At 42.4% G+C, this 288,358-nt stretch overlaps 1 protein-coding gene across 4 annotated transcripts; it reads left to right on the top strand.

The window, feature by feature from the left end:
• Window positions 1-69,749: 69,749 nt before the first annotated feature.
• Window positions 69,750-282,753, top strand: LRRIQ1 (leucine rich repeats and IQ motif containing 1). 4 transcript variants are annotated; one of them, XM_056574412.1, is made up of 26 exons: window positions 69,752-69,961; window positions 73,455-73,584; window positions 76,835-76,926; window positions 78,905-79,016; window positions 81,677-81,906; window positions 99,489-99,563; window positions 102,957-104,054; window positions 116,546-116,698; window positions 118,765-118,915; window positions 126,806-126,999; window positions 128,335-128,462; window positions 129,992-130,065; window positions 131,152-131,245; window positions 153,725-153,889; window positions 153,977-154,342; window positions 156,645-156,846; window positions 160,499-160,618; window positions 163,601-163,687; window positions 167,777-167,901; window positions 187,950-188,045; window positions 188,130-188,218; window positions 192,640-192,741; window positions 253,920-254,052; window positions 261,396-261,456; window positions 267,310-267,433; window positions 278,977-282,749. In XM_056574412.1, the coding sequence occupies exons 1-26, from the start codon at window positions 69,857-69,859 to the stop codon at window positions 279,108-279,110; spliced, it is 4,440 nt and encodes a 1,479-aa protein (XP_056430387.1). In that variant the 5' UTR covers window positions 69,752-69,856; the 3' UTR covers window positions 279,111-282,749. The 4 variants fall into 4 exon arrangements, 2 of the variants coding, with proteins under 2 accessions (XP_056430388.1, XP_056430387.1); XM_056574413.1 differs by lacking the exon at window positions 102,957-104,054 and having other exon boundaries at window positions 69,751-69,961; window positions 278,977-282,753; XR_008892716.1 differs by lacking the exons at window positions 261,396-261,456; window positions 267,310-267,433; window positions 278,977-282,749 and adding an exon at window positions 242,582-242,736 and having other exon boundaries at window positions 69,750-69,961.
• Window positions 282,754-288,358: the final 5,605 nt, after the last annotated feature.

Below are 288,358 nucleotides of genomic sequence, written 5' to 3'. Positions count from 1 at the left end.
GTATGGCGCAACCAAAAAACACTATTTTTGTGGGGAAATTAAAACGACAAACGCAATTTTGCTAATTTTGGAAGGTTTTGTTTTCACGCCGTACAATTTATGGTAAAAATGACGTGTGTTCTTTATTCTTGGGGTCAATACGATTAAAATGATACCCATTATTATATACTTTTATATTATTGTTGCGCTTAAAAAAAATCACAAACTTTTTAACCAAATTAGTACGTTTATAATCCCTTTATTTTGATGACCTATAACTTTTTTATTTTTCCGTATAAGCGGCGGTATGGGGGCTCATTTTTTGCGCCATGATCTGTACTTTTTTTTGATACCACATTTGTATATAAAAAACTTTTAATACATTTTTTATAATTTTTTTTTTAATAAAATGTATTAAAAAAGTAGGAATTTTGGACTTTTTAAATTTTTTTTCGTTCACGCCGTTCACCGTACGGGATCATTAACATTTTATTTTAATAGTTAGGACATTTACGCACGCGGCGATACCAAATATGTCTATAAAAAATGTTTTTTACGCTTTTTGGGGGTAAAATAGGAAAAAACGGACGTTTTACTTTTTTATTGGGGGAGGGGATTTTTCACTTTTTTTTACTTTTACTTTTACATTTTTTTACATTTTTTTTTACACTTGAATAGTCCCCATAGGGGACTATTCATAGCAATACCATGATTGCTAATACTGATCTGTTCTATGTATAGGACATAGAACAGATCAGTATTATCGGTCATCTCCTGCTCTGGTCTGCTCGATCACAGACCAGAGCAGGAGACGCCGGGAGCCGCACGGAGGAAGGTGAGGGGACCTCCGTGCGGCGTTATGAATGATCGGATCCCCGCAGCAGCGCTGCGGGCGATCCGATCATTCGTTTTAATCGCGAACTGCCGCAGATGCCGGGATCTGTATTGATCCCGGCACCTGAGGGGTTAATGGCGGACGCCCGCGAGATCGCGGGCGTCGGCCATTGCCGGCGGGTCCCTGGCTGCAATCAGCAGCCGGGATCAGCCGCGCATGACACGGGCATCGCTCCGATGCCCGCGGTTATGCTTAGGACGTAAATGTACGTCCTGGTGCGTTAAGTACCACCTCACCAGGACGTACATTTACGTCCTGCGTCCTTAAGGGGTTAAAGACTTGCATTGAGGGGGCAGGGCGTGATGTCACAAGGGGCGGAGTCGTGATATCACAATATGCCGGCCCCGTGGTCGTGAGGCTTTAGATTCGGAGCCTCCAGCGCTGTAGGTAGCTCACACAGGTAGGTGCTGCATGAGAGATTTTGGGGTTCCCCAGCGGCAGGACCCCCACGATCAGACATCTTAAGATGTCTTAAGGCCAGAGTACCCCTTTAAGTCCTACATGTCATATCATAGAAAAAAAATGGCTATACATATTACTCACTTACTCATGCAGTTTCTTGCTCAGAAATGGATATTCTTTTCTGTAATAAAGTGAGATTATAAAACACTCTCTTATTCTCACCAATGTTGTAATGGTTGACTCATCGTACAAAAGAGGTCTGGATGACCTTCTTAAAAATGATAATATTGCAAGTTATATTAACTAGATTTATGGAGATGGGACAGTGATTCAGGGATGTTTCTAATTTCCAGGTCTGTAGTCAGGAAGGATGCTCCTTTCAATATTATGTGGCAATTGGTGCCAACCTGATATGGTTTTTTGCCTCCCTGTAGATCATCATTCTAGGATAAGAGGAAGGTCATGACTTATATATGTTGTTGTTTTGAAACTTATTACCTATATAACTATGCTTGAAAACTAGAAATCAACATTCAAAAATATTTTATTGAGTTGCCTGTAATGTAAATGTAGCGGTTTTTAGGAGCGCTCCCTAGTGTCTCTGGGGTCCCTTACCCTAGCTAACTCACTACGCCTGACTGGCAGATCCTGAGCCTCCGCTATCTGGGAACTGGGGTACATGTCTGCGGCAGTGCCTCCACCCAGTGAAGCATCCGGGGTAGAGATGTGGGGTCCCACTGGGAACATACTTGGTATAATGAGACTGACATGGCCTAACGTGAACTAACTTTATATAGTAAGTAGCAAATGAACAACATACATAGGATAATACAATAATGTAACACAGATAGGAATGCAATGAGGACTTTCCTACCCACCCATTGGCACACCTGCGGCCCACCCCCTTATCTTTGTCCTAATGGCCGTTGGTGCACATAGGAGTATTGAGGCCCTTATAAATCCTGCTCTGCAGCGCCACTGAAGCAGCCTGCGTTGTGTAACATCCGCACTGGACCTCAGAGTCTTTACAGATGCCCTGTAGTGGGACAAGGAAGAGGCTTTATCTTACCCTTACAACACCATTAACCAGGTCAGTCCAGCAGCAGTCTCCTCTCACTGTGTTCAACAGACGTCTGGACTCAGTGGTTGTCTCTGCCAGCAGGTCTCTCTCTCAGCTGGAGTGGTCCTGTGTGAAGCAATTCTCTCAGCTAGGTGCTGTTTCTGTGGTGCAGTCTCTAACAGCTTTTTCTCTGGCTAAGCTTGTGGTCGTCTGAGCAAATCCTCAGGGCACAGGACCTGTGTGATGTCACAATCATGTGACCGAAGTCTCCACCAATCAGCATGATGTCTCATGAAATGGCTGCTAATCATGTGATCACAGCTTCAGTCTTTATCAACAGCATACTAGTTAATTTGTGGTCTCCATCCGCCATCTCCTGGGCATTTCAGATAATGCTGCCAACTCCACAGGGGTTACATAAAGATTAAAAAACTGGCTATACTCTACATTACATACATTTCAAAATGGTATATGTGGTTCTTTGTTGCACTCTTCATCTTTATTCTACTAAAGTTGGGCAGTCAGTATCCCAGTAAGGTTTCTAGGAAAAAAGGTGGTCATTTACTAAAGCCTAAATCAATCTATATTTATGTGAAGTAATTGTACAGTGCGAGCACTGCATTTATGATGTGACTTTCCCCTGCACATAAGACTTACTGCATCGGCAAATCCAGTAGGTATCTTGTGGGCGTGGTTTCCTAGGGGCACAGTTGATTTATGACGTGCAAATTTAGAAAAAGTTGCACAGTTTTGTTTAATGGACACTTCACGCTCTTTCCAGAGCCACCCTGAGCTGACTGACAGCCAAAAGTCACATGTGAACAAAAGCCTGCATTTTTGAAAGCTTGATAGACGGGAGGACTTCCAAGGGATGAATGGCTAAAGACGGCGCTGACCAGGACTAGAAGCATGAAGTAAAAACAGCAGGTTTATTTGGATTTCCCACAATGCAACATGTTTCACTGCACCTGGGCGGCTTCATCAGGCATGCCTGATGAAGCCGCCCAGGTGTGGTGAAACGCGTTGCATTGTGGGAAATCCAAATAAGCCTACTGTTTTTACTTCAGCTTCTAGTCCTGGTCAGCGCCATCTTTAGCCATTCATCCCTTGAAAGTCCTCCCGTCTACCAAGCTTTGTGATTTGGAAGGTTGCAGACCGGGCATTATTACCCCTCCACACTTACCATTGTTGTGTGTGGGTCATGCAACCATCGATGGTAAGAGTTCCTAGTTATTATACTAGATTACCGAAGGCGGTTTTACGCTATGGAGCGCTCTCCTCTTTTCCTTTGCATTTATCAAAGACACAGGCATCTCGATAAATGCTGATTAGCCGTCAACTGGTGCACACTAGTGCACAGGCGAATGAATAATCATAAAAGTCACACGTTATAAAATGATCCCCAAAATGTTTAGAATACAGGACCTCAAATAGAGTTTCCTGTGTTGACTACATATCTATGCATTTCTTCTATATATTAAAAAAAAAGGCTAGACCTCAGTGGATAAATACATACAAAGTAATCAGAAAAATGCACAAAATGCACAGGGGCATTTGCAAAAAATGTTTTGCTTGGTAAGCATGTTCGTAACATTCTATGGGTAAATAAAGTCACACTTGAGGTGTGTAAACTGCTCCAGCCTTTCAATGTTTTGTGTCCCATCACTGGGGATCATAATCCTATTCTCCAGAATCATTTCCCCTCTTGAGAACAGCACAATTTACTTTAATCTCTTCCTTCAAATCTCATTTGCTTTAATTATATTTATTCATACTTCTCTGGCCTTTTCACTTTGGATATTATCCTCCTCATTAGGTTTCTCTGGGTGGTTTATCTTAAGAAGATTTTGTAAGGCAACTGTCTTGCCATATCCATACAAATAATGGCCTAAATTCAAATTTGAATTCAAAATAAAGCTCTTTCTTTTGAAACATTGTTTCAATGCAAATCTTTTTCCATTTTTCAAACAAAGCAATATGTTACAATATCTTTAGTTTCGGTAGAAGTTACTGGTGATGAGCACATTAACATGTGTACAGGTACCATTCAGCTACACTTATAATCCATACCCCATGATACCCCATAATGAGGTCTGTATAACTGACAACATAGAATTGTAGTGTATCTAATGTAACAAATAATCTCACGAGTTTATGGCTCAAGATGGAACAAACCAGGCATGGCATGTTTCAACATATACAGAGTTAAAGAGAGATCAAGTAGCGACCCACAAACTACAGTATTCTGCATAGAACTAATGCTAACATTATTTCATCAACTGATTCCAGAAAGTTAAACAGATTTGTAAATTACTTATTTTTCAAAATCTTAATCCTTCCAGTACTTATCAGCTGCTATATGCTACAGAGGAAGTTGAGTTGTTCTTTCCAGTCTGCTGTCACCTCTTTCCATGTCAGGAACTGTCCAGAGCTGAATAGGTTTGCTATGGGGATTTGCTCCTACACTGGACAGTTCCTGACATGGACAGAGGTGTCAGCAGAGAGCACTGGGGTCAGACAGAAAATAAATTCCTCTGTAGTATAAAGCATCTGATAAGTACTAGAAGGGTTAAGATTTTTAAATAGAAGTAATTTAGAAATGTGTTAAACTTTCTGGCACCAGTTGATTAAAAAAAACAAAAAGGGTTTCCAACAGAGTACCCCTTTAAGTTTTATGGTTTTGTCCACAGATAGGAGGAAGGAATCAAATACTGACATAAATCTTGACTTTCAGTTCTGATATTTCAGTGACACTTTGCAGTTATTTACTGGATGGCAAAGGACAGAATCTGGTCCATGATGCTTCTGCTTTTGAATGACATGCTGCAAGTCACTAGGACCAAAGAATGTGTTACACTCAGCTAAGGAAAGCTCACTGCATGTACTGTGGTAACAGTTACTCAGGGTAAGTATAGCTGTCATTAGTGTTTAAAGGGGATATCTGGCGGGAGTGCTTTTTTTTTTACTAAGCTTGTTGTGTAGTATATGAAAAAATGTACTTCTACTCACTTCCAGTGCTCCGTGGTACCTACAGTGTCCTGCTCCAGTCCCTGGTGTGATTCTATTCCTGCTTCTGAGGGATGACACATCATGCTTTAGCTCAGCTGATTGCCAGCCGCTATGATATCCCGCCTCGGCCAGTGATAGGCTGAGTGGCAGTGTAATGTATTTAACTCAGGCCCAATATATCACACTGCGGCACAGCCTATCACTCCTTAACCTGTTAAGGACCAAGGGCGTACAGGTACGCCTTTGCTCCCTTGTACTTAAGGACCAAGGGCAATCAGCAGGCACCCCACGCAAATGCCCAGGGGGGCCATCAGACCCCCGCACATCGGCGATCGTTGCAAGTCGCAAGTGAATTCAGCCCACTGTTCCAAAGATCTGTCAAACGCCAGTGAAGTGTAAATACTCACTGCACCCCTTATTAAATTCTGTGAGGGGTGTAGTTTCCAAAATGGGGTCACATGTGGGGGGGGTCCACTGTTCTGGCACCACGGGGGGCTTTGTAAACTCACTTGGCCCCTGACTTCCATTCCAAAGAAATTCCCTTTCCAAAAGCTCAATGGCACTCCTCCTCTTCTGAGCATTGTAGTGTGCCAGCAGAGCACTTGATGTCCACATATGGGGTATTTCCATACTCAGAAGAAATGGGGTTACAAATTTTGTGGGTAATTTTTTCTTATTACACCTTGTAAAAATGTAAAATTTAGGGAAAAAACTGCATTTTAGTGAAAAAAATTTTTTTTTCATTTACACATCCAAATTTAACTAAAAGTCGTGAAATACCTGTGAAGTGTTAAGGCTCACTGTACCCCTTGGTACATTCCTTGAGGGGTATAGTTTTAAAAATAGTATGCCAAGTGCTTTTTTTTTTGCTGTTCCAGCACCATAGGAGCTTCCTAAATGTGACATGCCCCCCAAAAACCATTTCAGCAAAATTTGTTTTCAAAAAGCCAAATGTGACTCCTTCTCTTCTGAGCATTGTAGTTCGCTTACAGCGCATTTTACATCCTAACATGGGGTATTTCCATACTCAGAAGAGATGGGGTTACAAATTTTGGGGGAAATTTTCTCCCATTACCCTTTATAAAAATGGTAAATTTGGGAAAAAAACTGCACTTTAGTGAAAAATATTTTTTTTTCATTTACACATCCGTCAGACTTTAACAAAAAGTCATCTAACACCTGTGGGTGTTAAAGGGGTACTCCGGTGCTTACACATCTTATCCCCTATCCAAAAGATAGGGGATAAGATGCCTGATCGTGGGAGTCCCGCAGCTGGGGACGCCCGGGATCATGCACGCGGCACCCCGTTTGTAATCAGTCCCCGGAGCGAACACTTACGGTCGACCGCAGGGCCGGCGGCGTGTGACGTCACGCCCCTGCCCCCATGTGACGTCACGCTCCGTCCATCAATACAAGCCTACAGGAGGGGGCAGGCGAATTTTAAAACCCACAGGGACTCTTTCTGGCCACAATAGTGATTTAAAAGTTGTTTCAAGGGGACTAACACCTGGACTGTGGCGTGCCGGAGTGGGATCCATGGCAAAACGCCCATGGAAAATTACATAGTTGATGCAGAGTCTGGCTTTAATCCATAAAGGACATAAATCACCTAACATTCCTAAATGGTTTGGAATAACATGCTTTTGCCCCCTTTAGGCAGCACATAGTTAGATCCCCCTTTAGACAGCACATAGATTCCCCCATATTAGGCAGCACATAGTTAGAGCCTCCCTTTAGGCAGCACATAGTTAGTTCCCCTTTAGGCAGCACATAGTTAGAGCCCCCCTTGAGGCAACACATAGTGGGATTTGAAACCAAGGCCCCAGCGCTGCAAGGCAGCAGTGCTAACCTCTGAGCCACCATGCTACCCTTAGCATACATCTAATATCCACGGTTGCTAAAATGGACAGAGATGTCAGCAGAGAGTACCAGAAAAATTAGGCATGTACACATGCCTGAAAAATTTGGTATTGTTGCAGCCGCTTCTGTAACAGCGGCCAGAAAAATTGCAGCACCATAACAAGTGCAGCAGCAGAGGCCAGAAAAATTAGGCATGTACACATGGATGAAAAGTTTGGTATTGTGGCAGCCGCATCTGTAGCAGCAGCCAGAAAATTTGCAGCACCAGAAAAAGTGCAGCAGCAGAGGCCAGAAAAATTAGGCATGTACACCTGGCTGGAAAATTTGGTATTGTCGCAGCTGTAGCAGCGGCCATAAAAATTGCAGCACCATAACAAGTGCAGCATCAGAGACCAGAAAAATTAGGCATGAACACATGGATGAAAAATTGGGTATTGTCGCAGCCGCAGCTGTAGCAGCGGCCAGAAAAATTGCAGCACCATAACAAGTGCAGCAGCAGAGGCCCGAAAAATTAGGCATGTACACCTGGCTGGAAAATTTGGTATTGTTGGAGCCACTGCTGTAGCAGCGGCCAGAAAAATTTCTGTTTGTTTCCCCAGGCAGAAAGTACCCTAAAATATTGCGGCTTGAACCCTAGTTGGTGGCGGATAAGTCACGCAAGTCATTCGACATTCAGAGTTCAAATACAGCAGCGTGTGGACCATTTTTAGCCCAAGGCAGCTCATCTGATCAGGCCTTGTTCAGTCAAATGTATTGCCCAGTGTCGGTCCCTTCGGGATCCATCCCTCATTCATCTTAAGAAAGGTGAGGTAATCCAGACTTTTTTGACCAAGGCGACTCCTCTTCTCAGTGGCAATACCTCCTGCTGCACTGAAGGTCCTTTCTGACAGGACACTTGAAGCGGGACAGGCCAGAATTTCGAGGGCAAATTGGGATAGCTCAGGCCACAGGTCAAGCCGGCACACCCAGTAGTCAAGGGATTCAGCGCTCCTCAGAGTGTCGATATCTGCGGTTAAGATCAGGTAGTCTGCTACCTGTCGGTCAAGTCGTTCTCTGATGGTGGACCCCGAAGGGCTGTGGCGATGCGTAGAACTTAAAAAGCTCTGCGTGTCCTCCATCAACAGCATGTCTGTACAGCATCCTGTCCTTGCCGGCGTGTTCGTGGGAGGAGGAGGATTACTTTCACCTCTTCCCCTGTTAGATCCCTGTTGTGCGGTGACATGACCCTTATACGGTGTGTACAGCATACTTCTTAATTTATTTTGGACCTGCTGAATCCTTTCTGCCTTGCAGTAATGCGGTAACATGTCAGGCACTTTATGTTTATACCGGGGGTCTAGTAGCGTGGACACCCAGTACAGGTCGTTCTCCTTCATCCTTTTTATACGAGGGTCCCTCAACAGGCACGACAGCATGACAGACCCCAATTGCACAAGGACGGATGCCGAGCTACTCATGTCCTGTTCCTTGCCCTCAGTGATGTCAGGGAAGGCATCATCTTCTTCCCCCTAGCCACGTACAACACCACGGGAAGTAGATAGGTGACAAGGGGCACCCTGGGATGCCTGCTGTTTTTGGTCTTCCTCCTCCTCTTCAAAGCCACATTCCTCCTCTGACTCCTCTTCCTCACAATCCTCTTCCAGCGTTGCCGCAGGTCCAGCAAGTGATGCTCATAAGGCTGTTTCTGGTGGTGATGATGTCCACAACTCTTCCTGTTCACGCTCATCTACTGCCTGATCCAGCACTCTTCGCAGGGCACGCTCCAGGAAGAAAACAAACGGTATGATGTCGCTGATGGTGCCTTCGGTGCGACTGACCAGGTTTGTCACCTCCTCAAAAGGACGCATGAGCCTACAGGCATTACGCATGAGCCTCCAGTGATGTGGCAAAAAAATTCCCAGCTCCGCAGATGATGTCCTAGCACCCTGGTCATACAAATATTCGTTGACGGCTTTTTCTTGTTGGAGCAGGCGGTCGAACATTAGGAGTGTTGAATTCCAATGTGTCGGGCTGTCGCAAATCAAGCGCCTCACTGGCATGTTGTTTCGCCGCTGGATATCTGACAAGTGCGCCATGGCCACGTAGGAACGCCTGAAATGGCCACACACCTTCCTGGACTGCTTCAGGACATCCTGTAAGCCTGGGTACTTGAGCACAAAGCGTTGTACAATCAGATTACACACATGTGCCATGCACGGCACATGTGTTAACTTGCCCAACCTCAATGCCGCCAACAAATTTGTCCCGTTGTCACAAACCACCTTGCCGATCTCCAGTTGGTGCAGAGTCAGCCACTGGTCCACCTGTGCGTTCAGGGCCGACAGGAGCGCTGGTGCGGTGTGACTCTCCGCTACTGAGGTATGTCAACCCCAAGATGGCGTGACACTGCCGTATCCTGGATGTGGAATAGCACCTGGGGAGCTGGGGGGGTGCAGGTGATGTGGAGCAAGATGCAGCAGTGGAAGAGGACTCAGCCGAGGATGTTATGGAAGAGGATGTAGTAGGAGGAGTAGAGGAGGTGGCAACAGGCCTGCCTGCAAGTCGTGGCGGTGTCACCAACTCCTGTGCAGAGCCACGCATTCCATGCTTGGCAGCCGTCACCAGGTTTACCCAATGCGCAGTTTAGGTGATATACCTGCCCTGACCATGCTTTGCAGACCAGGTATCAGTGGTCAGATGGACCCTTGCCCCTACACTGTGTGCCAGACATGCCATAATTTCCTTTTGCACAATGGAGTAAAGGTTGGGGATTGCCTTTTGTGCAAAAAAATTTCGGCCCGGTACCTTCCACTGCGGTGTCCCAATGGCTACAAATTTTTTAAATGCCTCAGACTCCACCAGCTTGTATGATAAAAGTTGGCGGGCTAGCAGTTCCGACAAGCCAGCTGTCAGACGCCGGGCTAGGGGGTGACTTTGAGACATTGTCTTCTTGCGCTCAAACATCTCCTTGACAGACACCTGACTGTGGGCAGATGAGCAGGAACTGCTCAAGGCGAGAGACGGAGAGGCGGATGGTTGAGAGGGGGCAAGGAGGGCAGCAGTGGTTGACCTGGCTGAAGATGCTGGACCAGGAGGAGGATGGCGGCTTTGACTTTGTGTGCTGCTTGTACTGACATGTTGATCCCATAGGCGTTTGTGATGTGACATCATGTGCCTTCGCAAAGCAGTTGTGCCTAGGTGGGTGTTGGACTTCCCATGACTCAGTTTCTTCTGGCACAGGTTGCAAATGGCCTCGCTGTTGTCAGAGGCAGACACACACAAAAAATGCCACACTGCTGAGCTCTGCGATGACGGCATTCTGGTGGTGGCAACAGCATGCGTTGATTGGTGTCCCGTCTGGCTGACCCCGGGTGCCGATGCACGCTGTCTGACTGTGCCACTAGCTCCTTGCGACGACCTCTCCCTGCTTCCAACTTGTCTCTTCCTCCTCTCTGTCTCCCCATCTGAACTTTCCCCCTCTTCTTCTCTTCTAGCGGGCACCCATGTGGCATCCAGGGACACATCGTCATCATCAACACCTTCACCGCTATCTGACACCTCAAGAAAGGAAGCAGCAGCGGTTACAACATCATCATCACACCGTACGTCCATGTGTGTAGTGCTGCCTGACTGAGACATATCCCTGTTAACTACATCATCTGGCAATAATGGTTGCGCATCACTCATGTCTTCAAACTGATGTGTAAATAACTCCTCTGACGGATCAAGTAGAGCTGCTGTGGTGCTAGTGTTGGTGGTGGCGGTAGGCGGGCAAGTGGTAGCATGAGAGGTGCCCGAAGCTAAGCTAGAGGAGGAGAAGGATGGCCATTCTAGGGCCAAAGGGAATCCCAGCACCACGACGGCCCCTGCGGGGTAGCCTTCCTCTGCCTGTAATTTTTTTGGTTAAATTTGCACAAGTGCCACACCAAATGTCATTTGCACTAGGGTGACACAATTTGCCCTGCAGGCAAAAAAAAACAGGAACTTTGACGTGAACTGACAGTGACGACTGGTTTTATTTAACAGCCCAAAAAGTTTTTTTTTTTATTTGCACAACTGTCACACCTAATGTGATTTGCACTAGGGTGACACAATTTGCCCTGCAGGCAAAAGAAACTGGCAACTGTGATGTGAACTGACAGTGATGACTGGTTTTATTTAACAGCCAAAAAAGGTATTTTTTTTTAATTTGCACAACTGTCACACCTAATGTGATTTGCACTAGGGTGACACAGTTTGCCCTGCAGGCAAAAAAACTGGCAACTGTGATGTGAACTGACAGTGACGACTGGTTTTATTTAACAGCCAAAAAAGGTATTTTTTTTTTAATTTGCACAACTGTCACACCTAATGGGATTTGCACTAGGGTGACACAATTTGCCCTGCAGGTAAAAAAATCTGGCAACTGTGACGTGAACTGACAGTGACGACTGGTTTTATTTAACAGCCAAAAAAGGTATTTTTTTTATTTGCACAACTGTCACACCAAATGTGATTTGCCCTAGTGTGACAATGAGCAAAAAAGCTTGCCAGCGGAGTTCCCCTTTTAAGCAGTGGTCCCCAACCACGGTCAGGAACTGTCCAAAGCAGGAGAAAATCCCTCTGCTAATGCTCTGGACAGTTCCTGACACAGACAGAGGTGTCAGCAGAAAGCACTGTGGTCAGGCAGATCAGAAGTATACAACTTCCTGTGGAACATACAGCAGCTGATAAGTATTGGAAGGATTAAGATTTTTTAATAGAAGTAATTTACAAATCCTTTTAACTTTTTGGCACCAGTTGATTTAAAAAATGTTGTTTTCCACCGGAGTACCCCTTTAAGTGTCTGGCTTTTTTATTTTATTTTATTGACTTACATAGGTTGACCAGGACTAGGTAAATGTGATTTATTTCGCTCTCTAAGACAGTGTGTATTTTGTTCAGTGTGTACTGTATTCAGTCCTAGAGACTAACATTCATTCACTATGAAAAAGCCAAAATCCTTGAAAATGACATTTTCTGCAGAATTAAAAAATAAAAAAAGTTGCAGATTTGCTTCTGAGAACCAATACAGCTTCTTAGGGGAGGATACCCTTAGTAATGTGAACACCATTCTAGCCCTCCAAAAGATCTATTAGTTGCTGGAGTATCAGTGTGATATCACATGATCACAGATAGCATAAGCTCTACAGCACCAGGAAGGATTGGAGTAAAGGAGTACTGAGGCAGCTCTGTGAAGTAAGAACCCCAACCTGGTCATGTCAATGAGTGAAGGGGGATTATTTCCACAATAAATAAATAAAAATTCTGAACACAAGAATAGGATTTTTGCAGGTAGTTTTGGTGCAGGCGATAGACAACAATTCTCCAACTTCTGCACTAAGCTTGATGCTGTCAATAAAACCAAAACATGTGTTGATAAATGGTAGTTTACCAGTATAAACTGGTAGTTAAAATGGTAGTTTACCCGTTTTACATGCACATTCCATTCTTAAGGATATTTTCCAGTAAAACCATTCCTAAAAAGACTCGGAACAATTTATGGTGATTTGGGTGGACCCACATTGTTCTGTTAATGTCTACTAGTTTTTGCTTTTAATTAATTACTTTTTGTTCCCTTCCTGTGGATTATAAGACCATGGATGCCACAGGATTAGATTCATTTTAATTACATATTTTCGTCACTTTTGGTTCATATTACGTGATGTGCAACAACAAGCCATGGGCAGAAATGATGGAATGTGTAAAGTGGAATCATAATTAGCTGCGTCTACAAGCACATGAATCTTCTTGTTTGTAGCATCATCTGACTTTATACCTATGAACATGTCTTGTATTTTCTTACCTTGCTTCAGTTTTGTGTAATGTATATATTTCATAATAATTGATGGGACAAAACATATTATGTACATAAAATAAACCCTTCTATGGAAGCACTGTTCATTTAAATAAAGACTTTAAAAATAATTATTTATCATTTAAAGGGTAACTACGAAAAGACAGATGTTCAAATCAATTCATACTGAGAGTCATTGAATTTCAGTCAGTTTAGCAAGTTGTTGAGGTAAGCGGGGCCTGAATATCATCTGGCCATTTCTTAGATACATAAGGGTACATGCACAGGGGCAAAAACCTTCATGCACCTGATGCCCGTATCAGGAACTGTCCAGAGCAGTATAGGTTGGCAATGGGGATTTTCTCCTGCTCTGGAAAGCTCCTGATACAGACATCAGGTGTATGCAGAGAGCACTGTGGACAAGACAAAAAAGAAATTAGCATACAGCTGTTAAGAAGTACTGGAAGGGTAAAGATTTTCTAACCTGTACAGGACCTAGGGCGTATGGATACGCCTCCTGTACCTGGGTCTTAAGGACCTGTACGCCCGTGGGAATTTCGGTCCCCGCCGCGCGCCGGGGGGGGGGGGGGGTACCGGACTGGGGTGACTGCTGATATCAATCAGCAGGCACCACGTGCAAATGCCCAGGGGGGGGTCATCAGAACCCCCCCCAGTCGACGATCGGCGCAAATCGCAAGTGAATTCACACTTGCGATTTGCGCCGATTCCCGGTCATACGGGTCTATGGTGACCCGGAATATAAAGGGGATCGCGGTTGTCTAATACACCCACGATCCCCCTGTAGCCATAGGAGTGAGGTGGCAGAGGTGCCACCCCTCCTATCTCCGCTATTGGTGGTCTAGACGCGACCACCAATAGCAGATCGGGGGTGGGGGGTTTACTTTCGTTTTCCCCGGGGAAACGACAGGGACCGAGCGCCGAAGATCCACTTACCCGTCGGTGGAAGCTGCGGGACGGGATCAGCGGCGGTGATCGGGGCGGGCTACGATGTCGTGCGGCAGAAGAGGACGGCTCCCTGGATCCGACGGAAGCAGGTAAGTTGCCTAGCAACATCTAGAGGGCTACAGTCTGAGACTGTAACCCTCCAGATGTTACAAAACTACAACTCCCAGCATGCCCAGACAGCTGCTGGGCATGCTGGGATTTGCAGTTTTGCAACAGCTGGAGGTCTACAGTTTAGAGACCACTGCACAGGGATCTCTATACTGTAGCACTCTAGATCTTGCAAAACTACAACTACTAGCATGCCCACACAGCATTTTGCTGTCTGTGCATGCTGGGATTTGTAGTTTTGCAACATCTGGAGGTCCACAGTTTGGAGATCACAGTGCAGTGGTCTCTATCTGTAGCCCTCCAGATGTTGCAAAACTGCAAATCCCAGCATGCCGAAACAGCTGTCTTGGCATGCTGGGAAAAGTTGTTGCGTACCTATAGCTGTTGCATAACTAGATCTCCCAGCATGCCCTTCGGCGATCAGTACATGCTGGGAGTTGTAGTTTTGCAACAGCTATAGGCACACTGGTTGGAAAATACTGAGTTAGGTAACAGAACCTAACTGAAGGTTTTCCAACCAGTGTGCCTCCAGCTGTTGCAAAACTACAACTCCCAGCATGCACTGTCTGTCAGTATATGCTGGGAGTTGTAGTTTTGAAACAGCTGGAGGTTTGCCCCCCCCCTTGTGAACGTACACGGTACATTCACACGGACAGGTTTACAGTAAGTTTCCTGCTTCAAGTATGAGCTGTGGCAAATTTTTCGCCGCAGCGCAAATTTCTAGTGGGAAGCTCACTGTAAACCTCTGCCAGTGCGAATGTACCCTAAAAACACTACACTACACTAACACATAATAAAGGGTAAAACACTACATAAACACCCCCTTACACTGTCCCCCCCCCCAATAAAAATGAAAAACGTATTGTACAGCAGTGTTTCCAAAACGGAGCCTCCAGCTGTTGCAAAACAACAACTCCCAGCATTTCCGGACAGCCACTGACTGTCCAGGCATGCTGGGAGTTTAGCAACAGCTGGAGACACGCTGTTTGGGAATCACTGGCGTAGAATACCCCTATGTCCACCCCTATGCAATCCCTAATTTAGTCCTCAAATGCGCATGGCGCTCTCTCACTTCAGAGCCCTGTCATATTTCAAGGAAACAGTTTAGGGCCACATATGGGGTATCTCTGTACTCGGGAAAAATTGCGTTACAAATTTTTGGGGGGCTTTTTCTCCTTATGAAAAGGAAAAGTTGGGGCTACACCAGCTTGTCAGTGTAAAAAAATAAAAAATGTTACACTAAAATGCTGGTGTTGTCCTTTACTTTTTATTTTCACAAGTGTTAAAAGGAAAAAAAGACCCCTAAAATTTGTAACGCAATTTCTCCTGAGTACGGAAATACCCCATATGTGGGCGTAAAATGCTCTGCAGGCACACAAAAAGGCTCAGGAGTGAGAGCGCACCATGTACATTTGAAGCCTAAATTGGTAATTTGCACAGGGGTGGCTGATTTTACAGCGGTTCTGCCATAAACGCAAAAAAAGAAATACCCACACGTGACCCCATTTTGGAAACTACACCCCTCACGGAAAGTAACAAGGGGTATAGTGAGCCTTAACACCCCACAGGTGTTTGACAAATTTTCATTAAAGTTGGATGGAAAAATTAAAAAATAAAATGTCACTAAAATGCTGGTGTTACCCAAAATTTTTCATTTTCACAAGGAAAAATAGGAAAAACAGCCCCCCAAAATTTGTAACCCCATTTTTTCTGAGTAAGAAAATACCCCATATGTGGATGTAAAGTGCTCTGAGAGCGAACTACAACGCTCAGAAACAGAAGGAGCACCATTGGGATTTTTAAGATAAAATTTGTCCGGAATTGAAGGCTACGTGTGTTTACAAAGCCCCCATAGGGCCAGAACAATGAACCCCCCCCCACATATAACCCCATTTTGGAAACTACACCCCTCACATAATGTAATAAGGGGTACAGTGAGCATTTACGCCCCACAGGTGTCTGACAGATTTTTGGAAAAGTGGTCTGTGAAAATGAAAAATGTAATTTTTCATTTGCATAGCCCACTGTTCCAAAGATCTGTCAAACACCAGTGGGGTGTAAATATTCACTGCACCCCTTATTAAATTCTGTGAGGGGTGTAGTTTCCAAAATGGGGTCACGTGGGGGGGTCCACTGATCTGGCACCACAGGGGGCTTTGTAAACGCACATGGCCCCCGACTTCTATTCCAACCAAATTCTGTCTTCAAAAGCTCAATGGTGCTCCTTCTCTTCTGATCATTGTAGTGCGCCAGCAGAGCACTTAACATCCACACATTGGGTATTTCCATACTCAGAAGTAATGGGGTTACAAATTTTGGGGGTCATTTTCTCCTATTACCCCTTGTAAAAATATAAAATGTGGGGGAAAACCAGCATTTTAGTGAAAAATTTTTTTTTCATTTACACATCCGACTTGAGCAAAAAGTCGTCAAACACCTGTGAGGTTTTAAGGCTCACTGTACCCCTTGTTGTGTTCCTTGAGGGGTGTAGTTTCTAAAATAGTACGCCATGTGTTTTTTTTTTTGTTTTTTTTTGCTGCTCTGGCACAATAGGGGCTTCCTAAATGCGACATGCCCTCCAAAAGCCATTTCAGCAAAATTCGCTTTTCAAAAGCCAAATGTGACTCCTTCTCTTCTTCTCTTCTGAGCATTGTAGTGCGGCAGCAGAGCACTTGACGTCCACACTTGGGGTAATTCCATACTCAGAAGAGATGGGGTTACACATTTTGGGGGGCATTTTGTCCTATTATCCCTTGTAAAAATTTACAATTTTGGGGAAAACTAGCATTTTAGTGGAAAAATTTATACTTCCAACTTTAATAAAAAGTCATGAAGCACCTGTGGGGTGTTAACCCCTTCCCGACCTATGACATACCTGTACGTCATGGGTGGCAAGGTGTTCCCGACCCATGACATACAGGTACGTCATGGACATTACTGCCGCTACTCGCGGCATCCCGCAGCGCCCGGAAAGATGGTGGCTATCACTGATAGCCAGCCATCTTACCGTGCGACCACGGGGGGTTTCATCCCCCACCCCCCCCAGCGATCGCTGCTATCAGCTGGTCAAATCTGACTAGCTGATAGCAGCGTTTCGCTATCAGAATACTTAGCAGCGCGGTGTGTGAGTCCCGATCACAGGGATCGGGACACACACCGCTCTGCTAAGTGTCCCTGACCCGTCCCCCGGCGTCACTTACCCGTCCGAGCGGTGTCCCGAGCGGTCCCGGCGTCCACCATGCGGTCCCGGCTGCGCTGCGTCCCGGAGGTGAGTTTGCAGCAGCAGTGCGGCATCTTCATTGGCAGCAGTGAGATCGCCGTAAAGCAATCTCACTGCTGCCTCTGAGAGTTTCAAAACTGCAACTCCCAGCATGCCCAGACAGCCTTTGGCTTTCTGGGCATGCTGGGAGTTGTAGTTTTGCAACATCTGGAGGTCCACAGTTTGGAGACCACTGTATAATGGTCTCCAATCTGTGCTCTTCCAGATGTTGCAAAACTACAAATCTCAGCATGCTCAGTCTGTCCAGGCATGCTGGGAGTTGTAGTTCTCTAACATCTGGAAGAGCACAGATTGGAGACCATTATACAGTGGTCTCCAAACTGTGGACCTCCAGATGTTGCAAAACTACAACTCCCAGCATGCCCAGACTGCCCAAGCATGCTGGAAGTTGTAGTTCGGCAACATCTGATCCTTCAGATATTGCCGAACTACAACTTCCAGCATGCCTTGGCAGTCTGGGCATGCTGGGAGTTGTAGTTTTGCAACAACTGGAGGCACACTAGTTGGGAAACATTGTCCGTTTCCTACCTCAGTGCCTCCAGCTGTTGCAATTGTTGCAAAACTATAACTCCCAGCATGCACTGACAGACCATGCATGCTGGGAGTTGTAGTTTTGCAACAGCTGGAGGCACACTGGTTTGGAAACACTAAGTTTGGTTGCAAAACACTTGAAAGTTTATTACTTAACTTAGTGTTTCCAAACCAGTGTTCCTCCAGCTGTTGCAAAACTACAACTCCCAGCATGCACGGACAGCCAAAGGGCATGCTCGGAGTTTGCAACAGCTGGATGTTTGCCCCCTCCCCCCAATGTGAATGTACAGGGTACACTCACATGGGCGGAGGTTTACAGTGAGTGCTGCAAGTTTGAGATGGCGCAAATTTTGCGCTGCAGCTCAAACTTCCAGCGGCAAACTTGCTGTGAACCTCTGCCCATGTGACTGTACCCTAAAAACACTACACTACACTGACACTAACCTAAAATAAAAAGTAAAAAACACTACATATACACATACCCCTACACAGCCCCCCTCCCCCCAAAAAATGAAAAACGTCTGGTACGCTACTGTTTCCAAAACGGAGCCTCCAGCTGTTGCAAAATAATAACTCCCAGTATTGCCGGACAGCCATTGACTGTCCAGGCATGCTGGGAGTTTTGCAACAGCTGGAGGCACCCTGTTTGGGAATCACTGGCGTAGAATACCCCTATGTCCACCCCTATGCAAATCCCTAATTCAGGCCTCAAATGCGCATGGCGCTCTCTCACTTTGGAGCCCTGTCGTATTTCAGGGCAACAGTTTTGGGACACATATGGGGTATCGCCGTACTCGGGAGAAATTGCCTTACAAATTTTGGGGGGCTTTTCTTCTTTAACCCCTTATGAAAAGGTGAAGTTGGGGTCTACACCAGCATGTTAGTGTAAAAAAATAAATTTTTTACACTGACATGCTGGTGTTGCCCTATACTTTTCATTTTCACAAGAGGTAAAAGGGAAAAAAGACCCTCAAAATTTGTAACGCAATTTCTCGTGAGTACAGAGATACCCCATATGTGGGCGCAAAGTGCTCTGGGGGCGCACAACAAGGCCCAGAAGGGAGAGAGCACCATGTACATTTGAGGCGATTTGCACAGGGGTGGCTGATTGTTACAGCAGTTCTGACAAACGCAAAACAATAAATATCCACATGTGACCCCATTTTGGAAACTACACCCCTCACGGAATGTAATAAGGGGTGCAGTGAGAATTTACACCCCACTGGTGTATGACAGATTTTTGGAACAGTGGTCTGTGAAAATGAAAAATAAAATTTTTGATTTGCACAGTCCACTGTTTCAAATATCTGTCAAACGCCAGTGGGGTGTAAATGCTCACTGCACCCCTTATTAAATTCCATGAGGGGTATAGTTTCCAAAATGGGGTCACATGTGGGGGGGTCCACTGTTCTGGCACCATAGGGGCTTCCTAAATGGGACATGCCCCCCAAAAACCCTTTCAGAAAAACGTACTCTCCAAAATCCCATTGTCGCTCCTTCCCTTCTGAGCCCTCTACTGCGCCCGCCGAACACTTTACATACGCATATGAGGTATTTCCTTACTCAAGAGAAATTGGGTTACCAATTTTAGGGTGATTTCTCTCCTTTTACCCCTTGTAAAAATTCAAAAATTGGGTCTACAAGAAAATGCGAGTGTAAAAAATGAAGATTTAGAATTTTCACCTTCACTTTGCTGCTATTCCTGTGAAACACCTAAAGGGTTAAAACACTTACTGAATGTCATTTTGAATACTTTGGGGGGTGCAGTTTTTATAATGGGGTCATTTATGGGGTATTTCTAATATGAAGATCCTTAAAATCCACTTCCAACCTGAACTGGGCCCTGAAAAATTACGATTTTGAAAATCTTGAGAAAAATTGGAAAATTGCTGCGGAACTTTGAAGCCCTCTGGTGTCTTCCAAAAGTAAAAACTTGTCAATTTTTTATGCAAACACAAAGTAGACATATTGTATATGTGAATCAATATGTAATTTATTTGGAATATCCATTTTCCTTTCAAGCAGAGACTTTCAAAGTTAGAAAAATGCTAAATTTTCAAAATTTTCATGAAATTTTTAGATTTTTTACCAAGAAAGGATACAAATATCAGTGAAATTTTACCGATAACATAAAGTAGAATATGTCACGAAAAAACAATCTCGGAATCAGAATGATAAGTAAAAGCATTCCAGAGTTATTAATGTTTAAAGTGACAGTGGTCAGATTTTCAAAAAATGCCCAGGTCATGAAGGTGAAAATGGGCTGGGTCATGAAGGGGTTAAAGGGGTAGTCTGGTGAAAAACCTTTTTTCTTTTAAATCAACTGGTGGCAGAAAGTTAAACACATTTGTAAATTACTTCTATTAAAACATCTTAATCCTTCCTGTACTTATTAGCTGCTGAATACTACAGAGGAAATTCTTTTCTTTTTGGAATGCTCTCTGATGACATCACGAGCACAGTTCTCTCTGCTGACGTTATTATACTAATAATAACACTTTATTTATTGTTGTCCTTAGTGGGATATGAACCCAAGTCCCCAGCACTGCAAGGCAGCAGTGCTAACCACTAAGCCACCATGCTGCCCTTAGCATACATCTGCTATGCATCTGCTATGCATGGTTGCTAAAATGGACAGAGATGTCAGCAGAGAGCACTGTGCTCGTGATGTCATCAGTGTTGCAAAAATAAAGGAATTTCCTCTGTAGCATTCAGCAGCTAATGAGTACTGGAAGGATTAAGATTTTTAAATAGAAGTAATTTACAAATATGTCTACCTTTCTGCCACCAGTTGATTTAAAAGAAAAATGGTTTTCACCGGAGTACCCCTTTAAGGCTCACTGGACCCCTTGTTACGTGCCTTGCAACAACTCCCAGCATTTCCGCACAGCCACTGACTGTCCAGGCATGCTGGGAATTTAGCAACAGCTGGAGGCACCCTGTTTGGGAATCACTGCCGTAGAATACCCTTATGTCCACCCCTATGCAATCCCTAATTTCGTCCTCAAATGGGCATGGCGCTCTCTCACTTCGGAGCCCTGTCGTGTTTCAAGGAAACAGTTTAGGGCCACATATGGGGTATCTCCGTACTCGGGAAAAATTGCATTACACATTTTGGGGCGCTTTTTCTCCTTTTACCCCTTATGAAAAGGAAAAGTTGGGGTCTACACCAGCTTGTTAGTGTAAAAAAATAAAACATTTTACACTAACATGTTGCCCCATACTTTTTTTTTTCACAAGCGTTAAAAGGAAAAAAAAAAGACCCCCAAAATTTGTAACGCAATTTCTCCTGAGTACAGAAATACCCCAGATGTGGGTGTAAAATGCTCTGCGGGCACACAACAAGGCTCAGGAGTGAGAGCGCACTATGTACATTTGAGGTCTAAATTGGTGATTTACACAGGGGTGGCCGATTTTACAGTGGTTCTGACATAAACGCAAAAAAATAAATACCCACATGTGATCCCATTTTGGAAACTACACCCCTCACGTAATGTAATAAGGGGTACACTGAGCATTTACACCCCACAGGTGTCTGGCAGATTTTTGGAACACTGGTCCGTGAAAATGAAAAATTTAATTTTTCATTTGCACAGCCCACTGTTCCAAAGATCTGTCAAATGCCAGTGGGGTGTAAATACTCACTGCACCCCTTATTAAATTCTGTGAGGGGTGTAGTTTCCAAAATAGGGTCACATGTGGGGGGGTCCACTGTTCTAGCACCACAGGGGGCTTTGTAAATGCACATGGCCCCTGACTTCCATTCCAAACAGTTTTTTTCCCAAAAGCTCAATGGCGCTCCTTCTCTTCTGAGCATTGTAGTGCACCAGCAGAGCACTTGACGTCCACACATGTGGTATTTCCATACTCAGAAGAGAAGGGGTTTCAAATTTTGCGGGGCATTTTGTCCTATTACTCCTTGTAAAAAAAGATTATTTGAGGGAAAACTAGCATTTTAGTGAAAAAAAAATCATTTACACATCCAACTTTCACGAAAAGTCGTCAAACACCTGTGGGGTGTTAAGGCTCACTGGACCCCTTGTTACGTGCCTTGAGGGTTGTAGTTTCCAAAATAGTATGCCATGTGGTTTTTTTTTTGCTGTCCTGGAACCATAGTGGCTTCCTAAATGGGACATGCCCCCAAAAATCATTTCAGCAAATTTTGCTTTTCAAAAGCCAAATGTGACTCCTTCTCTTCTGAGCATTGTAGTTTGCCCGCAAAGCATTTTACGTCCTAACATGGGGTATTTCCATACTCAGAAGAGATGGGGTTAAAAATGTTGGGGGTCATTTTGTCCTATTATCCATTGTAAAAATTTTAAATTTGAGAGAAAATTTGCATTTTAGTGAAAAAAAATATATCATTTTCACATCCAACTTTAACGAAAAGTCGTCAAACACCTGTGGGGTGTTAAGGCTCACTGGACCCCTTGTTATGTGCCTTGAGGGGTGTAGTTTCCAAATGTTTTTTTTTTTTTTTGCTGTTCTGGCACCATAGGGGCTTCCGAAATGTGACATGCCCCCCAAAAACCATTTCAGAAAAACTCACTCTCCAAAATCCCACTGTCACTCCTTCCCTTTTGAGCCCTCTACTGCGCCCACCGAACACTTGACATACACATATGAGGTATTTTCTTACTCGAGAGGAATTGGGTTACACATTTTAGGAAGATTTCTCTCCTTTTACCCCTTGTACAAATTCAATAACTGGGTCTACAAGAACATGCCAGTGTAAAAAATGAAGATTTTGAATTCTCTCCTTCAATTTGCTGCTATTCCTGTGAAACACCTAAAGGGTTAACAAACCTTTTGAATGGCAGTTTGAATACTTTGAGGGGTGCAGTTTTTATAATGGGGTCATTTGTGGGGTATTTCTAATAAGAAGGCCCTTCAAATCCACTTCAAAACAGAACTGGTCCCTGAAAAATTTCGATTTTGAAAATTTTGTGAAAAATTGGAAAATTGCTGCTATACGTTGAAGCCCTCTGATGTCTTCCAAAAGTAAAAACATGTCAGCTTTATGATGGAAACATAAAGTAGATATATTTTATATGTGAATCAATATATAATTTATTTGGAATATTAATTTTCCTTATAAGCAGAGAGCTTCAAAGTAAAAAAAAATGCAAATGTTTCAATTTTTTCATCACATTTTTCAATTTTTCATCAAGAAATGATGCACGTATCGACAAAATTTTACCACTAACATAAAGTAGAATATGTCACGAAAAAACTATCTCGGAATCAGAATGAAAGATGAAAGCATCCCGGAGTTATTAATGTTTAAAGTAACAGTGGTCAGATGTGCAAAAAATGGCCGTGTCCTACAGTGAAAATTGGCTGGGTCCTTAAGGGGTTAATTCTAAGGCGGCATGGCACAAAGACTTTCCTGGAGGAACTTGCTGTAGGTCGAGAGGAGCGACTGAGATCAAATGTTTAGGAGGTACGATGTGCCGAGGGGAGGAGTCCAGATCCACCACATCAGAAGCCCTGGAGAGAACATTTGCTTTAATGTTCTTATCCGTGGGCTGCAAGTGAATAAGAAAATTGAATCTGGAGAAGAAAAGAGACCACCTGGCCTGCCGGGGATTCAGATGTTGAGTGGACTGAAGATACAAAAGATTCTTATGATCCGTGTAGATACTGACTGGATGAGTAGATCCTTCCAGTAGATGATGCCATTCTTAGAGGATGAGCTTAATTTCCAAAAGCTCACGGTCTCTAATTAAATAATTCCTTTCAGCACGTGAAAAAGTCTTGGAGGAAACCCAGATGTCACGGTTTTACCCCTGGAAGACTTTTGGGTCAGTATTGCTCCGGTTCCTACAGAAGAGGCATCTACTTCAAGGAAGAAGGGTTTTTCTGGATCGAGTCTTGACAAAACTGGTGCAGAGGCAAATGCCAATTTCAATTGGGAGAAGGCTTTTTAGCCTTCTCCCAATTGGATTACCATTCTTGTTAGCGAGAGCCACAATCGGTGCAACCAGCAAGGAGAAGTGTGGTATAAACTGTCGATAATAATTGGCTAACCCCAGAAATTGTTGTTTAGCCTGCAGGCCAGAAGGTCGAGGCCAGTTAAGAACTGAATAAAGCTCATTAGGGTCCATCTGGAGGCCTTGATTGGAGACAATATATTCAAGAAACGGAAGACTTGTCTTCTCAAAGAGGCATTTCTCGAGTTTGGCGTAAAGGCAATTATGCCGTAGGCGTCGTAGGACCTGATGCATATGTGTGCAATGGACCTCCAAGTTGGGAGAGAAGATCAGGATATAATCCAAATTCACCACGACACAAGTGTAGAGAAGATCATGGAAGATGTAATTGATGAGTTCTTGAAAAACGTCCCAGGCGTTAGAGACCAAAAGGCATCACAAGGTACTCGAAGTGCCCATCATGGGTATTAAAGGCCATCTTCCATTCATCTCCTTCACGAAGTCTGATGAGATTGTACGCTCCTCACAGATCAAGTTTGGAGAAGACAATGGCACCCCACAGGCGATCAAAGAGCTCAGAAATCAAAGGTTAGTCCCCGGTAATCAATACAAGGATGGAGAGACCTGTCCTTCTTTTGAACAAATAAGAATCCTGCACTGGCAGGGGAGGAGGACTTCTGAATGAAGACCTTCTGTATATTCTCCTTAAAGGGGTACTCCACTGGAAAACATTTTTTTTTATCGACTGGTGGCAGAAAGTGAAATAGATTTGTAAATTACTTCTATTTAATATTGAACCCCTCCAGTACTTATCAGCTGTTGTATGTTCCAAAGGAAGTTCTTTTCTTTTTGAATTTCCTTTCTGCCTGACCACAGTATTCTCTGCTGACACCTCTGTCCATGTCAGGAACTGTCCATAGTAGGAGCAAATCCTCATAGCAAACCTATTGTGCTCTGGACAGTTCCTGACATGGACAGAGGTGTCAGCAGAGAGCACTGTGGTAAGACAGAAAGGAAATTCAAAAAGAAAATAACTTCCTCTGGAACACATAGCAGCTGATAAATACTAGAAGGATTAAGATTTTTAAATAGAAGTAATTTAAAAATTTGGTTACATTTCAGTACCCCTTTAATGTTATGAGTCATGGCTTGCATCTCAGGAACAGACAAGGGGTAGATTCTTCGCCGAGGATGCGAAGTCCCTGGCAGAAGGTCAATCGGGCAGTCATAGGGACGGTGTGGAGGAAGACTTTCAGCCTGTTTTTCGCAGAAGACGTCTGCAAAGTCCTGGTATGGAACAGGCAAACCCGGCATAGATAAAGGAGGTAGAGAATACTTAGGCTGAGGTGACACCAGACAGCGGTTTTGGCAGACAGGTCCCAAGTGAATGACTTCAGCAGTTTGCCAGTTGAGAACCAGGGCATGACGTTGAAGCCAGGGAACACCGAGGAGAAGCTCTGAAGTACAATGAGGAATGACACAGAACTCGATCTTCTCTTTGTGTAAAGCACCCACTTGCAACAAAAGTTGTTCAGTGAAGAAGTGCACTGTATAGTTCAAGCATTCACTGTTGGAGAAATTCTATAAAAAAAATCTATAAAAGCTTGACGAGCCGTGTCAATGGAAGACGGTGCTTGTAGACCAGAGAAGCGTTGATAAAAAAAATTCCCGCAGAACCAGAATCCAGGAAGGCAGAGGGGTGGAACAAAGCTTATGCAGAGGTTAATAATAGAACTGGCAAAGTCAATTAAGGAGAGGGAGAATTCACACCTAGAGACGCCTCTCCCACGTGCCCTAGGTGCGTGAGTTTCCTGAACGTGGTGGCCATAGAGGACAATTTCTGACAAAATGTTCCGTCCTGGCACAATACAGGCACAAGTTCTCTTCACGTCGGTGGGACCTCTCTTGTCAGGACAAGTGGGCACAGTCCACCTGCATAGCTTCTTTGGCAGGAGGCAACGTTGGTGGATGAGGTGGCTGCTGGAACACTGGCGCCAATCAGGGAAAATTACGTGTCCGAACTGGTTCACATTCTTGGCAAAGTTCCTCCTGCCTCTTGGCAAAATACACATCGATGCGAGTGGACAAGAGAATGAGCTCACTCAGAGAAGATGGAAGATCTCGTGCAGCGAGAGCATCCTTAACTCTACTGGAAAGTCCCTTTTTAAAGGTAGCACACAGAGCCTCCTCATTCCAGGCCAATTCGCAGGCTAAAGTGCGGAACTGGAGCGCGTAGTCACCAACAGTAGAGTCCCCTTGATGGAGGTTCAGAAGTGCGGTTTCGGGCGAGAAGGCCCATGCAGGTTCTTCACAGACACTGCGGAATTCCAAAAGGAAGGCTTGCAAATTGAAGGACACTGGATCATTTCTGTCCCAAAGAGGTGTGGTCCAGGCCAGGGCTTTCCCAGAAAGAAGACTGACCACGAACACCACCTTGGCACGCTCCTTCGGGAACTGATCAGCCATAGGTTCCAAATCCATAGAACATTGGGTCACAAACCACCTGAACAATTTAGGGTTCCCTTCAAACTTCGTTGGCAGAGACAGACATAACTTGGAGCCAAAGGAAGCCACGGAAGCTGCAGACACCGGAGGAGCCACTGGAGCAGGTGGAGACTGCTATGGCTGTTGAGCGGAGAGGAGCTGATGCATTATTGCAGATAGCTGATTCAGTTGTTGCGCTTGTGGCTCAATCTGCAGAGATTGTTGTGCCACTATGGCAGATAGAACAGCGACATTCGACTGAGGCACTTTGGCAGGATCCATGGCTGGATCTTACTGTAAAGGCTGGTAGTGTGGCTCCGCTGTACCTGAGTGGACGATGGCATGAGTCGCACAAGGGTGCGGAGTCTAAGGAGCTGCTTGTGTTCACCAGAACCTGCCGCAAAGCGGGACAGACTTGCTGCGGCAGGCGGCTCCCAGGTCGCTACCCTCAGCACAACTCGTCCATAAAGGCAGCCAAAGTGATGCGTGGCACAGAAGTATGAGACGTACTCAGAGTCGGGGACAGGCAGGTAGGTCAGGGCAGGCGGCAAGGAACAGTGGTTAGGAAAGGTAGCAAGAGAACTGGTAAACGGAATAGCTGATACTACAGGGAACGCTTGTTCTAAGGCAACAGGACAGACAGATCGGGCAGGGAACAGGAGGAAGTGCGGGGTTAAATAGGGTCAGTTCCTGACAAGCACCAATCAATGGTGCACTGGCCCTTTAAATCTCTGAGAACTGGAGCATGCACGCCCTAGGAGGCGGGTAAACATGCGCTGGCTAGCAGGGAGAACTGAGGAGGAGCAGGAAGAAGGCGGAGCAGGTGAGAAGCAGCGGACCGCACACTTTCGCATCGCATCATACGAAGTGCAGTACAGTCCGTGCAGGGAGTCGAGGAGGGAGAGCACCCACGGCCAGTGGCGCTACACGTAACAGATAAATGTCGGCCTGAATCTATTACTTTTAGTGGATAAATGGCAAGGTTATGTAGCTTCTGTATAGAGCCATTCCCTGTACAGTCAATGTGAAAGAGGGAGGGAGCCATGTAAGGGAAGAACAGTTTAACTTCATACTTGTGTCAATCATACCATTGCATCTTTCTTCTACAACTAAAGTCAATGACTTCCATGCAGATTAGTACTTTTGATCTTTACCTTGGTGTTTGTTTTCATCACCATCTTACTCTCATATTCTTTATCTTAGATTTTGATTCAACAGTTTTTCATAAGGTTCTTAGGATCCCTATTCACTTCATGTTCTCTACCAAATGCTTTCTTAATATTTAAACCTACAGTGTTTAATGATGAACACCATCATGCCAACGGATTAATAGAGAAATGAACTGGCAATGTATTCTAATGACTAAGCATTCTTGATAGTACTCTGCACTGATATTTCCCATTTGCAACATGGTTTTATTACATACAAATCCTTAAATGATGTCAAGAACTAGATGTTACCATAAAAAGGTTATGTTTGCCTTTCAATACAGTATACAGTACTGGAGCTATGTCATTTTAATAGTTATCGTGTAAAACTGTTCAGCTATAGGTTAAAAAAATTAAAACATCAACCCTTTTTAAACTCCTATTACTATAGAATATAGCATAACCATAGGAAGAGCAGAGGTAGCAGTCATAACAGGGCCCAGGTTGTTGTGGGGATCTAGAGACATTTGTAATAAGTAAGAAAACCCTAGCATTATACATTTTACATGATTAATGCAATGCCTGTTTACAGATTCAGTTTTGAGACCCAGGAACAGAAGAAGTGACTTCTGTAGTTACCTCACTGCTCTCCTTCATTGTACCACACATCTGCTGTCACCATAATAGAGTTTGAGGTGGGACAGATGGATATGCTGCTAAATGTGTGCACAATGTGCACGGTCACCCAGTTCATCCATGCACTTGGCCTATTAGCCAATCCAAACACTTGCTCAGCCAATTTAGAGCTCCCATCTTTTAATTCACAGAGCTTAGAACCCTATTTAAATTTCCTAGAGGCAAATGTCTATTCCAGTTATTCATTAAAACTACCTGGTTGTGTTCTGCAATTCTGCTGTGTAAATTCCGCGTTCCACAAATTTTAAAGACCAGTCTTGAATTTTGGGAAATCCCATTGAAGTCAACAGGGCTTTGAATTTCAGCGAAATTCTGTGTTTAAAGAACACAGAATTCTACTGAAATTCCACCGCAATTCCATCTCAATTCCACAATTCCGTTAAGGAATCTTGGAGCAAATTAAATTGTGCAAAATTGGGGAAATTTTTCCATCTGAACATGGCCTTAGGCTGGACAGGAGTGTGTGGACATTGTCGTCTCTATAGACAGCATTGTATTGCACCAAAAGATTGACTGAGATCATTCTTTGACTGGCAGAATTCCAGCAGCGGAAACTCCACCACCGAAATTCCATAGTGTGGGCTGTGCATTGGAATTTTCAAGCATAATTCCTTAACAGAATTAGGCTGGGGAATTCCTAAGTCTGAATCCTGCCTAAGTGTTAAAGCACCATCTCTAACCTCTGTTAACTCTCCTGCTTACTCCACCAGTTAGCAGCTAATCTGCAGGCTCAACCTGGGTACCTGCAGCAGCAAAAGTCTAGATTGTTGTACAGGGGCTGAAGGTGAAAACCTAAGAACCCCCTAGATTCTGCTAAACCTAGTGCTATCAGAAAGTCTGACTGCACAAGCTGTTTTAGGCAGAAAAGCAGATCATAACAGATTTTAGAACTAAACAGCTTTGTTAAAGGAGTAGTGCAGTGAAAAATAACTTATCCAAAGGATAGGGGATAAGTTATATATCACGGCAGGTCCAACCGCTGGGACTCCCCCCCGCAATCTCCTGAATGGGGCCCCAGCAGTCTGCCGAAAGCGGCCATTCCGACCCCGCAGGAAGCCGTGGCCGAGACGCCCCCTCCATGTGTCTCTATGTGATATATGGTGGGGGGTGTCAGCCCCTAGTAAAGAAGTAAAGTAAAGAAGTATAGATTTATAGAACCCCATTAATGCACATCTCATCTATGTTTTACTTTGTATTGCACTTTCATGTTATCTTGCTTTTTAACCCCTTAAAGACTCAGCCCATTTTCACTGGTTAACGACCACGGATGTCTATATATGTCCAATAGCCGTTAACCAGGTATGACGCGGGCTCCCGACTCGAGCCCGCGTCATACTGGCCGGCCCCCAGCTGATTCTTGTAGCTGGGGGCCGGCGTTAATAGCCGACATGCGGCGATCGCCGCAGACAGCTATTAACCCTTTAGATCGCCGCTGTCAAAGCTGAGAAACAGAAGCCCCCAAAAGGTTTTTGGGTAAAATAACTGATGTCATTACAAAGTAGAATTAATGGTGCAAAAAATAAGCCCTCATATGGATTTTTAGGTGCAAAATTGAAAGGGTTATGATTTTTAAAAGGTAATGAGGAAAAAACGAAAGTGCAAAAACAGAAAAATGCTTGGTCAACCCTTAAGGTTAAGGATGCAGCAAATTTTTGTTTTTGCATTTTTGTTTTTCCTCCTTCCCTTCTAAAAATCATAACGCTTTCAGTTTTGCACCTACAGACCCATATAAGGTCTTGTTTTTTGCGTCACCAGTTGTACTTCATAACAACATCACTAACTGTGTAATATAATCTGTGACAAAATGAAAAATAAAATATTTTGTGGGGTGAAATAAAAAAATGCCATTTTGTAACTTTTGGGGGCTCCCCTTTCTATGCAGTGCACTTTTCGGTAAAAATGACACATTATCTTTATTCTGTAGGTCAATACAGTTACAAGGATACCAAATTTATGTGGGTTTTATTTTAATACTTAAAAAAAAAAGTATAAACTACATGCACCAAAATTAGTATGTTTAAAATTGGCATCTTCTAACGTCTATAACTTTTTTTTTTTTCCATATATGGGGCTATATGAGGGCAATTTTTTTGCGCTGTTGTCTCTAGTTTTTATTGGTATGATTTTTGTTTTGATGGGACTTTTTGATTGCTTTTTATTAATATTTTTATGGTATTTGAAGTGACAAAAAATGCACAATTTTGGTATTTTTTTACGTGTACACCATCTACCGTGCGGTTTTGCTAACCTTATATTTTAATAGTTCGGACATTTACACATGCGGCGATACCACGTATTATTATTTCTATTCTTTATTACATTACTTTATTTTAAAAATGGGAATAGGGGAGTGATTTAAACTTTAACTAAAAAAAACGCCATTTTGTAACTTTTGGGGGCTTCCGTTTCTACGCAGTGCATATTTCGGTAAAAATTACACCTTATAATTATTCTGTAGGTCCATACGGTTAAAATGATACCCTACTTATATAGGTTTGATTTTGTCGCACTTCTGGAAAAAATCATAACTACATGCAGGAAAATTTACACGTTTAAAAATGTCATCTTCTGACCCCTATAACTTTTTTATTTTTCCACGTACAGGGCGGTATGAGGACTCATTTTTTGCGCTGTGATCTGAAGTTTTTATCGGTATGATTTTTGTTTTGATGTGACTTTTTGATCACTTTTTATTCATTTTTTTAATGGTATAAAAAGTGATCAAAATACGCTTTTTTGAACTTTGGAATTTTTTTGCGCGTACGACATTGACCGTGCGGTTTAACTAATGATATATTTTTATAGTTCGGACATTTACGCACGCGGCGATACCACATATGTTTATTTATTAATTTTTTTACACTGTTTTATTTTTTTATGGGAAAAGGGGGGGGATTCAAACTTTTATTAGGGAAGGGGTTAAATGACTTTTATTAACACTTTTTTTTTACATTTTTTTTGCAGTGTTATAGGTCCCATAGGCACCTATAACACTGCACACACTGATCTCCTATGCTGATCACTGGCGTGTATTAACGCACTTTTAAGGCTAAAATTTTTTGCCTAAAGTCTACCTGCGTGTTATATGCCAATAAACCACTGCAGTTCAATTATTTAAAGCGGGGGCTTTAAATCAATGAACTGCAGCGGCTTTGCAGGTGAAGAGTCCACCAGTGCTGCCGGCTTCTCTGCCCCTGCCTGTCCTGTGGTCTAGAGCCCTGCTGCCGGCCCTTCTCTCCCCCTGGCTATCGGTGCCGCTGCCCGTTCTCTCCCCCTGACTATCGGTGCCAGCGCCCCATTGCCGGCGCCGATAGCCAGGGGGAGAGAAGCGGCGCCGGCAATGGGGCAGCGGCGCCGATAGCCACAGGGAGAGAAGGGGCAGCGGCACCCATTGCCGGCGCCGCTGCCCCGTTGCCTCCCCCATTCCTGGTTGTATAATTACCTGTTGCCGGGGTCGGGTCCGCGCTGCTTCAGGCCTCCGGTGTGCGTCCCCTGCGTCGTTGCTATGCACTGCGCGGCGCACTGACGTCACTCGTCATTGCGCCGTGCAGTGCATAGCAACGACGCATAAGATGTCAGATCGCCGGGGTCCCGCTGCTGGGAACCCCCGGGATCACCACTGCGGCACCGCGCTATCATTACTGCACAGAGCGAGTTCGCTCTGTGCATAATGACGGGCGATACAGGGGACGGAGCAGCGTGACGTCATGCCTCCGCCCCTCGTGACATCACGGCCTGCCCCCTTAATGCAAGTCTATGGCAGGGGGCGTGATGACTGCCACGCCCCCTCCCATAGACTTGTATTGAGGGGGCGGGCCATGATGTCACAAGGGGCAGAGCCGTGATGCTCCGGCCCCTGTATTGCCCGTCATTACGTGCAGAGCGAACTCGCTCTGTGCAGTAATTATAGCGCGGTGCTGCAGCGGCGATCCCGGGGGTCCCCAGCAGCGGGACCGCGGTGATCTGACATCTTATCCTCTATCCTTTAGATAGGGGATAAGATGTCTAGGGGCGGAGTACCCCTTTAAGAAATACAGACTCCCAAAATTAATGCAGGACTAAGGAGGGGGGGGAGGGATTACTCTACACTGACTAGGGCACTCTTACCTCCTGGACAACCAGGATTTTGGGGCCTTCCTTATGAGGACTCTGGGCAGCATACCCGTCTCTTCAGCTCCCATATTTACATTCTCTTTATGATACTATGAATAGTACGATTGTTCTCAGTTTCGGTGTTGGATTGGATCTCACGTGAACTACTTACTGTTGAAGTGTAACCCCCTTCCCCTTTGTTCTGCTTTGGACATTGCCACCTTGGGACTCCCCAAGGTACTGATCTACTAAAGAAGGAGGGTTCTATGTAAGCTATATCACCATATGCTGTTGGATTTAGTCCCACTTTATTTTATTACCGCCACTATTATATGTGTTATTTACCTACTGATTCCTGAGATTGTAGAGGTATGTTTTGTTGCCTGATTTTCGGCTACATGTAAATTTATGATATTTTTTTTTTTTGGGGGGGGGGTGTTAATATGGGGGGGGGTTGTTAATATGAAAAAGTTAATAAAAAATATTGAAACAAGAAAATGTATATACTGTATATAACACATAATGGCCCTGATTTGCTATTGTAAACCTGACTTGCTTTTGTCAGGCTGTGCGCCAAAATGTGGCATAATGCGCCACAAAATCTGTTCGTGACAGAATTTATGGCACAATGCGCCAAAATAAACCTGCAAACAAAAATGGGCATGGTCAGCTGGAAAAAGGGTCTTGTTCTCACAGCCTGACCTATATACTATTCAATTCATACATAATTCTGTGAATACATGGAAATTACCAGAAAGAAAAAGCTGGTCAGAACTTTTCCAACCTGTGAATCCCGTTTAACATAATTTTTATTGTTTTTTTTCATAAGAATTAAACAAAAGGAACATTTCAACAATGACTTTGGAAAGTAATATAGAACAAATGAATATATATTTGTCCATGATAATTAATAATGCATGTGTTGTCAAAATTTTGCATTATATATAAACTTATGATCGTTTATGTCATAACATCATATAGCCTAAGGATACTAAAAGTTTAACATAAAATTTACTGATGTTAATTCAGAGTTATTAAAGGCTAAAGGCTTTATTAAGCATTTTATGAAATGTTTACATTTATTAAAAATTTAAGCTATGTTGTTAATTTCTATATCTATGTGTCGTAGTGGCTTACCGGAATTATTTTTACGTAGTTGTTGTATTTCGCCTTAGACGCTTCTTCCTCCTCCCTCATAGATGCAGTTTAAAATCTTATGTACATAAAGTATCAATAATGTACAGAGTCTTGCAGTAGGTATAGGAGAACCATATATGTAGGATAACAGGTGTAGAACGAGATGAATTAGGTATAAGATTAATTAAATCAACATTTATTTGGATAATATAAGTCCCAAAACTTCCACCAATTCTTAATTTTATTAGCTCTGTTGTTTTGCCATGAAAATGTCTCTTCATAAATCATCACCGAGGAGACCATTTCAATGATTTCTGCAATCGACAGTACTTCTGCTGTTTTCCTTCTTTTGCCAAGACATAGTCTGGCTGCAATGTACACTACACATGGCAAAGAGGGGCTTGTACAGTGACCCCCCGACCTACGATGGCCTCGACATACGATAGTTTCAACATGCGATGACCTCTCAGAGGCCATCGCATGTTGAAGGCAGCATCAACATACAATGCTTTTGTATGTCGGGGCCATCGCATAAACGGCTATCCGGCAGTGCTGACTGCTTCAGCTGCCGGCGGATAGCCGTTTACGGTGCCCCGTGTGCTTCGGTGATGGTCTCTTACCTATCCTCGGGGCTCTGGAGCTCCTCTTCGGGATCCCCTCAATCGCTCTCCATCGTTGTCATCACGTCGCCGCGCATGCCGTCCCGTCATCCAATAGGAGCGGCGTGCATAGTGACGTGATGACAGCGACGTGAGAGCAAACGTACTCGGGCAGCAGAGACGTTCCGGAGCAGCGGGGACACCATGGGGACGCGGCGACAGTGATGGAGGGTGACATCCAGGGCAGCGGTGACGGGTCCGGAGCAGCTGGGACAGGTGAGTCCAACTTCCTATTCTTTACATTGCACGGATCCCTCAACATACGATGGTTTCAACAAACGATGGTTCATTTGGAATGGATTACCATCATATGTTGAGGGACCACTGTACTTTTTTTTAAACTTATCTAGGCCAATGTTCAAGATAGAAAAGCTAGAAAAGAGTGAGAATATGGGAGTTTTGGGAAAGTGTAGTTGTAATAAAATTCTGGTCCTTTCTAGGTTTATATAGCTTAGGGCAATTCCATAACATATGGAATATAGAGCCATTGCCTCCTCATGCTCTCCAACATGTCTTAGGGAAGTCATTAAAAAGGTATGCAGTTTTGTGGGAGTGTAATACCAAGGGGTTCAAGATATTTAATACTGTTCCCTATGATTTGCACATGCTGTGTATCGTCTTAAAAGGTCTATAGCAGTGCACCAATCTTTTTCTGTAAAAGTTCTGTGAATCCCCATAGTAAATAAAGTGGAAGCATGCGAAAAAAAAACGCATTTTACACTAGTAAAAACTCAACACTTTAAGTAAATCAGGGCCAATGTGTATGTTCAAATGAGGAATTGTCCTGCACACTCTTCAATTATTTTTGTATTATATGTTTATTCATCAGATATAGTATATAATAGTCTTCTATTTATTTATGACTTATATTTATGATCAGGGGTACACATTAAAACTAAGCACAAAGGAGTCACTCAATCCAGTTTGACTAATGGGGCTCCAAATCCAGAATAATCTATTACTTTAAGGAATCATGTATACAACAAGAGAAGAAAGGCAAGAAATCCAGAGCATCTATGGCTGCCCATATGATTTCCACTATATTTTACTCTGGTTACAAGCATAAACTACAGTAAATGGCGAATATGGTGGCCCTGTCCCCATGAACAAAAAAGACAACTGCACAAAATGTTTTTGCTTTTTTTATGCCAAACAGCTGTATAAACCACTTGATAAATTCCCCTGTATGTCATTTAATCAGACTTCATCATGTGATTTTGTGAGTATCTGTGACTTATCAAAAAGCCATGTTACTGTAATAAAGACACTAAGAAAGCATGTAATAAAAGGAGCAGCACCTCATTACAATATAAAGTTATCCATCTTTATTATCCACAAAATTTACAGATTAACAAATAATTATAGAAAAATAAAATATCAATTCATAGTAAGTGACTCCCCAAAAAGGTCAGCTGTAAGAGAACAATGGACTCCACATCAATAAAAAAAAAAATACAATCAATAATGCAGTATCGTTGGTGAAAAAGTGATCATTCCCAGAGAAGCGATAGTGATAGAATAGAAAATACATAGTATGAACATGAATGCATCAAAGTAGTCAAAGATTCTCTTCATATTTGAGATGGATTATTAGCAGGTAATGCACACTCAGCAAACTATTCATATGGATAGAGTATTTGCAGATTACATGGATTAACCTTTAATACTCCATTTACAACTACTGTGCGTTCCCATATGGCAGGTTGTGGGTAAAGGGATTATTAGGGATTATCCAATTCATATACCTGAAGTTGGCTATGTTAGTATAGCAAAATAGTATAATACAAATAAGGTTGTATTTACGACATGATTGGCCACAATATTAAAACCACTGACAGGTAAAGTGAATAATAGCAATGAGCAGCATTAGCCATATTCGAATTCGCGATCTTTCATGAATATATAGATGAAGATTCATCCTACATTCGTGAATTTTGCGTATTCGTTATATTCGCATATTCGTGTTTTTGAGGAAGAAAACAGTGAGGGGGTGGGCAACTTTACTATTGGTTGCTAGGGATGTTGTTGATAACCTCTGACAAGTGTATTTACGTCATTCCAATTGGCCCACAAGTGAAAAGAAGGAATATGAGAATATTCACATATGCGAATATGCGGAAAAAAGTGAATATTCGTAATTTCAAATGTATAGCGAATATATTCACAATATTCGTGAATTCGCGATATTCACGATAAAAATTCAAAATACGAATATTCACGCCCAACGCTAGTGAAAAACACTGATTTTCTTTCAAATTGTCCCTGTCAAGGGGTGGGATATATTTGTCCACAAGTAAACAGTCAGTTTTTTTAAGTTGACGTGTTGAAAGGAGGATAATGGGCAAGCATAAGGATCTATGTGACATTAACAAAAAGTCAAAGTGTGCTGGCTTGATGGCTGGGTCAGATAATTTCCAAAATAACACATAGGATCGTGAAATATGGTGGCCAAGTTAAAACATGAAAGTGTCTCTGTCATGTAAAAAAAAAAAAAGACAACTTTTCATTTGTCACAAACACATCGATCAGGAGAATGAGTGGGGAGAAGAACACGGTAGCGCACATTACTCCCCAGCTCTCAGACACCTTTGCCATGGAGCGCTTTTCCATGCTAATTCTCCTGACCAGTAGCGATCTTAACACTGAAACCCTGACAAAAACTTTAGACATGTCTCTGTGACATGTCAAAAGTTGAACACTTTAACATTTTTAGTTGTTTCTTAAACCATGCCTACATTTTTGCAGTGTGGTCAGGCATTATCAGGCATTAATGTGGCCAGACATTATCCTACTGAAAAGAAGCCTCTGCCATTAGGAAATACATTGTCATGAAGCATTGTATGTGGTCTGCAACAATTTTAGGTTGGTGGCACTTGTCATAGTAATATTCACAAAGTAAAAGTCTTGTTCCTATAGTGCATCTTGGTGTTATGTCTTTCCCAAGTAAGTAATCAGAGGTTGCTCTATTATTAGTCAAGTTACGTGGCTGCCTAAGGCTTTGCACTTGAGGGGGCTTGGCATCTGCCTAACTTGCCTCCCTAATAGTCTAAAGAGAATGGAGATGCTTAAAATGTGCACATCAATACTAGTAATGAACAGGAGTAAAGTGGAAAATGTCCTACCACCACCCGATCCCTCTACCCTTTATGTGGGGTAATGGGTAAAATTAGTCTCTGTATAGTGTTTTTTATTTTATGACAGTACGATCAAATGATTTAGTTATTGCTGTAGTAATATGTCCTAATGTGGAGGTAGAATTTTATGTTTATGAAACCCCGGCTGTTGTATGTATCTCCACTCAGGGGGCCTGAGATTCGAGTTTCGCCTAATGCCTCAAAACATTTAGATCTGCCTCTGTAAGTAATGCACCTGCACCTGGCCAACAACAGTATGTAAAGAAAATATGATTCATCAAAAGGCCACCTATTTGTATTGCTCTTGTGTCCAGTCCTTTAGTAGGGCACAGGGGTAAACATGTGCACCCTGACCTGCTGTTTTGTTGGTGCAACCTAGTTGTCTAGCCATTACAAGTTGGCCCTTTTTAAAGTCAATCAAATTCTTAGACTTGCCTATTTTTTTTTATACCAGCACATCAACTTTAAGAACTGATTGATCACTTGCTGCCTACTACATCCAATCCCTTGAGAGGTGTCAGTGTTACAAGGGGCAACAACCAAAAAAATGAGGTTTACAGATTGGTTGCCACAATTTGTTAAAGATGCATGGCATTGTATAGCTACTCTGCCCCTGTCTCTGATTGCTTTGGTGGGTGCCCCTACATGTGTGACAATTTATGGCACAGTAAGAAGTTACGTGTGACCTGCTGATCACATGTATGCAGTGTCCTAGTAGCTGTCTACAAGCTGCTGAGACATATAGGTTGTAGTATGGCTGTAGATTGTATCCTTTCAGTTTAATCCTGTTTGGATATTGTGAGTTAATTTGTCTAATGTACTGTTTTGCTTTCACCATGTTCATACATTGAGTTATCAAGTCATGCAATGGTTAACTTTTTTCTGGACTGCCGCCATTGTAAATGTGTAAAAGAATGGGGTCACAATCAGATAGGCTTTTGTCCTGAAGCCTCTTGAAAGTTTTGGAGGAGGAGCCTTCGAATCCAACCCTCTCTCTCACAGAGGGCTGAAACCAATTCAAACTAGTTAGTGTCGGCCTGGCTTATACCAGAGAAGCAGCTACCATGAGTTGTTCTCTGCCAGTGAGTCTGTTGTGCAGAAGTTAGCTAGCCCTGCAAACTTTAACCCCTTAACAACCACGAGCATATATGTACGCTCGTGGCCGGCTCCCGTTATGTGAAGCGCACTCAACTACTGAGCTTCATACTCAGCAGGTCCCATTTGCTATCAGCAGCCACAACCGGCGACTAATACCAGACACCGCCGATCTGGCTGATGTCCGGTATTAACCCTTTAGACGCCGGGATCAAAGTTGATCGCGGCATCTAAAATGGGAGAAAAGCGTTGCCGGTTAGCTCAGTGGGCTGTTCGGGAATGCCGCAGTGAAATTGCCTGAGATCCAGGCTAGAGCAGCAGAGCACCGATAACACTGATCAATGCTATGCTATGGCATAGCATTGAACAGTGTATGCAATCTAAGGATTGCATGTAATAGTCCTCTATGTTCCAAACGCTGAGCAGCAGAGTACACCTTTAAGGGATTAATCCTGTTTAAGTTGCTAATTTCAAATTAAGTCAGCTCTGAGTTGGTTACAGTAAAACATGGTGCCATGTGGAGTTAAGAAGGTCTATTACCCAAGAATGGTCTCCAGTTCATGTTGAATGGAAATCCATTCCTCATTTGTATTCCTACTCCAAAAGAGAGAATAGTATCACGCCAGAAGAGATAGAAGCTGTACAAGGGTTCTTCTTCTACAACTGGACTCTTTGTGGGCTTCTGGCCAGAGTCAGTACGACGTATCTTACAAGCCACTACATTTAGCTTTAAATGTGCATGCTCATTAAAACAAATTTTTGCTATTGCACTCCTTATGGTAAATAAGTCCGCTCTCCCATGCATGTTTGTATGCTGCCAAGCTAATGTAAAATAAAGAAGCTTGATGACCCCGATTGACCTGGTGAGTGCTCCATTTCTTTGTTGCTTATTGTGGATCATACATTTGGACTGTCTGATGTGAGCACCGAAAAGGTCGGTTTATAGAGAGCATAGCGGACTAGTTGATAGCGAAGTAGCAGTGCCGGGTTACCTCTGTTTAAAAAAAATGAAGTTTTCTTGGTTTATTTGTGTTTAAACAAACTGCCCCTAGGTGTCTCCCTACTTGTCCAGAGCACATCCCCCCCCCCCCCCCCCATCTTTTCAACAGACTTTGGACTCCTGCTGGCCTGGCAGAAGTTCAAACACAGGAAATTCAGTCTAGAGCAAGGGTTACCCCAGTTGTGCGCCGATGTGCTGACAAATACCAGCCCTGTATTGGCCAGTATTTGTCAGCGCAGAGCGGGGAATGGCCACGCCAGCTCTCTTAAAAGTACCGCGCCCGCAGCAGCTACTAGAGGGGGGGGGATAGAAATAATGGCACAAGGGCATTAAGATGGGGGAGGGATAATGGCAAAAGGGGGTCAGAGGAAAGGGGGAATAATGGCACAGGGGGATTAGGATGGAGGAGGAGGTAATGATCATTCCCCCTCCCTCCATCTTAATCCCCCTGTGCCATTATTCCCCCCTCCCTCTGATCCCCTTTTGCCATGAAGCCTAGAGCAGGGGTTACCCCAGTTGTGCGGGGGTACACCGATGCGCTGACAAATACCGGCCATGCATTGGCCAGTATTTGTCAGCGCAGAGAAGGGAATGGCCACACCAGCTCTCTGTAAAGTACAGCGGCCGCAGCAGCTCTTGCCGTGGCTACTTTACAGGAGCTGTTTGGTTACAAGGCAGACGTGTGATGTCCCCTGACGTTACGCAGAGATGGCGTCACCCGTTACGCAGGAGGACGTCACCCGTCAGTGTTGCCCGCCGAATGGGACTCCAGGAACAGGATGCACTGTTTATCTGAACAGGCCGGGTAATGTTAAAAAAAAAAAAAAGATTATTCCCCCTCCCTCCATCTTAATCCCCCTGTGCCATTATTCCCCCTCCCTCTGATCCCCTTTTGCCATTATCCCAACCCCCTCCATCTTAATGCCCTTGTGCCATTATTCCCCCCTCCCTCTGATCCCATTTTGCCATTATCTGATAATGGCAAAAGAGGATCAGAGGGAGGGGGGGAATAATGGCACAAGGGCATTAAGATGGAGGGGGAAGGGGTATTATTATACCCTCTCCATCTTAATCCCCTTGTGCCATTGTTCCCCACTTCATCGTTATCCTCTTGTGCCATTATTACTCCTCCCTCTGATGCCCTTTTGCCATTTTCCCACTCCATTTTAATGCCCCTGTGCCATTACCCCCCCCCCCCCCCTCTGATTCCATTTTGCCATTATCTGATAATAATGGCACAAGGGGATTAAGATGGAGGGAGGAATAATAGCAAAAGGGAATCAGAGGGAGGGGGGAATAATGGCACAAGGGGATTAAGTATCGAATTAGTATAAAGGTAAGCACACGTCATTATGAAAATAAGTAATTTTTGGACTTATTTTGTCCACGGGTACCCCTCGCGCATAAGTTCAGCACAAATTTACGCTTGAGGGGTATCCACGGACATACTTACACCCTTTGGGAGGTACAGTCGCGAAAAATGTTGAGAACCACTGGCCTAGAGTGCTGAGGGGGTGTGTCCAGCCTTATCCAATCATAGCTCCTCTCACACTTAACTGTTGTTTGCTGTTGGTTGCAGAGTGAGGGAGGAAGTTCTCCCCTGTATAGCTTCAGATGTCACGCCTGCTGGGTAAAGCCCCCTCCCAGTCTGTTAATCTGAACCAGAGACTCCGCAAAAAATACACAGCAATATCAAGGTAGAAAACTAACAAATAATAAAAATAAAGGCAGGGGGTGGTATATCATGATGGGGGCAGTGAACTGGGAGGATTATTACATTTATCACGTTAATGAGAGGTACTCTTTAAGCCCTGCATAAAGCACTGTGCCTTGTACTGTATTGAACAGTTGTGGAGAGTTCTATATTGGGGAACTGATGCTGGCTATTTCTAAGAGGACAATATGTACTTCATTTTATATGTACAATATGAAATAAAGTACACTGTACAAGGTTTAATTACGAATATTAGAAGGCAAGGTACACTACTGTGTCTGCAACCTATGGCCTTGTATTATTATATGGTCACAGAATAAGACTCCAGATAGGAATAAAATATCACTTAAAAGAACTGCAAAAGGCTTTCTGAAAATTAATAGTTACATTTTTTTTAGTTTGCAACATCTATGAAAACTATAAAAATAGATCCATTTAAGCAATGGACAATAAAATGGACCACTACTAAAACATATTTTTTTTTATCACACTCAGCTTATTGACTGTTGATTATTCAGTATTTTTTAATGGAAATATGCAGCGAAAACAACTTATCCCCTATCCACAGGATAGGGGATAAGTGTCTGATCGCGGGGGGTCCGAACGCAGGGCCCCAGCTCTGCCGTTGCTCTCCCGTGCAGGAGACTTGTTCGTGCCTCCCCACCTCTCCCATAGAAGTCGTCACTATGTGCATTAGCCTGCGCACAGCGTGGCAATGTGTGGGCCCTGTTTGGGAGATCGCGGGGAAGGGAGTACCAGGGGTCGGACCCCCCGCGATCAGACACTTATCACCTATCCTGTAGATAGGGGATAAGTTGTTTTCGCTGCAGATGTCCTTTAAGTCATCTATTAAAGATGTAGAAATAAGATGCACTGTTTGCGTGTGTACTTTTCGCCTCACGTAACCTACTTTAATAATATACAGTACTAATCCTCACACGATTATTGGCGTCTGTAACAGTAAATTACTTACACTGTCTCTTGCAACAGGTTTTGTCTTGTAATGTCTTAACATTAAATGTGCAAAAGAAAAAGTGAACAAAAAAGCTTGTAATAAACAAAACAGACATAAAAATGTCTAAGAAGCATTAAATTTGAAAATGTCAACAGTTCTCAGCTGGAAGGAGCCAACAAGCCATGAATAAGAAAATACATGCACTACTGTAGCAGCATGTGGTTACAGACTTAACATAAAATAAATGAAACATAAAATACAGTAGAAAATATTTAGTCATTTGGGGAGCACCGTTGCAGAAAAAATGGATCCCAAAAGGATTCCATTGACTTGGGGATGGGGTCCTTCTGGTTTCTGTCTCTTGTCCTTTCATTAGCAGGATTAGAATGGATAAAAAAAAATTACTTCTTGCATTATTTTTTTTCCAATCATGTCCAGCTATGTCAACAGATTCGGTGACGTAGCTCAAACATAGATATAAGCTTATCTTCAAGACATGTATTCTGTAATATAACAGTGTGCTATAATATTTTAGAGAGGTACTCAAGGGAAATATATATATATATATATATATATATATATATATATATATCTCCAAAGCCACTGCACTTCCCAGATATGTTACCTGTAAACCATCCTGCCAGATATGCATGGCTCCTGTGGCCTCTGTTGTCTTTTCTGTCTGCTTGATATTCTTTGCCATCCTTCTCTCCTCTTGCCTACATCTCCCAGCAATCATTGCAGCTCTGCTCTGTCAGCCCCCACTCTTCTGCTCTGAGCAGCAGAGAGAGATTCAGTGTCTAATTGGCTAAGCTGCACACACCTTCCAGTTCTCAGCACTAAAGTGAGCATGACTTATCAGTGCAGGTCAGAAACCACATGGACTGTGTCTCTCAGGAGGGTGGGGGCTGCTTTCAGAGATGGATTCAACAGAAGAAGTAACTTCCTTCTGAATGCTACAATACTGTACTACTGCAAGTCTATCTTTCTATCTGTGATAAATAGGTCATAACACTTTCTACATGAGGTAATAATTGCTGAGCATCAAACATGTGCAGACCACAGCACTAAAGACACTGCACAGACTACACTGCACAGTCAAAGCGTATTAAGTAGTCATTGTCTTTAGCCTAACCGGTGGATTGACAACGGGGCGCCATTCCCTTCCTAAGCTAAAGTGCAGGGGCCTAAAAATAACACATACTAACAAATAGTCGTTCACAAACCAGAAACATACAGGAACATAGAACTCCATAGTATAAAAGTTCAGAGGGCACAGATCAGAGTGTTAGTACAGAGGACACTATGTCAGCGGACATGAACAGAGAACTCAGTGGTCGTGAACAGAGGACACTATAGATAAGCGGTCATGAACAGAATTCCAAAGATCCGAATAAAGAACTAATAAACATATAGAGTTCAAATCACCAGACAAGAAAACGGATAAGTCTGAAAATACTCCAGAACAAAACAGGAATAAGCTCCAGTAGAGTCCCCATGGACAGGTAACATGATGCCAGATAGGACACTATTCACACTGGACACACAAACTGGACACTCCACTCCACTAACGAAGTACCAATTAATAATGAATCCAAATAGACCACTGGCCAGCGACACACTCACCAGTGTGGACAGGATGCTGGCCCAGTAGAAAAGCAGAAATATAAAACAGAGAACTTCATATAAACGGATATAAGAGAAAACACAGTGTGAACAGACACATAGCAAAAAGGACATACAAATCCTTAAACCGACTAAACAAACACAGCTTAAAGTCTACTAAGAGCATGCCACAAAACATTGGCTAAAACCAGAAAATACAAAGAACATGCTAAGACAGAGAAAGTAGATTAAAAGCACAAACAAAGAGTGTTTCACCAAGAGCTCCATGCAGCATGTCCAGCATCTTAGCAAGTCAGGATATAATGAAGTCAATCACCACCTCAGAGGCTAGACTTGGCTGACTTTAACCCATTAAGGACGCAGGACGTAAATGTACGTCCTGGTGAGGTGGTACTTAACGCACCAGGACGTACATTTACGTCCTAAGCATAACCGCGGGCATCGGAGCGATGCCCGTGTCATGCGCGGCTGATCCCGGCTGCTGATCGCAGCCAGGGACCCGCCGGCAATGGCCGACGCCCGCGATCTCGCGGGCGTCCGCCATTAACCCCTCAGGTGCCGGGATCAATACAGATCCCGGCATCTGCGGGAGTTCGCGATTAAAATGAACGATCGGATCGCCCGCAGCGCTGCTGCGGGGATCCGATCATTCATAACGCCGCACGGAGGTCCCCTCACCTTCCTCCATGCGGCTCCCGGCGTCTCCTGCTCTGGTCTGTGATCGAGCAGACCAGAGCAGGAGATGACCGATGATACTGATCTGTTCTATGTCCTATACATAGAACAGATCAGTATTAGCAATCATGGTATTGCTATGAATAGTCCCCTATGGGGACTATTCAAGTGTAAAAAAAAATGTAAAAAAATGTAAAAGTAAAAGTAAAAAAAAAGTGAAAAATCCCCTCCCCCAATAAAAAAGTAAAACGTCCGTTTTTTCCTATTTTACCCCCAAAAAGCGTAAAAAACATTTTTTATAGACATATTTGGTATCGCCGCGTGCGTAAATGTCCGAACTATTAAAATAAAATGTTAATGATCCCGTACGGTGAACGGCGTGAACGAAAAAAATTTTTAAAAGTCCAAAATTCCTACTTTTTTAATACATTTTATTTAAAAAAAAATTATAAAAAATGTATTAAAAGTTTTTTATATGCAAATGTGGTATCAAAAAAAAGTACAGATCATGGCGCAAAAAATGAGCCCCCATACCGCCGCTTATACGGAAAAATAAAAAAGTTATAGGTCATCAAAATAAAGGGATTATAAACGTACTAATTTGGTTAAAAAGTTTGTGATTTTTTTTAAGCACAACAATAATATAAAAGTATATAATAATGGGTATCATTTTAATCGTATTGACCCTCAGAATAAAGAACACACGTCATTTTTACCATAAATTGTACGGCGTGAAAACGAAACCTTCCAAAATTAGCAAAATTGCGTTTTTCGTTTTAATTTCCCCACAAAAATAGTGTTTTTTGGTTGCGCCATACATTTTATGATATAATGAGTGATGTCATTACAAAGGACAACTGGTCGCGCAAAAAACAAGCCCTCATACTAGTCTGTGGATGAAAATATAAAAGAGTTATGATTTTTAGAAGGCGAGGAGGAAAAAATGAAAACGTAAAAATTAAATTGTCTGAGTCCTTAAGGCCAAAATGGGCTGAGTCCTTAAGGGGTTAAATAGACACACCCTAGGAGCTATTGGCTAGCAAGCAAAAGGCTATTAACTATTCCCTGACCAGGGAACATAAAACTGTTCACACACAACCAAACCAATAGCTGTGTGTGAACACAGGCCAATATAGACATGACAACAGGAGCTGCAGGGCTGGTGCCACATACAACTTCTACAACTTCTTAATCTACCATACTCAGAACTTTGTTGGATGCTTTGATCACAGCTTTTTCACTACACTGAGGCTAGGCTTCCACATAGGTTTTTTGTTTGGGAATTTTTGGAAAACTGCCGCTGCGGTTTTTGAGCCAAAGCCAGAAGTGTATTCAAAAGGAATGAGAAATATAAAGGAAGGACTTATACTTCTATTTCCTACTGGATCCACTTCTGGCTTTGGCTCAAATACTACAGTGGCAGTTTTCCCAAAAATGCCAGAAAAAACCTGTGAGAGCTGGTGTAGCACTCCTTTCTCACCCTAGAACATGTAAACGCTGAAATGGCAGGTTGCCACGGGACTTCGTCCTTGCTTCTTCACCTGCTAATGAGTTGTCACATTAGACGCATCAATAGCACAGTGATGCTGCACAGCTAGCGTGAGGCCTGCAGGGCCCCAGTAAGTAATTTTTTTTTAAATATATGAAAGTGTTAAGTCCAAACCACGAGTGCCCAAATGATTTGATTAGAATATATAGATATCCATTGATTGTTATTTAATACAGTGAAGATCAAAGACTTCACTGTTCTGATCCTCACACGTCTATCTGACACATCGAAAGATCACTTTAGGCTACTGGATTTCCACTATAAACTGCACCACCACTGGCTTTGTGAGTGATCTGCGTACTACTAATTCCATTATTTATAATATTAGCTTTATTTATTAGAAATTACACAACTGATTATCAGGCCCAAATGATCTATAGCTCTTATCACATTACATCATTTGGTTTGATACATTAATAAGGGATATACTCAAAGTCATTTTTGCAGTACCCACACAGAGATAGTAGGGAAAGACTGGTAGTATAAACAGAAATGCAATCCAAACATCTGTTATTTGAGAATGGATTTGCCATTCAGCACTTAAGCTTTGATATAACTCTGCTTGTTGAATCTGTCTGGACTTTGTCTGGATTCATCCCGCCTAACAAAAGACCTTTCTCACTGACAGCAGTCCAGATGCATGCGTTGTAGCTAATCTGAGTGGACACAGCCTGCTGATGGGAGAGTTTTACGCAGAAGATAAAAATGATCGCTCCATCTTGTAATATGAGAAAGTGAATACATGGTAAGAGTTATCCAAATAAGGCTCATTCATTGTTGTGAGGGCAGTGTGCAGAAATAGTGGATTTGTCAACAATGGGCAGTCTTATTTTAATAAATATGAGCTGTTTAATATACATTATGCTTCTGATAAGTGTCAATAAAATAAAACATACAGCAACATATTTATAAATGTTTTAATATGTTTTATTAATTCAAAATGAGTGACTATTCTGCTGAGTAACTTATTTTTTTTACTATATGGGCAAGAATTTAAATAGGCTCTGTTAGAATCAAAAACTTTTTATATGTTATACATCTTGGAAAAATATTAACCTTTCTGATATACTTCATAAAAAGGTATCTCCTTTTTATAGAAATCATGGTAAATAATACTGTAAGACCACTAGGGGTCCCCATATTGTCAAGAATATGTTCCTGCCAGGCTGCAGAATTATCTTTGTCCAAGATGAAGAACAGGCTGGGAAAAAGTCTAGGTGAGGGTGGGACTAGCATTCTATCTATCTGTCTATCAGACTCTAAGAAACTGAAAACAGAGATGAGGGGGTTACAGAGTAATCTGCAATGAATGGATGAAGAGACCCAACACAGCACAGGAGAAAGTGAATGCATGGTGAGTGGCAGGCTCAATGCTTTCCTTCCTGACAAGTTGATGTCAGAATGGGTGAGCAGCAGAACAGAGGGATTTGTGAGCCAAATACAGATTATTGACACATAAAAATGACATGTAAAAAAATCTGCATGACCTAATGAGCAACAAATATAAGCATTATTTTCTTTGTGTGATAAGACAGATATGCTTTAAAGGGGTATTCCAGGCAAAACCTTTTTTTATATATATCAACTGGCTCCGGAAAGTTAAACAGATTTGTAAATTACTTCTATTAAAAAAATCTTAATCCTTCCAATAGTTATTAGCTTCTGAAGTTTTCTGTCTAACTGCTCAATGATGATGTCACATCCCGGGAGCTGTGCAGTTCCTATGGGGATATTCTCCCATCATGCACAGATCCCGGGACGTGAGTCATCAGAGAGCAGTTAGACAGAAAACAACAACTCAACTTCAGAAGCTAATAACTATTGGAAGGATTAAGATTTTTTAATAGAAGTAATTTACAAATCTGTTTAACTTTCTGGAGCCAGTTGATATATAAAAAAAAGTTTTGGCCTGGAATACTCCTTTAAAGCCACTTGCATCATTCATAACAGTTTGCAAAAGTAAAGAGAATAGTGGGGTGGCTTATGCTTGGCCACGATTAATGTGAATCTGTCAGCTCTCTATCATGTTCAGACCTGAAGTGTTAAAGATGCCTCCCCCGTCCTTTCCTACCTTTATTGATGACACTTTGTATACCAACCAATCAAGGCATGGAGTGGTGGGGGAGAGAGAAGGCATGCATCCTGCAGCTCAGCACAATATCGAGATTTGAGCTGTGAGCTGAATTGATAGATTTCTTTTAAAACCTTAAGGTGCGCTTCATACAGGGAAGGTCCCAGTTGCTATCAGCAGCCAGGATCCAATGCTAATGCCTGACATCGCATTAACCCTTTAGATGCCACAATCAAATTTTGCCCCACAAATAGTTTTTTTTCTTCACCGTAGGTTTTGTGGTAAAATGAGTTTGGCCACTACAAAGTACAAAAAAAAGTACAAAAAAAAAAAACAAGCAAAAAAAACAAGCAAAATATGAGTCTGTAGGTGGAAAATTGAAAGCATTCCAGGTATTAGAAGGTGAGAAGGAAAAAACTAAAGTGCAAAAATTAAAAATGAATGCATCCTTAAGGGGTTAAAACTTTCACTTTTCCGGCCATCTCCTGTTTTTTTGCAGCTGCAAGAGGTGGTCGGAAAAGCCGGAAGCAGCCAGGACAATTTCATTGACTAATAGGAGTTGCAGAAGTGGTGTAGCCCTGCGAGTAAGTATTAGTAAGTTAATTGTAAAAAATTGATTGTGAAAATGTAATAGAAAATACATACAGATGTATTATGAATATGTGTTGTAACCATTCATACTATGACAGATATAGACTATTATGGGCCCATACTGTATTTTAGTGTGTCACCAAGGCTCAAGAATTTTTTCTCTCAAAAATTCATAGTCATTTTTTTGTATGCTTTATTAATAATGAAATTATCATAGGGAAGAATGCCTATAGGGATATTAACTTGGAGACTGTGGAGCTTAAAGAGTCTATAAACACGGTGCCTTGTGTCTTTCTCATTTATTTAAAGGACAAGTCCTATGCCGATATGTACAAAAAAACATATCCCCTATCCACAGGGTCCGAGCGCTGTGGCTCCCCGCGATCATCTGTACGGAGGCCCAGCTCTCCCACAGAGTGGCACGTCACTACCCCCACCCCCTCCATATATCTCTATGGGAGAGCCGAAGATAGCCGAACGGCTCTCCCATAGAGATATATGGAGGGGTGTGGCAGCTCCCGCTTCGGGCACAAGTCGTGACGTGCCACTCTATGGGAGAGCCGGGGATAAGTTTTTTTGTACTTATTGGCATAGGACTTGCCCTTTAAGCTTGAATATAGACAAAAATAATCACAATACAAATGAATGGTTTGAAGGAAGTTAGAAAAAAGTTACTGTATGGCCCTGTGATATATGCACTCTATCATAACAATCACTACCACACATAAAGATCGACTTCTCGATAACGTATAGAGATAGTTTACACAGGACAGTTGGTAGAAGAAAAACATCATAATAAACAGGAAAATGATAAGAGGATGTGACATATGAGAATCGCCTTTGACTTGATTTTGATGTGAGTTTCACCTTTTGCAATGCAGAGGGTGAGATCTGTAGTAAATACTCAACAAATAATGATACAAATAATAATAATGATAAAAATACTCAACTCAAATAATGATTTGAATTAAAACCCGTGGTGGGAAAAGTCTGTTATGTGTGGACTTGTCAGAGAATGAGTAATCTAACAAGTACACAAGTATTCTCATACAGCATATGTTCAAAAACGTAAAAATTCGGAGCTTCAGAAATCTCGACTTTTAAGATTTTTACTATTTGTTTTGTAAATATCTCATACTGTAGCAGTTGTAAAAGAAAACAATGAATTACAACACTGCCCTCTAGTGACAGGATCTGTGTGAACATACAGAATAGGAATATTTAATAAAACTGGGGAAATTTAATAAACCGGACTGAAAACATGAATGGCCCTGCTCTTGCTGTTGTCTTGCTGCTGTAATGCTTCCCAAAACTGAGCAGTTAGCATTGACAGGGCTGGCTCTGGGTGTATAAGAGTTCTTGGGCAATGGAGTTTTGTGGACCCACTTTAACCTAATGGGGTTGTTATGGGCCCTTTAGGCTGAATTGTGTTTCCCCCTTCATTTGCTGTCTGTTTTCCTTCCTGTATTTGTAGTTCTGTGCTGCACCTCTTAAGCTTCTTGTTCACCTTCAACCCCCTTACCAATTCTCTGGCTGTTGTCAGTGCCTGCATAAGTGAGACAGCTATGGCTTGGTCTTAGGCAGGGCACAGGGCATGTCAACGGCCATTATAAGCTGAATGCCCTTATCAAATTGAAGGCTGTTACACATTTTATGACACAGCAAGTACCAGCATGATAGAGCGAGTGCGGGAGGAAAAAAATCCCAATGCTAAGATTCACAATTTCTGGTTAACTCAAATTCCAAAAAACAATAACAAGCAATCAAAAGACCAATCACTGGCCTGACAATGATAAGGCCTCTGATTGGCTGAGCGGAAAAGGTCCTGGAACCAGCTGATTGTCGTGAGCAGAGAGAAGATACTGGGACTGCAGAGAGGAGAATGGGATCTGCTGCGGACCTAAGGGGACCAGGCCAAGGTGACCTGAAGAAGCGCCGGGAGCGGCGTGAAATAGCTGTTGTCTGTATACTGCTGATCCAAGCGCCCCGCTGTATGTCTATGCACCTTACCGAATAAAGAAGATCCTGTTCACTGAACCGTGAGTGCCACCCGATTTCTTTCATCACTACTTGCGATTGCCTCCACTCTGAAGGTTGAGCACCACGGTGTTTGTAGAAAAAGGATTTGTGATCCCAGTGCACTGACGAGGACTGTTCAGGTGTGCAGCAGAAGCATAGGTTAATCAGTGCCGACTTTCTTGTTACGCCGAGCGCTCCGGGTCCCCGCTCCTCCCCGGAGCGCTCGCCACATCCTCGCTACTGCAGCGCCCCGGTCAGATCCACTGACCGGGTGCGCTGCGATACCGCCTCCAGCCAGGATGCGATTCGCGATGCGGGTGGCGCCCGCTCGCGATGCGCACCCCGGCTCCCGTACCTGACTCGCTCTCCGTCGGTCCTGTCCCGGCGCGCGCGGCCCCGCTCCCTAGGGCGCGCGCGCGCCGGGTCTCTGCGATTTAAAGGGCCACTGCGCCACTGATTGGCGCAGTTGTTCTAATTAGTGTGTTCACCTGTGCACTCCCTATGTATACCTCACTTCCCCTGCACTCCCTCGCCGGATCTTGTTGCCATTGTGCCAGTGAAAGCGTTTCCTTGTGTGTTCCTAGCCTGTGTTCCAGACCTCCTGCCGTTGCCCCTGACTACGATCCTTGCTGCCTGCCCCGACCTTCTGCTATGTCCGACCTTGCTCTTGTCTACTCCCTTGTACCGCGCCTATCTTCAGCAGTCAGAGAGGTTGAGTCGTTGCTAGTGGATACGACCTGGTTACTACCGCCGCTGCAAGACCATCCCGCTTTGCGGCGGGCTCTGGTGAATACCAGTAGTAACTTAGAACCGGTCCACTAGCACGGTCCACGCCAATCCCTCTCTGGCACAGAGGATCCACCTCCTGCCAGCCGTATCGTGACAGTAGATCCGGCCATGGATCCCGCTGAAGTTCCACTGCCAGTTGTCGCCGACCTCACCACGGTGGTCGCCCAGCAGTCGCAACAGATAGCGCAACAAGGCCACCAGCTGTCTCAACTGACCGTGATGCTACAGCAGCTACTACCACAGCTTCAACAATCATCTCCTCCGCCTGCTCCTGCACCTCCTCCGCAGCGAGTGGCCGCTTCCGGCCTACGACTATCCTTGCCGGATAAATTTGATGGGGACTCTAAGTTTTGCCGTGGCTTTCTTTCACAATGTTCCCTGCACTTGGAGATGATGTCGGACCAGTTTCCTACTGAAAGGTCTAAGGTGGCTTTCGTAGTCAGCCTTCTGTCTGGGAAAGCTCTGTCATGGGCCACACCGCTCTGGGACCGCAATGACCCCGTCACTGCCTCTGTACACTCCTTCTTCTCGGAAATTCGAAGTGTCTTTGAGGAACCTGCCCGAGCCTCTTCTGCTGAGACTGCCCTGCTGAACCTGGTCCAGGGTAATTCTTCCGTTGGCGAGTACGCCATACAATTCCGTACTCTTGCTTCCGAATTATCCTGGAATAATGAGGCCCTCTGCGCGACCTTTAAAAAAGGCCTATCCAGCAACATTAAAGATGTTCTGGCCGCACGAGAAATTCCTGCTAACCTGCATGAACTCATTCATCTTGCCACTCGCATTGACATGCGTTTTTCCGAAAGGCGTCAGGAGCTCCGCCAGGATATGGACTTTGTTCGCACGAGGCGTTTTTTCTCCCCGGCTCCTCTCTCCTCTGGTCCTCTGCAATCCGTTCCTGTGCCTTCCGCCGTGGAGGCTATGCAAGTTGACCGGTCTCGCTTGACACCTCAAGAGAGGACACGACGCCGCATGGAGAATCTTTGCCTGTACTGTGCCGGTACCGAACACTTCCTGAAGGATTGTCCTATCCGTCCTCCCCGCCTGGAAAGACGTACGCTGACTCCGCACAAAGGTGAGACAGTTCTTGATGTCAACTCTGCTTCTCCACGCCTTACTGTGCCTGTGCGGATATCTGCCTCTACCTTCTCCTTCTCTACCATGGCCTTCTTGGATTCCGGATCTGCAGGAAATTTTATTTTGGCCTCTCTCATCAACAGGTTCAACATTCCGGTGACCAGTCTCGCCAGACCCCTCTACATCAATTGTGTTAACAATGAAAGATTGGACTGTACCGTACGTTACCGCACGGAGCCCCTCCTAATGTGCATCGGACCTCATCACGAAAATATTGAGTTTTTGGTCCTCTCCAATTGCACTTCCGAAATTCTCCTTGGACTACCGTGGCTTCAACGCCATTCCCCAACCCTTGATTGGTCCACAGGAGAAATCAAGAGCTGGGGTACTTCTTGTTTCAAGGACTGTCTTAAACCGGTTCCCAGTACTCCCTGCCGTGACCCTGTGGTTCCCCCTGTAACCGGTCTCCCTAAGGCTTATATGGACTATGCTGACGTATTTTGCAAAAAACAAGCTGAGACTTTACCTCCTCACAGGCCTTATGACTGTCCTATTGACCTCCTCCCGGGCACTACTCCACCCCTGGGCAGAATTTATCCTCTGTCCGCCCCAGAGACTCTTGCTATGTCTGAATACATCCAGGAAAATTTAAAAAAGGGGTTTATCCGCAAATCCTCCTCTCCTGCCGGAGCTGGATTTTTCTTTGTGTCCAAAAAAGATGGCTCCCTACGTCCTTGCATTGATTACCGCGGACTTAATAAAATCACGGTAAAGAACCGCTACCCCCTACCTCTTATCTCAGAACTCTTTGATCGCCTTCAAGGTGCCCACATCTTTACCAAACTGGACTTAAGAGGTGCTTATAATCTCATCCGCATCAGGGAGGGGGACGAATGGAAAACTGCATTTAACACTAGAGATGGACACTTTGAGTATCTGGTCATGCCCTTTGGCCTGTGCAACGCCCCTGCCGTCTTCCAAGACTTTGTTAATGAAATTTTTCGTGATCTCTTATATTCCTGTGTTGTTGTGTATCTGGACGATATTCTGATTTTTTCTGCCAACTTAGAGGAACATCGCCAGCATGTCCGCATGGTTCTTCAGAGACTTCGAGACAATCAACTTTATGCCAAAATGGAGAAATTTCTGTTTGAATGTCAATCTCTTCCTTTCCTAGGATACTTGGTTTCTGGCCAGGGACTACAAATGGACCCAGATAAACTCTCTGCCGTCTTAGATTGGCCACGCCCCTCCGGACTCCGTGCTATCCAACGTTTTTTGGGGTTCGCCAATTATTACAGACAATTTATTCCTCATTTTTCCACTATTGTGGCTCCTATCGTGGCTTTAACCAAGAAGAATGCCAATCCTAAGTCCTGGTCTCCTCAAGCGGAAGACGCATTTAAATGGCTCAAGTCTGCCTTTTCTTCTGCTCCCGTGCTCTCCAGACCTGACCCATCTAAACCCTTCCTATTGGAGGTTGATGCCTCCTCAGTGGGAGCTGGAGCGGTCCTTCTACAAAAAAATTCTTCCGGGCATGCTGTTACTTGTGGTTTTTTTTCTAGGACCTTCTCTCCGGCGGAGAGGAACTACTCCTTCGGGGATCGTGAACTACTGGCCATTAAATTGGCACTTGAGGAATGCAGGCATCTGCTGGAGGGATCAAAATTTCCAGTTATCATTTACACCGACCACAAGAATCTCTCCTATCTCCAGTCTGCCCAACGGCTGAATCCTCGCCAGGCCAGGTGGTCTTTGTTCTTTGCCCGTTTTAACTTTGAAATTCATTTTCGCCCTGCCGACAAGAACATTAGGGCCGATGCTCTCTCTCGTTCCTCGGATGCTTCGGAAGTAGAGGTCTCTCCGCAACACATCATTCCTCCTGACTGTCTGATCTCCACTTCTCCAGCCTCCATCAGGCAAACTCCTCCAGGGAAGACCTTCGTTTCTCCACGCCAACGTCTCGGGATTCTCAAATGGGGTCACTCCTCCCACCTCGCTGGCCATGCGGGCATCAAAAAGTCTTTGCAACTCATCTCTCGCTTCTATTGGTGGCCGACTCTGGAGACGGATGTTGTTGATTTTGTGCGGGCCTGTACTGTCTGTGCCCGGGATAAGACTCCTCGCCAGAAGCCTGCTGGTCTCCTTCATCCTCTGCCTGTCCCCAAACAGCCTTGGTCTCTGATTGGTATGGACTTTATTACAGACTTACCCCCATCCCATGGCAACACTGTTGTTTGGGTGGTCGTTGATCGATTTTCCAAGATGGCACATTTTATTCCTCTTCCTGGTCTTCCTTCAGCGCCTCAGTTGGCAAAAAAATTTTTGTACACATTTTTCGTCTTCACGGTTTGCCCACGCAGATCGTCTCAGATAGAGGCGTCCAATTCGTGTCAAAATTCTGGAGGGCTCTCTGTGAACAACTCAAGATTAAATTAAACTTCTCTTCTGCTTATCATCCTCAATCCAATGGGCAAGTAGAAAGAATTAACCAGGTCCTGGGTGACTATTTACGGCATTTTGTTTCCTCCCGCCAGGATGACTGGGCAGATCTTCTACCATGGGCCGAATTCTCGTACAACTTCAGAGTCTCTGAATCTTCTTCTAAATCCCCATTTTTCGTGGTGTACGGCCGTCACCCTCTTCCCCCCCTCCCTATTCCCTTGCCCTCTGGTTTGCCCGCTGTGGATGAAGTGACTCGTGATCTTTCCACCATATGGAAAGAGACCCAAAATTCTCTTTTACAGGCTTCATCTCGCATGAAAAAGTTTGCCGATAAGAAAAGAAGAGCTCCCCCCATTTTTTCTCCCGGAGACAAGGTATGGCTCTCCGCTAAATATGTCCGCTTCCGTGTCCCCAGCTACAAACTGGGACCACGCTATCTTGGTCCTTTCAAAATCTTGTGCCAAATTAATCCTGTCTCTTACAAACTTCTTCTTCCTCCTTCTCTTCGTATTCCTAATGCCTTTCATGTCTCTCTTCTTAAACCACTCATCATCAACCGTTTCTCTCCCAAACTTGTTTCTCCCACTCCTGTTTCCGGTTCCTCTGACATCTTCTCCGTAAAGGAGATACTGGCCTCCAAGACGGTCAGAGGGAAAAAAAATTTTTTGGTTGATTGGGAGAGCTGTGGTCCTGAAGAGAGATCCTGGGAACCTGAGGACAACATCCTAGACAAAAGTCTGGTCCTCAGGTTCTCAGGCTCCAAGAAGAGGGGGAGACCCAAGGGGGGGGGGTACTGTTACGCCGAGCGCTCCGGGTCCCCGCTCCTCCCCGGAGCGCTCGCCACATCCTCGCTACTGCAGCGCCCCGGTCAGATCCTCTGACCGGGTGCGCTGCGATACCGCCTCCAGCCGGGATGCAATTCGCGATGCGGGTGGCGCCCGCTCGCGATGCGCACCCCGGCTCCCGTACCTGACTCGCTCTCCGTCGGTCCTGTCCCGGCGCGCGCGGCCCCGCTCCCTAGGGCGCGCGCGTGCCGGGTCTCTGCGATTTAAAGGGCCACTGCGCCACTGATTGGCGCAGTTGTTCTAATTAGTGTGTTCACCTGTGCACTCCCTATGTATACCTCACTTCCCCTGCACTCCCTCGCCGGATCTTGTTGCCATTGTGCCAGTGAAAGCGTTTCCTTGTGTGTTCCTAGCCTGTGTTCCAGACCTCCTGCCGTTGCCCCTGACTACGATCCTTGCTGCCTGCCCCGACCTTCTGCTACGTCCGACCTTGCTCTTGTCTACTCCCTTGTACCGCGCCTATCTTCAGCAGTCAGAGAGGTTGAGCCGTTGCTAGTGGATACGACCTGGTTACTACCGCCGCTGCAAGACCATCCCGCTTTGCGGCGGGCTCTGGTGAATACCAGTAGTAACTTAGAACCGGTCCACTAGCACGGTCCACGCCAATCCCTCTCTGGCACAAAGGATCCACCTCCTGCCAGCCGTATCGTGACATTTCTGTGTCTCTTTGTATTGGTTTATCAGGATTTTTATGTTTCCCTCGCACCCATAGTATTACTTAGGACAGTGTTTCCCAACCAGGCAGCCTCCAGGGTGCAACTCCCAGCATGCTCAGACAGCCTTTGGTTGGTAAACACTGACTTTGTATTGGAATTTCGGCGGCAGGTAATTAAAAGTTCTCGCATAGTGTTATTCACAAAAAACGTGATTCGCTTAGTGCAGCCCTAAAGTGCGCTATTAAAGCAGTAGTCTAGTTTATACGTTTATGAAAACGTATTCCCTATCTGTAGTGTTTAATTGCGGGGGTGGGGGGCGTTGGTTCTGACTGCTGGATACATGAGCGCTGTATCTCCAGCTCTCTCAAAGAGATACATGGAGGATGCGGATACGTTTTTAAAAACTGGACAACTCCTTTAACCCTTCAGATGCTGTAATCAATGCCAATCCTGGCATCTGTGGCAATTCAGTGGTTCTGTATGGCTCATCAGATCACTCGCGGCACAACCACGGGGATCCGATGATCCAAGATGGCAAACGGGGGTCCCCTTACCTGCCTCCGGCTGCACTTACTGGGTCTTCTGCTCTGATCTGCCTTCTTGCAGACCAGATAAGTAGATCACAGTTAATACTGATCAGTGCTATGCCTATGCATAGCACTAAAAAGTATTAGCAATCTAATGATTGCTAGTCCCCTATAGGGACATAAAAAATGTACAATAAATAGTAAAAAGAAAAGTTATAAAAAAAAAGTGAATAAGCCCCTCCCCAAGTAAAAATTGAAATTGCCAATTTTTCCTAAAAAAAATTAATCAGCGTGTCCGAGCTATCAAAATATACTGTTAATAATCCTGTATGGTGAATGGCGTAAGCATAATTAAAAAAAGGTTCAAAATTGCTGCTTTTTGGTCACATCACATTCCAAAAAATTTATTAGAAAAGCAAATAAATGGTCACACATACAATAAATGTAATATCTACAGATCTCAGCAAAAAAAATGAGCCCTCATACAGCTTTATATATGGAAACATTTGAAAGTGAGTAGCATAGTAAAGCATGTAAACATGGGTATCATTTTTATCATATTGGCCCACAGAATAAAGAAAACTTTACATTATTGTAAAGTAGAATAGTGGATGGATGGTAGGTATTATTTATTGCTTCTGTCACGATTCGGCTGGCAGGAGGTGGATCCTCTGTGCCAGAGAGGGATTGGCGTGGACCGTGCTAGTGGACCGGTTCTAAGTTACTACTGGTATTCACCAGAGCCCGCCGCAAAGCGGGATGGTCTTGCAGCGGCGGTAGTAACCAGGTCGTATCCACTAGCAACGGCTCAACCTCTCTGACTGCTGAAGATAGGCGCGGTACAAGGGAGTAGACAAGAGCAAGGTCGGACGTAGCAGAAGGTCGGGGCAGGCAGCAAGGATCGTAGTCAGGGGCAACGGCAGGAGGTCTGGAACACAGGCTAGGAACACACTAGGAAACGCTTTCACTGGCACAATGGCAACAAGATCCGGCAAGGAAGGGAAGGGGAAGTGAGGTTAAATAGGGAAGTGCACAGGTGAATGACTGATTAGACCCACTGCGCCAATCAGCGGCGCAGTGGCCCTTTAAATCGCAGAGACCCGGCGCGCGCGCGCCCTAGGGAGCGGGGCCGCGCGCGCCGGGACAGGACCGACGGAGAGCGAGTCAGGTACGGGAGCCGGGGTGCGCATCGCGAGCGGGCGCCACCCGCATCGCGAATCGCATCCCGGCTGGGGGCGGTATCGCAGCGCACCCGGTCAGTAGATCTGACCGGGGCGCTGCAGTAGCGAGGATGTTGCGAGCGCTCCGGGGAGGAGCGGGGACCCGGAGCGCTCGGCGTAACAGTACCCCCCCCCCTTGGGTCTCCCCCTCTTCTTGGAGCCTGGGAACCTGAGGAGCAGACTTTTGTCTAGGATATTGTCCTCAGGTTCCCAGGATCTCTCTTCAGGTCCACAGCCCTCCCAATCAACCAAAAAGAACCTTTTTCCTCTGACCGTCTTGGAGGCCAGTATCTCCTTCATTGAGAAGACGTCAGAAGAACCGGAAACAGGAGTGGGAGAAACAAGCTTGGGAGAGAAACGGTTGATGATGAGTGGTTTAAGAAGAGAGACATGAAAGGCATTAGGAATACGAAGAGAAGGAGGAAGAAGAAGTTTGTAAGAGACAGGATTAATTTGGCACAAGACTTTGAAAGGACCAAGATAGCGTGGTCCCAGTTTGTAACTGGGGACACGAAAGCGGACATATTTAGCGGAGAGCCATACCTTGTCTCCGGGAGCAAAAATGGGGGGAGCTCTTCTTTTCTTATCGGCAAACTTTTTCATGCGAGATGAAGCCTGTAAAAGAGAATTTTGGGTCTCTTTCCATATGGTGGAAAGATTACGAGTCACTTCATCTACAGCGGGCAAACCAGAGGACAAGGGAATAGGGAGGGGGGGAAGAGGGTGACGGCCGTACACCACGAAAAATGGGGATTTAGCAGAAGATTCAGAGACTCTAAAGTTGTACGAGAATTCGGCCCAAGGTAGAAGATCTGCCCAGTCATCCTGGCGGGAGGAAACAAAATGCCGTAAATAGTCACCCAGGACCTGGTTAATTCTTTCTACTTGCCCATTGGATTGAGGATGATAAGCAGAAGAGAAGTTTAATTTAATCTTGAGTTGTTCACAGAGAGCCCTCCAGAATTTAGACACGAATTGGACACCTCTATCCGAGACAATCTGCGTGGGCAAACCGTGAAGACGAAAAATGTGTACAAAAAATTGTTTTGCCAACTGAGGCGCTGAAGGAAGACCAGGAAGAGGAATAAAATGTGCCATCTTGGAAAATCGATCAACGACCACCCAAACAACAGTGTTGCCACGGGATGGGGGTAAGTCTGTAATAAAGTCCATACCAATCAGAGACCAAGGCTGTTCGGGGACAGGCAGAGGGTGAAGGAGACCAGCAGGCTTCTGGCGAGGAGTCTTATCCCGGGCACAGACAGTACAGACCCGCACAAAATCCACAACATCTGTTTCCAGAGTCGGCCACCAATAGAAACGAGAGATGAGTTGCAAGGACTTTTTGATGCCCGCATGGCCTGCGAGGTGGGAGGAGTGACCCCATTTGAGAATCCCGAGACGCTGGCGTGGAGAAACAAAGGTCTTCCCTGGAGGAGTTTGCCTGATGGAGGCTGGAGAAGAGGAGATCAGACAGTCAGGAGGAATGATGTGTTGCGGAGAGACCTCTACTTCCGAGGCATCCGAGGAACGAGAGAGAGCATCGGCCCTAATGTTCTTGTCGGCAGGGCGAAAATGAATTTCAAAGTTAAAACGGGCAAAGAACAACGACCACCTGGCCTGGCGAGGATTCAGCCGTTGGGCAGACTGGAGATAGGAGAGATTCTTGTGATCGGTGAAAATGATAACTGGAAATTTTGATCCCTCCAGCAGATGCCTCCATTCCTCAAGTGCCAATTTAATGGCCAGTAGTTCTCGATCCCCGATGGAGTAGTTCCTCTCCGCCGGAGAGAAGGTCCTAGAAAAAAACCCACAAGTAACAGCATGCCCGGAAGAATTTTTTTGTAGAAGGACCGCTCCAGCTCCCACTGAGGAGGCATCAACCTCCAATAGGAAGGGTTTAGATGGGTCAGGTCTGGAGAGCACGGGAGCAGAAGAAAAGGCAGACTTGAGCCGTTTAAATGCGTCTTCCGCTTGAGGAGACCAGGACTTAGGATTGGCATTCTTCTTGGTTAAAGCTACGATAGGAGCCACAATAGTGGAAAAATGTGGAATAAATTGTCTGTAATAATTGGCGAACCCCAAAAAACGTTGGATAGCACGGAGTCCGGAGGGGCGTGGCCAATCTAAGACGGCAGAGAGTTTATCTGGGTCCATTTGTAGTCCCTGGCCAGAGACCAAGTATCCTAGGAAAGGAAGAGATTGACATTCAAACAGACATTTCTCCATTTTGGCATAAAGTTGATTGTCTCGAAGTCTCTGAAGAACCATGCGGACATGCTGGCGATGTTCTTCTAAGTTGGCAGAAAAAATCAGAATATTGTCCAGATACACAACAACACAGGAATATAAGAGATCACGAAAAATTTCATTAACAAAGTCTTGGAAGACGGCAGGGGCGTTGCACAGGCCAAAGGGCATGACTAGATACTCAAAGTGTCCATCTCTGGTGTTAAATGCAGTTTTCCATTCGCCCCCTCCCTGATGCGGATGAGATTATAAGCACCTCTTAAGTCCAGTTTGGTAAAGATGTGGGCACCTTGAAGACGATCAAAGAGTTCTGAGATAAGAGGTAGGGGGTAGCGGTTCTTTACCGTGATTTTATTAAGTCCGCGGTAATCAATGCAAGGACGTAGGGAGCCATCTTTTTTGGACACAAAGAAAAATCCAGCTCCGGCAGGAGAGGAGGATTTGCGGATAAACCCCTTTTTTAAATTTTCCTGGATGTATTCAGACATAGCAAGAGTCTCTGGGGCGGACAGAGGATAAATTCTGCCCCGGGGTGGAGTAGTGCCCGGGAGGAGGTCAATAGGACAGTCATAAGGCCTGTGAGGAGGTAAAGTCTCAGCTTGTTTTTTGCAAAATACGTCTGCATAGTCCATATAAGCCTTAGGGAGACCGGTTACAGGGGGACCCACAGGGTCACGGCAGGGAGTTCTGGAAACCGGTTTAAGACAGTCCTTGAAACAAGAAGTACCCCAGCTCTTGATCTCTCCTGTGGACCAATCAAGGGTTGGGAATGGCGTTGAAGCCACGGTAGTCCAAGGAGAATTTCGGAAGTGCAATTGGAGAGGACCAAAAACTAAATTTTTTCGTGATGAGGTCCGATGCACATTAGGAGGGGTTCCGTGCGGTAACGCACGGCACAGTCCAATCTTTCATTGTTAACACAATTGATGTAGAGGGGTCTGGCGAGACTGGTCACTGGGATGTTGAACCTGTTGATGAGAGAGGCCAAAATAAAATTTCCTGCAGATTCGGAATCCAAGAAGGCCTTAGTGGAGAAGGAGAAGGTAGAGGCAGATATCCGCACAGGCACAGTAAGGCGTGGAGAAGCAGAGTTAACATCAAGAACTGTCTCACCTTTGTGCGGAGTCAGCGTACGTCTTTCCAGGCGGGGAGGACGGATAGGACAATCCTTCAGGAAGTGTTCGGTACCGGCACAGTACAGGCAAAGATTCTCCATGCGGCGTCGTGTCCTCTCTTGAGGTGTCAAGCGAGACCGGTCAACTTGCATAGCCTCCACGGCGGGAGGCACAGGAACGGATTGCAGAGGACCGGAGGAGAGAGGAGCCGGGGAGAAAAAACGCCTCGTGCGAACAAAGTCCATATCCTGGCGGAGCTCCTGACGCCTTTCGGAAAAACGCATGTCAATGCGAGTGGCTAGATGAATGAGTTCATGCAGGTTAGCAGGAATTTCTCGTGCGGCCAGAACATCTTTAATGTTGCTGGATAGGCCTTTTTTAAAGGTCGCGCAGAGGGCCTCATTATTCCAGGATAATTCGGAAGCAAGAGTACGGAATTGTATGGCGTACTCGCCAACGGAAGAATTACCCTGGACCAGGTTCAGCAGGGCAGTCTCAGCAGAAGAGGCTCGGGCAGGTTCCTCAAAGACACTTCGAATTTCCGAGAAGAAGGAGTGTACAGAGGCAGTGACGGGGTCATTGCGGTCCCAGAGCGGTGTGGCCCATGACAGAGCTTTCCCAGACAGAAGGCTGACTACGAAAGCCACCTTAGACCTTTCAGTAGGAAACTGGTCCGACATCATCTCCAAGTGCAGGGAACATTGCGAAAGAAAGCCACGGCAAAACTTAGAGTCCCCATCAAATTTATCCGGCAAGGATAGTCGTAGGCCGGAAGCGGCCACTCGCTGCGGAGGAGGTGCAGGAGCTGGCGGAGGAGATGATTGCTGGAGCTGTGGTAGTAGCTGCTGTAGCATCACGGTCAGTTGAGACAGCTGATGGCCTTGTTGCGCTATCTGTTGCGACTGCTGGGCGACCACCATGGTGAGGTCGGCGACAACTGGCAGTGGAACTTCAGCGGGATCCATGGCCGGATCTACTGTCACGATTCGGCTGGCAGGAGGTGGATCCTCTGTGCCAGAGAGGGATTGGCGTGGACCGTGCTAGTGGACCGGTTCTAAGTTACTACTGGTATTCACCAGAGCCCGCCGCAAAGCGGGATGGTCTTGCAGCGGCGGTAGTAACCAGGTCGTATCCACTAGCAACGGCTCAACCTCTCTGACTGCTGAAGATAGGCGCGGTACAAGGGAGTAGACAAGAGCAAGGTCGGACATAGCAGAAGGTCGGGGCAGGCAGCAAGGATCGTAGTCAGGGGCAACGGCAGGAGGTCTGGAACACAGGCTAGGAACACACTAGGAAACGCTTTCACTGGCACAATGGCAACAAGATCCGGCAAGGAAGGGAAGGGGAAGTGAGGTTAAATAGGGAAGTGCACAGGTGAATGACTGATTAGACCCACTGCGCCAATCAGCGGCGCAGTGGCCCTTTAAATCGCAGAGACCCGGCGCGCGCGCGCCCTAGGGAGCGGGGCCGCGCGCGCCGGGACAGGACCGACGGAGAGCGAGTCAGGTACGGGAGCCGGGGTGCGCATCGCGAGCGGGCGCCACCCGCATCGCGAATCGCATCCCGGCTGGGGGCGGTATCGCAGCGCACCCGGTCAGTAGATCTGACCGGGGCGCTGCAGTAGCGAGGATGTTGCGAGCGCTCCGGGGAGGAGCGGGGACCCGGAGCGCTCGGCGTAACAGCTTCAGTATCAAAACCGTGACATGGTGCAAGGCAAAGCTGAAATAGCAGCGAGGGGCAACGCCGGGATGTTCCTGTAACTGGTGCAACAGCTGTTTCGTAGGACAAGACTACTTTGGTGGTCTGATGAAGTAGTCTTGTCCTACGAAACAGCTGTCACACCAGTTACAGGAACATCCCGGCGTTGCCGCTCGCTGCTATTTCAGCTGTGCCTTGCACCATGTCACGGTTTTGATACTAAAGCAATAAAGAATACCTACCATTGAAGCAGGGTGAGTACTATCCATCCATTGTCTTTTCATACCCATGTGAATTGAAGTTTTGTGCATTATTGGAGCGAGCACCGCTGAATGTCTGAATGCCTCACCTGAGTAGATTTAGTCATGCACATTTACGTATAGTGCAGTGCCAGACGGACTTTGTCTTTCTACCTCATTACCGTAAGGTGTACTGCGTGAAAACAAAACCCTTAAAAATTTGCCAAATTGTGTTTTTCTTTTCATTTTCCCCCACACAAATAATATATATATATATATATATATATATATATATATATATATTGAGAATTCGGGTAGAAAACAGACAAGGTGCACATCTACAATCTTGTATAATGATCTGATTGCTTCTCAGCATAATATCAAAAACTAACAGGTTGTTAGTATACATTTTTGATCAAAAAGTACAAGCCCACTCGCCACGTCAAGGCCACCTATTTAGAGTGGGTCCCTAACGTCCCCAGCATAAAATGGCGCAGCACTGGGCGGCGACCACCACCGCCGCGACACCAGTGCCCACAGGGGGGAACGACCCACTGGCAGAGTGGCCCCAATGCCACTCAAACCAGTCTATGGGCCGCACCTCCCCGCAGACACGGCGCCACGGCAGCAACGGACGCCGCACAGCACCACACCAGTGTGAGCAAGGTGTAATAGCTCACTGACCATGCTCTACCAGTCAGACTGAGAGGCTGCTAGGAAAGAAATGGCCCATGTGTAGTTAACTACTACTTATATAGGGTTGGGCTGAGGGGGTGGGGAAGAGTGCAGCTCATGTTCAAACAAAAAAAAAAAAAAAAGGGAGGGGAATTATCCAATTCTATCAATGTATCTAGAAATTGTAGACTGTGGTCCGACCACCATCATGAATTGTAGTTCTGGGTAAATTCCGTTTAGTTCTTCAAAGAAGAGAGTCAATTGGGTGTGTGTACCTTTCCATAGAACAAATGTATCATCAATATATCGAAACCATGTTTCGACATATTAGAACCATTAGGAGGTGTAAATGAAACGTTCCTCAACGTCTGTTATATACACATTTGCGTATGTTGGGGCCAGATTTAACCCCATAGCCGTTCCTCTGTTCTGGACATAGAAGTCATCACCAAGCAGGAAATAATTCCACCTGAGGATGACTCCCAGTAAGTCCAGAACAAAGGAACGGGCTGGCTCACTCAGATCTGTGTTGAGAAGACAATTTTCGACAGCTTGTAATCCCTTAGAATGCTCAATAGATGTGTAAAGATTTACCACATCAAAAGATACCAATAAGCAATCACTGGGGCATGCAATTTGTCGAAGTTTGTTGATAAAATCCGTTGTGTCCTGTATGTATGACTTTGCTGCTACCGCATGTATTCTCAAAATCTTATCTAGATATATAGCTAGTGGAGAAAAGACGGATCCCCTCCCGGAGACAATAGGTCTACCGGGAGGGTTCCGCAGATCTTTGTGTATTTTAGGTAAACAATACAGTACCGGTGTTTTTGGATATTTTTGCGTGAGAAAGATTTGTAGGTCTTCATCAATGATCCCTTCTGTTAAAGCCCTCTCTGTGATCACATTAATCTCTTCCTGTATATCAACCAAGGGATTACCACATAGTTTTTGATAAACCTGAGTATCTGACAACTGTCTCTCTATCTCGTTTAAATAAAGTGAGGTATCCATCACTACCAAGGCTCCACCTTTATCGGCGGCCTTGATAGTGATGTTCTTGTTATCTTGGAGCTGACGCAAAATTTGTGTTTCCTGTCTACTTAAATTACACCACCTCCCATTGTTGAATTCAGAACGGTTATGTAACTCCTCTATCTCCCGTGTGACTACCTCCACAAAAGCCTCAACTCCATTGTGTTTGCGTGGTGGCATGAATGTACTTCTATTATAAATACATATTATTATATATATATATATATATATATATTTTTTTTTTAACATACATTTTATGGAAAAATAAGTGATGTCATTATAAAGTAATTGGTTGCACAAAAAAACAAGTCCTCATATGGGTCGGAAAATGGAAATATAAAGAGTTATGGCTCTTAGAAAGTGAGAAGGAAAAATATTAAAATGCAAAAATGAAATTGGCTGTGTTCTTAAAGGGGTACTCCGGTGCTTAGACATCTTATCCCCAATCCAAAGGATAGGGGATAAGATGCCTGATCGCGGGGGTCCAGCCGCTGGGGACCCCCGTGATCTTGCACGCCGCACCCCGTTAAAATCAGTCCCCGGAGCGTGTTCGCTCCTGGTCTGATTACTGTCGATCACGGAGCCGGAGCGTTGTGACGTCAAGGCTCTGCCCCGTGTGATGTCACACTCCGCCCCCCTCAAGGCAAGCCTATGGGAGGGGCGGGGACTGATTTTAACGGGGTGCGGCGTGCAAGATCACGGGGGTCCCCAGCGGTGGGATAAGATGTCTAAGTGCCGGAGTACCCCTTTAAGGCCAAAACGGGCTGTATTCTTAACCCTTTCATGACCCGGGGTTTTTCTGTTTTTGCACTTTCGTTTTTTCCTCCTTACTTTTAAGAAATCATTCAATTTTGCACCTAAAAATCCATATGAATGCTTATTTCTTGCACCACCAATTACATTGTAATGACGTCAGTCATTTTACCCAAAAATCTACAGCGAAACGGAAAGAAATTCATTGTGCGACCAAATTGAAGAAAAAACACAATTTTGTAACTTTTGGGGGCTTCCGTTTCTACGCAGTACATTTTTCGGTAAAAATGACACCTTATCTTTATTCTGTAGGTCCATACGATTAAAATGATACCCTACTTATATAGGTTTGATTTTTTTCGTACTTCTGGAAAAAATCATAAATACATGTAGGAAAATTTATATGTTTAAAATTGTCATGTTCTGACCCCAATAACTTTTTTATTTTTCCGCGTATGGGGCGGTATGAGGGCTCATTTTTTGTGCCATGAAGGTTTTAGCATTTTTTGTAATGATCGGACTTTTTGATCGCTTTTTGTTCATTTTTTCATGATATAAAAAGTGACCAAATTGGAATTTGGAATTTTTGGGCGCGTACGCCATTGACCGTGCGGTTTAATTAACGATATATTTTTATAATTCGGACAGTTCCGCACACGGCGATACCACATATGTTTATTATTATTTTTATTTACACAGTTTTTTTTAAAATGGGAAAAGGGGGTGATTCCAACTTTTATTAGGGAAGGTGTTAAATGATATTTATTCACTTTTTTTTCTACTTTTTTTTTCAGTGTTATAGCTCCCATAGGGACCTATAACACCGCACACACTGATCTTTTACATTGATCACTGGTTTCTCATAGGAAACCAGTGGTCAATGATTCTGCCGCATGACTGCTCATGTCTGGATCTCAGGCACTGAGCAGTCATTCAGCGATCGGAACGCATGGAGGCAGGTAGGGGCCCTCCCGCTGTCCTGTATGCTGTTCGGGATGCCGCAATTTGGCCGTGGCGATCCCGAACAGCTCCCTGAGCTAACCGGCATTAGTTTACTTTCACTTTCGATGCGGCGTTCAACTTTGAACGCCGCATCTAAAGGGTTAATAGCATGCGGCATCGAGATCAGTGCCGCGCGCTATTAGCCACGGGTCCAAGCCGTTGCTAGGTAAAAACGGATGTTACACAGCCGTTACAAAATCCCATTAAAGTCTATAGGATTTTTTCCCAACTCGGCAGCGAAGTCCCGACTTGGCAGGCGATAGGCTGAGCGGCAGTGTGATGTTTTCCTCCCCGGCACCTGCTGCCGGTTCCGAAAATGTAACACTGCTACTCAGCCTATCGCGGGCCGAGTCGGGACTTCGCTGCGGCCGGTGATTGGCTGAGCGCAGAATGACTCGCCGACCGCTGGCAACCAGGTAGAGGATCGCGGCGGAGACCGGAGAGGGTTACCAGAGGCACCAGGGAGCGAAGGAAGGTATGTACCTCTTTATTTTTTTTTTACTGCTGGCAGTATGGAGTACAATTTTCCTATTCTGGAGTACTCCTTTAAAGGGGTACTCCCACCCTAGACGTCTGATCTCGGGGGTCCCGCCGCTGGGGACCCCCGCAGTTTTGCATGCGGCACCCACCTGTTTTTTGTGTGGAAGCGCTGGAGGGTCTGAGTCGCGACTACGGGAATGGAAGTCCGTGACGTCAGGACTCCGCCCCCGTGTGACGTCACGCCCGTCCCCTCAATGCAAGTCTATGGGAGTGGACGTGACAGCCCCCTCCCATAGACTTGCATTGAGGGGACGGGCGTGACGTCACACGGGGGCGGAGTCCTGACGTCACGGACTTCCATTCCCGTAGTCGCGACTCAGACACTCCAGCGCTTCCGCACAAAAAACAGGTGGGTGCCGCATGCAATACTGCGGGGGTCCCCAGCGGCGGGACACCCGAGATCAGACATCTTATACCCTATCCTTTGGATAGGGGATAAGATGTCTAGGGTGGTAGTACCCCTTTAAGTCAGGGGGAATGTGATTATACAGTAAGGAACACTAAAGTTTAAAAACCGCTCATCCGTACCGGCCATTCAGGGCTCCCGGCAGGGAATTAAAAAATGAAAGTAAAATACATTGTACATCGCAGGGGAGCGCAGCATGCCACCCGCCCCCCCTATTTAATAATTTCTAATCACATCAGGTCTCAGAAGTGAGTCCCAGTGCTATCAATCCCTCAGCCCCTGTATTAGAACCCTCATCATAAAAACAGAGTCTGTTCCATGATGGGGGTAGTAGTACAAACACTAATGTAGTTTCCCCAGCCACCGGCAGACTCTCGCAGCCGGGGAACTACTACTCCCATCATGGAAACAAGTCTGTTCCATGATGGGAGTAGTAGTAGTCCAGGCTGTGGGAGTCTGTAGGCAGAGGTGTTAAAACGGCCGTACATGACGGATGTTATCACGGGTCTTAACGGATGAATATGCCCGTTATTTTGACGGACGTTATTTCTCCGTTAACACCCGTTATTTCATCCATTATTATACATCCGTTTTTACACAGAAAATGGATGTTTAATAACGGATGAATACTTAGTGTGAAAAGAGCCTAAGTTGTCATTTTTACCAGAAAGTTAGAAAAGTTACAAATTGGATTTTTTTTTTTTTCTATTTTGTGGTGAAATGATTGAAGTCATTACAAAGTACAATTTGTGGCACAAAAAACAAGCCCTCATTTGGGTCTGTAGGTGCAAAATTTTATGCATTATGATTTTTATAAGGTGAGGTGGAAAATACAAAAGTCGAAAAATAAAAAAATGGCCTGGTCCTCAAGGGGTTAAAAAGGTCTGCGATACTTCGAAAGCACACAATACTGCAGTGTGTGAACTTTGCCTAAGGCTAGGTTCAGACTACGGAATTTCCGCCTGCAATTTCAAAGAAGAATTCCGCTTGCTAAAATGTATAGTGTAGTGAATGGGTTTCCGTTCACAAATTCACACTTTGGAATTTGTGAACGGTAAATCCGCTTGGAAATTTCCGCCTGAAGAAAGGGGTTGCTCTTTCTTCAGGCGGAAATCCGCGCGGAACACACTGTAGTCTATTGGAGACTGCAGTGTCCGCGTGGTCCTAGCGCCGACTGATTCAGTCAGCGATGGCCGCACTCGGAATCTCCGCGGAAATTTTCTGCCCGGAGATTCCGTAGTCTGAACCTAGCCTAAGGGCCCGTTCACACGGAGTAATTCTAGAGGAATTTACTCGAGTAATTCCTCTTGAATTCTCCGCTCCATATTAATGCACATCTCCTCTGCCCGTTGACTTTAATGTTTTTTCCGCTGTCCTGTTCACACTGTGGAAATTCTGCTAGCAGAATTCCGACGCTGAATTCCTTTCCGCTTGAAGAAAGAACATGTTCATTCTTCAAGCAGAATCCGCGAGCAGAATCCAATAGAAGTCAATGGTAAAAAAAATTATTCTGCCCGACATCGTTTTCAATCGGAATTCGAGCGGAATTCAGAAAAGTAGAATTAAATAACCTCCTCCTTCATCTCTCTTCATATCCGCATGGAAATTCTGCTTGAATACCGCTTGAGGGTGTCCAGACTACGGATTATGAAAGGAATCTCCGCTCACAGAATTCTGCCGGCGGAGATTCCATTCTGGCGGCCGCCGCCGCATTACTTCGGCAGTAAGACCGCGCACTGCGCCATCACCATTGAAGGCTGTGCAGTGTTCGCAGACTTCCGCGCAAAGAATGAACATGTTCTTTCTTTGCGTGGAACAATTTCAGCAGCTAAAATTCCTCAGTGTGAACGGGTCTTGCGGAAACCCATTCACACTGATGTTTATGTTCACAGCATGGAATTACGTAGTGTGAACATACCCTAATGGATAAAATGACAGAAGGCAGCAATTTGCTGACGGAAATTATTCCTTGTGAATTCCTCAGTGTGAACACACCCTTAGAATAAGAAAGCAAGTATTTTGGTGACACTACGGGTTTTGCGCAGCCTCTTCCGTGACGTCAGCACAGGACCGCCCCCTCCCCGCCTCCCTGCCGAGTGATCACGTGAGTGCAGTCGTGCTGATGGTAAACATGGAGAAGGATATCGAGCTCGAGCTCAGTAAATTGTCTTTGCCTGATAGCGAGTCACCGGCTGAGGACGTAGAGGAAGACTATGACAGCTTTATGGTATGCGACCAAGAGGAGGTGGCACTGTCGGGGCCGGGAATGGGGGATTAAGCCGGTTACCGGGTGGTGGGAAAATGTTTCCTCCGTTGCTAGGAGACAGCTAGCGCGGCTCCTATAGTAGTCACGTGTCAGCGTTCCGCCAATCAGCGATCAGCTTTCGATTGTGCAGTTGTTTTTTTTAAAGGAAGCTGTGAGGGATGAGACCACAAGACGCTTCCATCTTTCTATATTATTAATACATTTTCCTAGGGGGCGTATTGCCTTGTGGTGGCTTTAGGACAATATTCCCCGACCTGTTCTGCTTTAAAAGAATAGGTTCATGCTGAACCCAGTATTTCTCAACCCTCTAGCCCAGTGGTCTTCAACCTGCGGACCTCCAGATGTTGCATAACTACAACTCCCAGCATGCCCGGACAGCCGTTGGCTGTCCGGGCATGCTGGGTGTTGTAGTTTTGCAACATCTGGAGGCTGCAGGTTGAAGACCACTGCTTCTAGCTACTTATTTTATACAGCCATGTGGGTTTAAAGCGACACATTATACCAGCGTTCCCCAATCAGTGTGCCTCCAGCTGTTGCAAAACTACTACTCCCTATTGCCCTTTTGCTGTCTGGGCATGCTGGGAGTTGAAGTGTTGCAACAGCTGGAGGCACACTGGTTTGGAAACGCTGCTTTATACAACCAGTGTACAAAGCTTCGGTAGCTGCGTTGTTTTCCATATGAACGGGCGCCATCTTTGAGAATGCTTATAGTGCCATGTTGTAATTGCATGGAGGTTTTATCATAAGGGAATATTGTAAGGGTGGCATCATTTATTTGGCGCCACGTAGACAAGTTCTTTCTATAACTTCATGGCTGACATATATATGCGCCAATATGTAGCACAAAAAAAATGGCGTCCATTATTAAAAGATGGGGTGGATAACTGGATATGATAACTCCTCTTAGCTTTTGATGAAGTCCCTCTGCTACTTTTTTTTACTTAGGCTGTGTAAAATTTGGCGCATATTAAAATAAATGCGTTGATTTTTCCAGAAAATGCGTCCGCAGTTTGCGGGATATCCGCTCGTAAAATAAAATTTACATTGTGTAAGCTCAGCCTTATTTTTGAATATACTAGACAAGAAGTGTTCAGGCAGTGCCCAGCTCACATATTAACCATTTCTGCCGAGCGCTGCTTTGTTTTCCTGTGCCAGATTTGGAAACAGCATGCCCCCTGTTGGTGAGTGTACTCGCTGCACAAATGGACATAGCAGTGCGCCAGTTATAAGGGAATTGCCTCCCCATGCATTTTTAAATCCTTTTTAAAGGATTATCCAGAGAGACATGTACTTATCTGGTGGCCATCATGCTTACTGTACTCCATCCCAACTAGAGATGAGTGAATTTACAGTAAATTCGATTTTTCACGAAATTCTCGGCTCAGCAGTTGATGACTTATCCTGCATAAATGAGTTCAGCTTTCAGGTGCTCCGGTGGGCTGGAAAAGGTGGATACAGTCCTAGGAGAGAGTCTCCAGCCCACCGGAACACCTGAAAGCTGAACTAATTTACGCAGTATAAGACATCAACTGCCGAGCCGAGAAGTTCGTGACGAATCGAATTTACTGTAAATTCGCTCATCTCTAATCCCAACACATAGAAAGTGGCTGCTCAGCCAGATGACCCACCTCAGCCAGTGACTGAACGAGCATTTCTAAGAGAGCAGCAGAATAGGCACTGTTGGAATGGTATCAGCATGGCATCTGTGGCATTTTTTTGTTTTGCTGCCATCCTGAGCACATCTTATTATTTTATTTTTCTCTTATATATTGCAGCATAGGCTATTATTAGAGACTAATGTAGACGTTCTTGTGTGTGCCTTATGCTTACCTGTTTTTGCAGATGTGGCAGGCATGAGTTTGCAGACATACAAGATGCAATTCCATCAATTACCTTATTTTTCGCCGTATAAGACGCACTTTTTCTTCCCCAAAACTGGGGGGGAAAAGTTGGTGCGTCTTATAAGGTGAATACACACCTATCGCAGCGGTCCCTGCGGCCATTAACGGCCGGGACCCGCGGCTAATACAGGACATCACCGATCGTGGTGATGCCCTGTATTAACCCTTCAGATGCGACGATCAAAGCAAAGGGAAAGTGACACTAACCCGGCTGTCCAGTCGGGCTGTTCGGGACCGCCACAGTGAAATCGCGGCGTCCCGAACAGCTTACAGGACAACCGGGAGGGACCTTACCTGCCTCCTCGGTGTGTGCTCCATGCCGGGATCCCCTGCATGGCCGGCGCTCTCCTTCGACGTCATCACATTGTCGTGCACACCATCCTGTCATCCAATAGGAGCGGCGTGCGTAGTGACGTGATGACGGCGACGGAGAGCGTGGACCCCATGGATTAAGACGTCCGGAGCGTCGGGGACACCATGGGGATGCGGCGACAGCGATGGAGGGCGACATCCAGGGCAGCGGTGACGAGTGGTAACGGGTCCGGAGCGGCGGGGACACGTGAGTACTACCTCCTATCCAGTGGTATTCAACCTGCGGACCGCCAGATATTGCAAAACTACAACTCCCAGCATGCCCGGACAGCCAACGGCTGTCCGGGCATGTTGGGAGTTGTAGTTTTGCAACATCTGGAGGTCTGCAGGTTGAAGATCACTGTTGGGTTCAGAATTTTTTCTTCTTCTAGATTTTGTACCTTTAAAATTGGGTGCGTTTTGTACCTTATATGCCAGTGCGTCCTATAGGGCGAAAAATACGGTAAATGATTCTTTAATGCTGCCTAAATTTACCTCAAATCACAAATATAAGCAATGGAGGCAGGCTCCAGTCTTTTGAGCAATACTCAGAAGGATAAGATTAGTGTCTGATCGTGGGAGTATAAGCACTGGGACCCCCAAGCGAACTCCTGTATGAGGCTTGACTCTTACCTCAGTATGCAGGGTCCGCTGCTTCTCCCCAGTCCGCTCTGGCCCCTGCATTCCGAGACCCTCTTGTGCTGAACAAAAGCGACGGCCCACTTAGCCAATCACCGGCTGGGCCTCATACAAGAGTGTCCTTTAGGCCTCTGTCGGGGTGGTAGGTATTGGCAAATAAATTTTTTATTTAGGGTGCCATTACTAAAAATATGCTAAATGGCCAACGGCTGAAGTTTGCCACACACAACTATGCAGCTATAAAGAGGTGTATGTCAGGGGCTCTCAATGTAAATCATATTACATCAAGATCAGTGGTCTCCAGCCTGCGGACCTCCAGATGTTGCAAAATTACAACTCCCAGCATGCCCGGACAGCCTTTGGCTGTCCGGGCATGCTGGGAGTTGTAGTTTTGCAACATCTGGAGGTCTGCAGGTTGGAGACCATTGATCTAGATGATCCGTTGGGGAACACAGCCTAAACCATATGAAGAGCATTACTGTTTCCTTTCCTGAAGAATAACATTGGTAGACTGCTGCTCTTGGCTTATCTATAGTCACGTATTAGGTCATTTTTGTTTGCAGGTTATAGAGGAATTCCCGGAATCTGTTCTTTCATTTTTACAATCTGTTAAACAAAGGAGTGAAAAGGCGGAGAAACTGATTTTAGAAGACTTGGATTCTACAGATACTTGGACAAGTGATTGTTTTCCAGGTAATTTCTTATATTTTCTGTGGGAGATTAGTCCCGTAGAGTCAGTAAAATAATAGCAAAACATTGGTCAGAGACAGTGACACAAACATATACAGTAGTTAGTTTTTATTGTTTCCTGCACAAAACAAAATAGAGTCTTTAGCTTCAGGCATAAGCAGATACAAAGTAAATAATGCTTGTCAAATGCTAACTACACAGAAATCTACCCTTAATATACAGGTTAAAATGTATTCTATGGAGAGAAAGATAGAACAGAGCTCCTCATAGGGCAATACGTTTGGAACAATGTAAATATGTATAAGGTGAGGCAGTAAAACAAGTAAGTAGTCTCGCTCACCTTGTACTGTTGTGTATATAGACACAACAGCAATAAGCGCGTGGTTCAAAGTGATGGTGGAGCAGCTTCCTGGAATCGGCAGCAGGTGAAACCTGTCCGAGGTATATGATGCAAGTACTGGTGCTAGGCAGGAAAGGTACCAGGTTCTATAGCGCAATCCACCACTCAGGCAAATGTCGCCAAGGATGGTAAGAGTTCCTACTGAGCCTGCAGTGGCAGGTCTCCGGGTCCAGTTATCCCACGCGGGATAACTGGACCCGGAGACCTGCCACTGCAGGCTCAGTAGGAACTCTTACCATCCTTGGCGACATTTGCCTGAGTGGTGGATTGCGCTATAGAACCTGGTACCTTTCCTGCCTAGCACCAGTACTTGCATCTTAATATACAGGTGGCTTACTATCAGCCACCCAACAAATCGGTCATCAACTATGGGATACTTACACCAGCCAAACGTTCCCTTCTAAGGCTGAAAACTGCAGTACTCCAACTGTCACAGCCTCACTTGCAGACTGACTCTCACTAGTTTTAAAGGAGTTCTGTAGTGAAAAATAACTTATCCCCTATCCCAGCGCTCGGACCCCCCATGATCTCCTGAACAGAACACGGCAGTCTGCTGGAAGGAACGTAGCGCCGGCATCCGATACGTGGAGGGGTGTCGGCTGCGTCTTCCTGAAGGGGACGGAAAGGCCGCTTCCTTCTGACTGCCGAGGCCACATTCAGGTCTGAGCGTTGGGATTGACCACCCCCCCCCCCCCCCCCACTCCCCGCGAAAATAACTTATCCCCTCCTTTGGATAGGGGATAAGTTATTTTTCTCTGCACTACTCCTTTTAGGGGGTACTCCACTGGAAAACATTTTTTTGTTTAATCATCTGGTGGGAGAAAGTTAAACAGATTTGTAAATTACTTCTATTAAAAAATCTTAATCCTTCCATTACCTATCAGATGCTGTTATGATCCACAGGAAGTTTATTTTTTTATTTATTTATTTCCTTTCTGTTTGACCACTCTCTGCTGACACCTCTGTCCATTTTAGGAACTGTCCAGAGCAGGAAAGGTTTTCTATGGGGATTGAGTTGAGTTTCTAAAATGGAAAGAAGAGTCATTAGAAAGCACTGTGGTCAGACAGAAAGGAAATTCAAAAAGAAAAGAACTTCCTGTGGATCATAACAGCAGCTTAAAAGTACTGGAAGGATTAAGATTTTTTAATAGAAGTAATTTACAAATCTGTTTAGCTTTCTGGCACCAGTTGATTGAAATTTTTTTTTTTCCCAGTGGAGTACCCCTTTAACCCCTTAAGGACGCAGGACGTAAATGTACGTCCTGGTGAGGTGGTACTTAACGCACCAGGACGTACATTTACGTCCTAAGCATAACCGCGGGCATCGGAGCGATGCCCGTGTCATGCGCGGCTGATCCCGGCTGCTAATCGCAGCCAGGGACCCGCCGGCAATGGCCGACGCCCGCGATCTCGCGGGCGTCCGCCATTAACCCCTCAGGTGCCGGGATCAATACAGATCCCGGCATCTGCGGCGGTTCGCGATTTAAATGAACGATCGGATCGCCCGCAGCGCTGCTGCGGGGATCCGATCATTCAGAACGCCGCACGGAGGTCCCCTCTCCTTCCTCCGTGCGGCTCCCGGCGTCTCCTGCTCTGGTCTGTGATCGAGCAGACCAGAGCAGGAGATGACCAATAATACTGATCTGTTCTATGTCCTATACATAGAACAGATCAGTATTAGCAATCATGGTATTGCTATGAATAGTCCCCTATAGGGACTATTCAAGTGTAAAAAAAAAAATGTAAAAGTAAAAAAAAAGTGAAAAATCCCCTCCCCCAATAAAAAAGTAAAACGTCCGTTTTTTTCCTATTTTACCCCCAAAAAGCGTAAAAAACATTTTTTATAGACATATTTGGTATCGCCGCGTGCGTAAATGTCCGAACTATTAAAATAAAATGTTAATGATCCCGTACGGTGAACGGCGTGAACGAAAAAAAATAAAAAAAAGTCCAAAATTCCTACTTTTTTAATACATTTTATTAAAAAAAAAATTATAAAAAATGTATTAAAAGTTTTTTATATGCAAATGTGGTATCAAAAAAAAGTACAGATCATGGCGCAAAAAATGAGCCCCCATACCGCCACTTATACGGAAAAATAAAAAAGTTAGAGGTCATCAAAATAAAGGGATTATAAACGTACTAATTTGGTTAAAAAGTTTGTGATTTTTTTTTAAGCGCAACAATAATATAAAAGTATATAATAATGGGTATCATTTTAATCGTATTGACCCTCAGAATAAAGAACACACGTCACTTTTACCATAAATTGTACGGCGTGAAAACAAAACCTTCCAAAATTAGCAAAATTGCGTTTTTCGTTTTAATTTCCCCACAAAAATAGTGTTTTTTGGTTGCGCCATACATTTTATGATATAATGAGTGATGTCATTACAAAGGACAACTGGTCGCGCAAAAAACAAGCCCTCATACTAGTCTGTGGATGAAAATATAAAAGAGTTATGATTTTTAGAAGGCGAGGAGGAAAAAATGAAAACGTAAAAATTTAATTGTCTGAGTCCTTAAGGCCAAAATGGGCTGAGTCCTTAAGGGGTTAAAGACCAGCAAGGAGCTGTCTTTAGCACCTGTGCTGAATTCGGCTTGTTGGAGAAATCCAGGCCTAATAAGAGGACATATCGAGGTCCCTAGCAATCTAAGTCTCCCCAGAAATTTTAACTACCGTATTTCTGGATTTCCCATATCTCACCCAGCTTTCCCTGAATGGGATATGCTCCTATCTCCTAATAAAGTGATTTCAGGTCTCTGTCTCATAGAAAATATACAGTATAATGTAAGACTTTTTGTAGCAATATGAATTTTTATATGTGATTCTGTTCTCTTTATTTGACATAGTATCATATAAACATCAAGTCACCAATGATTCTGATTATTTTGTTCAACTGGCATCTGAAAACCATGAAGACCCAGAGACATTTAAGAAGCGGGTATGTTATACACCATTTTCTTCTGATGATTCTTACAAGTTAAACAGACTCTGTAGATGTTTTTGTCTGTTTCTTATATACTTTATTGCAACTTTGTTTTGTAAAAGTGACAGGAAAAAAATAGCATGGAAAACATTGCAGCAGACTCCCATTGTTTTCAGTGGGATTTTGCTGCACTGTGCACATTGCAGAATTTTTCCACCACAGACCTGCCAAAAGAATTAACATGCTCATTCTTTCAGGGAAATTCTGTCGTGACTACATTGTCATTAATGGGGATGGCGCATGTCTGGGAGGTATTGGCGGTGCCTGCTGAGTCTCCATTCCCTACATCTGTTTTATTTTGTTACAAACAGACCAGACTATTTTACTCCTTTTTTCTGCTATGACAATACAGACAACAGAGAAAAACACCTTTATTTTGAAGACTGTCCATAGATGCAAAGCTACATATAGACCGATCAGCCATGACATTAAAAGCACTGTCAAGTAAATAACATGGATGTTTTTGTGACAATGGCGCCTGTCAAGGGGAGGGGTACACTAGCCTAGGGAACAGTCAATTCTTGGGAACAGTCAGTTCTTGAATATAATGAACTACTGAACCAGTGTGGAGGTCATGGTTGCCCAAGGCTTACTGACGCACTTAGATAGTGAAGGCTAGCCCATCTAGTCCTATCATGAAGAAGAGCGTCGGTAGCGCAAATTGCTTAAAAATCTCGTTTTAGCTGTGATAGAAAGGTGTTTGAACAAAATGCACATCACATAGTGCCCATTATGACTACTGTCAGATGTTGGATACCACAGGAGGCCTTCAAAGTTTTTAGGCCTTGTTCACACATCCGGAATCTCCTTGGGGAATTCCACTGGAGATTCTAGAGCAGCAGAGTCACATTGATTTCAACAGTATTTTGCTGCGCTGTGGACATGTCTGGAATTTCCTTGCCAGATGTTTCCTGCACAGAAATTCCGTTTTTTGAAGTCCACACATGGAATGCATAGAAGTTTATGAGACGGCACATTCCCGTGCGCTCCTAGCACCGGCATATTATTATGCTGTTCTTATGCTGGCGCCCACACTCTCTGGAATGTCCGCACAGAGATTTTCCGCGTGGACATTACGGACTTGTGAACATAGCCTTCAGGGTGCGTTCACACATGCATATTTTTGCTGCAGATCTGCTGCAGATTTGCTGCTGCAGATTTTGTTGCCCATTGACTTCAATGGGTAGCAAAATCTGTGACAGCAAATCCGCAGCAGATCTGCGACAGAAAATATGCACGTGTGAATCACCCTTAGGGTACGTTCACAAGATCATTTTACACTGCGGATCTGCCGCTGAAAGACCGCTGCATGGTGGCTTTACATGTGCCTGCTCGCTGCTACGAGCAGACACACTGCGATGTGGGAGTCGCAGTATACTCTCACATCGTGGCAGCACTCAGCCTAGCTCATGGAGCATGAGGAGCAGCCGCAATGTGTGCGAGTACACCGCGCATGCGCGGCGACTCACACATTGCTTCAGTGTGTCTGCTCATAGAGGCGTAATGCTGCTCCGAGCAGGCACATGTAAAGCGGCAGATCCGCAGCGTAAAATACGCTGTGGGTCCGATCTTGTGAACGTACCCTAAGGGTGATTCACACGTGCGTATTTTCTGTGGCAGATCTGCAGCGGATTTGCTGTCGCAGATACGCTGTGAGTCCGCTCGTAAGAAACGTACCCTTAGAGTGCATTCTTCAAGTGTTCAGGACTGTCTTCATGGCACAAGAAGGGCCCACACCTGCTGTTATATACTGTTTGAAATTGGAGCTGCACACACATGCAAACAGATGGCATCCATTATCACATTGTCCATATAAGAGAATAGAAATAACTAGACTGGTCCATTTTATATACAGTGCTTACTGTAACTTCTCAGTTGTGCTCCATCACACAACACTTTGTCTTATTGTTACATTTCTATTTTCTCTCTTTAGGTTTTGGCTGAAATAGAAGAAGATGACAGAAAAGATCTACTTAGTTGTGATAACCCTGAAATAGAAGACGCGGATGTCAGTAAAGGAGATGCTGAGCTCGTAAATAAGTTAGGTCTGAACACTGGATATTTTTTTTACTGTTTGATGTTCTGAAAATGGAAGCTGTCTTTGGAAGTGGACGTGGCCAATGTACTGTACAGTATAGACTCCGAATCAATGCTCTGTCAGATGAATCTCTATGTAGAAAATTAAAAAACATGGCTGCTTCATTGCAGACACAGCACTGTTGTTGTACATGGGTGGCGTGTGGTTATTAAGCTCATCCTCATTCACTTGACTGGGGATGAATGGTAATGCATGGGGGTATGAGGGGCAAAGTTTGTGGAATAATGCAGCCATAATTTTCCAAACTCATTCTACCCCTTAATGTGTCCCAAAAGTAAGGAGCAGTGCAAACTTTCCCAAGAAATGATTATTTCCATATAAACATGTAGCTGGAGAAAAGTCGCTAGAAGTGGCATGTGCTTAGATTTTATAAGTCACACGTTGTGGGTAGGGTTACCGCCTGGCCGGTATTTTACTAGCACAGCCGGTATTTTGGCCAACCTGCCAGTATTTTTATATCATACAATGGCCGGTTTTATCCAACCAATCTTCCAACTCCCGGAATGTTGCACCATATACTATACCAGTGTTTCCCAACCAGAGCACCTCCAGCTGTTGCAAAACTACAACTCTCAGCATGCCCAGACAGCCAACGGCTGTCCGGGCATGCTGGGAGTTGTAGTTTTGCAACAGCTGGAGGCACCCCTGGTTGGAAAACACTGACCTATACTATATACTACTATATATAGTCCAACATGCTGGGAGTTGTAGTTTTATATACACCGAAATAAAGGCCAAAGAAAATGGTCATAACGAATATAAATCTTTATTACACAAATACTAAAAACACTACAACATGTTAAAACAACATAAATCAAGAAATAAAGGATGGTTGCACATACAGAAAAAGGAGATGAGGATATTACATATGGCACCTACTGGGAATGAATAGACAACCTCGTAATAACAAGAGAAAAAGACTAAGACACAATCACTAATAAGCAATGTGTCTAATAACAAAAGGACTGGTGCCAGGATAAATCAAATGAATATACACACAATATAACAAAGGGGTAAAGGCTGAAAGGCAATAAGGTTATGAATAACAGTGTAAAGACCGGCCATGCCACACACCCCACATGCAATACCTCACCTTACCCCGAACGCGTTTTCACTAAGGCTTTGTCAAGTCACGCCCCTGAGTCCTTTCCCTTTCTATAACACCATATATAACATCATAGCAGGTCGGCAGCACTGATCTTGGTGCCGCGCGCTATTAACCCTTTAGACACGGTGTTCAAAGTTGAACGCCGTGTCTAAAGTGAAAGTAAATCACTGCCGGTTAGCTCAGGGGCTGTTCTGGATCGCCAAGGCAAAATCGTGGCATCCCAAACAGCTCTGGGACACGAGGAGTGTCTCCTACCTTGCCTCCTGGTGTCCGATCGCCGAATGACTTCTCAGTGCCTGAGATCCAGGCATGAGCAGTCAAGCGGCAGAATCATCGATCACTGGTTTCCTATGAGAAACCAGTGATCAATGTAAAAGATCAGTGTGTGCAGTGTTATAGGTTCCTATGGGAGCTATAACACTGCAAAAAAAAAAGTGAAAAAAAAAGTCAATAAAGATCATTTAACCCCTTCCCTATTAAAAGTTTGAATCACCCCCCTTTTCCCATAAAAAAAAAAAAAAAAAAAAGCAGGGTAAATAAAAATAAACATATGTGGTATCGCCGTGTGTGGAAATGTCCGAATTATAAAAATATGCGTACGCGCAAAAAAAATTCCAAAGTCCAAAATTGTGTATTTTTGGTCACTTTTTATATCATGAAAAAATGAATAAAAAGTCCATTCAATACAAAAATAGTACCGCTAAAATTTTCAGATCACAGCGCAAAAAATTAGCCCTCATACCGCCCCATATGCGGAAAAATAAAAAAGTTATAGGGGTCAGAAGATGACAATTTTAAAAGTATACATTTTTCTGCATGTAGTTATGATTTTTTCAGAAGTACGACAAAATCAAACCTATATAAGTAGGGTATCATTTTAATCGTATGGACCTACAGAATAAAGGGAATGTGTCATTTTTACTGAAAAATTTACTGTGTAGAAACAGAAGCCCCCAAAAGTTACAAAATGGTGTTTTTTTCCTATTTTGTCTCACAATGATTTTTTTTTCCGTTTTGCCGTAGATTTTTGGGCACAATGACTGATGTCATTACAAAGTAGAATTGGTGGTGTAAAAAATAAGCCAGTATATGGATTTTTAGGTGCAAAATTGAAAGAGTTATGGTTTTTTTAAAGGTAAGGAGGAAAAAATTAAAGTGCAAAAACTGAAAAACCCCGGGTCCTTAAGGGGTTAAAAAAAAGCTAACAAAAAGTCACATCAAAACAGAAATGCTACTGTTAAAAACTGCAGATCGGGGTGCAAAAAAATTAGCCCTCATAAAGGCCCATTTAAGGAGAAATAAAAAAGTTATAGGGATCAGAATAGGACAAAATATCCCCCACATATGTGTATCCTGTGATGTCACACATACATAATTAATTAGTCAAATTAGCATGGCCGGTATTTTTTTGCAAGAAAGGTGGCAAACCTAATTGTGGGGTTAGTTGTGGATGTTGGCCTCTCAAGTTTGAATTGGCTGTACATTATATTGTATTGCAGATGGCGTGGATGAGGTTCTAAACTTTTGTTACACTGAGGTCGAAGAAAGCTGCAGACAGAAACTGCAGCAGTGGCAAAAAGAACAAGAGAACCATAAGGAAGTGGATAGAGCGGCACTCAATGCTCAAAAAGCTGTTCTTGAGAAAGAAATCAAAGAACAAGATGAAAAGCGAGAAAACTGGGAGAGAGAGTTTGAGAAAGAGCTTTCAAAGCTTAGTACCTTTCAGCAAGTAAGTCAGAATAAGCTTGAAATACAGAGATAGGGGCTACAGTTCTTCAGGAGAAAATACTGTTAGTGCTTGTCTTACATTTTTATAATGTTGAGTAATAATATTTAGTAATATTTATATTTAGTATTCGAACATTGGTTATTTGTATGTTATAATCCAAAAGGGTCACAGCACTGGTAATAAAACGTCTATATTATTAATCCATTAAAAGCATGACGGCAACACAAAGATTGGGGGCAAATCCAAGACACAGATGAGGTAAAATCTCCCGCTCTGACCCGTTTCCGCCCTACCGGTTTAAGTCATAGTCTATAACTATTGCCCTGTAGAGTGGAAACACATCAGAGGGGGAGGTTTTCCCTCGTGTGTCTTGGATTTGCCCCCAGTCTTTGTGTTGTTTTCATGCTTTTAATGGATTAATAAAATGAACATTTTAATACCAGTTCCGTGACCCTGTTGGATCATTACTGGAGACGGTGGAGGAGAACCGATTGCATAAGTACGGGGGAGGTGAGCAATATCTATTTTTTTTCTTCTATTTGTATGTTATGTATAGCAGTGATGTATACTTGAATTTAAAAGAGTACTCCAACCCTAGACATGTTATCCCGGGGGATCTGGCTGCTGGGACCCCCCGCAATCTCCGGGCCGGCACTGCAGAGTTACAGTCACGGAAGCCTGTGGCATCCATGATCGTGACGTCACGCCACGTCTCCTACATCCATGTCCATGGAAGGGGGTGTAATGGATAATACACAGCAGTCATGCCCCTTTCCATAGATATAAAGGGAGGGGGCTTGACGTTACGATCACGGAAGCCTCAGGCTTCCGTGACCATAACGCCACAGTGCCGGTTCAGAGATCAGATATGTTATCCCCTATCCTTTGGATAGGGGATAACATGTCTTGGGGCGGAGTACCGCTTTAAAGTATCCAGAGACAGAAAAACAGAGGTGATTTGTTCCAAAAACAGCACCTCCTCATTCTCAGGTTGGGTGTGGTATTACAACTTGGCTCCATTCACTTTAATTGGACTGAGCTGTAATACCACACACAACTTGAGGACAGGTGGTGCAGTTAATGGAAGCAATTATCTCTGTTTTTTATGCCTGTATAAGTGGTTGTCGGTTTTCAGTCTTTTGTTGAAAAATGTTGGCATCCTGTCAACATATACCAAAGTGGACTGAAAGAGGGCCCATTCAGTTTATTGACCAAAATGTTTAGAATGTAGTCTACTACAGTAGTTCACTACTTAAAGGGGTACTCTGGTGGAAATTTTTTTTTTAAATCAACTGATGCCAAAAAGTTAAACAGATTTGTAAATTACTTCTGTTAAAAATCTTAACCCTTCCAGTACTTGTTAGCTGCTGAACACTACAGAGGAAATTCTTTTCTTTTTTGATTTATTTTCTGTCTGTCCACAATACTCTCTGCTGACACCTCTGTCCATTTTAAGAACTGTCCAGAGCTGCATATGTTTGCAATGGGGATTTGCTCCTGCTCTGGACAGTTCTTGACATGGACAGAGGTGACAGCAGAGAGCACTATGGTCACACAGAAAAGAAATTCAAAAAGAATTCTGTCCCTTGACATCGGGATGTCTGCCACTGGTCTGGATGCCCCCATGCACTTTAGATGGTCGGCTAATCCCACAGAAATTGGCAGGTTCAGATGACTTTCATCTAATGAATATGGTCAGCAACACAAATCCTTCACTTTAATTGTAGGTACGGTATATATGGTGAATGAAATCAGAATTTTAATGTAATTTTATGTTATGTAATTCATGAGCCATATAGAGTTGTTGTATAATACTGAAATTCTGCTTTTATAACTATTTGTACTATCAACAGTCTTATCTTATCTATCAAATAGTGCTGTTTGACATTAACACAGTTTTTTGACCCGTAAAGTAATGTGCATTTGATGAACAATGAATGTTATTACTAGTGCTACCTGCTCCAATGCAGGGGTCAGCGTCTGCACATAGTGTTCTTAAAGGCTTTATGTTGACTTTCAAGCTTACACTTCATTCTTAGATGTTGTTCTGTAAGCAGTAAAAGGAAGTACAATTTACGAACGCCAAGTTTTGTTTGCAGGCACTACAAGCTCTTGTTTATTATAGGACTTAATCCCTTAAGGACTTAGGGTTATGATTTTTAAGGTAAGGAGGAAAAAACAAAAGTGCAAAAATTGCAACTAAAATTCCATATTATGGCTTGTTTTTTGCACCACCAAGTCTCCTTTGCAGGAGAAAAAAAAATCCACTGCGAAACGGAAAATAAATTAATTGTGCGATAAAATTGAAGAAAAAAAGCCATTTTGGGGGCTTCCGTTTCTACTCAGTGCATTTTTCGGTAAAAATAACACCTTTTCTTTATTCTACAGGTCCATACGATTAAAATGATATCCTATTTATATAGGTTTGATTTTGTTGTATGAAAATGAATACGTTTAAAATTGTCATCTTCTGACCCCTATAACTTTTTTATTTTTCCGAGTACGGAGTGGTATGAGGGCTCATTCTTAAGTTTTTAGTGGTACAATTTTTGTGTGGATCGAACTTTTTGATCACTTTTTATTCATTTTTTCATGATATAAAAAGTGACCAACAATAAGCTATTTTGGACTTTGGAATTTTTTGCGCGTACGCCATTGACCGTGCAGTTTAATGAATTATGTATTTTTATAATTTGGACATTTTCGCACTCGGCGATACCACATATGTTTATTTTTAATTTCACAGTTTTGTTTTTTGTTTTGTAAATGGGAAAAGGGGGGTGATTCTTGCTTTTATTAGGGAAGGGGTTAAATGATCTTTATAAAAAAAATTTAACTTTTTCTTTTTTTCAGTGTTACAGCCCCCTCTAGTGGCTATAGCACTGCACACACTGATCTGCTACACAGATCATTGCCGTGCATTAACATGGCAGTGATCAGTGTTATCAGCGGTCGATTTCTCAAGCCTGGATTTCAGGCTTTGGAGTAATCAATCACCGATCGGACGTGCAGGAGGCAGGTAAGACACCCTTCTGCTAAGTCATAGCTGATCGGGACATCGCAATCTCGCCGTCATGGTCCGGATCAGCCCGACTGAGCTGCAGGGAGTATATTTTTATTACTTTAGACGCGGCAATCAACTTTGAACGCTGCGTCTAAAGGGTTAATAGAGTGCGGCACAAGGATCGGTGCCGCGCGCTATTAGCCCAGGGTCCCGGCTTTCATTAGCCGCCGGGACCAACCCACTATGACGCGGGGTCACAGCGTGACCCTGCGTTATAGATGGGGCCTACAGGTACGCCCTGCATCCTTAAGAGGTTAAAGGGGTACTCTGGTGGAAAACAATATTTTTTTTTTATTTTTTTTAAGTCAACTGGTGCCAGAAAGTTAAACATATTTGTAAATTACTTCTATTTAAAAAACTTAACCTTTCCAGTACTTATCAGCTGCTGTATGCTCCACAGGAAGTCATTTTTTTTTTTAATTTCCATTCTGTCTGACCACAGTGCTCTCTGCTGACACCTCTGTCCGTGTCAGGAACTGTCCAGGGTAGGAGCAAATCCCCATAGCAAACCTCTTCTGCTCCAGACAGTTCCTGAGGTGTCAGCAGAGAGCACTGTGATCAGACAGAAAGGAAATTCAAAAAGAGAAGAATTTCCTCTATAGTATACAGCAGCTGATAAGTACTAAAAGAATTAAGATTTTTAAATAGAAGTAATTTACAAATCTGAAAAAAAAAAATTAAAAAATAGCCAGCACAACTATCTAATACACGGGTGCACGCTGCTGTGGCACATACAGAGTGTACAAAAAAGGAGGTTGCAGCAGCGCTCTTGGTCAAAAAATAGAGGCTCTTAGCGCACTTTTTGATCAAAACGTGTAATTTACAAATCTGTTTAACTTTCTGGCACAAGATGATTTAAACAGAACAAAAAATTTTTTTTTTTTTTTACCAGAGTACCCCTTTAAGGAGGATGTTTGATGGCACCTTAACCCCTTAAGGACTGAGTCCTTTTTCACCTTAAGGACTGAGCCCTTTTTTTGCAATTCTTACCACTATCACTTTATGCATTAATAACTTTGGCATGCTTTTACTGATTGTTTTGATTCCGAGATTGTTTTTTCGTGACATATTCTACTTTAACACAGTGGTAAATTTTCCTCATTACTTGCATCATTTCTTGGTGAAAAATCCCCAAATTTCATGAAAATTTAGCATTTTTCTAACTTTGAAACTCTCTGCTTGTAAAGAAAATGAATATTCCAAATAAATTATATTTTGATTCACAAACACATTGGGGGAGATTTATCAAAGTTGTCTATGTCCCGCATCAATATAGACCAAACTACAGAGGGTTAGTCTGGTCTATTGTGCACCTAATTTATCAAATGGCGCACAGCTCTTGATAAATTCTGTGCACAGACTGCATGATCTATGCTTTAGTCTATATTTAAACCTGCTCCAACATGGTCTGACATTTCGGCGTACTTTCAGCCTATGCGACTTGTCGCTGAAAAGTCGCACTTGATAAATTCAGCACCAATGCATTTTTCAATGCATTTCAGTCTAAAATAGACTTGCATGCATCATGTTCTAAAAATCCTCTAGAGCAAAAGTCGCAGAAAAGTCGCACAGATTTAGACTGCGACTTTCTGTGCGACAAATTTAGACAAGAAAAACCAGTCTAAATCCTTTGATAAATCTCCCCCAATATGTCTACTTTATGTTGGCATCATAAAGTTGAGATTTTTTTACTTTTGGAAGACATCAGAGGGCTTCAAAGTTCAGCAGCAATTTTCCAATTTTTCACCAAATTTTCTAAATCTGAATTTTTCAGGGACCAGTTCAGTTTCGAAGTGGATTTGAGGGGTCTTCATATTAGAAATACCCCATTATAAAAACTGCCCCCCCCCCCCAAGTATTCAAAATTACATTCAGAAAGTGTGTTAACCCTTTAGGCGTTTCACAGGAATAGCAGCAAGATAAAGGAGAAAATTCAAAATCTTCATTTTTTACACTCGCATGTTCTTGTAGACCCAGTTTTTGAAATTTTGCAAGGGGTAAAAGGAGAAAAAGCACCCCAAAATTTGTAAGGAAATACCTCATATGTGTATGTCAAGAGTTCGGCGGGCGCAGTAGAGGGCTCAGAAGGGAAGGAGCAACAATGGAATTTTGGAGAGTGAATTTTGCTGATATGGTTTTTGGGGGGCATGTCACATTTAGGAAGCCCCTATGGTGCCAGAACAGCAGAAAACCCCACATGGCATACCATTTTGGAAACTACACCCCTCAAGGCACGTAACAAGGGGTCCAGTGAGCCTTAACACCCCACAGGTGTTTGACGACTTTTCGTTAAAGGTGGATGTGTAAATGAATTATTATTTTTTTTTCACTAAAATGCTGGTTTTCCCCCAACTTTTACATTTTTACAAGGGGTTATAGGAGAAAGTGCCCCCCAAAATTTGTAACCCCATCTCTTCTGAGTATGGAAATACCCCATGTGTGGACATCAAGTGCACTTCGGGCGCACTATAATGGTCTGAAGAGAAGAAGTCATATTTGGCTTTTGGAAAGCAAATTTTGCTGAAATGGTTTTTGGGGGGCATGTCGTATTTAGGAAGCCCCTATGGTGTCAGAACAGCAAAAAGAAAAAAACACATGGCATACTATTTTGGAAACTACACCCCTCAAGGAACGTAAAAAGGGGTACAGTGAGCCTTAACACCCAACAGGTGCTTGACAAATTTTCGCTAAAATTGGACGTGAAAATGAAAAATTCGATTTTTTTTCACTAAAATGCTGGTTTTACCCCAAATTTTTAATTTTCACAAGGGGTAATTGGAGAAAAAGCCTCCAAAAATTTGTAACCCCATTTCTTCGGAGTATGGAAATACCCCATATATGGATGTAAAGTGTTCTGCGGGCAAACTACAATGCTCAGAAGAGAAGGAGCGCCATTGAGCTTATGGCCAGAGAATTTGTTTGGAATGGAAGTAGGGGGCCATGTGCATTTACAAAGCCCCCCGTGGTGCCAGAACAGTGGACCCCCCACATGTGACCCCATTTTGGAATTTACACCCCTCACAGAATTTAATAAGGGGTGCAGTGAACATTTACACCCCACTGGCGTTTGACAGATCTTTGGAACAGTGGGCTGTGCAAATGAAAAATTCAATTTTTCATTTTCACGGACCACTGTTCCAAAAATCTGTCAGACACCTGTGAGGTCTAATTGCTCACTGCACCCCTTATTACAATACGTGAGGGGTGTAGTTTCCAAAATCGAGTCACATGTGGGGGGGGGGTCCACTGTTCTGGCATTATGGGGGCTTTGTAAACACACATGACATTCAATTTCGGACACATTCTCTCTCCAGAAGCCCAATGGCGCTCCTTCTCTTCTGAGCATTGTAGTTCGCCCGCAGAGCACTTTACATCCACATATGGGGTATGTTCTTACTCAGAAGAAATGGGGCTACACATTTTGGGAGACTTTTTTCCTATTCTCCCTTGTGAAAATGAAAATGTAGGGTAACACCAGCATTTTAGTGAATTTATTATAATTTTTTTTCATTTTCACATCCAACTTTAACGGAAATTTGTCAAACACCTGTGGGGTGTTAGGGCTCACTATACCCCTTGTTACATTCGATGAGGGGTGTAGTTTCCAAAATGGGGTCACATCTGGGTATTTATTGTTTTGCGTTTATGTCAGAACCGCTGTAAAATCAGCCACCCCTGTGCAAATCACCAATTTAGACCTCAAATGTACATGGCACGCTCTCATTTCTGAGCCATGTTGTGCGCTCGCAGAGCACTTTACGCCTCATATGGGGTAGTTCTGTACTCAGGAGAAATTGTGTTACAAATTTTGGGGGTCTTTTTTTCCTTTTACTGTTTGTGAAAATTAAAAGTATGGGGTAACACCAGCATGTTAGTGTAAAAAAAAAAATTTTTTTACACTAACATGCTGGTGTAGACCCCAACTTTACCTTTTCATAAGGGGTAAAAGGAGAAAAAGCCCCCCAAAATTTGTAACGCAATTTCTCCCGAGTACGGGGATACCCCATATGTGGCCCTAAACTGTTTCCTTGAAATATGACAGGGCTCCGAAGTGAGAGAGCGCCATGCGCATTTGAGGATTAAATTGGGGGTTTGAATCTGCCACAAAAATGCCCTACGGCAGTGTTTCCCGAACAGGGTGTCTCCAGCCGTTGCAAAACTCTCGGCCTGGACAGTCAGTGGCTGTCCAGCAATACTGGGAGTTGTTGTTTTTCAACAGCTGGAGGCTCCGTTTTGGAAACACTGCCGTACAATACGTTTTTTGTTGTTTTTTTTTTTATTGGAGTGGGGGGGTGACTGTGTAGGGGTATGTGTATATGTAGTGTTTTACCCTTTATTATGTGTTAGTGTAGTGTTTTTAGGATACATTCACACGGGCGGAGGTTTACAATGAGTTTGAGCTGGGAGTTTGAGCTGCAACGGAAAATTTTCCGCATCTCAAACTTGCTGCAGAACTCGCTGTAAACCCTGTACATTCACATGGGGGGTGGGGGGGTGGCAAGCCTCCAGCTGTTGCAAAACTACAACTCCCAGCATGCACTGACGTGCTGGGAGTTGTAGTTATGCAACAGCTGAAGGCACATTGGTTGTAAAACACTGAGTTTGTTACTTAACTCAGTGTTCCTCCAGCTGTTGCAAAACTAGAACTCCCAGTATGTGCATGCTTGGAGTTGTATTTTTGCAGCAGCTGGAGGCACACTGGTTTCAAAACAGGTAACAAACTCAGTTGCACAACCAATCTGTCTCCAGCTGTTGCAAAACTGCAACAATCAGCATTGACAGTCGAAGGGCATGCTGGGAGTTGTAGTTTTGCAACAGTTGGAGGCACACTGCTACAACTCCCAACATGCCCTTTGGTAGTCTGTGCATGCTGGGAGTTGTAGTTATGCAACAGCTGGCTGCACACTTTTTCATAGAAAAAAAGTGCCTCCAGCTGTTGCAAAACTACAACCCCCTGCACATACTACCAAAGGGCATGCTGGGAGTTCTATTTGGAACTCCAGCTGTTGTAAAACTACAACTCCCAGCATGCCCTTTGGCTGTGCATGCTGCGAGTTGTTGCTAAGCAGTTAACAGGCCTCACCTCCTTGTGGATCCTTCCGCGGGGACCACCACCACTGCTGCCGCCGATCCCGCTGCTCCTGTTGCCGCCACCGATCCCGAGGGGACACCCGCTTGACCAGGGCAAGGTAGGAGACCCCCGCCGGCACCGATCGCCGCCCCGATCACCGCCCAGCAGGTCCGTGATTGATCGGTCGTTCCGACCGATAAGTCACATGTTCGTGAGGCGGCACCCGTGCCACCTCACTCCTGCTGGGTAAGGGTCAATGGGGCTGTCTCGGACAGCCCCATTCACCCTTTTTCCGGATCACCGGGTCACCAGAGACCTGATTGACCTGGAAAAGCCGCAAATCGTTGGTCTGAATCACCGACATGGAGGGGTTTGCACAAGGTGCCTGCTGATAGATATCAGCAGTCACCCAGGTCTGGTCCCCGCCCCGCAAGTGGCGCGGACTGGAATTCCCATGGGCGTATCCTTACGCCCTCAATCCTTAAGGACTTTAAAACGGGGGAGTGTGCATACGCCCGCCATCGCTAAGGGGTTAACCCCTTAAGGACGCAGGACGTAAATGTACGTCCTGGTGCGGTGGTACTTAACGCACCAGGACGTACATTTACGTCCTGTGCATAACCGCGGGCATCGGAGCGATGCCCGTGTCATGCGCGGCTGATCCCGGCTGCTGATCGCAGCCAGGGACCCACCGGCAATGGCCGACGCCCGCGATCTCGCGGGCGTCCGCCATTAACCCCTCAGGTGCCGGGATCAATACAGATCCAGGCATCTGCGGCAGTGCGCGATTTGAATGACTGATCGGATCGCCCGCAGCGCTGCTGCGGGGAACCGATCATTCAGAACGCCGCACGGAGGTCCCCTCACCTTCCTCTGTCCGGCTCCCGGCGTCTTCTGCTCTGGTCTGTGATCGAGCAGACCAGAACAGAAGATGACCGAAAACACTGATCTGTTCTATGTCCTATACATAGAACAGATCAGTATTAGCAATCATGGTATTGCTATGAATAGTCCCCTATGGGGACTATTCAAGTGTAAAAAAAATGTAAAAAAATGTAAAAGTAAAAAAAAAGTGAAAAATCCCCTCCCCCAATAAAAAAGTAAAACGTCAGTTTTTTTCCTATTTTACCCCCAAAAAGCTTAAAAAATTTATTTTATAGACATATTTGGTATTGCCGCGTGCGTAAATGTCCGAACTATTAAAGTAAAATGTTAATGATCCCGTACGGTGAACGGCATGAACGGAAAAAAAAAAAGTCCAAAATTGCTACTTTTTTAATACATTTTATTTAAAAAAAATGATAACAAATGTATTAAAAGTTTTTTATATGCAAATGTGGTATAAAAAAAAAGTACAGATCATGGCGCAAAAAATGAGCCCCCATACCGCCACTTATACAGAAAAATAAAAAAGTTAGAGGTCATCAAAATAAAGGGATTATAAACGTACTAATTTGGTTAAAAAGTTTGTGATTTTTTTAAAGCGCAACAATAATAGAAAAGTATGTAATAATGGGTATTATTTTAATCGTATTGACCCTCAGAATAAAGAACACGTGTCATTTTTACCGTAAATTGTACGGCATGAAAACGAAACCTTCCAAAAGTAGCAAAATTGTGTTTTTCGTTTTAATTTCCCCACAAAAATAGTGTTTTTTGGTTGCGCCATACATTTTATGATATAATGAGTTATGTCATTACAAAGGACAACTGGTCGCGCAAAAAACAAGCCCTCATACTCGTCTGTGGATGAAAATATAAAAGAGTTATGAATTTTAGAAGGCGAGGAGGAAAAAATGAAAACGTAAAAATTAAATTGTCTGAGTCCTTAAGGCCAAAATGGGCTGAGTCCTTAAGGGGTTAAAGGGGTTATCCAGGAAAAAACTTTTTTTTATATATCAACTGGCTCCAGAAAGTTAAACAGATTTGTAAATTACTTATATTAAAAAATCTTAATCCTTTCAGTACTTATGAGCTGCTGAAGTTGAGTTGTTCTTTTCTGTCTGAGGGTGCGTTCACACTACGGAATTCACGCGGAATTCCGTGGTGTGAACTTAACATTAGTGTGAATGGGTCTCCACGAGACCCGTTCACACTGCGGAATTTCAGCGGCTGAAATTGTTCCGCGCAAAGAAAGAGCATGTTCATTCTTTGCACTGATTCCGCGAGCACTGCATAGCCGTCAATGGTGACTGCTCAGTGCCCTGCGGCCCTAGCGCCGAAGCAACTACGGTGGCGGCCTCCAGGCGGAATTCAGCGAGCGGAGATTCCGTAGTGTGAACGCACCCTTAGTCCTCTCTGATGACAAGTGTCACGGGAACCGCCCAGTTTAGAAGCGAATCCCCATAGCAAACCTCTTCTACTCTGTGCAGTTCCCGAGACAAGCAGAGATGTCAGCAGAGAGCACTGTTGCCAGACAGAAAACAACATCTCAACTTCAGCAGCTGATAATTATTGAAATGATTAAGATTTTTTAGTAGAAGTAATTTACAAATCTGAAAAATAATTGCATAGTAAGCGCTGTATTATACACAGAAGTTACAAACTGACCTGTAGATAGTACGGTTGCTGATAAAAATCGGTGGTTGCGGTGTAAGTGTAATGATCCCAAAGCAATGTTGTTACAGCGTGATCGCTGTGTATTGCAGTGAAGGAGGTACCGCTCTGCAGATACGTGGGCTCCCTGAAGTGGTGTTCCAGAGGTTGCAAGTGGTTCTTACTGAATTGACTCCCGGATGTAGCGGGTTACTTATTTTAATGTTGTTTCCCAGAGTGTTACTTCATGAAGGGACCGGTCTCTAGGAAGGAGCGTGGATAGCAGTGGGAGCGCGCCCCGGCCGGTGGCGCCTCTACCAACTTGCACACACGCTACGATCAGGTTAAGGTTCCAACTGAGTGTGTTGTGAGTGACGTCACTATGGTATCCTCAGCAGTCCACAAGGCTATCGACGTACGTTTCGGAAGTCTCGGCTTCCTTCATCTGGATTGCCTTAATGGACCATTAGTTCTCTCTTATAGCTGTGGGCTCCTGGTGTTAACTCCTCCTTCCTCGTCAATGAACCTGATTGTGCACATTTTTCTTCCACGCTTCCACATAACTTTCTATTAACCCTTCCAGGACACAGGGCATACAGGTACGCCCTGACGTCCTGGTACTGGTCCCGTTCACAGGGTTTAACCCCTTAAGGACCCAGCCCAAATATACCTTAAGGACCCGGCCATTTTTTGAACATCTGACCACTGTCACTTTAAGCATTATTAACTCTGGGATGCTTTTACCTTTCATTCTGATTCCGAGAGTTTTTTCGTGACATATTCTAGTTTATGTTAGTGGTAAAATTAAGATACTTGCATCATTTCTTGGTGAAAAATTCCAAAATTTGATGAAAAAATAGAAAATGGTGCATTTTTTTTAACTTTGAAGCTCTCTGCTTATAAGGAAAATGGATATTCCAAATAAATGTTATATTGATTCACATATACAATATGTCTACTTTATGTTTGCATTATAAAGTTGACATGTTTTCACTTTTGGAAGACACCAGAGGGCTTCAAAGTATAGCAGCAATTTTCCAATTTTTCACAAAATTTTTAAAATCGGAATTTTTCAGGGACCACTTCAGTTTTGAAGTGGATTTGAAGGGCTTTCTTATCAAAAATACCCCATAAATGACCCCATTATAAAAACTGCACACCTCAAAGTATTCAAAATGACATTCAGATAGTTTATTAACCCTTTAGGTGTTTCACAGGAATAGCAGCAAAGTGAAGGAGAAAATTCAAAATCTTAATTTTTTACACTTGCATGTTCTTGTAGACCCAGTTTTTGAATTTTTACAAGGGGTAATAGATGAAAAATCCCCCCAAAATTTGTAACCCAATTTCTCTCGAGTAAGGAAATACCTCATATGTGTATGTCAAGTGTTCGGCGGGTGCACTAGAGGGCTCAGAAGGGAAGGCGCGACAATGGGATTTTGGAGAGGGAATTTTGCTGAAATGGTTTTTGGGGGGCATGTCACATTTAGGAAGCCCCTATGGTGCCAGAACAGCAGAAAACCCCCACATGGCATACCATTTTGGAAACTACACCCCTCAAGACACATAACAAGGGGTCTAGTGAGCCTTAACACCCCACAGATGTTTGATGACTTTTCGTTAAAGTCGAATGTGTAAATGAAAAAAAAAATTTTTTCACTTAAGTGCAGTTTTTTCCCCAAATTTATCATTTTTACAAAGGGTAATGGGAGGAAATGCCCCCCAAAATTTGTAACCCCATCTCTTCTGAGTGTATATATATATATATATATATACCCCATGTTAGGACGTAAAATGCTCTGCGAGCGAACTACAATGCTCAGAAGAGAAGGAGTCACATTTAACTCTTGGAAAGCAAATTTTGCTGAAATGGTGTTTGGGGGGCATGTCGCATTTAGGAAGCACCTAGGGTGCCAGAACAGCAAAAAAAAAACACATGGCATACTATTTTGGAAACTACACCCCTCAAGGAATGTAACAAGGTGTACGGTGAGCCTTAACACCTCACAGGTATTTCACGACTTTTTGTGAAAGTTGGATGTGTAAATGAAGAAAATTATTTTTTCACAAAAATGCTGTGTTTTCCCCAAATTTTACATTTTTACAAGGGGTAATAGGAGAAAATGACCACCAAAATTTGTAACCCCATTTCTTCTGAGTATGGAAATACCCCATGTGTGGACGTCAAGGGCTCTGCTGGCGCACTACAATGCTCAGAAGAGGAGGAGCGCCATTGAGCTTTTTGAAAGAGAATTTGTTTCAAATGGAAGTCGGGGGCCATCTGCGTTTACAAAGCCCCCCATGGTGCCAGAACAGTCGACCCCCCACATGTGACCCCTTTTTGGAAACTACACCCCTCACAGAATTTAATAAGGGGTGCAGTGAGTATTTACACCCCACTGGCTTTTGACAGATCTTTGGAACAGTGGGCTGTGCAAATGAAAAATTTAACTTTTAATTTTCACGGATCACTGTTCCAAAAATCTGTCAGACACCTGTGGGGCGTAAATGTTCACTGTACCCCTTATTAAATTATGTGAGGGGTGTATTTTCCAAAATGGGGTCACATGTGGGGGGGTCCATTGTTCTGGCACTATGGGGGCTTTGTAAACACACGTGGCCTTCAATTCTGGACAAATTTTCTCTTCAAAATCCCAATGGCGCTCCTTCTCTTCTGAGCATTGTCGTGCACCCGCAGAGCACTTTACATGCACATATGGGGTATGTTCTTACTCAGAAGAAGTGGGGTTACAAATTTTGGGGGACTCTTTTCCTATTTTCCCTTCTGAAAATGAAAAATTTAGGGTAACACCAGCATTTTAGCGAAATTTTTTTTTTTCTCATTTTCCCATCCAACTATTTTGTCAAACACCTGTGCGGTGTTAATGCTCACTATACCCCTTGTTACGTTCCGTGAGGGGTGTAGTTTCCAAAATGGGGTCACATGTGGGTATTTATTTTTTTGTGTTTATGGCAGAACCGCTGTAAAATCAGCCACCCCTGTGCAAATCACCAATTTAGGCCTCAAATGTACATAGTGCACTCTCACTCCTGAGCCTTGTTGTGCATCCGCAGAACATTTTACGCCCACATATGGGGTATTTCCATACTCAGGAGAAATTGCGTTACAAATTTTGGGGGTCTTTTTTTGCTTTTACCACTTGTGAAAATAAAAAGTATGGGGCAACACCAGCATGTTAGTTTAAAAAACTAACAGGCTGGTGTAGACCCCAACTTTTCCTTTTCATAAGGGGTAAAAGGAAAAAAAGCCCCCCAAATTTGTAGTGCAATTCCTCCCGAGTACGGAGATACCCCATATGTGGCCCTAAACTGTTTTCTTGAAATACGACAGGGCTCTGAACTGAGAGAGCGCCATGCGCATTTGAGGACTTCATAGGGATTGCATAGGGGTGGACATAGGGGTATTCTACGCCAGTGATTCCCAAACAGGGTGCCTCCAGCTGTTGCTAAACTCCCAGCATGCCTGGACAGTCAGTGGCTGTCCAGAAATGCTGGGAGTATGTGATTTGCAACAGCTGGAGGCTCCGTTTTAGAAACCCTGCCGTACGATACGTTTTTCATTTTTATTGAGGGGGGGGACAGTGTAAGGGGGTGTATATGTAGTGTTTTACCCTTTATTATGTGTTAGTGTAGTGTAGTGTAGTCTTTTTAGGGTACGTTCACACTGGCGGGCGTTTACAGTGAGTTTACCGCTAGGAGTTTGTGCTGTGGTGACAAATTTGCCGCACCCCAAACTTGAAGCAGAAAACTAACTGTAAACCTGCCTGTGTGAATGTACCCTGTACATTCACATGGGGGGACAAACCTCCAGCTGTTTCAAAACTACAACTCCAAGCATGTACTGATCGCCGAAGGGCATGCTGGGAGATGTAGTTATGCAACAGCTGGAGGTACACAACTACAACTCCCAGCATGCCGAGACAGCTGTTTGCTGTTTTGGCATGCTGGGATTTGCAGTTTTGCAACATCTGGAGAGCTATAGTTTAGAGACCACTGCACAGTGATCTCCAAACTGTGGACCTCCAGATGTTGCAAAACTACAAATCCCAGCATGCTCAGACAGTAAACTGCTATGTGGGCATGCTGGGAGTTGTAGTTTTGCAAGATCTGGAGAGCGACAGTATAGAGATCATTGTCCAGTGGTCTCAAACTGTAGCTCTCCAGCTGTTGCAAAACTACAAATTCCAGCATGCCTAAATAGCTCTCTGGGCATGCTGGGAGTTGTAGTTTTGCAACATCTGGAGGGCTACAGTTTAGAGACCACTCTATAGTGGTCTCAGACTGTAGCCCTCCAGATGTTGCTAAGCAACTCACCGACTTCCTTAGGATCCACGGAGCTGCATCGCCGTCCTCTTCTTCCGTTGATCGTCGCCCGCTGCTGCCATCTATCGTCTCCCGCTGCCGTCGCTGATGGGTGAGTGGACTTTGGCGCCGGTCCTGTGTCGTTTCCCCGTTCTGCCCCGCCTATTGTGGGTGGGCTGGACGGGGAAACCGAAAGTAAAGCCCCCCCGCCCCCGATCTGCTATTGGTGGTCGCGTCTTGATGATCAATAGCAGGGATAGGAGGGGTGGCACCCCTGCCACCTCACTCCTATCGCTTCAGGGGGATCGTGGGTGTCTTGAACACCCGCGATCCCCCTTCTATTCCGGGTGATCGGGTCACCATAGGCCCGAATCGGCGCAAATTGCAAGTGTGAATTCACTTGCGATTTGCGCCGATCGCCGACATGGGGGGTCTGATGACCCCCCTGGCATTTGCGTGGGGTGCCTGCTGATCGATATCAGCAGGCACCCCGGTCCGTTCCCCGCCCGGCGGGGACAGAAATTCCCTTGGGCGTATGGATACGTCCTGGGTCCTTAAGTACCAGAAAGCCAGGGCGTATCCATACGCCCTAGGTCCTTAAGGGGTTAAACCGTTCTCATGAGAAGAGAGCGGGTTAAATCCGGTGGGTCCCAGTTGCTAGGGGCAGCCAGGACCAACGGCTAATGCCGGGCACTGCTGAACGGGCCGATGCCCAGCATTAACCCTTTAGACGCCGCAATCAAAGTTGATTGTGGTGTCTAAAATACGGGGATAAAGGTGCCGTTAGCTCAGTGGAGCTGATCGGGACATCTGCACTAAAACTCCTTTTTAGCCTCCTGTGATTGCTACTGACCATTTAAAGGCTCAGGAACCCTTTGCAGGTGTTATGGCTTAATTAGCTGATTAGAGTGGGACATTTATCAAAATCTCTCCAAAGGAAAAGCTGCCCAGTTGCCCATAGCAACCAATCAGATCGCTTCTTTCATTTTTAAAAACACCTCTGCAAAATGAAAGAAGCAAGCTGATTGGTTGCAGTGGGCAACTGGGCAACTTTTCCTCTGGACAGGTTTTGATAAATCTCCCCCTTTGAGCCTAAAATATTGCACCTTTTCACATTATTCTAATTTTCTCAGATTGTGGATTTGGGGTTTTCATGAGCTGTAAGCCATATTCATCACAATTATGACAAATCATGCCTTGAACTATCTTGCTTTGCATATAATGAGTCTCTCTCATATATTAATTTCACCTTTTAAGTTGCATTACTGAAAGAAATGAACTTTTGCACGATATTCACATTTTTTGAGTATCACTTGTATTACAAAGGTATGGATTGTAGACATTTCCTGAAATATATATCCAACCGATGCCTCTGTACAGGGATATAATGGCATCTATCGCAAAAGTGCACACTTTTGGTCTCTGTCATGTATATTCTGCAGAGTCCAAATGACACTGCAGAATTTCCAGCGGTGAGCTAGCGTTGTATAGACAAAAAAACAGAGCGCCTCTGAGAAAAAATGTTTTGTTTATACAGTGGTCCCTCAACATACGATGGTAATCCGTTCCAAATGGACCATCGTTTGTTGAAATTCGTTCCAAATGGACCATCATTTGTTGAAATCCGTTCCAAATGGACCATCGTTTGTTGAAATCCGTTCCAAATGGACCATCGTATGTTGAGGGATCCATGCAATGTAAAGTATAGGGCGGTGGTCTACAACCTACGGACCTCCAGATATTGCAAACGGCTGTCCGGGCATGCTGGGAGTTGTAGTTTTGCAACATCTGGAGGTCCGCAGGTTGAAGACCACTGGTATTGGAGGTTATACTCGCGTGTCCCCGTCGCTCCGGACCGTCACCGCTGCCCTGGATGTCGCCTTCCATCGCTGCCGCCGGTGCTCCGGCAAGGCCTCTGCTTCACTGGCATCCTCTCTCTCCGTCGCCGCCATCCCGTCGCTACGCAAGCCGCTCCTATTGGATGACGGGATGGCGTGCGCAGCGAAGTGATGACGACGGAGAGCGCCAATGATTCAAGGGATCCCAAAGAGGACGCGCCGGAGCCCCGAGGACAGGCAAGTGATCGTCAGCGGACCACACGGGGCACCGTAAACGGCTATCAGGTGGCAGCTGAAGCAGTCTGTGCTGTCGGATAGCCGTTTATGCGATGGCCCCGACATACAAAAGCATCGTATGTTGATGCTGCCTTCAACATGCGATGGCCTCTGAGAGGCCATCGTATGTTGAAATGATCGTATGTCGGGGCCATCGTAGGTCGGGGGTCACTGTATAGAGGAACATAGGCTATTATTAGATAATAAAGTAGAGATTCTTGTGTACCCCTTGTATTTACCATGCTCTAGCTAATGTGGCAGGAACAGGGAAAAGGTGATTTGACTTATTATCACACTTTAGACAAATACTCCCACCCTCGCAAATGAGTTAGTACTTATTTATTTTTAGTTGACATATAAGTAACTTGTACCAAGTGTAATAGGGTTTGTAGAGTTTTTCTAATTTTGTTTAGCATTATAGTGATAGATGTAAAATATATTGAAAATATTCAGAATTTTATATTCTCTTTTAAAGAAACAACAAGAGAAACTTGAATTAGATCTAAAAAGAAACTATGAAGCACTCGAACAGGATTTACAGTATCACCAGGTAAATCACTTTTTTTTTACTGATGGACTGATGAAACACAGTCTGAACTTGGTCTAATGTCTATTTGTTACTGCTTAATTTGAAAAGCAATCTTTGTCGTCCAAAATCTATCTTGTAAATTCACATTAAAATGGAATTCTACATGTAGTTATGTAGGGGTGCAGCCATTGTATTCTATTGCAGGTGGAGGGTTTTAACAGACTGTAACTGTTTACTTGTCTATTCAAATCTTTTGCATGTTATGTCCATATGTTATTTGTATGTATGTAGCTATACAGTGATTATTGCTTTTGTATGTACAGTGCTCTGCATAAGTATTCATCCCCCTTCAGTTTGTCATAGTGTAACCACATTCAAATTTATGTCATTGCAATTTTATTTAATGGACCAATACAAAATGGTCCATAATTTGAAAGAGGTGCATATGGGTTCAGCCCTTTTACTGTGAAAACCCTAACAAAGATCCGGAGCAACCAATTTCCTTCACAAAGTCACATTTCCAAAGCATATAGGGGGAGATTTATGAATCTGTGTAGAGGAAGACTGGTGCAGTTGCTAATACAACCAATTAGATTGCTTCTTTCATTTTTCCCAGGCCTTTTAAAAAAATTAAAGAAGCAATCTGATTGGTTGCTATGGGCAACTGCATTACTCTTCCTCTACACAGGTTTTGATAAATCTCCCCCATTCGTAAGTATGGCCCATCTGTCTGAATTTAATATTAGTATAAATGCACCTGTTCTGTTAGAGAGAATTACTGAACGGGTTTGTTAGAGAGCATTACTGGACGAAGAGAAGTATGAAGACTACAGTGCCCACCAAACAGGTGAGGGATAAAGTTGTGGAAAAGTGCAAATCAGGATTAGTTTAAAAAATATATATTCCAAGTATTGAAGATCTCATGGAGCATTATTAAATCCATCATCAAAAATGGAAAGAGTATGGCACAACAGGCAACCTACCACTAGCACAGTGCTCTCTGCTGACATCTCTGTCCATTTTAAGAACTGTCCAGAGTAGGAGAAAATCCTCATAGAAAACATATGCTGCTCTGCACAGTTCCTAAAATGGACAGAGATGTCAGCAGAGAGCACTGTGCTTGTGATGTCAGCAGAGAGCACTGTGTTCCAAAAAGAAAAGAATATCCTCTGTAGTATTCAGCAGCTAATAAGTACTGGAAGGGCTAAGATTTTTTAATAGAAGTAATTTACAAATCTGTTTAACTTTCTGGCACCAGTTGATAAAAAAAAAAAAAAAAAAAAAAGGGTTTCCACCGGAGTACCTCTTCATCCCCATAGATGCGTGATCAATCCTGATCACGCATCTATGGTGTTGACAGGGGGAGCGCGCGCCCCCCCCCCCCCCTGTTCACCAACGGCAGCGGCGCGTTACGATTGCGGGTCACCGCTGGTTGCTATGGCAGTAGGAGGTCAGATCATGACCGAATGTCTGCCTGCTACGGAAGCCTGTGAGATCCAGCCACAGGCTGTACTGTGTGCAGCTGATCGGGTCATGCTGTTCTGCAGTACAAATGTATTGCACCATAGTATAACCTGTAAAAAGTGTAAAAAATGAAATAAAAAGTTCTTAAATAAAAGTATGAAGTGTAAAAAAAAAATGCCCCTTTCCCAATAAAAGCCCTCTATTATCACCCAAAAAGATCCAAAACACAAATCATATACATAATAGGTATTGTCACATCGGTAATGATGTGTACTATAAAACTATAATGTAAATTATACCGCATGGTGAAGACCATAAAAAACAACAACAAAAAAGCTCAAAATTCGACAATTTTGGTACAAATAGCGGAATAAAAAAGATGAAGAGGTAGCACGTATCGCAAAAATGATACCAATGAAAAGTACAGCTCATCCCGCAAAAAATAAGCCCTTACTCATTGGCGTCAGATGAAAAAAGTTACGGCTGTTGGAAAATGAATAGCAGAGAAAGAATTTTGCTTAGAAAAGGAAAAAGAACATAGAAAGTTATATAAAATGGGTATCGCCATAATCGTACTGACCCACAGAATAAATATAACATCACTGTTACCGCACAGTGTACACCATAAAAAATAAGATAAAAACGCCAGAAATTTTCCAGTTTTTCACAACAAATGCTGCATGTGTCAACAAAAATGCACCACTTATATAAAGTACAATATGTCCCGAAAAAACTATCTCAGAATTGCTCCTATCAGAAAAAGTGTTCTAAAGTTATTACCATTTAAAGAGACACATGTCAAATAAGAAAAAAAAGAGCCTGATCATTAAGGTAAAAAAAGGGTCCGTCCTTAAGGGGTTAAAGGGGTTATCCACCAAAAGGTAGATATGCCTAGGAAGGATCCGCACATGTCTTGGAGCTAAACGGCTATGTTCTAGGTCAGCCATAACACTGTGGCTATCTTTTTGTGAACTGGCTATTTCTGGTTGGAGTTTGTTCCCTTAAACTACATATCCTATGATTTTGTGTTTGTAAGTGTGAGGTCACTTTTCTTCCTCCCACACATCAGCCACCCCACCCATTGAAACACACCTGTGATCCTTTTAATGCAATAGACCAATTTTTTTCTTACCAGGGTGCCTCCAACTGTTGCAAAACTGCAATTCTTGCAGAATCATCTCCCTCCCACCAGCGGTCACTCCACCCATTGAAACACACCTGTGATCCTTCCAATGCAATGGACCAGTGTTTTTTAACCAGGGTGCCTCTCGCTGTTGCAAAACTACAATTTACTGCAGAATGATCTCCATCCCACCCAGCGGTCGCTTCACCCATTGAAGCAAAGACAGGCTCCCTCTGAACACCTGACTAGTGATGTAATGTCTTGGGCTGCACTGCAACCTGGGGAAACCTGAGACGTTTTGTAAGCTGGTAAAAATAAATATTGGGACAAAAATCACAGAAGAATTGCGAGACCACCACAAACCACAGGTGCACACACTATATTATGAACTACACTAACTTTACAGCCGCTGTAGCACAGTCAAATTTTTAAAACATTCTGTAATACCCCTTTAATGTCCTAAAATGGCCCATTTAAATGAAATTGCAGCAAAGGGAGGTTCTACCAAGTATCGACTCATTATTGTTTGTTTCACAATAGAGGTATTTTGCACTTTCAAGGTGTTGTACATAGATTGTGTTGTTTAACTGGTAAAAGTCTATTTAAATTCCAGTTTGTATACTTATGCAAGACACTGTATAAAAGTAAAATCTGTGTATACTTTAGTATTTTCCAACCAGTGTGCCTTCAGCTGTTGTAAAACTACAATGCCTGGACAGAAAAAGCCTATAGTACACTGGTTGTGAACTTCTTTAGTTTATCTGCAATATTTTAATGTGTATTATTGAGCTTGATGTATTTATATTTAGTTCTTTTTGTTTTTTTAGAATAAAATTGATAACATTGAAGCAGATTTGATAGTTGAAAGAAAAGCCTTTGAAGAACAGAAGGCCAATGCCCAAAAGCGTTTGGAGGAACTACAACACAAAGCAGCTGTAACGATTCAGGCAGCATTCAGAGCACACCAGGTATACAAAGTGTACGCATCTATACTACTGCAGAAAAAAGAAGACCTGAAAAGAAAGAAAGAACTACAGCAAAAAATGGAAATAGAAAAGAAAGAGCTAGAGCAGAAAATTAGGATGAAACTTGAGGAGAAAAGACAAAAAGATGAAGAAAAGAAACAAAATGAAGAAATTGCAAAAAAGAAAATAGAAGAAGCCAAAAGGAAAGAGTTTATAGAACAAGGAAAGAGACATCAGGAATATGAGTGGAAAAAGAATGAAGAAAAAATGAGATTGGAGAAAGCTAAATTCTTGAAACAACAAGAAACAAGCAAACAAGAAATGAACAGCCCCAAATATCCTTCTATAAATGGAAAACCAGCTAAGGAGGATCAACCAAAAGATGAGCAGACTAATGCCCTAAAAATAGCAGAGGAGAAAGAAGAAAGACAAGAAAAGAACAGTGGGATCCGACAAGAAATGGATGTCGGATTGCAGGTTCATACTAGTGAAAAAAATACTATTCTGGAAAGTAGAGCTGACCTAGAACCTGCAGAAATCCGCAGAGCCTCAGAAATAGATGAGGATCGTTCTCTACTGGTGCACAATAAGAAGAGTATAGAAAGTCCTTCTCCTGTGTTGACTGCACTGCCAACTGCATTCACTGAGGGGCACGTTCTTGGTTCACAATCTGCTGTAAACCACATCGAAGAAAAAGACATGAGCCAGAATGCAGGAAACTCACAAAGTCAAACTTCACGATATTCTTCAACCGTAAATGGTTGGGCTCTGCCAGACCAATCTGAAGCAAAGAGACTAGCATGGATGAAATCCTGCAAACCTTGGGCCAAGATTTTAAGGGAGAACCAAAAGGTTGTGGTAAAAAAAGCCAGACAGAGGAAAAGCTCTGCAGCAAAACAGCTGCCTTCCCTTAAAGAAGCCCTCATCCTGCACAACACTCCATGGCAGAACTTGCAACAGGTAGTGTCAGCTTTTTACTTTTGCAAGAAAATATGTTTATGGTATTTATTGTTGTGATACACAGGGTAATGTACATGTATAACTCTATGAATAGTAGAAGTCACTGAGGAGTTCTGTGACTATAAAAAAAACATGAGGCTTAAGGTCATAAAGGTGACTAATATTCTGTATAATTTATAGGGAGGGTATTAGTATTAGCTGCTGCAATATAAAACTCTCCACAATCTTCATAGAAACTAAGGCTCACAGGCCAAAAACAATTATACCCGTAAAAATAACTCAATCATGAAAAATGGATGCAGCTTAATCTGCAAGATATACATTGCTCACATTTTACCAGACTAATGCCAAGAGGGGAGTGGCCAGGCTGGAGTGACCATCTAAATTTCCTGTTGTAACAGGTATTACCGTAAAGTTAAAGGGAAACCATCACCTTTTTCCTGATTAGATGCAGACTCTTTGTTTTTTTTGTTTTTTTTTATTATAATTAATTTTATTAAGGGAAATGCCATCCTGTCAGAGCTGTTCTTAAAAGGGTACTCCGGTAGAAAACTATTTTCTTTCTAATCAATTTGTGCCAGAAAGTTAAACAGGTTTGTAAATTACTTCTATATAAAACTCTTATTCCTTCCAGTACTTATCAGCTGCTGTATGCTGCAGAGGAATTTGCATAGTTCTTTTCTGTCTGACCACAGTGCTCTCTGCTGACACCTCTGTCCATGTCAAGAACTGTCCAGAGCAGGAGAGGTTTGCTATGGGGATTTGCTCCTACTCTGGATAGTTCCTGACATGGACAGAGGTGTCAGCAGAGAGCACTGTGGTGAGACAGAAAATAACTATACAACTTTCTCTGTAGTATACAACAGCTGGTAAGGGGTACTCTGATGGAAAACAATATATATATTTTTTTTTTAATCAACTGGTGCCAAATGTTATGCAGGTTTGTAAATTACTACTATTTAAAAATCATAATCCTTCCTATACTGTACTCACCTGCTGTATATTACAGAGGAAGTTCTATTCTTTTTGAATTTCTTTTCTGTCTAACCACAGTGCTCTCTGCTGCCACCCTTGTCCATGTCAGGAACTGTCCAGAGCAGGAGCAAATCCCCATAGCAAACCTATCCTGCTCTGAACAGTTCCTGACATGGACAGAGGTGTCAGCAGAGAGCACTGTGGACACAGCCTGGTTTTTACCTTAAATGTGCACTGTCAGATACAAAAACTTTTTATAGGTTGTACATTTTGGCAAAACAATGTTTTTGTAATATACTTAATAAGCACAGAGGAGCCCTATCAGACGGGAGAGAGCACAGAGGAGTACTATCAGACAGAAGAGAGCACAAGGGGGAACTATCAGACAGGAGAGAGCACAGAGGAGTGCTATCAGACAGGAGAGAGCACAGAGGAGTACTATCAGACAGGAGAGAGCACAGAGGAGTGCTTTCAGACAAGAGAGAGCACAGAGGAGTGCTTTCAGACAAGAGAGAGCACAGAGGAGTGCTATCAGACAGGAGAGAGCACAAGGGGGTACTATCAGACAGGAGAGAGCACAGAGGAGTGCTTTCAGACAGGAGAGAGCACAAAGGAGTGCTATCAGACAGGAGAGAGCACAAGGGGGTACTATCATACAGGAGAGAGTACAGAGGAGTGCTATCAGACAGGAGAGAGCACAAGGGGGTACTATCATACAGGAGAGAGCACAGAGGAGTACTATCAGACGGGGAGAGCACAGAGGAGTGCTATCAGACAGGAGAGAGCACAGAGGAGTGCTATCAGACAGGAGAGAGCACAGAGGAGTACAATCAGACAGGAGAGAGAGCACAGAGGAGTACTATCAGACAGGAGAGAGAGCACAGAGGAGTACTATCAGACAGGAGAGAGCACAGAGGAGTACTATCAGGCAGGAGAGAGCACAGAGGAGTACTATCAGACAGGAGAGAGCACAGAGGAGTACTCTCAGACAGGAGAGAGCAGAGGGGGGTACTGTCAGACAGAGATAGCATAGAGGAGTCCTATCAGACGAGAGAGAGCACAGAGGAGTGCTTTCAGACAGGAGAGAGCACAAAGGAGCACTATCAGACAGGAGAGAGCACAGAAGGGTGCTGTCAGACAGGAGAGAGCACAGAGGAGTGCTAGCCCACCCTCACTTAACCCCTTAAGGACCACAGGTTTTTCCGATTTTGCACTTTTGTTTTTTCCTCATACGCTTCTAAAAACCATAACACTTTCAATTTTGTACCTACAGACTCATATGAGGGCTTATTTTTTGCGCCACCAATTGTACTTTGTAATGACATCAATCATTTCACCACAAAATTTAAGGCGAACCCAGAAAAAAAATATTTGGGGGGCAAAATTGGGGGAAAAAGTGTAACCTGCAGTGTCTTCTGGCTCCCAGCTGCACCTGCCTTTGCCTTCCAAGTATGATGGGGATTCCAAGTCATGCAGAGGCTTTATTACACAGTGTTCCATGCACGCCAAGGTCTTCTCCAAGTTGGATTTACGCGGTGCGTATAACCTCATTCATATCTGCAAGGGAGATGAATGGAAAACGGCCTTCAATACTTGTGACGGACATTTTGAATATCTTGTAATGCCTTTTGGTCACTGCAATGCTCCAGCCGTTTTTCAAGAGTTCGTCAATGATATCTTCCGTGATCTTCTCTACACCTGTGTTGTCGTATACCTAGATGACATTCTGATCTTCTCTTCCGTCCTAGAGGAGCATCGTACTCATATTCGTCTGGTTCTTCAGCGACTACGGAAGAATCATCTCTACGCCAAACTGGAGAAATGCCTGTTCGAGAAATCTAGTATTCCGTTTCTTGGCTACATTGTCTCTCATCAGGGCCTGCAAATAGATCCAGATGAGTTGTCTGCAGTATTGGATTGGCCTCGTCCGTCGGGCCTACATGCTAGTCAACGCTTTCTGGGATTCACTAACTATTATCGTCAGTTTATCCCACATTTTTCATCCTTGGTTGCTCCTATTGTGGCTCTCACTAAAAAGGCATCTAATCCTAAATATTGGCCTCAAGAGGCTGAAGAGGCCTTCTTCCGTTTAAAGTCTGCATTTGCCTCTGCTCCCGTGCTTACAAGAACTGATCCGGAGAGGCCCTTTGCTTGTGAGGTTGATGCCTCATTTATTGGAGTGGGTGCCGTTCTCACTCAGAAAAACGCCAAGGGCAAGAGTGTAACTTGTGGGTTCTTCTCCACGACATTCTCTCTTGCTGAGAGGAATTACTCCATTGGAGAGCGTGAACTCCTCGCTATCAAGTTAGCTTTGGAGGAATGGCAACATTTATTTGAAGGTTCTTCTCATCCGGTCAGCATCAGACAAGAACATCAGGTCAGACAAGAACATCAGGGCTGATGCTCTCTCCATGTCCTCTGACGTCATTTGTTTGGACTCCACGCCTAGGCATATTATTTCTCTTGACCGTTTGATTCCTGCTGCTCCTGCTGAGATCCAGCAAGTTCCTCTGTGGAAAATCCTTTGTGCCCACCAGTTTGAGACGCAAGGTTCTGAAATATGGTCATTCTTCCTTGACAGCAGGACCTCGCGGAATACGCAAGACTCTACTTCTTATTTCCTGGCACTACTGGTGGCCCCATCTTGAACGTGATGTTTCTGATTTTGTTCGGTCCTGTGAAACATGTGCCCGTGACAAAACTCCTCGACAAAGACCTGCAGGACTCTTACAGCCTTTCCCCATTCCAGAGACTCCCTGTTCCTATATCACCATGGATTTCATCACCGATTTGCCACCTTCTCATAATAACACTGTCATCTGGGTCATTGTAGATCGGTTTTCCAAGATGGCTCATTTCATTCCTCTACCAGGTCTTCCTTCTGCCCCACAGCGGGTGAAGTACTTCTTGCTGCATGTCTTTCGTTTACATGGTCTTCCTCAGCATATCGTTTCGGATCGAGATGTGCAGTTTGTCTCTAAGTTCTGGAGAGCCCTTTGTAACTGTCTGGACATCAATCTGGACTTCTCCTCGGCCTACCACCCTTAGTCCAACGGTCAGGTGGAGAGGGTTAAACAAATCCTTGAGACTTATCTTCGGCATTTTGTTTCAGCTCCTCAAGATGATTGGGTCGACCTTCTCCCTTGGGCTGAATTCTCATAAAATCATAAGGATTCCGAGTCCCCTTTTTTGTTGTCTACGGACTCCATCTCTGTTCTCCTTTTCCTCTCCCAGTCTCCTCCGGTGTGCCTGCTGTTGATGAGCTGGTCCGTGACTTCTCCACCATCTGGCAACAGACCCGAAAGTCGTTGTCCCAGGCTTCTTCACGCATGAAGGCGCAAGCGGATAAAGGTAGAAGACCTCCTCCATCCTTCTCTCCTGGTGACATGGTGTGGCTTTCATCCAAGTATATCTGCTTCAAGATCCCCCGTTACAAGCTCGGTCCCCGCTACCTTGGTTCCTTCCAGATTCTACAAAAGATCAATCCTGTCTTCTACAAACTCAATCTTCCTGCTACATTACGTATTGCCAATTCCTTCCACGTCTCTTTCCTCAAGCCTCTTGTCATAAACTGGTTCTCTCAGAAGAATCTTATCCCCACACCTTTCTCCGGCTCATCTGATGTCTACAAAGTTGAACAGATTCTTGCTGCAAAAACTGTGCGAGGTAAACAATTTTTTTTGGTCGACTGGGAGGGTTACGGTCCTGAGGAGAGATCTTGGGAGCCTGAGGAAAATATCCTGGACCGTGACCTACTCAGGAGTTTTCTCTCTCGTAAAAGGAAGGGGAGACCAAAGGGGGGGGGGTACTGTTACGTTATGCGCTCCGGACACACACGCTGGCCGTGAGCGCATGGCCGCCTTACCTTCTGCTGCCGACGGGGCTAGGACTCTCATCCCGGGACGCGCCTGCATGCGAGACCCAGTCCGTCACTCTCCGTGTGTTTCTCCTGCCTCTGCTCTGGCACTCGTGTCCGCATCCCCTAGGTTGCGAGTTTTAAGATTTAAAGGGGCAGTATGCTCATTAGTGTAATCCACCTGTGGCTTATTTATAAATTCCTCCACCCTCCTCAGTTTCCTGCCGGATCTTTATTGCCTTGTGCCTTTTGAGAAAGCGTTCCTCCGTATTGCCTTGCCATGTATCAGATCTCTTGCTCTTGTGACTTGACCTTGCTCCTCTGCCACCTGCCTACTGAACTCCTGCTTCGCTTTGACTACGCTACTGTGCCGCCTGCCCTGACCTTCTGCTATCCAGACTACGAGCTGCCTTATCCCTCCTGTGCCTCGCATCTCCTCAGCCGCCTGTGTGGTCGAGCCGTGCCAAGGGTAGCGACCTGGGTGCCGCCTGCCGCAGCAAGTCCTTCCCTCTTTGTGTTGGGCTCTGGTGAAAACCAGCGGCACCTTAGCCTCCGCTCCCTGGTACGGTCTGAGTCATCTACCACACAGGTCCAGCGGATCCACATCCACCGGGGTTCCTATCTTCAGAAACGTGAGTGTTACAACTGGGAACAATCTACAGGGAGGAATGGAGTAAACACCATGGCTGCCAGCACAGAGTGATCGAAAAAATTATTTAACTTCCTGCACACACCGAATGTAAGCCTCACGAAGAACCGACAACAAGCACCAGCCCACAGGCAGGATAGTGCAGATGCACTTTACAAACGCCACCATAGCCACACAAAAAAAGCAAAAGCAGTGGAATACCCATTTAAACCCTAGATAGCCAATAGTATTGAGATAAATAAGTGATCAAATTACTCAAAATTACCTTGGTTTCTTTACTCTAGACCCCCTCCTCTGCCGGCCTAGGGGTAAAGAGAGTTATGACGTGTCCTGCTCTGTTGCATAGATCGCAAGTATGGGAAAGGTCTATTAAATGAGCATAACAGCTAAAAAGTGGTGCGTGCACCTTCTTGGTGTGATGTCTAATTTTTATGACTAGTATTTTATTGAGTTGTGTTACAATAAAGCTATGTTTACGGGTATAATTACTTTTGGTTTGTGAGCCTATTTTTGTAGGTTACATAATACTGGAATTACAACTTAGATATTACTATTAGTAGCATAAAATGTGATTTTTGTTTTCTAAAGCTTGCCTTTAAAAGTATGACCTGCTGATAGAGTTGTGAAGCAATTTCCTTGTTCTCCTTGTTTGCATGAGACATATGCATGTAGTTATGACAGGCTCATAGTGTTTCCACTCTAATGTTGGCGGAGGTTGGGAACATTAACTGTAACTGCACTGTATTTATTACACTGTGTATTTGCTGAGATGAAATAGTAAATGTTTACTTATTTAGCCTGAAAATAATTACAGACTGTAATGTCCAGAACATGTTTTTATACTTTATTCTACGCAATAGAAAGCACAGGAAATTGAAAGTTTTGTGGTTTTGCAGCAAGTAATATCCTAAGTGTGTATAATTTAGGTACATAATGTATTAAAAACACATATGGAGACACATTGTAAAAGTACCAATTGGCACTTTAGCCCACGTTAAGATGAATCTGCTAAATTGTTTCCAGTTCTGTGCACTGTGCCCTTACAGTGATATGTGTGTTGCAGCAGTGAAATGAAAATGAGTTTTGTTCCATAACAATGTGACAGGTGTGATTACATAAGTATCTGACGCTTTATGATCTCGCTGGAACAGAGATCTTCCATCTGTCTGAAGCGGCATTTAAAGGTGAAATCCCAAAACATCTATATAAAACCCTATTTAGTGTATTTTAAAAAATCTATATTTTATTTCTATGCCAAGCTATCAGACTTGTGTCAGCTCCTAGGCATGTGTCCCCCCCCCCCCCCAAGATTGCAGCTCAGTGTTGTCATAGGAACAAAGGACATTGTATTACAAAATTGATGCTGAAGTTTAAAGTGGTTTCTACAAGGATCCGTTAGCTTTTTCAACATTTTTTAAATGTTCTAAATATGCTCCTATATAAATCTTTCTGGTGTTTTTCTCACAAAGGGAAATGTTGGCTACCTGACCATCTCCAGCCTGTTTGTGTGTAAACAATTGCATTGGCGGTGTTATGCAATGTTACACATAATTCCTATTGACATTAATGGGAGGTGAGCAAATGGCGAAGCACTGGAAACGATGCTGTTTACCTAACCTTGGAAGTTACATAATCAGCTCGCAGGGCTATGCAGTTTGAGCAACTTCTATTAATGTCAATGGGAATTAAGCAAATTGCGTAATACCGCCGTTTTTGCTGTTTCTGTGCCAGGCCATCTCTGCCAGCTGCTAACAGTCTGGAGAGCCCCTTTTTACCTTTGTGGGTAAACCAACAGTAAGGTACTTTGTATTCTTGATATGTTTTGGTCATATAACCTTCATCAGACATTGCTTGCTTATAAAAGAACTGTAACAAAGAGTGGTAATAACACAGGTGCTGCAATGATAAATGGCACTGTTTGGCCATCTAAAAGCCATAAGGCTTTCTGCTTCCTGTCCTGACAATTTTGACCCCAGCCCCACTTAAAGGGGAAATCAGCAATGAAAATATTGACAATATTTGGTATTGTTTGTTACATGCAGAAATGTCCAAACTATTAAACGAATGTTTATGGTTCCGTAAGGTGAACAATGTAAATAGGAAAAAAATACCAAAGTCCAAAATTGCTGATATTTGGTCACATCACATCCCAGAATAGATGGAATAAAAAGTGATCAAAAAGTCATATATATTCACAAAAGTGGTACCAATAGGAAACTACAGATAACGCTGCATACAGACCCTTGTATGGAAAAATAAAAAACGTAATTTTGTTTGAAAAGTTTGACTTTTTTTTTAAAAAGCAGTAGAATAATCTCTGAGCAAAGCGCTCATCTCTGGCTGGCTAGGGAAGACATTTGCATATTCATCTCGGAGGTGGACCTGGGTGGTGAATATTGAGGAGGCAGAGGAGCTCGGTGAGCCGTCTCCATTGCACACACTAGCACAATAGAAATAGAGAATTAAACAGACATACGGTAGTATCTCTGCAACTACTCAACAGACTAAAGAAAGTAATGACTGTTTTTAAAGCTGTTCACCCACACAATAGCCCAGTATATTGGGTTTAGTGTTGGTGAACAGGCAAACAGCTTCTCTTTAGGTGGGAATCTGCAGAGATTTTATTTTCTTCTATTTTTTAAGGGGTACTCCGCTGCCCTAGCGTTTGGAACATTTTGGTCTGAACGCTTTGGGGGGTTCGTGACATCACAGCCACGCACCTTGTGACATCACACCACGCCCTCTTAATGCAAGTCATACACTTGCATTGAGGGGGGTGGCGTGACGTCACAAAGGGAGTGGCCATGATGTCACTACCCCCGCACCCAGCATTCTAAACCAATTTCGGTTGCTGCACGGAGTTCGCAGAGGTCCCAGCTGCATGACCCCTGCGATCAGACATCTTTGGTTAGGGGATAAGATGCCTAGGGATGGAGTACCCCTTTAAGGAGTAATGTGACTCGCTCTAAGACCAGTACGCTCTTGAGGCAAATTTGCCGGAAACCCCATAGACTGGTATAGGACTTCAGAGCGCACTAGTCTTGGTGCATTAGTTGTTGTGAAATTTAAACAGACATCCTCGCGCAAAGACAGTCACTAGAGTTACGCCTTAAGAAGCAGAGCTTAGTGTATACCTCTTCTCCTGTTTTTGCAGTTTTAGCAATAAGAGAGAGCTTGGCATTCAGCCAAATGCCTTCCAGCTAGACAGCTCTAATGTGAGGTATTTAAAGGGGTACTCCCGTGGAAAACTTTTTTTTTTTTATTTTTTTTTATCAACTGGTTCCAGAAAGTTAAACAGATTTGTAAATTACTTCTATTAAAAAAATCTTAATCCTTACAGTACTTTTTAGGGGCTGTATACTACAGAAGAAATGCTTTCCTTTTTGGATTTCTCTGCTGTCACGACCACAGTGCTCTCTACTGACCTCTGCTGTCCATTTTAGGAACTGTCCAGAGCAGCATATGTTTGCTATGGGGATTTTCTGCTGCTCTGGACAGTTCCAAAAATGGACAGCAGAGGTCAGCAGAGAGCACTGTGGTTGTGACATCAGAGAAATCCAAAAAGAAAAGCATTTCTTCTGTAGTATACAGCCCATAAAAAGTACTGGAAGGATTACGATTTTTTAATAGAAGTAATTTACAAATGTGTTTAACTTTCTGGCACCAGATGATTTAAAAAAAAAAAAAAGTTTTCCACAGGAGTACCCCTTTAAGGAGGAGCGTGGCAATGGATTAACTTTTTGGACACTTTGAATATAGCTCACAATAATCATTGCAATGTAAAGACCGATTATGACCAAAGAAAAGCGTTTTGCTTGTTTATTTTTTCCTAAGATTGTTTACCGTTATTTTTATTTATTTTTAAAGAAAATGCAACAATCTTGCTGGCTAGTGCAACTGTAATGAATATGTATCCTTTGACAGTGCTTTTAGCTAGTGACATTGCTGGCATGATTCATGTCTTGCTGACTTTAGGTTCGAGTACAGTGATGTACTCATCTTTTTGAATTAGTGGTTTAACTTTCACAATATTTGCATCCTTGTGTGTAGGAAACAATAGAGACACTATAAAAGCCTTAGTTAAATCCACTGAGCCATAACCTCAACCAAACAACTTCAGTGAATGCAGTAAAGACTAAAGAAAACAGATGTTTATGCTACACTGAATGTGGGCTGTTTCCACTAGGCTATTTAAATGATATACAGTTCGATAAAGCACTGGCTAAAGGTTATAATATAGTTTAGAAAAAGCGCTATAAATCTTTTTTCTAGATACTTCTATATATTCATTAAAGAATAAATCGTCCTGTCAGTGCTTTTCCATGTGTCGCGTTTCATTAGAACATTTTCCATAGCATATAAGCTTTAGTTTTGCATATCAAAGGAGAACTATTTTATGTTGTGTAGAAAAGCAGACATGGCTTTCAGCTTCAGTAATAAAAGAAATGATTCCAATATGTTGTGATGTGTGTGGTTATATTTCTTCATTTGAACAAAATGATCATAGCCGAAATCTTTCTAAACAAGCTTATCCAAGCTTGCTGTGCCATATGACACTGTAACTAGCAATATCTTACTGATGCTTGAAAAAAAATATTAATACCTTCTTGAATTTATAGCGTTTGGGATTGAATTTAGAAACAAGACATACGAAGAAACTTCCTTTGGATTAAAAATACCTGGAGGATAGAGTTGCTTTCTGAATTATAGAAAGTGCCACTAAAGTCAAGGAAATACTGGCTAAAGAACACTTCAGTTGTCATAGGCTATAAACACAACACATTTCTACACTGCTCAAAAAAATAAAGGGCACACTAAGATAACACATCCTAGATCTGAATGAATGAACTAATCGTATGAAATACTTTCGTCTTTACATAGTTGAATGTGCTGACAACAAAATCACACAAAAATTATCAATGGAAATCAAATTTATCAACCCATGGAGGTCTGGATATAGAGTCACACTCAAAATCAAAGTGGAAAACCACACTACAGCCTGATCCAACTTTGATGTAATGTCCTTAAAACAAGTAAAAATGAGGCTCAGTAGTGTGTGTGGCCTCCACGTGCCCGTATGACCTCCCTACAACTCCTGGGAATTCTCCTGATGAGGTGGCGGAAGGTCTCCTGCGGGATGTCCTCCCAGACCTGGACTAAAGCATCCATCAACTCCTGGACAGTCTGTGGTGCAACGTGGTGTTGGTGGATGGAGCAAGACATGATGTCCCAGATGTGCTCAATCGGATTCAGGTCTGGGGAAGGGGTGGACCAGTCCATAGCATCAATGCCTTCCTCTTGCAGGAACTGCTGACAAACTCTATCCACATGAGGTCTAGCTTTGTAATGCATTAGGAGTAACCCAGCACCAACCGCACCAGCATATGGTCTCACAAGGGGTCTGAGGATCTCATGTCGCAACCTAATAGTGGTCAGGCTACCTCTGGCAGGCACATGGAGGGCTGTGCGGCCCCCCAAAGAAATGCCACCCCACACCATTACTGACCCACCGCCAAACCGGTCATGCTGGAGGATGTTGCAGCTAGCAGAACATTCTCTGCGGCGTCTCCAGACTTTGTCACGTCTGTCACAGGTGCTCAGTGTGAACCTGCTTTTATCTGTGAATAGCACAGGGAGCATATGGCAAATTTGCCAATCTTGGTGTTCTCTGGCAAATGCCAAACGTCTTGCACAGTGTTGGGCTGTAAGCACAACCCCCACGTGTGGATGTTGGACCCTCATACCACCCTCATGGAGTCTGTTTCTGACCATTTGAGTGGACACATGCACATTTGTGGCCTGCGGGAGGTCATTTTGTAAGGCTCTGGCAGTGCTCCTCCTGCGCCTCCTTGTACAAAGGTGGAGGTAGCGGTCCTGCTGCTGGGTTGTTGCTCTCCTACAGCATCCTCCACATCTCCTGATGTACTGGCCTGTCTCCTGGTAGTGCCTCCACGCTCTGGACACTACACTGACAGACACAGCAAACCTTCTTGCCACAGCTCGCATTGATGTGCTATCCTGGATGAGCTGCACTACCTGAGCCACTTGTGTGGGTTTTAGACTCCATCTCATGCTACCACTAGAGTGAAAGCACCACCAGCATTAAAAAAGCATAGGAACGGAGAAGTGGTCTGTGTTCACCACCTGCAGAACCACTCCTTTATTGGGGTGTCTTGTTAATTGCCTATAATTTCCACCTGTTGTCTGTTCCATTTGCACAACAGCATGTGAAATTGATTGTCAATCAGTGTTGCTTCCTGAGTGGACAGTGTGATTTCACAGAAGTGTGATTGACTTGGAGTTACTTCTTAAGTTATTTTTTTGAGCAGTGTATTTTACATCACAGGTACTGTATGTGTCGTGGTATTCCCCAACTTATACCACTAACATATACCTCATGCCACTGAATAGCTATATCTATATAGTGCCATGGACGAGAACACTGCTGCGTCTGATAAAACTCCAATGGGCTATGCTTGTCTAAAAGGCTCCTTCATGCCACTGAATACCAATATGTTGGTCATTGGCCACAATGCAAAAAGGAAACATTAACCATGCATTTATTTTTTTGCATGTCCTCACACTATATATAAGTGGGGTATCCCTCCCTCTTCCTGCACAGTAACCTCCTGCATAGAGCACAGAACATGCCTAGAGAACCCACCTGTACAAGTCATCTGAAGTCTCCTTTGGCTCATGTGGCTGCTGTTAAGCATATCTCTGTTTAACACTGTTAAAAGCAGCTCAGACAAAATGGCTGCCCCACTAACCAGGTATAGAAAATAGAAATCTACAATGTATAAGTATCTGGTTTTATTAGTTTAATGTAAAAGTATCTGGTTTTATTAGTAATAAATTATCTTTAAACAATTTCTCTTACTGTTGCTCAGTTTCCAAAGCTCCTTCTTTCACTTTATGTTGTGGATAAATAGAATTTATTCTACCTCTTATTGAAATCCCATATCCGTCATACATATTTAATCAGGAGCTTATTTTTTGTTTGATTTCTAGGTTACTACAGTGACTCTTCATGACTTGCCAGGCTGCAGTCTTTCAACGTTGTCAAAATGTGTAAACCTGAAATTTTTGTCACTGAGACGCTGTCAGTTAAGTGCACTTGAGGGATTAAGTAACTGCAAAGCCTTGCAGTACCTAGATGTTCAGGTAATACTTAACAATTCTGTTTACATACTGCTTTTCTCAGTCTTTAAAATACTGATGCTACTGCTAGGTTTGTATTTCAAACAGGGCAGACAGAGACTGTCTAATTTTTCTGTCCTGTTAAAGAATAGAACCCTGACAGATCCATTTTTACTGCAAGGCAAATTCATGGCAACATGGATTGTTAGTTTCTTTTAAATAAAACTGCAGCTGGATTTTACACCTCTAAAAAGACTAAAAAAAAGGATCCATTTAAAGATTAATACAAACAGATAACAATCTATACGCTGGATTAGGCCTAAGAATAGACAGTTGCTTTACCAACATTATAATGAAATGCTCAAACCCCTCTTATCATCAGTAAAAACTGGGTAAGGTGCACAGCACTCAATCCACTTTAATGGAGCCCCTCTTCTATAATGGGTTTGAGCAGCGTGTTTAACCTAGCTAGAACTAATGATCAGAGGGGATCTCAGCACCGAGACCCCAACGGATCTTAACTTTTGACATGTCTGTGTGACATTTCAAAAAGTTAACTAAAATGACCGTAACCCTTTAAAATTCTTAATGCTGTGTCCAGTTAAATACACATACTTTTTTGTTAAGATAGAAGAAAGAAAAAAAAACAGGATGCAAAAACGTGATTTGAATATTTAAAATTATCATGATTCATAAATATGTTATGTTATCAAAACAAAACACTGAAATATAGGCCTTTTACCTGTCATATTCCACAAAAAAGTTATTTGTTAGTACCTAATCCTAATCATGTACCTATAATTTTTATGTGTCTAGCACCTATATTTCTCTCACAAATAACCCAATTTCTTTGTTTTCATGCGTTAGTCTGATAGGACAGGAGTGAGCATAGAGGAGTGCTAGTTCATCCTCACAGGATTTTGTTCTGGATGATATGAGGAACTCTAGTGGTCTTTGTTATAATCCATGATTTCTATAAAAAGGAGATAACCTTTTTTTAATAAAGTATATTAGAAAGGCTAATGTTTTAACAAGATGTACAACATACAAAAAGTGCCCATTTAAAGTGGTATTCAAGGAATTTTTTTTATTTGACTAAGCTACAGGGGCTGTAAAGTTAGTGTAGTTCATATTAAAGTGTCTGTACCTGTGTGTGATGGTTTTCTCACAATTCTTCTGTGATTTTCACCCCAATATTTATTTTTAACAGCATACAAAAAGACTGTTGTCTCAGATTTTTCCCAGGTTGCAATGTGGCAGAGACCTGACTCACTAGTCAGCTGATGACAGGGAGCCTGTCTGCTTCAATGGGTGGAGCGATCGCTTGGTGGGAGAGAGATCAATCTGCAACTAATGCAACAGCTGTATGCACCCTGATTGAAAACCACAGGTCTTTTGAATGGATGCAGCTCATTAATGTTTCAATGGGTGGGGTAGCTGATGTGTGGGAGGGAGGAAAATGGAATTATGGGATTTGTAGGCAAAGAAGAAAACTCAAAGAGGAAATACCAGTATACAAAAAGTTATCCTCAGTATTATGGTGGACTCACAACATAGCCATTTAGCCCCAAGACAAGCGCAGATCCTTACTAAACATGTCCAATAGTGTCTGCCAGGTATGTACTAAAATCACCTTATGGTGGATAACCCCTTTAATGACATGTTTCATAGTAAATTCTAAATACTAAATTTTATTTCAAAATACTACATTTTTCAAAATGTTGTGCTGTGATGATTGTCATATAGATACATACTATAATAATTTTGATGTTTACAGTATAACAGAAAAAAAAGTTAAATCATTTTTTGTTTCTGAACACTAACATTATATTATGACTTTTATTTGTAATGCCCATTAGTAATGAGATGAGAATTTCCTTTATTGGGGCCTAAGCAAGTCATGATCTTTAGGGAAAATCATTCCAGTTAAAGAAAAAAAAAATCATTGCAGCCTTGTAAATCGATTGTTAACATATAGATCTGTGTTTAGCTATATAGTCTCTGTATTTGTAACTGTTGTGATCTAACACAATGGTAGCTTTTGCTAGAGTACTGTCATTTCATAAAAATCATTAAACCTTTTCACACAGGACAATTGCATTAGCTTTATCAACTGTGAGGGCTTGGAGAACCTTGTTGTGTTACTGTTAAATAAGAACCGCGTCACATCAATTAATGGAATAGAAGATTGCAAAAACCTTATGACTTTGGAACTATCATTCAACTCAGTAACTCGAATTGGTAATGTATTTATGTGTTTGCTTATTGTTTCTAAGAAGTACAAACATTTTAACCCGTTAAAGACCCAGGGCGTATGGGTACGCCCTGGCTACTTGGTACTTAAGGACCCAGGGCGTACCTGTATGCCCGTGGGAATTTCGGGCCCCGTCGTGTGCAGGGACCGTGATGCCTGCTGAAATCATCTGAGACCCCCCATGTTGGCGATCGCCACAAATCGCTGATCAATTCAGATCGGCCATTTGCGGCAATTACAGGCTGATCGGGTCTCTGGTGACCCGATAGCCTGGAAAATAGGGATGATCAGAGATGTCAGAGACAGCTCCGACCATCCTGAAGGATAGGAGCGAGGTGGCAGTGGTGCCGCCTCCTCCTATCCCCTGCGATTGGCTGATCAGGACTGACTGGTGAATCGCAGGTCAGGGGCTGGGGTGACAGTTGAGATCCCCCGGGGATTCCTTATAAGCAGAGACCAAGGACCGGGGACCGGCGATTGGAGGAGGGGAGGACCGGCAGGCAAGTAGAGGCAGCGGCAGCATCGGATGCAGAAGTGAAGATCGCCATAAAGTTTAAAAACTACAACCCCCAGTATGCCCAGACAGCCTTTGGCCGTCTGGTTATGCTGGGAGTTGTAGTTTTACAACATCTGGCTGGCCACAGTTTGGAGATCACTGTGCAGTGGTCTCCAAACTGTGTCCTTCCAGATGTTGCAAAACTACAACTCCCAGCATGCCCAGACAGTCCAGGCATGCTGGGAGTTGTAGTTCTGTAACATTTTGGCCCTTCAGATATTGCAGAACTACAACTCCCAGCGTGCCTGGACAGTATCGGCATGCTGGGAGTTGTAGTTTTGCAACATCTGGAAGGGCACAGTTTGGAGACCACTGTACAGTGGTGTCCAAACTGTAGCCCTCCAGATGTTGCAAAACTACAATTCAAAGCATGCCGAGACTGTCCAGGCATGCTGGGAGTTGTAGTTCAGCAACATCTGGCCCTTCAGATGTTGCCAACCTACAACTTCCAGCATGCCTGGGCAGTCTGAGCATGCTTGGAGTTGAAGTTTTGCAACATCTGGAGGGCTACAGTTTGGACACCACTACACAGTGGTCTCCATACTGTTCTCCTCCAGTTGTTGCATAACTACAACTCCCAACATGCCCTTTTGCTGTCCGTGCATGCTGAGAGTTGTAGTTTTGCAACAATTGGAGGCACACTGGTTGGAAAATATTGTCTGTTTCCTAACTCATTGTTTCCCAACCCGTGTGCCTCCAGCTGTTGCAAAACTATAACTCCCAGCATGCACTGACAGACTATGCATGCTGGGAGTTGTAGTTTTGCAACAGCTGGAGGCACACTGGTTAGGAAACACTGAGTTAAGTAACAAACTCTGTGTTTTGCAACCAGCGTGCCTCCAGCTGTAGCATAACTACAACCCCCAGCATGCACGGACAGCCAAAGGGTATGCTGGGAGTTGTAGTTTAGCGACAGCTGGAGGGTTACAAATTTTGGGGGGCCTTTTCTCCTATTACCTCTTGTAAAAAAAAAATTTGGGGGGAAAACCAGCATTTTAGTGAAAAAAAAATCATTTACACATCCAACTTTAACGAAAAGTCGTCAGACCGCTGTGGGGTGTTAAGGCACACTGTATCCCTTGTTACGTGCCTTGAGGGGTGTAGTTTCCAAAATGTGCCATGTGGGGAGTTTTATGCTGTTATGGAAACATAGGGGCTTCCTAAATGTGACATGCCCCCGAAAACCATTTCAGAAAAACTCACTCAGTCACTCTCCAAAATCCAATTGTCGCTCCTTCTCTTCTGAGCCCTCTAGTGCACAGAATACTTTACGTTCACATATGAGGTATTTCCTTACTCGAGAGAAATTGGGTTACAAATTTTAGGAAGATTTCTCTCCTTTTACCCCTTGTAAAAATTCAAAAACTGGGTCTACAAGAACATGCGAGTGTAATCCACTTCAAAACTGAACTGGTCCCTGAAAAATTCCGATTTTGAAAATTTTGTGAAAATTTTGAAAATTGCTGCTGAACTTTGAAGTCTTCTGATTTCTTCCAAAAGTAAAAACATGTCAACTTTATGATGCAAACATAAAGTAGACATATTTTATGTGTGAATCAATATAAAATTTATTTGGTATGTCTATTTTCCTTATAAGCAGAGAGCTGCAAAATTTTCAATTTTTTCATAAAATTTTTGAAGTATCGACGAAAATTTACCACTAACTTATAGAAGAATATGTCACGAAAAAACTTTCTCGGAATAAAAATGAAAAGTAAAATCATCCCAGAGTTATTAATGCTTAAAGTGACAGTGGTCAGATGTGCAAAAAAATGCCCGAGTCCTTAAGGTGAAAATGGGCTGGGTCCTTAAGGGGTTAATTTGAATATATTGTCCTTTGGTATTTTCAATACATAAATTGTACATGCGAAGTTATTAAGCTTTGTAATAAATGTATCTTGCTAAAAAAAAAAAAAAAAAAAAATCTCCTCATTGCCACTTAGCAGACCTGCCTCTACCCCTGGATGTGGCTAATTATAATTTTAGTAAATGTTCAAAATCTCTGAAAAGCCACAAGAAGCATCAGAGCTGCTTACTGAGGGATCAGATTACATAAAGGACATAAACTGTTTGAGGAAAAGAAAAAATCTGATTCTACAGACTGACACTCCTGCTGCACAGATCATCTTTCACTAAAGCTTTATTGTGAACAGGACTGTCTAGACTCCCTACACTACAACCCTAGTTTTGAAGCCCTATATCCTGTGCTGTGTATGTGTTCTCATGTCTCGAATTATTGTGCCAAGGATTTTATAGGTGTGATAATGCTCAAACTACTATAAACAATAAGAATATTAGAAGTCCTCAAGAAGTTGTATAGCCATGTAGCTAGACTCAGGTGTGGAAATAAAAAAAAAATAAAAAACTACTTGCCCAAGGGACTAAAACAGAGCCCAATCTACTTGTCCCTCATGACGATCCACTTGTCCTGGCCAATTTTCGCATTTACAGTCTTGTTTTTTTTCCTCGCCCTATAATAGCCATAACTAACTACTATAATGATACCTTTTAATTTTTCCATAGCATACAGTCGTGGCTGTAAATGTTGGCACCCCTGAAATTTTTCTAGAAAATGAAGTATTTTTCACAGAAAAGGATTGCAGTAACACATGTTTTGCTATACGCATGTTTATTCCCTTTGTGTGTACTGGAACTAAACCAAAAAAAGGAGGAAAAAAAGCTAATTGGACAAAATGTCACACCAAACTCCAAAAATATTCTGGACAAAATTATTGGCACCCTTAACTTAATATTTGGTTGCTCGCCCTTTGGAAAAAATAACTGAAATCAGTCGCTTCCTATAACCATCAATGAGCTTCTTACACCTCTCAGCCGGAATGTTGGACCACTCTTCCTTTGCAAACTGCTCCAGATCTCTCTTATTGGAAGGGTGCCTTTTCCCAACAGCAATTTTAAGATCTCTCCACAGGTGTTCATTGGGATTTAGATCTGGCCTCATTGCTGGCCACTTCAGAACTCTCCAGCACTTTGCTGCCATCCATTTCTGGGTGCTTTTTGACATATGTTTGGGGTCATTGTCCTGCTGGAAGACCCAAGATCTCGGACGCAAACCCAGCTTCCTGACACTGGGCTGTACAGTGTGACCCAAAATCCGTTGGTAATCCTCAGATTTCATGATGCCTTGCACACATCCAAGGCACCCAGTGCCAGAGGCAGCAAAACAACCCCAAAACATCATTGAACCTCCACTATATTTCACTGTAGGTACTGTGTTCTTTTCTTTGCAGGCCTCATTCCATTTTTGGTAAACAGTAGAATGATGTGCTTTACCAAAAAGCTCTATCTTGGTCTCATCTGTCCACAAGACGTTTTCCCAGAAGGATTTTGGCTTGCTCAAGTTCATTTTGGCAAAATGTAGTCTTGCTTTTTTATGTCTCTGTGTCAGCACTGGGGTCCTTCTTGGTCTCCTGCCATAGCCTTTCATTTCATTTAAATGTCGACGGATAGTTCGCGCTGAAACTGATGCTCCCTGAGCCTGCAGGACAGCTTGAATATCTTTGGAACTTGTTTGGGGCTGCTTATCCACCATCTGGACTATCCTGCGTTGACACCTTTCATCAATTTTTCTCTTCCATCCACGCCCAGAGAGATTAGCTACAGTGCCATGGGTTGCAAACTTCTTGATAATGTTGTGCACTGTGGACAAAGGCAAATCTAGATCTCTGGAAATGGACTTGTAACCTTGAGATTGTTGATATTTTTCGACAATTTTGGTTCTCAAGTCCTCAGACAGTTCTCTTCTCTGCTTTCTGTTGTCCATGCTTAGTGTGGCACACACAGATACACAATGCAAAGACTAAGGGAACTTCTCTCCTTTTTATCTGCTTTCATGTGGGATTTTTATATTGCCCACACCTGTTACTTGCCCCAGGTGAGTTTAACCTGTTCAGGACACAGGGCGTATGCATATGCCCTGCATCCCGAGTCCTTAAGGACCGTGGGAATTCCGGTCCCCGCCGCTAGCCGGTTGGGGACCGGATCGGGATGCCTGCTGAAATCATTCAGAAGGCATCCCGGAACATCGCCCAGGGGGGTCCTGAGACACCCCCCCCCATGTCGGCGATCGGAGAAAATCGCATGTCAATTCAGACATGCAATTTTCTCCAATTCCGGGCTGATCGGGTCTCTGGTGACCTGATCACCCGGAAAATAGGGCTGATCGGAGTTGTCAGCGACAGCCCCGATCAGCCTAAGGGATAGGAGTGAGGTCGCAGAGCTGCGATCTCCTCCTACCCCCTTCCATTAGCAGAAAGGAGTTCTGATCAATGGCAGTGCAGGACAGGGGGTTGCCATGCACTGCACCCCCCATTCTGCCCGCCCCTGGATGTTGAGGGGATCGTGGGAAGAAGATGGAGGCCGTACCTGCAGGAAAAGATACCTGGGGACCCGGGATCTTCGCTGGAGACTGCTGGATACTGGCCCAGGTAGGGAATCGTCATGGGGGGGGGGGGGGGAATTGAAAGTGAAAGTAAAACAATCTTTACTGTGGCAACCACTAGGAAGGCCAAACTGCAACTCCCAGCATGCCCAGACAGCCAAAGGCTGTCTGTGCATGCTGGGGTTTGTAGTTTTGCAACATCTGGAGGGTCACAGTTTGAAGACCACTGTTACAGTGGTGCCCAAACGGTAGCCCTCCAGATGTTGCCAAACTACAACTCTCAGCATGCCTGGACTGCCCAGGCATACTGGGAGTTGTAGTTCTGTAACATCTGTCCCTTCAGATTTAGCAATTTTCATTAATTTTTTGAAAATTGCTGCTCTACTTTGAAGCCCTCTAATTTTTTCAAAAATATGTCCATTTTATGATGCCAACATAAAGTGGACATATTGTTTTTGGGAATAAAAATAACATGTATTGTGAATATCCATTTTCCTTACAAATAGAGAGCTTCAAAGTTAGAAAAATGCAAAATCTTCAAAATGTTCATGACATTTCGGGATTTTTCACCAAAAAATTATGCAAGTAGCGCCGAAAATTTACCACCAAAATAAAGTAGAATATGTCACGAAAAAACAATCTCGGAATAAGAATATTTGGTAAAAGCGTTTTCGCGTTATTGATTCATAAAGCGACGGTGGTCAGAATTGCGAAAAAGGGCTCAGTCCTTAAGGTGAAAAAGGGCTGCGTCCTTAAGGAGTTAAAGGAGCATCACATGCTTGAAACTATCTTATTTTTCCACAATTTTGAAAGCGTGCCAATAATTTTGTGCAGCCCATTTTTGGAGTTTGGTGTGACATTATGTCCAATTTCCTTTTTTGTCCGTGGCCGGCTCCCGCGATATGACGCGGGGTCATGCGTGTCATATCAAGTCGGTCTCGGCATGTAACTGAAGCCGGGACCCGGGGCTAATAGCACGTGGCAGCGATCGCGGTGCCGCACGCTATTAACCCTTTAGACACGGCGTTCAAAGTTGAACGCCCCGTCTAAAAATAAAGTAAAAGCTTCCCGGTTGCTCAGTAGGGCTGATCGGGACCACCACAGTAAAAATGCAGTGTCCCTATCAGCTAAGACACGGGCGGAGGGTCACTCACCTTCCTCCAGTGTGTCCGATCGGTGATTGATTGCTCCAAGCCTGAGATCCAGGCTTGAGCAATTGACCGCCGATAACACTGATCAATGCAAAGCTGCAAAGCTATGGCTTTGCAGTGAACAGTGCTGGCAATCAGTGTATAAATGTGATTTAACCCTTTCCCTAATGAAAGTCCAAATCACCCCCCTTTTCCCATAAAAAAAAAAAATCATGTAAATAAAATTGAATATAAACATATGTGGTATTGCCGCGTGTGTAAATGTCCGAACTATAAAAATAATATCATAAATTAAACCGCAGGGTCAATGGCGTATGCGCAAAAAAATTCCAAAGTCCAAAATAGCGTATTTTTGGTCACTTTTTACATAATGAAAAAATGAATAAAAAGCGATCAAAGAGTCCGATAAATACAAAAATGGTATCGCTAAAAAAATCAGATCATGTCGCAAAAAATTAGCCCTCATAACGCCCCATACGCCGAAAAATAAAAAAGTTATAGGGGTCAGAAGATGACAATTTTGAACATATACATTTTCCTGCATCTGTTTTTTCCATGTATGACAAAATCAAACCTATATAAGTAGGGTATCATTTTAATTGTATGGACCTACAGAATAATGATAAGGCGTCATTTTTAATGAAAAATGTACAGCGTAGAAACAGAAGCCCCCAAAAGTTACAAAATGGTGTTTTTTTTTTCTTCAATTTCGTCGCACACTGATTTTTTTTTCCCGTTTCGCCGTAAATTTTTGGGTAAAATGACTGATGTCACTGCGAAGTAGAATTGGTGGCGCAAAAAATAAGCCATCATATGGATTTTTAGGTGCAAAATTTAAAGGGTTATGATTTTTAAAAGGTGAGGAGGGAAAAACGAAAGTGCAAAAACGGGAAAAACCCGTGGTCTTTAAGGGGTTGATAGTTCGTACAATTACGCATGCAGCGATACCTAATATGTTTATTTTTATTATGTTAACATGTTTTTAGGAAAAGGGGGTTATTTGAACTTTTAATATGGAAGTGGTTAATGTATGTCTTTTAAACTTTTATTAAACATTTATTTTTACACTTTATTAGTCCCTTTGGGGACATTTAGAAGAAATAGTTAGAGTCCTCATACAGATCAATAGAGTTCTATTGAACTCCACTGATCTGTGTGCTCTGCAATCCATTGATAGAGCCTAGTCCAGCCAGGCTCTATCAATGACAGAGCCACGGACACCAGGGAAGCAGAGGTAAGCCCTCCGGCTACCTCTATAGTGGATCGCCCCCCTGCGATCGTGCTGCGGGGGGGGGGGGGATCTGACAACCAATCCAATAGGACAGGACAGGACCCCACCGGCAGGTATCACAGAGTTCCCCTGTGCTATTCACCAAGCAAACTATGCAGCGCGCATCATAGTCAGAACCTGTGGCTAATGAACAACATCACTGATCGCGATGATGTGCTGCATTAACCCTTTAGACGCCACAAAGTTGATTGCAGTGTCTAAAAGTCCTGAAGTTAACTGCCGATAGCTCAGTGATGCTGAGCTCCGATACTGCAACCAGCCAGTAGTAAAGGAGTGGCAATAACACTGATCAATGCTATGCTATAGCATAGTATTGATCAGTATATGCAATCTACAGAACCGCTTTCCTTATAATTGTTGGGTTCTGATATCAGAATGTAATGTTTATTCACATGTCACAGGAAAATGCTGTATGATGTACATTGATTATTGTATCTCTTGTAACTGAATGCTAACAATCATTGCTTATAACTTTTTTAGCTGGACTAGAGTCTCTGAGAAATCTCCAGTGGCTAGCTTTGGATCATAACCAACTGATATCTACTAAGGCCCTTGAGACAACACCTCAACTGACCTATTTGGACTGTTCATACAATTATCTTACCGAACTTGAAGGAATTCAGAACTGTGGCCTCCTACAGATCCTAAAGTTACAAGGGAACAATTTGTCAGAGGTAAAGCATTAAAGGGAACCAATCAGCATATTTTAGCATATATAACGCTTGCCAATGCGTTATATATGCTTAAATCATTATCCTCACCATCGCCGGGGGACATTTGTGCCCCCAGGGATGGTGAAGATATTAAGTTATAATTGTCAAGCATTATATATACTAAAATATGCTGATTGTTTCCCTTTAAGATTGCACAACATGGAATCTAAATGATGTGTCCCTTAAAGGGTTATATTGCAGACTTAGCATGTTGCTCCATTGTTTGTATAATATAATTCCAAGCTATGTGTATGTGGGTTTGTCAGAGCCCCTGAACCCATATACATGGTGAATGGACTTGGAAGCAGAGAGCTCCGCTAATGTGTAATGGCCATGCTGTGTTACTGCTGCTCAGCTCCAATCAGAAGGATAGGCCATCTATAAAAAAGTCCTAGTAAGCAAACACCTTGGTGCTGCCAGTAAGAACCTTACATTCTCACACAAAGTTGTCAAAATGCTAAGGTGTTTGAAAATACTCTATATATGGTGGAGCCAGTTATTCAGAATATAGTTTATACTCTATAGTCTCCCAACAAACCTAACTCAGCAGTACAGATGCAAGTTAATTCTGTCCTTCCATCTTGCACTCTTCCTTATTTATCTATTAAGATTCAGTAATTGATATGAACTAATTGGAAAAACAATCTAAATTGGATAAAGCAATGATGGCGAAATCTCATCTAATGTCTACAAACAGCCTAAGAACTCCTGCTGTTATTGGCGGGAACCTCTATCCTCCCCAAGATCCCTGCAGTGTCTCAGGAGTCTCCTTAACTCTGTAGAATTATTATTTAGACTGGGGGAAGAGGGAATTGGCTGTCATATCCAACAGATAAGAACATCAGAAGAACACGCTGCCCGGGAAGAATTCTATGTTTTTATATCATAGCTTGTGAATAAAATATCATGTTAAAAAAAGCTGAAACCAAATAGTCATGAAAGTCTATCCTAGAGTGGTTAGTAAGGGTAAGGTGTTTAAAGAGGTACTCCGCTGCTCAGTGTTCGGCACAAAATGTTCTGAACTCTTAGAGCTGGCGTCGGGGGCTCGTAACGTCATGGCCCCGCTCCCTCAATGCAAGACTATGGGAGGGGGCATGACGTTATCGCGCCCTCTCCCATAGACTTGCATTGAGGGGGCGGGGCTGTAACGTCACGAGCCCCCGGCGCCAGCTCTAAGCGTTCGGAACATTTTGTTCTGAACGCGGAGCAGAGGAGTACCCCTTTAAGGGACATGTATCTTCAAATGCACATAGCAGACAAAAAAAACTTTTTTTTTTTTTTTTTTTTTGTTTCCAGATTCCCAGACTGGATAACCACGTTCTCATGAGAGAGTTGTATCTGGATGACAATAACTTAACAACTATGACGGACATGTCATCATATTGGTTACCTTTATTGCAGGTTTTCACAGTATCGCAAAACAGGTAACAATGACTGCATGTTCCATGTAAGCATCAGACACTTAAAGGGGATCAGTCACAATGTTAATGCGGCGTTGTCTGAGAGCAGCATGAAGTAGTAGACAGACATGCTTATTTTATTGTGTCTGTGAACTGTGAATAGCAGGGGTTTTGCTTAAAGGGGTATTCCCACAATTTAACGAAATCCATTTTGCACAGAATACGGTATGTTCTATCTATAGAATAACTAGGTGATTGGTGGGTCCTACCTCTGGGAACCCTGCTGCTCATCAGAATGGATGAGAACAATTTATGGCACACGTGGTTAGTGGGTTATGCACACCGCATGCAAGATTTAAAGGGGTGCTCCGGTTGAAAAATAATTTTTCTAATCAACTTGTAGCAGAAATTTAAAGGGGTACTCCCGTGGAAAACTTTTTTTTTTTTTTAAATCAACTGGTGCCAGAAATTTAAACAGATTTGTAAATGATTTCCATTAAAAAATCTTACTCCTTCCAGTACTTTTAAGGGGCTATATATATACTACAGAGGAAATGCTATTCTTTCTGGATTTCGCTGATGTCGTGACCACAGTGCTCTCTGCTGACCTCTGCTGTCAATTTTAGGAACTGTCCAGAGCAGGAGAAAATCCCCATAGCAAACATATGCTTCTCTGGACAGTTCCTAAAATGAACAGCAGAGGTCAGCAGAGAGCATGACATCAGAGAAATTCAAAAAGAATATCATTTCCTCTGTATTATACAGCCCCTAAAATGTACTGGAAGGATTAAGATTTTTTTATAGAAGTAATTTAATAATCTTTCTGGCACCAGTTCATTTAACCCCTTTAAACAGATTTGTAAATTACTTCTATTTAAAAATCTTAATTCTTCCAGTACTTATCAGTTGCTGTATGCTCCAGAGGAAGTTGTATAGATCTTTTCTGTCTGACCACAGTGCTCTCTGCTGACACCTCTGTCCATGTCAGGAACTGTCCAGAGCAGGATAGGTTTGCTATGGGGATTTGCTCCTACTCTGGACAGTTCCTGACATGGGCAAATGTGTCAGCAAAGAGCACTGGGGTCAGACAGAAAAGAACTATACAATTTCTTTTGTAGTATACAGCAGCTGATGTGTACTGGAAGGGTTAAAATTTTTATATAGAAGTAGTTTACAAAGCTGTTTAACTTTCTGGCACCAGTTGATTAAAAAAAAAATCGAAGCCAAGCACTGTCTGTCAATCAAGCCTATGAATTATATTTTCTCAGAACTCTATATTATTCCTCCTGGACATTTCTAACGACTGAGTGGTACTAGTTGGAACTATCCAATCACACCTGACAGTCCCTGCAGGGACTCGCCCCTTTGACTTTAACAAGGAAGAATTTGCAGGAAGAATAACAGAGAAATGTCACAATGCAGAGCTATAAGAAAAGACGTTCCAGAATTGTTATTTCATGGGGACTACAAGTATTTACCAATATAGACATGTCAGAAGAGGCACAGGTCCTCTTTAATATTACACTAAACTATATATTATTTCTTTATTTCAGCATAACTCACCTTGAACCATTTAACACCTTCATTTCACTTGAAGAGTTGAACCTAAGTAGCAATTGCTTATCAGGTATGTAAATTAAAACTAATATGCATTTAAGTCCCATTATTTCGATACTGCCAACACATTCCACAAGATGTATTTAAAGGGGCATCAACTGGCTCCAGAAAGTTAAACAGATTTGTAAATTACTTCTATTAAAAAATCTTAATCCTTTCAATAATTATCAGCTGCTGAAGTTGAGTTGTTGTTTTCTGTCTGGCAACAGTGCTCTCTGCTGACATCTCTGCTTGTCTTGGGAACTGCACAAGAATATGGGTGCACTACTGTGGTAGATGTATACAATGACATTGGCTATCCCTCAACACTGATGTTAAAAAAAAAATTTAACATCAGTGTTGAGGGATAGCCGATGTCATTGTATACATCTACCACAGTAGTGCACCCATATTCCTGTATTGTATTCTAACTGTTACACATCCACACCGTTTATCTGGTGTAGGATTCTATTGTGGCACTTGTAGTCCGCTGCAGGCATCCTCCATTGTATGCATTTTTATGCTGGGGATCGCCCCTAACAACGGACTACAAGGGCAGGATCTGCTCCCCCAGTAGAAATGCACAACCGCATCTGGGGTTGAGCACCTCCAGCCATTTGAGACCACGTTTTTTGTTGTTTGTCTCGGGAACTGCACAGAGTTGAAGAGGTTTGCTATGGGGATTTGCTTCTAAGCGGGGCGGTTCCTGAGACACCTGTCATCAGAGAGCACTTAGACAGAAAAGAACAACTCAACTTCAGCAGCTCATAAGTACTGAATGGATTAATATTTTTTAATAGAAGTAATTTACAAATCTGTTTAACTTTCTGGAGCCAGTTGATATATAAAAATAAGTTTATTTCCTGGATAACCCCTTTAAGTCCCATTATTTCTATTGTGCCAACATATTCCACTACTCCAAGTGTTTGTTTCCACTTGTATTTTTGTTCATATCAGACACAAACTACTGACAAGGCATTATCTACCACAGTTTTAGGGTATAAACTAGGGGTCCAGTCCGGTGGTGAGCTCATGCAAGAACAGGGGGAACATATAAAATATCTTTAGGTTATTCCCGCTGAGACTGTTGACATGTATAATTATTTTTATTTTTTAGATTTAGAGACTGTAACCCTGTGGCTAGAAGGATGTATGAATTTACGAAAACTTTCCATTAGCAAGAATCCATTTCTTCAGGAACATAATTGGAGGTGAGTGGATCGATACTTTAAGATTTGATGCTAACACACTTAAAGGGGTACGCCAGTGAAAAACATTAACTGGTGCCAAAAAGTTATACAGATTTGTAAATTACTACTATTAAAAAAATCTTAATCCTTCCAGTACTTATCAGCTTCTGTTTGCTCAACAGGAAGATGTGAATTTATTTTCTGTCTGACCACAGTGCTCTCTGCTGACACCTCTGTCCATGTCAGGAACTGTCCGGAGCAGGATAGGTTTGCTATGGGGATTTGCTCCTGCTCTGGACAGTTCCTGACATGGACAGAACTATACAATTTCCTCTGTAGTATACAGCAGCTGATAAGCACTGGAAGGATTAAGGTTTTTTAATAGAAGTAATTTACAAATCTGTGTATCTTTTTGGCACCAGTTGATAAAAAAAAAAAAAAAAAAAGGTTTTCTACCGGAGTACCCCTTTAAGTATTTCTGTAATGTGTAAATCTATTCTTATGATATTGAATACATATCATTGTTAATCTGCCTCCATGTGTTTTAATTGTCTTAAAGAAAAGAGCCGTGGTTATTATGTATCATTGCAGTATGTGCTTAAGAAATATAACAATTTCTTGAAGAATACATGTAAGGGGGAATTTATCTAAATGTCTAAGAAATACTTTATTTTCTGTAGCAACCAATCACTACTGGGCTTTCATTTCCTAATCTGCTCTAGTAAAATAAAAGGAGAGCTCGAATTGGTTGCTATGGGTGACAGTTTTCATCTTAGACACTTTTGATAAATCTGACGAGCTGTTCCATTAATAAAACACCAGCTAGTAAAATATTGTTAAATTCTTTATTTCACAAGTTGTCCAGCAGATGTCGCCAGAATCACCCTGTCTAATAATGTTTCCAGTATCTCTTGCTTAAACAGCAGATGTCCCCATAATCCGTTCTTTACCACCTGGACTTGAAAAGCTGGAATATCACTTATCTGTATTTCCCCTCAATACCAGCAGATGGGGCCATCTCTCAGTATCTTACTTTTTCATATTACTTCTTACTTCTTCCGATTTTAGACTAGAAAAGTGTTTTCCAAACAAGGATGCTCAAACTGTTGCCAAACTACAACTCCCAGCATGCCCAGAAAGCCTTCGGCTGTATAGGAAAACTGTATACAACCCTATGGAAAACCGTATACATAGACATCCGATGTAAAAACCTATGCGAAAAGATGCATTTGGTTGTGTAAGTTTTTGGTCGTGTACGGTTTTGTGTATTTATTTATTTTTTTTACCGTACACAAAACTACAGTCTACTACGATTTTATGTGCTGTTTAAAAACCGTATATGTTTTTTTTAACATTGAAGTTAATGAAAAGTGGAAGTGTCTACAGTGTCATATGGTTTTGGGATAAGTTTTTTTTTTTCTTGTACATGGCAAATCACACCTACTTTTCTTGGTATTTCAATAAAACAATAGGTACTTTATTGCACTAAAGTGTTAACCTAAAAAAGTATACATTTTTTATTACAAAAACTGATGCAACCGGACCTCTAAATTCAAACTGCATACGGATTAAAACCACATGCAGTTTCGTTTCAGAGCACGTTTGCATATAGTTTTGTCAGTTTCTAGGGCATACGTTCTGCAAAAAAAAAAAAAAACTGATGCCAAATATAATGGCAAAATCTTAATGTGAATGCACCCTAAGAAAGGAGAAATTAAAGGGGTACTCTGGCGCTAAGACATAGGGAATAAGATGCCTGATCGCGGGGGTCCCGCCGCTTGGAACCCCCGTGATCTTGCACGCAGCACCCCGTTACAATCAGTCCCCGGAGCATGTTCGCTCCAGGTCTGATTACTGGCGATCACGGGGGCCGGAGCATTGTGATGTCACGGCTCCGCCCCCGTGTAACATCACGCTCCGCCGCCTCAATGCAAGCCTATGGGAGGGGGCGAGACAGCTGTGGCCCTGTTCTGGGGGGTCCTAGAAGAAAAATTCAAAAATGTTATGAAAAATTTGAAAATTTAGCATTTTGTTAACTTTGAAGCTCTCTGCTTACAAGGAAAATGAATATTCCAAATAAATTATATTTTGATTCACATATACAATATGTCTACCTTATGTTTGCATCATAAAGTTGACAATTTTTTACTTTTGGAAAACATCAGAGGGCTTCAAAGTTCAGCAGCAATTTTCCAATTTTTCACAAAATTTTTAAAATCGAAATTTTTCAGGGACCAGTTCAGTTTTGAAGTGGATTTGAAGGGTCTTCATATTAGAAATACCCCACAAATTACCCCATTATGCACCCCTCAAAGTATTCAAAATTATATTCAAAAGGTTTGTTAATCCTTTAGGTGTTTCATAGGAATAGCAGCAAATGGAAGGAGAAAATTCAAAATCTTCATTTTTTACACGCGCATGTTCTTGTAGACCCAGTTATTGAATTTTTACAAGGGGGAAAAGGAGAGAAATCTTCCTAAAATGTGTAACCCAATTTCTCTCGAGTAAGGAAATACCTCATATGTGTATGTTAAGTGTTCGGCAGGTGCAGTAGAGGGCTCAGAAGGGAAGGAACGACAATGGGATTTTGGAGAGTGAGTTTTTCTGAAATGGTTTTTGGGGGGCATGTCACATTTAGGAAGCCCCTATGGTGCCAGAACAGCAAAAAAAAAAAAACACATGGCATACTATTTTGGAAACTACACCCCTCAAGGCACGTAACAAGGGGTCCAGTGAGCCTTACCACCCCACAGGTGTTTGACGACTTTTCATTAAAGTTGGATGTGTAAATGATTTTTTTTTCACAAAAATGCTAGTTTTCCCTCAAATTAAATTTTTTACAAGGGATAATAGGACAAAATGCCCCCCAAAATTTGTGACCCCATCTCTTCTGAGTATGGAAATACCCCATGTGTGGACGTCAAGTGCTCTGCTGGCGCACTACAATGCTCAGAAAAGAAGGAGCGCCATTGAGCTTTTGGGGAAAAAAAATTGTTTGGAATGGAAGTCAGGGGCCATGTGCGTTTACAAAGCCCCCCGTGGTGCCAGAACAGTGGACCCCCCCCCACATGTGACCCCATTTTGGAAACTACACCCCTCACAGAATTTAATAAGGGGTGCAGTGAGTATTTACACCCCACTGGCGTTTGACAGATCTTTGGAACAGTGGGCTGTGCAAATGAAAAATTACATTTTTCATTTTCATGGACCACTGTTCCAAAAATATGTCAGAAACCTGTGGGGTGTAAATGCTCACTGTACCCCTTGTCACATTCCATGAGGGGTGTAGTTTTCAAAATGGGGTCACATCTGGGTATTTCTTTTTTTGCGTTAAAATCAGCCACCCCTGTGCAAATCACCAATTTAGGCCTCAAATGTACATAGTGCACTCACTCCTGAGCCTTGTTGTGTGCCCGCAGAGCATTTTACGCCCACATATGGGGTAATTCCGTATTCAGGAGAAATTGCGTTAGAAATTTTGGGGGTCTTTTTTTCCTTTTAACGCTTGTGAAAATAAAAAGTATGGGGCAACACCAGCATGTTAGTGTAAAATTTTAATTTTTTTTACACTAACAAGCTGGTGTAGCCCCCAACTTTCATAAGGGGTAAAAGGAGAAAAAGTCCCCCAAAATTTGTAGTGCAATTTCTCCCGAGTACGGAAATACCCCATGTGTCCCTAAACTGTTTCCTTGAAATGCGACAGGGCTCTGAAGTTAGAGAGCACCATGCACATTTGAGGACTAAATTAGGCATTGCATACGGGTGGACATAGGGGTATTCTATGCCAGTGATTCCCAAACAGGGTGCCTCCAGCTGTTGCTAATTTCCCAGCATGCCTGGACAGTCAGTGTCTGTCCAGAAATGCTGGGAGTTGTTGTTTTGCAACAGCTGGAGGCTCCGTTTAGGAAACACTGCCATACAATACGTTTTAAATTTTTATTGCGGGGGACGGTGTAAGGGGGTGTATATGTAGTGTTTTACCCTTTGTTAGGTGGTAGTGTAGTGTAGTGTAGTGTTTTTAGGGTACATTCGCATGGCGTGTTACGGTGAGTTTCCCGCTAGGAGTTTGCGCTGCGGCGAAAAATTTGCCGCACCCCAAACTTGAAGCAGGAAACTTACTGTAAACCTGCCCGTGTGAATGTACCCTGTACGTTCACATGGGGGGGCAAACCTCCAGCTGTTTCAAAACTACAACTCCCAGCATGTACTGACAGACCGTGCATGCTGGGAGTTGTACTTTTGCAATAGCTGGAGGCACACTGGTTGGTTCTGTTACCTAACTCAGTATTTTCCAACCAGTGTGCCTCCAGCTGTTGCAAAACTACAACTCCCAGCATGTACTGATCGCCGAAGGGCATGCTGGGAGATGTAGTTATGCAATAGCTGGAGGTACACAACTACAACTCCCAGCATGCTGAGACAGCTGTTTGCTGTCTGTGCATGCTGGGATTTGCAGTTTTGCAACATCTGGAGGGCTACAGTTTTAGAGAACACTGCAAAGTGATCTCCAAACTGTGGTCCTCCAGCTGTTGCAAAACTACAAATCCCAGCATGCCCAGACAGCAAACAGCTGTTTGGGCATGGTAAGAGTTGTAGTTTTGCAAGATCTGGAGGGCTCTAACTGTAGCCCTCCAGCTGTTGCAAAACTACATATTCCAGCATGCCCAAACAGCTGTCTGGGCATGCTGGGAGTTGTAGTTTTGCAACATCTGGAGGGCTACAGTTAGAGACCACTGTATAATGGTCTCAAACTGTACCCTCCAGATGTTGCTAGGCAACTCACCGGCTTCCGTACGATCCAGCTGCACAACGTCGCCGCCCGCCGATCTCCGTCGCCCGCAGCCTCCGTCGCCCGCCCGGAGGGGTAAGTGGATCTTCGGCGCTGGTCCCGTCATTTCCCCGTCCTGCCCTGCCTATTGTGGGTGGGCAGGATGGGGAAAACGAGAGTTAACCCCCCGCCCCCGATCTGCTATTGGTGGTCGCCTCTAGACCACCAATAGGAGGGGTGGCACCCCTGCCACCTCACTCCTGTCCCTTCAGGGTGATCGTGGGTGTCTTATACAACCGCAATCCCCCTTATATTACGGGTCACCTTAGACCCGGAATCGCGCAAATCGCAAGTGTGAATTCACTTGCGATTTGCCGCGATCGCCGACATGGGGGGGTCTGATGACCCCCCTGGGCTTTTGCACGGGATGCCTGCTGAATGATTTCAGCAGGCATCCCGGTCCGATCCTCGCCCGGCGCGGCGGGGGCCGGAATTCTTCATGACGTACGCCTACGTCATGGGTCCTTAAGTACCAGGGTGTCACTACGTCAAGGGTCCTTAAGGGGTTAATGGGGTTATCCATGAAAAAAACTTTTTTTTAAATATATATCAACTGGCTCCAGAAAGTTAAACAGATTTGTAAATTACTTCTATTAAAAAATCTTAGTCCTTTCAGTACTTATGAGCTGCTGAAGTTAAGTTGTTCTTTTCTGTCTAAGTGCTTTCTGATGACACCTGTCTCGGGAACTGTCCAGAGTAGAAGCAAATCCCCATAGCAAACCTATTCTGCTTTGTGCAGTTCCCAAGACAAGCAGAGATGTCAGCAGAGAGCACTGTTGTCAGACAGAAAAGAACAACTCAACTTCAGCTCATAATTATTCGAAGGATTAAGATTTTTTTAATACAAGTCATTTACTAATCTGTTTAACTTTCTGGAGCCAGTTGATATATATAAAAAAAAATTACTGGAATGCCCCTTTAACCCAGTGATATCAGCTGAAAGGACCTCAATCTGAGAATGGATTCTCATATGAAGTTTTGACAGGTCTCCTGGGATTAACACATATTTGAGGTTACATTATAACATGTATAAATTTTACACTATACATCGGTAACACAAAAATGTATTGATTATCTCAGTTTACACATGCATTTAAAGGTTTACTAAAAGCAGTAAAGAAGGAAAGGGTGTATTTGGTGCTGTATTTGCTGCTAAGACCTGCAGACACCATTAGGGTGTTAGGGTATAACAGTAAACTAGGCCTTTTCTGAGATGATGGTGTTTGCCAAACTTACAAAGTTGCCATCTTATTTTTTAGCAAGGTGCTAAGGAGACAGCCTAGCACTTCTTCTCGTTCACCTCCACCTCCCAGCCCCTCATTAACTGGAGAACAGAGCCAGGGAGGTGAATGGGGAGACATGCCAGGCTGTGGCACTTAAGGGGGTACTCCACTGCCCCAGCGTTTAGAACATTTTGTTCTGAATGCTGGGTGCGGGATATGGGGGTCGTGACGTCACGGCCACGCCCCTCGTGACATCACACAACGCCCCCTCAATGCAAATCTATGGGAGGGGGCGTGGCGGATGCATCCTAGGGGATGCTAATGCATCCCCTAGAATTGCATTGAGGGGCGTGGCGTGACATCACGACCCCTGCAGCCCCTACCAAGTGTTCGAGAAGGAATGTTCCGAACGCTGAGGTAGTGGAGTACCCCTTTAAGCAGCTTAGCTCCACCTTAGTGACAGCTATTTTCTTCAGGAAAGGTTTTGCTTGTTTTATGCAGCAGAGTCTGCAGCTCTCAGCAGCAAATGAAGCTCACAGATTGCCTATCAATGTTGCATTAGTTAGTTTTTGGTCTTGTTCCTATGTTTTTATGGGATGAAGATTGCAGTAATAGACAAGTAGTGCCTGAGGCACAGATTTACCAACCGATGTGAGAAATACCACACGTGGTAAAATGTTTCTGCTATTATGTAAGTATTAAAGTAATGTTATTAGCAAGACAAAACTTGGGGAGTTGGGACAGTTTATTTAATAGAAATTCATTAAATAATGTATAAGAAACTTCAAGTTATGGGGGTACATATTGGTCCAATAAGATTTACCTTCTGGTCTACCATGTAGATTCTCAATCCTGATGGTGAATCCATACTAATTCAAGAACAATTCTTTTTTTTTTTTTTTCGGAGTTTGAATCTAGTAAAATAATGCTTTCCCATCAGCACTGACATATGTGTCTACTTTACAGGCTTGATATTAGAAGCTGCAGTCTTGACGTACATACTATGTTGGGCAACTACATACCGTATATACTCGAGTATAAGCCGACCCGAATATGAGCCGAGGCGCCTAATTTCACCCCAAAAACCCAGGAAAAGTTATTGACGCGATTATAAGCCTAGGGTGGGAAATACATCATCCCCCCCCCATGTCATCATCCAGACCCCCCGTCATCATTCAGATCCCCGTCATCATCCCCCCCCCCCTTCATCCTCACTGCCTGTCATCACCCCCCCCCCCCCTTCATCATTACCCTGTCATCATCCCCCCTTTCATCATCACTGGCTGTCATCATCCCCCCCTTCATCATCACCGCCTGTCATCATCATCCCCCCCCCTTCATCATCACCGCTTGTCATCATCCCCCTGTCATCAACCCCCCCCCCTTCTTCATCACCGCCTGTCAATCCAGTCGTCTTCAACCTGTGGACCTCCAGATGTTGCAAAACTACAGTTCCCAGCATGTCCGGGCATGCTGGGAGTTGTAGATTTGAAACATCTGGAGGTCCCCTTGGTGGGAAGGAAGGGTAAGCTGGTCCGGGCCATCTATGCTGCAGAGACCGTCCGGTGGGGAGGATTAGTCGTTCCGGGCTGTCCATCTTCACCGGAGGGGCCCTCTTCTCCGCTCCGGGCCCGGCCCTGGACTAGTGACGTTGCCTTGACAATGATGCACAGGGACGTTCGTCCCTGCGCATGAACGTCCCTGTGCGTCGTCGTCAAGGTAACCTCACTAGTCCGTGCCCGGGGCGGAGAAGAGGGCCCCCCCCGGTGAAGATGGACAGCCCGGAACGACTAATCCTCCCCACCGCACGGTCCCTGCAGCATAGATGGCCCGGACCAGCTCACCCTTCCTTCCCACCGAGGGGGGTGAGTAGAAAACTAAAGGGGGGGGGTCTGGATGAGGACGAAGGCCGCAGTGGTCGATGGCCGATGGCTGTCCGGGCATGCCGGGAGTTGTAGTTTTGCAACATCTGGAGGTCCGCAGGTTGAAGACCACTGAAAAGGGATTGACATGCGTAGAGTTCACTCGAGTATAAGCCGAGGGGGGGGGGCGTTTTCAGCATGAAAAACTGAAAAACTCGGCTTATACTCGAGTATATACGGTATATAAATGCAATTGCTGTACTTGTACTGGACATGAACAGCATAAAAAGGACTACAGTAGCAGAAAACATAATAGCTGGAACCGTGGCCGGCAATAATGGGTTACTAACATTCAGTTTAAGTGCTTGCAGATGTCAGGCTAACGCTTGTGCTGGCGTGATACGCATTTGCTAGCCGTATTGCCAATACATCCCTGCCATTACTGCTGGCTGATGATATTTGTTTGCAGAGATTGCCAAGATAGGACCCTTAAATGATACATTTCTGCATAACCTGCATCTGTAATTCCAGTGGGTTCCCAGATGAGCTATAAAAATGTGCATATGTGTGTATAAATTTTATCATAAACTTTGCAGCTTCACTGTGTTCAGTAAATGCACATTTGTGTCTAAAAATAACAGTTCTCCGTGATTATATGTGGAATTTTACAGATTAAATGTAATCTTTACATAAAAAGTTATCTTTGGAAAATCACTACATTAACGCTACATAAAGTAATGAGTGTAATGGCTTTGTATAAATGTTTATACTGATTAATTGGGATGTCTGGCAGTAAAAGTTCAATATTACATTATTTTCTTAAGCTGCTTTAATAGTTTGGGTATATAAATGTTACTTACATGTACCCATATGTAATTTCCTCCCTTCATCTCACTGTGATCCCTAGGGAGCAATAATTTGACTTAACAGCCAATTTCCAGTAGATTGAAGGGAAATGTTCCTGTGTGGTTAATGTACAGAGCTTGTACTTGACTTCTGGAGATTCGAATTATAGTCCCACGTGTGCCTTAAAATTGAGAGCTTTTGCATTTCAAACATTTGTAGAGTAAACTGTACAGAAGCTTATATGCTGGCTTCTTCAGTGGTATCTGCATTCGTCATTGAGCTCTTTACTGTTTGCTACTACTTTTGTCCTTTAGTAAGTCACGTTGCAATTTATAGAATTTCAATGTGGGGACGTATAAAGAGCAATGCCATGAAAATGAAAGTGGTTATCCACCATAAGGTGATTTTAGTACATACCTGGCAGACAGTAATGGACATGCTTAGGAAGAATCAGCGCTTGTCTTGGGGCTAAATGGCTATGTTATGAGATTACCATAATACTGTGGCTAGCTTTTTGGAAACTGGTATTTCCTGTTTGACTTTTTTTTTTTTTACTACAAATCCCACAATTCCATTTTCCTCCCTCCCACACATCAGCCACCCCACCCATTGAAACATAAATGAGCTGCATCCATTCAAAAGACCTGTGGTTTTCAATCAGGGTGCCTACAGCTGTTGCATTAGTTGCAGATTGATCTCTCTCTTACCAAGCAATCCCTCCACCCATTGAAGCAGACAGGCTCCCTGTCATCAGCTGACTAGTGATGTCAGGTCTCGGCCGCATTGCAAGCTGGGAAAAATCTGAGATAACAGTCATTTTGTATGCTGTTAAAAATAAATATTGGGGTGAAAATCACAGAAGAACCGTCACACACAGGTACAGACACTATATTATGAACTACACTAATGTTACAGCCCCTGTAGCATAGTCAAATAAAAAAAAATCTTGAAATACCCCTTTAAGTGATTTTGTCCTCCATCATGCGGGGTGAGGGTATGTTCACACTGGTTAAGGTGTGAGCAGAATGTTCGCTTAAAAAATCGGCTCAAAAACTCCACACTGATTTCCTTGCGGAGATGAAAGAGGATAGGACACACAGTAATGCGCAAAATCCGCACAAATTCTGCGCAAATTCCGTGCGGAAGCGTGGCAGACTGTAAAATTTTTTAACACTTTTTAACACTATGGAGTTACGAGCCGAATTCCGCATGAAGAAAGAACATGTTCATTCTTCATGCGGAACGGAATTCTGTGAAAGAATTCCGCTAGCGGAATTTCCTCAGTGTGAACTGAGGAGAGGAAAGTTAACTAAATACTATGGGGTATGGCACTGCTGAATGAATTGGGGAGGAATAAGCGAGCAAAATTACTCGTGGAAATTCCTCTCCAATTCCTCAGTGTGAACATACCCTGACAGTCAAGAATAGCACCATGAAATTATATCTATACTCTTGAGAAGTGAGGACCAAACAGCTAGATCAGAACATTTCTAAAGGCAGGTCCTGTGAGGCATTACCAGTATGCAGTGGTTACTACCTGCCAAAAGTGATCCACAAAATGACAGCAAGTAAACAGGGTCATGGGCAACCAAAGATTCATGCATTCTAGGTTAGCCCATCAGGCAGATGACAAATAAAGCTCCTTTAGCACAAATTGCTAAAAAGTTGATTCTAGTTATAAAGGATAGGTGCATTAAAGCTTGCTGTGTATGGGTCTGTGTAGCCAGAGACTGCCAAGAGCACCTAAAATTGGCACAAGAGCATTTCATCTGGACTGTATAGTAGTCGAAAAAGGTGGCCATGTGTGACGAATCAGGTTTCCTTTTACATTATGTGGACAACTAAGTTTATGTGCGGCACTTACAAGGATGAAATGACAACATGATTTACTTTAAAAAAAAGAATGGTTGAAGAGGCAATGTTCTGCTGGGAAAACTTTGGACCTGGCAATCTTGGTCCTAATGACAGTCACCCCTTTTATCAGGATAATGTGCAGTGTGACTCTGCAAGAATAGTGCATGAATGGTTTGAGGAATATGGCAGAGAGTTCAAGGTTTCCTCAAATCCTTGACTATTTGAGGGTCTGTAGCATGTGTTTGGCCCTTGGAAATGTCTTGTTAACATCTTGCCACTACAGTACTCCATAGGTCTTGGGGAGCTCATGCATAGATGGCAAAGAGCTGTATGGCACGAGAGGGACCTACAGAATATTAGGCAGGTGGTTTTAATGTTCTTACTGATTTACTGATCAGTTTACAGTGAAACCTCTCCAAAAGACCACCTGTTTGAGAATACACCCCTTATCAAGACCAGATTTACTGTAATTTCTTATTATGAATAGTGGCCATTTTCTTTAAGAAGACTATATTTCAATGCAAGGTTTCACTATATATACATACTTTTATATAGTGTTGGCAATTAACAAGAGCAGGGGTAGGCACAACAGGCTCAGATAGGGAGAACATATTGGGGGGGATTCATCAAAATGTGTGAGAGATTTTGCCCATAACAACTAATCACAGCACAGCTTTCACTTTACCAGAGCTCGATAACATATGAAAGCTGAGCTGTGATTGGTTGTTGTGGGCAAAATCGCTTGTCTGTGTTTATATAGGGTTAAGGAGGAATACAGGCCTTTACATTTTCAGTAACAATGTCACCAAAGGTATATATAACCCTACATATATAGTAGGTAAAGGTATGTAATTTTAATTATGACACCAGAAAGAGAACCATACCACACAATAAACAGAAAAGTAATCAACTTTATTAATACAATTTAGTAATAAAAAATAGATATTAAAATTGGAACAAAGAATGAATAGGCACTGGTGGACATACAAAGATATAGGACAATGGTAGGACACAAATACATCAAAATATGCAAGTATAAGGAGTAAATGCCACGGTAGCTGGTAGGATACAAGGGTGATACCTGCCAAAAATATGCAATAAAGGGTGCCAAACCATACCTACACCTGAACCCCAACGATCGTTTCGCTGTTATGCCGCTTCTTAACAGCGAAACGATCGTTGGGGTTAAGGAACACTTAAAGAAAGTATCCCAGCACTTTCTCTTTTCTTTTCTCTCTTTCTTCCTTTGATGCTACTTGCCTGATAATCCAATTTAAATTGAAAGTATATTAAGAATTATTTTTCTCTATTTGGGTCTGGAGATCAGCCATGTTCCTTTCTTCCTCCATCTCATTATCCTCTTAAAGGGGTACTCCGGTGCTTAAACATCTTATCCCCTATCCAAAGGATAGGGGATAAGATGCCTGATCGCGGGAGTCCCACAGCTGGGGCCGCCCGTGATCATGCACGCGGCACCCCGTTTGTAATCAGTCACGCCTCCGCCCCCGTGTGACGTCACGCTCCGCCCCTCAATGCAAGCCTACGGGAGGGGGCGTGATAGCTATCACGCCCCCTCCCGTAGGCTTGCATTGAGGGGCGGAGCGTGACGTCACACGCCGCCGGCCCTGCGGTTGAGCGTAATCAGACCCAGAGCAAACACGCTCCGGGGACTGATTACAAACGGGGTGCCGCGTGCATGATCACGGGCGTCCCCAGCTGCGGGACTCTCGCGATCAGGCATCTTATCCCCTATCCTTTGAATAGGGGATAAGATGTGTAAGCACCGGAGTACCCCTTTAATGTCTATGATTCAGCAGGCTGCAGTAGGGCACAGGGATTGTAGGATCACAATCATTGATGAAGAGCTGTATTCCCCAGCCAAAAATCAGGAAATGAACCCGGTATTGTCTGCAGGGATTGTACAAAACTGCAGGATCTTCTACCTGTCTAAAAAACATAGAAACATAGAATGTGTCGGCAGATAAGAACCATTTGGCCCATCTAGTCTGCCCAATAATCTGAATCCTATCAATAGTCCCTGGCCCTAGCTTATATGAAGGATAGCCTTATGCTTATCCCATGCATGCTTAAACTCCTTCACTGTATTTGCAGCGACCACTTCTGCAGGAAGGCTATTCCATGCATCCACTACTCTCTCAGTAAAGTAATACTTCCTGATATTACTGCATAAACCTTTGCCCCTCTAATTTAAACCTATGTCCTCTTGTGGTAGTTTTTCTTCTTTTAAATATGCTCTCGTCCTTTACCGTGTTGATTCCCTTTATGTATTTAAACGTCTCTATCATATCCCCTCTGTCTCTCCTTTCTTCCAAGCTATACATGTTAAGGTCCTTTAACCTTTCCTGGTAGGTTTTATCCTGCAATCCATGTACTAGTTTAGTAGCTCTTCTCTGAACTCTAGAGTATCTATATCCTTCTGGAGATATGGCCTCCAGTACTGCACACAATACTCCAAGTGAGGTCTCACCAGTGTTCTGTACAGCGGCATGAGCACTTCTCTCTTTCTACTGCTTATACCTCTCCCTATACATCCAAGCATTCTGCTAGCGTTTCCTGCTGCTCTATTACATTGTCTTCCTACCTTTAAGTCTTCTGAAATAATTATTCCTAAATCCCTTTCCTCAGATACTGAGGTCAGGACTGTGTCAAATAATCTATATTCTGCCCGAGGGTTTTTACACCCCAGGTGCATTATCTTGAACTTATCCACATTACATTTCAGTTGCCAGAGTTCTGACCATTCTTCTAGTTTTCCTAAATCCTTTTCCATTTGGCTGATCCCTCCAGGAACATCAACCCTGTTACATATCTTTGTGTCATCAGTAAAAAGACACACCTTACAATCAAGACCTTTTGCGATATCACTAATGAATATTGGTCCCAGTACAGATCACTGAGGTACCCCACTGGTAACAAGACCTTGCTCTGAATAAAAAAAAAACAGTGTTGGAAACTGTATAATCTCTTTACTTTTAAAATGTATATCTAGGTTTAGTCTTCCTTTAAAATAAACCTTTACTGTTAGCTGTAAATTGATAAAAATGTTTGTGTTGGTCGACGGCAGACAAATGTGTGTCCAAAATGTGCTTGACTACATTGGATTCTTGTATGGCAAGGTTGATCGAATTTGCCACTTTTGTTAGGTAGTGGATGTTGGTATAGCTTTTCATGACCACATATGAAGTCATTGGTGGTTAGGTAGTGGATGCTGGTATTGCTTTGCATGACCGCACATGAAGTCATTGGCGGTTAGGTAGTGGGTTCTGGTATAGCTTTTCATGACCGTACATGAAGTCATTGGAGGTTAGGTAGTGGGTTCTTGTATAGCTTTTCATGACCGCACATGAAGTCATTGGAGGTTAGGTAGTGGGTTCTTGTATAGCTTTTCATGACCACACATGAAGTCATTGGGGGTTAGGTAGTGGATGCTGGTATAGCTTTTTATGACCGCACATGAAGTCATTTGTGGTTAGGTAGTGGATGCTGGTATTGCTTTTCATGACCGCACATGAAGTCATTGGTGGTTAGATAGTGGATGCTGGTATAGCTTTTCATGACCGCACATGAAATCATTTGTGGTTAGGTAGTGGGTTCTGGTTTTGCTATTCATGACCACACATGAAGTCATTGGTGATTAGGTAGTGGATGCTGGTATTGCTTTTCATGACCGCACATGAAATCATTGGTGGTTAGGTAGTGGATGCAGGTATAGCATTTCATGACCGCACATGAAGTCATTGGTGGTTAGGTAGTGGATGCAGGTATAGCATTTCATGACTGCACATGAAGTCCTTGGTGGTAAGGTAGTGGATGCAGGTATTGCTTTTCATGACCGCACATGAAATCATTGGTGGTTAGGTAGTTGGTTCTGGTATTGCTTTTCATGACCACACATGAAGTCATTGGTGATTAGGTAGTGGATGTTGGTATAGCTTTTCATGACCGCACATGAAATCATTGGTGGTTAGGTAGTGGATGCTGGTATAGCTTTTCATGACCGTACATGAAGTCATTGGGGGTTAGGTAGTGGATGCTGGTAGAGCTTTTCATGACCGTACATGAAGTAATTGCTGGTTAGGTAGTGGGTTCTGGTATAGCTTTTCATGACCACACATGAAGTCATTGGCGGTTAGATAGTAGATGCTGGTATAGCTTTTTATGACCGCACATGAAGTCATTTGTGGTTAGGTAGTGGATGCTGGTATTGCTTTTCATGACCGCACATGAAGTCATTGGTGGTTAGATAGTGGATGCTGGTATAGCTTTTCATGACCTCACATGAAGTCATTTGTGGTTAGGTAGTGGGTTCTGGTTTTGCTATTCATGACCATACATGAAGTAATTGGTGATTAGGTAGTGGATGCTGGTATTGCTTTTCATGACCGCACATGAAATCATTGGCGGTTAGGTAGTTGGTGCTTATATAGCTTTTCATGACCGCACATGAAGTCATTGGTGGTTAGGTAGTGGATGCAGGTATAGCGTTTCATGACTGCACATGAAGTCATTGGTGGTTAGGTAGTGGATGCAGGTATAGCGTTTCATTACTGCACATGAAGTCCTTGGTGGTTAGGCAGTGGATGCAGGTATTGCTTTTCATGACCGCACATGAAATCATTGGCGGTTAGGTAGTTGGTTCTGGTATTGCTTTTCATGACCACACATGAAGTCATTGGTGATTAGGTAGTGGATGTTGGTATAGCTTTTCATGACCGCACATGAAGTCATTTGTGGTTAGGTAGTAGATGCTGGTATAGCTTTTCCTGACCGCACATGAAATCATTGGTGGTTAGGTAGTGGATGCTGGTATAGCTTTTCATGACCGCACATGAAGTCATTTGTGGTTAGATAGTGGATGCTGGTTTAGCTTTTCATGACCGCACATGAATTCATTGGTGGTTAGGTAGTGGGTGCAGGTATAGCTTATCATGACCGCACATGAAGTAATTGATGGTTAGGTAGTGGATGGTGATATAGCTTTGCATGACCGCACATGAAGTCATTGGTGATTAGGTAGTGGATGCTGGTATAGCTTTTCATGACCGCACATGAAATCATTGGTGGTTAGGTAGTGGATGCAGGTAAAGCGTTTCATGACCGCACATGAAGTCCTTGGTGGTTAGGTAGTGGATGCTGGTATAGCTTTTCATGACCGCACATGAAGTCATTGCTGGTTAGGTAGTGGATGCTGGTATAGCTTTTCATGACCACACATGAAGTCATTGGTGGTTAGGTAGTGGATGCTGGTATAGCCTTTCATGACCGCACATGAAGTAATTGGTGGTTAGGTAGCGAGTACACGTATAGCTTTTCATGGACCACACATGAAGTCATTGGTGGTTAGGTAGTGGGTACAGGTATAGCTTTTTATGACCACATATGAAGTCATTGGCGGTTAGATAGTAGATGCTGGTATAGCTTTTTATGACCACACATGAAATCATTTGTGGTTAGATAGTGGGTGCTGGTATAGCTTTTAATGACCGCACATGAAGTCATTGGTGTTAGGTAGTGGGTGCAGGTATAGCTTATCATGACCGCACATGAAGTCATTGGTGGTTAGGTAGTGGATGGTGATATAGCTTTTCATGATCGCACATGAAGTCAGTGGTGGTTAGGGAGTGGATGCTGGTATAGCTTTTAATGACCGGACATGTAGTCATTGGTGGTTAGGTAGGAGGTGCTGGTATAGCTTTTATGACCGGACATGATGGCGGTTAGGTGATAGGCTCAGCTATAGCTTTTACATTAGAAGCAAACATCCCCAGTCCACTGTTAGTTCACTGTTGCCTGCATACAATCTTCTTAAAGTTCCCTTCATTATACTGGGGATAAAAATGACATTTTATCTAATACACTATAATATTCTTTATGTGTGTGTTTTATGGGTTTGTCTACAATAATTCAGCTATATATTAATGTTTTGTCAGTTGTTGACATGGATGGATTAATTCCACATCCTCGTATTTTATTACTTGGACATGGGATTATTTGCCTCAGACACTTTTGACTAATGGGATATTAAAAATATGAAGTTGTTGAGTTCAGCTTTGACTTTATTCACACAGCGCATACTAATGAACTTTACATAACCCCTTGGTACCTGCTAAGGAATTAACTGTAAAATTTTCCGATCGACTGCCTACTTTCATGTGCAGCCAGCGATAACACCATCAAACCCAAGAACTAAGAGGTTGTGTTTTACAAATGAAACCCAAGGATCAGTTCTTGCGCTCCTAGGGGAACATGTTTCACTGCAGCCATGATTAATGCAGACTCTTAAGTGCCTTAATATTCACTAGGAAGTTTTCACTAAATGAAATATTGACTCAGGCATGCAACATGTGAGAAACAGCTGGAAAAAACTACTGTTGAGATCCTCTAACTCCCAGATATATTTTTTAACACATTTATCAACTTGATTTGGCACCTATTTTATTTCTAACTACTCAACACTGGCTTTTACAGTATTTTTCTCTGTAGATACATTGGCTTCACTCATCAGCATCTTTTTTAAAGGGGAATCTGATATAATTAAATTATTTTTTAACATTACATTCAGTGTAAAATGAAAGTTACCTGGCACTGGTGCAGAAATGGCAGAAAGAAGGGTATGCACAAAGGCAAGTGCTTAGAACCACTATGTTGAATGCAGCTTCAAGGAGGTAATTATGCTATGAGCGGGTGGTGCTCACATGTAGCAAAGGCAGTCAATATGTAGATCAGAGCAAGATAGAAGAAAATGGAGCGACTCACCCAGGATCAGCAGGAACTTGAACAAAATGCATTATTCATGAAGCAGGATATGTAACAGGGTAGCACACGGGAAGGCTAGGATGGTAAGTGGGGGAGCAGCAGACGTCTCCTGGCCACGGTCCGTATCGCGCACCTGTGCGCTTCGTCAGGCCCCTAGGGCGTCTGTCGTCAGTTCCTGCTTTATACAATCAAGTTACCATGGTGATATAAACAAAAACAACATGTGCACACCAGGTGAGTTAAAAACAGGTACAAAATCATGATTCTCATCTCCTCTGCGAAACAGTGTAAACCTAATCTGAAGAAAATGCTTATACAAGGACACTTAATTCATTTTTATCATTTAGTCCGATCGGGCCGGTGGCCTCCAATCGGATGATCCATCGTGCCTCTTTAACGAGTAATGTCTCGTCCTTGTTTTTCCCTTTATAACTGTATTCAACTCGTTCTAAAGCAGAAAATTTTAATTTCTTAGGATCTGAATTGTGTTTTTTTTGCATGTGGGTAATGAGACGTGGTGCCCCCTTTCCTGTCCGCAATGAGCGGACATGTTTGCGAATGCGGTGGAAAAGCGGCTTTAGTTTTACCAACATAGAAATGTCCGCATTCACAAATAAGGCAGTATATTACATGTTTAGATCTGCATGTAACAGGCTGTCTGATTTGAATGTTATGACTGCTTAAATGTAGATGTTTGCCTTTAATGCACATGTCACAAAAGGAACAGGTACCACAACGGTGCATTCCAATGGGGCGAGTATCTGTTAGCCATGTTTTTTTCTGGGAGATTTTTTGTCGTTTATTTTTCAAGAAATCACCTATTGTTTTATTGCGTTTGTATGAGATTAATGGTTTTTCTATTGTGAAATCTGTTAAGTCGGGATCTTTTTGTAGCAGGAACCAATTATTATTTATTATTTTATTAATGGTATCATTCATAGGAGTGTTAGTAAAAGGAAAACAAAATCTATTTCTATTTTTAATAGCTTTATGCTTAGAGGAATACAGAAGAGTTTCACGTTGAGTACTGTCTATCTTTTGTTTAGCTTTGTTGATTATTTCTGCTGGGTACCCACGTTCAAGAAATCTGGTACCTAGATCTACAAGCTGGGTCTCACATATTTCAGGGTAGTTGTTAATACATTTTAGTCGAGCCATTTGGCTAAATGGTATGCTATCCTTTACCTTATTTGGATGAGAGGATTGATAATGGAGGAGAGCATTACGAGAGGAGGGTTTCCTGAAGCCAGATGTAATAATGTGGCCATTGACCACAGCAATGGACACATCTAAAAAATCTAAATGGGGTCCTCCAAAGACGTAGGTGAATGCCATATTCATTTCATTGATGTCATTTAGATATGAGACGAATTCCTGGAAGAGAGCCTCGGAGGCGTCCCAAACCAGGAATATATCGTCCACGTACCGGAGCATGAGTTTGATATGTTTAATGAATGGATTGAGGGGAGAAAAAATGTAATATTGTTCGAACATGGCTAAATAGATGTTGGCATATAGACAAGAGACCGAAGTCCCCATCACTGTTCCAAACAGCTGTTTGAACCATTGATTTTTGTGTTGAAAATGTGAAACTCTTCTGTATTCCTCTAAACATAAAGCTAATAAAAATAGAAATAGATTTTGTTTTCCTTTTACTAACACTCCTATGAACGATACCATTAATAAAATAATAAATAATAATTGGTTCCTGCTACAAAAAGATCCCGACTTAACAGATTTCACAATAGAAAAACCATTAATCTCATACAAACGCAATAAAACAATAGGTGATTTCTTGAAAAATAAACGACAAAAAATCTCCCAGAAAAAAACATGGCTAACAGATACTCGCCCCATTGGAATGCACCGTTGTGGTACCTGTTCCTTTTGTGACATGTGCATTAAAGGCAAACATCTACATTTAGGCGGTCATGATGATCAAATCAGACAGCCTGTTACATGCAGATCTAAACATGTAATATACTGCCTTATTTGTGAATGCGGACATTTCTATGTTGGTAAAACTAAAGCCGCTTTTCCACCGCATTCACGAACATGTCCGCTCATTGTGGACAGGAAAGGGGGCACCACGTCTCATTACCCACATGCAAGAAAAACACAATTCAGATCCTAAGAAATTAAAATTTTCTGCTTTAGAACGAGTTGAATACAGTTCTAAAGGGAAAAACAAGGACGAGACATTACTTGTTAAAGAGGCACGATGGATCATCCGATTGGAGGCCACCGGCCCCATCGGACTAAATGATAAAAATGAATTAAGTGTCCTTGTATAAGCATTTTCTTCAGATTAGGTTTACACTGTTTCGCAGAGGAGATGAGAATCATGATTTTGTACCTGTTTTTAACTCACCTGGTGTGCACATGTTGTTTTTATCACTATGGTAACTTGATTGTATAAAGCAGGAACTGACGACAGACGCCCTAGGGGCCTGACGAAGCGCACAGGTGCGCAATACGGACCGTGGCCCGGAGACGTCTGCTGCTCCCCCACTTACCATCCTAGCCTTCCCGTGTGCTACCCTGTTACATATCCTGCTTCATGAATAAAGCATTTTGTTCAAGTTCCTGCTGGTCCTGGGTGAGTCGCTCCATTTTTTTTTGTCTTGCTCTGATCTACATATTTTTTTACATTATATTTACAATGAATCTGATCATTTTACAAACAAAAAATCCTGCACAGCTGATCCCAGTTGTGATAAGGGTGCATTCACATCACTATTTTGCTATACGGTTCCTGTATACCGCTTTGTATTTTAATGCCGTATACAACTGTATAGCAAACTGTATACATTGATCGCCCATACAAAAACACACACAATAAGATGTATACGGTTGTGCAAGTTTTTGTAATGGTACAGTTTGTGCGTTTTTTTGCTGTAGTCTTTGGTTTTGTGTCCTGTTGTGTCCTGTTTTTTCTGTTTACAAAGGGTTTTGCGTCCTTTATAAAAACGGATAATGTTTTTATAACATTGTAGTCAATGGAAACATATTGAGCACACAGTATTGTCAGTTTTTGAGGGATACATTTTTCCGAAACAAAACACTGATAAAAAAAAGAGTATGGCAAAATCGTTATTTGAATGTAGCCTTTGACTAGTCATACTATATTGATAGCCTGTGCATGTTCCTTGCTTAAATGGGCACTGTTAGAATCAAACACGTTTTATATGTTGTACATCTTGGCCAAACATTATCCTTTCTAGTGTAATTCATAAAAAAAAAATGCATCTCCTTTTTATAGAAATCAAGGCTTATAACAAAGACCACTAGGGGTCCCCATACTATCCAGAACATAATTCTGTCTGATTGCAGCATCATCTTTGTCCCAGCTAAAGCATAGGCTGGTACAAAGTCCTGTAAGTGAGGGTGGGACTAGCACTCCTCTGTGCTCACTCCTGTCCTGTCTATCAGACTCCTGTTTGAAAACAGAGAGAGGGTGAGCAGTGCATATCAGAATATAAGTGAACAGCAGAACGGAGAGATTTGTGAGGCAAATACAAAATTTAGGCGTATAAAAAATACATGTAAAGCATCTGCATGACCTAGTGAGTAACATATATCAGAATAATGTTTTTCTGTGATATGACAGGTACGCTTTAAAATTTAAACACCGCAAAAAAACAAATGAGGGACTGTTGGTTTTTAGCTTATTTGCTCCATGCGTTATAAAAGCTGTAAGATTAAAGGGGGACACCACTGGCCAGCATTGAGAACATTAAGTTCTGATCGCTGTGCGCTACGGGGTTGGCCACGCCCCCTCGTGATGTCATGCCCGTTCCCTCAATACAAGTCTATGGGAGGGGGCGTGGCATTGAGGGGGCAGGGCGTGAGATCACGAGGGGGCGTGGACGATCCCCGCAGCGTGCGCACAGTGTTCGGAACTAAATGTTCTGAACGCTGGCCAGAGGAGTACCCCTTTAAAGCTGTCTACAGATGTTGTGTATGTGGCTTGTACTGTCATACTGCACAGAGTAGAGTGCAGAAACCTTTTAAAACATACAATCATTTCAGAAACTGCTGAACTGCAAAAATATATATATATATAAAGGGTTTATTGATAATAAATGATATGGTGCAAAGCAATGATTATCATAGTAAATTGTAGGTGACAATGAAAAGTGTCGCAAAACAGTGGTGGTGGCTATGTCTGCCATAATCTACCAACAACAGATAAGTATTAAAGCAACAAGAGGAAAATATATCAACTAAAACTGAGGCATAGTAAACCAAACTGATAGGTCTTCATGTTATCAGACAAGTCTTGTGGTTTTTCTGTATTTTTTTAAGGTCAACTTAATTTAATTGCTAAATAAGGTATTGAAGTGTTCCTGTCATTCATAAAAAAAATTTACATGTGATGCAGATCTGTCCAGAAGTTTAGATCAGTACTGAGGCCTCTTCTGATCTCTACATAGAGGTGGCTGGAGTTCATGGTAGCTCTTTTCCCTTGCTTTACACTCAGTCCTTCTTATTTCAGGAGACGAGCTCCATTATAAGTCTATGTCTAGAGATCAGAGGGGTCTCAGCACTGATGTAAACTTTTAACATGTCTGTGTTACATGTCAAAAGATTAAATAAAGGACAGTATCCCTTTACTAAATAAGTTTAACATAGTTTTAAAGGGGTTATCCAGAAAAAAAAACTTTTTTTTATATATCAACTGGCTCCAGAAAGTTAAACAGATTTGTAAATTACTTCTATAAAAAAATCTTCATCCTTTCCGTACTTATGAGCTTCTGAAGTTGAGTTGTTCTTTTCTGTCTAAGTGCTCTCTGATGACACCTGTCTCGGGAACTGTCCAGTTTTGTAGCAAATCTTCATAGCAAACCTCTTCTACTCTGTGCAGTTCCCGAGACAAGCAGAGATGTCAGCAGAGAGCACTGTTGCCAGACAGAAAAGAACAACTCAACTTCAGCAGCTGATAATTATTGAAAGGATTAAGATTTTTTTAATAGAAATAATTTACAAATCTGTTTAACTTTCTGGAGCCAGTTGAGATATATATATATATAAATAAAGTTTTTTCCTGGAATACCCCTTTAAAAGTATGAATACCCCTTTAAAAGTTGACATCTCTTATATATTTTAGATTTACTTTACAAAAAACTTTACCTGCATTGAGATGTCTGAATGATGAGGAAATAACGTCTGAAGATACACCGTTCCACAAGTCACCACCAGGAAGCTTCATGGCATTTTGTCAACACCAAATATCCAATATCCATAAACTCTGGCATGTAATTGATGAGGAGAGGTATGTAGTAACATTTTAGACTTTTAAAGAAGAATTTCTTAGTGATCATTGATTCATTATGAATATTGTTGCCTCCTTTTTCACTAGGCAATCCCCATCGTTAGAAAAACTTGATATGTACTGTAACTCACTAAAAGAAATCTTACAACTCAGTAATGTATACAGATATGCACATGAGTATGGTGACACAGATGTTGCTGAAAGAGAAGATCCAGAGAATCAGCTACACCTTGACAATAGTCAGCATAGTAGTCACATTATCCTTGGCCCTCATGAAGATCAATGTGAAGACACAAAGCAGATCACCATTCAACACGCTAAGTCTTTACTTGAGCAATCTTTTGTAAATGCCGAACAAAGTGATCGAGCAAACAATAGAGGAAGCATGAAATATCAGTCTAAGCTGTCAGTGACTTCTACAAGGAAAGACATTAAAGGGCATTCTAGAGAAGTGTAAGTAGCTCACTGTTCATTGTTAAATCTTCTACCTCTCAACTGCTATATAACCTTGAAGCTCTCCACCAGATACTCATAATGCTATAAAATGTATATCCAAGATAGCTTTCAACACTTCTTCATAATTTCCATCATCAGATAACAATGCGCATTTTAAAGGGGTGCTCCGCTGCTCAGCGTTTGGAACAAACTGTTCCGAATGCTGGAGCCAGCCGGGAGCGTGTGATGTCATAGCCCTGCCCCCTCATGATGTCACACCCCACCCCCTCAATGCAAGTCTACGGCTGGCACGCCCCCTCCCATAGACTTGCATTGAGGGGGCAGGGTGTGATGTCATTAGGGGGTGGGGCCATGGCGTCACGAGCTCCCGACACAGGCTCCAGCGTTCCAAAGGCTGAGCAGTGGAGTACCCCTTTAAGTATAGTTTAACCAAATAAATAGATTTTTTTCACTTAAAGGGGTATTCCAGAAAAAAAAAATTTATTTATTTTTTGTTATATCAACTGGCTCCAGAAAGTTAAACAGATTTGTAAATTACTTCTATTAAAAAATCTTAATCCTTTCAACATATAAGGATTTGCTTCTAAACTGGGCGGTTCCCGAGACAGGTGTCATCAGAGAGCACGTAGACAGAAAAGAACAACTCAAATTCAGCAGCTCATAAGTACGGAAAGGAATAAGATTTTTTTATAGAAGTAATTTATAAATCTGTTTAACTTTCTGGAGCCAGTTGATATATAAAAAAAAGTTTTTTCCTGGATAACCCCTTTAATGTAATTTTAGGAAAAGGGGCATGAATCCAGACCTTCATAAAAGTGATACACATACTGCATATAACCACATTGGATATATTTTATAAGGTCATCATTTTTTTTGTCATGTTATGTCCAACAACTGTAAAAAATAAAAAAAAAAATTGAAAATTAAAAGAATAATGAGAGGACAATTTAAAAATGTATATGAAAAACTAGAAATGATTTCCCTCCAATTCTTATCACTTGTGGAAGAAGTAATACAACATTGGCCCTGATTTACTAAGAGTGGAGTGTAGGTTTCTTTGTTCCCTACATTTTTTTTTCCTCAGTATTTACTAAGGTTTCCCTACATTTTCCACTTTTCCCTACATTTTGCTTTTTTTTTTTACACATTCTCTGATCTGTGAGGTTTTCCTCAGCTGAAATCCACCACATTTTATGTGGAAACCTTAGTAAATATGTTGGGTTTTTGTGAAAATGAAGGGAATACGCCCCTTTTTGGAGACCACGCCCCATTTTCCTGGCGGCCACGCCCCTTTTTGGGTTGTATTAGTAAAATGGAGAGTTAGTCGGGTTTTTTCACTTCTGGCGCAGACAGAATTTCTGGCGCACTGCGCCCGAATCTGGTGCACAACCCAACAAAACATGTCGGGTTTGCAATAGTAAATGAGGGCCATTGTGTTACATGTCAACAATAATTATTGGAGATGTTTGAAAGCTTCCAGGACATGCTAATAACAGTGAGAGTTGGGCTCAATGCTGGAGATTGCAGTGATAGGGTTAGTCCCAGAGGTCGGACACTTATCCCCTATTTTGTGGATAGGGGTAGTACTTTTTTTTTTTTTTTTTTTTTTTTTTTAAAGCTGCATAACCCCTTTAACTAAACAATACACCTAGCAATGTCAATGTCACAGAAGGGGTCATCCACTCAGGACCCCTTATGAGTTTAAAGGACATGGTGTGACCATGTATTACATAGTATCCTATTTATTTGAATGTGTGCCATGTACCGTAATACATTTCGTACTAAATAATACATTTCATATTACTGCAGTTGCTGACCAGGCCCGTGCAGCTTCATATTGAGGCTGGAGGTTTAGGCACCTGGACCAGTGCTGGACAGTTTGGGGGAGATGTATCAAAACCTGTCCAGAGGAAAAGTTGCTGAGTTGCCCATAGGAACCAATCAAATCGCTTCTTTCATTTTTCAGAGGCCTTTTTAAACATGAAAGAAGTGATCTGATTGGTTCCTATCGGCAACTCAGCAAGTTTTCCTCTGGACAGGTTTTGATTAACCTCCCCCTTTGTCGTCACTGGTGAGGCTGCATTCTGGAAGGAGTTGTCCAGTAGTTACAACCCTTTTAGGAATCAGCAGAATGTCGTAATCTTTTTGGTAGGTCTTTTTGGTAGAAAAAAGGCAATAACGGTTATCAATTTATTTTCAATTTTAGCTAACAAAAAAGCAAACAAATCTATAATTCTATATAAATGTACATACCGAATGAATTCATATTGATATTTGTGACTTTTATTTTTACTACCAGCTCTGCCGCAGTTCTTATCCAGTCTCAGTGGAGAGGGTATATAGTACGGAGAGATATTCATTATTATACCAAGCTTCATGAGGCCGCTTCTCTTATACAGTCAGCATGGCGTTACTACTACAGCAGAAAAAAGTCTTTACATAAGAAATGTGCAAATCCTAAGACCTTTAAGGTCAGAGAACAGGCTGCCACGGTAATACAGGTAAAATTATACCAACCTCCTTTTATTGTATAAACATGATGGATGGAGATCACTTATCTGGCCTGAGTATGATATACTTAAACTTAATAGGTAGATTTATATACAATAATTTGGAGAAAAGTTATGCTGCTGTTTTTCTATGCAGTTTTTGGTGAAAAAATAGCAAAAGTGGCTTCCGAAGGAATGGGAACTAAAAAAAACGACTTATACTTAAAAAAGCTAAAAACTTACATACAATACTGCAGTAGCTTTACACTACTTTTTACTGCTCCTACCACAGTAAGTTCATCAGTGGTGGGTTCTAGCCATTCAGTGAGAGGTTACACCATCTCCCCATCAGCATCTACACATGTGGAACCATAAAATTGACACGGTGCAGAAAAAAATACTATGGATCAACATACTAAGTAAGCCATCTGGAAGATCCATAAAAAACAGAAATAATGGACTCTCATCTATAAACCATAGTGAAGAACCCTTATATAAGAGCAGTTCTAGCTCTGGTGGGCTTTTGCCTTCAGGGTATTTACTGTACATCTGAGTGGCACCATATAATTCTACAATTCATAACTTTTACCAATCAGATAGGCACGTTGTAGAAACAAATGTAGCCATGTGAAACCACAAAGAATAGAAACCTTCACTAGCCTGGACCCACATGTTCTATGGAGCAGACTGTGCCTACACCTAGGATTAGAGACCGTTTAATACTGGTTTACCCCAGTTCTATGCAAACAAGAGAGAGTGTGTTTATGGTGACCACTGCAATAGTGTATGTAACTTCCTTAGAGTATAATAGAGAGGCTCCTTCATCTCCTGATATATAGTAACAATAAAGAAGACAAGACTGCACTCACCATTCAACGAAGCTTTATTTAGATGCTCCAGGCATGACAAGCAGGTGCCTTGGTGGAGGTGGGGGACGTATCCAGGACAGACTGTTTCACGCTCTCACAGCGCTTCTTCCAGCCAGCATGCGACTTCCGCACAAAGCGTGGCGTCATAAATAGGGAACAGGGTGAGCGGCGTCATAGTCACATGTCAAAAAATAAAGTGAACATGTGATCAAAACAAAAACACATGGTCATATGACCCTAACTAAAAAACACAGACAACGGAAGGCTGGCTGATGTTGATCAGGTACATAACATTGTTTTTTATATATATATATATATATATATATATATATATATATATATATATATATATGTCTCTAAGGTAAACTAAAATATTTTCTTCACAGCAACATTAAAGAGTCACAAAAATGGTGCCAGTTTGATTCAGTCCCAAAATTCCTGCCGCTTCAGTAAATTCCCATTGTAACCTGTTAGAGGACAGATTTTGTGGACAGAAAGAGCAAGTCCTACATGTAAAATTGCCTTTTGGTGCAGTATTAGTCAGCCAATCTCATCGGCTAGTTGGCGCATTCTGGGTCGGAGTTCCTGTTTTTTTAAGTATATTGCCTAGAGCAGTGTTTCCCAACCCAGTCCTCCAGGCACACCAACAGTCCAGGATTAAAATTTTCCCCTGTTCTATTCAAATGGAGTAACTGAAAAAACCCGGAATGTTGGTGTGCCTTGAGGACTGGGTTGGGAAACACTGGCCTAGAGTATGGTTTTTCCTATGGGTTATTAAAGGAGAGTTGGTAGCAACTTATCTCAAATCAGGGTCCGATTCCAGGATCCGATTTGACAGAAGTTGCTACAAACTCTCCTTTAATAACCATACTCTAGGCAATATACTTAAAAAACAGGAACTCCGACCCAGGATGCGCCAACTAGCGGATGCGATTGGCTGACTAATACTGCACCAAAAGGCAATTTTCCTTGTAGGACTTGCTCTTTCTGTCCCCAAAATCTGTCCACTAACAGGTTACAATGGGAGGTTATTGTCACAATGTTAGGGATTTGATTACCTGCTGTACCACCTACCTCGTATATGTCACCTTGTGCCCCTGCGGCTTCTTTTATGTGGGTAAAACTATTCGACCCCTCCATGTCCGTTTTCGTGAGCACATTAGATCTATCAGGAAAGGGGTAGGTGCTCCTAGACTGGTCGACCATGTAAAAGAAGCACACACAGGTGATCCTAGAGTCCTAAAATTTGCCGGCATAGAAAGGGTTAAGTCGCTCCCAGAAGGTGGAGATAGACACATTACTCTATTACGCAAAGAAGCATACTGGATTATGAAACATGAAGCGGCAGGAATTATGGGACTCAACGATCAAATCGAACTGCCACCATTTTTCTGACTCTTTATTGTTGCTGTGCAGAAAATCTTTGAGTTTACCATAGAGACATATATAAAAAATAAAAATAAAAAAACAATGTTATGTACCTGAGCAACATCAGCCAGCCTTCCGTTGTCTGTGTTTTTTAGTTAGGGTCATATGACCCCATATTATGTGTTTTTTTTTTTTGTTTTGATCACATGTTCACTTTGTTTTGACATGTGACTATGACGCCGTTCACCGTGACGCCTACATATGACGCCACGCTTTGTGTGGAAGTCGCATATCGGCTGGAAGATGTGCTGTGAGAGCGTGAAACAGTCTGTCCCGGTTACGTCCCCCGCCTCCACCACTGCACCTGCTTGTCATACCTGAAACATCTAAATAAAGCTGAATGGTGAGTGCAGTCTTGTCTTCTTTATTGTTACTGCACATTTTTCTCATTGGACTTTGCACCACCGCTGTCAACTTTGCTCTGGTGTCGCCAACGCACTCCACTCCCATACCCTTCCCGACTACTCTTGCCTTAGTTTTGTCAGTGCCGGACCACCTTATTTTCTCCCTTGCATCATGATATATAGTGGTTATATTCCATTTTATCAGACAGGTTTTTTTATTATCCAGGTTTTATTCTTTCGGAAGAGCTTCTACTTATACTATTCCAGTTTTATCTGTTTTCAATCACCTTTCTATTGCCCTTATACCTTGCAACAGACTTCGATAGCCTCTTGTATACATTTTTATTGTGTAGCATATGCACCATTGGATCATTGGTGCTCAATGGATTGAAAGCAATATGTCTTAGATACTATGTCTTTATCTTTCTAAGGAACACAACAATTATGCTACTTACAAGCAGCACGTTTCTTTTTTCATGGTATATTTTTAAACCATTAAAAGGCTGCTTCCAATGTATGCCTACCATGTTCTCATAGTAAGAATAGACAAAATCTGCCCGTGGCTCATTTCTATAAATAGCCAGACACTCTAACCCTACAAGTTTTAGACAAGAGGTTGTTTGAGTCGCACTAATTCAGATGTTAAAGGTTGCAAGTACACACTTTGCTTTTTCTTTGTATCATCTTCTCCCCGAGGCCCTTAAACACCCTAAAGGAATTGTCGAATTATTAATTAGTTGACCTAGGCTGCATGCAGGGAGGGGAGTCTTAAGAATTCCTTTCTGCTTACTTGAAGAGACCCTCTTGGGTATTCTTAGCTTCAGACACATGCAGGCATTTAATTTGTCTTGTAGTTTTAGATGTCACATAAAGTTCAAAAAACAGATCATTGAGCTATTAAACAAAGCTCAGAGATGTTTTATCTTCCTAATGGGATAACATTGAGAATCTGTATTCTGAGATGATCTATGTCTTTTCTATGGCATCTGATGTTTTTTTTGTGTTTTTGTATTTTTTTAACAGGCAGCTTGGAAAGGATTCTTCTTACGAAAAAAGTTAGCTGCAGCTTTTGCTGGTATTGATAGAGAAGAATTAGAAGATGACTTTGAAGAAGTGAATTTGGATGAATTTACATTTGATGAAGTAAGAAATACTGCGTTATCATAATAAATTTTTGTCCAGTATATTTTTCCTTTTCCTAGTAAACAAATGTATAGCATGTGTTTGGATGAAGCTTGAGCTGTGTTTGATAATGTGTTGTATCATCATTTTCCTAAAGAATATATACATGTGTGGCAGACTAGACTTTTCATTCAGGCTTCCACTTATCTGTGGAGGAGACTGACAGCAAAAGGCCACTGTGCAAGAAGTGTATCTGGGCCCTAAGCCTTTGATGGCAACAAAGCTAGATAAATATGAATATAATATATACATGCATAGACATACATGATGCATCTAAGCCACACACATTGGAACATACTGAACAAAAGCTGCTCTTCCATTGCTCATATGATACATGTTCCACTCACACATAGAAAAATGGCCCACACTTACCAATTGTACATAGGACACATGCTGCGTATATGAAATTTAAATGATGGAGTAAAGCTGCTTTCCACTCATATGTATAGAATATATGCTGCACACAAACCACTAGGATACATGCACATGCCACATACATGGCACTAATAAATAGGATACGGTATCACTGTCATGTAAACATTGACTAGCAGGAGACCATCAGAGTATCAGAGCTAAAGCTAAACCTACAGTTGTGGTCAAAATAATTGACACCCCTTAAAGGGGTACTCCGCCCCTAGACATCTTATCCCCTATCCAACGGATAGGGGATAAGACGAAATGAACTTCACTCCATGCAGATGACTGGCGATGCGGCTCGTGACGTCTCGGTCACGCCCCGCTTGTGACGTCACGGCCACGCCCCCTCAATGTATGTCTATTTTAGGGGGCGTCACCCCCCTCCTATAGACTTGCATTGAGGGGGCGTAACCGTGACGTCACAAGCAGGCATGACCGTCTTGCGCTGCACCCAACGCTCTAAACAAACACAGCGGGACCCCCGCGATCAGACATCTTATCCCCTATCCTTTGGATTTCTAGGGGTGGAGTACCCCTTTAATGGCCACACTATGTTGGTTTTGTTCATTGCCATTTTTTCATCCTTTCCAAAGAATCACTTTTTTTTTTTTTTCTTCATTAAACGATCCCCATTAGGGCTTGTATTTATTTATTTTTTTGTTTCTTTTTTGTGAAACTAATTGTACTTTTTAACGACACCCTTCATTTTACCATAGAATATAATACAAAGCAAAAAAGGTTTAATAAAATAAATAAACACCCTTAATTCCTAAAGTTTTGAGTAACTTAATTTCTATGCCAATTACCGTGGGGTAAAACTCACGTGATATCTTTATTTGTGGATCAGTACAAAAACAGTGATACCTTAAAAAAAAAAAAAAAAAATAGAAAAACCTTTTTTTTTTTTTTTTTTTTTTTTTAAGGAGTTTTGATTTTTTTATTTGACAACTGAGAAAGGAAAGTCCCTAGAGGACTTGAATACATTGTTGCACAGTACAGTGCAGTACATATGTATGGCAGTGTACTGTCAAACTGCAGGTAAGAAAGAAGATGGGCGTCACTCACCGGTCTAGAAGTCAAAACAGCTTCTTTATTTCAAAGGTGCAGAAATAATATGGTGCAGGCAAAAATGACGTGTGTTCTTTATTCTGAGGGTCAATACGATTAAAATGATACCCATTATTATATACTTTTATATTATTGTTGCGCTTAAAAAAAATCACAAACTTTTTAACCAAATTAGTACGTTTATAATCCCTTTATTTTGATGACCTATAACTTTTTTATTTTTCCGTATAAGCGGCGGTATGGGGGCTCATTTTTTGCGCCATGATCTGTACTTTTTTTTGATACCACATTTGCATATAAAAAACTTTTAATACATTTTTTATAATTTTTTTTTTAATAAAATGTATTAAAAAAGTAGGAATTTTGGACTTTTAAAAATTTTTTTCGTTCACGCCGTTCACCGTACGGGATCATTAACATTTTATTTTAATAGTTCGGACATTTACGCACGCGGCGATACCAAATATGTCTATAAAAAAATGTTTTTTACGCTTTTTGGGGGTAAAATAGGAAAAAACGGACGTTTTACTTTTTTATTGGGGGAGGGTATTTTTCACTTTTTTTTTACTTTTACTTTTACATTTTTTTACATTTTATTTTTTACACTTGAATAGTCCCCATAGGGGACTATTCATAGCAATACCATGATTGCTAATACTGATCTGTTCTATGTATAGGACATAGAACAGATCAGTATTATCGGTCATCTCCTGCTCTGGTCTGCTCGATCTCAGACCAGAGCAGGAGACGCCGGGAGCCGGACGGAGGAAGGAGAGGGGACCTCCGTGCGGCGTTCTGAATGATCGGATCCCCGCAGCAGCGCTGCAGGCGATCCGATCATTCATTCAAATCGCGCACTGCCGCAGATGCCGGGATCTGTATTGATCCCGGCACCTGAGGGGTTAATGGCGGACGCCCGCGAGATCGCGGGCGTCGGCCATTGCCTGCGGGTCCCTGGCTGCGATCAGCAGCCGGGATCAGCCGCGCATGACACGGGCATCGCTCCGATGCCCGCGGTTATGCTTAGGACGTAAATGTACGTCCTGGTGCGTTAAGTACAACCTCATCAGGACGTACATTTACGTCCTGCGTCCTTAAGGGGTTAAGGGACACCGCGTGTCAGCAACTTGTTGGGTAACAGCTGTTTGCGCGTGCGTCTGCACGCTTTGTCAGACCCATCCGTACTGTCAAACTGCCTGTCTCTTGTTAAACTCTATGACAGAGTGAAACAGAAGGTCTATCATAGCAGCCACAAGGGCCTTTAGAAAGGCTATGACGATGATAGGCACCTATCTGATACCTGCTTAGATGCTGTGGTTGCTTTTCACCGAAACAGCTGCGATGTTCAACAACCTCTTTTTTTTTTGTAACAATTGTCTTTGTACTGTACAACATATTGTTATTGCTCTGCTGTAAGTGTTGTGATGTAATTGATATTCATTTTGTTTCTTCTTTAAGAATGTTTTTGAAAAAGGCTGGTCAGTAGATTCTGCCCTTTCCCATTCTGGAGCACTGCATATCTTCAGTAAACCAGAACGACCTAAGGTAACATGTCATTGGGATTTCTTAGCCTTTCATCATCTTATAAAGCTTTCTATTCCGCAGTTATTAATGTAGTGATTTATTCGTGTGTTTTATGATGCCATTGACTTTCTCTTTCTCCCCAGCTGCTATTTTTCTTTTATTTTATTTCTCTGTCTTTATTTTGGACCTTTTTCAAAACTGTTCACAGTAGCTTAGTGTTAAAAAAAAGAGAAAAAAAATTAAGAAAAAACATGTTTATGATATGTGGCAGCTGCATTTCTGGCAATGGATAAGAAATGACTAGATGATGTAGCACTTCCAAACAATGTAACAATCTTCTATTAACATCTGAGTATCTTCAAGGTTACAACAACATTCTAGCTTATTTTGATATTTAATTTTATGTGATTATTATATGTGTCTAAATTCTTGGGTAAAATAGCATCTATTACCTTTAAAACTGAGTTTTTCTACATGTTGATATAAAACAACTGCCAGGCTTGTGTGTTTTACTCTAGGTAAGGGGTACTTCTCAAGACAGTAATAACAGCACCCGTGTTTTCACCCATCCAACAAATGTTCCCCTGAGTTTAGGTGCTCATTATGGAACCAAGACCTCGAAAGATTGGCAATAGAAATTACCACTGTCAATTGCAGTAATGTCAAAAGCACTGTTTTATTACACTTGCTTTCTTCTGATGACCTTGTCTGGGGGATATGCAAAAAAGGCCTCCCTGACCTGAAAACTCTTTTATGTACTGTGAAAAATGTAAAATAAAATAGCATAGTCGACTATACTATTCAGTACCTTGGGATCCTTTCATAAATATCTATTAAATGGAGAGAATACCATCCTAGCGGGGGGGAGGGGTTGATGGATACCAACATATGGCATTTACCATAGACATTCCTTTTGCAGGTTCTCTTAGGAAGCTCCATTGATGTCCCTTTGCATTTATAGACACTAATACTGGAGCTTTCCAGGCCAGATTTGCAGGAACCACCTTCTGTTCCTCCTACTAAGCTTCCTCAAGGGCAATGGAACTGGCTTCCCCAATGGACAATTCCCATATATGGACAGAAACTCTGCTTTCAGAAATTTCTCAGACCCTTTTACTTTTTCACGTTTTGGTATAATATTTGTAAGACTTGTGCTAAAATAAAATACCCCCCCCCCCCCCCCCATCATTCTGCAATTGATACTCAATAGTAACAAAGTATGGAAAATATTGCATTGACATAAGTATTTAGACCCTTGTTGGGTGTGATGTCACATAGTTTGCACACCAGGATTATTTTTAATTTTTTTTGTATTTGCCATTCTTCCCTGTAGAGCCTCTGAATCAGGTTGGTTGAGGACCACCGGTGGAAGCAATTTTCAGGTCTCTCCAGGGATTTTTATTTGGGTTCAAGTCAGGGCTCTGGCTGGGTCACTCTAGGACATTCACAGAGTTGTCCGTAAGCCTATGTGCAGGGACATTGTCTTGTTCAAAGGTAAATCTGAGGCCCAGAGCACTCTGGCTCAAGTATTTATTAAGAATATGTATGCACTTTGCTGCATTTAGCTTTCCCTCAATGCTGACCAGTCTTCCTGTCCCAGCCACAAAAAAATACCCCCACAGCATGATGTTGCCACCACCATGCGTCACTGTAGGGATGGTATGGGACAGGTGATGAGCAATCTGGTTTCCTCCAAACATTATGCTTAACATTGAGGCTAGAGAGTTTACTCTTGGGTTATTAGACCAAAGAATCTTGTTTTTCTTAGTCATAGAGTCCTTTTGGTGCATTTTTGCAACCTACGGGTGGGCTTTCATTTGTCTTTTACTGAGAAGAGGCTTCTTTCTGGCCACTTTGCCCTAAAGCCCAGATTATGGAGTGCTGCAGTGATTGTTGACCTTCTGTACACAGGAACTATAAACCATTGGGTTCTTGGTCACCTCTCTTACCAAGGCCCATCTCCACCAATTATGGACGCCACTGTACTCTTGGGAACTTTCAGTGCAGCGGAAATGTTTTTGTATCCTTTTTCAGATCTGTTCCTCCAAACAATACTGTATCTGAGTTTTTCAAGCAGTTCTTTCCACCTCATGGCCTGATTTTTGCTCTGTTCTGCATTGTTAGCTCTTATATAGGGGTGTTTTATTTCCGAATCATCTCCAATCATCTGAATTTACCACAGGTGACTCCACTCAAGGTGTAGAAACATCTTAAAGATGATCAAGAGAAATGGGAGGTCCCCAGAGCTAAATTCCAAGTGTCATAACAAAGGCTTGAATACTTATGTTTACGTGAAATTTTACTTTTTTATTTTTAATAAAGTTGCAGTTATTTCTGAAAATTCTATTTTAACATTCTCATAATGGGGCATTGAGTGCACAACAATGAGAAAAATAGATTTTATTTTTTTTTTTATATTTTAGGCAAAAATTTCAAGTCAAAGGGTCTGGAAACTTTCTGTTACTTGTTACTGTTAGGGTGCATTCACATTACAATTTTAACATACTACTTCTCATGATTTTTAACTTGGAAATCGTACAAATCTGCAAATAGTATCCATTAACTTCCATTCATTAATGATAGACAACAAATCCATCAGTTTTGATCCACATCCGATTTTGCACGATTTAAGATCGGAGGTAAAATTGTGTTTTTATTATTGATGTCTATGTAAATTGCATGCGATTCTAGCAGGTTAATCGCACACGATTTTTGTGTACGGATGCGCAGTAGACTTCAAAACTCATACACTTCAAATATATAAAACTTTATTGCCATTGGCATACATATTAGTTTTAAAAACAGGATGAGATTTTTATTGAAAATCGGATGGAATTTTCATCTGTACGATTTTTGGATACGATTTTAAATTGGATAGCAAAGAATTTTTTTCATACGGTTGTATACGATTTTTTTTGCAATCCGATTTCGTCAGATTTTATGGTCCGATAATTGGATGGTTAAATCGTGATGTGAACCTAGCCTTACTTGTTACTGTTACTGATCAGTGTCTGAAGAAGGGTGGCTCCCCCGAAACGCGTAATCCTGTCTTGTATCGCTTTTTTATTGCTTTTGTTGGTTTTATCCTCATACAATAAAATCCACAAGTTCTTACTTCACTCCACTCTGTATTTGGTTTATTATACCTTCCTACGGAACCAGCAGCGCCAATTGGAGTTTTTTTTTTGCTCTTCCACGATTATCCACTTTCTCCAGGAGAAGGTTCTACCTCACCTGTAACCTCAGGCTCAGCAGCAGTTCTGGCTATCCTATAACCCCATATGTGGGTTGATATGCAAGTTTAATACTTGCTCCAAGGTGAGCAGCCACTACCTAAGGGGCCTGCAAGCACCGCATCTCTCTCACCTTCCCCTTTCCTATACCACCCAAACGGTATCACACGAGGCGCCCCCTCTGGTCTCTTGTTTTTTTCCCCCCATACAGGCAACCGGAGACAGACAGGGAGCGGTCTTTGAATTGCTGGATAACCCCTTTAAACTTTAAGCACATGTGATTTCCCAACTATTTATTTTATTTTTATCTTTTAAAATAGATTTAGCATTTTTTCCTGTAAAATAAAGAGCTTTATAGTTATGCTATTTTCACAAAGCTATTGATTTATATTTATTTTCTGTGTATGTTATTGCTGAAAAAAAGGAAAACTAAAATTGTCTACTTTTCACATTTTCTTTCATCATATTAATAGTATAACATTTTATTTCCAGCCATTTTTATTTAGATTATGTGTAGTTGTGGTTTATCTTCATTTATCTGTTCCATAAGGTTACACAAGACATTTGAGGGTGTTTCATCATTATTATTTATTATTAGTGTGTGTGTGTGTGTGTGTGTGTGTGTGTGTGTGTGTGTTTTGTTTTCTTTTATTTATTTTTTTTTTTTTTGTGTGTGTGTTCTACCTTTTACAGGATAAACACTCTCAGTAACATAGGGAAACATAAACTGACTCTGTCTTTTCTGTCAAGAATTTGCCTCCTCTATCAATATGCATGATCACAGACCTAATTCCACTCCTAGTGCATTGTGTTAGATGCCTCACTCCTAGTGTATATGTTGGAAATTATTTACATTTTTTGTTCAACATTTCTACAGAAAACTGTCCTTGAAGAAGACAGAGAATACTCCTTACCATGGTCCCCACAGGAAGCCTGGGCAGTTTCTGAAGGTTCTACTCTAGATAAAAAACATAGATATGAAAAAGACGGTCTTAGTGGCAGGTAATATGAATATCATTTTCATGTTTTTTCCAGAATCTAAGATTTGAGGACACTCAGGGAGTTACTCTTGCTTTCTTTTTATCATTAATTGCTAAGTTTAACTTTCTTTTATTTTTCTATTACACATTTAACCAGAAGAAAATTGAAAATACAATAGTGCTAAGCCCAAAGGATATACAAAATGGTAAATTACACAATACAAGACCCCTGCGGATAGACTTAAAGGGTTTGTCCAGTATTTTTTATTTTTTATTTCACTTATGTGCCCATACTGCTTAATAAAACCTTTCTCGCTCCCTTGTAGCTTCCAGTATCAGGGCGCCTGACCTAATGCAGCTTGATCTTTTTACAGTTGCGCAAAGAAGTATTTACTCAGCCACCAATTGTGCATGTTCTCCCACTTAAAAAGATGAGAAAGGCCTGTAATGTTCATCATAGGTATACCTCAACTATGAGACATAATGAGAGAAAGAAATCCATAAAATTACATTTCTGATTTTTAAAGAATTTATTTGCAAATTATGGTGGAAAATAAGTATTTTGTCAATAGCAAAAGTTCATCTCAATACTTTGTTATATACCCTTTGTTGGCAATGACAGAGGTCAAACTTTTTCTGTAAGTCTTCACAAGGTTTTCACACACTGTTGCTGTGGAGTTTGTAGTGTGACTGTTTGAGGTTGTGGACAAGTGTCTTTTATACTGATAAGTTCAAACAGGTGCCATTAATACAGGTACCGAGTGGAGGACAGAGGAGACTCTTAAAGAAGAAAATACAGGTCTGTGAGAGCCAGACATCTTGCTTGTTTGTAGGTAACCAAATACTTATTTTCCATCATAATTTGCAAATAAATTCTTTGAACATCAGACAATGTGATTTTTTGGATTTTTTTTCTCATTATGTCTCTCATAGTTGAGGTGTACCTATGATGAAAATTACAGGCCTCTCTCACAGTAACATAGTTCATAAGGTTGAAAAAAGACCATCAAGTTCAACCTATATCCCTAATGAGTCCATACTGAGTTGATCCAGAGGAAGGCAAAAAGCCCTCATACAAGAGGTAAAAATTCCTTCCCGACTCCAAATATGGCAGTTAGAATAAATCCCTGGATCAACCTTCTGTCCCTATAGATCTACAATCCATAACCTGTAATGCTATTATTCTCCAAAAATGCATCCAGACCCCTTTTAAATTCTTTTATCGAGTTAATCATGACCACCTCCTCAGGCAGAGAATTCCACAGTCTCACTGCTCTTACATTAAAGAACCCCCATCTGTGCTGGTGTAGAAACCTTCTTTCCTCTAAACGTAGAGGATGCCTCCTTGTTATAGATACAGTCCTGGGTATAAATAGATCATGGGAGAGATCTCTGTATTGTCCCCTGATATATTTATACATAGTTATTAGGTCTCCCCTAAGCCTTCTTTTTTCTAAACTAAATAACCCTAATTCTGATAATCTTTCTGGGTACTGTAGTCCTCCTATTCCCCGTATTACCCTGGTTGCCCGTCTTTGAACCCTCTCCAGCTCCACTATATCTTTCTTGTACACTAGTGCCCAGTACTGTACACAGTATTCTATGTGTGGTCTGACTAGTGATTTGTACAGCGGTAGAATTATTTCCTTGTCATGGGCATCTATGCACCCCATGATTTTTTTAGCCTTGGCAGCAGCTGCCTGACACTGGTCACTACAGCTAAATTTACTGTTAACTAAGACTCCCAAGTCCTTTTCCATGTCAGTCATCCCAAGTGTTCTCCCATTTAATACATAATCCCAGGCTGGATTTTTCCTCCCCATGTGCATTACCTTACATTTATCAGTGCTGAACCTCATCTGCCACTTCTCAGCCCAAACCTCCAAACCATCCAGATCCATTTCTAACAGTTCACTGTCCTCTATACTAAACTCTGTAAAGAAGTAAACACTATAATCTGCAAAGATTGCAACTTTACTATTCAACCCCTCTACAAGGTAATTAATAAATACAGGGTGGGCCATTTATATGGATACGCCTTAATAAAATGGGAATGGTTGGTGATATTAACTTCCTGTTTGTGGCACATTGGTATATGTGAGGGGGGAAACTTTTCAAGATAAGTGGTGACCATGGCGGCCATTTTGAATCCAACTTTTGTTTTTTCAATAGGAAGAGGGTCATGTGACACATCAAACTTATTGGGAATTTCACAAGAAAAACAATGATGTGCTTGGTTTTAACGTAACTTTATTCTTTCATGAGTTATTTACAAGTTTCTGACCACTTATAAAATGTGTTCAATGTGCTGCCCATTGTGTTGGATTGTCAATGCAACCCTCTTCTCCCACTCTTCACACACTGATAGCAACACTGCAGGAGAAATGCTAGCACAGGCTTCCAGTATCCGTAGTTTCAGGTACTGCACATCTCGTATCTTCACAGCATAGACAATTGCCTTCAGATGACCCCAAAGATAAAAGTCTTAGGGGGTCAGATCGGGAGACCTTGGGGCCATTCAACTGGCCTATAACGACCAATCCACTTTCCAGGAAACTGTTCATCTAGGAATGCTCGGACCGGACATCCATAATGTGGTGGTGCACCATCTTTCTGGAAAAACTCAGGGAACGTGCCAGCTTGAGTGCAAAAAGAGGGAAACACATCATCATGTAGCAATTTGGCATATCCAGTGGCCTACATGATGATGTGTTTCCCTCTTTATGCACTGAAGCTGGCACGTTCCCTGAGTTTTTCCAGCAAGATGGTGCACCACCACATTATGGGTGTCAGGTCCGAGCATTCCTAGATGAACAGTTTCCTGGAAAGGGGATTGGTCGTCGTGGGCCAGTTGAATGGCCCCCAAGGTCTCCCGATCTGACCCCCTTAGACTTTTATCTTTGGGGGCAATTGTCTATGCTGTGAAGATACGAGATGTGCAGCACCTGAAACTAGGGATACTTAAAAAGCCTGTGCTAGCATTTCTCCTGTGGTGTTTCTATCAGTGTGTGAAGAGTGGGAGAAGAGGGTTGCATTGACAATCCAACACAATGAGCAGCACATTGGACACATTTTATAAGTTGTCAGAAACTTGTAAATAACTCATGAACGAATAAAGTTATGGTAAAATCAAGCACATCATTGTTTTTCTTGTGAAATTCCCAATAAGTTTGATGTGTCACATGACCCTCTTCTTATTGAAAAAACAAAAGTTGGATTCAAAATGGCCGACTTCAAAATGGCCGCCATGGTCACCACCCATCTTGAAAAGTTTCCCCCCTCACATATACTAATGTGCCACAAACAGGAAGTTAATATCACCAACTATTCCCATTTTATTAAGGTGTATCCATATAAATGGCCCACCCTGTATATCAACCCCTTAAGGACTTAGCCCTTTTTCACCTTAAGGACTCGGACGTTTTTTGCAATTCTGACCACTGTCACTTTAAACATTAATAACTCTGGAATACTTTTACTTATCATTCTGATTCCGAGATTGTTTTTTCGTGACATATTCTACTTTAACATAGTGGTAACATTTTATGGTAACTTGCATCCTTTCTTGGTGAAAAATCCCCAAATTTAATGAAAAAAATGAAAATTTTGTATTTTTTTAACTTTGAAAGGACTCTGCTTGTAAGGAAAATGGATATTCAAAATATTTTTTTTTTGTTCACATATGCAATATGTCTACTTTATGTTTGCATCATAAAATTGATGAGTTTTTACTTTTGGAAGACACCAGAGGGCTTCAAAGTTCAGCAGCAATTTTCCAATTTTTCACAAAATTTTCAAACTCGATATTTTTCAGGGACCAGTTCAGGTTTGAAGTGGATTTGAAGGGTCTTCATATTAGAAATACCCCATAAATGACCCCATTTTAAAAAACTACACCCCCAAAGTATTCAAAATGACATTCAGTCAGTGTTTTAACCCTTTAGGTGCTTCACAGGAATAGCAGCAAAGTGAAGGAGAAAATTCAAAATCTTCATTTTTTTACACTCGCATGTTCTTATAGACCCAATTTTTGAATTTTTGCAAGTGGTAAAAGGAGAAAATTTTCACTTGTATTTGTAGCCCAATTTCTCTCAAGAACATACCTACCTCATACATACCTCATATGTCTATGTAAATTGTTCGGCGGGCGCAGTAGAGGGCTCAGAAGGGAAGGAGCGACAAGGGGATTTTGGAGAGAACATTTTTCTGAAATGGTTTTTGGGGGGCATGTAACCTTTAGGAAGCCCCTAGGGTGTCAAAACAGCAAAAAAAAAAAAAAAAACACATGGCATACCATTTTGGAAACTAGACCCCTCAGGGAATGTAAAATGGGATAAAGTGAGCCTTAATACCCCACAGATGTTTCATGACTTTTGCAAATGTAAAAAAAAAAAATACTAATAATTTTACCTAAAATGCTTGTTTTCCCAAAAACTTTACATTTTTAAAAAGGGTAATAGCAGAAATTACCCCCCAAAATTTGAAGCCCAATTTCTCCCGATTCAGAAAACACCCCATATGGGGGTGAAAAGTGCTCTGCTGGCGCACTACAGGTCTCAGAAGAGAAGGAGTCACATTTGGCTTTTTGGAAGCAAATTTTGCTCTGGGGGCATGCCGCATTTAGGAAGCCCCTATGGTGCCAGGACAGCAAAAAAAAAAACCCACATGGCATACTACTTTGGAAACTGGACCCCTCGGGGAACGTAACAAGGGGTTAAGTGAACCTTTATACCCCACAGGTGTTTCACAACTTTTGCATATGTAAAATGCTTGTTTTCCCAAAAATTTTACATTTTTAAAAAGGGTAAAAGCAGAAAATACCCCCCAAAATTTGAAGCCCAATTTCTCCCGAGTACGGCGATACCCCATATGTGGCCCTAAACTGTTGCCTTGAAATACGACAGGGCTCCAAAGTGAGAGCGCCTTGTGCATTTGAGGCCTAAATTAGGGACTTGCATAGGGGTATTCTACGCCAGTGATTCCCAAACAGAGTGCCTCCAGCTGTTGTAAAACTCCCAGCATGCCTGGACAGTCAGTGGCTGTCTGGTAATACTGGGAGTAGTTGTTTTGCAACAGCTGGAGGCTCCGTTTTGGAAACTGGCATACCAGATGTTTTTCATTTTTATTGGGGAGGGGAGGGGGGCTGTGTAGGGGTATGTGTATATGTAGTGTTTTTTTACTTTTTATTTTATTTTGTGTTAGTGTAATGTAGTGTAGTGTTTTTAGGGTACAGTCGCACGGGCGGGGGTTCACAGTAGTTTTTCGCTGGCAGTTTGAGCTGCGGCAGAAAATTTGCCGCAGCTCAAAGTTGCAGCCAGATACTTACTGTAAATCTCCGCCCATGTGAGTGTACCCTGTACGTTCACATTGGGGAGGGGGGAACATCCAGCTGTTGCAAAACTACAACTCCCAGCATGTGCTGACAGACTGTACATGCTGAGAGTTTTAGTTTTGCAACAGCTGTAGGCACACTGGTTATGTATCACTGAGTTTGTGACCTAATTCAGTGTTTCACAACCAGTGTGCCTCCAGCTGTTGCAAAATTACAACTTCCAGCATGTACGGTGCATGCTGGGAGTTGTAGTTTGCAATAGTTGTAGGCACACCGGTCGTGAAACACTGAGTTAGGTAAAAAAAAAAACTCTTGAATTTCACAACCAGTGTGCCTTCAGCTGTTGCAAAACTACAACTCTCAGCAGTCACTGAAGGTACACTTTTCCATAGAAAAAATGTGCCTCCAGCTGTTGCAAAACTATAAGTCCCAGCATGCCCATAAGGGAATGCTGGGAGTTGTGGTGGTCTGCCTCCTGCTGTTGCATAACTACAGCTCCCAGCATGCCCTTTTTGCATGCTGGGAACTGTTGCTAAGCAACAGCAGGAGGCTGTCACTCAGCACCAACTGCTGATCCACGCCGCCGCTGCAGGTCACTCCCTCGCCGCCGCTCCTGGGGCCCCGATCCCAACAGGGATGCCGACGGCCGATGAATCAGGGCGATCGTGAGGTGGTACCAGTGCCACCTCATCCCTGCTGGCTATGGCTGTCTTTGACGGCCCCGATCAGCTAGTAATTCCGGGTCACTGGAGACCCGATTGACCCGGAATCGGCCGCAGATCGCTGGGCTGAATTGTTGCTGGACATAATGACCCCCCTGGGCGATATACTGCGATGCCTGCTGAACGATTTCAGCAGGCATCCGGCTCCGGTCCCCAACCGGCTAGCGGTGGGGACCGGAATTCCCACGGGCGTATGGATACGCCCTGTGTCCTTAAGCACTCGGAATGCAGGGCGTATCCATACGCCCTGCGTCCTAAAGAGGTTAAATAGGACAGGAGCTAAGACTGACCCCTGTGGTACCCCACTAGTAACAGTCACCCAATCAGAATAAGTACCATTTATAACCACCCTCTATCACTATCACTGAGCCAGTTACTTACCCACTTACACACATTTTCCCCAGACCAATCCCTCTCATTTTATGCACCAATCTTTTATGTGGAACCGTATCAAATGTTTTGGGAAAATCCAGATATACGACATCCAAATGGTGCTCCTCTCCTTTTGGGTCCCACCATGTGGCCATGCAGCCAAATATGGTCTAAGCGGGGGTATTACCGAACACGGGACAAACAGCGTAATAAAATATGGGGTGCATTTTCTACTTTTCAAATGCAATGTACAAAAAATATGTCCCACAAATGATGCATTTGTGAAGATAAAAAGAAAATGTAAATTTTTCCACTGATTTTGTAACCATTCCAGCCACACGAAAAGGACTCAAAGTACTCACTTTTGGTCTAGGTGAATACTTTAGGGGGTGTCATTTCCAAAATGGGGTCACTTGTGGGGGTTCTGTATGGTTCTGGCAGCTAAAATCCTTTGCAAGCATGAAGTGCAGCCTATAATCTATTTGGCCTAAAATTATGCCCTGAAAGCCAAATGGCACTCCTCTCCTTCTGGGTCCTACCACGTGGCCAATGAACAAAATATGGCCTAAGCTCAATAAAATATAGGGTGCATTTCTTCCAATATCAGAAGCGATGTACAAAAAATATGTCCCACAAATGGTGCATTTGTGAAAAAAAGCAAATTTTAAATTTTTAACACTGACTTTGTAATAATTCCTGCCAAAAAACTATGGTGTTAAAATACTCACTGTACCCCCTAGCGAATACATTTGAGGGGTCTAGTTTTTAACCCCTTAAGGACCAAGGACGTACCGGTACGTCCTTGGTCCTGCTCTTCTGATATAACGTGGGGTTACACAGTAACCCCGCGTCATATCATGGCGGGCCCGGCGTCATAGTGAAGCCGGGACCCGCCTCTAATAGCGCGCAGCGCCGATCGCGGCGCCGCGCGCTATTGACCCTTTAGCCGCACGCTCAAAGCTGAGCCGCGCGGCTAAAAGTGAAAGTGAAAGTTCCCGGCTAGCTCAGTCGGGCTGTTCGGGATAGCCGCGGCTAATCGCGGCATCCCGAACAGCTGACAGGACAGCGGGAGGGCCCCTTCCTGCCTCCTCGCTGTCCGATCGCCGAATGACTGCTCAGTGCCTGAGATCCAGGCATGAGCAGTCATCCGGCAGAATCGTTGATCACTGGTTTCTTATGAGAAACCAGTGATCAACATAGAAGATCAGTGTGTGCAGTGTAATAGGTCCCTATGGGACCTATAACACTGCAAAAAAAAAAAGTGAAAAAAAAAAGTGAATAAAGATCATTTAACTCCTCCCCTATTAAAAGTTTGAATCACCCCCCTTTTCCAATAAAAAAAAAAAAACAGTGTAAATAAAAATAAACATATGTGGTATCACCGCGTGCGGAAATGTCCGAATTATAAAAATATATCATTAATTAAACCGCTCGGTCAATGGCGTGCGCGCAAAAAAATTCCAAAGTCCAAAATAGTGCATTTTTGGTCACTTTTTATATCATTTAAAAATGAATAAAAAGTGATCAATAAGTCCTATCAATGCAAAAATGGTACCGTTAAAAACTTCAGATCACGGCGCAAAAAATGAGCCCTCATACCGCCCCATACACGGAAAAATAAAAAAGTTATAGGGGTCAGAAGATGACAATTTTAAACGTATTAATTTTCCTGCATGTAGTTATGATTTTTTCCAGAAGTTCGACAAAATCAAACCTATATAAGTAGGGTATCATTTTAATCGTATGGACCTACAGAATACATATCAAGTGTCATTTTTACCGAAAAATGTACTACGTAGAAACGGAAGCCCCCAAAAGTTACAAAACAGCGTTTTTTTTTCAATTTTGTCGCACAATGATTTTTTTTCCAGCTTCACCATAGATTTTTGGGCAAAATGACTGACGTCATTACAAAGTAGAATTGGTGGCGCAAAAAATAAGCCATCATATGGATTTTTAGGTGTAAATTTGAAAGAGTTATGATTTTTTAAAGGCAAGGAGCAAAAAACGAAAATGCAAAAATGGAAAAACCTCCGGTCCTTAAGGGGTTAAAATGGGGTCATTTGGGGGGTCCTATGTTCTACCACCTTCAAACCTTGCATAGCACTTTAAAAAAAAAGATGTACTTTTAAAAAATCGCAAAATTTCGAGTTCAATTGTTAGGCTTCTAATTCATTTAACATGTTACCGTAATAAATAAAAAAAAGGAATGCTTTCAAAATAAAGTAGACATCTGAAAGTTTAAGTTTCATAAACTATTTGGTCAGAAATTATAAATATATGCAACCTATTAGTGTTAAAATAGCAGAAAAATCATTATTTTTAAAAAAATGTCATGATTTTTTGCATTGGAAAAAAAAAACTACAAATGATATTGGCATATACTTTTACTATGGACATGAAGGACGACTTGTGACAAAAAAACTATGTCAGAATTATCGGGATTGGCAAAATGTTACCAGAGTTATCTATCTATACAAAACTCAATGAGGGAGATTTATCATTGATTTTTTTCCCCTTTTTCTTGTGTATAATTTTGCGCAAAAATGTGCGCAGCGACATTCATTGTGTCTTTTTTTGCAAAAAGCAAGTAGTCTATTCTACAGTGGATACTAATTTTTGTATATGTGTTTCTTTTTTGTTTAGACAAATTTTCTTGCGCAAATACATTTGTTTTAGCGCAAAAATACACCATCAAAAAGGACACGTAGGAAAGTATTCTACCGAGACAGCCGGGGATGCAGAAGCCGTCCCTCAACACTGCTAAACTACAACTACTCCCATCTTACCATAAGCGATAAAATAAAAAAGTTATAGGGGTCAGAAGATGACAATTTTAAAAGTATAAATTTTCCTGCATGTAGCAATTTTTTTCCAGAAGTACGACAAAATCAAACCTATATAAGTAGGGTATCATTTTAATCATATGATATTACTATATGTTATTTTTACTGAAAAATTTACTGCGTAGAAACGGAAGCCCACAAAATTTCAAAAATTGTGTTTTTTCTTCAATTTTGTCGCGCAATGATTTTTATTTTTTTTTTCGCCGTAGATTTTTGGGTAAAATGACTGATGTCATTACAAAGTAGAATTGGTGGCACAAACAATGAGCCATCATATGGATTTTTAGGTGCAAAATTGAAAGGGTTATGATTTTTTAAAGGTAAGGAGGAAAAAAACGAAAGTGCAAAAATGCAAAAACGCTGAGTCCTTAAATGGGTACTTCGCCCCTAGACATCTTATCCCCTTTGATGTCAGATCGCCGGGGTCCCGCTGCTGGGGACCCACAGGATTGCTGCTGCGGCACCGTGCTATCATTACGGCACAGAGTGAGTTCGCTCTGCGCGTAATGACAGGCAATACGGGGGCAGGAGCATCGTTACATCATGGCTCCGCCCCTTGTACCATCATGGCCCGCCCCATCAATACAAGTCCACAGGAGGGGGTGTGGTGGTCTTCACGCCCCCTGCCATAGACTTGCATTAAGGGGGTGGGCCGTGATGTCATGAGGGGCGGAGCCATGACATCACGCTGCTCCATCCCCTGTATCGCCCGTCATTACACACAGAGGACCCCAGCAGCGGGACCCCGGTGATCTGACATCTTATGTCCTATCCTTTGGATAGGGGATAAGATGTCTAGGGGCGGAGTACCCCTTTAAGGGGTTAAAGTCCCATGCATTATGTTCCCACATAACTTCCGTACGGCTGGAGATATTTCAATAATACCTGGTACACATATTACTTGTATGTCAAATAAAAATATATGATAGTTAAATTTACCTTTACCTACACCCTTATATAAAAGATGGGTTTTTGTTTTAAGTCCCATGCAAGTATGTGGGACTTCCAGTACTTGCTCCACAAGCTCCCCTCTGCATCTCCTGGTGAATGTGTTGGTCCAGCCTGCAAGCCACACCCCATCTCACAAAGACGGGATGGGATATTAGGTCTGGATATGGGTACGGGATATGGGGTCGGGCTAAGAGGTCGGGATATGAGGTAGAGATAGGAGGACAGGATAGAAGGTCAGGATATGAGGATTGGATATGAGGTCGAGATAGGAGGTCGGGATATGAGGATGGGATATGAGGTCGAGATATGAGGATGGAATATGAGGTCGAGATATGAGGATGTGATATGAGGACAGGAGATGATGATGGGATATGTGGACAGGATAGGAGGTCGGGATATGAGGACACGATAGGAGGTCAGGATATGAGGTAGAGATATGATGGGAAATGAGGGAGGGATATGAGGTCGAGATATCAGGACGGGATATGAGGTCGGGATATGAGGATGGGATATGAGGTGGAGATATGAGGACGGGAATTGACAAGAATATATGAGGATGGGATATGAAGTCAAAAGCTTCCTCCTTTGTTGATTTTCCTCCCCAACAAGGATTAGGAAGGAAAAACCGGGCAACGCCGGGTACTCAGCTAGTTCTCTAATAAAGTCAGACATCCCCCGATTTGAAAAAACAGGCCTGGTCTTTCAGTGGCATACAGGTTTACTTGTATTGGTCCTTAAGGGGTTGAGCAATGAAGAGGTAGAAGCACTTAACAATCAGCTGATTTTTAGGGGTGACTGAAGCTAGACTGCTATGGGTAGGCCATCAGTGTTAAAGTTTCAAAAAGCCCTCTTAACTATTTACTTGAGAACGTGTCAGAGTGGTAAGAAAATCACAAGGATACTTGCCAGGAAGTCAAAGAGAAGCAACAACCTGACAGCTAAATCCAATAAACAGCTAATACTAATTTAAAAAGTGGAAAGTTCCATTCTCAGAGACAGAGTGGAACATTATAGCATTGCCAACAAGTTTATTTACTTGCTCTGCTCTGTTGTGAATATCTGAAGTGCTTAAATTAGGGTTGTATGTAAGAGTTTGGACTTGGGAATTTAAGACTATGTTATTAATAATACGATGTACACAGTTGAAATATAAATATATAAACTAGTATGGCAGCCACTTACTTTTACAAGTGGCTACAGACATCCAGAAATCTATGCAAAGGATTTAAGCTATATATATCTGTATAGTAGTCCATATAGTGACATTTGAAAATAAAGACATATCTGCCCTAGAAGGAAAAAATCTCCTTGATACTAAGAGGGGATCAGGGTGGACCAGCATCCAAAAAGTGTCAACCACCTGGCTCACCTATAACGTTTCTTGATAATTTTGCTACCTGGCTAAATTCCCAATCCTCCGAAAAATCCTCACTCATCATGGGGGATTTTAACATTCCCATTGACATCCCAATCTCCTCATCTGCCTCTTTACTCTGCCTTTAGCCTTTCACAGCTTACTGACTCTTGCTTACACAAGGAATACAGTGGACATGGTCTTCGATAGACTTTTCTGTGTCTCTAACTTTATTAACTCTCTTTATGAGCTCTCACCATAACCTTTTCTTCTTCTCTATCAAAACCTCTTATCCTCTTTCAGACACTCCAACCTTTTAAACGTACAGAAACCTATGTGCAACACCAATCAACTTATAGACAATTTACAGTCTTTATTGTCCCCAATCTCTTTTCTCCCCTGTCCCAATCTATCAGCTGAACATTACCATGACACCCTTAAGACTACCCTGGGTAAAGCTGAAGCTTCCCACACAGACAGCAGCAATCCTGGCTTGCTTTCTTCGGTGGTGCTCTAGGTGTGCTGGACGTCTGTGGAGGAAAACTAAGACTTCAGCGGACTATCTGCACTGTAAAGTCATGTTGAAAACCTTTTTCTCTGCCCTTTACGCTATATACCTGTTTCTGTGAAATCAATCCTGCACTACTACAAAATACCAGTCACTGTCTCAAACATCAATTCTTCCATATCTGAAACAAAATCTTTCTAAAACTGAACTTCTTGTATTTTCTCCATCGACTAATCCATCTAAACATGACATTTCCATCTCAGTGTGTGGTACTACTATACCTCTTGGGTAGCATACCCGTTGTCTTGGAGTTAGATTCAAATCTGTCTTTCGCTCCCTACATTTCGTCACCTTCACATTCTTGTCACCTGCACCTCAAAACATCTCCAAAATCCTCTTGTTTCTTACTATTAAAAACAGCTAAAACTATCATTGTTGCTTTGATTCATTCTCGCCTTGACTATTGTAACTCTTTACTTACTGGCCTTCCCTTCTCTAAAGTCTTCCCTTTCCCGTCCATCCTTAATGCCGCAGCCAGACTCCTCTTTCTCTCCAGTCATTACACTGATGCCTCCTCCTTGTGTCAGCCACTACACTGCTCACCTATTCAGTTCAGTATACGGTACAAAATCTCACTCTCAGCCACAGTGCTACACCTTTCTACTTCTCCTCCCTCATCTCTGCTTACCATCCTACACATACTCTCCGTTCTAATGATGTAAACTAACATCTTCTATAAACCGAACCTCTCACTCCCATCTCTAAGACTTTGCTCATGTTGCACCAGTTCTCTGGAATGTGATACCTCAGACCCTCAGACTTATACCCAGGGATGTGGAAATCCTATCGCCTGATGCCCGGTGAATGTTTCATAGATTTAGCCCTGTTTCAGACAAGCAGGACTGGACCAACTTTACCTTTATTTTTATTATGCCGGTGTGAGGCCGGTGTGGGCGCAGACTTGCATGGGACGAAAGTCTGCACCTCACAACGGCACTCCTGACTTGAGCCTGCTCCATACCTGACGGCCCCCGACTGAAATCAGCCGGGGGCCTCCGCTAATAGCCAGGCATGCGATGATCGTCGCGGCCGGCTGTTAGATCTAAAGGGTTAAGGTGACCTGTTAACCATCCCTGGTAGTCTAGTGGGGTGGATCAACCACAAACCCCCCACCCCCAGTGCAATCGCGGGGGGGGCGATCCACTGTGGAGGTAGCCGGAGGGCTTACCTCTTCATGCATTCATGGCTGCCCCGTGGATCAGTATTTGATTGAGCCTGCCTTAACCCCTTTAAAAATACACCATCAAAAAGGACACGTAGGAAAGTATTCTACCGAGACAGCCGGGTGATGCTGAAGCCGTCCCTCAACACTGCTAAACTGCAACTACTCCCATCTTACCATACGCGGTAAAATAAAAAAGTTATAGGGGTCAGAAGATGATAATTTTAAACGTATACATTTTCCTGCATGTAGTTGTGATTTTTTTCCAGAAGTACGACAAAATCAAACCTATATAAGTAGGGTATCATTTTAATTGTATGGACCTACAGAATAATGATAAGGTGTTATTTTTACTGAAAAATGTACTGCGTAGAAACGGAAACCCCCAAAATTTACAAATTGGCGTTTTTTCTTCAATTTTGTCGCACAATGATTTTTTTTCCATTTCGCCGTCAATTTTTGGGTAAAATGACTGATGTCATTACAAAGTAGAATTGGTGGCACAAAAAATAAGCCATAATATGGATTTTTAGGTGCAAAATTGAAAGAGTTATGAGGAAAAACTGAAAATGCAAAAAAGGAAAAACCCCGGGTCCTTAACCCCTTAAGGACTCAGCCCATTTTGGCCTTAAGGACTCAGACAATTTAATTTTTACGTTTTCATTTTTTCCTCCTCGCCTTCTAAAAATCATAACTCTTTTATATTTTCATCCACAGACTAGTATGAGGGCTTGTTTTTTGCGCGACCAGTTGTCCTTTGTAATGACATCACTCATTATATCATAAAATGTATGGCGCAACCAAAAAACACTATTTTTGTGGGGAAATTAAAACGAAAAACGCAATTTTGCTAATTTTGGAAGGTTTTGTTTTCACGCCGTACAATTTCTGGTAAAAATGACGTGTGTTCTTTATTCTGAGGGTCAATACCATTAAAATGATACCCATTATTATATACTTTTATATTATTGTTGCGCTTAAAAAAAATCACAAACTTTTTAACCAAATTAGTACGTTTATAATCCCTTTATTTTGATGACCTCTAACTTTTTTATTTTTCCGTATAAGCGGCGGTATGGGGGCTCATTTTTTGCGCCATGATCTGTACTTTTTTTTTGATACCACATTTGCATAAAAAAAACTTTTAATACATTTTTTATAATTTTTTTTTAATAAAATGTATTAAAAAAGTAGGAATTTTGGACTTTTTAATTTTTTTTTCGTTCACGCCGTTCACCGTACAGGATCATTAACATTTTATTTTAATAGTTCGGACATTTACGCATGCGGCGATACCAAATATGTCTATAAAAAATGTTTTTTACGCTTTTTGGGGGTAAAATAGGAAAAAACGGACGTTTTACTTTTTTATTGGGGGAGGGGATTTTTCACTTTTTTTTTACTTTTACTTTTACATTTTTTTACATTTTTTTTTACACTTGAATAGTCCCCATAGGGGACTATTCATAGCAATACCATGATTGCTAATACTGATCTGTTCTATGTATAGGACATAGAACAGATCAGTATTATCGGTCATCTCCTGCTCTGGTCTGCTCGATCACAGACCAGAGCAGGAGACGCCGGGAGCCGCACGGAGGAAGGTGAGGGGACCTCCGTGCGGCGTTATGAATGATCGGATCCCCGCAGCAGCGCTGCGGGCGATCCGATCGTTCATTTTAATCGCGAACTGCCGCAGATGCCGGGATCTGTATTGATCCCGGCACCTGAGGGGTTAATGGCGAGATCGCGGGCGTCGGCCATTGCCGGCGGGTCCCTGGCTGCGATTAGCAGCCGGGATCAGCCGCGCATGACACGGGCATCGCTCCGATGCCCGCGGTTATGCTTAGGACGTAAATGTACGTCCTGGTGCGTTAAGTACCACCTCACCAGGACGTACATTTACGTCCTGCGTCCTTAAGGGGTTAAAGGGTTAAGTGGCCTCAACCAAATAAACACAGATCAGTGGAGTTCAATAGAACTGTATTGATCTGTATGAGGAATCTAATGATTCCTCCTAATGAAGTGTATAAAACAATACATTTTTAATAAAAGTTTTAAAAAAACACCCATTAACCCCTTCCATATTAAGTTCATATCACCCCCTTTTCCCATTTCCATATAAAAAAATATGTAAACATAATAAAAATAAACATATTTGGTATTGGTGCGTGCGTAATTGTCCGAACCATTAAAAAATAACATTATATATCCCGTACAATCAATAGTGTTAACGTAAAAAAAAATAATAATAAAAGAATTGTGTTTTTTATGTTTATAACATCATATCCCAGAAAAAATTGTTCAAAAGTCTGATCAATACCAAAATGGTACTGATACTAACAGCAGATTACGGCCCAAAAAATTAGCCCCCATACAGACCAGTATACGGAAAAATTAAAATGTTATAGGGGGTCAGAATTTTTTTTTTTATGTAAAAGTTTTAAAAAAATGTAATTAGTAAAACATGACAGAAACTAAACAAATTTGGTATTGGTGTAATCAGGCTGACCTAAAGTATCAAAATAATATGCAAGGTTGAGCACAAGGTAAATGGCAAAAAAAAGAAACCCACCAAATTAGCATTTTTTTCAATTTCCCCTTACAATTTTTTATTGTTTTTCTTTTAGAGTATAAGTTATGGAAAATTAAAGGGGTCATTACAAAGTATGGAACAAAGAACAAAAGATGTTGGACACTCACCACTTCTTCTCAATCTTCTTTATTGTAGATAGATACTAACATGGACACAAGCAGTGGGGAGGGACACATGTCGGCGGGTATACAGAAGGCGACAGCAGCCGTTGTTTCGCACGGGTTACGTGCTTCGTCTGGCCTTCAGGCTACATTCACACGGGTGGGTCTACAGCAAGTTTGAGATGTGGCAAATTTTCCGCCGCAGCTCAAACTCCCAGCGAGAAACTCACTGTAAACCCGACCGTGGGAATGTACCCTAAAAACACTATACTACACTACACCTACACAAAATAAAAAGTTAAACACTACAAATACACATACCCCTACACAGTCCCCCCCCCCCCCCCCCCCAATAAAAAAAATATTTTGTAAGGCAGTGTTTCCAAAACGGAGCCTCCAGCTGTTGAAAAACAACAACTCACAGTATTGCCGGACAGCCACTGACTGTCCGGGCATGCTGGGAGTTTTGCAACAGCTGGAGACACCCTGTTTGGGAAACACTGCCGTAGGGTATTTTTGTGGCGGATTCAAATCCCCAATTTGGGCCTCAAATGCGCATGGCACTCTCTCACTTCTGAGCCCTGTCATATTTCAAGGAAACAGTTTAGGGCCACATATGGGGTATTTCCGTACTCGGAAGAAATTGTGTTACAAATTTTGGGGGACTTTTTCTCCTTTTACCCCTTATGAAAAGGTAAAGTTGGGGTCTACACCAGCATGTTAGTAAACAAAAAAATATTTTGACACTAACATGCTGGTGTTGCCCCATACTTTTAATGTTCACAAGCGGTAAAAGGAATAAAAGACCTCCAAAATTTGTTACGCAATTTCTCCTGAGTACAGAACTACCCCATATGTGGGCGTAAAGTGCTCTGCCGGCGCACAACATGGCTCAGAAGTGAGAGCGTGCCATGTACATTTGAGGTCTAAATTGGTGATTTTCACCGGGGTGTCTGATTTTACAGCGATTCTGACATAAACGCAAAACAATAAATACTCAGATGTGACCCCATTTTGGAAACTACACCCCTCACGGAATGTAGCAAGGGGTATAGTGATCCTTAACACCCCACAGGTGTTTGACAAATTTTCGTTAAATTTGGTTGTGAAAATGAAAAAAAAATAAAATAAATGTCACTAAACTGCTGGTGTTTCCCTACATTTTTCATTTTCACAAGGGAGAATAGGAAAAAAGCCCCCCAAAATGTGTAGCCCCATTTTCTCTGAGTAAAAACCTACCCCATATATGGATGTAAAGTGCTCTGCGGGCAAACTACAATGCTCAGAAGAGGAGCGCCGAGCTTCTGGAAAGAGAATGTGTCCGAAATTGAAGGCCATGTGTGTTTACAAGACCCCCATAGTACCAGAACAGTGGACCCCCCCCACACATTTGACCCCATTTTGGAAACTCCACCCCTCACGTAATGTAATAAGGGGTACAGTGAGCATTTACACCTCACAGGTGTCTGACAGATTTTTGGAACAGTGGTCTGTGAAAATGAAAAATTTTATTTTTCATTTGCACAACCCACTGTTCCAAAGATCTGTCAAATGCCAGTGGGGTGTAAATGTTCACTGCACCCCTTATTAAATTCTGTGAGGGGTGTAGTTTCCAAAATGGGAGTCACATGTGGGGGGGGTCCACTGTTCTGGTACCACGGGGGGCTTTGTAAACGCACATGGCCTCCCACCAAAAGCTCAATGGTGCTCCTTCTCTTCTGAGCATTGTAGTTCGCACGCAGAGCACTTTATATCCACATATGGGGTATTTCCATACTCAGAAGAAAATGGGTTACAAATTTTGGGAGGCTTTTTCTCCAATTACCCCTTGTGAAAATGAAAAATTTGGTGTAAAACCAGCATTTTAGTGAAAAAAATCTAATTTTTCATTTTCACGTCCAACTTTAGTGGAAATTTGTCAAGAACCTGTGGGGTGTTAACTCTCACTGTACCCCTTGTTACATTCCTTGGGGGGGTAGTTTCCAAAATAGCATGCCATGTGTTTGTTTTTTTTGCTGTTCTGGCACCATAGAGGCTTCCTAAATGCGACATGCCCCCCAAAAACCATTTCAGCCAAATTTGCTTTCCAGAAGCCAAATTTGACTTCTTCTCTTCTGAACATTGTAGTGTGCCCGCAGTGCACTTGACGTCCACACATGGGGTATTTCCATACTCAGAAGAGATGGGGTTACAAATTTCGGGGGGCATTTTCTCTTATAACCCCTTGTAAAAATGTAAAATTTGGGGGAAAACAAGCATTTTAGTGAAAAAAATTATAAATTCATGTACACATCAAACTTTAACGAAAAGTCGTCAAACACCTGTGGGGTGTTACGCTCAGCGGACCCCTTGTTACATTCCTTGAGGTGGTGTAGTTTCCAAAATGGTATGCCATGTTGTTGTTTTTTTTTACTGTTCTGGCACCATAGGGGCTTACTAAATGTGACATGCACCCACAGAGCACTTGACATCCACATCCTGCCTGATGAAGCTGCGCATGCGCAGCGAAACGCGTTGCATTTAATAAATCCATTGATTTTATTTGGCTTCCTGATGGTTCCTCTCTGCGCCGGACGAACTCCTGAATTCATGGTCATTCTGTTTTGATTTTTCTTCTACCCAGGAGGGCTGCAGTGGACCTTCATTTACATTTATTCTGCATTTTCCCTTGTTGTGTGTGGGCGCACAACCAACTTTGGTAAGCGGCTTGGGAATTACCGTCCCCCACCCCCACTAACAAGATCTGCTGATCCCGCACATGAGGCGCCTTCCTCCCTCTCTCTAAAAGTAAAAACATGTTAACTTTATGATGCAAATATAAACTAGGCATATTGTATGTGTGAATCAATATATAATTTATTTGGAATATCCATTTTCCTTACAAGCAGAGAGTTTCAAAATTAGAAAAATGCTAAATTTTCTAAATTTTCATGAAATTTTTGGATTTTTCACCAAGAAAGGATGACAAAAATTTACCACTGTGTTAAAGTAAAATATGTCACGAAAAAACAATCTCAGAATCAGAATAATTGGTAAAAGCATCCCAGAGTTATTAATTCATAAAGTGACAGTGGTCAGAATTGCAAAAAAGGTCTCAGTCCTTAAGGTGAAAAAAGGGCTCAGTCCTTAAGGGGTTAAAAAGAACAACATATTTGCGCTAGAAGGGAAAAAAATCCCCTTTATACCAAAATGTGATCAGGGTGAATCAGTATGCAAAACAATTCTATACATTCACATAAGTGGTAATTTTATTTTTCTCTATCTAAGGCTTTTAATATTCAGCGTCCCCCTGCCTTTTAAAGGGGGTTTTACTTAATATCTCAAGTCTCAATGGGGGAGATTTATCAAAACCTGTGCAGAGGAAGAGTGGTGCAGTTGCCCATAGCAACCAATCAGATTGCTTCTTTCATTTTCCACAGGCCTCTAAAGAGGCCTGTGGAAAATGAAAGAAGCAATCTGATTGGTTGCTATGGGCAACTGCACCACTCTTCCTCTGCACAGGTTTTGATAAATCTCCCCCAATATCTCTATATAAATGTAGTTCTTTTAATCTTTCATCAAAACTAACTTTAAAAAAAAATGGATAAAGAAATTAATCAGGACATAAGTTTGGACCAATTTATTGTTTGAAAGGATGAACATTTGTGCTCCTGCAGTAAAACTAGTTGTCTTTGACACTATCAATACTCATCTTTGTTATATACGCTTATAGTGTCATCAATGTCTTTAGAATTGTAATTATAGACTTTTCGATCATGTTAAAGCACCCAACACTTTAATTTATGTGGAGAACAGGTCTTTTTTTATCTAGATATAGATGTGCAGGTCAGGATTTGTGTGCTGACGGTAATTTTTGAACTGTTCTTTAAGTAATTGAAATTTAAACATTTCCAAATGTTTCAGGACGTTTACAACCTTTCACGATAAAGCCTTCCACCACTATTTAAAGTAGATTTTATTTTAGATTTTGGAATGCATAAACAGTTAGCTAGAGCTGCTTTAGACTACAAAGCCTTAGTACATCTCAGTTTTAACTGATTTGGCCTACTATTTCATCTGATGGCAGGTCGGAGAAACACAATCTGTCACATGTGTATAGCATGAAGTCCAATACTGACATTTCCTTCAAATCGGAGAAAGAGGAAAAAATTTCCCAGGAGTGGTATGTAGAATACTTCCTTTCACTCTATCTTGGTGTGTTACCATGAAGCTCAGCTTATATGTATGTTCATATCTTTTCCTGTAGGGGGTTTAAAGAGGTGTCTACTGCACAACTGATGCTGAAAAGAGCCCAGAAAATGAAGTCTAAGCAAGCAAAACATAAAAAAATGTTGGGTAAGTAATTTGGATTTGTATTCTGATATGTTTACCTTGCTGACATATATACATAAGCCACTGCATGAAAGTAAATATGTATAAGTGATGCTTACCAGATAAGATATGTTTAGTTGCAGTATTTTAATGCAAACCTCTTGACACCATCCTTACAAACAAGCAATCTTTTAGGGTTTTTAACCCCTTAACGACACAGGACGTAAATGTACGTCCTGGTGATGTGGTACTTAATGCACCAGGACGTACATTTACGTCCTAAGCCTAACCGCGGGCATCGGAGTGATGCCGGCCTCATGCGCTGCAGGTCCCGGTTGTGGATAACAGCCAGGGACCCGCCGGTAATGGCGAACAACCGCGATCCCGTTGATGTCCGCCATTAACCCCTCAGATGCCGTGATCAATACAGATCATCCTGCACGGCAGACGGAGGTGCCCTCACCTGCCTCCACTGTCTTCTGGGAGTCTTCTGCTCTGATCTGCCTTCCCGCAGACCAGAGCAGAAGATGACTAATAACCCTGATCAGTGCTGTGTCCTATACATAGCACTGAACAGGATTAGCAATCGAGTGATTGCTATAAATAGTCCCCTATGGGGATTATAAGAGTAAAGTAAAAAAAAATTAAAAAAAAATTGAAAAACCCCCTCCCCCAATAAAAATGTAAATTGTCCCATTTTCCCTATTTTACCCCCAAAAAGTGTAGAGAAATTATTTTGTATACATATTTGGTATCACCGCGTGTGTAAATATCCGAACTATTAAAATAAAATGTAAATGATCCCGTACGGTGAACGGCATGAACGTAAGAAAAAAAAAAAAGTTCAATATTGCCCTCATACCACCGCTTATACGGAAAAATGAAAAAGTTATAGGTCTTCAAAATAGGGGGATTTTAAACGTACTAATTTGGTTAAAAAGTTTGCGATTTTTTTTTAAGCGCAACAGTAATAGAAAAGTGTATAATCATGGGCATCATTTTAATCGTATTGACCCAGAGAATAAAAAACACATGTAATTTTTACCATAAATTGTACGGCGTGAAAACAAAACCTTCCAAAATTTGCACAATTGCGGTTTTCTTTTTAATTTCCCCACACAAATAGTATTTTTTTGGTTGCTCCATACATTTTATGATAAAGTGAGTGATGGCATTACAACGGACAACTGGTCACGCAACAAACAAGCCCTCATACTAGTCTGTGGATGAAAATATAAAAGAGTTATGATTTTTTGAAGGGGAGGAGGAAAAAACGAAAGTGCAAAATAAAATTGTCTGAGTCCTTAAGGTCCAAATGGGCTGAGTCCTTAAGGGGTTAAAGGGGTACTCCGATGGAATTATTATTTTTTTTTTATCAACTGGTGCCAGAAAGTTAAACAGATGTGTAAATTACTTCTATTTAAAAAAATCTTAATCCTTCCAGTACGTATTAGCTGCTATATACTACAGAAGAAGTTATTTTCTTTTTGGATTTCTTTTTTTTTTCTGTCCACAATGCTCTCTGCTGACACCTCTGTTCATGTCAGGAACTGCCCAGAACAGGAGAAAATCCCCATAGCAAACCTATGCTGCTCTGGACAGTTCTTGATACAGACCGAGGTGTCAGTAGAGAGCCCTGTGGACAGAAATAAAAGAGATCCAAAAACAAAAGAACTTTCTCTGTAATATACAGCCGCTAATAAGTACTGGAAGGATTAAGATTTTTTTTATAGAAGTAATTTACAAATCTGTGGCCTTGACGTGGCGAGTGGGCGTGAACTTTTTGATCAAAAATGTATACTAACAACCTGTTAGTTTTTGATACTATGCTGAGAAGCAATCAGATGATTATACAAGATTGTAGATGTGCACCATGTCTGTTTTCTACCCGAATTTACAAATCTGTTTAACTTTCTAGCACCAGTTGATTAAAAAAAAAATTGTTTTCCACCGGAGTACCACTTTAAAGGTTTTTCAAAGCATGACAATGCAGTACTATGTCATTGTATCACCAAGCAATATAAAACATGTCTTTTCCATTATATATCATCCCTTTATATTTTCATTTCATTTGGGGGACAGGATTAGAGTTCAGTATTATGAAAACTGTACAAATCTAATCCATAGCTTACCCCACTTGAAAGGATATGGAGCATCCTGCAAGGTCTGAATGAATACTATCTAGTGCCTTTGGTATATTTTTTTTAAGTTTTTACCATAGAGAAATGTCAAGTATTTTTGTGTAATGCAGAATTTTTGGTATTTCGCTTAATAGGTTCCTATAATTTGTAATAGGGATCAAAGGGTAAATAAAGCCGGACTAACTTCTTAATTGATTTATTATTATTTTTTCTAAGAAAAGTATTGATGTAAGCCTAAAACTATGCAAAGATGTACCATCATATACCTAAGAACCTTGGCCTAATTTGTAGCCACCAAGGATTTACTTATCCTGGAGGTAAATAACGTAAAGTGGAAAATGGGCATAAAATCATAATTATATTCGCTTTTGGTCTGTCAAGATGTATTTAATATTTTAGAAGACAGATGGAATACATCAGAGATTACAAATTACCTCACTTGAGCTCCATGGTTCCGTCACCTTTTACAGCCTTAAATAAAAACACACTGATTTCCACTTCCATAAATAACTACTAAAATGACTTTAAGTGCAATCACATATCTGTCATATGCCCAGAGTTTTCCTTTCTTTTTCTTTTCTGTATTGTCAGGCAAACAATAGTAAACAGCTATAGGTTATCCAACCGTTGGCCCCCACCAAAAATACAAATATTTTCCACAAGTATAGCTTTTTATATTTTACCAACATATTCTGCGGCATTGTACAAAGAATATATGTCCACACGTAAGTCTGTGTCACAACTTAACTACCCTATACCAGATACATGCACAAATATTAACTAGGATGCTACCAAAAAGAGGATAGCTCCCATTTTGCTAAAAATGTATTTATTTATTTATTTAGTTACTTAAATACTTTATTTATTTAGTTATTTATTTTTACAATTTAGTGATATGTTGGTTGGAGTGTGAGATGCAGAGTTACGTTTTCTTAATGCCTAACCCATCCATGTATATTAGTTTTAAAGGGGTATTCTTATTTTCTAATGTTATGGAATATTACTAGGATAAGTCATACCGCGAACTTCAACATTCAGAATTTTGTCATCCCCGCAGATCCTAAAAATGAAGGTGCTAAAGTGTACTTGGTCCCAACCACCCACCATTAAAAAGTTGGGGTTTCTCATGTCATTTAGGAATATGTTGTTGTTGGGACATCAACAACAAGAAAAAGGCAAGGAAAACATAAATGAATTGTCTATATCGAGCAGTCTTGAAGTCTAGATTAGTTTTCCTTCTTGCTGGAAGAATCTTTCGGCTTGCTCTGATAAATATATTTTTATTTGCACTGGCCATTGTAAATCATTGTGCTGCAAACCACTCAGTCATGACAGGTTAAATGTCATAAAGTTAGTTCTTTTAGATGCAGCTCTTTGGGCGTAATGTTTCCTCTGACCTTGTGGGTGTCATTTTAATATGTTAAGTTTTGCTTTATGGTTTATATCTATTTTATTTAATTATCTACTGTAAGGAAATTCAGTGATAGTGATTATATGTTGGAAAATATATTAGCTACTGTGTGTGTTACTAACAGTCTATTTTACCAACAGTGGTATAATACAAAATGAATGTTACATTGCTGAGCAAAAAGACTCATTGATAATACTATTTGCATTGCATCTAGCTGCATGTTCAAATTCCAGTGGTTTTCAAATGGAGTCTTTAAAAAATTAGGCTCTTCCTAACAAATGAGAAGCATCATAGCACAGACATGCTTTGAAGATGACACTGTATTAGAAAAATTGATTCAAGGTTTCGGATTCCTCTTTGTAGAAGAATTTTTTCTTCTATGTAGCTGATTCTTGATTAGAGACATGTAGGGCCTACAACCCTCTCTTAAGAATCTTCTGTTAAGAAATAGACCTATATAAAAATAAACCAGTAAGCTAAATTTGTCATTTTCTGAGCAGAAAGTTTATCATTTGAGCTGTAATGTCATTGTTATATGAAGTGAAAATGTCAGCATTTGCCAACTTATTTTCTCATTTTGTAGCATAATTTGTTGTAATATATATATTAGTAGTAGTAGTAGTAGTAGTATTATTTAATTAGGAATAGTCATTATGCTTGATATTATTCACAATTACAGAATTTTGGATTTGAAAGTAAACTATTTTTGTTCTGTTATTTTTTTTTTTCCCCAAAAAATATATTTTCTTGAAGACACCAAGAAGACACCAATTTTCATTCTTAAAACTGCATGAAACCTTGTTGGCTTTTAGACCTCAAAAATAGTAACTTAACCTTTACAAGAGCAAAACAAATCATACCCTTTTAATTTTAACATGTACCTTTTCATCTAGATCCAGCTGTGCGCCTGGCGTTGTTCAAAAATAATGAAAATAAACATTCCCCTGTAATGCCACCAAAGAAGGCACAGCCAACAAAAATAGAGTACATTCAAGGTTAGTACCTAAGATGATTTCTTATCAGTTTGCCTACTTTTATTCAAAATTTAGAAATGGGTATCTTTTAAATTTTTCAATACATATATATATATATATATATATATATATATATATATATATATATAGAAAATTTTAACTGTCTAAATAAAATGTAATATTTAATATATGTCTATATATATATATATATATATATATATATATATGCTTGTGTCTGCTTCATATATTCCCCTTTATATATTTGAAGCATTCTTCATCTGATATTTATCATTGTCCATAATCCAGTTAAATAAATGAAATTCTTTTTCTTATTTATGTTCTGTAATTATCTTACTATTAATCTAGAGTCACAGAATTGCAAGAATGTGAAGAGTAGTAGCACTGTGGGGTTTGTATGTAGGGAGTACTCTAATGTATGTAAAGAGATCATCCGCATGTTTCTCAGTTTGACCCTGACACTGGCCCCTTCCAGCAAGATGTTCCTCATAAAATTGAGGTTTGCTAGCTAGCTCTATTTGATCTCATTGTTCTGTATAATGTGCTCACAAAATGTATACTTAATTTCAGCTGGGTATGCCAAATAAAGCATTGTTTAACCACGCAGATATAAACACCAATGCCAACTATATGGACATTTATTTTACTTCTTACCCCCCTCTTATATCTAATCAGATAATGATAGTTACTATATCAGAAGTATTCCAAGTAAATTAAATATATTCACCAAACCGTTCAATGTTTTTTTGTGTTCCTATGTTGTATTTTTTTTATAGTTATCAGCAAGTAGGTGAAAAGTAAAGTCATTTAGCTGGTTAATTTGTGAAGCAGTTCTATTCTACACCATCAAAAATTTCAGTAAAAATAATTCATAGTGTTTTTGTATTTTTTTTTTTATAAAAAGTTCTTTAAGAAATGTTTTTATGGAAACCACTTAAAGAAAAAAAAAAAAAAAACACCATAATGGAAGCAAAATGCACAGTGCAGTAAAATTATAGAAAACTTGCTGTAAGGAAGCGCCTGGTGTAACTGAGCTCAGGCAGCTTGGTTGCCTGGTTATCTTAGTACATTTTGTAGCTGTTACACTGGTAATAATTAGAAATTCTCTCCCACAGGGACGCACTGTTTATTTTGGCCATCTTCCCCCCTTGAGCAAAGCACTGACACAAAGGGCTCATGCACACGGCTGGAATATGTAACAAGTTGGATGGAGCCGTAACTCGGCCTCTGGTTTCACACTGACGTTTTTTTCTGATAGATTGAGAATGTCATGTTGCATCAGATGCCAGATTTATTGTAGGGCATACTACCCTGTAGCTCAGTGTTATACCGTGAACAGGCCATTTGCCAACATAATAGCAATGTGCACATGGGTACTCCAGTTGCTTGAGACTTTAAAAAGTGAGCAAACATTTGCTTACCTGACAAGCCACACCCTGGGTGCTCCCTAAATCCTCCCTTTCAAGACTGTGGATTTTCACTTTTGACTACTATCTGAAGTCCAGAACATGAGGTTTGGTGATGTCACCCACGGACAGCAAAAATGGTTGCTTAATAGAGACTTTAAAGAGGTGCTCCACTCCAATTTTGTTAAAATCATCTGGTGCCAGAAACTTAACCCCTTAAGGACTCCGTAAAGGGGTATTCCGGGCAAAAACATCTTATCCCCTATCGAAAGGATTGGGGATAAGATGTCTGATCGCGGGGGGCCCGCCACTGGGACCCCCCGTGATCTCCCTGCAGCAGATCGCTGGGGGTCCCAGCGGCAGGCCCCCCACCATCAGACATCTTATCCCCTATCCTTTCGATAGAATACCCCTTTAAGGACTCAAAACAATCTTCGTTTATGCACTTTAGTTTTTTCCTCCTCATCTTCTAAAAATCATAACACGTTAAATTTTGCACCTGCAGACCCATATAAGGGCTTATTTTTTGCGTCACCAATTGTACTTTGTAATGACATTACTTATTTAATAACATAATCTGCGGCAAAACAAAAAAAAATTATTTGTGGGGTGAAATGAAACAAAAAAACACCATTTTGCTACTTTTTAGGGTTTCTGTTTCTGTGCAGTGCACTTTTCGGTAAAAATGACACCTTATCTTTATTCTGTAGGTCCATACAGTTACAGGGATACCCAATTTATGTAGATATTATTTATTTTACTACTTTAAAAAATGATAACTACATGCACCAAAATTAGTATAACTTTTGAATGTTTCCGCATATGGGGCTATATGAGGGCTTATTTTTTGCGCCGTGGTCTGTAGTTTTTATCGGTGCCATTTTTGTCTTGATGTGACTTTTTGATCGCTTTTTATTAATATTTTTATGGTATATAAAGTGACCAAAAATTCTCAATTTTCTACGTGTACGCCATCGACCGTGCGATTTAGCTAACCTTATATGATTATTATTATTTTTTTAATTACATTATTTTATTTAAAAATTAGAAAAATGTTTTATTTAAAAATCACTTTATTGGGGGTGTCTTGCTAATTGCCTATAATTTTTCACCTGTTGTCTGCTCCATTTGCACAACAGCATGTGAAAGTGATTGTCAATCAGTGTTGTTCCCTGAGTGGACAGTGTGATTTCACAGAAGTGTGATTGATTTGGAGTTATATTGTGTTGTTTAAGTGCTCCCTTTGAGCAGTGTATGTATATATATATATATATATATATATATATATATATATATATTTATTTATTTATAAAAAAATTTTAAGGAAATTAAACATTATACATGATTATAATAAACAATAAAATATTAATATAATTGAAAAAATGTATATATATAAATAAGTATACATATATTTATATATATCATGCCATGATTAAAGGGGTATTCTGGCTTTTGACATTTTATTCTCTACATCACGATAGGGGCATGACATTACATCATGTCTATGGGACAGCCGTCACGCCCCCTCCCAAAGACTTGCATTGAGGGGGCGAGATGTCATGAAGGGGGCGGGACTATGACCTCACGAGCTCCCGACACCAGCTTCAGCGTTCGGAACAGTTTGTTCCAAACTCTGAGCAGCGGAGTACCCCTTTAAGGATCCAGTTCGATCCGAAACGGGTTAGCGTATTGCTCCTGTATGTATCCATTGATCCGTGAATAAAAAGCTCCTGATTTTACTCCACAAACCGCGTTGGACATTGTTTCCTGTTTGAAGTTAAATATACATACATATATATATTAAATTTAAGTTAGGAACTGTTTCTACATTAATATAGATGCCAAATTACCCGTCCTATTTAACTGCTGATAACTGCTGTACATATTTTATTGTATGAATACATATCATTTTTCTTAACTTCCTAATGTTTTGTTAAAAGGGTACTCCGGTGGAAAAAAAAAAGTTTTTAAATCAACTGGTGCCAGAAAGTTAAACAGATTTGTAAACTACTTCTAATTAGAGATGAGCGAACTTACAGTAAATTCGATTCGTCACGAACTTCTCGGCTCGGCAGTTGATGACTTATCCTGCGTAAATTAGTTCAGCCTTCAGGTGCTCCGGTGGGCTGGAAAAGGTGGATACAGTCCTAGGAGACTCTTTCCTAGGAATGTATCCACCTTTTCCAGCCCACCGGAGCACCTGAAGGCTGAACTAATTTACGCAGGATAAGCTATCAACTGCCGAACCGAGAAGTTCGTGACGAATCGAATTTACTGTAAGTTCGCTCATCTCTACTTCTAATATATTAACCTTTCCAGTAATTATCACCTGCTGTATACTACAGAGGAAGTACTTTTGTTTTTGAATTTCTTTTCTGTCTGACCACAGTGCTCTCTGTCAGAAACTGTCCAGAGCAGGATAGGTTTGCTATGGGGATTTGCTCCTACTCTGGATAGTTCATAAAGTGGACAGAGGTGTCAGCAGAGAGCTATGGTCAGACAGAAAGGAATTCAAAAAGAAAAGAATGTACTGGAAGGGTTAATATATTTAAATACAAGTAATTTACAAATCTGTTTAACCCCTTAGGCTAAGTTTCCACTTGTTTTTTTTTCCTGGCAGTTTTTGGAAAACTGCCACTGCAGTTTTCGAGCCAAAGTCAGAAGTGGATCCATAAGTGAGGAGAAGTATAAATCCTTCCTTTATATGTCCTATTCCTTTTGAAAAAATGTCTGGCTTTGGCTCAAAAACTGCCAGAAAAAAAAACAAGTGGAAACCTAGCCTTAAGGACGCAGGGCATACAGGTATGCCCCCGTTTCCGAATCCTTAAGGACTCAAGGCTTACCTGTACGCCCTTATCCCGCTAACAAGGTTTAAACCGTTTTCACGAGTGGAGAACAAGTTAAACTTTGTGGGTCCCAATTGCCATGGGCAGCCAGGACCCACGGCTAATACTGGGCACCACCAATTGGGCCGATGCCCGGCATTAACCCTTTAGTGATCAAATTTGATTGTGGCGTCTAAACTGAAAGTAAAACTATCCCGGCAGCTCAGCGGAGCTGATCGGGACTATCGCGACAGAATTGCGATGTCCCAATCAGCTTACTGGACAACAGGAGAGTCCTCACCTGCCTTCTCGTTGTCCGATCGGCGATCTACTGCTCCATGCCTGCTCAGCAGAGCGCTGGTGACACTGATCAATGCTATGCTATGGCATAGCATTGAACAGTGTATGCAGTCAAAAGATTGCATGGTATAGCCTCCTAAGGGGGCTAAAGAGAAAAGTAAGTGGTAAAAAAAATAAGAGAATAAATGTTCCTATGCTTCCTGGCTGATGTTTTGGTCACTTTTGAATGCTGGCGGTGCTTTCACTCTAGTGGTAGCATGAGACCGAGTCTACAACCCACACAAGTGGTTCAGGTAGTGCAGCTCATCAAGGATGGCACATAAATACGAGCTGTGGCAAGAAGGTTTGCTGTGTCTGTCAGCGTAGTGTCCAGAGCATGGAGGCGCTACCAGAAGACAGGCCAGTACATCGGGAGACGCGGAGGAGGGCGTAGGAGGGCAACAACCCGGAAGCAGGGCGGCTACCTCCGCCTTTGTGCAACAAGGAGCAGGAGAAGCACTGCCAGAGCCCTGCAAAATGACCTCCGGCAGGCCACAAATGTGCATGTGTCCACTCAAACGGTCAGAAACAGACTCCATAAGGGTGGTAGGAGGGACCAACGTCCACAGGTGGGGGTTGTGCTTACAGCCCAACACCATGCAGGATGTTTGGCATTTGCCAGAGAACACCAAGATTGGCAAATTCGCCATTGGCACCCTATGCTCTTCACAGATGGAAACAGGTTCACGTTGAGCACATGTGACATAGTCTGGAGGTGCCGTGGAGAACATTTTGCTGCCTGCAACATCCCCCAGCATGACCGGTTTGGCGGGGGGTTAGTAATGGTGTGGGGTGGCATTTCTTTGGGCCCTCCATGTGCTTGCCAGAGGTAGCCTGACTGCCATTAAGTACCGAGATGAGATCCTCAGACCGCTTGTGAGACCATATGCTGGTGCGGTTGGCCCTGGGTTCCTCCTAATGCAAGACAATGCTAGACCTCATGTGGCTGGAGTGTGTCAGCAGTTCCTGCAAGAGGAAGGCATTGATGCTATGGACGGGCCCGCCCGTTCCCCAGGCCTGAATCCGATTGAGCACATGTCTCGCTCCATCCACCAATGCCACATTGCACCACAGACTGTCCAGGAGTTGGCGAATGCTTAAGTCCAGGTCTGGAAGGACATCTCTCAGGAGACCATCCACCACCTCATTAGGAGCATGCCCAGGTGTTGTAGGAAGGTCATACGGGCATGTGGAGGCCACACAATACTGAGCCTCATTTTGACTTGTTTTAAGGACATTTCATCAACGTTGGATCAGCCTGTAGTGTGATTTTCTACTTTTATTTTGTGTGTGACTCCATATCCAGACCTCCATGGGTTGATACATTTTATTTCCATTGATAATTTTTGTGTGATTTTGTTGTCAGCACATTCAAATATGTAAAGACGAAAGTATTTCGTACGAATAGTTCATTCATTCAGATCTAGGATGTGTAATCTTAGTGTTCCCTTTATTTTTTTGAGCAGTGTATATTAAAGTAATCAAATATTATATATGAATATATTATAGAAATTATATTTGCACATTATACAAATAGCTGTGTGAATCAACTTTAAAGTTGGCACACAGCTGCTTCATCATTGTGCATTAGTTTTGACCATGTGGCATTGAGTGTAAATTAAAAGAATTATAATAGTTATGTAACAGTGTGTGAGGTAATGTGATAGATTTTGTAAGATTTTATGTTTTCCACTCTATACCTCTGGATCTTATGGAAATATGACAAGGGGAGTTCTGGGTATGACAGGAACAGCATGACTGAAGGCCTATTAACAGAATATTCGCTTAACCTTAAATGGGCACTGTCAGAATCAAAATCTCTTTATATGTTGTACATCTTGGCAAAACATTAACCTTTCTAAAATTATTCATAAAAAATTTTATCAACTTTTTATAGAAATTATGGCTAATAAAATAGACCACTAGGGGTTCCCATATCATCAAGAACATAATCCTGTCCAGCTGCAGCATCCTCTTTGAAGTACAGGCTGGGACAAAGTCTAGGAAGGGAGGGTGGGTGCTCACTCCTGTCCTGAATATCAGACTCCTGTCTGAAAACAGAGAAGAGGGGGTTACAGAGCAGCCTGCAGTGATTGGATGAAGAAACGAAGCACAGCAGACTTAGGGAGTGAATGCATGGTGAGTGAGGGCAAGCTTAGCAGTGGATGTCAGAATGAGTGAGCAACAGTACAGAGGGATATGTGAATCTAGGCACATAAAAAGTACCTGTAAAGTATCTAAATGACCTAGTAGGTAACATATATATAAGCATTATTTCTTTTCTATGATATAACCAGTATGCTTTAATCCCTTAAGGACTGAGCCCTTTTTCACCTTAAAGGGGTACTCCCGTGGAAAACTTTTCTTTTTTAAATCAACTGGTGCCAGAAAGTTAAACAGATTTGTATATTACTTCTATAAAAAAAATCTTAATCCTTCCAGTACTTTTTAGGGGCTGTATACTAAAGAGAAATCCAAAAAAGAAATGCATTTCCTGTGATGTCATGACCACAGTGCTCTCTGCTGACCTCTGCTGTCCATTTTAAGAACTGTCCAGAGCAGGAGAAAATCCCCATAGCAAACATATGCTGCGTTTTTCTCAAATGGTTTTTTGGGGGCATGTCACATTTAGGAAGCCCCTATGGTGCCAGAACAGCAAAAAAAAAAACAACAACATGGCATACTATTTTGCAAAATATACCCCTTAAGGAACGTAACAAGGGGTCCAATGAGCCTTAACACCCCACAGGTGTTTGACGACTTTTCGTTAAAGTCGGATGTGTAAATGAATTTTTTGGTTTTCCCCCAAATTTTACATTTTTGCAAGGGGTTATAGGAGAAAACGTCCCCCCAAAATGTGTAACCCCATCTCTTTGGCGTATGGAAATACCCCATGTGTGGACGTCATGTGCACTGCAGGCGAACTACAATGCTCAGAAGAGAAGAAGTCCCATTTGGCTTTTGGAAAGCAAATTTTTCTGAAATGGTTTTGGGGGGGCAGGTCACATTTAGGAAGCCCCTATTCTGCCAGAACAGCAAAAAAGCGAGCATTGTAGTGCGCCCACAGAGCACTTTACATAAACATATGGGGTATGTTCTTACTCAGAAGAAATGGGGCTACAAATTTTGGGGGGCTTTTTTCCTATTCTCCCTTGTGAAAATGAAAAAATTTAGGGTAACACCAGCATTTTAGTGAAAACATTTTTTTTTTTTTGAATTTTCACATCCAACTTTAACGAAATTTAAAGATTTGTCTGTCTGTCTGACAGAAAGATTTGTCTGTCTGTCTGTGGGGTGTTAAGGCTCACTATACCCCTTGTTACATTCCGTGAGGGGTGTAGTTTCCAAAATCTGGTCACATCTGGGTATTTATTGTTTTGAGTTTATGTCAGAACCGCTGTAAAATCAGCCACCCCTGAGCAAATCACCAATTTAGACCTCAAATGTACATAGTGTGCTCTCACTCCTGAGCCTTGTTGTGCGTCCACAGAACATTTTACGCCCACATAGTTACATAGTTACATATAGTTACATAGTTAGTATGGTTGAAAAAAGACATACGTCCATCAAGTCCAACCAGGGAATTGAAGGGAAGGGTGTAAGGGGATAAGGGAAAGGGATGTCGTTTTATAATTCTGCATAAGCATTAATGTTATTTTGTTCCAGGAATGTATCTAACCCTGTTTTAAAGCTGTTAATTGTTCCTGCTGTGACCAGTTCCTGAGGTAGACCATTCCATAAATTCACAGTCCTCACGGTAAAGAAGGCGTGTCGCCCCTTTAGACTAAACCTTTTCTTCTCCAGACGGAGGGAGTGCCCCCTCGTCCTTTGGGGGGGGTTTAACCCGGAACAGTTTTTCTCCATATTTTTTGTATGGGCCATTTATATACTTATATACGTTTATCATATCCCCCCTTAAACGTCTCTTCTCAAGACTAAACAATTGTAACTCCTTTAATCGCTCCTCATAGCTAAGATGTTCCATGCCCCATATTAGTTTAGTCGCGTGTCTCTGCACCCTTTCCAACTCCGCAGTGTCCCTTTTATGAACAGGCGACCAAAACTGAACAGCATATTCCAGGTGAGGCCGTACCAATGCTTTATAAAGGGGGAGTATTATGAGTTATTTCTGTATTCACGAGAAATTGTGTTACAAATTTTGGGGGTCTTTTTTTTCCTTTTACCGCTTGTGAAAATTAAAAGTATGGGGCAACACCAGCATGTTAGTGTAAAAATAAAAAATTTTTACACTAACATGCTGGTGTAGACCCCAACTTTACCTTTTCATAAGGGGTAAAAGGAGAAAAAGCCCCCAAAATTTGTAACGCAATTTCTCCCGAGTACGGAGATACCACATATGTGGCCCTAAACTGTTTCCTTGAAATACGATAGGGCCCTGAAGTGAGAGAGCGCCATGCGCATTTGAGGCCTAAATTGGGGATTTGAATCCGCCACACAATTACCCCACAGCAGTGTTTCCTAAACAGGGTTTCTCCAGCTGTTGCAAAACTCCCAGCATGCCTGGACAGTCAGTGGCTGTCAAGTTGTTGTTTTTCAACAGCTGGAGGCTTTGTTTTGGAAACAGTGCCGTACAAGCCTTTTTTTTATTGGGGGGGGGGGGGGGACTGTGTAGGGGTATGTGTATATGTAGTGTTTTACTTTTTATTTTGTGTAGGTGTAGTGTAGTGTTTTTAGGATACATTCACACGGTCGGGTTTACAGTGAGTTTGAGCTGGGAGTTTGAGCTGTGGTGGAAAATTTGCCGCATCTCAAACTTGCAGCAGAAAACTTGCTGTAAACCCACCCCTGTGAATGTACCCTGTACATTTACATGGGGGGAAAACCTCCAGCTGTTGTAAAACTACAACTCCCAGCATGCACTGACAGACCAAACATGCTGGGAGTTGTAGTTATGCAACAGCTGGCGGCACATTGGTTTCGAAACACTGAGGGTTTGTTACTTAACTCAGTGTTTTGCAACCAGTGTGCCTCCAGCTGTTGCAAAACTACAACTCCCAGCATATACAGTCTGTCAGTGCATGCTGGGAGTTGTATTTTTGCAACAGCTGGAGGCACACTGGTTGCGAAACACTGAGTTAGGTAACAAACTCTGTTTCACAACCAATGTGTCTCCAGCGGTTGCAAAACTGCAACAATCAGCATGCATTGACAACAGAAGGGCATGCTGGGAGTTGTAGTTTTGCAAGAGCTGGAGGCATACTGCTACAACTCCCAGCATGCCCTTTGGTAGTCTGTGCATGCTGGGAGTTGTAGTTATGCAACAGTGAATGCACACTTTTTCATAGAAAAAAATGTGCCTCCAGCTGTTGCAAAACTACACCCCCCAGCATGCACAGACTACCAAAGGGCATGCTGGAAGTTGTAGTTGGAACGCCAGCTGTTGCAAAACTACAACTCCCAGCATGCCCTTTGGCTTTGCTTGCTGCGAGTTGTTGCTAAGCAACAGTAGGAGGTGAACAGACCTCTCCTCCTGCTGTATCCTGCTGCTCCTGTCGCCGCCACCGATCCTGAGGGGACCCCCTCCGGACCAGGGCAAGGTAGGAGACCCCCGCCAGCACCGATCTCCGCTGATCACCGCCCAGCAAGTCTGTGATTGACCGGTCGTTCCAACCGATCAGTCACGTGATCGTGAGGCGGCACCTGTGCCACCTCACTCCTGCTGGGTATGGGTGAATGGGGCTGTCTCGGACAGCCCCATTCACCCTTTTTTTCCAGGTCACCAGAGACTCGATTGATCCGGAATATCGGAAAATCGCAGGTCTGAATTGACCAGCCATTTGCCGCGATCGCCGACATGGGGGGGGGTCTCAGGACCCCCCTGGGCGATATGCCGGGATGTCTGCTGATAGATATCAGCAGTCATCCCCTTCCGATCACTGTGTCCGGAGATGCGGTGATCCAGGAAAGCTGTGCCATAAATGTTAAGTACTTTTTAGCGGTGCCGTACATTTACGGGGCATGTCCTTAAGGGGTCCCCATAGGGAAAAAAAAACACCATAAAAAAGACTTCAAAATCAGTGTGGCATTTACTGTATAGATTTTGATGCTACTTTTGATGTGGTTTTTATTTGGACTTTTATTCCATTTTTGAAAGTTCCCATTTATTTCAAGAAAAGCTTTTACACAGAACCACTCTGAAAAGTGACTTGTAACTTCTTGTTTTGTTTTGTTTAGTTTTTTTGTTTTTTTTTAACAGTGCAGTTTTTCTCTTAAAACATTGGTTTTTCCAACATCCCCTATTGAAATCAATAGGCGATGAAAACAAAACTGAAAACATGCCCTTATCCCTTAGAGGACACACAACATACATGTACATTGCTGTGCCCTGGTACTAAGTACATAGCGATGTACATGTATGTGGCTACAGGTTTACCACCTATGAAGCTAGTGCTGGATTTGCTATCAGCAGCCGGGGACATGCACTGAAGTCAGACATTAGCGATCATGCTGATGTCCACTATCAACCCTTTAGATGCCATAATCAATGGCAATCACAACATCTCTAAAGACCTACTCGCAGGTGCTGGTGGGTTCGGGATGCTTATCGGACCCCCACAGTGAGTTAAAATGACAGTCCATTGTTCCAGTGATTCAGCTTGGCAGAGTCAGCGCCTCTTGTAATAAAAATTTGAATCACTCCCTTTTCCCATTTTACAAAAAAAGAAAAGTAATTAAAGAGGTTATCCAGGAATCGAAAAACAGAGAGAATTTCTTTCAAAGACCGCTCCATATCTGTCTTCAGGTTGGGTGTGGTTCTGGAGCTCAGTTCCATTGAAGTGAATAGAGCCAAGTTATAATACAACACCCAAAGTGGAGACAGACAGGGAGCGGTCTTTAAAAGAAAATAGGTCAGGTTTTTGATTCCTGGATAACCCCATTAATAAATAAACATATATACTATCGCTTCACGTGTAATTGTCTGAACTATTAAAATGTCATGTTTATTATCCTGCAAGGTGAATAGCCTCAACTAAAAAAAAAAAATACTCAATGCCAAAAATACTGATCACTCAGTCCCAACAAAACATAGATGGTACCAATAGAAACTACAGATCATAGTGCAAAAAAATTAGCCCTCATACAGCCATGTATACGGAAAAATAAAAAAGTGATAGGGGTCAGAATAGGGCATTTTAATTTATTTTGATTAAAAAAAAGAAAAAGTACGTAAACATGGGTATCATTTAAATCATGCTGGCCCACAGAATAAAGCTACTGTGTCAGTTTTACCGTAAAGTGCACTGCATAAAAACAAACCCCCAAAAGTTTCAAAATTGCATTTTTTTTTGTTTCAATTCCCTATCCTCCCCACAGACACACAAATATAATTTTTCTTGTTTTGCCCTACATTTTAACGTAAAATAAAAGGTGTAACTACAAAGTACAATTAGTCGTGCAAAAAAAGCAAACAATCATATGGCTTTGTGGATGAAAAAATTAAAGAGTTATGACTCTTGAAAGCGAGGAGAAAAAGAACGAAGATGCAAAAATGAAAATTGGCTATGTCCTTATGGAGTTAAATAATCTTTCCATTTTGATTTTTTTTTATATTACATATTTTATTGGGGGCTCTAACTATTTCTCAAATGAATGGTAGTCCTCTGCTGTATTTTCCGGTTTCTCACATTATTTTGATACATTTCTATTTTAATTAGTTTGGTAACAAGATGTAATGAATATGAATAACGAATATGTAATATTCAGTTTGTTTACTAAAAATTTATTCATGAGTAATTGTAATATAATATTGATAATGGTGTTTTATATATAAAAAAAAAATCCAACATAATATTGGCATTACATAATCTATAGTAGGTACACCACAGTCTTTGTATCCTTTTCTTTATTATTAAAGTTGCTGTCTTTTCAGCATATTACTTTGGTAATTATAATTTGTGCTGCATATCACTTTGTACTGTGCACACAAAAATCTAATAATGCTATCTTGCTATGTAAATATGACAGTCCGGGAGGTTAAAAAAAAGATAAGAAATCTTCTATTAGACAACTGAAGCTTAGACTGATATCTTTTACACCTAAGAGCAATGAGGCTCCAAAGGACCAAAACAATAACAAATATTCATTAAATACAGATGACGGGTGGCAAGAAAGCCTATGGTAAAAAGACATAATTCTATTACTCTTCCATGTCAGGGTTAGGAAAGCAATACAGACATAAAACCCTCACAAAGGAGATAATCAAAGTGAACGCAGACAGTCAGGGCAGAAAACCAGGAAATGTGAAATCCTATATAAGATTCTAATAGCCTTTATAGGTCACCTCAGAAAGACCCTTGGAAAATGAAGTTAAACGTCTGGAAGCATGGAGAAAATTAGTAATTTAACTATATAGATAATAATGAAAATAGAAATTTGGATACTAATTCATATATAAGGATATTTACTAAGCTTAAAATAAAGAGCAGATGTTTGTCCCTTTAAAAAAAAAAAAAAAAAAAGGTGTGCGCAGCATTCCAAATAAAGAATCTTTGCTCTGTCCATCAACACCTAAAACATGAGTGAAAGATCATCTGTCACCATTTCCAAGATGCAATCAATATTATATTCTGATAAACAGTGATAACTTACAATTTTTCATAAAACAGATTTTATTTTTTATTTTTTTTTATTTTTTATTTTTTTTAACCCCTTAAGGACCCAGCCAATTTTCACTGTAGGACCCGGCCATTTTTTGCACATCTGCCCACTGTCACTTTAAAGGGGTACTCCTGTGGAAAACTTATTTTTTTTTAAATCAACTGTTGCCAGCAAGTTAAACAGATTTGTAAATCACTTCTATTAAAAAAAATGTAATCCTTCCAGTCCTTTTTAGTGGCTGTATACTAAAAAGAAATCCAAAAAGAAATGCATTTCCTGTGATATCCTGGCCACAGTGCTCTCTGCTGACCTCTGCTATCCATTTTAGGAACTGTCCAGAGCAGCATATGTTTGCTATGGGGATTTTCTCCTTCTCTGGACAGTTCCTAAAATGGACAGCAGAGGTCAGCAGAGAGCACTGTGGTCAGGACATCACAGGAAATGCATTTCTTTTTATGGATTTCTCTTTAGTATACAGCCCCTAAAAAGTACTGGAAGGATTAAGATTTTTTAATAGAAGTGATTTACAAATCTGTTTAACTTTCTGGCACCAGTTGATTTAACAAAAAAAAGTACCCCTTTAAGCATTAAGAACTCTGGGATGCTTTTACCTTTCATTCTAATTCCGAGATTGTTTTTTCGTGACATATTCTACTTTATGTTAGTGGTAAAATTTTGTCAATACTTGCATCATTTCTTGGTGAAAAATTCAAAAATTTTATGGAAAAATTGAAAATTTTGATTTTTTTTTTTACTTTTAAGCTCTCTGCTAATAGGGAAAATGAATACTCCAAATAAATTATATATTGATTCACATATACAATATGTCTAATTTATATTTGCATCATAAAGTTGACAATTCTTTACTTTTGGAAGACATCAGAGGGCTTCAAAGTATAGCAGCAATTTTCGAATTTTTCACAAAATGTTCAAAATCAAAAAAAATTTCAGGGACCAGTTCAGTTTTGAAGTGGATTTGAAGGGCTTTCATATTAGGAATACCTCATAAATGACCCCATTATAAAAACTGCACCCCTCAAAGTATTCAAAATGACATTCAAAAGGTTTGTTAACCCTTTTGGTGTTTCACAGGAATAGCAGCAAAAATTCAAAATCTTAATTTTTTTACACTGGCCTGTTCTTGTAGACCCAGTTATTGAATTTTTGCAAGTGGTAAAAGGAGAGAAATCTTCCTAAAATGTGTAACCCATATGTGTATGTCAAGTGTTCGGCGGGCGCAGTAGTGTGCTCAGAAGGGAAGGAGCGACAGTGGGATTTTGGAGAGTGAGTTTTTCTGAAATGGTTTTTGGGGGGCATGTCACATTTAGGAAGCCCCTATGGTGCCAGAGCAGCAAAAAAAAAAAAACACATGGCATACTATTTTGGAAACTACACCCCACAAGGCACATAATAAGGGGTCCAGTGAGCCTTAACACCCCACAGGTGTTTTTTTTCACTAAAATGCTAGTTTTCCCTCAAATTTAATTTTTTTACAAGGGATAATAGGACAAAATGCCCCCCAAAATTTGTAACCCCAATGATTCTGAGTATGGAAATACGCCATGTGTGGACGTCAAGTGCTCTGCTGACGAACTACAATGCTCAGAAGAGAAGGAGCGCCATTGAGCTTTTTGAAAAAGAATGTGTCAGGATCTGGGCACGTAGCTGGTAGCGGAGGCTGGTGGTGGATCCGCTGAGCCAGAGAGGTGAAGACGTGGGCCGTACCAGGGGAACGGAGTCTAAGGAGTTACTGGTTTTCACCAGAGCCCGCCGCAATGCGGGATGGACTTGCTGTGGCAGGTAACCCCCAGGTCGTTCCACCCAGTAGCTACTCAACCTCTCTGGCTGCTGAGATAAGGCAAGGTACAATAGGATCAGGCAAAGGCGTAGTCGGACGAAGCAAATGGTCAGGGCAGGCAGCAACGGTTCACAGGCGGTAGTCAGTAGCAACGGGTACGGCAACAGGCAGGGAACACAGGAACAAAGAACGCTTTCACTCAGGGTCAAGGCAACAAAGATCCGGCAGGAGGCTGTGGGAGGAGATGGTACTTATAGGCAGTGCACAGGTGAGGCCTAATTAAGTCCAAACAGCACTGCCTCTCACAAACCTTAACCCTTAATAAACCACTATGGACCAGGCACCAATCACCGATGCACTGGCCCTTTAGATCTAAGAGCGCGTGTGCCCTGGAGAGCGGGGGCGCACACGCTGAGATGCCGGAGCGTTGCCTGGGGACACACGCCGTAAGCGCTCCGGTCCAGGAGAGGGGCCGGAGAGTTCGGTGTTACGGTACCGCCCTTTGGTCTCCCCCTCTTCTTGGTGCCTAGGAACCTGAGGATGAGACTGCGGTCCAAGATGTTCTCCAGCTCCCAAGATCTCTCCTCAGGACCACAGCCCTCCCAGTCGACCAAAAAAAACCTCCCCCTGACCACTTTGGTCACCAAAATCTCCTTGACGGAGAAAATGTCAGAGGTGCCTGATACTGGGGTAGGGATGACGTCCTTGGGGGAGAAGCGATTAAAGACCGTCGGCTTGAGAAGGGAGACATGGAAGTCGTTTGGTATCCTCAGGGAGGAGGGAAGATGGAGCTGGTAACAAACCGGATTAATCCTCTTCTTGATCTTGAAAGGTCCCAAAAAGCGAGATCCCAATTTATAGCTAGGGACTCTGAAGCAAATATACTTCGAGGAGAGCCACACTTTGTCCCCGGGGGCGAAAACTGGTGGAGTCCGATGTCTCTTATCCGCCTGGGTCTTCATGTGGGAGGAGGCCTGTAGAAGAGAAAGACGCGTCTCACGCCAGATGGTGGCAAAGTCCTGCACAAGCTCATCTACCGCAGGCACTCCAGGAGAGGAAGACAAAGGCAAGGGTGGTAAGGGGTGACGCCCGTAGATCACATAGAAAGGAGATTTATTGGAAGCAGATGATTCCTTATGATTATACGAAAATTCTGCCCACGGAAGAAGGTCGACCCAGTCGTCATGACGAGAGGAGACAAAGTGACGGAGATAGTCACCCAGGATTTGGTTCACAAGTTCCACTTGTCCATTGGATTGAGGGTGGTATGACAAAGAGAAGTCCAATTTGATTCTTAGTTGTCCGCAGAGGGCTCTCCAGAATTTGGAAATGAATTGTACCTCTCTATCGGACACAACATGGGAAGGGAGTCCATGCAAGCGGAAGATATGGCGCAAGAATTGCTTAGCCAACAGGGGTGCAGAAGGAAGAGACTGTAATGGAACAAAATGCGCCATTTTAGAGAAGTGGTCCACTACCACCCAGATTACGGACTTGCCGTGGGATGGAGGCAGGTCAGTAATAAAATCCATGGCAATATGGGACCACGGAGACTCTGGAACTGGGAGAGGTTGAAGCAACCCTGCAGGACTCTGGCGTGGGGTCTCGTCTCTAGCACAGACTGAGCAAGCCTGGACGAAGTCAGCCACATCTTTCTCCAAGGAAGACCACCAGTATCTTCTGGAGATCAGCTGAGAAGTTTTATGGACTCCTGGATGGCCAGCAACCAAGGAAGAATGTCCCCATTTAAGCACTTTCAAACGGAGACGGGGGGAGCCGCAAGTCTTCCTGGGAGGAAGACTGCGCAGATACGCAGGAGCCACGCTAACCAAGCGTTCTGGTGGAATGATGTGTTGTGGTGTGACATCTATCACAGCGGCATCAGAGGAACGGGAAAGAGCATCTGCATGGACGTTCTTGCTTGCAGGTCTGAAATGAATCAAGTACCGCATTTATCGGCGTATAACACGCACTTTTTAGGCTAAAATTTTTAGCCTAAAGTCTATGTGCGTGTTATACGCCGATACACCCCCAGGAAAGGCAGGGGGAGAGAGGCCGTCGCTGCCTGCTTCTCTCCCCCTGCCTTTCCTGGGGTCTAGAGCCCTTCTCTCCCCCTGGCTATCGGCACCGCTGCCCGTTCTGTCCCCCTGACTATCGGTACCGGCGCCCCATTGCCGGCGCCAATAGCCAGGGGGAGAGAAGCGGCGCCGACAGCCAGGGGGAGAGAAGGGGCAGCGGCACCCATTGCCGGCGCCGCTGCCCCGTTGCCTCCCCCCATCCCCGGTGGCATAATTACCTGGGTCGGGTACGTGCTGCTGCAGGCCTCCGGCGTGCGTCCCCTTCGTCGTTGCTATGCGCTGCACGGCGCGGCGCATGACATCAGTGCTCCGCGCCGTGCATAGCAACGACGCAGGGGACGCACGCCGGAGGCCTGCAGCAGCGCGGACCCGACCCAGGTAATTATGCCACCGGGGATGGGGGGAGGCAACGGGGCAGCGGCGCCGGCAATGGGTGCCGCTGCCCCTTCTCTCCCCCTGGCTGTCGGCGCCGCTTCTCTCCCCCTGGCTATCGGCGCCGGCAATGGGACGCCGGTACGGATAGTCAGGGGGACAGAACGGGCAGCGGCGCCGATAGCCAGGGGGAGAGAAGGGCCGGCAGCAGGGCTCTAGACCCCAGGAAAGGCAGGGGGAGAGAAGCGGGCAGCGACGGCCTCTCTCCCCCTGCCTTTCCTGGGGATGTATCGGGGTATACATGCGCACACACACGCACCCTCATTTTACCATGGATATTTGGGTAAAAAACTTTTTTTACCCAAATATCCTTGGTAAAATGAGGGTGCGTGTTATAGGCCGGTGCGTGGTATACCCCGATAAATACGGTAGTTAAAACGGGCAAAGAATAATGACCAATGGGCTTTGCGCGGATTGAGTCTCTGTGCAGTTTGGAGGTAAGAAAGATTCTTGTGGTCGGTGTAAATAATCACTTGGTGAGCAGACCCTTCAAGAAGATGCCTCCACTCCTCTAGAGCCAGTTTTATGGCCAGAAGTTCCCTGTCGCCGATGGAATAATTTCTCTCCGCCGGGGAGAAAGTCTTGGAAAAGAAGCCACAGAAAACAAATTTACCTTTCGGGGTCTTTTGAGTGAGCACGGCTCCAGCACCCACAGAGGATGCGTCTACCTCCAGGTAGAAGGGCTTAGATGGATCGGGCCTGGTAAGGACCGGAGCGGAGGCAAAGGCTGACTTGAGAGAGCGAAAGGACTCTTCGGCCTGAGGCGGACAGGATTTAGGATTAGCCCCCTTTTTTAGTCAAAGCCACGATGGGTGCCACAAGAGTAGAGTAGTGAGGGATAAATTGTCTATAGTAATTGGCGAAACCCAAGAATCTCTGTATGGCCCGTAGACCGGTAGAACGAGGCCAGTCCAGAACTGCTGAGAGTTTAGCAGGATCCATTTGAAGACCTTTAGCGGAAATGATGTACCCCAGGAAGGGTAGACTGGTTTGATCAAATGCACACTTCTCAAATTTGGCATAAAGGCGATTTTCCCTCAGACAGGAAAGCACTTGGCGGACATGCGCATGGTGTTGTTCCAGATTGGTGGAGAATATAAGGATATCATCCAAATGATGAACTCCTGAAAGACGGCAGGTGCATTGCAAAGTCCGAAGGGCATTACTAGGTATTCAAAATGCCCATCACGGGTATTGAAGGCAGTCTTCCATTCGTCACCCTCTCGAATCCAGATAAGATTATAGGCCCCTCTCAAATCCAGTTTAGTGAAAAACTTGGCACCACGTAGGCGATTGAAGAGTTCTGAAATCGGGGGAAGAGGGTAACGGTTTATGATGGTGATGCTGTTGAGTCCACGATAGTCAATGCACGGACGCAGGGTACCATCTTTTTTAGAAACAAAGAAGAAATCTGCTCCGGCAGGTGAGGAAGACTTCCTGATGAACCCTCTCAGCAAATTCTCCTGTATGTATTCAGACATGGCGCGAGTCTCTGGAGGAGAAAGAGGGTTGATCCTTCCCCTAGGTGGTGTGGTACCAGGCAGCAAGTCAATTGGGCAATCATACGGCCTGTGTGGAGGCAAGACCTCGGCTTGTTTCTTACAAAATACGTCCGCAAAGTTGACATATGGTTCTGGTAGACCTGGAGGAGGAGAAGCAAGTGGAGCAGACTTGGCAAAGACCGGCTTGAGGCATCTGCCGAAACAAGAAGAACCCCAACTTCGAACCTCTCCAGAGGGCCAATCCAGAATGGGACAATGGCACTGGAGCCAGGGTAGTCCTAGAAGTAGTTCAGAGGTGCAGTGGGGAATCACGAAGAACTCCAACTTCTCAGAATGAAGAACCCCAATATCCATCTGTAAGGGCTCAGTACGGAATTGCATGGTACCGTCAAGCCTCTCTCCGTTGACAGTGGAGATACAGAACGACTTGTGAAGACGAACTACTGGGATGCCAGAAAGGCAACGGCAGTGAAAGATGTCTTGGCAGGAGCGGAGATCCGCACGGATACGGTGAGGCGTGGAGAGGTAATCTTCACACCTAGTAACGCCTCTCCCACGTTTACTAGGTGCGCGCGTTTCCTTGACGCGGAGGACGAAGAGGACAGTCCTTTAGGAAATGTTCCGTACTAGCGCAGTACAGACAGAGATTCTCGTTTCTGCGGCGACTCCTCTCTTGTGGGGTCAGGCGAGACCGGTCCACCTGCATGGATTCCTCGGCGGGAGGCCCAGTAGACAGCTGCTGTGGATGCTGGAAGAAAGGAGCCAAACGAGGATTGCGCTTGGAGCGAGCACTTCCTACTTCTTGTAGCAGTTCCTCACGTCTCTCGGCGAAACGCTTATCAATCCTGTTGGCCAAGTGGATGAGGTCACTCAGGGTAGAAGGCATTTCCCGTGTGGCAAGAACATCTTTTATGTCACTGGACAGACCTTTCTTGAACATGCCACAGAGCGCTTCATTATTCCAGGACAGTTCTGAGGCCAGAGTGCAAAAACAGATGGCGTATTCGCCCACAGAAGTATTTCCCTGATTCAGGGTCAACAAGGCAGTCTCTGCGGAGGCAACCCGGGCTGGATCCTCAAAAACACTCCGGAATTCTTGGCAGAAGGACTGGGCAGTAGCAGTGGCTGGATCATTGCGGTCCCAAAGCGGTGTGGCCCAAGCCAAGGCCTTCCCGGTAAGCAGACTGACTATAAAAGCCACCTTGGCACATTCAGTAGGAAACTGGTCGGCCATCATCTCCAAGTGAAGAGAACACTGTGACAGGAACCCACGGCACTGTTTGGAGTCTCCATCAAATTTGTCCGGCATGGACAGGCGATATCTGGAGCTGGAAACGGCAGCTGGCTGAGTGGGTGGCATAGGAGCAGGCGGTGGAGATGGTTGCTGCTGGGCTGTCGGAAGTTGCTGCATCATGGCGGACAACTGGTTCAGCAGTTGACCTTGCTGAGCGATCTGCTGAGATTGCTGAGCCACAATGGTGGTAAGGTCAGCGACACTTGGCAATGGCACCTCAGCGGGATCCATGGCCGGATCTTACTGTCAGGATCTGGGCTGGTAGCGGAGGCTGGTGGTGGATCCGCTGAGCCAGAGAAGTGAAGACGTGGGCCGCACCAGGGGAACGGAGTCTAAGGAGTTACTGGTCTTCACCAGAGCCCGCCGCAAAGCGGGATGGACTTGCTGCGGCAGGTAACCCCCAGGTCGTTCCACCCAGTAGCGACTCTTTGGCTGCTGAGATAAGGCAAGGTACAAGAGGATCAGGCAAAGACGTAGTCGGACGAAGCAAATGGTCAGGGCAGCAATGGTTCACAGGCAGTAGTCAGTAGCAACGGGTACGGCAACAGGCAGGGAACACAGGAACAAAGAACGCTTTCACTCAGGCTCAAGGCAACAAAGATTCGGCAGGAGGCTGTGAGAGGAGATGGTACTTATAGGCAGTGCACAGGTGAGGCCTAATTAAGTCCAAACAGCACTGCCTCTCACAAACCCTTAATAAACCACTATGGACCAGGCACCAATCACCGATGAACTGGCCCTTTAGATCTAAGAGTCCCTGTGCGCGCGCGCGCCCTGGAGAGCGGGGGCGCACAGGCTGAGACGCCGGAGCGTTGCCTGGGGACACACGCCATAAGCGCTCCGGTCCATTAGCCGGAGGCCAGAGCGCTCGGCGTTACAATTTGTTTGGAATGGAAGTCGGGGGCCATGTGCGTTTACAAAGCCCCCCCGTGGTGCCAGAACAGTGAACTCCCCCACATGTGACCCCATTTTGGAAACTACACCCCTCACAGAATTTAATAAGGGGTGCAGTGAGTATTTACACACCACTGGCATTTGACAGATCTTTGGAACAGTGGGCTGTGCAAATGAAAAATACAATTTTTCATTTTCACGGATCACTGTTCCAAAAATCTGTCAAACACCTGTGGGGCGTAAATGCTCACTGTACCCTTTATTACATTACGTGAGGGGTGTAGTTTCCAAAATGGGGTCACATGTGGGAGGGGTCCATTGTTCTGGCACTATGGGGGCTTTGTAAACACACGAGGCCTTCAATTCTGGACAAATTTTCTCTTCAAAATCCCAATGGCGCTCCTTCTCTTCTGAGCATTGTAGTTCCCCCGCAGAGCACTTTACATCCACATATGGGGTATGTTCTTACCCAGAAGAAATGGGGTTACAAATTTTGGGGGGCTTTTTTCATATTTTCTCTTGTGAAAATGAAAAATTTAGGGTAACACCAGCATTTTAGTGAAAACTATTTTTTTTTTTTCATTTTCCCATCCAACTTTAATGAAAATTCGTCAAACACCTGTGTGGTGTTAAGGCTCACTATACCCCTTGTTACGTTCCGGGAGGGGTGTAGTTTCCAAAATGGGGTCACATGTGGGTATTTATTTTTTTGCGTTTATTTCAGAACCACTGTAGAATCAGCCACCCCTGTGCAAATCACCAATTTAGGCCTCAAATGTACATAGTGCACTCTCACTCCTGAGCCTTGTTGTGCATCTGCAGAGCATTTTACGTCCACATATGGGGTATTTCCGTATTCAGGAGAAATTGTGTTACAAATTTTGGGGGTCTTTTTTTGCTTTTACCACTTGTGAAAACAAAAAGTATAGGGCAACACCAGTATGTTAGTGTAAAAAATTATTATTTTTTACACTTACAGGCTGGTGTAGCCCCCAACTTTTCCTTTTCATAAGGGGTAAAAGGAGAAAAAGCCCCCCAAAATTTGTAGTGCAATTTCTCCCGAGTACGGAGATACCCCATATGTGGGCCTAAACTGTTTCCTTGAAATACGACAGGGCTCTAAAGTGAGAGAGCGCCATGCACATTTGAGGACTAAATTAGGGATTGCATAGGGGTGGACATAGCGGTATTCTACGCCAGTGATTCCCAAGCAGCGTGCCTCCAGCTCTTGCTAAACTCCCAGCATGCCTTGACAGTCAGTGGCTGTCCGGAAATTCTGGGAGTTGTTGTTTTGCAACAGCTGGAGGCTCCGTTTTGGAATCACTGCCATACAATACGTTTTTCATTTTTATTGGGGGGGGACAGAGTAAGGGGGTGTATATGTTGTGTTTTACCCTTTATTTTGTGTTAGTGTAGTGTAGTGTAGTGTTTTCAGGGTACATTCGCACTGGCGGGTTACGGTGAGTTTCCCGCTAGGAGTTTGCACTGCGGCAAAAAATTTGCGAAAGCTCAAACTTCAAGCAGGAAACTTACTGTAAACCTGCCCGTGTGAATGTACCATGTACATTCACATGGGGGGGCAAACCTCCAGCTGTTTCAAAATGACAACTCCCAGCATGCACTGACAGACCGTGCATGCTGGGAGTTGTACTTTTGCAACAGCTGGAGGCACACTGGTTGGAAAACCTTCAGTTAGGTTCTGTTACCTGACTCAGTATTTTCCAACCAGTGTGTCTCCAGCTGTTGCAAAACTCCAACTCCCAGCATGTACTGATCACCGAAGGGCATGCTGGGAGATGTAGTTATGCAACAGCTGGAGGTACGCAACTACAACCCCCATCATACCAAGAGAGCTGTTCGCTGTTTGGGCATGCTGGGATTTGCAGTTTTGCAACACCTGGAGGGCTAAAGTTTAGAGACCACTGCACAGTGATCTGCAAACTGTGGCCCTCCAGATGTTGCAAAACTACAAATCCCAGCATGCACAGACAGCAAACTGCTGTGTGGGCATGCTAGGAGTTGTATTTTTTACAATATCTAGAGGGCTAGAGTTTGGAGATCACTGTGCAGTGGTCTCTAAATTGTAGACCTCTAGCTGTTGCAAAACTACAACTCCCAGCATGCCCAAACAGCTGTCTGGGCATGCTGGTAGTTGTAGTTTTGCAACATCTGGAGGGCTATAGAGACCACTGTGTAGTGGTCTCAGACTGTAGCCCTCCAGATGTTGCTAGGCAACTCACCGGCTTCCGTAGGATCCAGCCACACGACATCGCCGCCCGCCAATCACTGTCGCCCGCAGCCTCCGCAGATCGGTAAGTGACCTTCGGCGCCGGTCCCTGTCGATTTCCCCGTCCTGCCCCACCTATTGTGAGTGGGCAGAACGGAGAAACCAAAGTTTTGATTGCCAAATGGAGTCCAAAAAGACACTTTTGTCCAGTATTTGTTAGTATACCTAGTATTGTCAAAAAAGATATGTCCATCTGGTTCAACCATGGGTAATGAAGGGATTTGAATGGAGAGACATGCTGTAGGTAACTTTAGAACTTAGTTTTCTCTGAACTGGTCCAGAGGAAGGTAAAAATCCCATAAAACACAGAACAGAAGTGCTTTAAAAGGGAATATTTCCCTCCTGATCCTGAGTGGTGTTTAAACTGGATCAACATTGAAAACAGGAGTTTTATATGTTTACATTAGTATTAATGTTATTTTGTTAATGCCTTTTTTAAGCCCTTTTTAAGTGGTTTCTGTTGTGACCAGCTCCTGATGTAGTCTGCTACAGATTCAAAGGCGGAAATTTACTGGTGTTTCACATGCTGGCCTTAAGTAAACTCCTACCAGTGAAGGACCACACCGGATTTATGAAGAAGTGCCTGCCACTTGAGAAATCTAGGCACATGTGAGACTGGCCGTACATCAAACTTCATAAATCTTCACCAGACGTGAGCTGATGTAGATTTCCTTTTCAATTCAGCATGCAGGGGTGGCTACTTCCTTTGTGCCAACCAATACCCCCTCTGTGGTAAAGCCTGTCCACTTAGCATGCACAGCGAAGGGTAAAAAGTTGCAACATTTTGCACAAACCATATGGGCATTTTACACCTCTTTACCGATCTGCACTAGCTGCTGACTATCATAAATCCACCTTAAAGTTCTTACTCTACAGAAGGCTTGTCACTTTTAGAACCTATTTTAAAATCTAGAGTGTTCCCTGTGTTTAGTTTCTCATGAAACAGCTTGTCACCAAATTTGTTTTCCTTGCACCATTTATATAGTTATACAAGTAAATGATGTCGTTTTCAGATGTCCTTATTCAAGACTAAATAATTTAAAATCTTTTTATCTATCCTCATAATTAAGATCCTCTATTCCCCTTTATGAGTTTAGTTGCACATCTTTGTTTCCAGTTCCAGGGTATCAGAAATGAACAGCATATTCCAGAGGAGGCACCAATGCTTTGTAAAATGGTCCTTGTCCTTGTCCCATGAGTCCAATCCTGCTACCCTTAAAAAACATCTGATTGACATTGCATGCTGTTCTGTAATTTATGATCTGCACACATATCTTTTTTTTTAAATGACTTCTATCATGCATGTTGTAGATTATTAGTAGCCAGATGCATCATTTTACATTTATCCAAAATAAACCTCTTTTGCCATGTGTGTGCCAAAGTCCAATTACACTATACCAAAAAGCTAAGTGTCATCTGCAAAAATAGAAAGAGTGCTGCTAACCCCATTCTCTATACTATAAACCTAGTATTGAACTCTGGAGTACACCAGAGAAGCAATATTCAGAGTAGCAATATTTTTTTAGTACAACTCTCTGGATATTTCAATCCAGTTACAAACTATAATTCCTTAAATAATGCTGACTATCACATATTTTCCCTCACACACTCCTGTATATAGTACTCTTGTAGCACCCAGAATGTATGTTGCACCTGCCAGTCTCTACTTAAGTTAGTCACCACATTTGCCAGACACTAGAGAATCTCTATATATATTATAAACAACAGAAATAACTGAATTGTCTGGTCTGTCCTCTGGAATGGTGTGGGAGTGGGGCTCTAGGGGACTTTTCTGTTGGGCGGATGTAGTGGACCCTCTTTCCCGTTCCCTCTTGCCTTTTGACCACTTAGTGTTTCGCTGGGATCTCCCCTCGTCTGAGCGCTTTCACTATCTGCAATTACGGCATTATATGTTATCCTCACTTGTGGTCTCCCTGCCTACTGGATTCGAGAGACTGTGCCGTAGTGGGCCTGTGGTGAGGGGCTTTCTCTCTGATATTTATTCCTTGCTTCTTCACCCTCCTGGCGACTTCCCTCCCACCCACCGGTTTATGGCTCGTTGGGAGACTGCACTTAACACTACCATCACCCTTCCTCAATGGCGAGTTATCTGGGAGAGGGCCTCTAGGGCTTCCATCTGTATGACATATAACTGTTGAATAGGCTGAACCCGGATATCCCCCCAGAGTGCTGGCATTGTGGGTGGGACTGGGCACACTATTTCATATTTTCTGGTTGTGCCCCCTGTTGATGGAGTACTGGTCTGGAGTCTGGAGGTTGCTACATGATGTTTTGGGTGTTCCGGTCCCTCTGGGCCCCCGTATTTATCTTCTACATCTTTCCTACTCTTCCCTGTCTAAGAAACCCTTCAAACTCTTTCAGCACATTGTCTTGGCGGCCAAGACCCTCATAGCCAAGTTCTGGAAGAAAACTCTTTCCCCCCTGACTCAGCTCTGCTAGCCCGTATACGTGAGATCCGTTCTCTAGAATTCCTGACTGCTTCCCTCAATAACTCTATTCCCCCGTTCCTCTCGGTCTGGGAACCCAGGGATGGCTTTACTGATCGGCAACCACCTTGATTTCTTCTCCTATCTTTTTTCTTCCCTCTCCCTTCTCTTTCCTCTTTTCTTTCTCTTACTCTCCTTTCTACCTTATGTGGTTGTTGCATGTTGTTTTTGTGTGTTTGTTGTCTGTCCCCCCCCCCTTCTGTTTGTTGTGGTTCTTGTGACCTCTCTATCTGGTGTTGATGTTGCGTGGTGTCATGCTGGTTTTGCGGGTTGTGTGACTACTAAGGTGGCCCTTTGTGTATCATATTTTGGCACCGAAGGTCTTCCACGGTTTCTTAGCCTTTTTTGATTTTACCTTGGCCTTATTTTCCACTTGTTCTCTCATTGTTTCGTGATGATTAATACTGGGCCTTGGCCCCTGTGCACTTACTGTATTTTGCTGCTTGTGCTAATCTGCGATCATTGTGATGACATTTCTTTATTATTTTTTTTTGTCTTTAAATTTATGTATATGAAAATCCTTTAATAAACATTACAGTTAAAAAAAAAAAGAAATAACTGAACAGAGTTTACTTTATTTAAAGCGTCATTTGAATAAACTTGTAACCGATTGTTGCAAGTAACAGCTGGGTGAAGTGGGCATCAGCTTGTGTCTCCCTCCCGGTCTGTCACTCAAACCTGATCCTTTCACTGCATAAGTCTATGTAGTGAAATAGTCAGACAGAGCAGTCATCTGAGATATGAAGAATGATTTCCACTCGCTTCACAGAGTTATCGCGATCAATACGAGTCTCCATTCTGAGACCGCTGCAGTCACAAGTTAAAACTTTTGACATGTTAGAATTTTTGACATTCAAATGACAGTAACAGATTTGCCAGAAGTCTTAGACTTCTGGCAAATCCGTATCCTTATTACTGTAGCATTGGGCAAGTCTCAAGCTCTAAAACTGCCATGCAATTAAAATTTTTTTTTGCCTCTGAAGCCATCATCGAAAGTACACATTAAGTATATTAATTAAAGAATAATATATTTTGTATATACAGAGCTAAAGAATCTATTTAGTACCTTTAGAGAGGTACTGTGGTGCACAAAATCTCATCCTCTTTCCACAGGATAGAGGATAAGTGTCTGATCGCGGGGGTCCTGTACGTCACCCCCCGCTCTGTCCATTCGTGAAGCAACTTCCGCTTTGTGCACAAATTACTGTCGACTACAGCATGAAGTGGTGGCCAACATGCCCCTCCATGTAGCATTATGGGAGAGCCAGGAATACAGTGTTCGTGTATCTCTGGCTTTCCCATAGAGATACATGGAGCGGCGTGTCCAATACCACTCTGTGCTATAGTCAACAGTAATCTGTGCACAGAGTGGAGGTCGCTCCATGCGTAGAAAGAGTTGGGGTGTCTGGCAGGAGATTGTAGGGGGTCCCGTCAGTCGGACTTCCCACGATCAGACACTTATACCCTATCCTGTGAATAGTGGATAACATGCTCTGCACCGGCGTACACCTTTAAGTTCTGTTGGTCACCAGTGACCATCTTCACATTACCATTATTTATGGGTCCTACATGTTATATGACTAATCTGTTCCCGTTTGTGAATTTTTATTTAATTCACATTATTTTTAGGGCAGCCAACTTTTAACTGCATTTAGAGATATGCTAGTTATAAATCGGGGAGTTGCCCAGCATCAAGCTCCACTCCCCGGCCGCAGATCAAACCTTTTCACTGAATAAAAAACGTCAAGATTTCAGAGTAGGTGCTTATTATTAGGCTTAGTAGCCAGGGTTAAAACTGCAAGATTTCATAGTTATTTTTACAATATAGATAGTAAAAGCAAAGAAAAAACATCACCAAAAAGTCTTTAAAAAATATTTTTAACATAAAAGCCTGAGTTTAAGTTAAAATGTACTTTTAGCATGAATTAGCTGTAACTGTAGCATTATTAAGATGACACTGAAGGTGACTAGTTGTTGTGGGATTTGCTTTTATAAGAAGTAAGCAAATGAGTTGACATAAATTTTGTTTTAAAACAACATAATAAAAACTCCATATAGTTAATAAAAAACTAGCCAATTCCTATGTCACCCCAACTATTCCTACTTGTTTGTACAAATATAATAAAAATTTACAGTTGGAAAAAAAAAAACTAACCAATTCCTAAAACTAGAAGTAAAGATAAAATATGCATATATATATATATATATATATATATATATATATATATATATACATGTGTATATATATTGTTGCTTTGTTTCTTTGGATATTGTATTGGTTATTTGTACTTCAGATGTTCTTGCCTTAGAATCGTTTGTTGATTTAATCTACATACTGATACATAGTATTTATAAAACCACCAAGAAGGAGTGATAGTAATTTTACTTGGCTTATTATATATTTGGACTACTCAAATGTTTGCCATAACAAGCTACACTGTAAAATTATTGGGACACTATGCACCTGCAGGAGCTTTAGGACATCCCATTCTAAATCCATAGGCATTAATATGGGGTTGTTCCCCCCCTTTGCAGTTATAACAGCTTACAATCTCCTGGGTAGACTTTGTAGTGTGTCTGTGGGATTTTTTTCCCATTCATCCAAAAGAACATTTGTGAGATTTGTATTTAGACCAGAGAGGTTGGCTTACAATATCCATTTTAGTTCATCCCAAAGGTGTTTGATGGAGCTAAGGTCAGGGCTCTTTGCTGTAAAGTTCTTTTACACCAGACTTACCTAACCATGCCTCTATGGACCTTGCTTTGTTCACTGGGGCAGAGTCACGATGAAACAGAAATACATTTGCTAACTGTTCTTACAAAGTTGTAAATATACCATTGTCCAATATGTCAAGGCATTCTGAAGCTTTAAGATTTTTAACTAAGGGACCTAGGCTAAGGCCTAGACTAATCCCTGACACACAACCTATAGCATTATCACTCCTCCACCAGTAAGCACAGTGCATTCATACACTGTTCTTGCAATCTCTAAATCCAGACTTCACTCACGTCACTCCACAGAACACATTTGACTGCTTCAGAATCCAGTGGCTGTGTACTACATTACTCTATCCAGTGCTGGCATTGTGCTGGGTGATGTAAGGCTTGGCAATGGAAAGCCATGAAATGGAGCTCACAAACCAAATGCACTTTGGAACTCTGCAGTTATTGAGCAGGACAGTGACAACTTTTATTCACTATGCAGCTCAGCACTCGGCGACCCCGCTCTGTAACTTTACATGATCTGCCACGTTATGCCTGGGTTGCTGGGTTGCTCTCACTTTCCAATAATACCACAGTAGATTCCTTCACTAATGTGGCTGCACTGGTAGGTCCTTGATTTTATACACCTGTGGCAGTGAAATTAAATGAAACACCTAAAGTCAGTGATAAAGAGGTGTTTCCTAATACTTTTGTAAATATATATTATATATTAAAGGGGTATTCCAGGCAAAAACTTTTTTTAATATAACAACTGGCTCTGGAAAGTTAAACAGATTTGTAAATTACTTCTATTAAAAAATCTTAATCCTTCCAATAGTTATTAGCTTCTGAAGTTTTCTGTCTAACTGCTCAATGATGATGTCACGTCCCGGGAGCTGTACATGATGGGAGAATATCCCTTGCATGATGGGAAAATATCCTCATAAGAGCTGGACAGCTCCCGGGACGTGAGTCATCAGAAAGCAGTTAGACAGAAAACAGCAACTCAACTTCAGAAGCTAATAACTATTGGAAGGATTAATATTTTTTAATAGAAGTAATTTACTAATCTGTTTAACTTTCCGGCTATAGTAGGTGCAAGATTATCACATCTGAGACAATTTTCTTTTGCACTTATTTCTGTGGTTGAATTACTTTCTATTAATCACAGTACAAAATAAAAGGTAGCAACCTTGTTAAAGGGCTTATTCATTTACAGACATCAATAGCCTAGTATCAATAGTACGTAAGTAGGCAGGGATAGGGGTATGGGGGAAAGAATATTGTGCACTCCTTCCCTCCCCAATTGTGACAGTCAATGAATGCTTTGGTGACTTTTATATTCTTCTAAATAATAGTAGCACGGATATTTCCTCCCCATGTGCATTACCTTACATTTATCAGTGTTGAACCTCATCTGCCACTTCCCAGCCCAAACCTCCAACCTATCCAGGTCCATTTGTAACAGTGCACTGTCCTCTATTGTGTTTACCGCTTTACAGAGTTTAGTATCATCTGCAAAGATTGATACTTTACTATTGAACCCCTCTACAAGGTCATTAATGAATATTTTAAATAGGACAGGACCCAAGACGGTCCCCTGTGGTACCCCACTAGTAACAGTCACCCAATCAGAATAAGTACCATTAATAACCACCCTCTGTTTCCTATCACTGAGCCAGTTACCTTCCCACTTACACACATTCTCCCCCAGCCCAATCCTTCTCATTTTATGCACCAACCGTTTATGTGGCACCGTATCAAATGCTTTGTAAAAATCCAGATATATGACATCCCCCTGGTCCAGTCTGGAGCTCACCTCCTCATAAAAGCTGATCAGGTTAGTTTGACAGGACCGATCCCTCATAAAGCCATACTGATATGGAGTCATACATTTATTTTTATCAAGATATTCCAAAATAGCATCTCTTAGAGAACCCTCAAACAATTTACATACAACAGAGGTTAAACTACCAGGTCTATAATTCCCTGGGTCACCTTTTGCGCCAGTCCACCTTTTGCGCCAGGTCCACCTTTTGCGCCAGTCCTACATTCTACTGCATTTTTTTTTTGTATTGCATTATTATTATCTATATACTGATGTCACCTTTCACTGAAATCTTGTCTGTCACTATAAGAATAAGACTGCAGAAACTTTTCTCTACAGAACAGGAAGGGTTAGCTAGGGTTAGCAAATCTACAATATTTAGTATTATTTTGTAAAATGAAAGACTAGAAAAATTACCAAAAATCTTAACATATTGACATAACTAGTTCTAAGGACACTAGTTTCACACTATCGTTTGTTAAAACACTTAAAAGATCTGCTGAAGGATTGCATTTATTTCAGCGGAATTCAGACTGACGTCAATATGTTCATTTTGGCTTCAGTTTGCATCTTTTTCTTCAGGACTTCCTTTTTAATCGAATGAAAAATCAAAGTGCTATATTATTCAGTTCAGTAAAGCAATTAATATGTTGACTGATACTTTTTTATTTTGAAGATCAGGGTCAGTGGAAGATGTATTGAAAATGCAATGGACAAAATGCAGTTTCATAATGTGTTTTTAATTCCATTCTATTGGATTTAATGGGAAAAAATTATCTGCTGTGGATCTATTGCCCCACCCCCAAGAACAATTAGAATAAGTAATTTTTTTATCATTTTTCTTGCTAGTAAGAGACCTTTTCTTTGTTTTTCTATTGTTTTATATATTATATATTTATACTCGCTCACTGTGATGATGACTGAACAGTTGCTTTCCACATATTTATATACAGAACAACATTTTTGGGCAAAAAAAATTATTATTCTTCTTGTAACTTTAAACAATAGTTTAACCACTCTATATATTGTCTATCATTTCAAATGTTGGCAAATAAAATATTGGATCTATTGAATGTAGTATTTATAGTTCTACGATTATACCATGTTAATAGATTTGTCACTTCTATTAAGGCCTAGTTCACATCTCAATTTTACCATCTGATTAACAGACAGTAAAATCGGGACAAAATCATATTACCTGAAACCTTATACAATCGTATTTAAAAAATAGTTTGGTGTCCAATTTAAAATCTTTTCAAAAAATCATACAGCTGAAAATTTGCATCCGATTTTTCACAAAAAAATCTGATCATGTTTAGAAAATAATAAGTATGTCAAGGGCAATAAAGTTTATTTAAAGACGCTACTGCGTCTGAGTGCAGGAGCTGGCAGTGAAGGAGAGGTAACCTCCACTACCTCAGCAGTGGATCGCCCCCCCCCCAAAAGATCGTGCTGCGGGGGGGCGATCCACCCCACTGAACGACCAGGGCGGGAATAAAGGCACCTTTAGATGCCGCTGTCAACTTTGACAGCGGCGATCTAAAGGGTTAATGGCTGGCCCCCAGCTACAGGCTATTAATGCCGGCCCCCAGCTACAGGAATCAGCTGGGGGTCGGCCGGTATGACCCGTACCCCGTTAACGGCACATGGACGAGTATAGACGTCCATGGTCGTTAACGGGTTAAAGCATATTTCTAAAGCAGCACTGAAGGTAGTCAATGTTTGCAGTTTTTTTCAACCATTGCGTTGTAATTTTACGTATTATTAAAAAATCCCAAATGATAAATTAATGAGCATTGCATATAAAGTGGGCTACAAAGACAAGTACGATTGTACGATTTTAGATCGGGGCTAAAATAGTGGTTGACCACGATTTTTCGCCCAGATTCAAAATCTGATTGAAATCGTGTCTATTTTTAAAACTTTGAGAGGCAAATCCTGACTTTAAGCGAGTGAAGGCCTCTTCGGCATCAGGAGACCAAGTCTTGGGGTTAGAGTTCTTCTTAGTGAGGGCCGCAATCGGAGCAACCAAGGAGGAGAAATGTGGAATGAACTGACGATAATAATTGCCAAAAAAGCCCGCTTGTCAGGGCAGTCCGCTTGTCAGGATCCATCTGTAGACCTTGACATGGAAGAGGCAACCCAGGCATAGGAGGAGGTGAAGAGACAGCTTTAGACTGGATTTGCATAAGAGTGATTTTGGCAAAACCGTCCCCAGTGAGTGATTTCACCAGAGCTCCAGCCAAGTTGTTGAGAATGACATTGAAGCCAAGGAAGACCAAGAAGAAGCTCCAAAGTACAATGAGGCAGCACAAACAACTCAATTTTTTCCTCATGCTTTTCACCCACTTGCATGATGAGAGGTTCTGTGCGGAATAGCACTGTAGAATTTAGGTTTTGTCCATTAACAGAGGTAATATACAAGGGCTTAGCAAGCCGAGTCACTGGAAGCTGGTGTTTATGAACCAGGGAGGCATCAACGAAGTCACCAACGGAACCAGACTCCAGAAAGGCAGAAGCAAGGAAAGAAGTCTTGGCAGGAGTAAAAACTTGGACCTAAGTGGACCAGCAAGGAGAAGTAGAGTTCACACCTAGGGTCGTCACACTCACTTATCCTAGATGTGAGCGTTCTCCTGGACGCTGAGGACATATAGCACAGTCTTTCAGAAAGTGCTCTGGACTGGCACAATATAGGCACAAATTCTCATTGCGTCGTCGGGACCTTTCCTGTTGCGTTAGTCGAGAGCGATCCACCTCCATAGCCTCTCCGGCAAGAGGCAAAGAAGACAGAAGAGGAGGCTGTTGGAACATGGGTGCCAGAGTAGGAAATCGCCGTGTGCAGACAGGTTCTCTTCCCAAATGAAATTCTTCCTGCCTCTTGGCAAAACGCACATCAATTTGAGTGGCTAATTAATTAGTTCACTCGGGGTAGACGGAGGATCACGTGCAGATAGAGCATCCTTGATCCTACTGGATAGTCCTTTTTTTAAATGTAGCACACAACGCCTTGTCATTCCAAGCCAGTCCAGAGTCAAGAGTGCGGAATCGAACCGCGTAGTCAACAATGGAGGAATTCCCTTGGCAGAGGTTCAGGAGAGCCATATACGGCTGAGGAGGCTCATGAGGGTTCTTTAAATACACTGCGGAATTCTGCTAGGAAGTCCGGCAGATTAGAGGAAAGCAGATAATTACGATCCTAGGGAGGAGTTGCCCCGCCAGGGCTTTTCCGGACAAAAGACTGACCACAAACCACTTTAGTGCTATCTGAACTGATGCACCATGAGCTCCAGATTCATGGAAAACTGAGTCACGAAGCCTCTACACAACTTTGGATCACCTTCATACTTAGAGGACAGGGACAAATGAAGCTTGGGTCCGGATAGCGCTGCAGGAACAGGTGGAGAAACAGGAGCAGGTTGATGCTGCTGTACGGCTAGAAGCTGCTGCATCATGGCTGACAATTGATTCAGTTGTTGCGTCTGGTGGGCTAACTGCTGCGACTGTTGAGCCATGACAGTAGAAAGATCCTAAACATCAGGCAGAGGCACCCCAGTGGGATCCATGGCCTGATCTTACTGTAAGACTCTCGGCAGTAGGCAGGTAACACACGGAGGTAGTGGATCCACTGGACCTGTGTGGCAGATGATGCGGGCCGTGCCAGGGAGTGGAGTCTAAGATGCCGCTGGTTTTCACCAGAGCCCGCCGCAAAGCGGGATGGTCTTGCTGCGGCAGGCGACACCCAGGTCGCTACCCCTAGCACGACTCGACCACACAGGCGGCTGAGGTGATGCGAGGCACAGGAGGGATTCGGCAAGACGTGGTCTGGATAGCAGGAGGTCAGGCAGGCGGCACAGGTGCGGAGTCAGGAACATAGCAGGAGGTCACTAGGCAGACGGCAAAGGAGCAAGGTCAGGTCATGGAACAAGGGGTCAGGAACACAGCAAGGCAAGACTCAAGATAGCTTTCACTAGGGCACAAGGCAGCAAAGATCCGGCAGGAGTATGTGGGAGGCGCAGGTACTTATAACAAAGGTGCAGGTGCAGGGCATAATTATGGGCGCACTGGCCCTTTTAATCTGAGAGCTCCGGCATGTGTGCACGTGCCCTAGGAGGCGGGAGCACGTGCGCCGGTGCTGAGGGAGGACAGGGAGGGCAGAAGAGAACAGCGGCCCTGCGAACTGAGTAGGAGCGGGAAGGAAAGCGCTCGCGGCCAGCATGTCTGGCCAGAGTGCTGACGTAACAAGACCCTTTTACCAGTACTTAGTTGAAGCACATTTGACAGTGATTACAGCCTCCAGTCTTCTTGGATATGATGCCACAAGGTTTGCACACCTGGACTTTTTTGCCATTCTTCTCTGCAGATCTTCTTAAAGAGTACCTCTCGTGATGTTGTTAAATTTTATAATCCTCCCAGTTCACTGTCCCCATCATGATAAACCACCCCCTGCCCTTCATTATTTTTTGGTTTTCTACCTTGATATTGCTCAGTATTTTCTGCTCAGGCTCACTCAGATCACGGACTGGGAAGGGGCGTTACCCAGCAGGCTGTGACATCATCTGAAGCCATACAGGGGAGAACTTCCTCCTCTACTCTGTTTCACACAGCCCAGAGCAGTTCAGTGTGTGAGATATGATTGGATAAGGCTTCACACATTTCCTGAGTTTGGACTTCTGCCAGGCCAGGCCAGGCCAGCAGGAGTCCAAAGTCTGTGCAAAAGATGGGGGTGGGGGGGGGGGGGAATGTCCTCTGGACAAGTAGGGAGACACCTAGTGGAAGCTTTTTCAAACACAAACTTTTTTTTTTTTTTAAAGTATATTAGAAACATTTTTTATTTACCATAAGGAGTAGCATAAATTAGTTTTAATGAGAGTGCCCATTTAAGCTCTGTCAGGTTAGATAGGAGCTGGCGTTAGACAGCCATTTTCAGGTCTCTCCAAAGATTTTCAAACAGGTCCAAGTCAGGACTCTGGGTGTGCCACTCAAGGGCATTCACAGAGTTGTCTCTAAAGCAATCCTACATTATCTTGTGCTTTGGGTCATTGTCATTGGTGAACCTTTGGTCCAGTCTAAGGTCCAGACCACTGGATTTTTTTTAAGAATATCTATTTACATTGCTCCTTTAGCTTTCCCTCAACCCTGATCAACCTTCCTGTTCTACAGATATGACACATAGAATTGAGGCCATAAATTTATATTTTGGTTTAATCGGACCAGAGAATCACAGTCTGAGAGTTCTTTAGGTTCTTTAGTTCTTTTTTTATTTTATTTTATTTTTTGCAAACTCCTAGAACAGGCATAGGCAACTTTCGGCACTGCAGATGTTTTGGACTACATCTCCCATGATGTTCTTACAGCCAAAATGCTGACAAAGCATTAAGGGAGATGTAGTCCAAACATCTGCAATGCCAAAGGTTGTCTATTCCGGTCCTAGAAGTTGAGCCACAGTGGAATCTTTGGATTTCTCTCTTACCAAGGCCCTTCTCCCCAAATAAGTTTGTTGGGGTGGCTCAGTTTAAGAATTATGGAGGCCACTGTACCCTTGGGAACATTCAGTGCTGCAAAAATTTTTTGTCCCCTTCTCCAGATTTATGCCTGTTACGCCTAGCGCTCCGGGCCCCCGCTCCTCCCTTGCACTCCCTTGCCGGATCTTGTTGCCCTTGTGCCTAGTGAAAGCGTATTGTGTGTCTAAAGCCTGTGTACCAGAACTTCTGCTATCCACCCTGACTACGAACCTTGCCGCCTGCCCCCGACCTTCTGCTACGTCCGACCTTGCTTCTGTCTACTCCCTTGTACCTCGTCTATCGTCAGCAGCCAGAGAGGTGACCCGTTGCTAGTGGATACGACCTGGTCACTACCGCCGCAGCAAGACCATCCCGCTTTGCGGCGGGCTCTGGTGAAAACCAGTAGTGACTTAGAACCGGTCCACTAGCGCGGTCCTCGCCAATCCCTCTCTGGCACAGAGGATCCACTACCTGCCAGCCGGCATCGTGACAGTAGATCCGGCCATGGATCCCGCTGACGTCCCTCTGCCTTATATCTCTGATATCACCACGGTGGTCGCCCAGCAATCCCGACAGATCGCCCATCTAACCCACCAGCTGTCGGAAGTATTCACCATTGTGCAGCAACTTCAGTCGCAACTTCAGCAGCAATCATCTCCTCCGCCAGCTCCTGCACTCCATCCGCAGCGAGTGGCCACTCCTAGCCTCCGCCTGTCCTTGCCGGACAAATTTAATGGGGACTCTAAGTTTTGCCGTGGCTTCCTTTCGCAATGTTCCCTGCACATGGAGATGATGTCGGACCAGTTTCCTACTGAAAGGTCTAAGGTGGCTTTCGTAGTCAGCCTTCTGTCTGGAAAAGCTCTGTCATGGGCCACACCGCTCTGGGACCGCAATGACCCCGTCACTGCCTCTGTACACTCCTTCTTCTCGGAAATTCGAAGTGTCTTTGAGGAACCTGCCCGAGCCTCTTCTGCTGAGACTGCCTTCTGAACCTGGTCCAGGGTAATTCTTCCGTTGGCGAGTACGCCATACAATTCCGTACTCTTGCTTCTGAACTTTCCTGGAATAATGAGGCCCTCTGCGCGACCTTTAAAAAAGGCCTATCCAGCAACATTAAAGATGTTCTGGCCGCACGAGAGACTCCTGCTAACCTGCATGAACTCATTCATCTAGCCACTCGCATTGACATGCGTTTTTCTGAGAGGCATCAAGAGCTCCGCCAGGAAAAAGACTTAGATCTCTGGACACCTCTCCCACAGTCTCCACTGCAATCTGCGCCTAGGCCTCCCGCCGAGGAGGCCATGCAAGTGGATCGGTCTCGCCTGACCCTGGAAGAGAGGAATCGCCGTAAGGAAGAGAATCTTTGTCTGTACTGTGCCAGTACTGAACATTTTTTGGTGGATTGCCCAATCCGTCCTCCACGTCTGGGAAACGCACGCTCGCACCCAGCTCTCGTGGGTGTGGCGTCTCTTGATGCTAAGTCGGCTTCTCCACGTCTCACGGTGCCTGTTCGGATTTCTACTTCAGCCAGCTCTCCCCTCTCAGCCGTGGCCTGCCTGGACTCTGGAGCTTCTGGGAATTTTATCCGGGAGTCCTTAGTGAATAAATTCCGCATTCCGGTGACCCGTCTTGTCAAGCCACTCCACATTTCCGCGGTCAACAGAGCCAGGTTGGATTGCACCGTGCGTTACCGCACGGAGCCCCTCCTAATGTGCATCGGACCTCATCACGAGGAAATTGTATTTTTTGTCCTTCCTAATTGCACTTCTGAAGTTCTCCTTGGACTACCCTGGCTTCAACACCATTCCCCAACCCTGGATTGGTCCACTGGGGAGATCAAGAGTTGGGGTCCCTCTTGTTCCAAGGACTGCCTTCAACCGGTTCCCAGTACTCCCTGCCGTGACCCTGTGGTTCCTCCTGTATCCGGTCCCCCTAAGGTCATTAAGGACTCTGCCTGCCACAGGAAATGCCTCTCCCCCCCTCCCAGTCCCATCAGGCAAGCCTCTGTGTCCCCTCATGGCCCTCGTCCTGGTGTCACACTGCCCCGTGCCAGGTCTCGCCCTCTGCCCTCTCTCCCCATTCCTACTCCTGCTGTTCTGCCTGCCGTTGACGAATCCCTCCATCCTTTCCCGGTGTCCTCATCCCAGGGGAGGCAGTTACCGGACAAAGAGAAGGGGAGACCTAAGGGGGGGGTACTGTTACGCCTAGCGCCCCGGGCCCCCGCTCCTCCCTTGCACTCCCTTGCCGGATCTTGTTGCCCTTGTGCCTAGTGAAAGCGTATTGTGTGTCTAAAGCCTGTGTACCAGAACTTCTGCTATCCACCCTGACTACGAACCTTGCCGCCTGCCCCCGACCTTCTGCTACGTCCGACCTTGCTTCTGTCTACTCCCTTGTACCTCGTCTATCGTCAGCAGCCAGAGAGGTGACCCGTTGCTAGTGGATACGACCTGGTCACTACCGCCGCAGCAAGACCATCCCGCTTTGCGGCGGGCTCTGGTGAAAACCAGTAGTGACTTAGAACCGGTCCACTAGCGCGGTCCTCGCCAATCCCTCTCTGGCACAGAGGATCCACTACCTGCCAGCCGGCATCGTGACAATGCCTCTACACGATCCTGTCTCTGAGCTCTACAAGCAGCTCTTTCTACCTCATGACTTGATTTTGCTCTGCTTTACATTGTCTTTCCAAATAATATTCTATCAACTAAGTGTGTCACAGGTGACCCCCCCCCATCAAGGTGTAGAAACATCTCAAAGAGGACAAAAAGAAACCAGAGTCCCTCCAAACTAAATTTTAAATGTCATAGGATCAGAGGGTCAACATTTTAGTTTTTCCTTTTTAACTGGTTTCCGACAAAGGATGAGCCGGCTTGTCCTGAGACGGCAGTATGTGTATGACGCAGGCTCCCAACTCGAGCCCGCGTCATACCGGCTGGTCCCCAGGTGATTCCTGTAGCTGGGGGAGGGGGGGCGATCAGCGGCGTCTAAAGGGACATTTAAACTATCCCTGGTGGTCCGGTGGGGTGGATGTCAACAGTGAGCACTGTGATCATGATGTCAGCAGAGAGCTCTGTGTTCCAAAAAGAAAATAATTTCCTCTGTAGTATTCAGCAGCCAACAAGTACTAGAAGGATTAAGATTTTTTAATAGAAGTAATTTACAAATCTGTTTAACTTTCTGGCAACAGTTGATTTAAAAAAAAAAGTTTTCCACCAGAGTACCCCTTTAACAACGCCGGACGTAAATGTACGTCCTGGTGAGCTGGTACTTAACGCACCAGGACATACATTTACATCCTATACATAACCACGAGCATTGGAGCATTGATAGCAGCCAGGAACCCACTGGTAATGGCAGACATCCGCGATGGCGCAGATGTCCGCCATTAACCCCTCAGATGCCGTGATCAATACAGATCATGGCATCTGCAGCATCGCGGTCACTAAAATGGACGATCATCCATAACGGCAGACGGAGGTCCCCTCACCTGCCTCTGCTGTCTTCCACGGGTCTTCTGCTCTGGTCTGCGATCGAGCAGACCAGAGTAGAAGATGACCGATAATACTGATGAGTGCTATGTCCTATGCATAACACTGAACAGTATTCGCAATCGAATGATTGCTATAAATAGTCCCTTATGGGGACTATTAAAGTGTAAAAATAATAGTAAAAAAAAAGTTAAAACATTTTGAAAAAACCCCTCCCCCAATAAAAACGTAAATTGTCCCATTTTCCCTATTTCACCCCCAAAAAGTGTAAAAAAAAAATTTTTTATATACATATTTGGTGTCGCCGTGTGCATAAATATCCAAACTATTAAAATGTTAATGATACCGTACGGTGAGCGGCGTGAATGTAAAAAAAAAAAGTCCAAAATAGCTGCTTTTTTATAACATGTAATTCCCCAAAAAATTTATAAAAAATGTATTAAAAGATTTATATAAGCATATATGGTATCAATAAAAAGTACAGATCAAGGCACAAAAAATGAGCCCTCATAATGCCGCTTATACGGAAAAATGAAAAAGTTATAGGTCTTAAAAATAGGGGGATTTTAAACGTACTAATTTGATTAAAAAGTTTGCGATTTTTTTTAAACAGTAATAGAAAAGTATGTTATCATGGGTATCATTTTAATTGTATTGAGCCAAAAAATAAAGATCACATGTCATTTTTACCGTAAACTGTATGGCGTGAAAACGACACCTTCCAAAATTTGCAAAATTGCGGGTTTCTTTTTAATTTCCCCTCACAAATAGTATTTTTTTGGTTGCGCCTTACATTTTATGGTAATGGGAGTGATGGCATTACAACAGACAACTGGTCACACAAAAAACAAGCCCTTATACTTGTCTGTGGATGAAAATATAAAAGGAGGAAAAATTAAAACGTTAAAATGTAATTGTCTGAGTCCTTAACCCCTTAACGACCATGGACGTGTATACACGTCCAGTCAGGATGAACGTTCCCACGCCAGGAAGTGTATATTCGTCCATGGCTCTCGTGGGTGCTGCCCAGTGCACCCACGAGATCGCAGCATGGACTCGGCTGTAACACACAGCCGGGACCCTGCCGCACTGCCGGGACCGAAGTAAACTTCGGTCCCAGCAGTTTAACCCTTACAGCTGCAGTCGGAAGTGACCGCTGGCTGTAAGTGTTATGACAGAAGGAGGGAGCTCCCTCTGTCACCCCTGCAGCACCCCGGGGTGCTGTGTGTAATCCCCGGCGGGCGGGGACCTGCCGCACTGCCGGGACCGAAGACAACTTCGGTCCCGGCAGTTTAACCCTTACAGCCACGGTCGGAAGCGACCACGAGCTGTAAGGAGTTTTGACAGAGGGAGGGGGCTCCCTCTGTCACTCTCCTGTAGCACCCCGCGATCATTGCCTAGGACCCCCAGGTCTGCCCCGGTTATTGCCTGTGAGGACGTGCCAGAGGCACATCCTCATATGCTGCCTGCTAGTGTAAAACTAGCAGGCAGCATATATCTGCAATGCTTTGGAATACTAAGTATTCCAAAGCATTAAAAAAAAAGTGAAAAAATAAATACAATGAATAAAAGTGTATAAAAACAAGAAGTATAAAAAAAAGTGTAAAAAATAAATAAAAAAAGTGTAAAAAAAAAGTGTGAAAAAGTGTAAAAAAAAATACTAAAAACACATTTATTAACCCCCTAAGGACGCAGAACGTAAATGTATGTCCTGGTGCAGTGGTACTTAACGCACCAGGACGTACATTTACGTCCTGTGCATAACCGCGGGCATCGGAGTAATGCCCGTGTCATGCGCGGCTGATCCCGGCTTTTGATCGCAGCCAGGGATCTCGCGGGCGTCCGCCATTAACCCCTCAGGTGCCGGGATCAATACAGATCCCGGTATCTGCGGCAGTGCGCGATTTGAATGAATGATCGGATCGCCCGCAGCGCTGCTGCGGGGATCCGATCATTCAGAACGCCGCACGGAGGTCCCCTTACCTTCCTCCGTCCGGCTTCCGGCGTCTCCTGCTCTGGTCTGTGATTGAGCAGACCAGAACAGAAGATCGCCGATAACACTGATCTGTTCTATGTCCTATACATAGAACAGATCAGTATTAGCAATCATGGTATTGCTATGAATAGTCCCCTATGGGGACTATTCAAGTGTAATAAAAAATGTAAAAAAAAATGTAAAAGTAAAAAAAAAAAGTGAAAAATCCCCTCCCCCAATAAAAAAGTAAAACGTCCGTTTTTTCCTATTTTACCCCCAAAAAGCGTAAAAAAATTTTTTTATAGACATATTTGGTATCGCCGCGTGCGTAAATGTCCGAACTATTAAAATAAAATGTTAATGATCCCGTACGGTGAACGGCGTGAACGAAAAAAAAAAAAAGTCCAAAATTCCTACTTTTTTAATACATTTTATTAAAAAAAAATAAAAAATGTATTAAAAGTTTTTTATATGCAAATGTGGTATCAAAAAAAAGTAAAGATCATGGCGCAAAAAATGAGCCCCCATACCGCCGCTTATACGGAAAAATAAAAAAATTAGAGGTCATCAAAATAAAGGGATTATAAACGTACTAATTTGGTTAAAAAGTTTGTGATTTTTTTTAAGCGCAGCAATAATAGAAAAGTATGTAATAATGGGTATCATTTTAATCGTATTGACCCTCAGAATAAAGAACACATGTCATTTTTACCATAAATTGTACGACGTGAAAACGAAACCTTCCAAAATTAGCAAAATTGCGTTTTTCCTTTTAATTTCCCCACAAAAATAGTGTTTTTTGGTTGCGCCATACATTTTATGATATAATGAGTTATGTCATTACAAAGGACAACTGGTCGCGCAAAAAACAAGCCCCATACTAGTCTGTGGATGAAAATATAAAAGAGTTATGATTTTTAGAAGGCGAGGAGTAAAAAATGAAAACGTAAAAATTTCTTAAGGCCAAAATGGGCTGAGTCCTTAAGGGGTTAAATAAATATAGTAAAAAATAAAAATGTATAATGCATAGGATCACACGGCACACATCCGCTGCATATTACATGCTGCGGATGCCCGCCAACAGTCACAATAATGAGCTCCCTGCTGCGGGTGGGTAGCTTTGTGTGTCCACTAATAGTGACGGATTTCCCGCCGGCAGTCATGAGCGGACACACTAAGCTACCCAGCCACAGCAGTGATCTCGCCCTTGTGACTGCCGGGGGTTTCCACGGTGTGAAATATGCTGCGGATGCGCTCTATGTGACCCTACACTGCGTCCCATTCATACTGCGTTTCCGCAGTGTTAGAGATATCCGTCAGCATCATGTCAAAAAGAGAGATGCTGACGTATACTGTAGCAGCTCCAGTCATTTCTGACTGCTACAGTATACATTGGCATCCCTTTTTTGACATGACAACGGACACCTATACTGCAGAAATGCAGTATGAATGGGGACTATTCATATAATGATGCCCTGAAAGCCAAAGGGGGCTCCTCTCCTTTGGGGTCCTACCACGCGGCCAAGGAACCAAATATGGCCTAAGCGGGGGTATTTCCAAACACGGGCCAAGCAGCTTAATAAAATATAGGGTGCCTTTCTTGCAATATCAGAAGTGATGTACAAAAAATATGCCCCACAAATGATGCATTTGTGAAAAAAGGTAAATTTTGCATTTTTAACACTGACATTGTAATAATTCCTGCCAAAAAACCATGGTGTTAAAATACTCACTGTACCCCCTAGCGAATACCTTGAGGGGTCTTGTTTTTAAAATTGGGTAATTTGGGGGTGTTCCTATGTTCTACTACCTTAAAATTTCTGCAAACCTTGCATAGCACACAAAAAAAAGATGTACTTTTCAAATTTTCAACATTTTCAAAATTTCAAGTTCAATTGTTAGGCTTCTAATAAATTTAAAATGTTAATTAAAAACAAAAAAAATGCTGTCAAAATAAAGTAGACATCTGAAAGTATAAGTTTCATAAACTATTTGGTCAGTATGTATAAATATATGCAACCTATTAGTGTTAAAATAGCAAAAAATTTAATTTTTTTTTAAATTTCATGATTTTTTGCATTGTAAAAAAAAAACTACAAATTATATCGGCATATACTTTTACTATGTACATGAAGGACGACTTGTGACAAAAAAACAATGTCAGAATTATCGTGATTGGCAAAACGTTACCAGAGTTATTCTCTAATAAAGACAGACATCCCCGATTTGAAAAAACAGGCCTGGTCTTTCAGGGGCGTACAGGTTTATTTGAGTTGGTCCTTAAGGGGTTAAGGTCCAAATGGGCTGAGTCCTTAAGGGGTTAATAAATTAGCAAACATTTCTAATGTTTTATTTTCACTTTGGGTTATTGAGTGCAGAATAATTATAGGAGGGGGTAGCTTCTTTTCTTTTTCTTATTATAGCACAAGGCCGCGACATAACAAAATGTGAAAAAAAAGGAAAGGGTATAAAAAATTCCAAATGCATTGTAGATACTAATGGATGTCACTGGATGAAGAAGCATACGTATCTGGTTAAAAATAGAATCAGCAGGAGAGTTGTTTTTTTTTGGGGCTGAATTTTTTGTTTTGATCAATCAACTTTTAATTAAAGCAGTTCAGCTCCGACTCTGTATGTAGCGAGTAAAACTTAAACATATACATTTCCAAAAACATGTAAGATCTTTATCTTAAGATGTGATGAAACAGAGGAAGTTTGGGAATCAGAGCAAAGTATAGCTTTGTTTCTTATTATCTAGTGTGAGCTCACACAACAATAGAGGCTTGCACATTGAAATATTTTCTCATTTGAAGAAATAAATGGCTCTCTACCAGCCCCTTAACATGTAAAATGAGTAGGTTAGTTATGTCCAATACATCCAAAAAGAGCCAGGATAAAATAAACATGAGGAGTTGGATATCTTGGAAAAAATCTGTCATGGGTTTGGGTTAATCATCTCCAGAAGAATTTCAACTTGATGCCTGAAATGTTAGACTTCTTGGAGAAAGTAGTAAGGCCTGAGGCAGTGTTGATCTGAAGGAGTGCTCTCCATGGGTCAGATTTGCTCTGCCGGCAGAGTGCAAACCCAGTTCACTGGAGAAGCCATATGAAAAATACTGCTTGACCTTCTGTAGCGTGCACTTGGGCTACATGGACATTGTTTTAATAGCCACAGTTTTGCAGTTTAGAATAAAGTGAGAAATGAAACCTGTAAGTAATTTTCAATATCACTGTCTTACAACCAAAACATTCCATTAATCTCGCATAGAGTCCTAGACGTGAGCCCATGTAATGAAAAATGGCCAGATGAATAATATTCACATGAGTAATTGTTGCAAGTTTATGACAGTTTTTTGTTATTTGATTTCTCTTAAGACAGCTTCTTTTGAACACACTCCTACTAAGACAGGGTTAGGGCCATTCACATTCTTTTTCATCTGACCATTGTATGACCTGATAACTATTTCCTGTGCCTAAACAAGGTTACGACCTGGGTCTGAGAGAGCAGTATACAGATAATTTTAGAATCCATTTAAACCTGAATGATTTTTTTTAATTGGGGGAGGAAAGAGTCTGGATTAATTTCTTATTGAACCAAGTGTTTCCAACACTCGGATTTAATCGGAATGGTTAAAAATAAACACACCGGCTGGTGCCATGTGCTTAAGTTCATAAGGTTGACGTTGTCTTTTAAATAAAATAACATAAAATGGAAGAGCAGTGTTTCCCTTCATGCCATTCATGCCAGATTTAAAGATGTGTTTAATTCACCTTGTAGAGTCTCTTCCTGCTTAGACAACCCCATTAAAGAAGAACCTTTTAATCCAGAAAAGAAAAGTTTTGGAAGTCATTTTAACTGAATGCCAGAAGAAGGTCATTATAGGTCATTTTACAGCCATATCTTCCGTATAAATTTACATAAATACAAAAACATACAATAAAAAATAGAAAAAATTATAAATTAGGACAGTGAAAAGCAGTCCAATGTGGTTAAAGGGCCAATAAGCTTTAGATCTGTAGGCACATTTTATTATTTTCAATCAAAATCCTCAAGAAGTTTTGCTGCAAGAGAGTATACCCTAAAAAGGGTACTCTGGTACTGAAAAACTTGCCCTCTATACACAGGATTGGGAGTAAGTGTTTGATTGCGGAGAGTCTGACCGCTGGGACCCCACACAATCTCCTGAACGCGCCGGGCTCTAACCGCTCAACTCACTAGTCCACTTAGTCCACTCCTTCTCACCTGTTGATAGGAGTGAGGGTGCTGGGTGTCACCACCATGTCGATCAACAATTGTCTGTCTGCGTTCCATTAAGCTCAGTAACTGGTAAAGACTGACCTTTTTTGGGACCATGTTTTGTACTGTAAAACAGCCAAATAACAGTGTTTTTTGGTACAACAAAAAATGGACTAAAAACAGTAAAATATGTTTTGAGAAGCATATGTTTATGTTATCTAGCATATATGTATCTAAAACATAAACAGCTTTGAAAGTTGTCTTAATCCAAAATATCCTTCTATTGGCTGCATACAGCTTTTCATGCAATGGAACAAAGCAGCTACTATATAAATCTATACTTGGAACATGAATTCAGTCATCTTGTGTATTTGTTTCTGCTTATCATCAGAGTGTATGAATACTTGACTAGTCTCCTTTTTGGTACCATTTTGACTGTTTTCTAGATTTGTTAACCTTTACAGTGTTTACATTTGATAATAGAAACAAAGATAGCTTAATGTGTGATATTTTTGTTCCGGAAGGTTAATTTTTTTGTATAAATATCCAGTCATACATGATTTTAATGGATTTACCTTTAATCTGATAGGGAAAGCCTGTCTTTTGGAAGGCTGCCAAACTGAAATAAAATACACTGTCCTTCAGATGGCTATCAGATCAGCACTCTTCCTTGGCTTTTTTGTGCCCGAATCTGACAGCATTTGCTTTCTAATGATGTAAACACTTGCAAAATCATCAATTTATCGCTGTTCTGGCAGAGGGTGGCAGCTTTAGCTCTAAGTAGTAATAATAAACAGAGAGGGAATGAGCAGCCACTTTCACATATGACAGATCATAAGACAATTGGACTTGAAGTTAACTGGTTTACTCAGACTCCTTGGCAGTCATTTATGTTCAGGGCTTTTTTTTTACCATTATGAAATCAAAGATTTGGAATGTTGGTTAATATGATGTGTAATACGTATTCACAAATCAGTACATTATTTACACATCCTTACCTAGGGCTATGTTATTTGATTTGCGAGATGTAATGAAGACAGTTACAAATGCACAGGAATGCGTTACCTGTAAACAGTGCTAAAAGAAAATGCTTGTCCTAAAATATATAGGCAGGTATAGTTGTATGTATTTACTTAGTTTCGCACCTTTCTTGAGAAATTTATAGTATAAAGGATGTTATCTGGCAGAGGTTTATTCGCTTGTATTCAGTTTTCTAGGTCAGTGGATAGGTTAGCGTAGTTTGTAACTTTATCACAGTTAGCTTGACAATTTGGATAAATACAAATAGTAGTTAAAGGGGTATGTGATGGCCATCACGCCCCCTTCCATAGACATGAAATGAGGGGACGTAGCATGGCATGACCTCACATCTCCGGTCGCCCAAACCCAGCGTTCTAAATACCTTGTTGAGAATGTCGGGAGCAGCACAGGATAGAGGATAAGATGTCTGTCGGAGTACCCCTTTAAAGAGGTTATCCACCATAAGTTGATTTTAGTACGTACCTGCCAGTGCTTGTCTTGGGGATAAATGGCTATGTTGTGAGATTACCATAAAGCTGAGGCTATATTTTTGTGAACTGGCTATTTCCTGTTGGAGGTTATTCCCGTAAAGGAGTAGTCTAGTACAGACTATTCCTCCTCTCTTGTGCCCAGGCTGTAAAAAAAATAGAAAACGAACTTTCACTCCCCTTCCTGCATTCCCCCAGAGCGCTGCTACAGCTGATAGGTCCTCCGGTCCCGTCTTCTGCCTTCTTCCTGTGCACGGATCATCACACAGCGTTCAGCCTATCACCGGCTGAGGCGGGACATCACTGCAGCTGGTGATAGGCTCAGCGCCGTGTGAGAATCCAGGCACAGGAAGAAGGCAGAAGACTGGCCCGGAGGACCGATCAGCTGTAGCAGCGCTCCAGGGAAATGCAGAAAGGTGAGCAAGAGTTTGTTTTCTATTTTTTACAGCCCGGGCACAACGGAGGAGGAATAGTCTGCACTAGACTACACCTTTACACTACAAGTCTCATAGTTCCTTGTTTGTAAGTGTGAGGTCACTTTTCTCACTCTACCCCACAGCCACCCCACCCATTGAAACACACCTGTGATCCTTTCCATGCAATAGACCAGTGTTTGCTGACCAGGGTGCCTCTAGGTGTAGCAAAACTACAATTCTTGCAGAATGATCTCCCTCCCATCCAGCGGTCGCTTCATCCATTGAAGCAAGAACAGGCTCCTTCTGAACACCTGACTAATGTCTCAGGCCGCACTGCAACCTGGGAAAACCTGAAAAAAAGAGTCATTTTGTTTGCTGTTAAAAATAAATATTGGGGCAAAATTCACAGAAGAATTATGAGACCACCATGAAACAGGTACAGACACAATATTATGAACTACACTACTTTACAGCTCATGTAGCTTAGTCAAATAAAAATCCTGGAATACCCCTTTAAATCCAGCTTCTGGGAAAAATATTGTATAAAACGCAAAATTTTAATTCATCGTTTAAAAACTAGACACAACATGTCACTAAAAAGAAGTGAAAAGAAGTCCGGTAGACTATCTTGTGCCACGGTATACATGTCAATTCAGACTGGTGATGAGCTGACCTGCATTTTTTTCTTTTTTGCCTAACAATCGGGATCCCTAAGGATTGACTCACATAGAGGTTTTTTTTCTCATGGACTCAAAAGCAGATCCGCACAATGCACATGTGGGAATAGATGAGTCCAAAACTCATCTTCTCTGAAGTAAATGTTAAAAAAAAAATCTAAAAACATGGGAACAGAAAACATTAAGCCACTAAACCTCAGCTGCACCTTCGAATGGTTTAGTAGTTCCAAATGCAGTGATAGGTTCTCTTTAATCTCCTTTTATACATTTACGTGTTTTACTGTAAAAATAAACAATTTTATACTGATGTGTGTGAATATATATATCAGGCTTGTAGGGTCAGCTCTAGGGGTTCCTATACTAGGGTTCATGAAATTGTTTCTATGCCAACTGGTGCTTGGTTGTCTTCTTTTTCTTTGTATTGGGTCTTATATTATACCAAAGGAAGCCTACTGCAATATCACAAAATTGTATTAGTCTTTGTAGGTATAAGTAGAATACTAATCATTCATATGTAGACCTGTCTAAAATCACTTTTGATGAGCTTGGCTGTGATATTGGGGGGTTCTACCATTTACTTACTTAAAGGGGTACTACACTGGAAAACATTTTCTTTTTTTAAATCAACGGGTGCCAGAAAGTTAAACAGATTTGTTAATTACTTCTATTAAAAAAATCTTAATCCTTCCACTAATCAGCTGCTGTTATGATCCATAGGAAGTTCTTTTCGTTTTGAATTTCCTTTCTGTCTGACCACAGTGCGCTCTGCTGACACCTCTGTCCATTTTAGGAACTGTCCAGAGCAGGAGAGGCTTTCTATGGGGATTTGCTCCTACTCTGGACAGTTCCTAAAATGGACAGAAGTGTCAGCAGAGAGCACTGTGGTCAGGCAGAAAGAAAATTCAAAAAGAAAAGAACTTGCTGTGGATCATAACAGAAGCTGATAAGTACTGGAAGGATCAAGATTTTTTAATAGAAGTAATTTACCAATCTGTTTAACTTTCTAGCACCAGTTGATTAAAAAAAAAAAAGTTTTTTCCCCTTTAATGTAAGGAAAATATTGCTTTCCCTGAATTTTATGCATATGTTCACACGTCAAACACACACGTCACATGTGAGAACATGGCATCTTAATATATCACCTTTACATGGAACCACCACTAACATTCAGTCCATCTTCTTAGATTATTCTCTGATGTCAGAAGGTGTTAGCTTAGAATTGCCTACTTTTAAAAAACTGGGTTCACAAACAATGGTGACCGTGACATTCTTTTGTAACAGTGACTGCCATAGAGCTATTTAAAACAATGACATGTTGTGAGATTACTATAACGCTGTGGCTATCTTTTTGTGAACTGGGTAGTTCCTGTTGGAGTTCAGTCTCTTAAACTACATATCCCTTGTTTTAAGGTGTGAGGTCACATCAGCCACCCCACCCATTGAAACACAAATGCATTGAATTCAATAAAAAAAACAGTGTTTTCTAACCAGGGTGCCTCCAGCTGTTACAAAATGATCTCTCTCCCACCCAGCTTTCGTCCAACCCATTGAAGCAGGACTAGTAATGTCATGTCTCAACGCACTGCAATCTGGGAAAACTCGAGACCTGAGTAATTTTGTATGCTGTTAAAAATAAATATTGGGGCGAAAAATCACAGAAGAATTACGAGACCATCGTCACACACAGGTACAGACACTATATTATGAACTACACTAACTTTACAGCCCCTGTAGCAAAGTCAGATAACAAAAATTCCTGGAATATCCCTTTAATATATGGTAACAGCCACATATCTATTCCTATATGTAAAGATCATGATGGATAAAGGTAAGGCTATGTTTACATTGCATTAGCAATGTAAATTCACAGAGCAGCTTTTCTGTGGGGCTTCCGCAGCTGGCTCTCCTCTGTGAATAGGGCCAGTAGCAGTTGGCTTTGCATTAGGACCTGTAGTAACCAGGCATGGCTACTATGCAGTGATCAAAGCCAACTGCTCCTGGCCTCGTTTACATGGTTGTTCTGGCCATGGCACCCCTGCAGAACAGCTGATCAGTGGTGGTGCTGAGGACAAGCCATCAATTCATTTTACCAATAAAACCCCTTTAAGCCATAGACTTAAAGGGGTTGTCCAGGTTGAGATATTTTTTTAAACTACGGTCTGGATGATGGCAAATAAAAATCTCTGGTCGATGCTGCCTGCCACTTTCACCATAACCATAACCTCATCAATCATTTCAGAAATGAATGTGTGATGAAAGCAAAACCAAGTCTTAGAATGTACCAAATTTCATGTTGCACTGAAAAAATCTAGATGTAGAGCCAGAAGGTATAAGAAGAAGTATAAGTCCTTCCTTTATATTTCCCATTCCTTTTGAATAAACTTCTGGCTTTTGCTCAAAAACAGCAGAGGCAGTTTTCCAAAAAATCTAGCCGAATAATCAGTGAATAGTGTTAACAAATAAGAGTTTTTATATTGTTTTTTTAAATATTGGAAATTGGGTGGGTTCACACCACGATTTTGCTATACGGTTTCGGCATAAGGTTCTCATTAAAAAAAGTATGCAACGTACAGAAAACCATGCCATACCATAGACTTCCCATTCAAAACCGTATGCTCCATAATATATACGGTTGTCTCAGTTTTTCAAACCATATGGTTTTTTACTTTTTTTTTCCTGGACAGAAAACCACGGTTTTTGGTCCGGGTGAAATACCGTATTAAACCGTATATGTTTTTTTTTTTTTTTTTTTTTTAACATGGGAGTCAATGGGAACTGTACAGAACCGTATGTGCGTAAGGTTCCATCCGGTTTTCACCATACGGTTTTTGACTTTGCACATTTTTTTTTCTTGGAATTTCAATCAAACAAGTGAAACTTTATTCATGATGGAGTGAAAAGTTAAAAACATATATGTTTTTTTTCTTTAAAAAAAACAAAAAAACGGATGCAACCGGACATCATTTTTCAAACCGTATACAGATGAAAATTTGTACACACGTTTTGATACAGTTTAGTCAGGTTTTGAGGAATCCGTTTTTTTTATCAAAAACCTGACATGGGAACTGTATTGCAAAAATGTGTTGTGAACCCAGCCATACTTTAGTTTTTTTTACCAGTGATACAATAAGTATTACAAAATCGTTAGAAACAAATTACAAAAATACTTTCTCTACTTGCTACCAACATCTACTTTTCCTCCTATAAGTAGTATTTTGAGCTAGTGAACTATTGGATATTGCAATGTTTTGGTAGAATTAACCGGTCTTAATATTTTGACTATTTTATTGAAGCATTTAATGGATTGCCAGAGACTTTTACAAGGCAATAGTTTGATCTAATTTAACCTGCAAATGACCCTGTCTTGTTTGTTCAGATGACATTTCTAAAAGTGTGCACAGAGCTGTTCTTTAATACAATTATGTGCCATAAGACCTGACCTTTCAGTCTGTCCAGGGGAGCCCTGAATTGGCCCATTCTCTGATATTGTGACATTGCTTCTGTTGCCTCGATTGTGACCTCAGATTACATGATACCCTTGAGAGCTGCAGATAATAGGCATGACTCCTGCTTTTTAGCCAAGTTTCCTTCTCTACCTCAAAAGGTATTGGAAGTAGATTTTACAATTGAAAATAAAAGCATCTGAATATGGATCAACAATATTCCCCAAATATCTATATTTTATTGTAAATAAAAGAAACATATACACACAAACATATACATGTATATATATTTGCACAAAATCTTTCTTTCAAAAAAATATTTTACCTTTGATGAACCTTTCTATAAATGTGGAACTAGATATACTGAAATTTCTACCTAATTTATTGTCAATTACAAAAAAGGTGCCGTAAAACTTAACTTTTAAAGCTAATCACTTCATAAAATCCAACCAAAATAAAGAAGGGAATTTAAATCAATTATCAAACAGACAATAACTACTAACAAATTGTGGTGTCACAACTGTCAGAATATATTATAAACGTCTGGGACACCAATTCTTGATCTAAAATTAAAGAAATATATTGATATAAGAACCCCATAAACTTACCGTAGATAAGGTTATCAAAAGATTAGCATTAAAAGTTAAGTTTTACAGCACCTTTTTCCTTTTTTGTATTGTTCATTATAATGCCATAAGGTGGTACTATCTTGGTTGACGCGTCACCAAACTTTACAACGTATTATGTATTAAGTTTTTTTTCCTCCCATTCTCCAAATTATGTCTTGGAGAGAGTGATTAAGCCAGGCCTGGAAAGTAAAATTTCCCATATCTATGTCCTTTGAGCATGTGCATCTTTTATAGACTTAGGGGGGCATTTATCAAGACAGATATCTCAATTGATGGTCTAAATGAATGCCCTGTCAGCCTACATGCTTCCAGAATTTATGTAGAGCATGTGCCTTTACATTAATCCTGGTGCATCAGGCTGCCTGTGCTCTCTCCGTATTTTTAAGCACAGTTAGTGCTAGATAGCAAGCGTAAACTGTGTTAAATTTGGCGAACGGTGCAGCCATGGCCTATCTGTGTAAAGCCACACCCATTTGCCACAAGCTCCACCCACTCAGCAAATTCCACAAAAATTATCAAAAAATTGCATATTTTTGCGCAAAGAACTTGATTGCACAGTGAGTACCACAAGTTCATATTACTGCCTTTTTTGGACTAACCATTAATATCCACACAGCCTATTGCTGCTTTATCATAGTCCTTGCTTATTCAAGAGCTATGAAAGCAGCAGTAAGTCGCGAAATGGGCATCTCCATGTTAGCTGCTCCCTATGACCCAGTCATCACAATAAAAGTATTTTCTTTAATTCTACAGTGAGTTCCACAGATTCATACATCTACCTATTTTGGACTAACAATTAGTATATTCGTTGGATAGAAATAGGTTTTATCAGAAATACAGCTGTAGGCCTTATTCACGTCCTGTTTTAGCCATCCATCAGAGGTATACATGAGGAGCTACAACATATCCCAGTGTAAAAGCATAGAGTGGAATACATAGCTAGCTCCCAGAATGAAACCCTGTACAAGCTTTAATAATGCAACTGTTCATATACAGACAATTTATATATGCTGTCTGTTCATGGTATCTGTCCTTGTGTGTACAGTAACAACACCCAAGCTTCCCTGGTGAAAGCCTGTAATTGTTACTCTCCTCCTTCCAAGCTCCCTCCAGTGGGGTGGTGGTATAACTGACTGCCAAGTAACAACTTTTACTACAAAATGTTTGTCTGGTGGTTTTCCTTAGTACCAGCATTCTAGAGGGAGCTCAGGAGGATTGGAAGTAGTAGGTCCTTACACCTTTGCCTTGAGAAGCTCAAGTAATAGAGTCAGGCAATAGACTGTGACAAAACTAGAGCTTTCAAAAATTTCTGTGGATGCCTGTAACAGATGCTGTACCTCGGCACCTGAAGTAGGTCTCCGAACACCAGTGGATTGGGGTCTGAGCAAACACACCAATTCAGTCTTTCTTCATTGAGCATTACTTTACCGTTATCGCATTGTTTCATTAGAATGTTGACGAAGGTCACCAGGCCCAAAATGTCCAACTTTTTGGTATCATCTAACTATACTTGCATCTAACCTACTGCGCAATATTGACATCATGTATTGGATTATGCTCTGTAACTACTGTGTGGTTTTGGGCTTCTAAACATGAACTAATAATAAAAGTAATTCATGATTATGAACTGTCATCAAAATTATTATTGGTGTGCGTTGTTTTTACATATGTCTGATACCTTGGCATCTGTCACCCATATGCTATTTCTTTTTTTACTTAATAGGATCACAAGTTACGGAATAGCTTAATCTTCTTATTTCATGCTCCATTTTTTGTGGCATATTGATGTATACCGTCCAGCTGTAGCCCAAAATGACACTCTTTTGGGCTGCGCTTGATAATGACCCCTAATATGTACATTGGAAACCTTTCCAATGTACATGCTAAATGTAAAGGCAAAACATAATGTGAATAGGGCTGTAGCTGCTTTAAGCCTTATAGTTTTAACACTAAAATATGTCTTAATTTAAAGTGTATTCAAACTTGTTACAAATCTCTGATCCATCTCTGTTTGCAGCTGTCATGATCAATTAACCTCATGTTAAGTGCATTGTTTGTTAAGTGTACTGCAATATATTACTTGTTTTTTAGCTGGATCTTTATACAGGCACTACACAGTGAGTATCTCATTGATGATCTTATGTAATAGGATAAGACCTATTGGGCAGCCGCACACTTAGCCATCAATTACAGTGTTGTTAAACATGTCTCCAGGGTGAAAGTGCACACTAAATTACTGCAAGAAAAGACCTGACTGGCATTTAGGGATCTACTGACTTTGTACTAAACCACTTTCCTTTTTCTGAGAAGTCATGGCAGCACTTTCTGCTGCTTATACTTTTCTTGTAACATTCACAGGTCCTGTATTGAAAATGTAATTTGTATGACACAGCAGCACTTTTATTTAATGTAGAATCCATTTAAAAAGAACAAAAACCAGACCATTTAGTACTTGATGGAGGATAACATGTAATTGGGGAAAAAATTCCAGATTTTTGGCGCAATCCACTGATGTTACAAACTCGCACAGGTTTTTTGGGGTTTTTTTGCCAAAAAAGTTACATAAAACATTTCACAGATGGTTTTTGCCTCTTTGTCATATAGACAAATATATATTATGGCTGTTTAAAGGATTGCATGGAAGACACAAGTCTCAGGATGTTCCATCTGAATCTAGTGAGTTTCTTAGGTCATTGGCCAGCGACACTAACTAGATTTAGATGTATCATTATGAGACTGGTTTCTTCTGTGCAACGCTTTGAACAGCCATTACTGTGTATACATCTGACGAAGAGGCGAGTACCAGGCCGAAACGCTGTTGATTGTTGGCAAAAATAAAACTGTACAAGTTTATCATTTGTCAGTTATATCTTTGTAACGTGAGTGGACTGCGCCAAATATCTTAAATTGCTTCCGATTACATGTTCTCTTCCTACATCGTCCGGTATAGAAACAAGATCCGAGATCCAGAGGCAGCACCACCCAAAATAATATCATTTTGACAAGCCGTTGTGTCTTGAACACAACGTGATGAGGTGAGCATACATCAGTGTGTGTGAGCTTAGTCATTGCAGAAGCTCCCACGTACTATCCAATGAGAAACTTTACTGTTTTTGTTCCAATACAGAATTGCAGTACTTGATGGAAAAAAAGAGAAACAATGGTGGATATTTATTAAACTAGTGCAGAGGAAAAATGGAAGAGTTTCTTCAACCTGTCAGTCAAGCGGTTTCTTTGCAAAATGAAGGCAGTGAGCTGCATTAGTCTTTTTAAAGTGCCTTTGGTTCTTCACACCTCTTTATTAAGATAATAGTTTAATATTACTGGTATTTGGTCATCATTGTCTAAGCCGTATTGCTTTTCTTTAAATTTCTGTAAAAGGGCCCAATACTGACCCCTGTGGTACCCCACTAAGTAACAGTCACCCAATAAAAGTATGTACCATCAATAAACACCCTCTGTTTCACTCTGCCGGTTGCTTACACACATTTTTCCCCAACCCAAGCATTCTCATTTTATGATCGAATCTTTTGTGAAAAATCAAGATATATGACGTCCTGTAATTTGCATCAGTCCTCCCCTTTAGTTTTCTTCTCCATCTGAAGCTGAGATCTAGATTATGCACTACAAATCTGGATGTGTTGTCCATAGCAACCAATTCGATCACTTCTTTCATTTTTAAAAAGGCCTCTGAACAGTTAAAGAAGCGATCTGATTGGTTGCTATGGGCAACTCAGCAACTTTTTCTCTGGACAGGTTTTGCTAAATCTCCCCCTATGCTCCTTATAAATACATAGAAGTGTTAGTACTGTGTGTTAAGACTTATAACACTGTAATGGCTTTAGACACTAACACATTCTTTTGATGACTTCTTCTGACCAGTATGTTTATATGCTGAAATAATGAACACATGTGGTAGGAAACAACTAGCATCGTGGATATTGGTTTGGTTTACCGTTTTGCAGCCAAACAGATAACAGTATTTACAATGAATTCTTATAAGAGAACACACCGATTACTTTGATGTCCAGCTGGATGTAGTAGGTATGATATCACTTCAAAATGAAGTTTCCATATTTATTATTGGCTCAGATCATCCTTCTCACATGTTTCTAAATACGCTGGACCGCTCCTTTGGAATCGTTCCCTTGTTATTGTCTGCAGATTGCCAACAAGCTATCAGATCTGGTCATTTTCGGTCTGTGTGCAGCTGTAGTCATGTGTTTTGTGACAATATTGACATAGTATTGCAAATCATGCATCTACTTCTGATTCTAATTTCACGTTACTGAAAGATTGATAGCATTATTAAAAAAAAAAGCCCAATGTGGCAAGTTCTATATAAAAACAAATGTGAAAATTATTAAAGAGCTTAGTAACTGGTTTATGGCTTGTTCTTATGCTGCATGCAATTGATAATGAATACCATTGAGGAAGATAAAAGTTTTAAGGGAAAAGTTGTATTTACTTCCCCACTTTGTGGTCTGCTTTCTCCGCCTTTATCCCTACATGTGAATGTACATTAACAATGGTATTACTGTACAAGCCAGAATACACCCAACCAGTGTCTCAAGACCATTCAACTGTTTACATAATTCAGCTGTGTACATGGCTGTCCTTACACCATAAATAAGCACTTATCCAAATGTCGTGATGGTATAGATTATACATTGCTGTAACACAGTCAAATTTTGTGAATCTTTCCATATAGTACATTCCTGCCAGCTTCATCCATGTCCTTGTATGTCGATGAACGATTTCTGGTGTTCTTATACATGGTCTTGTAACATTATTTGATGTAATGTTTGTCTTGTGCAGTTAAGAACTTGTTGTTCTGTATGTTATTTGTTTCATAGTCTAAATATAATTGAGGATAAGAAAGCTCCACCTTGGTCATACGAGAGAAAGACAACTTAGATTTATACTGCTAATTTTAGGGTTGAGTTTAGCTCTAGTATGCGTAATGTAGTCATAAAAGAAACATTGCGGCTGATTTGGATGTTTCGACCTTTGGAACACCTTGTTATTTATTAGAATAAAGGGGTTGTTGCTACCTTCCAGATGCTGTGCTAAGAAAATGTGTCACTTGCTACAGCTGTCATACACTTTTAACCTTTCTATCATTCCACATGTAATAGCTTCTGAATGTCAGTTCAAAATTTTTGTATTGAGCTGTACACATCTAGATATCTATATGGCTGTACTTATGCACACTCTCTATATTTTGAATGTCCACAGTGCCTGAACAAATACCATATGACAAATGTATTCTTCTCATAAAAGTTACACAAGAAGTGCCAGAAAATAACAGATGCATAACAGGATCCTTAAAGTGGTTGTCCAGTGAAAATAATCTTATCCCCAATCCACAGGATAGGGCATAAGGGCTAATCGCAAGGAATCTGACCTCTAAGAACTCACACGACCTCGATTTTCAGTGCAGAGCGCATGTGGTACACTGTACACACTCCATTCATTTCTATTGAAGTGCTGAAGAGACCCGAGTAAGGCTGGGTTCACACTACGATTTTACTGTACGGGAACCGGATCCAGCCGTATCTAATTCATTTCAATGAGTGAAACGGTGACTCTAGTCGGCTAATTTTTGCCCTGTATCCGGTTTTATGACCGTACCTAAAACTGTGGTATGCTGCGATTTTAGGTCCACTCACAAAACAGGATACGGGGCAAAAACGAGCCGACTGGAGTCACCGTTTGACTCCGGTTGGCTCATTGTAATGAATAAGATATGGGCCGGGTCAGGCTGGGATATGGGAGCGCCTGGTTTTCACTCTCCCAAGCCGGATCTGGTTCCCGTACAGTAAAATTGTAGTGTGAACCCAGCCTAAGAGCTCTAGCATCTCCAGAGCTCTGTCTACCACACTTGCTCCTCACTGAGAGCTTAGGGGGATAGGGGATAAGATAGCTTTAACTGAACAACCCCTTTAATCAACAGTCTATATGAATACTTGTATCTGTAACACTGGAGAAAATACTGACAGTACAGACAGAAGATACAGGGTGAAAATTGACATGTAGCCTAAAGCCAAAATCCTCATATATAGACAAAATACTGACATATATACAGACCTAAAAGCAGACATGATCAATACACAAGTGTGAGTGAGACCTTACCCTATTGGTAGATGCTAACTTTCTTTCTCTCATGTCCCCTTGTATAAAAATTACTGAGGGAATCATGTACATGAATTGTTTATTATGGTTCTTTTATAAAGTTTTCGAGCTATGTAGCAGATTCCATAATTTATAAAAAATAAAAAAAAAACAATAATATCATTTTAAACAATCTGGAATACATAAATAATATGCAGAAAAATATAAAATTGTAGGGATTCAATGTAACCGTCCCTTTTCCTTCTGGAATATTAGTGCTGAGCCATTTGTTTATAATATTTTTCACATTCTATCTTCCATTGAGGCCCTGGTATTAGAGAACACTAACATACAGAATTACTGGCTACTTAAATGTTTGTAGCATACACTTTCCAACTAGCCAATATTTCTGGGAGCAATCTAGGAGATTGGCATTGGGTTATAACACACACAAGATATCCATCTCTCTGTTTTTCTTTATCTGCCGAATGATCAGTAAACAATAGCTTATTTTTTGCACTGGATAAAAGATTTGGTCATGGCAGCTGGTTTTGAGTAGCTACTTGCCCACAGGACAAATGCATTTACAAATCCTGAGAAGCAGTTACTCCATCTTAGAGGAGTTTGTTTTTCTGACTGTGCCTTTCAAATAACTTGATTCCGATCTTACGGTTTATTTACTGTAATCTCTACCCAAATACTAGCTTTTTCCTATGTGGGGTTTTATTTGTGATCTTTCAGTGTTCAGCTATTCCGTCTCTCCTTAATTGCTAATGCTTATGAAGCAATGGCTGTTAAATGGTTTTTCCCAAGGTAGCTAAAAAAACATGGATGGGAAATTGTGAAAATAATATATTTCTTTATAATATGAAGCAGCTTAGACCCTAAACTAATAACAGTTTATAGACTTTGGAATACATGAACACACAACAAGCAACATAAAATTATCACTGTTCATTATTCACAGATTGGATAAATATATGTATAATAACACAACAACATAAATAATAATAGACATAAAAATATACAATAATGTAAGGTTGTAAATGATAAAATACATAATAGAGACATTTGTCATTTGCATGTAATAAGCTATAAAGAGTACTGTATAGTGATGTATTCTAAAATGTCAGTTCAGAAAAAGCTTTCATAGAATTGAAGATGCTGTGTTTTGTGTCTAATGTCTCCACATATAAATTCAATATAATATTGCAGCATCCTACCAATGCCCTCAGCAGACTGGATTCACATCACAACTATTGGGGGGCCACACATAGATCCATATAGCATTTATCAAACACTATCCAACTGTAAGTGTGTACCAAAATGAATCTTGGATTGCCCCATTTTTCCAACAATCACTGGCAGATGATTTTCCATTGAAAAAAGTCTCTATGTGTGGAATGACAGCGCATGACGCAGGAGTGTACCTATTATTCAATTTAGTATTTTGCTTATTATAATAATAATATATATTTATGATAGTATACAAAAAATTAGGTACTTGCAATTGTGTAAACAGCTGGTTCTCAGAAAGTCTTTTCAATCTGGAGCCATTTACTCCAGGTGACGCAGTTGTTCCGCAGCATTGTCACAGAAAGTTAAAGGACATATCCGGTGCTCACTTTTCTTATTGTATCCGTTTCGGGCTGCAAAAAAAAAGAAAATAAGCTTTCTCTTGCCTGCCTACGCTCCCCCGATGCTCCGGTACAGGCGTTCGGTCCCCGGGCTGTATTCTTCTTACTTCCTGTTAGCCCGACACGTCACACGGAGCTTCAGCCTATCACTGGCCGAGGCGGGACATCGCTGCGATCAGTGATAGGTTGAAGCTCCGTGTGACGTGCCGGGCTAACAGGAAGTAAGAAGAATACAGCCCGGGGACCGAATACCTGTACTGAAGCACCGGGGGAGCCTAGGCAGGTAAGAGAAAATTTGTTTTCTTTTATTTTTCAGCCCGGAATGGATAAAATAAGAAAAGTGAGTACCTGGCATCTCCTTTAACTGCTGTGAAGGACACTTTTCCTATGTCACTGTTACACTTTAGCTGGATTCACATACAGAGTTTTGTTCAGTGTTTGGAACTCATTTGGGTCACTATATGTGGCGAATATCAGAAGAGGGTGCAAAACTGAGAAAAAGCTGCAAACCTTATAATTATAATTTTTCTCTTTGTCGGTTCCACTCCTGGTTTTACAAAAAAAAAATACTGACCAAAATGAGGACACAAATATAGACCAAATACTGACACCATACCGTGCATAAAACCCAGCTATAGTGGAAAGACGTAAGGATAGAGGTCTATTTATTTCTTGGCTCCGTCATTTTCTCTGTAAAACAATAGCTTAAACTGCTAATAAATAAAAGCCAATTGCTTGGGCAATTGGTAGAACTATCATTTATGAAAAGGAAACTGAAGCAAGAATGGTTAGAAAATCATGTTAGCCTGGCAGTCATTGAATGACCATGGCAGATACTGGAGGGAATGAGGAGCGATATCAGTGTAATCTTTATTACTAGTAAATGGCTGATGCTTGTGGTTTCTGTGCAAGGTAGCCATGTATACTTGTTTTTTTCCTGCTATATTTATATGACATAGATTATATGTTTACATTTATAGGACATTAGATTCTGTATTATATTTATAGATTTATTATATATTAAATGTATTATTTGTCATATAACAGGTAAAGAAGAGGAATTATGCTATTTAAAGGAACTTCCATCTGAAGCATTGGCAAGAAGCAGAGAACTTACTTATCAGTGGCTGCATACACAATATGGAAATATAAATACAACCAGCACTGCGATATCCAAATGGTAATGGTTTTCTTATTGTACAACTGAACAAACACATCAGACAGGGGTGAATCTAGCCTCTCTGCTGTCCGAGACAAACTATAGAAAGGCACTTTCTATGTCCACTGGGGATTTATTACCTAGTGCCAGCACTGTAAATATATCTACAAAAAAATAGAAATATATATTTATATATATATATATATATATATATATATATATATATATATATACAGTACAGACCAAAAGTTTGGACACACCTTCTCGTTCAGAGTTTTCTTTATTTTCACGACTATGAAAATTGTAGATTCACACTGAAGGCATCAAAACTATGAATTAACACATGTGGAATTAGATACATAACAAAAAAGTGTGAAAATATGTCATATTCTAGGTTCTAGCCACCTTTTGCTTTGATTACTGCTTTGCACACTCTTGGCATTCTCTTGATGAGCTTCAAGAGGTAGTCACCTGAAATGGTCTTCCAACAGTCTTGAAGGAGTTCCCAGAGATGCTTAGCACTGGTTGGCCCTTTTTGCCTTCACTCTGCGATCCAGCTCACCCCAAACCATCTCGATTGGGTTAAGGTCCGGTGACTGTGGAGGTCAGGTCATCTGGCACAGCACCCCATCACTCTCCTTCTTGGTCATATAGCCCTTACACAGCCTGGAGGTGTGTTTGTGGTCATTGTCCTGTTGAAAAATAAATGATGGTCCAACTAAACGCAAACTGGATCGAATAGCATGCCGCTGCAAGATGCTGTGGTAGACATGCTGGTTCAGTATGCCTTCAATTGTTGAATAAATCCCCAACAGTGTCACCAGCAAAGCACCCCCCACACCATCACACCTCCTCCTCCACACCAGCACACCTCTGAAGTGAAAACCATTTCAGGTGACTACCTCTTGAATCTCACCAAGAGAATGCCAAGAGTGTGCAAAGCAGTAATGAAAGCAAAAGGTGGCTACTTTCAAGAACCTAGAATATGACATATTTTTAGTTGCTTCACACTTTTTTGTTATGTATATAATTCCACATGTGTTAATTCATAGTTTTAATTCCTTCAATGGGAATCTACTATTTTCATAGTCATGAAAATAAAGAAAACTCTGAATGAGAAGGTGTGTCCAAACTTTTGGTCTGTACTGTGTATATATAGCTAATCTGTGTCCATGCAAGCTAGTAAAATTTTGACAAATCTGAAGTTAATGTTGTAAGTGCCATCATTTCCGTTGTTTGTGTGAACATAACCTGCCAGCAGTGTTTCCCAACCAATGTGCCTCCATCTTCTGCAAGACTTCAACTCCCAGCATGTACAATCAGCATGCCAAAGGCTGTCTGTGCATGCTGGGAGTTGTAGTTTTGCAACAGCTGGAGGCAAACTGGTTGGGAAACACTGCCTTACAGTAACATAGAAAGACACAAGCAGATACATGCACACACATTTATGCAGACACACACCCATTTGTACTTACACATGGACTTACAGTATATATACTTGGCAGGTCTTCATCCTGGGTCAGGGGCACAGATAAGAATATGACTGAGAGGAGGACACAGGGGACTCACCGCACAGATAGTGCTGAAGACACAGCTTCCTGGTCATGAGCTTCTGTGTGATCTCTGCAGGCTGCCATGTGATGAGTCCTCCCCTCACTCTCCTCTCTGACCCCGACAGCTAAGGGAAGCTCCAGGATGTTGAAAATTACTGGAGGATGCATAGCCTGTAAAGTGTGCAATGCTGCGCATCATCCATTTTTTTCCACCAACACTGCAGGACTCTTCGAACATACGTACGGCCTATCAAGGGGTATTGATACACTCTGTACACAGATGATAATTTTTTACAATATAAGCCAGACTTATATAAACACCAAATACAGTGTGTACGAAGCTTCTGCTGAAAGAATAGTGAAATAAAAAGTAGTCAACAATGTGGTAATGATGTGGACACTTTTCCTAAGATGTTGTTTTCAGCTTTCCAGTGAAGACCAGCACTGTGAACTCGTACAATCTCACTCCAGCTCTTAGAACTGTAACACTGAATAAATCTAATGGTATAAAAGGGCACTGTCAGATTCAAATCCTTTTTATATGTTGTCAAGCTTGGCTATACATTAACCTTTCTAATATACTTTGTAAGAAAATTTTATTTCCTTTTGTCCAAGCTGAAGCACAGGCATTGACAAAGTCCAGTAAGGGAGAGTGGACTAGATCTCCTCTGTGCTCTCTCCTCTCTGATAGCACTCCTCTGTGCTCTCTCCTGTCTGATAGTACTCCTCTGTGCTCTCTCCTGTCTGATAGTACTCCTCTGTGCTTTCTCATGTCTGATTACACTCCTCTGTGCTCTCTCCTGTCTGATAGCACTCCTCTGTGCTTTCTCCTGTCTGATAGCACTCCTCTGTGCTCTCTCCTGTCTGATAGCACTCCTCTGTGCTTTCTCCTGTCTGATAGTACTCCTCTGATCTCTCTCCTGTCTGATAGTACTCCTCTTGTCTCTGTCTTGTCTGATAGTACTCCTCCGTACTCTCTATTGTCTGATAGCACTCCACTGTGCTCTCTCCTGTCTGATAACACTCCCCTGTGCTTTCTCCTGACTGATAGCACTCCTCTGTGCTCTCTCCTGTCTGATAGTACTCCTCTGTACTCTATTTTGTCTGATAGTACTCCTCTGTGTTCTCTCCTATCTGATAGCCATCCTCTGTCCTCTCTCCTTTCTGATAGTACTCATCTGCTCTCTCCTGTCTGATAGCACTCCTCTGTGCTCTCTCCTGTCTGATAGGGCTCCTCTGCTCTCTCCTGTCTGATAGTACTCCTCTGTGCTCTCTCTTGTCTGATAGTACTCCTCTGCTCTCTCCTGTCTGATAGCACTCCTCTGTGCTCTCTCCTGTCTGATAGCACTCCTCTGTGCTCTCTCCTTTCTGATAGCACTCATCTGTGCTCTCTGCTTTCTGATAGTACTCCTCTGTACTCTCTTCTGTCTGATAGTACTCCTCTCCTCTCTCCTATCTGATAGCACTCCTCTGTGCTCTCTCCTGTCTGATAGCACTACTCTGTGCTCTCTCCTTTCTGATAGCACTCCTCTGTGCTCTCTCCTGTCTTATACTACTCATCTGTGCTCTCTCCTGTCTGATAGTACTCCTCTGTGCTCTCTCCTGTCTGATAGCACTCTTCTGTTCTCTCTCCTGTCTGAAAGGGCTCCTCTGTGCTCTCTCCTGTCTGATAGTGCTCCTCTGTGCTCTCTCCTGTCTGGTAGGACTCTTCTGTTCTCTCTCCTGTCTGAAAGGGCTCCTCTGTGCTCTCTCCTGTCTGATAGTGCTCCTCTGTGCTCTCTCCTGTCTGGTAGGACTCTTCTGTTCTCTCTCCTGTCTGATAGTACTCCTCTGTGCTCTCTCCTCTCTGATAGGGCTCCTCTGTGCTCTCTCCTGTCTGATAGTACTCCTCTGTGCTCTCTCCTGTCTTATAGCACTCCTCTGTGCTCTCTCCTGTCTGAAAGGGCTCCTCTGTGCTCTCTCCTGTCTGATAGAATTCCTCTGTGCTCTCTCCTGTCTGATAGTGCTCCTCTGTGCTCTCTCCTGTCTGATAGTGCTCCTCTGTGCTCTCTCCTGTCTGATAGTGCTCCTCTGTGCTCTCTCCTGTCTGATAGTGTTCCTCTGTGCTCTCTCCTGTCTGGTAAGACTCTTCTGTTCTCTCTCCTGTCTGATAGTACTCCTCTGTGCTCTCTCCTCTCTGATAGGGCTCCTCTGTGCTCTCTCCTGTCTGATAATACTCCTCTGTGCTCTCTCCTGTCTGGTAGCACTGCTCTGTGCCCTCTCCTGTCTGATAGCACTCCTTTGTGCTCTCTACTGACTGATAGTACTCCTCTGTGCTCTCTCCTGTCTGATAGTACTCCTCTGCTCTCTCCTGTCTGATAGCACTCCTCTGTGCTCTCTCTTGTCTGATAGTACTCCTCTGCTCTCTCCTGTCTGATAGCACTACTCTGTGCTCTCTCTTGTCTGATAGTACTCATCTGCTCTCTCCTGTCTGATAGCACTCCTCTGTGCTCTCTCCTTTCTGATAGCACTCCTCTGTGCTCTCTGCTTTCTGATAGTACTCCTCTGTGCTCTCTTCTGTCTGATAGTACTCCTCTGCTCTCTCCTATCTGATAGCACTCCTCTGTGCTCTCTCCTGTCTGATAGTACTCCTCTGCTCTCTCCTATCTGATAGCACTCCTCTGTGCTCTCTCCTGTCTGATAGTACTCCTCTGCTCTCTCCTGTCTGATAGCACTACTCTGTGCTCTCTCCTTTCTGATAGCACTCCTCTGTGCTCTCTCCTGTCTTATACTACTCATCTGTGCTCTCTCCTGTCTGATAGTACTCCTCTGTGCTCTCTCCTGTCTGATAGCACTCCTCTGTTCTCTCTCCTGTCTGAAAGGGCTCCTCTGTGCTCTCTCCTGTCTGATAGTGCTCCTCTGTGCTCTCTCCTGTCTGATAGTGTTCCTCTGTGCTCTCTCCTGTCTGGTAAGACTCTTCTGTTCTCTTTCCTGTCTGATAGTACTCCTCTGTGCTCTCTCCTCTCTGATAGGGCTCCTCTGTGCTCTTTCCTGTCTGATAGTACTCCTCTGTGCTCTCTCCTGTCTTATAGCACTCCTCTGTGCTCTCTCCTGTCTAAAAGGGCTCCTCTGTGCTCTCTCCTGTCTGATAGAATTCCTCTGTGCTCTCTCCTGTCTGATAGTGCTCCTCTGTGCTCTCTCCTGTCTGATAGTGCTCCTCTGTGCTCTCTCCTGTCTGATAGTGTTCCTCTGTGCTCTCTCCTGTCTGGTAAGACTCTTCTGTTCTCTCTCCTGTCTGATAGTACTCCTCTGTGCTCTCTCCTCTCTGATAGGGCTCCTCTGTGCTCTCTCCTGTCTGATAATACTCCTCTGTGCTCTCTCCTGTCTGATAGCACTGCTCTGTGCCCTCTCCTGTCTGATAGCACTCCTTTGTGCTCTCTACTGACTGATAGTACTCCTCTGCTCTCTCCTGTCTGATAGCACTCCTCTGTGCTCTCTCCTGTCTGAAAGGGCTCCTCTGTGCTCTCTCCTGTCTGATAGGACTCCTCTGTGCTCTCTCCTGTCTGATAGTGCTCCTCTGTGCTCTCTCCTGTCTTGTAGGACTCTTCTGTTCTCTCTCCTGTCTGATAGTACTCCTCTGTGCTCTCTCCTCTCTGATAGGACTCCTCTGTGCTCTCTCCTGTCTGATAGTGCTCCTCTGTGCTCTCTCCTGTCTTGTAGGACTCTTCTGTTCTCTCTCCTGTCTGATAGTACTCCTCTGCTCTCTCCTGTCTGATAGCACTACTCTGTGCTCTCTCCTTTCTGATAGCACTCCTCTGTGCTCTCTCCTGTCTTATACTACTCATCTGTGCTCTCTCCTGTCTGATAGTACTCCTCTGTGCTCTCTCCTGTCTGATAGCACTCCTCTGTTCTCTCTCCTGTCTGAAAGGGCTCCTCTGTGCTCTCTCCTGTCTGATAGTGCTCCTCTGTGCTCTCTCCTGTCTGATAGTGTTCCTCTGTGCTCTCTCCTGTCTGGTAAGACTCTTCTGTTCTCTTTCCTGTCTGATAGTACTCCTCTGTGCTCTCTCCTCTCTGATAGGGCTCCTCTGTGCTCTTTCCTGTCTGATAGTACTCCTCTGTGCTCTCTCCTGTCTTATAGCACTCCTCTGTGCTCTCTCCTGTCTGAAAGGGCTCCTCTGTGCTCTCTCCTGTCTGATAGAATTCCTCTGTGCTCTCTCCTGTCTGATAGTGCTCCTCTGTGCTCTCTCCTGTCTGATAGTGTTCCTCTGTGCTCTCTCCTGTCTGGTAAGACTCTTCTGTTCTCTCTCCTGTCTGATAGTACTCCTCTGTGCTCTCTCCTCTCTGATAGGGCTCCTCTGTGCTCTCTCCTGTCTGATAATACTCCTCTGTGCTCTCTCCTGTCTGATAGCACTGCTCTGTGCCCTCTCCTGTCTGATAGCACTCCTTTGTGCTCTCTACTGACTGATAGTACTCCTCTGCTCTCTCCTGTCTGATAGCACTCCTCTGTGCTCTCTCCTGTCTGAAAGGGCTCCTCTGTGCTCTCTCCTGTCTGATAGGACTCCTCTGTGCTCTCTCCTGTCTGATAGTGCTCCTCTGTGCTCTCTCCTGTCTTGTAGGACTCTTCTGTTCTCTCTCCTGTCTGATAGTACTCCTCTGTGCTCTCTCCTCTCTGATAGGACTCCTCTGTGCTCTCTCCTGTCTGATAGTGCTCCTCTGTGCTCTCTCCTGTCTTGTAGGACTCTTCTGTTCTCTCTCCTGTCTGATAGTACTCCTCTGTGCTCTCTCCTCTCTTATAGGGCTCCTCTGTGCTCTCTCCTGTCTGATAGTACTCCTCTGTGCTCTCTCCTGTCTTATAGCACTCCTCTGTGCTCTCTCCTGTCTGATAGAATTCCTCTGTGCTCTCTCCTGTCTGATAGGACTCCTCTGTGCTCTCTCCTGTCTGATAGTGCTCCTCTGTGCTCCCTCCTGTCTGCTAGTGCTCCTCTGTGCTCTCTCCTGTCTGATAGTGCTCCTCTGTGCTCTCTCCTGTCTGGTAGGACTCTTCTGTTCTCTCTCCTGTCTGATAGTACTCCTCTGTGCTCTCTTCTCTCTGATAGGGATCCTCTGTGCTCTCTCTTGTCTGATAATACTCCGCTGTGCTCTCTCCTGTCTGATAGCACTGCTCTGTGCTCTCTCCTGTCTGATAGTACTCCTCTGTGCTCTCTCCTGTCTGATAGTACTCCTCTGTGCTCTCTACTGTCTGATTGGACTCACCTGTGCTCTTTTCTGTCTGATAGGACTCCTCTGTGCTCTCTTCTGTCTGATAGCACTCCTTTGTGCTTTCTCCTGTCTGATAGAACTCCTCTGTGCTCTCTCCTGTCCTATCAGACAGAGGAGTGCTAGCCCACCTTCACTTACTGGAGCTTGTCCATGCCTGTGCTTTAGGTTGGACAAAGCCATGATTTTATAAGCCTTGATTTCTATACAAAGAAAATAACATTTTCTTATGAAGTATGTTAGAAAGGTTAATGTTTTGCCAACATGTACATCATATGAAAAGTTTTTGTATCTGACAGTGTCCATTTAACTATTAAATCCATATTGCTTTCCCTTATATCCTACTTTCTTTAGTCATGTTCTCCCCGTGTAAACAGCTTAGATGGTTTATTCAAGTTCCCACAAACCACGTGTAGACCACAAGTCCACATAGCCGTCACGCAAGTTTTAAAATTTAGAAGGAGAGTATGAATAGAAATTTGTTATGTGAAATAAAATCCTTCTTCTGCCTACCTGGAAAGAAAAAAAAGTATGTATATATATTTTTTTGTATCATTTGATCTTCTTTTATTGCAGTAAGGGTTTCTTGCCTGAATTAAACCATGATGTTCTGCATGGGGGACGTGTCCAGCTTGTGGTAAGATATTATCCCATATTTTTCCCATAAGGATTATTATCTGATTCTATATCAACCACTAAATATTCTGAATAAATACCTTGAATACATTTCCAAACAATAAATGGCCATGTGTTAAACACGCCACAGAACTGTCTATGATAGGACTGATTGTAGATGATATACCAGAAATAAGAGATATGTAATTGTATCAAGGTGTTTTGTTATTGTGCTGCATAGATTACTGGTGAGGCTGGCATGGTTTACATCAAGATCCAGAACGCTGAGCCACCATTTACATGCCGATTATTCATGCCTCCCTTATTATTGTTACATTTCACATTCTGTTGTGGAATTTATTGTTATTTCATTTTTTCTCTCCTATATTTCTGATAATGTCATACATCTTTACATGAAAACATATGAGATAAAAGAAATCTCTAGACCGTGCACATGTTTATGGGCATGTATTTACAGCTGGTCTGCAGCAGTGATGCTAAGTTTTTTCTAGAAGACTACAGTGGACCTCACACATTAGAAACTAGTGCAGACAAAATAGTCAATCATACCTATAGCAACCATTCAAATCACTCCTGTCTTTTTCAAACCATTTGTTGGGAAAAATGCGGCTATCGGCGCAAATTGCAAGTGAATTCGGGGGGCGGCGACAGAGCTCTGCGGGCGGCGTGCGGCAGAAGAGGACGGCTCCCTGGATGCAACGGAAGCCGGTGAGTTGCCTAGAAAAATCTAGAGGGCTACAGTCTGAGACCACTATAGTGGTCTCTAGACTGTAGCCCTCCAGATGTTGCAAAACTACAACTCCCAGCATGCCCAGACAGCTGTTTGCTGTGTGAGCATGCTGGGATTTGTAGTTTTGCAACAGCTGGAGGTCCACAGTTTGGAGATCACTGTTCAGTGGTCTCTAAATTGTAGCACTCCAGATGTTGCAAATCGCAGCATGCCCAAACAGCTGTCTCGGCATGCTGGGAGTTGTAGTTGCGTACCTCCAGCTGTTGCATTACTATATCTCCCAGCATGCCCTTCTGTGATCAGTACATGCTGGGAATTGTAGTTTTGCAACAGCTGGCGGCACACTGGTTGGAAAATACTGAGTTAGGTAACAGAACCGAACTGAATGTTTTTCAACCAGTGTGCCTCCAGCTGTTGCAAAACTACAACTCCCAGCAGGCACGGTCTGTCAGTACATGCTGGGAGTTGTAGTTTTGCAACAGCTGGAGGCACGCTGGTTGGAAAATACTGAGTTAGGTAACAGAACCTAACTGAAGGTTTTTCAACCAGTGTGCCTCCAGCTGTTGCAAAACTACAACTCCCAGCAGGTACTGACAGACCGTGCTTGCTGGGAGTTGTAGTTTTGCAACAGCTGGAGGCACACTGGTTGGAAAATACTGAGTTAGGTAACAGAACCTAACTGAAGGTTTTCCAACCAGTGTGCCTCCAGCTGTTGCAAAACTACAACTCCCAGCATGCACGGTCTGTCAGTACATGCTGGGAGTTGTAGTTTTGGGAGTTGTAACAGCTGGAGGTTTGCCCCCCCATGTGAACGTACAGGGTACATTCACATAGGCGGGTTTAAAGTAAGTTTCCTGCTTCAAGTATGAGCTGCTGCAAATTTTTCGCCGCAGCGCAAATTCCTAGCGGGAAACTCACCGTAACCCGCCAATGTGAATGTACCCTAAAAACACTACACTACACTAACACCTAATAAAGAGTAAAACACAACATATACACCCCCATACACTGTCCCCCCCCCCCCCCCCCCCCCCCCAAATAAAAATGAAAAATTTATTGTACGGCAGTTTTTCCAAAACGGAGCCTCCAGCTGTTGCAAAACAACAACTCCACGCATTTCTGGACAGCCACTGACTATCCAGGCATGCTGGGAGTTTAGCAACAGCTGAAGGCACCCTGTTTGGGAATCACTGGCGTAGAATACCCCTATGTCCACCCCTATGCAATCCCTAATTTAGTCCTCAAATGCGCATGGAGCTCTCTCACTTCGGATTCCTGTCGTATTTCAAGGAAACAGTTTAGGGCCACATATGGGGTATCTCCGTACTCAGGAGAAATTGCACTACAAATTTTGGGGGGCTTTTTCTCCTTTTACCCCTTATGAAAAGGAAAAGTTGGGGTCTACACCAGCCTGTTAGTGTAAAAAAAAATTTTTTTACATTAACATGCTGGTGTTTCCCTTTACTTTTTATTTTCACAAGAGGTAAAAGGAAAAAAAGACCCCCAAAATTTGTAACGCAATTTCTCCTGAGTACGGAAATACCCCATAGGTGGGCGTAAAATGCTCTGCGGGCGCACAACAAAGCTCAGGAGTGAGATGACACCATGTACATTTGAGGCCTAAATTGGTGATTTGCACAGGGGTGGCCGACTTTACAGCGGTTCTGACATAAACCCCCAAAAAAAATACCCACATGTGACCCCATTTTGGAAACTATACCCCTCACGGAATGTAACAATTGGTACAGTGAGCATTTACGCCCCACAGGTGTCTGACAGATTTTTGGAACAGTGGTCAGTGAAAATGAAAAATGTAATTTTTTTTTTGTACAGCCCTCTGTTCCAAAGATCTGTCAAACGCCAGTAGGGTGTAAATGCTCACTGTACCCCTTATTACATTCTGTGAGGTGTGTAGTTTCCAAAATGGTGTCACATGTGGGGGGGTCCTCTGTTCTGGCACCACAAGGGGCTTTGTAAATGCACATGGCTTCCATTCCAAACAAATTATCTCTCTAAAAGCTCAATGACGCTCCTTCTCTTCTGAGCATTGTAGTTCGCTCGCAGTGCACTTGACGTCCGAATATGGGGTATTTCCATACTCAGAAGAAATGGGGTTACAAATTTTGGGCGGCATTTTCTCCCATTACCCCTTGTAAAAAAGTAAAATTTGGGGAAAAACCAGCATTTTAGTGAAAACACTTTTTTTTTTCATTTACCCATCCGACTTTAACAAAAAGTTGTCAAACACCTGTGGGGTGTTAAGGCTCATCGTACCCCTTGTTACGTTCCTTGAGGGGTGTAGTTTCCATAATAGTGTGCGATGTGGGGGGGGGGTTGCTGTCCTGGCACCATAGGGGCTTCCTAAATGGGACATGCCCCCCAAAAACCATTTCAGAAAAACTCACTCTCCAAAGTCCCATTGTTGCTCCTTCCCTTCTGAGCCCTCTACTGCGCCCGCCGAACACTTGACATACATATATGAGGTATTTCCTTACTCGAGAGAAATTGGGTTACAAATTTTGAGAGGATTTTTTTTCCTTTTACCCCTTGTAAAAATTCAAAAACTGTGTCTACAAGGACATGCGAGTGTAAAAAATGAAGATTTAGATTTTTCTCCTTCACTTTGCTGCTATTCCTGTGAAACACCTAAAGGGTTAACACGCTTACTGAATGTCATTTTGAATACTTTGAGGGGTGCAGTTTTTTTAATGGGGTCATTTATGGGGTATTTCTAATCAGAAGACCCTTCAAATCCACTTCAAACCTGAACTGGTCCCTGAAAAATTCCGATTTTGAAAATTTTGCGAAAAATTGGGAAATTGCTGCTGAACTTTGAAGCCCTCTGATGTTTTCCAAAAGTAAAAACATGTCAACTTTATGATGCAAATATAAAGTAGACATATTGTATATGTGAATCAATATATAATTTATTTGGAATGTCTATTTTCCTTACAAGCAGAGAGCTTCAAAGTTAGAAAAATGCAAAATGTTAAAATTATTCATAAAATTTTTGAATTTTTGAAGTATCGACGAAAATTTACCACTAACATAAAGCAGAATATGTCACGAAAAAACCATCTCGGAATCAAATTTATAAGTAAAAGCATCCCAGAGTTATTAATGCTTAATGTGACAGTGGTCAGATTTGCAAAAAATACTCCCGTCCGTATAAGCAGTGGTATGAGGGCTCATTTTTTGCGCAGTGATCTGTAATTTTTGTTGATACCATATTTGCTTATATAAAACTCTTAATACATTTTTTATCAATTTTTTGGGGAATAAAATGTTATAAAAAAGCAGCAATTTTGGACTTTTTTTTTATTATTATATATTTTTTTAAACCCTCACGCCGTTCACCGTACGGTATCATTAACATTATATACCAAATATGTATATAAACATTTTTTTTTACACTTTTTGGCGGTGAAATAGGGAAAATGGGACAATTTACGTTTTTATTTGGGGGAGGGGGTTTTTCACATTTCATTTTACATCTTTTTAACTTTTTTTTACATTTATTTTTACACTTTAATAGTCCCCATATGGGACTATTTATAGCAATCATTAGATTGCTAATACTGTTTAGTGCTATGCATAGGACATAGCACTGATCAGTGTTATCGGCTATTTTCTGCTCTGGTCTGCTCAATCTCAGACCAGAGCAGAAGACCCGTGGAAGGCAGAGGAGGCAGGTGAAGGGACCTCTGTCTGCCGTTCTGGATGATCGGATCGCCACGGCAGCGCTGCGGGCGATCCCATCATCCATTTTATGGATCCAATGCTGCAGATGCCATGATCTGTATTGATCACGGCATCTGAGGGGTTAATGGCGGACAACCGCGCGATCGCGGATGTCGGCCATCACCGGCTGGTCCCTGGCTGTTATCAGCAGCCGGGACCTGCCGCGCATGATCCGGGCATCGCTCCGATGCTCGCGGTTATGTATTGGAAGTAAATGTACATCCTGGTGCGTTAAGTACCACCTCACCAGGACGTACATTTACGCCCTGCGTTGTTGAGGGGTTGTGTTTGCATCCTCTGGATCCAGGTCAGTTGAGAAGTATGGTAGAGCAGGAGTCAATTGTATATAGTGCAGCGAGAGGATGGAGAGGATTCCCTGCCCCTTGGGGAACATCAAGAACAGTGAGCAGCCAGAGAGAAAAAAAATAAAGTAGTTGGTGCGTTGGAACCACTGCCCTCCAGGAGCAATTGGAGGCGAGGAAAGAGGCCCAAGAAAGGAGGGGATGGAGCTAGAGGAAGGTGCAGAAGTAGATGTTGTTGGTGTGGTGAGAGGTTACAGAAGTGGACAGTTGCAAGAAAGTGAGAAACAAGGGACAGAAGTGATTGGGATTTGGTATCTACAACTGGTTACAACTACCTATAGCAAATGGCAGCCATCCTGGAGAGTTAAGGTGGCAGCTGAGCACATGCTGCAGTACACTGGACGTGAGAGCAGTATCAACTATGTAAACCCAGAACCTCAGAATGCATCATTCTAGTATGTGCAGAGCCTATGGGTAGTGTTATTCAGAGGAAGTTATTAAACCATATAGACAGCTTTTTTCATCGAAATTTGTTGCATGAAAAGTTGCAGGCTGGCCCCATGCAACATTTTCTGTGACATTTCATTTAGAACGTTTACATTTTATTTCAATGGAGTCATCTTATTTAGAGCACTTAGTGTAGGGGTCACTGATTTATCAGTATTATTTTTGTGAAATTTTGCACAAATGTCTCAGGGGCCAAATTAAAAAGTTATGACAGGTGACCTGCCCCATAGAACTCTATGCGACGATTGTATTAAGGTCCATGCGACATTTCATACATTTGCCGCACAGCCGCCACTTCTCTGCGACAGAGAAGTTATGTGGTGATTCATCAAAGTCTGTACACCGTTTGATAAATTTGGCGCAAGTCCGCAATATGTTGGTTCAAAAACTGTTGAAAATTCACACAACACTTTGTAAATGTCCTCCATTGTGTGTACATTGAGGAGCACTTCTGTGGTTGTTAATGTCTGTGGCAGATGTGCAGTGGTAAAGGCTATGTTTATACACAGTTTTCTGGGGTAACATTGGGTCTCAAAAACAGCCACATAGTTACAATATTTGTCACACTTTTCAGGCTAAAGAACCTTTAAGCAAAGAAGCTGATGACATAGACCTTATGTCTTTGAAATCTGGAAGTACATTATCTCAGAACAGAGAAGAAAAAGTGAAAACGCAAAGAAGTTCTGGGACATTATCTAGTAAGTAATGTATTCAGATAGTAAGCATTTACACATCTTACTGTATCATATTTTATAAAGGACCTCCCAGCATGCCTGTTATAGTAAACACTTGCATCCCTCATAAAGTAATTCTGGATTTTCTTTTCTTAGAATTGTACGTTCTACCATTCCTATGTTAATGCCCCTGAAAAAAAAAAAATTTGACACGTAGGTGTTAGCAGTGGGGTGTGTACCCAAAGTCTGTGACCCAATCACTGCTGACAGTGTCAGACTGTGTGGGGGCAACATTCGCAATTTATGAATACAATTCAGGAAGAATAACAGAGGAAAAGCACATTAAAAGGGTACTCTGGGGGGTCTTAATCAACTGATGCCAGAAAGGTAAACAGATTTGTAAATTACTTCTATTAAAAAATCTGAATCCTTCCAGTACTTATTAGCTGCTGAATGCTACAGAGGAAATTATTTTCTTTTTGGAACACAGTGCTCTCTGCTGACATCATGACCACAGTGCTCTCTACTGACGTCTCTCTGTCCATTTTAGGAACTGTCCAGAGCAGCATATGTTTGCTATGGGGATTTTCTCCTACTCTGGACAGTTCTTAAAATGGACAGAGATGTCAGCAGAGAGCACTGTGCTCATGATTCAGCAGAGAGCTCTATGTTCCAAAAAGAAAAGTCTTTCCTCTGTAGTATTCAGCAGCTAATAAGTACTGGAAAGATTAAGATTTTTTAATAGAAGTTATTTACAAATCTGTTTAACTTTCTGGCACTAGTTGATAAAAAAAAAAAAAAAAGTTTTCCACCAGAATACCCCTTTAAAGAGATAAAGAGAAAGCGCTTAAAATATGTTATTCTATGGAAAATGCTAATCTTGTCTAAAACTCACTCTTTAGAAGATTTGACCAGTGGCGTTGCTAGGGTTGGTGTCACCCGGTGCAGTAGAAAATGGTGTCACCCCCATACCTCCCCCCTCCCCCAGTAAGTTTTTAACCTGTTGTGACAGACACCACTGTTGTAGCGCATTGTGAGAAATTCCAGTATAATAGTCAGATATAACAGTTGCCACAGAATGGGAAAGTGTTAAAGAAGTTTTCACCATTTAAATATACAGCTCCCAGAATTACTTAAAGGGGTACTCCACTGGAAAACATTTACTTTTATATCAACTGGTGCCAGAAAGTTAAACAGATTTTTAAATTACTTCTATTTAAAATCTTAATCCTTACAGTACTTATAAGCTGGTGTATGCTCCACAGGAAGTTGTGTAGTTCTTTCCAGTCTGACCACAGTGCTATTTGCTGACACCTCTGTCCATGTCAGGAACTGTCCAGAGCAGGATAGGTTTGCTATGGGGATTTGCTCCTACTATGGACAGTTCTTGACATGGACAGAAGTGTCAGCACAGAGCACTGTGGTCTGACAAAAGAAATTAAAAAAGAAATAACTTCCTGTGAATCATTTATACAGCAGCTAATAAGTACTGGAAGGATTAAGATTTTTAAATAGAAGTAATTTACAAATCTGTTTAACTTTGTAGCACCAGTTGATAAAAAAAAATGTTTTCCAGTAGAGTACCTCTTTGAGCAGTGGTGAGGTTATGCTGGGAGTTGTAGTTTCACTGACCTAACTGTAGAACTGACAAGCGACTACAGCTCTGATAGGACATAGAGAGGAGAATGTACAATGATATTAGTGACTACAGGTGACGTCTTCTCTATAGTCTTCCCTTATCTAATTCAGATGGTACATACCGCCAGGACTTGTTCCAGCTAAAACTTCTCTCTGCAGAACTTAATGCCCAGACGTCTCCTCACTATGTCAGCGCATTCTCATCCTCTATATGAAAACTATTATTATTATAAACCTGCCAGACACTGTATCCTCTAAATATAATACTACTATACACTATACTCTTTGATTATAAACCTTCCATACACCATACCCACTGAATATAATACTACCACACACTGTACATTCTGAATATAATACCAACACATACTGTACCCACTGAATATAATACTACCACATACTGTACCCTCTGAATATAATACTACCACCCACTGCGCCCTCTGAATATAATACTACCACACACTGTGCCCTCTGAACATAAATCTGCCACATACTGTACCCTCTGAATATAAATCTGCCACATACTGTACCCCTGAATATAAATCTGCCCCATACTGTACCCCTGAATATAATACCGCCACACACTGTACCCACTGAATATAATACTACCACATACTGTACTCTCTGAATATAATACTACCACAAACTGCGCCCTCTGAATATAAATATGCCACATACTGTACCCCTGAATATAAATCTGCCACATACTGTACCCCTGAATATAATACCGGCACATTCTGTACCCTCTGAATATAATACTACCACCCACTCTGCCCTCTGAATATAATACTTAGAGATGAGCGAACTACAGTAAATTCAACTCGTCACTAACTTCTTGGCTCGGCAGTTGATGACTTTTCCTGCATAAATTAGTTCAGCTTTCAGGTGCTCCCGTGGGCTGGAAAAGGTGGATACAGTCCTAGGAGACTCTTTCCTAGGACTGTATCCACCTTTTCCAGCCCACCGGAGCACCTGAAGGCTGAACTAATTTACGCAGGATAAGTCATCAACTGCCGAGCCGAGAAGTTTGTGACGAATCGAATTTACTGTAAGTTCGGTCATCTCTAATAATACTACCACAAACTGCGCCCTCTGAATATAATACTACCACAAACTGCACCCTCTGAATATAATACTACCACAAACTGCGCCCTCTGAATATAATACTACCACAAACTGCGCCCTCTGAATAGAATACTACCACAAACTGCACCCTCTGAATATAATACTACCACCCACTGCGCCCTCTGAATATAATACTACCACAATCTGCGCCCTCTGAATATAATACTACCACAAACTGCGCCCTCTGAATATAATACTACCACAAACTGTGCCCTCTGAATATAACGTTGCCATACAGTGCACCCTCTGAATATAATACCACAACCGCAGTAACACCCCTCAACATCCGTTAGCTGATGCTATTACCACGGGAGGGGGGGGTATTGGTGGTGTTGCTAGTGGATGATGGGGGTGCTACTACTGGGGGGGGTGTTGCTGGAGGATGATGAGGGTGCTACTGGCCATCCCCCCTGGCAGTATCACCCCCATCATCCATCGGCAGGATCATCCTCCTGGCAGGAGCACCGCCATCATCCACCATCAGGATCTGCTGTTGGAGGTGCTGCTGGGGGGGGGGGTTGCTGGTGGATGATGAGGGTGCTACTGCCAGGGGGGGAGCATTAGGTAGGCAGCAGTTCCCTCACATTAGGTAGGTAGCAGTTTCCCCATATTAGGTAGCATCTTTTCCCCACATTAGGCAGCATAGATTCCCCACATTTGGTACCAGTTCCCCCACATTAGGTAGGTACCAGTTACCCCACATTAGGTAGCAATTTCCCCACATTAGGTAGCACAGATTCCCCACATTAGGTAGCAATTTCCCCACATTAGGTAGCACAGATTCCCCACATTAGGTAGCATAGATTCCCCACATTCGGAAGCATAGACTCCCCACATAAGGTAGCATAGACTCTCCACATTTGGTAGCATAGACTCCCCACATTAGGTAGCATAGATTCCGCACATTTGGTAGTAGTTTCCCCACATTAGGCCGCAGGTTCCCTTGCAGGTTCCCCACAATGGGTCAAAGTCTCCCCACATTAGATCGCTGGTTCAACCCCCCCCCCCCACACACACACACACACACACAAAAAAAAAAACACATACAACACAGAGAGACACACACAAACACACACACAGTCAGAGACACACACTCACAGACAGACACACACAGTCACACACACACAGTCGCACAAACACACACACACAGAGTCACACAGTCACACACACACTCAGAGAGTCACACAAACACACACAGTCGCACACACACAGAGTCACACACACACACAGAGTCACATACACACACACACAGTCACACACACAAACATAGATAGAGACAGACACACACACTCACCCACCCAGTGCAGCGATCCTTCTCACCGGGCGCCCTGCGAGTGACGTAACTGACATCCTCCTGCGCGGCCATGCGGTGTAACGTCAGGCCGGCGCAGACGTGGGAGCGGAGGCCGGGCACAGTGCTGGTGAAGGTGAGGGGGTGTGTGATGACGGACGGGCGCACAGTGCAGGTGAAAGGGGGGGTTGCTGACGAACGGGCGCACCGCACACACAGCGCAGGCGGGGGGGGGGGGGGGGGGTGCTGACGGACGGGAGGCCGGTCGGGCACAGATGGGGGTGTCGGTGTAGCTGGGGGGGGAGCTGCGGAGCGTCTTGGTGTCACCCCATTAGGTTGGTGTCACCTGGTGCGGGCCGCACCCCCCGCACCCAGGTCGCAACGCCACTGGATTTGACTAGTCTTTTGCAAATGCACAATGTAGATTCAAGTGAAAATGTACCGTATGTCTTTACTTGATGTAGATGTCTTTTGCATAGACTTAAAATGGCTAAAAAAATCCATAACATTTCTATTTCTATAATCAGAGTTGATGTGTATAACCTATTCTATATACTAAGTAGGGGATATATTATTTCTTTAGGAGATAAATAGACCTCTCTTTTTTTGGTTAGTTCCATTTAAAGACCCTTTCAATATTATGAGGAATTACATAAATTGAATGCTTTCATATATTATTACCAAATGTTTCCTTTTAACAGTAGGAATTTCTCATTCACTATATCTGGCATGTAGATTTATATATGTACATTTCTTACTCAGTTTTAGAGTTTTTTTCCATGAGTAGTGCTGGTTTGTTCCTGAATTCTGAGCCATGAGGGATTCTTTAGCCGTCTTCCAGCTGGTTTCATGGTGCAGCCACACTATCTTTTCTGGAACCTTGGTGTCACAAAAAGATATTTAATTATAAAGGTATATAAAAAAATTTAAAAAAATGTCAGGGTGGAGCTTGCAGGAATCTCTGATTTCCGAAAAGTATCTCCCTTGAGGATGCTGATGGTCTGTTTTTCATTCACTAGTTTCCACTTATAACTCAAGGAGGAGAAATCTGTAAGATTACTAGATTGGTTGAACAAAGCTTTATTTAATGTATAAGGCATGGCCATTTTGTTACATGGTCTGATGTATAACATCTCTACATTTCTTAATTGCAGTCAGTAGATACCTACGTCATTTAGTGAGTTTCAGTTGACTTAGTGCATCTAAAAGTCACAGCTCATGGTGAACTATTTACGATAAACAAACAAAAGAACAATAGCATGCACTCACCGCTCCATTGGTGTCTAGGCGTCCGGAGGTCCGGGTCATGGGGCGGCATGTGAGGAATCGCTGAAGCGCTCAGAGGCTACGCCGGTCATTTCACGCGACAAGGCGCACTTCTTCCGGCCGGAAGAAGCGTGCATTGTCAAGTGAAACGACCGGCGCAGCCTCTGAGCACCTTGGCGATTCCTCACATGCCCCCCCCCCGTGACCCCGAACCTCTGGACACCGTTGGAGTAGTGAGTGCATGCTATTGTTCTTTTGTTTGTTTGCTATTTGATACTCCAACTGTATTGCCTGCACAGCGCAGGTGTTATTTGCTTCACTGGATCCATATACAGCTCTGCATACGTATCCTTTTGCTCAAGTTGTATCTACATAGGAGTGCTCTCCCCTACATTATTTTCTGCATTATACATATTTACGATAAACGTATGCAGGTAGAAGATGTTGTTCGGCACTGCCGTGACACAGGGACCTCTGTAGCGCTCTAGGCTGGACTGCATCTCTATATGAAGCGTATAATGGTGCTCTGATTTCAAGTATTGCAAATAACAAAAATGAAGAAGATTTCAAAGATAGTCGGCACTCACTACGTCTTCGGAGTATCTCCTTTATTAATACTCGCATATCAAATACAGGGGAGGACGACAAACAGAGGAGGGGATACAACGAGGGGACAGCACTGTTTCGCACTACGGCATGCTTCAACTGGCTTCTGAATCCAAATGGAGTGTAAGTCCATAAGCAGGTGCACAATTACTTTAACCCATTAAGGACCACGGGCATACGGGTACACCCTGATGCCCTGGTACTTAAGGACCAAGGCGTACCTGTACGCCCGTGGGAATTTTTGGTCCCCGATGAGCACTGGACGGGGTCCGGACCAGGATGCCTACTGAAATCATTCAGCAGGCACCCTGTGAAAACCCAGTGGGGGGTCAGGAGAGTAACCCCCCCCCCCCCCCCAATGTCGGCAATCGAATGAATCCACAGAGGAGATTCCGGTCATACGGGTCACGGATTACCCGGAATTAGAAGGTGATTGGCGGTGTACTATACACCGCCATACACCTCCTGTTGCTGGGGGAGGTGGCGATTTTTGGCGATTTTTTTTTATTATAATGGTTTGTGATTTGTAATCATACACCGTTATATATAGTATACACAAATCACATACACTACACACTTCCCCGCCCGTCCCCCCCCCCCCCCGCCCCCCACACACACACACCCCGCCACCGTAGAAAAAAGGCGATGGCCCACCGGGCATTTGCGGCAGAGAAGGCATACGCTTTACTTGCCTCCGACTCCGAAAATGCCAGTGAGGACGAGGAGGATCCTACTTTTCTGTGTTTTTCCTCATCCTTCCCATCATCAGGAATGATGAGTCCCCCAGAATGTGGCGGAGACGCTACCAGGCGAGGCCACGCACCTCCCCATGAAAGTGACCCAGTGGCCGACACTAGTACGAGCATCCATGCTACTCGTAATAGGAGTCCGACTCCCAGACAAGCATACCTTTCGGTGAACCTGTCTGGAGACCCCCAGAGGAATATCAGCCACGGATTCCTGAGTTTGTTGGCGACTCAGGAATCCGGATTGATACGGCCGGATACATTGAAATAGACTATTTTAGTTATTATTTCAGTGATGACTTTATCAATCTAATGGTGGAGCAAACAAACTTATACGCCCAACAGTTCATTGCCCATCACCCTGATTCGCTTTTGGCTAGGCCCAATGAATGGTATGCCGTTAATGCAGCCGAAATGTGGACATTTTGGGGCCTCGTGCTGCATATGGGCCTAGTCAAAAAAAACAGTGTCAGGCAGTACTGGAGCAGGGACATCCTCTACGAGACCCCCCTTCACAGTATGGCCATGGCACGGAGGCGGTTCGAGGCCATTTGGAAATGCCTGTATTACGCTGATAATGCGGCATGTCATTAATCAAGGTATTCTCTCTCTGCAATAACTTTTTATCTCTAAGTTCACCTGGTTTTGCATTAACCTGTTCTATGCCAGCAAAGCGTAGAACACGAGGATCTCCTCCGTGGGCATTCATTACGTGGGACAAGAGGCGAGGCGATCCTTTTCCAGAACAAAATGAATAAAAATGTACTCTGATGCGGACTCTTAATTGCCTCTTTGTCTTGCCCACGTAATAAGAGCCACATGTGCAAAAAATCACATACACAATGTATTTAGAAAGACAGGTAATTAACTCATGGACTGTATTTACAATGGCACCTATCCTTAAGATATTAGTATTGATGTTATATTTGTAGAAGTTACACGATTTACATTGCAAATTTCCCTGGAGGATCAACTCTTTAATCCAGGAATGTTGTTTATTATCTTCATTTCAGGCTTTGTTCTTAATTACATCTCCTATTGTTTTATTTTTACCATATGCTATTAGGGGTCTCTTCTTGGTTATTGTGTTTAAAGGGGTACTCCACTGCTCAGCGTTTGGAACAAACTGTTCAGAACGCTGGTGCCGGCACCGGCAGCTCGTGACTTCACAGCCCCCCCCCCCGCCCCATGACGTCATGAGGGGCGGGGCTATGACATCACGAGCTCCCGGCTCCAGCGTTCAGAACAGTTTGTTCCAAATGCTGAGCAGCGGAGTACCCCTGTAAATCCTCATCTCCTTCCAATATATACCAGTTTTTTTGATAGACTGTTCCAAAATGTTATTCATAGGTGAGTTATTAAATGTAAAAGTAAATCTTCTTTCTATGTTACTTATTTTATATTGCTTGCTATTTATTATCTCATTTCTATCTCCCGTATCTGCTCTTTTCTTTCCTGCTTTTATTAGTTCTTCTGGATACTTTCTTTCATGCAATCTATTTTCTAATTCGTTGGCTTGTTGATGGTATGTAGCTTCTTTTTTTATCCTTTTTAATCTGACGAATTGCCCGTAACGGATTCCCTTCTTTACTGAGTGCGGATGCGAACTATTGAAATGCAGCAGCAAGTTTTTTGCTACTTTTTTTTACGGTAACCTTCACTGCTTAATTCACCATTAGTTATTTTAAGGCAGACACCTAAACACTCAATAGAGTCTCCTCCGAACTGACTGGTGAACTCCATATTGACCTCGTTGCTAGCATACAGATACGCAACAACCTCAGTAAACTGCTCTTCAGTCCCTGACAAGATGATCAGTATATCATCAGCAAAACGCACGTAGGTTTTTATGTACTGTGTGAATGGTTTCTGAGTGGTATATGCATGTTTGGACTCAAACCTGGCCAAAATTAAATTGGCGTATGTATAGGACACTGGGGTCCCCATCGGGGTGCCAGTGTCCTGTCAGTACCATTTATTGGAGAACTGAAATGTGCTGTTGGAAAGAATAAATTGTAGGGCCTCACAAATAAACTTGTCCATGTAATGGGACAAGTGCTCAGTCGTTGAGCCGACCCCCGCCACGATGGCACGACCCTGGGGTCGGCTCAGCGACTTATGCACTTTGCACATTTAGATGGTTTAGGGGATTTTGGTATAAGTTTTTCAGAATTCTTAAGTGATAACATACCACTAGTTACTTGTTTCTTAAGGAATGTTTTTAGTTTATCCCGAATTTTAGGGGTTGGATCACTCATAAGGGGAGGTATATGTGTTTATGTCTGACAATTGCCTCTCGGCATTATAGTGCTGTTTTGACAGGACCATGACACCCTTATCGGATCGGGTAACCACTAAATCAACTCTCGTTTTTAACCACTCCATAGCTTTTAATTCCCCTTTTGACAAGTTAGGGACTGGTTCAGGATACAAAATAGATTTCGCATCCTTCTATACTGCTTTTTGAAACAGATCGATATAACTACCTTGTATAATAGGTGGAGAGAACTCTGACTTATTACCTTTAGTAAACCTTTCGGTACCACTCTCTGACATACTGTCAATAGGTTCATAACTCTCATCAAATTCCAAGGCCTCTCTTGTTGTGTAAATTTTGGCACTATAACAAACCCTAAAGGACCAATTTTCACTGGAACATCTCCTTCTTTAGGTTGCTGCTCATTCATCGGTTTATTCTAAAAAACTTATACACGTTGATCTCTTTAATGGCTCTATGTAAATCTATCTCAAACTGCACATGTGAAATCGATTTTGTATCTTGAACCAGTCCCTAACTTGTCAAAAGAGAAATTAAAAGCTATGGAGTGGGTAAAAACGAGAGATGATTCAGTGGTTACCCAATCCGATAAGGGGGGCAGTTTCGTGGTCCTAAAAAATTGTACTATAATGAAGAAGCCGAGAGGCAATTGTCAGACATAAACACGTTACCCCCCCCCCCCCCCTTTATTAGTGATCCCACCCCTAAAATTCTGGAAAAAACAAAAACATTCCTTAAGAAACAAGTAACTAGTGGTACTATATCACTTAAGAATGCTGAAAACTGATACCAAAATCCCCCAAACCATCTAAATGGTATTTTCTTCCCAAAGTGCATAAGTCGCTGAGCCGACCCCTGGGTCACCCCATCGTGGCGGGGTCGGCTCAGCGACTGAGCACTTGTCACATTACGTGGACTGGTTAATGCGACCACTGTTACCTAGTATTTAAAGGATACAAGCCACTTGTTACAAATAATGGAGGAGATTCAGTGGCAGAAGGGGTGGAGCCTATGCTCTATAGACGTTGTTAGCCTGTACACCCACATCCCCCATGATGTGGGTGTACAGGCAATTCATGATTTCTTATAGTATTCTGATAAATCTCCAGATTTTTTACTTTTATTTGTGAGGCCCTTCAATTTATTCTTTTCAACAACACATTTCAGTTCTCCGGTAAATGGTAGCGACAGGACACTGGCACGCCGATGGGGACACCAGTGTCCTGTACATACCCCAATTTATTTTTGGCCATGTTTGAGTCCAAACATGTATATACCACTCAGAAACCTTTCACACAGTACATAAAAACCTACGTGCATTTTGTTGATGATATACTTATCATCTGGTCAGGGACTGAAGAGCAGTTTACTGAGTTTGTTGTGTATCTGAATGCTATCAACGAGGTCAGTATGGAGTTCACCAGTCAGTTCGGAGGAGACTCTATTGAATGTTTAGATGTCTGCCTTAAAATAACTAATGGTGAATTAAGCAGTGAAGGTTACCGTAAAAAAGTAGCAAAAAACTCGCTGCTGCATTTCAATAGTTCGCATCCGCACTCAGTAAAGAAGGGAATCCCTTACAGGCAATTTGTAAGATTAAAAAGGATAAAAAAAGGAGAAGCTACATACCACCAACAAGCCAACGAATTAGTAGTATCCAGAAGAACTAATAAAAGCAGGAAGGAAAAGAGCAGATACGAGAGATAGAAATGAGATAATAAATTGCAAGCAATATAAAATAAGTAACAAAGAGAGAAGATTTATTTTTACATTTAATAACTCACCTATGAATAACATTTTGAAACAGTCTATCAAAAAAAACTGGTATATATTGGAAGGAGATGATGATTTAAATACAATAGCAATGGCTATGGGCCCTCTAGGGTTAAATGATAGGGTGGAACTGAACTCCTTCGTCTGTCACCCTTCCAGGTCTGAGACGTCATGTGGTCACATGTTTGGGTGTATGACTTTGGTGATTGGTTTAAATTAATTGTGCACCTGTTTATGTGGACTTACACTCCATTTGGATTCAGAGGCCAGTTGAAGCACGCCATACTGCAAAACAGTGCTGTCGCCTTGTGGTACCCCCTCTGTTTGTTGTCCTCCCCTGTATTTAATATGTGATTATTAATTAAAAAAAGATACTCCGAAGACATGGTGAGTGCCGACTATCTTTGAAATTTTCTTCATTTTTAACTAATTACGATATCGATGCCCATTTTATCGAATCTGTTAATTTAATTATATAAAGAGCATCAACAAAGTAAAGGAGGAGAGGATATTGAAAAGAAGAAAAAACTACTACAAGAGGACATAGTTTTATATTAGAAGCGCAAAGATTTAAAAGTAATCTTAGAAAGTATTACCTTACTGAGAGAGCAGTGGATATATGGAATAGCCTTCCTGTGGATTTGGTAGCTGTTAATACAGTGAAGTAGTTTAATGCATGCATAGGGTGGGCAGAAGACTATCCTTCATATACGATAGGGTCAGGCACTATTCATAGTATTTAGAGTACTGGGCAGACTAGATGAGCCAAATGGCTCTTATCTGCCAACACATTCTACGTTACTATGAATCTGTTAATCTAAATTTTTTTCTTTATGTTTTCTAGACAGAAATGTATGTGTACCAGTGAAAACTAATACTGGACCTCAACGGAAGGAACGCATCTCATTTCGAGACAATCCAGTTCAACTCAGTGGTGGTTGGGGAGGAGGGAAAAAGAAAGGAAAAGCTGTTAAATAGTTTCGTTTTTTCTTTTTTGTTTAAGGATGCATAGATGCTCCATTTAATATTTTATTTAAGATTCAAAGTATATGCTATTGTACAAATAGAAATTTATATAGATGCATAAAAAACGTGTCTTATGAAAATGGCTGCAATGTTACATTGTCTAATAATTCTGTGTTCTATGGTAATACATGATATTCATATTCTTTTTTTAAGGGCCTTTGTTGATTTATTTTTTTAATAATGTATTAATATATAAGACTACTATTGTTATGAGAAAATGACAGCATGTGTTTATTTTATTTTCGTATGTTGTGCATTCCTTTTACATGTTCATTGCATAATTATATTTTCTTTCTATATTCTTGTGGAAATGGTGTAATACAAGCAGGTACGTCCTGCTGCCATCCTGTACTCGCCACCACCCCCATGCTCCATTCTCGAATGGCCGCACTGCTGGCCCGGCAGTGCCTCCCATCAGGGTCCTCTCACTGTCTGCCACGGCTTCATCTGTCCTTTTGCCACTGCTATGCTCCCCCAATTTCCCACTCCCATAGGTGGTGTGCACCTGCAAATTTTAAAAGGCCAGTTATCTGCCACCACCACCAATCTCTGGCTAACACTTAAGGCGGCTTCACCCAGCATGATGTGCCTGATCAATAGTGTTGTTCCTTAGTGTCCATAGCAAAGGTGTGCTGTTCTTATTCAGCTGTTCTAGGTATTCTGACCTTTGCCTGTCTCCTAGTTTCTGATTCTTCCTGATCCCTATTGCACCATACTGACTCTTCTTTTGCTGACCCAGATTGCTAACCTGAATCTTTACTACCTTCTGCCTGTAGACCATTTCACTCTCTTTCTGCCTCATTTCTAGGTACTGTTTGGATTCTCCTTTGTATGACTTGAATTGCTGACTATGCTTATCTGTCAGTCCCACTGGTACAATCTGGTCCACTGGGCCAGCCACTACCCACACAGAAAATATGCTTGAGAAGCAACCTGGTGTCCTCTAGCAGCAGAAGTCCAGATTCTCCATCCTGGGGTCAGATGAAGGGTGAAAACCTAGAGGGTACTTAGACTCAGCTCCTGGACATGTGGGGAGTTAACACACATTGTCCAGAAATGTACTTAATTGAATTTATTGAGAAAAAAATATGTTATTCGGCCATACATCCTTAGGAAATAGTGGGGGGGGGACTTGCATTGTTAAAAAAAAAATGCTTTTACATGCCCCAATGGAGACACAGTCAGTGACATCTATAAAATGCTGCCTATGCCTGTATACCACTGCAATAGAGACAGCGCAAGCTATTTCTGTAACTCCCCAAGGTTTTTATCTGAAGTTTATTTTCCTCAGCCAGTTATTTTTTTTTTTTTTTTTAACAAGGCACTGTTGATCTTCTTTTGGAACAAACCCACAAAATACCTTCTAGACTATAGATATGTCTATTTAAAACAATGTAACAAAATGGCATGCTAATTTCATACTAAACAAATAACTATTGTTCATTGAAAAGTTTTGTATTACGTATGTTTTATATTTTCTTCTGAAGAAAATCTTTCATATATACACATACATTTTTCGCTCATAACATATTTATATCCAAGAACATACTGAACTTTTTAGAGGGTGGTTCACCATTTTTAAAGTTCTACATTTGGTTGAATCTAGTGTCTGTTTTCTTATGAGCAGCTGTTTTGAGCAATACTCAGAGATGAGTAAGATTATTATTTATTGTTATAGTGCCCTTGGTTCCAGAGCTCTGTACATATGAAAGGGTTACAATACATGACACAGACACAAGTACAATTAATTAAATGGTAGACTGATATATAAGGAGAGGATCCTGCCCGCAAGGGCTTACAATCTACAAGGGGCGGGAGGAACAGTAGGTGAGGGAGATGGCTGGTCATCTGTGAGCACTTACCGTGTGTAAGTAGCCCTTCATAGGGCAATCTAGTGGCAGCAGGGTAATTTTAGGTAGTAGGTTGTCCTGAAGAGATGTGTTTTTCGGTTGCCCTTGAAGGTCTTGATGGTGGGTAAAAGCCAGATGTGTCTGGGTAGTAAGTTCCAGTGTATAGAGAAATTATGGCAGAAATCTTGGAGACAGTTGTGTGAGGTGCAGACGAGGGGAGAGCACAGACGGTGGTCTTACGAGGGTCGGAGATTGCGCGAGCGATTGTATCGGAAGATCAGGTCAGAGTTGTATGGAGAGGATAGGTTATGGATGGCTTTGTATGTCACAGTGAACATTTTTTAACTGAATTAGCTTGGCAATGGGTCACCAGTGAAGAAAATTGGCAAAAAGGGGGAGACAGAGGAGAACCAAGGGAGCAGTTGGATTAATCGGGCAGCAGAGTATGGATAGATTGTAGGGAAGCTAGTGTTTGATGAAAAGCCACAGAAAAGGATGTTGCAGTAGTTCAAGCAGGAGATGATGAGGGCATGTACCAATAGTTTAATTAAGTCATAGTTGAGGAAAAAGCTGATTCGAGAAATATTTCTGAGGTGAAGGCAGCAAGAGTTGGTGAGGGTGTGGATGTGTGGTTTGAAAGACAGAGCAGAATCGAAGGTTATCCCAAGGCAGCTGACTCGTGGGACTGGGGAGAAAGTGGAGCCATTGACTGTGACTGGTAGATCGGGTGGGTATGGTTGGAGAGATGGGGGAAATACAATGAATTCCGTTTACACCATGTTTTGAGTTTTAGAAAGTGGGAGGAGAAAAAGAAAGAAATATCTATATGTAATGAAATAGGTCTGAAAACATTAACGTTATTGTTTTGCCTTTCATTATCACATTTTGAGGAACTAGGAGAATAGTTGAGGAGACTGCACAAAACTGGTGTATGTAGTCTTACAAGCAATGCAGTGCTCCATCAAAAAAAAAGTAAGTAGCTAATTTTCAGAAGAAAAATAACTTGTTCTACAGTGACCCTTTCAGGAGGGGACTTCTCTACAAATCAATGTTCACACCATAAATAGCCTTAGATTAGATGTGCTACTATCCTATTCCCAAATTTAAAGGCGTACTCCGCTACTAGACATATTATCCCCTATACAAATGATAGGGAATAAGATGTCTGATTGCGCGGGACCCACAGCTGCTAGAGTTTAGCCAAGAATAGTGCTTAGTGATATATTCTGTACTGAGAGTGAAATTAGATATCACATACTAAGTCTAGGGCATCAAACAGTGTCTGCAAAACCATCAGGTGGCACTTGCATGACATTAGGCTATGAGCCAGACTTCCAGCTACAGGTGTTCAATTGACCTCATGCTACCGCTCTCAAAGGCTAGCATGGTGCAAAACAAGATAGCAATGGAAGCTGGAATGGCGCTCTATCCTCTTCAGTGATAAGTCTTGCTTTTCTGTTGAATGCAATGATGAAGATTGGTCTGAAAACCATGTGGGCAATGCAAGGGAATGTTACACTGGTCCTTCTCTTGGGATTTTGTTTCAATTTTTTATCATTTGCATAAGATTACCATGTCTATTGATTCAGTGACTTCCATAATTCCAAAACCTTTCTTTCTTGGTGTTGCAATATCTATGTTAAAGGTGTACTCCGGCCCTAAAACATCTTATCCCCTATCAAGTATGAGCTGCGGCAAATTTTTCGCCGCAGCGCAAACTCCTAGCAGGGAACTCACTGTAAACCTCCGCCAGTGTGAATGTACCCTAAAAACACTACACTACTCTACACTAACACATAATAAAGGGTAAAACACTACATATACACCCCCTTACACTGTCCCCCCCCCCCCCCCCAATAAAAATGAAAAACGTATTTTATAGCAGTGTTTCCAAAACGGAGCCTCCAGCTGTTGCAAAACAACAACTCCCAGCATTTCTGGACAGCCACTGACTGTCCAGGCATGCTGGGAGTTTAGCAACAGCTGGAGGCACCCTGTTTGGGAATCACTGGCGTAGAATACCCCTATGTCCACCCCTATGCAATCCCTAATTCAGTCCTCAAATGCGCATGGCGCTATCTCACTTCGGAGCGCTCTCGTATTTCAAGGAAACAGTTTAGGGCCACATATGGGGTATCTCCGTACTCGGGAGAAATTACACTACAAATTTTGGGGGGCTTTTTCTCCTTTTACCCCTTATGAAAAGGAAAAGTTGGGGTCTACACCAGCCTGTTAGTGTAAAAAAAAAAATGTTACACTAACATGCTGGTGTTGCCCTTTACTTTTTATTTTCACAAGAGGTAAAAGGAAAAAAAGACCCCCAAAATTTGTAACGCAATTTCTCCTGAGTACGGAAATACCCCATATGTGGGCATAAAATGATCTGCGGATGCACAACAAGGCTCAGGAGTGAGAGCGCACTATGTACATTTGAAGCCTAAATTGGTGATTTGCACAGGGGTGGCTAATTTTACAGCGGTTCTGACATAAACGCAAAAAAATAAATACCGACATGTGACCCCATTTTGGAAACTACACCCCTCACGAAATGTAACAAGGGGTATAGTGAGCATTAAAACCCCACAGGTGTTTGACAAAAAAAAAAATTTCACTAAAATGCTGGTGATACCCAAAATTTTTCATTTCCCCCAAAATTTGTAACCCCATTGCTTCTGAGTAAGAAAATACCCCAAATGTGGATGTAAAGTGCTCGGCAGGCGAACTACAATGCTCAGAACAGAAGGAGCGCCATTGGGATTTTGAAGAGAAAATGTGTCCGGAATTGAAGGCCACGTGTGTTTACAAAGCCCCCATAGTGCCAGAACAATGGACCCCCCAACATGTGACCCCATTTTGGAAACTACACCCCTCACGTAATGTAATAAGGGGTGCAGTGAGCATTTACGCCCCACAGGTCTCTGACAGATTTTTGGAACAGTGGTCCGTGAAAATGAAAAATTTAATTTTTCATTTGCTCAGCCCACTGTTCCAAAGATCTGTCAAATGCCAGTGGGGTGTAAATACTCACTGCGCCCCTTATTAAATTCTGTGAGGGGTGTAGTTTCCAAAATGGGGTCACATGTGGGGGGGGGGTCCACTGTTCTGGCACCACGGGGGGCTTTGTAAACGCACATGGCCCCTGACTACCATTCCAAACAAATTCACTCTTCAAAAGCTCAATGGTGCTCCTCCTCTTCTGAGCATTGTAGTTCAACTGCAGGGCACTTGACGTCCACACATGGGGTATTTCCATACTCAGAAGAAATGGGGTTACAAATTTTGGGGGGTATTTTCTTTTTTTTTTTTCCAAATGCAAAAGTTGTGAAACCCCTGTGGGGTGTTAAGGCTCACTTTATTCTTTGTTACGTTCCTCAAGGGGTCTAGTTTCCAAAATGGTATGCCATGTGGGGTTTTTTTTGCTGTTCTGGCACCATAGGGGCTTCCTAAATGCGACATGCCCCCGACCAAAATTTGCTCTCAAAAAGCCAAATATGACTCCTTCTCTTCTGAGCATTGTAGTTCGCCCGTAGTGCACTTCAGGTCAACTTATGGGGTACCTCCATACTCAGAAGAGATGGAGTTACAAATTTTGGGGGGTATTTTCTGCTATTAACCCTTGCACAAATGTGAAATTTGGGGGGGAAACACGCATTTTAGTGAAAATTTTTATGTTTTATTTTACATATGCAAAAGTCGTGAAACACCTGTGGGGTATTAAGGCTCACTTAATTCCTTGTTACCTTCCTCAAGGGATCTAGTTTCCAAAATGGTATGCCATGTGTTTTTTTTTTTGCTGTTCTGGCACCATAGGGGCTTCCTAAATGCAACATGCCCCCCAAAAACCATTTCAGAAAAACGTACTCTCCAAAATCCCCTTGTCGCTCCTTCGCTTCTGAGCCCTCTACTGCGCCCGCCGAACACTCCTTTTACTCCTTGTAAAAATTCAAAAATTGGGTCTACAAGAACATGCAAGTGTAAAAAATTAAGATTGTGAATTTTCTCCTTCACTTTGCTGCTATTCCTGTGAAACACCTAAAGGGTTAAAACGCTGACTGAATGTCATTTTGAATACTTTGGGGGGTATAATGGGGTCTTATATGGGGTATTTCTAATATGAAGACCCTTCAAATCCACTTCAAACCTGAACTGGTCCCTGAAAAATAGTGAGTTTGAAAATTTTGTGAAAAATTGGAAAATTGCTGCTGAACTTTGCAGCCCTCTGATGTCTTCCAAAAGTAAAAACTTGTCAATTTTATGATGCAAACATAAAGTAGACATATTGTATATGTGAATAAAAAAATTTTTATTTGGAATATCCATTTTCCTTACAAGCAGAGAGCTTCAAAGTTAGAAAAATGCTAAATTTTCAATTTTTTCATCAAATTTTGGGATTTTTACCAAGAAAGGATGCAAGTTACCACAAAAATTTTCCACCATGTTAAAGTAGAATATGTCACGAAAAAACAATCTCAGAATCAGAATGATAACTAAAAGCATTCCATAGTTATTAATGTTTAAAGTGACAGTGGTCAGATGTTCAAAAAACGCTCTGGTCCTAAGGTGTAAAATGGCCTGGTCCTTAAGGGGTTAATATAAGTAATTTACAAATCTGTTTAACTTTCTGGAGCCAGTGGACATGAAAAAAAAATAGTTTTTCACCCTAATACCCCTTCAACTTGAAAACCATTCCATTGTTTCCCACTGAATTTTCTCTGTTGCAAATATCCATTAAAGATTTTTTTATTTGTTGAATGGTAACATTTGCAAAAAAGATAGTTTGCATACAATGGTTAAATTGTTTCTCTTTAACACTGCCCTAAGGAAAACATGGTTTCTAAATAAGTGGTACATGTTGCTTATTCCATTCAGATATGCCGTGATATTTAAAATCTGTGAGTAGATAAGACCAGAGTAATGAATTTCAAGTTACTTTTTCAGAATAAACAGTTTTGAGATGGGAAAAAGCGTTACTTCCATGTTTGTAGAAAATATTTGCACATTTTTGTTTTGTGGGTAAGTAAAACAATTTGACTTGATCGCTTCTGAGATAGCTAAGGCCAAAATTGGACTGAAATCCTTTTTCCCTTTGAAATAAAAAGCGTTTTCTGAAATTCAGCACACAGTCTGCTTTTTGCCAAGTTACAGTTTTGGCTATACTACTACCAAGTACTGAAGATCGCTTGTTTTAAAAATGAGCTTATTTAAAGTCGTCTTAGAGATGACGCCATGAGGCTATTTCTGGGTTAGCACATATAATATTGTGGCAAAACAAACATGTTAAAAGCTGAAAAATATTAACTTTCACCATTACATTTAAGTACAGTAGCTTGTGCTATAAAACTCTCATTTAATGGATGAACAAAACTAATTTTTTAGAACCAATAACAGTTTCATAGTGTTAAATCTTGCCTCCACATTAACGTTTTGTTAGACTTGTAAAAAAAAAATTTGACGCATAAAATACAATACGCACCGAGGATTTTACGTTGTGTGACCCCGGCCTCAGTCTAGTATTTTTTCATAGTTTTTTTGCTTATATAGTGCAGAATAGGCTATTATTAACCCCTTAAGGACCAGGCCATTTTACACCTTAGGACCAGAGCGTTTTTTTGAACATCTGACCACTGTCACTTTAAACATTAATAACTCTGGAATGCTTTTACCTATCATTCTGATTCCGAGATTGTTTTTTCGTGACATATTCTACTTTATGTTATTGGTAAAATTTTGTCGATACTTGCATCGTTTCATAGTGAAAAATTTCAAAATTTGCTGAAAAAATTGAAAATTTTGCATTTTTCTAACTTTGAATCTCTCTGCTTGTAAGGAAAATGGATATTCCAAATAAAAAAAATTTTTATTCACAAATACAATATGTCTACTTTATGTTTGCATCATAAAGTTGATGTGATTTTACTTTTGGAAGACACCAGAGGGCTTCAAAGTTCAGCAGCAATTTTCCAGTTTTTCACAAAATTTTCAAACTCACTATTTTTCAGGGACCAGTTCAGGTTTGAAGTGGATTTGAAGGGTCTTCATATTAGAAATACCCCACAAATGACCCCATTATAAAAATTGCACCCCCCAAAGTATTCAAAATGACATTCAGTCAGCGTTTTAACCCTTTAGGTGTTTCACAGGAATAGCAGCAAAGTGAAGGAGAAAATTCACCATCTTCATTTTTTACACTCGCATGTTCTTGTAGACCCAATTTTTGAATTTTTACAAGGGGTAAAAAGAGAAAATTTATACTTATATTTGTAGCCCAATTTCTCTCGAGTAAGCACATATGTCTATGTAAAGTGTTCGGCGGGCGCAGTAGAGGGCTCAGAAGCGAAGGAGCGTCAAGGGAATTTTGGAGAGTACGTTTTTCTGAAATGGTTTTTGGGGGGCATGTTGCATTTAGGAAGCCCCTATGGTACCAGAACAGCAAAAAATCCCCACATGGCATACCATTTTGGAAACTAGACCCCTTGGGGAACGTAACAAGGGGTAAAGTGAACCTTAATACCCCACAGGTGTTTCACGACTTTTGCATATGTAAAAAAAAATAATAATTTTTCACTAAAATGTGTGTTTCCCCCCAAATTTCACATTTTTGCAAGGGTTAATAGCAGAAAATACCCCCCAAAATTTGTAACCCCATCTCTTCTGAGTATGGAGGTACCCCATAAGTGGACCTGAAGTGCACTACGGGCGAACTACAATGCTCAGAAGAGAAGGAGACATATTTGGCTTTTGGAGAGCAAATTTTGCTCGGGGGGCATGTCGCATTTAGGAAGCCCCTATGGTGCCACAACAGCAAAAAACCCTCACATGGCATACCATTTTGGAAACTAGACCCCTTGAGGAACGTAACAAGGAATAAAGTGAGCCTTAGTACCCCACAGGGGTTTCACGACTTTTGCATATGTAAAAAAATATATATTTTTTTTCACTAAAATGTGTGTTTCCCCCCAAATTTCACATTTTTGCAAGGGTTAATAGCAGAAAATACCCCCCAAAATTTGTAACCCCATCTCTTCTGAGTATGAAGGTACCCCATAAGTGGACCTGAAGTGCACTACGGGCGAACTACAATGCTCAGAAGAGAAGGAGTCATATTTGGCTTTTGGAGAGCAAATTTTGGTCGGGGGCATGTCGCATTTAGGAAGCCCCTATGGTGCCAGGACAGCAAAATAACCCCCACATGGCATACCATTTTGGAAACTAGACCCCTTGAGGAACGTAACAAGGTGTACAGTGAGCATTTACCCCCCACTGGTGTCTGTCAGAACTTTGGAACAGTGGGCTGTACAAAATATTTAATTTGCACAGCCCACTCTTCCAAAGATCTGTCAGACACCTGTG

The sequence above is a fragment of the Hyla sarda genome, chromosome 4, assembly GCF_029499605.1.
Source record: "Hyla sarda isolate aHylSar1 chromosome 4, aHylSar1.hap1, whole genome shotgun sequence".
NCBI classification, from domain to species: domain Eukaryota; kingdom Metazoa; phylum Chordata; class Amphibia; order Anura; family Hylidae; genus Hyla; species Hyla sarda.
This window is presented reverse-complemented; position numbering and strand designations above follow the sequence as displayed.

Bases quoted from the DNA above. Each gene is read 5' to 3' on its own strand.
- LRRIQ1 (XM_056574412.1), top strand. From the start codon at position 69,857: ATGGTAAACATGGAGAAGGATATCGAGCTCGAGCTCAGTAAATTGTCT. The intron at 104,055-116,545 runs GTAGTGTCAGCT...TTTGATTTCTAG, and splicing joins CATGGCAGAACTTGCAACAG to GTTACTACAGTGACTCTTCA. The intron at 163,688-167,776 runs GTAACATGTCAT...ACATTTCTACAG, and splicing joins GTAAACCAGAACGACCTAAG to AAAACTGTCCTTGAAGAAGA.